The sequence below is a fragment of the Sparus aurata genome, chromosome 13 (assembly GCF_900880675.1).
Source record: "Sparus aurata chromosome 13, fSpaAur1.1, whole genome shotgun sequence".
Taxonomy (NCBI): Eukaryota; Metazoa; Chordata; class Actinopteri; order Spariformes; family Sparidae; genus Sparus; species Sparus aurata.
In genome coordinates, this window is record NC_044199.1 from 31,977,606 (window position 1) to 32,186,884 (window position 209,279).

At 42.5% G+C, this 209,279-nt stretch overlaps 3 protein-coding genes and 1 long non-coding RNA gene across 13 annotated transcripts in view; 2 read left to right on the top strand and 2 right to left on the bottom strand.

Annotated features, from left to right (window-relative positions):
- The window catches only part of LOC115594595 (uncharacterized), a 1,550-nt gene extending 1,258 nt beyond the window's left edge, over positions 1-292 (bottom strand). The window contains exon 1 of the long non-coding RNA XR_003986523.1: positions 165-292. This is a non-coding gene — a long non-coding RNA (uncharacterized LOC115594595). The remainder of the gene's footprint in view (positions 1-164) is intronic.
- The window catches only part of grk6 (G protein-coupled receptor kinase 6), a 45,863-nt gene extending 32,541 nt beyond the window's left edge, over positions 1-13,322 (top strand). Inside the window, exons 5-16 of one of the 2 annotated variants that reach the window (XM_030438759.1) lie at positions 195-295; positions 3,997-4,089; positions 6,833-6,896; positions 8,658-8,798; positions 8,895-9,085; positions 9,177-9,214; positions 10,388-10,477; positions 10,563-10,771; positions 10,909-11,046; positions 12,124-12,261; positions 12,359-12,493; positions 12,784-13,322. In XM_030438759.1, the coding sequence (XP_030294619.1) occupies positions 195-295; positions 3,997-4,089; positions 6,833-6,896; positions 8,658-8,798; positions 8,895-9,085; positions 9,177-9,214; positions 10,388-10,477; positions 10,563-10,771; positions 10,909-11,046; positions 12,124-12,261; positions 12,359-12,493; positions 12,784-12,834 (1,389 nt within the window). In that variant the 3' untranslated portion in view covers positions 12,835-13,322. Of the gene's footprint in view, positions 1-194; positions 296-3,996; positions 4,090-6,832; positions 6,897-8,377; positions 8,510-8,657; positions 8,799-8,894; positions 9,086-9,176; positions 9,215-10,387; positions 10,478-10,562; positions 10,772-10,908; positions 11,047-12,123; positions 12,262-12,358; positions 12,494-12,783 lie in introns of those variants that run through there. The other variant, XM_030438760.1, reaches the window with a different exon arrangement.
- A 27,108-nt stretch (positions 13,323-40,430) lies between these two features.
- prr7 (proline rich 7 (synaptic)) lies at positions 40,431-65,189 on the top strand. 3 transcript variants are annotated; one of them, XM_030439089.1, is made up of 4 exons: positions 40,431-40,879; positions 46,007-46,090; positions 50,276-52,023; positions 63,578-65,189. In XM_030439089.1, exons 3-4 carry the CDS (start codon positions 51,669-51,671, stop codon positions 64,198-64,200), a joined length of 978 nt encoding a protein of 325 aa, XP_030294949.1. In that variant the 5' UTR covers positions 40,431-40,879; positions 46,007-46,090; positions 50,276-51,668; the 3' UTR covers positions 64,201-65,189. The 3 variants fall into 3 exon arrangements, with proteins under 3 accessions (XP_030294949.1, XP_030294947.1, XP_030294950.1); XM_030439087.1 differs by lacking the exon at positions 46,007-46,090; XM_030439090.1 differs by lacking the exon at positions 46,007-46,090 and having other exon boundaries at positions 50,281-52,023.
- A 12,777-nt stretch (positions 65,190-77,966) lies between these two features.
- dbn1 (drebrin 1) lies at positions 77,967-201,625 on the bottom strand. 7 transcript variants are annotated; one of them, XM_030437457.1, is made up of 16 exons: positions 201,428-201,625; positions 100,977-101,032; positions 97,461-97,573; positions 95,402-95,491; positions 93,671-93,814; positions 93,462-93,539; positions 92,894-93,045; positions 91,950-92,007; positions 90,457-90,513; positions 90,259-90,373; positions 89,085-89,213; positions 82,801-82,926; positions 82,082-82,548; positions 81,895-81,994; positions 80,960-81,006; positions 77,967-80,432 (listed from the first exon to the last, which is right to left on the bottom strand). In XM_030437457.1, exons 1-15 carry the CDS (start codon positions 201,508-201,510, stop codon positions 81,002-81,004), a joined length of 1,773 nt encoding a protein of 590 aa, XP_030293317.1. In that variant the 5' UTR covers positions 201,511-201,625; the 3' UTR covers positions 77,967-80,432; positions 80,960-81,001. The 7 variants fall into 7 exon arrangements, with proteins under 7 accessions (XP_030293317.1, XP_030293316.1, XP_030293313.1 ...); XM_030437456.1 differs by lacking the exon at positions 80,960-81,006 and having other exon boundaries at positions 82,801-82,908; positions 201,428-201,624; XM_030437453.1 differs by lacking the exon at positions 80,960-81,006 and having other exon boundaries at positions 201,428-201,624.
- Positions 201,626-209,279: the final 7,654 nt, after the last annotated feature.

The window sequence follows — 209,279 nt, forward strand, 5'->3', positions numbered from 1 at the left end:
CTTCCTATGATACCTCTCGTCTCTCTCCGTGTGCTTCAGTCTGTCTGTATCTGTGAACATACAAGTCTGAACATGCAGAAGTCTGCAGAGCGTTCAGTCTTTTAACCCCGTTCATCCGGCTTTCATCTGTGAGTCGGCTGTCAGAGTTGAGTCACCGTGTTTACCTGGACTTCATCTGTTTCTTTGTGGCGCAGTCAGAGGACCACGTGCCTGAGGTGGAGGAGGCCATGATGGCTCAGTGTGCCGAGAGGCTGCAGCAGGAGGCCTGCAAAGAGCTCTTCAAGGACTGTACCAAGTAAGATCTCATGCAGGGGTCCCACCTGTGCTCCTTTGTTATGGTCCAAGATATATATTCAGATGCATCTCTCAGTGTTGGTCTACTGCTGGAAATAAGGAAGTTGCACATTGTTGTTTTTCAAATATTTATTTCTAATAATTGCTTCTGCTAAGTAAGCAAATAATAAATACTTTGTGTGTAGAGAAACAACACACCAGAGTGTAAATCCTGATTTATTTATGCGACAGAAATTAAAGAGCCGCGCATCATTTATGATTTATGCTTCGGGGGAAAGTTTCCGTCCTCTCCATTATAACATGACACGATCCTTCAGCTGCTAAAATGGCGACCAAATGATATTATGCATTAAAATATGACAGTGTCGGCAACATAACGACATTCTCCAGATGTGCAACATGAAAGGCATTTATCTAGGACACCTCTTCTGTCATAAATAGGTACGTCGGGTGTTTATTTACTAAAATATTGACCGCTGACTGAAGTAACGATGGACGACTGAGTGAAACGCACTGTTAGTTTGAGTAAAGTTGTGTTTTTTTCTGGTAGTCTCTCAGTGTAAGAGCACAACTCAACAAAATCTATTACTGAGGTTGCAGAATTCCTACATATTATATCTTTAAAGGCGTAAAATTGACAGAAAATGTAATTAAGCTGTTGAATTAATACATTTTGTCTTTCCTTCAAATATTCTGTTTATTTTTGATCAAAGATTCTGATGAGTCCATATGACATCATCAAAACTGTCCAGTGAAAGAGTTCCCACAGAAATTGGTCCATTTGTAATAAGTTGTTGTGAAGTTTCGGAGGTTTAGACCACATTAACTCACCTGCAGGAGTGAAAGTGGTAAAAGTGACCACTTAAACAACAGAATCATGTGTGAAAGAAAACCCTGACCCTGATAAATAACATGATGTGAGATTAGACCAGAGAAAAAATGCTACTCAAACAAAGAGCCTCAGTGATCAGCGTCTCCGTGAGGTTTCTGTTCCCAACACTCAAAGAAATCCTGTGGTGGAGCGACAACCATGAACGGAGATCAGAAGAAATGCCCTGCAGACGCTCGACGGACTGAACCTGAACCTGAACCTGAACCTGAACCTGAACCTGAACGTCGGCTCTGCGGGTTTTCCGGAAGAAACCTCAATTTCTTTGCAGTCACTGGGTTCAAAGTCTAAGTGAAGTCACGAGTCCTGAGCCTCCACTTGACGAGTTTGGAGCTAAAATCAAACACAGCTGAACTGTTTGTTCGCTGTTTGTTAATGAGCCTGAAGTCGTTACACAGCGATTAACCAATTTTTCTACTGACCGCCACTTAAACGCGTCACTGAGTGTCTCTGTTCTCTTTAATAAAAAGAGACATTATGATACAAACACCACTTTTACTCAGAAATGACCGTGTATTAGTGGGATTTATAAACGCGGTTAAAAAACAGGCGGTTAACTCTGATCACGTTGTTTCTGACTTCACATCATTCCTCGTTATGAATGTGTCGGATGTTAGAAAGCAGCGCAGCACCGACGTCATCGGGGCGATAAAGAAGACGTTAAACTAGTCGTAATCAATAAAATCATGACACGACAGTATTTGCTAGCTGGTTTATTTCAGTTTTGACGTTTTGGGGACACACACAGTTAAACCTTTAAATTAAAATGTTGTGTTGTGTCATAAATTCATCTGTTATAAATGATGAAACGGTGACTACAAAATCTATAATGGTTACTACGGCTGCACAATTAATCACAAAATAATCAAAATCAAAATATGACTGAGTTTAATGAAATGTTGTGTCGCTGCAGAGATGCAACATCATCATGATTTCACCAGTTGTTTAATGACAATGAAAACTGTGGTGTAATATTTAATCATCCGTAATCATCACGAATTATATCGCAATCACAATATCTGTCAGAACAATCACAGTATCAGTTGTTGACACCACATTGTTACGATCACTCGTCTGTGATGAACTTGTGACCCGAGTCTCTCGGTTCTGATCGGCCCAGAGGAGAACTGCATCAGCAACACCACTGATTGGTTCTTTCTGCCTGCAAAGAATAGATTATAATGAGGGAGAGTCACGTATCCCAGCATGCATCGTCCTTCTCACTTTTCACAACCTTATTTCTTTCGGTTATCATCTCAGATAGCGTGATGAAGATTAACGACGGGGCAGCTTCAGACCTGTAACATCAACTCGTCTGACTCAAAGAGAAGTTAAATTCATCGAGACGGTTTCTGATCATGTTTGTTGCTGCTGTGATGAAGCAGAATCACAGAAGAAGAGAGTAAAGAGACGAATACAAACCGGATTTAAAGAGAAATACTGCAGAATCAAATGTCTTGTTGCTTTGTGATGAGGCAGAGTTCATCGCTGGCTCCATAAACAACGCTCACATGTTGAGTAACATCCTCTGGCGGCTCTGTTCCTGCTTGTCGCGTGGGCGTCAGGCAGCGGAGGCCAGTTTGTGTTTCAAGACGCATCAAGCACAAGACAGCTCACTACAGCGAAGAACAGAAACCAGCTCGGTTTGTTCTCCTCCGCCTGGAAGAGATACGTCTGACGATTTCCTGCAGTATTTTCCAAATAAGTTAGATTTAATAAAACTGCAATTAAGGTTTAATGTGGAAATGTGACTCCTCATCTCAGGGTTGTTTGTTTTGTTCCTGACCAGCAACACATTTATTATAAAAGCAGCTATGTTAAAGTGCGTTTTCCTCCGTGAGTCTGACAGTGACCTTCATCAGGACTGTTTCATATGTCGGCGGACTCATATCAGGAGTAAATCCTTCCTGTTACTCGCTCGCTGCAGCAGAATATTACCTCAGTTAAGCTTCTTGTTTTCAGAGGATGATTAAATCCTGTACGTCTACCAACATTTGGATGAATTTCAGATTTAACGTCTGACAAAACAACTCCTGAATGAAGCAATTAAACATTTATCTTCTTACAAATTCATTCATCTTTTTGTTTGATCCAGGCCAACACAGGAGCTAATGATGCATTTAGTTAGCAAACTTCAAAAATCACTTTGCTGACTCACTCGTGTTTCATCAACAGTCTGTATTGAGGCTGCAGTCAGTCATTTCTGTATTATTGATCGAGTAATTTGGTTTATATGGTTTCATGGTGACGTCTTTACATTTCGTTCACCGTCACATGAGACGAACACCTGCAGAGAATCCTCAGAGAGAATCTGGTTTTTGGGGGGATTTTTGGAGAGGTTTCTGTTTGAAGCATAAATTGAATTATTAATCAATAATGGAAATAGCTGCTGATTGATTCTGTCGAGCAACTAAATGACTTATCGACTCGTTGTTTCAGCTCTACACCGTCATTCAGGGAGTTATCTGCACAGATTTGCTGTTAAACGAGCCTCCTGTTTAAACAAACAATTAATTGGATCATTGATTAAACTATTGTTTACTTTTACAGTGAATTCATTGTCTTGAGCTCAGGTTGATGTCTTCAATAACCCTTTAAACCCCCCAAAATATTCAGTTTATAATGACGTAAAACAGGAAAAGCAGCAAATCCTATGACTGGAGAAGCCGTTGAAATGTGTTCCTGATCTTCTTCGAGGCCACTAATCAGCTGATTGACTAACTCAAATGGATCTTGGGTTAATGATCAGCTGCTGCTCTGACACTGATTTGCTGCAGCGTGTTCAGACTTCCGTGTGTTGTGTTTTCCTCCAGATTGATCCACGACTACCTGAGCGTGGCGCCGTTCGCAGACTACCTCGACAGCATGTACTACAACCGGTTCCTCCAGTGGAAGTGGCTGGAGAGGTAAAGTTTAATACAACCTCCTCGTCTCCATCTTCCTTTCTTCTCTGCTCTCTTTTGATGTGCATCAGCATAATGTACTGTCTCTGCACACACGCACACACACATACACAAACACTCAGAGCACTTACAGCTCATTTAGCAGCTACATTAGCTCTAAACTCCGCCACAGTAACCAGTAACAACACGCTCGGAGAGTTGCCTCATTCCTTCCTCTCCTCGGTGTCCTCACCTCCTCGGGGGTTACTGGGGTGAGAACAACGCAATCGATGAGCGTCACGGTGATATCACCGTTACATGTTTCAGGAGGGGAGCCTGAAGTTGCTCAACGGCAAAGTTTCACAGTTAAAAAAAAACAGCAGAACTGAGAGCAGTGATCCTGCTGTGATTCAGATGATACAGGGAGAAGGTTCTTATCAGAGTATCAAAGTAAAAAGTCTCCCTCTGAAGGACATTTGTGGTCAAAGCTCACTGAAGCTCACTTCATATTAAGAGAATTCAAAGACTATTAAAGTTAAAGGGACAGTGTGTAACAATTTAAGTAATTTATTAACTCAAATCAACGTCTTCGTCTTCATTGGTGTACAGTTACCTCTGCCAACAATCTGACTTATCCTCCTGAGCGAAGAATTACCTATCTGAATATACATAGCAGGGGCAAGCTCTATGGAGGCCGCCATGTCTTTCCGGTTTTAAACAAACTACGGACTGCCGAGAGGGACACAAAGCACTACGTGGTACTACGTAGTAAGGCTAAACGTGTTGTCGCTCAGAGCTAGCTTGACTGTGGAACTGAGAGGGAGCTCAGTGAAAGCGCTCGTCACTAACAATAACAATAACTAACTACATCTTTACCTCATTACTTGAATCAGTAGAAACACTCGACGCTGTTGGGAAAGAGTCCATATTTTGAAAATGAGTTTCTTGTCCGTCAGGGCCACCGTAGCTTCCGGAACGTCTCCAACGTCTTCAGAACGGGAGGGGTGAGCAAAGGAGTGTTGCAGTGTAGAACCTCACAGCTAGATGGCGCTAAATACTTGATATATTACACACTGTCCCTTTAAAGGTGGAATCGGTAGGATTTGTCCCAGCTGTTCCTGAACGCACCACAAAGACAGCTGATTGTTGAGTCTCATTCCCAGGACGTCAAACAGACACATGTTGGGTTGGTAAAGCGTCCCGAGCAGCAACAAAGAGAGAAAATCAGAAACTCTCTGCAGATACGAGACACTAACACGCCTTTTCTCCACATTCCAGTCTCCCTCTCTGTCTGTTTACGGATTCTTACGGCTTTGTCTCGTCTCGCTGCGTCTGTCCGCTGGTTTAAATCAGTCTTATGATGTTGGGAAATAACGAGGCTGTTTTGAAAATGTGAGGAGGAGAAAGTTCAGATATTTGTGTCCAGATGTAGAGAGGAGAAGTCGCAGAGAGACTCAAGTAAAGTGCAGATACCTGAAACACCAACTGAAGTGCAGTGATGAAGTATTTCTACTTTCTGACCGAGAAAATAATTTTTGTTGCAGACAAACAACATATAACTGTACATAATAAGTATCTGTCCCATCATCTGAATTATTAATGCTTAAATCATTTCACTCCTCTCCGACAGTAAACTGAATATCTTTGACTTGTTATCTGACATTTTATGGACCAAACAACTCGTCAGTCCATGGAGAAAATAACAGATCAAATAGCAGCTTAACTGGATCAAAACCGCAGCAGCCAAAAAAGTTGATCCGCTCAACAGATTAGGTTCTGATGAGAACTCCCAGGATGAGCTGGGATCTCAGCTCTCGTCCCTCAGTTGTTGTCACGCTGTCGTCTCCCGTAGTTCAGCGCCGAAGCACATAATTGTTAATTTGCTGCGGTGGAAATAAGTCCGTCATGAGAGTAATTGTTGTTATGAGTTGGACGAGCTTTGTTTACAGACAGAGAGAGTTTTATCCGGGTCGGGTCCCTTCGGGGAGCGCCGCTGGTTCCCAGACTCACTGATGCTGTGAACACAGTCGGGCCTGCAGCGGGCCGGAGTGTTTGGGTTTGATGAACCCACATCACGAGCTCGTCCGTCCCACGGAGATCCCCGCGTAGTGACGTGGATACACAAGATCAGACCTGAATCCACATGGTGACGACAGACAGAACAAGAAACGGGCGAAACAAAGAGAAGTTGGAGACAGATGGAGCGTCTGCGTGTCCTCCTCCCCACCAGCTCAGAGTATGTGTGGCATGTCATCTTTCCAGGAACTTGGTGAGCTTGACGACCTTGAATTCTTCCGTTCATCCAGTGGGCTTTGGAGAAGTTTTCACAAACAACAGGGTCACTGAATTCCCAAATCTGTCGCAAGACCGACTCGATCAGCAGAACAAATGTTGGCAGAGAACGTGTCTTCAAAACGGAAGATGAATTAAAACGTTCTCCCTCGTCACCACGATGTGTTCACGCTCTGGTTCGGTTGAGGCACAAAACCACTTGGTTATCGTAATGAAACATCATGATTTGGCTAAAAATACTCGTTTTGGTTTTCCAAAAACTCGACTCGAGATGTCCCGAGGTCCTTTAAACTCCTTGTGGTTTCCTCTCAGTGGTCGCGTTTGACTGTTTTTATTTATGTGATTTTTTTTGTGATTTTTATCTGTGAACTCCATCAAAGTTGCCTCAAGTTGCCTTACAGTGTGTGTTACAGTGTGTGTTACAGTGTGTGTTACAGTGTGTGTTACAGTGTGTGTTTCTGTTTGTGTCCGACAGGCAGCCGGTGACGAAAAACACATTCCGACAGTACCGAGTTTTAGGAAAAGGAGGATTTGGAGAGGTGAGTAAAACTTTAACACAAAACAGAACAACTCATTAATATGTGGACATGATCCGTCTTATCTTAAACAAACTCTACTGATCATTGCAATTGAAAGAAAAACCTTTAATAGATAATTTATTTGGAGTAACGACGATGAACTGCTGGATTCTTTTTCTTCGTCTCTGAACATTTCCTTTAATATCCAAACTTTAGGTTGACTTCATGAATACATATTTGATTGATTGTTGCTGCTTCCAGTCTGTAAATGCTTTTTATTATTCAAGTTATGTATCTGTCTCATCAGTTTCTGCACTTTTTACATTGTTTTGTATCAACCAGGTGTTTTTCAGCCGTCTGTAAATCTCCATCTGAGTTCTGCCTCAGTGTTTTCTCCAGGAAACGGAGTAAATAAATCATAAACGATGTGAGCGGAGTCACAATAAATCCTTCTTTACCTCAGTTTACAGTTTCTCTTCCGTCAGCAAATCAAATTCTTCAGAGAGCTGCTCCACCTTCAGATCTTTGTTGTTTCACTTCAAGCACGTTAAAAGGATTTAAGTGTAAAACTGGAGCAAGTAACCGTTTCATTGTCGGTTGATGATGCAGGCTCCTCACAGCCCGCTCAGTCACCGACAGCTGCAGATTAGACTCATTATGACCCATTACAGCCACAAATCCTGAGATCTGAGACTGAAGACGGTCTGTGAGTTACAGCACCACCTGCTGGACAGAGAAGAGATCGATCAGGGCAGGTAGAGAAGGTTGTCTATCAGGTGAGAAGATAAACACATAGTTTGTTTCATCGTCCATTAACAGATTGAAGTCACTGAAGCTGCAACGATTAATCGATTAGAGATCAACTGTTCGGTCAGTCACCAGCTTTCTGATTCACTGGTGTAAGAAAACACCAAAAATTCTCTGATTCAAGTGTTTTAAATGCGCTGGATGACATTTTTTAACGATTTTCTGATAAGTTATAGACAAAAGACAACGACTGAGTGATCTCAGCCGTAGTTTTGTCACATCTTGAGTTCTGTCCAGTTGTTTTGGGTCTAAAAACTCCAACTGGTTCTGAATTAAAGCCTCCAGATTGGCTCTCCATTGTTCAATGTACACAAAAGCCTCTTCAGTGATAACAAAACCAGAATTCTTCTTCTTCCCTTTACCTCCCTCTGAAGTTCCCCCACGTGAAATTAAATATGTTTAAAAAGGTTTGAATATAAAAGAGGTTCAGTGAAGATGTACAGGAGTACAGAAATCTCAGTTTCCTCCGCGGACGATCAGAAACACCAGGTGTGTCGCTCCCCATCCCCTTTTAAGAAGGGCGTCGTCGCGCTCTGATTGGCTGCGAGGAGAACGCACGAGCCGCTCTGAATCATTAATTACTAGTCACGTCTCCACACTGTGCACACAACAGCTGATCTGAATCTACTGCAATCAGTCCAGAGGGCTTTTCTCATCGGAACGGCACCAAAACAGTCAAATCAAACATAATTAAAACAGCTGGATCAGGATCATAGATGACAACCACTTAAATACGCCTGATTAAGATCCATTACTCCCTCAGAAATAAATGAAAATGATTCAGACAGTGAGAAAACACGTCTGGTATCAGTGCTGCAGAAAACTGAGTATTGAAACTGTTTCAAATATTATATTTCTGACAACAGGAGATCATTTTCTTGTCCAGGTTCCTCCTGCTCTCACCGAGAAATCACAACATAAACTACAGATCTGAAATAGTACAAATGAAATGTCAACTCTTTCCTCCCCCTGCAGGTGTGTGCGTGTCAGGTACGGGCCACGGGGAAGATGTACGCCTGTAAGAAGCTGGAGAAGAAGAGGATAAAGAAGAGGAAAGGAGAGTCGATGGCGCTCAACGAGAAACAGATCCTGGAGAAAGTCAACAGCAGATTTGTGGTGAGAATCACGAACACGTCCTCGTCGCGTCTGCGGTTTCACATTCACGCGTTTTCCTCGTCACCTCTCTCAACGTGACGCCGCTTCTGTCTCCAGGTGAGTTTAGCGTACGCCTACGAGACGAAGGACGCTCTGTGCCTCGTGTTGACGCTGATGAACGGAGGAGACCTGAAGTTTCACATCTATCACATGGGCGACGCGGGCTTCGACGAGAGGAGAGCCGTCTTCTACTCCGCAGAGATCTGCTGCGGGCTGGAGGACCTGCACCGAGAACGCATCGTCTACAGGTGAGCTTCAACTCTCCCAGACGTTTTATCTCATCGTCTGACTGTTTCTTCCCGTCTCATCGGCTCTGCTCTTTATTCTCACATCTCACAGAGACCTCAAACCAGAGAACATCCTGCTGGACGACCACGGTGAGTCTCAGAAAAAGTCTCGACAGCTCTATGAATGACAGACGGAAGATATTATACATTTCATACAGCGTATTCTGTAATAGAAGACCCTGTTATTGATCATGTGAAGCTGTTTCTGTGTTAAATGCAGAACTGTTCTGGCTGTAAAGTCCATCAGTGTTTGTATTTCAGCTTCAGTTTGTGTAATTTCCTGCTGTGAGGCAGCAGAGGGCGCTGTGACTCCATCAGAACGGCCTCATATGAACCCAGAGAGTCTCTGCTGAAGAGTTTATTCACACAAGACAATTAGACTTGATTAAAAAATGATTGAAATCCCAGAGAGATGAAGGAGTGTCATGATTATTCAGAGCTGGATTTATCTCCCTTTGAAAACCCAGCGGACTGAAACACATACAGCCGACAGATCTCTGGTTGTTTAGTAAAGACGGAACCTGAGTTTGGTCCGTTTGGAAACAACAGAACAACACAATCAACAGTTTTTGTCAGTAAAAGTTTAAAAGTATATAAAGTAAAACAACAGCAGGCTGAGTTTTAAACATTCAGAAGAACAGACAGCTGATAATTTAACATCTTTGTACTTTAAAAAGAAGTTTATAACCTGCCTAAAGGAGAACTTCGGTCGATTTAAACATGCAGCTTCATTGCTCAAGCTACCCTTGACTTGCCAGCACCGAAGACGCGAACACATTTGGTCCAACCATTACAGAGCTCCGTGAACGGAGACTTAGCATTGAACGCTAACAGCATGGGGTCAGAACTTTACACTGTGTTTTAAGCGTCTTAACATGCTCCACATCTCACACCAAAAGTTATGCAACATCAGCAGACACCTTAGCACACAGCACTGTAGCGTGTATGACTCAAAATGAATAAAAAAGTAGTTAAAACAGTGTGTAAAGTTCTGACCCCATGCTGTTAGCTGTCAATGCTAAGTCTCCGTTCACGGAGCTCTGTAATGGTTGGACCAAATTTGTTCGCGTCTTCGGTACTGGCAAGTCAAGGGTAGCTTGAGCAATGAAGCTGCATGTTTAAATCGACCGAAGTTCTCCTTTAAGGCCGTAAAAGCTGATTAGTATCAGATTTTATTTTGAAATTGATGACATTAGTTAGATTGATACTCAGGAAAATCTGAGATACTCCTCGTCTTACGGTCCTGTGTGTGTGTGTTTTCAGGCCACATCCGGATATCCGACCTGGGTTTAGCGGTTCATGTTCCAGAGGGACAGAACATCAAGGGGCGAGTGGGAACAGTAGGCTACATGTGTAAGTAACCTCTGACGAGTAAAAACAAGAAGCAGATCGGTGGAACTGGATCTGTGTGTCTGAATCTCCTCCGTCTCTCCTGCAGCTCCGGAGGTGGTGAAAAACGAGCGCTACACCTTCAGCCCCGACTGGTGGGCGCTGGGCTGCCTGCTGTACGAGATGATCGAGGGCCAGTCGCCCTTCCAGCAGAGGAAGAAGAAGATCAAGAGGGAGGAGGTGGAGCGGCTGGTGAGGGAGGTGGAGGAGGAGTACTCCAGCAAGTTCTCCGAGGACGCCAAGTCCCTCTGTAAAATGGTGGGTGGATGCTGGAGCTGCCATCTGCTCCGTATCTGACCGTAATATAATAGTACACCTCAGTGTTTTAAAAACACTTCCTGACACACTTACTTCCTGTTTGTTATATACTCCTTCTCTTTTTTTTAACCCTCCAGCTTCTGGCCAAAGATCCCGCTGAGAGGCTGGGCTGTCTGGGAGGAGGAGCCTCTGAGGTCAAAGCCCATCCCATCTTCCGCTCCATCAACTTCAAACGCCTGGAGGCCGGCATGCTGCAGGCGCCTTTCATTCCTGATGTAAGTCCACAGTATACAGACACAGAGTAACAGGGAGGAAGCTTTCATATCCTGTAAGATTCACTTCTTACTCACGCTGTTACGGTTAAAGGGATATTCCGGTGTAAGTTTAATCCATGATCTAAATCACCGTGAAACTGTGTTAGACTCCCTCTCGAGAGATCAAGTTAGCAGACCGCTAATTTACGGAGTTTTATCAACCTCAGAAACGACCGCACGACAACAATACACTGCAGTAAATGGATCCAAATATAAACCGCCACCAAAAAGCCACAAATAATGCTCAGAACAGCACCAAACTTCAGCAACAGTACAAATAGGGTCTCAGCACATAGTCCAGGGCATCTAACCTCCGCTAGCTTAGCTGGATTTCTACTGAAAAGCTGACTAAATTTACCACTCTTCTGCAGCAGCTTCCTGTTGACGGGAAGTCCCGACGAGTCGATTACCGAGTGCAGTAGAGTTCCGCGGCTCATGGATGAAAATGTATGATTATGACTCCATGGAAAAGCAATCAAAGTTCATATGTGTCTTACCTGCCAGTTTATAACAGTTATTATCGAGAGCGGACAGGGAAAAGAACGGAATTGAGCATTTCTAACCGCACTCGGTAATCGTCGCGTCGGGACTTCCCCGACCCGGAAGCTGATGGAGGAGAGTTGAAATCTGTTTTTAGCTTCACAATAGAAATCCAGCTAAGCTAGCGGAGGTTAGATGCCCCGGACTATGTGCTGAGACCCTATTTGTACTGTTGCTGAAGTTTGGTGCTGTTCTGAGCATTATTTGTGGCTTTTTGGTGGCGGTTTATATTTGGATCCATTTACTGCAGTGTATTGTTGTCGTGCGGTCGTTTCTGAGGTTGATAAAACTCCGTAAATTAGCGGTCTGCTAACTTGATCTCTCGAGAGGGAGTCTAACACAGTTTCACGGTGTGTTAGACCATGGATTAAACTTACACTGGAATATCCCTTTAAACTTCAGCAAGAACTTCTGTAGTCTCTCCAGGCTCCTGACTGTTAGTCGTGCAGCTGAAATGTAAATAAATTAACGTAGAGGCTTCGTGTTTGTGTGTTGCAGCCGCAGGCCATCTACTGTAAAGACGTCCTGGACATCGAGCAGTTCTCCACGGTGAAGGGAGTGGAGCTGGAGCCCAAAGACGAGTCTTTCTACAGCAAAGTGTCCACAGGCAGCGTCTCCATCCCCTGGCAGGACGAGGTCAGAGACATGCCGTCGTTAGCGACACACACGTTCTGCAGAGTGTCTGTTTGTGCGTGTGATAGAAAGAAGACAATGTGGTGTGTTGTTCCTGCAGATGATCGAGACGGAGTGTTTCGACGAGCTGAATGTTTTCCACCAGGACGGGACGGTTCCTCCCGACCTGGACTGGAGAGGGCAGCCGTCTCCTCCACCCAAACAGGGACTCCTGCAGCGGCTGTTTGGCCGACAGGTCAGTGAACGCACCCTCGAAAACAAAACAAGGGGCAGAGCCAGAACTTTGCTTTCAACGGTCACCGGGCCATAAAATAAGTTCAGTGACTTTGTCCCAACATGTTAAAAAGAAATTCAATTCTTCATCGAGGTTTTGTGGATTGTGGTTTTGTGTAATCCTGCTGACAAACAAACAAACAAACAAACAAACAATCGAACGAGTCAAGTCATCACCTCTTTGGCACTTTGGAGGTAAATATGGCCGTTTGCGTCTCAAGTTGACTTTGTGCTCTCTGCCTCCCTCTGCAGGACTGCTGTGGTAACTGCAGCGACAGTGACGAGGAGCCCACCAGGCTGTGACACACACACACACACACACACACACACACACACACAGGATCTCATTTGTTTACAACTTTTGCACATTTGTATTTTTAAGATAGTCCTTCTCTAAATGTCAGAATGTATATTTTCAGCATAGCCATAAAGTTTAATGTTATTTAAAATATCGGCTGTCGTCCTGAACGAGATGAACAGATTATTATTTTTTTTTTCTCTCTTTTGTTTCGTCTGAGTTTGTTTGTTTTGTTGCTTTCACACTGATCCACTCACACGTGTCCATGTTACTGATGTGGGAGCTGCTGCAGCTCCACTGGAACAATCGCCTGCTGTAAAAGTGCCTTGCTGGAGGGCACTGTGACAGTGGTTACTAAGGGAGGACTGAGCGTTCCTCGATCTCTTTACTTTTGTCCAGGGAATCAAACCAGTGACTTTCAGCTCATCGACTGTGACCACTTTTCTTCTTCTGCTGTGACCAACTTCACATAAAAGCTCTATTTTTAATTTGATTCTTTACGTGTGATTTTTTGTTTTGTTTTCTCTTTGATGTTTGGTGATGATGTGAAGTTGTCGACATCTGCAGATATTTTTATATCAATAGTATTATTATTATTTAGTTTTTTCAGACTTGGATTCCTTTAGACAATCGACTCGTCGTGTCAGTGCGGCTCCAGTTACTCTTCTCGCCTCAGTGCCAGTTTTTTGGGGACGTGACTGATAAGATCGAGTTATTTTACATGAAACTGTCGTTCAGTCACATTCGACAGAAACTCTGAGAGTTAAATCACTTTTATGTTCTGATTACAAACCTGCTTATTCCTTTTCGTTGCCTTCGTCACACAGGACACAAATGATGCTTAAGAAGAAACAATGTGACGGCAGTAAAACTTCAGATTTGGTCGCTAATTTCCAAACAGTGTCTTAGTTCTCAAGAAAACAAACAACTAATGATAAAATATATGAAATCTGAGCCTGTTTCTTGAGTTTAGCTGTTTATTTAAAAACAGTGCATTTAAAAGGTGCAGCATGTAAAGAAATGAACAGTTTGGGTTTCATATAGCGTCGTAGAGGTAGCCACTGAAGCTACCACATTAGCAGTGTTGATGCTAACACTTCCCCTGTGCTCCAAGGTTCCCAGTCTGGACCGCTAGCTGCACAACTAACTGAGCTAACCAGCCAATGGTAGCTACAGTTAGCAGCAGTCAGCAGTTACGCCGGTTACATGTTGCATCCAATGTGTTTAAATATGAATTTGACAGGATGCCAGCTGCTACAGTCTCAGTATGAGTCAAATTATCCGAACTTGTCAAATACTGACGCTTTGGGATTGTAGGCCGGGTCGGCCGCCGTCCCAAAGCGTCAGAATTTAACGAGTTGGAAATGAGACTCATGATTAATCTTTTCTTACACCCGAGGAACTCGATGTGAAATTCAGCTCGAATGAAATCATGAAATCTGAACCTGAGTTTTGTACAAATGTCAATAAAGTTCGTAGTCTGCGACACGCACGAATGGATGTATCTGTGGTTTGCAGGAACATTAACCGTAACATCATTTTATTATAAACAAAAACAAAAACCCCTCCAGTTTCAGATGTGCAGTATGAATACATCAGTCTGGGTTGAAGCGACAAGAGTAACTGGAGCGTTTAGTTCAAACCGTCGGTCGGACAGAAGCTGATGCTGGTCTGTTCATCGCTGCAGTGAAATGCCTCAGCTGGTCCTGTCGCACTCGATGGCTTCCTCAAACAATATGGCCTCTGATTTAAGCTATTAAAGTGAAATACCTCTGAATGTACCACCGGCTGTCATCTTATGTCTGTAGACTCAAACCAGACACAGAGTTCTTGTCCCGCTGGTAAATATGATCCTGAAACACAGCTGATGTCGGACATAAAGGTTAATAAATATGTGAAATAACCCTTTAACTGTCCCTTTAGATATTTTCTTATTCTCCTCTCGTTGCATCGAGCCGTGCAGACTCTTATTTTATTTGCTCTGGTTTTTTAAAGTGTGACAATTCCTCTCACTCTGTCAGTTTACCCTGGAGGATTTTGGCGCTGACTATTGTGTGAAGTATCCCAGCATGCATTTCTTTCAACCAAAAGACTCAGAACTCGCCACAAACCAGATCTATCAACATGGTGAGACAAAGCAGGCTGCTGCCACGCCAGAAAATAACAGTAACGTGAAAATGTGAGAAGTTTCTGGAGTTATTTTCATGTTTTGACTTCATACAGACTTCTCACATAATAACGAGACACTATTCTTGTTATAACAGTAAATGTTTTAATGGTTATAACATGAAACGTTTCAACTTACTGCTGTAACAGAAAACATGTCGCCTGATGACGGCTGATACTCTTAAAACAAGGATGTTTTCTATTCATCTGGTTTTATTGTGAAATGTTACAACATCATTTATATTGTAATGAATTGAAATGTTTCATGATATACCATGATAATATAACAATAAAATGTAGTTTTAACAAGAAAATAACCTGTTTAATTCGAAAATATCTAGTTTTAATTTGAAAATATGTATTTTTAATTGGAAAATATCTAGTTTTAATTTGAAAATATCTATTTTTAATTTGAAAATATCTATTTTTAATATTAAAATATCTTGTCTTAAGTTGAAAATATTTAGTTTTAATTTCAAAATATCTAGTTTTAACTTGAAAATATCTCGTTTTAATTTGAAAATATCTTGTTTTAACTGGAAAATATCTAGTTTTACCTTGAAAATATCTAGTTTTAATTTGAAAATATCTAGTTTTAACTTGTAAATATCAACTGTTTTAACTTGTAAATATCAAGTTTTAATTTGAAAATAAGTAGTTTTAATTTGAAAATATCTAGTTTTAATTTGAAAATATCTTGTTTTATCTTGAAAATATCTAGTTTCAATTTGAAAATAACTAGTTGTAATTTAATTAAATATCTTTTAAAATAACGTTTTCAATGTTAAATCATCTTATTATTCATGTTAAGAAAAGATTTATCTTGTCATGATAAACATTTTATGGTGTAACGATAATTTATCACAATTTAATGTGAAATGATTCACATCATAACAAGGTTAATAGTTTACTGCCATACAAACAAACAAACAAACAAACAAACAGTTTATTGTTCTAACATGATATATTGTCATTTATAATAACTTGAAATCAGAGCAAACCTGATATTGATCCTTTTCTCTGTTTCTGGCGTGGCAGCGATCAGCTTCTGTATTAGAAACCTCGAGAAGCAGGTGAGAAAACTGTGTTTTGGTATATTTTAATTGAACTACAACTGGAACTATTAATTATTTTCATCATCTATTAATCTGCTGATCATTTCTAAATCAATCATTTAATAATTTTATCTTTAAAATGTCCTCGCGTGTCTTCATTTGCAGTCTAAACCCACAAAAAATCATCAGATTCAGATATTTAAGAGGATGGAAGTGGCATAATTTGCTGAAAGAAACACTGAAATGATTAATCAATAACAAAAATAGTTCGTGATTAGCTCTAAACCTCTCCCTGGTTTGTTTTTATAGATAATCAGCCGACTGTTCAGTTTGTGTGAGTTCTGGTGACATAACGGGTTTTCTGATGAGCGTGTGCACAGATTCATTATTTCAGCGTCTTGTTTCAGTTTCAAACCAAACCAGTTGTCAAGAGACGATCAAACATGACAAAGTCCATCCATCACGGTGCCTTCCGCTGTTGGAAGGTTCTCCTCCAGCCTGTAGACTCCGCCTCTTTTTATACTGTACATACTGTGTGCGTCTGTACAAAGCCTGCTGCTGCGTCACTTCCTGTCCGTGGACTCTCACATACGAGGACGATGAGACTGAAAGACTTGCTGCACTTAAAAGACTGCTGCCGACTCCGCCGCCCTCCCCGACCTCTGACCTCTGACCTCTGAACTCTGAACTCTGAACTCTGGAGTCTCTGCAGTGATTTAATAAAAGACTGAGCGGGTCGAGGGGGAATCTGGTGAGTCAGAAGAGCTCGCTGACATCCTACATGGACGTTAAAATCAGGACTGAACTGCTGTTTCTCCGCTCTGTTTGTGTCTGTCGTCAGCCTTTAAGGATTACTCTGATTTATGACAGCTTGGGTTTCATTTTTGTAGTTTTTGTAATCAGCATGTTAACGGCTTAAATCTGGGAACACAGAAACAACTAAAAGGAAGTCGGAAGATTAAATTATTGCTTCTGCTTCTTAAAGTCTGTAGTGAATTGGGCCCAGTTTGAAAAATCCGAAAAATCGCAAAATCAGAAGAAATTCGTGGTGTTGATTTGCATCATGTGACGTGACTTATGTCTCCTGCATCACTAATGTGAAGACAAGTCACGAGAGTGAATGTAGTTATTTTAACAAAAGTATGATCTTGTGCATGTGTCAGTCGAAAGTCATTATTACCCCGTTTCAACCAAAGTGTTTCTGGTGCTGGTTCGGTGCTGGTGCCTCCTCTGGAATTAAATTATGTCATTTAGAACCAGAGCTAGAGCAGCGTGCTGTGACTCTTCTACGGGAGAAATAAACAAAATATTTTCACGAACTGAAGCGACAATGTTTCAGTCGATGTCGTCAGCCATAGTTGTTCCTAGCGGTGCTGGGAAACTGGAGACGTATACAGCGACTGAACGGTCGACTCCATGATGTGAAATCAAGCCAGTTCAATAAAAAGGTTTGCATGCTGAACCAACTCTGATCCAGCACTAGCACCAGTCCAGAACCAGAACTTGGTTCACTTCGGTCAAAAATTGGTAAATTTGAACTGAGCGGTCAAATAGTGTCAGTGGTATTCACTGGATAAAGTCATTAAGATTGATCTCAATGAATTAATGATACTGCATAGCATTCACTCTTAGAATGAGGGTTAGCATCCTGTTAGCTACTTCTGGTTAAGTAATTACACCCATAATTCATCCGAGGTATCATGGCGGCTCGGAATCGTGGTGGATGTGTTGACTCAAAATTTAAGTTAACTGCTCCTAGTGACCGCTATGTTAGCGCAAAAATGCAGACGCGTCAACACCACAGTTCAGTCAGGTTATACTGAGAATGAGTAAGAACACAAAATAAAATACTAAATAAATAAACTTCATCCAGATTTTATGGCCTATTTTCCTCCGATTGATTCTTTATTAATGTGTTCTAATCATTCTTGCTTTTACTGAAGAACTGAGTTATTGTTGTTTACTTGTCTCTTAAAGTAAGAATCATGAGAAATATGATATGATATGATATGAAATACGTCACTAACGAGTGCTACCGTACATAACAGACAACAGACAACAGGTGGGACAGTAGAAAAAGGTGTACACATCTCGAGGCAGCAGAAAATAAGTCAATAATTAATAACAAATAAAAGGTGTTAACATCAACCATGGTCATGCCAAGCAAGGTAGTGTGATCTAAAATAACGAGTATATATTGGAGTGTATATATTTTATGATAAACATATGAAAATATATATTTATATAACATCTGTTACATAGTGATGCATGTAAGTTACAGAAGTAAAGGCTCGACTCCTCTTTTTGACTTTGCAGAAGTTTTACATGCGTACAAACGCTTCACAATAAACAATAAAGGAAAGCAAAAACAAAAAGCAGAATATGACTTCTTTAATACAAAAGTTCCCAAACTTTGTTCGATCGTCAGACTGTTCATGTCTTTGTGACATCGCCGTGTTTCCAGATCTAAGCTGTTAATTTGCTGAGTACGATGTTGTTACAGGACAGAATTTCCCTTTAAGGTTTATTTTGGAATAGAAACTTGATTTCAAGCTTTAACTTCTTGTGCTTTCTGAAACGATCTTGAATTTCTTCAACAGACTTTTTATTTCCAAGTTGTTTGTTTGTGAGAAACGATCGAAACTCGATCGTCCAGCTCTGCTTCTGTGTCTCCTGATAACTTGAATATCAGCGAAGCCAAGAGAAAAAGCTCGTGCTGGTGCAGCTTCAGTGGGTTATTTAAATGATTTTTTTTTCTTTGTTTAGCAATAATAAAATGTGTTTTATAGATTTTACAATTGATTTGAACTGCTGAGATGTTTGTGTCTGTGTGTGTCTTTACTTGTGCGTCTATCTTTGTGAGGACAGTTTGGTTATCTTGGAAGTTTTCTGGTTTCAGAGTTAACGAACTAAAGGGACATTTATTCACCTTTTGTTGTTGTTACTTCATCATATCAGCGACGGTCCTCATGAACATAGACGTACAAACATGCATGTATGTCACATAACCACTGCTTCTTCTCCTGAGTGATCCTGCAATATAAATCAAATAGTTCCAAATATTTATGATTTCAGTTTCCTGAGATGATGAATGAGAAAAAGACAGTCTGACAAAAGTCACTTTTTTCATTGTTTCTTTTGTTTAATGGCATTTTTTTTTTCCATAACTGAACTGTGATACTTTAAGAAACTTACAAGAATGAATCGATGGTGGAAGCTTTTTGTCTGCTGACTTTTACAAACGTTTGATACATTTCCCCCCTTGAAATGAGTTTTCTTCAAGATGTGTCTGTGTATGAAAACATTGAAAAAATAAATTATTGTCTGTGACTGATCAAACCAGAAGCAACAATCCCAGAACACGTGGAATATGTGTGGTGGGTCGTGTGTTACATCCGGTGCTGCTGAGCAGAATCACTACGAAACGATGCGTTTAAATCAGGTTTATTCAACGACCTTTTTAGGACGGCCAGATTTGAAAACAAGCAAATATTATTCAATTATTTTAATCTTAGCAGCTTTTCAGTTTGATTCTTGTACATCACCTCAGTTTGTACTGAAGATGCTTCTGTATTTTTGCGTGAACAAATTAAAAACGGACGAGAACTCGGTCGTTGAACGGCCACATTTAGCCCGCTGGCCGCACGTTGAATAGGTCTGGTTTAAATGATGCACATGAACAGATGAGAATACTGTAATATTATGTTTGAATTTGTGTCAGATGTTCTGTTTGGGCTCAAGGATTGGTTCTTTTGGTTCTTTGTTGGTTTGAAGGATTCAGGAAGTTCAGCTCTGAATGTGTTTTTACTCTCTTGTGTTAACAGACCGCTCATTGATCCTGAGAGCCTTACACTGAGGAAACAGCCTCGGTTAATAAAAACACTGCTTTCATTCATTTTCAGTTCTCTTCATTCAGTGTGTGATTTGCCTCGGACACTTTCAGAACATTCACAGAGTTTTATCATTTCTAAGATTGCTTATATAAGTTTTTTTCAAGGAGACATTCATCCCGGCACCAGGTGCTGTAGAGGAGGTAGAAACAGACTGAGAGACTCCACAGACATGCTAGCTGCTCTGTGACACTCTCCTTACAGCGCTGCTTCCAGCTAAATGCTAACAACAGCATGCTAACACGCTCAGGGTGACGGTGCTAACATGCTCATGTTTAGCAGGTGTAACCTTTCATTATATTCACCACCTTTGTGTGCTAACATAGTGCCCTTTAGCAGGTAGCCTTTATTGTTTACTGGGGCTATGTTCACTATCTTTATGTTGTGTGTTAGCAAGCTAACATGCTCACAGTAGAAAGGCTAAAACACTGATGTTTAGTGGGTTATTAACCATATATTCACCATCTTTCTTTGGCATGTTAGCGTGCTAAGATGCAAATGTTTAGCCGGTATAATATTTACTGTGTTTACTATCTTTTTTGTGTGTGCTAGCATGCTAACATGCAGATGATGACAAGAATAAAACACTGATGTTTAGCAGGTTATTTATCTTAATCACCATATTGATAGGTGTGTGAGCACGCTAGCAGGCTGATGTGTAGCAGGTATAATATTTCACAATCTTCGTGTGGTGTGTTAACATGCAAACATGCAGATCTTTAGCAAGTAGCCTATGATGTTTACCAGGCGATATTCACCATCTTTATTTTGTGTGTTAGCATGCTTCTGTGCTTATGATGGCGAGGCTAAAACACTGACATCTGGCAGGTTATTTACTGCATTCACCATCTTTGTTTGATGTGTTAGCAAGCTAACACTTCTGATTAGCTCAAACACAAACTACAGCTGAGGACAATGAGAATGACTAACATACGTTTTGACCTAATGATGGTCACCAAAGCTTTCCCAAGTTATCCAGAGTCATGTTTGCTGCCACTGGACAAAAGTAAGTTGGTTTATCAACTTACTTGTGGTCAGAAGAGAGATAAGATTGAACAGTTAGCAGTTCTAAAAACCAAAACAATCAGCTTAAAGATGCTAAAATGCTCCATAAAGCAGAGGGTGAACTCCACAGTTGGGTGATAATTCTCTTCATCTTGAGATCCGTTGTTTTGTTTTTAAGATACTTGAGCATTTATCCTCTTTTTCAGTCATGTAGCCACAGTCAAGCCTTAAAACTGTGCAGAGAAGGTTCACTGTGTGCTGATCGCTGTGCTGAGGAGCACGATTCAAAACAAATTGCCACTTTAAAGGTACTCGAACAGCAGCTGAGACACATCAGCCTGAAATCTAGTTTTGATTGGTGGTTATAGCAGATGTGATGTAATCTGTGTCTTCCACTGTTAGATATGTTTTTCCAGACAACCTCCGATTTCAGTAGTCAGTGTAAAAACACATGCACGCTGTGAAGGAGGGCATTTTATGTTTCAGTGACAAAATTACTGTAAGTATCCTGTTTTTAGCTTCTCAGGATGGTTGAGTGTTCTGTCGGTCGGTTCTGATTATTATTTCTCTTTAACAGTCATGACTTTATGTTACCTCCAGGGCATCTTTGCAAAATTAAATCCCTTATGCAACGCAAATTATTTTTTTATATATCCAGTGTTACGACAATATTTTCAGATGTATTAAAAGTTGACCCAGACTATTTTTCAGATTAGTGTTATCTTCACGTACAGATGTGGAGGCTCACTTCCTTTGCGCTGTTAGTCGACCTTCAGTTACGCATGAGGTTTATCGTGAGCTAATCAATACGCAGATGATGCATTTTCTTTTTTTGAAATCCGTGACACGGTGCAGTCGTAATTGGCATCATTGATTACATAAATAGGTTAATTTGCATAACTACCCAACACCATTGCCGAACGTGCATCTCCTGAAATGTAACTGCACTTTGCAGCTTCGCCTCAGTCTTAACAACGAGGATTGTGATCTGTAGTTTCCCCAGTAAACACACCACCCTCTTCAGCTGTTGTCGTCCCTCTGCTGGGTTAGAGGGAGTGGACGGGCTGAAACCCTGAAGGGCCGGCTGAACCTCCAAACATAAACTAAAACATGCCACAATGTCTTTTAAGTGTCTGTTTTTCAGAATGATAATCAGGACAATTTAAAGATGACACGTTAGATTAATTGGCAAATCGAAAAAAATACTAGTCCTAGTTTTAACTGAAGAATGATAAACCAAAGCAAGAGGTTGTTTATTGCCAGTAAATGAAATAGATTAAAATGTTTGTACCCCTCGACATAAAATCGGACCATGCACGCATCACTCGAGCTGATTTACTCGTCTGAGGTGTTTGATAAAACACAGATTGTAGGGAGGTGTCGGAAATCGACAAGGTAAGACAGCATCAATCTGCAGCCACCTGACCTCATGATTCACACGTGTGATGTGTCGGTCGCGAACGAATCAGTTCGAACAAACGACTCCTCCTCCTCTCTTGTTCGTTCTTTCGTTCTCACAGACGAGTCGCTGTGTTGTTCACAGTTTAGTTATCAGAGTGGTGAGGAGGACTGAGATCCAGCCAATCGTATGCTGAGTCTAGGAATTTTAGCCAATGAGAAACAGCAAAGTATAGCAACCGTTTCCATGAAAAGAAACATTTCATTTTGATCATAGCACATCGTTCTCGTTCAGTCAGTCACTCGTTCTTGGCTTACCAGCTTTAGCTGTTAACTGTTGTGTTGTCTAAAAGTACACATAATCATTAAGTTGCAGCTGTGTATTTGCCTTGAACTACAGTGTTATGTTGACCGTTAGCATGATCTTTTGAGAACAAGGAGCTGAGAACTGTGCATTACATGATTCACCGCTGAACAACGTTATACTGGAAGCACGACTGAACGACTGAACGAACGTCATGAACGATTCTTCCTGCAGAACTTACCGACGGGAACTGAATCTCGACACCGAACAATGAAATCCACCTCTAATTCACACATGTGACGTTCACACTGCTTTATAAAACACACCGATTCCTGCCAGACTGCACAACTAGTTCAAGTACGAACATCTTGTTCATGGAAATAATGGATATGGATCATTTTTCAGAGTTACAGTGAATTTCTCAGCACAAGGAGTTCTGAGTGACTGTAATTAGCTGATTAGAGAGAGAAGCGTTGATTGTAGATGTAGATAATGTGGATTAAGACTTAAAAATCTTTATCTAACAGACTGAAGTGAAAAGCTGATCAGTCCAATTGTTTCTGTGGACGTGTCTCTTCCTTGTTATACCTCCTCATCTGTAATCAGCCCTTGTGTTTTCTCTCTCTTCGTCCTACCCATCGAACAGTCTGTTGTTTTCTCTTTGAATTACTTCTTTCTTCTCCTTCACAACTCTATTTTCATTCTTTCCAAACCACAAAAATGTCACGGTGTTACTGAGACAGCCTGTGCCAACGCTGAAGTGCTGTGTAAAACCTCGGGCCAGATTTATGAAGGGCTTTTAACACGGAGGAAGTTCATGCATGAAAAACAACCTGAATGCTACTGTTACCTCACTGTGCATTTATTTTCTCTCACTTCGGTCCTTTCAGTTCATCACAGAACAAAAGTAAACAGGTCGACAGAGTCACATCAATTCTCTTACACGCTATTTAGAATTTTAACTAAATGAATCAGAAGGTAGTTTAAAAAAACAGCTTTTCATTATGTTTCCGAAACGTCAACTGTCACTGACACATTTTTACGGATTCCACCTTTACCTGTGATCGGTTGTGTTGTCTGCTTGACTCAAACTGTTTCGTCACACAGTAGCTCTGGTTATGTTTGTTTTTCTTGCGTTTCTGATACGGCCATTTATGAGCTCTAGTTTCCCCGGTAAACACACTGATCTCTTCAGGAGCTGCTCATCGCTGCATGGATCAAATCAAATCAAATCAATTTTATTTATATAGCCCAAAATCACAATCACATTGCCTCAGTGGGCTTTACAATCTGTACAGTGAACAACATCCTCTGTCCTTAGACCCTCGATTCGAGTGAGGAAAAACTTCACATGTTGATGGAAAAAAAAACCTTTTAACAGGGTAAAAAAAACAATGGAAGAAACCTCAGGAAGAGCCACAGAGGAGGGATCCCTCTTCCAGGACGGACAGACGTGCAATAGATGTTGTGTGTACAGAAAAGAGCAACAATTCACAGTTTACAGGTACATCGACAGAAGATCTGATACAAGTTATGCAATGTTAGTGGAACCAGGAGACGACCGAGCAGGACGAGGCATCACCAAGTGGAGCCTGAGCCAGACGACCTCCTGTCCACCATGTTGACCTGGAAGAGGGCAGGCCACACAACATAATTAGTAATAGACAGAGAGAGGGATCAAGATTTACAGAAATAAAGATATGAGGAGATAGTGAAGCAGAGGAGAGCAATGATCCAGGAGAGCCCGGGGTGTGACGATCCAGATCAGTCAGTATTTCAAGGCAGCAGGAGCCCGGAAATGGTGGATGGTCCCAGGGGGCCGTGGTCCATCAGAAGGGAGCCTGAAAGAAAGAGGGGAGGAGGAGGAAGAGAAGTAGGAGAGAGAAGAGGAGGGGAGGAGAAAGCTATAGAGAGTGACACAGCTTGCAGCTTGTGGGAACAGAAAACAAAAACAAAGGTTAGAGAAATGCAGTATTTATCAGAATAAACAGATTGTTTTCTCGTCGGCAGCACAGTGTAACTCTAGTAGTATCTGTCTCTGGGCTCGTTGGGTCGAGTCTACAGGCTGGCTGTCTGTCGGGCTGCCCTGTTCGCTGTGAGCCCAGAGACACTGCCACTGTGACAGCCAAAGTGGTCGATGTATTTACTAAAGATGGCTCGTTTGCGAACTAATCAGTTTGAAGGGACGACTCTTTAATGTGATCTAACTGACCTGATTCAACTTTCACTTCTCTCTCGTTCGTTCTTTCTTTCACACACACTTGTCTCTGTGTTGTTCACTGTTTAGTTATCAGAGTGGTGAAGAGGACTGAGATCCAGCCAATCATATGCTGAGTCTAGGACACTGTCGTCGAACTTTAGTAAATGAGAAACAGGAAAGCAAAGCAACTGTTTCCATGAAAAAAACCCATTTCATTTCATTCGCAGCTCATCGTACAGTCAGTCAGTCACCCTTGTCAATTTTCCACATAATCATGAAGTTGTCTATGTATTGGCCTTGAACTACAGTGTTGTGTTGACCGTTAGCACGATCGTTTGAGAACGAGAAGCTGAGAACTTGAAGCATTACATGATTCACCGCTGAACAACGTTGTACCAGAAGTGCGACTGAACGAACGAACAAACAAACAAACGTCATAAACGATTCTTCCTGCAGAACTGACCGACAGGAACTGAATCTCGACATAGAACGATGAACTCCACCTCTGTTATTTACTAGGGCAACTACGATTACTATCCGATGTATTAGCTTCCACGCTAGCTGTTGTATTGTAATTGTAAGAAAAACACAAGTACAGCCCATTAAAAGCAGAGAACCACTAAACATGAGTCGCACATCAGCAGCAGGTGGAATATTTTCAGATCTTTCTCTGTGAATTATGGAATCATTTCGACCAAACCAGAGGGGATTGTTGAAAGACAAACTACGACCAAGATGTCGAGTTTAAAGTGTTTTCTACAAGACAACTGAACTCGTCTTAGTTTGGTTAAATACAGAAAATTCAGACCGTGTATGGTTGTATTTTTCTGAGTACTTGTTTTCTTGGGAGTTTATTTTGTCACTGGTTATGCTAACAGCTAGCGAACATCTCCCAGCTGAATCAGACTAGCGCCTCTAGTCGGTAGAAAGTAGTAATACAAGACAGGATTGGCTGTGGCTAGCTGGTTAGCCTGCTAACTTCAGCAGACATCTCCACAACTCATAAACATCTATGACATCACGTATCTTCACTCTGTTGGGTTAATTTTTTTAAATCTTATAAACAAATAAAAATGCTGGCTGTATCTCACAAACTGACTCCTTCAGGAAACATTAAAGTCTGAAACAAACGAGTGCAGAAACAAGCTCGCGTCCGTGTGTCTGTAAACATCTCCCCGGCCAGCCATCTTCCATTTTCCACTGCGTTACCACGGCAACTCAAAGTCAGGGAGGATTTAAATGAAATGAATATAGCCGACTGTAAGTCGACAGACGCCCACACGTGTGCTCACACCCACGCCAAACGCACAAAAGTACATATTCACGGCTTGTGCTTGGCGCTGCTTATTGATTCTGAGACGCGGGCCGGCTGTGCGGTTGCGTTCCAGGATGAGGCGTCGGTGTAAACAGGTGAAGGTGCAGGTGATCGCTCGCTGATTACATCCACGTCTTCTCCCAGAAGCACAGATACAGATGGAGAGACGGAGGACGAGGCTGCAGTCGGGATGTGAGCAGAACAAAGTGTCCTGAGATGCATCGAAGATCATCATCCAACATTCAAACACACTGAGGCAGCTTTGGGAAGGTTTACAGTGATTAATTAATGACGGCGGGGGAAAGAACATACACACATGTAATGTCTTTAAATACAATTCTGAGACGTACATGTTGTTCTTTTTCATCCTCTACATCTATCTGACAGTTTTAGTTACGACTTTTTCAAATTAAGTCAAAGATCTGAATAATCAGACCAGCGCAGACAGTATAAGACGAGGTCGGTAACAATGATGAATATAACGAGGATGATGGTGATGATTTAATTAATACAGGATGCTCCGTCAACAGCACGCTGAGTAATGAAGGATGCAGCGCGGCTCTCCAGCAGCGGGAGACGAATGCACAACAACCGCCTCTGTTTCTTCTTCTCTTGTTTTCTGACTCGTTACATCATCACAGTTTCAAACTTGCGCAATCAGATATTTTTGCAATACTGCACTTTATTGTGTTAAATAAAGATAATTTGAATTGGAGAGAGAGGAAACCCAGAGGGTGGGTGTGTTTGAGCTGACGTCCCAACACAAAGACCGCCACTGTGTGTGTGTGTGTGTGTGTGTGTGTACAGTATGTACGTATGAGAGTGTGTGTGGTGCTGTGTCACTTCTGGATCACACGTCATGCAGTCACACTTTCTCTTGCCCACGCTCACACATTTGTCACTGCTGTGTCACTTATATCAAATAAAACACACACACACACACACACACTGACTTGGCGCTGTGACGACATCATGAACCGACCCAGTTCTTTGGAAGACACCAGCTCTTCCTCTGGTTCTGATCCCACGCTCGGCTCGGCTTGGCTCCTCTCTGGCTCCTTGTTGTTCTATTGTTCATTTATTGTCTTCATGATGTTCTGAGTCACTTACATCTGACTGTGTGACTCGTCCCTGCTCACAGCCTGATTAACCACCTCGGGGAGAAATTTAATCTTCGTATGATTTAAGAAGCAGCAGTTTTAATCTCTATAAATGCCTCCTGAAGCTTCACAGCAGCCACACATGGCTCGAGGTGTCTGCGTCAGTCGGTCCAGCACTCCGGTACACACTGAAATATCTATAAACAGCTGGTTGAAACATTCATGGTCCCAATTTAATATGTTCTGTTGACTTTGTTGTCCGCCTCAGGATGGATTGTGAGAACTTGTGATCCTCTAACACGGTGATTCTTTAACGTTTTACACCGTGTACCACCTCAGGAAATATCTGACATCTCAAAGTACCACCGTTATATGACCCAACAGTAACAGAACCGGCCCGCTCCACTCAGGTTAATGTTTGCTACGAATGACATCAACTCAAATCAAATATTCTCCTCCTGCTTCGTAGATCTCGCATGTAATTAATCATGGATGACGTACATGCATGCAACGTTATTACAGGAACAAAATAATACATTAAAAATAAGTTACATTTCAGCTTAAAGGTGGTCATAACATTTCATGTACATAAAAAAAATCTACAGATCCTGTAGAAAGGTGCAGAATGAAAGTGTCTCTTCTTCATAAAAACATTATTCTGATTGTGAATTAATCATTTAAAAAAATTCTGATCGTTCCAGCGTCTAACAAGGTTTGTGAGCCACCGTTAGTATCATGTGGTATCAGTGTTTAGTCAGCATATTGTCTAAGTAGATGCCAGTTTGCACGAAAAAACCCCCTAAAATGGGCGAGTTTGGATTTAGTAGTGTAAACAATGTTCACATTTAACAAACGTTACAACTAATGTTATCATTTGCCAGCTAATGTTAGCACCATCAATGTTTGCTAGCTTTGGTTAGCAACAATAACATTTGCCAGCTAGCATTAGCAAAGTTAACTAGCCAGCTAATGATAACAATGTAAATGTTTACCAGCGTTAGCAACATTAACATTTGCCAGCAAGCGTTAGCAGCATTAAACTGTGACAGCTTGTGTTAGCAACATTAATGTTTGCTAGCTAATGTTAGCAACATTAATATTTGCCAGCAAGCGTTAGCAGCTTTAAAATGTGACAGCTTGTGTTAGCAACATTAATGTTTGCTAGCTAATGTTAGCAACATTAATGTTTGCCAGCAAGCGTTAGCAGCTTTAAAATCTGACAGCTTGTGTTAGCAACATTAATGTTTGCTAGCAAGCGTTAGCAGCTTTAAAATGTGACAGCTTGTGTTAGCAACATTAATGTTTGCTAGCTAATGTTAGCAACATTAATATTTGCCAGCAAGCGTTAGCAGCTTTAAAATGTGACAGCTTGTGTTAGCAACATTAATGTTTGCTAGCTAATGTTAGCAACATTAATGTTTGCCAGCAAGCGTTAGCAGCTTTAAAATCTGACAGCTTGTGTTAGCAACATTAATGTTTGCTAGCAAGCGTTAGCAGCTTTAAAATGTGACAGCTTGTGTTAGCAACATTAATGTTTGCTAGCAAGGGTAAGCAATACAGTGGTGTTGTGAAATAAATGGAATAGAAGAGTGGAGATGGAACGACACATTTGGTGGCTGAATGTCAACAGCAACACATTAAAGTATTTTGAATATGCTTTTTAAAACATTTCTGGGATTCCTCCACATAGCACAAAGGGCAGTTAAAGAATAATGTCTCTAACATCATCACCAGGGCTGCAACTGATGATAATTTCCATTACTAATCAGTTAATCTGTCTATAAAATATCAAAAAAGTAAAATTGCTCATCACAATTTCCCGGAGTCAGTCCTGTGTGGACTCTGTAGATCCATGATTCATGGGATTTCTGTAATGGCTGAGTAAAGAAACAGGTTTGAAGCCAGATGCATGACTCAGAGACAGGCAGGAAGGCAAAACACGTGAGTCACGGTCAAAGATCAGGCCGGCAAATAAAACAGAAAAATGTGTCCAAAGGTGTGGCGGCGGTCCAGCGGGCAGCCCGGTGATCATGCTGGCAGAACAGAAGGCTGGAGAGCTCAGGCGTGAGCACAATAGACAATCTGGCAACCAGTAAATGGAGATGGGCTGGTACACACACACTGCAGGACTGATGAGGAAATCGGAAACACTCGGAAGTATGTAGGTAGGTGGGGGAGGTCAGGTGATGAGGATGGTGGGAAAAGGGTTGTTTCAGGGCAGGAGGGAGTGTCAGGATCACTGAGTCCACTAGTACACGGTATTTAAAAAACAGGGTTTAAAATTTGATCTCCTTTGTTTTCTTTTCTCATTTACAGCCCTGTTTCTTAATTAATCTCTGTCCATATACCACAACTATGATGCATATCACATGAGCATCCTGTACAGTGGCCATATGTTTCTTTCTTGATAATGTAGTTACGCTCTACTGTCACTTCCTGAAGCTCACTTCAGTACGAATAAGAGTGAATTTTCATTTCTAAAACCCAACCAAGTATTTTTTATGTGCCTAAACCCAACCAAGTATTTTTTATGTGCCTAAACCCAACCAAGCTTTTTGGTTCCTAAACCTAACCATGTATTTTTTTATCTGCCTAAATCTAACCAAGTATTTTAGAGCCTAAACCTATCCAGGTATTTTTTATGTGCCTAAACCCAAACAAGTATTTTGGTGCCTTAACCTATCCAGGTATTTTTTATGTACCTAAACCTAACCAAGTATTTTGGTGCCTTAACGTAACCAAGTCTCTTTTATGTGCCTAAACCTAACATATTATTTTGGTGCCTAAACCTATCCAGGTATTTTTTATGTGCCTTAAACTAACCCGTCTCTTTTATGTGCCTAAACCCAAACAAATATTGTGGTGCCTAAACCTAACCAGGTATTTTCATATGCCTAAACCTAATCAAATATTTGTTTTTTTCCTAAACTTAATAAAGTATTGTTTTGGTGCCTGACCACTGAGCCCTTTACATGTAAAACCTCAGAGGGGTAGGTAGAGGGTCATATTCTGAAGCTTAAGGCAAAGCTACCGTATTTGACGAGTTGGGAGTGAAAACATGCTGACATGTTCAGCTAAGATTTGGGCAGTATTGTGGTGGATTTCACTGAAGCTAATAGTGTCTGAAGCAATAGTGAGATTAAATGAAAAGTCAGGATTTCTACCAAAGTCAGTAAGATTAATCCTCAGCGCTGACCGACCGACAAAACAAACATAAAAACTATTTTCTCTTCGCTTCTCTTCAGGCGTGAACAACCCAGTACGTGATTAGAGTGAGTCGAACAGTTTGCAATTTGATTCCTGCAGTTTCCTCTCGTTACATCCAGCATTACACACTACTCACTCTCAGTGGGTGGACTCCAACAGTGGAGACCACGTCAGCTGTGCACCACTTCAGAGGAGTTTCCACTCACAGAGTTTCTCCACCTGCTGGGAGCCACAAACGACTCCAAGTTTAGATCCTCCATCAGCCTAAAAATAAACTGCTACTATCGTTTCTCATCTGCGTTGGAGCAGAAACAACCATCCCGTGTTTGTTCAAGGATCGAAATCGAGAGATTAAACACTCGTGTCGTTTGGATGCCAGAACTCTGACTCCGTGCTCCGAGCTTCTTGTGACGCTGGTGTCTTTACATTCACTACTGTAACGTATTGATCCTTTTTAATGCCAAGGTACAGCCTCAGAGTCTTAGTCATGGGGTGAGGCAGGTCTCGGGACAGATATATTAAAGGATACTGAACGTGGGAGATCTGTCTCCGGCATCATGAGTCTATTTTGAGCAGAAGCAGAACGGGAAATGGGAGGTGTGAGGATGGATGGGAAGAAGGTATCCATGATGGGAACCCGAGGTGTTATCTGTGTCATATATTAAATAAAATCCCCAGCAGACTCACATGTCCTCACGATTCTAAGATTTTATCCCAATTTAGCGTAACTTCTCACCTTCATGCCGTTAGTCTCATCCTGCTCGTACCCTCTCAATATGGATTATTTTTATTCACACTGTTTCCTCTCTTTTTATAGAGTAACACCTTAAGAACTATGACAAGACCGAATCAGTAGAATCAGTTGTGCTGATCACAGATTGATCATATTGGCGTAAATGTTGTCGGATACGTGCCGATCTGAAAACTTGCTTTTAGAGAGTATAATGCAGAAAAAGATGCTTGAGGTAATTTATAATTATTAGATTCTCAGTGACGTTTATTGTTTCAGGTCACTTAAAGGTTCAATATGAGATTTTAAACATTAATATAGCAGCACACAGATACTCGCTATATAAAGATATAGATAAAGACTCAAGTAAGTAAGACAAACAAGTAACAACAGCGCCGGCCATCGCAGATATTTCTGATGAGACGTCAGGACATTTTCCAGCCGTGTTAGTGGCCGAACAATCGGACACTCGAATAACAAAACCGGATATATTTCATGAAACATTTCAACGTTTTCCAACCACGTTAGCTGCGACAAGCTGGTATTTTTGACGAGACATCAGAACAGTTTTCTATCCATATTAAAGGCAACAGAGTTGATATTTGTAAAGATATATTGGGACATTTTACAGCTGCGTAAGAAGCAAAAAAAATTGTGTTTATGGATAAATTCTGTGTAAATAAACTTAATAATTTCCTAATATCTGTATGCTTATCAGCCCAGTGTCTTTATAATTCTTTCATGTAATTAAGTTTGAAAGATAATTAAGTGTAAAAAAAACACAAAGTTAATGCATAACAATGAGTTAATGCTGTGTTTACAGCTTGTTCTGTGGCCAAAAATAATCAATTAAGCTGCTTCAAGGATTCTAACTTTTGAAAACATTAATTTAAAGACTGTTAAAAGAGACAGAGGAAGGTTTTGATCCCAAACAAACTCTATTTCTCTCTTTTCATGTAACACGTCCTGCTTTACATAAACTTTGTATCAGACATTTTCTTAATGTTTGAAGCCAAAATGCAACAAATGAGCTGAGAAAGCTTCCAGTTGTTCAGTCTCGCATCATCCATTAGAACCAAAGTTCTGAATATTAAAGATGCTGTGTGAGTTTTAAAGACAGACATTTGTTTTATTATTAGATGTGCTCCCCTGGCACCAGCACTAATGACCCACCGCCCCCAGCAGTCGCAGCAAAGCCTCATGGGAACCGACGAGAGCCGGCTGGTCGTGATCAGTGACTCATTATTTTGACAGGCTGAATTAATGAAATTATCTCCAGCAGATTATTAAATTCACATTTCATTTTTTTCTTCAAACACACTGCGAGGAAACTGTTGCTAACGCACTTTCATCGTTAATATTTCACGAACATTTATCAGGAAATAAAAGGTTATTACGCCATGACTCAACTTTAATGAAATTAGATCTCTGATCTTCAATCATCTGAAATCACTGGATCAATGTGAGTTACTGTGTTAATCTGAAAAGAGCAGATCCTCCAGTAAATGCACCAACGCCGCCTAACAGCTCTTTATAAAGCTTTCATATTCCCACTTGTCCTTCGACCAAAGGCTGTGAAGACCAAGAAGAATCAAGTTTTTGTTTGAGGGGCTAAAAAACAACCTCAAGGAGACTCGTGACCCTGAAGTGCTTTTTTTTCCCCCCCAGACGTTCTTATGAGACACTTAATGCCTCGATTCCGAGAAGTCAGGTTTCCCTGCTGAGGCCAGGAAACAGGAAAGAGCCTGAAAAAACAAGCAATCAGCTGTTTGGCATCTCATCAGCATGCCAATGAGCCAGTCTGATCTCCACAAAGTCAACTTTCCAGAAACAGGAATAAAAAAGTGTGTTTATGGGCGATTTGAGCACTTTGAGGACAGATTTTTATTTCTGAAGCACAGAGGCCAAACACAGACGGCGCGAGAATAAAAGACCAAAAACATTTGTAGGTTTTCAGCTGTTAGTGGCAACAAAACTGGAGACTTTTGATGAGTCGCGAGGACGTTTTCCAACCATGTTAGCAGCAACAGAAGCTCACATTTTTAACAGGACGTCAGGGACACTTTCAAGCTGAATTAATGTCACCAGAAACTAATATTTTGAATAAGACATCGAAACATTTTCCAGCCGTATTGATGGCAACATAAAGGAATATTTGTAATGACACACAGGGACGTTCGACAGCCTTGTAATTGTCAACAAAATGGGACATTCTTGAAGAGACATCACAACAGATTCCAGCTTTATTAATAGCAATAGAAAAATATATTTAAATGAGACACTGACATTTTACAGCAGAGTTTGTGTCAACAAAATGGGACATTTTTTACGAGACACGAGGATGTTTTCCAGCTGTGTTTTTGGCAGCAAAACCAGATGTTTCTGATGAGGCTTCAGGACATTTTCCAGCCGTGTTTGTGGGAACAAAAGTTGATATTTTTAACGTTGCAACAATTTCATACCATGTTAGCAGGAACAAAAGTTGATACTGATACATCTGGAAAATGTCCAGATGTCCTGTTAAAAATGTCAACAGAAACTAATATTTTGAACGAGACATTGGGACATTTTCCAACTGTGTTTTTAGCAGAAAAACTAGATATTTCTGATGAGACGTCAGGACAATTTCATACCATGTAATACCATGCAACAAAAGTTGGTGTGTTTAACAGGACATCGGGACATTTTCCAGCTAAATTAATGTCAACAGAAAGGAATATTTTGAACGAGGCATCGGAACATTTCTAGTCATGTTTGTGGCAACAAAACCAGATATTTTTGACGAGACATTGCAACATTTTCCAACCATGTTAGCAGCAACAAAAGTTTAATTTAACACATCTTGAAAATGTCCCGACATCATGTTAAAAATGTCAACAGAAGATAATATTTTAAGCGAGACATCAGGACACCTTCCAGCTGAATTAATGTCAACAGAAACTGATATTTGTAATGAGACATCGGGACATTTTCAGCCGAGTCAGTGGCAGCAAAATAAGATTTTTCTAATGAGACATGAGGACGTTTTCCAACCGTGTTTGTGGCAACAAAAGTTGATATTGATACGTCTGGAAAATGTCCCGATGTCTCATATTTTTAATGGGACCTTGGGACATTTTCCAGCTGTATTAGCGACAACTAAATGGGATATTTCAAACGAGACGTGAGGATGATTTCCAACCGTGTTAACCTCAACAAAACTGGACATCTTTGATGAGAAGTCAGGGCATTTTCCAGTTGTTAGCAGCAAGAAAACCAGATATTTTTAACGATACTTTGACATTTCGCTGTCGTGTTTGAGGCAACACAACAGGACATTTTCATAACATGATATCAAAATGTGCTGAAACATCCAGTGACTTGTTTGGATGAACACGTTATAATATTTATAGGTGAGTGTCGACTCGTGCTTTCTCTGCTTCCACTACATTACTAATGTGGACAAAATGTTGTGTGTTGTTTAAAGACTCCTGAGGAGCTGCCCTCCTTCAGGTCGTTAGAGCTTAATCTCCAGTGAGAGTCCTTCATCATCATCATTACCACCATCAGCTGCTGCGGGTCCAGCCTTCGCAGCACCTTTGATTGCACTGCAGTCTCGTTATTTTTCAGGACTGAAGAAGCGGCTGAAGTGGAGTGTGTGGAATATAGATCGGGTGATAAATACTAATAGACTGATGGAGGTCGGTGTGTACGAGGCCTCAGTGTGCAGCTGCAGCTCTCGACACACATTCTCAGGGTATTGTAAGATAATAACTCTGCAGAAAGCCTTTTAATTTGCGGGTATTAAACTCTTCTCTGCCAAAAAACAGCAGAGTTCACGGCTCTCTTTATGTAATAGCTTTTGTTAGTCCCTCGCTCCCACAGAGAGCTGTTGTCATAGCGATGCCACCGTCTCCAGCTCATCGCTGTGTCTTTTTTTTTACTGCTGTCATGTTGCAGGAGGACGCCGGTTACAACTCATCAAACTTCTGATCTCCCACTGAGGAGAGCTGCAGACGAGAAACGAGACGAGACTAAACAAAACAAAAAATAAAAATCGCATCAACACATTCCAGCACAAACCTGTGAGGCGCTGCTGCAGACGAGTCCTGGGTGGGTCTCCAGCTAACAGCACTCGCAGGAAGTAGGTCGCATCATGACTCGAAATGCATCTTAGCATTTTTAAAACTAACACCTAAAACATGTCTGCCTTCTGACTGTACCCACGTCTGACAGAGGAGCAAACATTAAAATGTTTTACAGAGTGTTGCTGCTCCCTTCTTGACTCACTGTTATCATAATCAAAATGATTTGTTGGTCCAACGGGACACAGCGTCCTCAGACTATCGCTGCTCCAGTCTGTAACCATACTTGAAAACTCGTTGAAAAAAGACTTTAAAACACTTAAAGGGATATTCCGGTGTAAGTTTAATCCATGGTCTAACACACAGTGAAACTGTGTTAGACTCCTTCTCAAGAGATCAAGTTAGCAGACCGCTAATTTATGGAGTTTTATAAACCTCAGAAACGACCGCACGACAACAATACACTGCAGTAAATGGATCCAAATATAAACCGCCACCAAAAAGCCACAAATAATGCTCAGAACAGCACCAAACTTCAGCAACAGTACAAATAGGGTCTCAGCACATAGTCCGGGGCATCTAACCTCCGCTAGCTTAGCTGGATTTCTATTGTGAAGCTAAAAACAGAGTTCAACTCTCCTCCATCAGCTTCCGGGTCGGGGAAGTCCCGACGCGACGATTACCGAGTGCGGTTAGAAATGCTCAATTCCGTTCTTTTCCCTGTCCGCTCTCGATAATAACTGTTATAAACTGGCAGGTAAGACACATATGAAAGTTCATATGTGTCTTACCTGCCAGTTTATAACAGTTATTATCGAGAGCGGACAGGGAAAAGAACAGAATTGAGCATTTCTAACCGCACTCGGTAATCGTCGCGTCGGGACTTCCCCGACCCGGAAGCTGATGGAGGAGAGTTGAAATCTGTTTTTAGCTTCCCAATAGAAATCCAGCTAAGCTAGCGGAGGTTAGATGCCCCGGACTATGTGCTGAGACCCTATTTGTACTGTTGCTGAAGTTTGGTGCTGTTCTGAGCATTATTTGTGGCTTTTTGGTGGCGGTTTATATTTGGATCCATTTACTGCAGTGTATTGTTGTCGTGCGGTCGTTTCTGAGGTTGATAAAACTCGGTCTGCTAACTTGATCTCTCGAGAGGGAGTCTAACACAGTTTCACGGTGATTTAGACCATGGATTAAACTTACACCGGAATACAAACAAGAAGCAAGAGAGTTTACAACACGTGTGCCACTAACCCAGGATATGTGACCTGGTCGTAAGAGTGCGAGTCAACGGATAATTTGAAGCCCTCACGAACCAAATTGATGTCAAAAAGTTCATTCAGGATAGACTCATATTTTTGTGATGGAGGAAGAAGATCCTGGAGGACATGGAGACCTGGAGTAGGACGGGGTGGAGGAGGGTCGCACGAACACCTGAACTGACCGCTGACAGCAGAGAGGAGGGCGGTTTTAAGTTTGACAGCAGAGACGTGATTGGCTGATAGACAGATTGACGCCGGGAGAGAGGTGAATGAAAAGATAAGTCGACTGTTTCTTACCTCCTTGCGTCTCAGATGATAAGCTGCACGCGAGGCAGTGTCGTCAAACACACCGAAACATCAATACATCTCAGTTTTGAATATTTGAAACCGCTTCATCACTCGTTTCGTTTCGTTGCAGCGCCGGCTGGAGTTGTTTCTCCTCTCCGACACAAACACCGCTGCAGAGCCCACGCCACGTCGCCCCGACTCCACCAGAGGTAGATCAATATAAATATCTAAAAATGAATGCCGCCTTCCATGTTGTGTCAGTGTTTCCCCCGTGCCATTACACTGTATAGAAGTTGGAAATTCCTCTTTGTGGATAAACAAACAGCTGTTATTGAAAAGCAGAATGTTCTGATGCTGTTTTCACTAACAGAACTGCTTCTAATGGAGGATATGTTCGATAAAAACAAAACAATCTTTATTCATGACGCCCAAAATTCCCAATCACATCATGTCACCGTTGAGTCAATGATGGAAGAGCCACAGAGGAGGATCTCTCTCCCAGGACTATCTGGTGTTTATTGATTAATCTTTATTTTCACTACGACCTGGTCATAATTTTGAGGGAAGGTTCCGAGACAATGTTGTACTTCTACGGATTTTCTTCTGCACGAGGAGCAACTCTTTGTCCGAGGAGGCTTTATGAAGTCAGCGGTCCTCGAAGAGTCGGAGGATTTCTACTTCACTTAGAAGTACGATGAAAAGTCTGAAGTTCTTTCACAAAAAAGGCAATAATGGGACAAAAGGGCAAGATCTGCGTGTGTGAGACGAACAGACCGATCTTTATGACGAAGGATCTGATGAAGACAACGGACTCAGTGTTCGTCTCAACGCGCTGCGGACACGACCGGCTCATTGATCAAACTCTGTGTGTGTGTGTGTGTGTGTGTGTGTGACAGCAGTCTGTAAACCTACAGATGAACTTTCAGTCACATGATGCTTCATCACCACCATCAGCATCACCATCATCATCATCGCCACCGCAGCTTATTTCACAACTTCTCCTCTGATTACAGGAGGAATGACGTCAGCTCTGATTTCATACAAGTGCACTTTTCTTCATCCTCTGGAACAAAACGTGCGTCAGCGTCTCACATCCATCAATCAGCTTCTTTTACCTCCAGATGCAGAAGAAGAACTCGCTGAACGTGTCACCTGGTTCTGTGTACAAAACAAAGAAATCAGGAACTGAGCTTGAAAATGTATTGGACGCCGTGCAGAGCGCTGATGTCATTTCGCTTACGTACGTGTTCTCTACGCTTATCCTGTAATTTAGCGAAGCAACATTATGTAGAAATTTCCCTCCTGGTGTTTCTGAGTGCAACATCACTGTCATAAACACAAATCCCTCTAACAAATCTCTGTAACAGTCTTTCGTCATCTCGATGTTGACAGAAACTGAACTCTGGAGCTGTTATTTTAAAGCAAAAATGCTTTAATTTGTATTTTCTGTTGCAGACTTTAATGAGATGTAATTAAAGTTTGTGCAGCACTTGGAAGAAGCTCCGGTCGTCTCTGGAGTCAGAGTCCTGGACGCAGGCAGAATAATCTTCTCTGGCTGGGAGAACTGTTTGGACGCCTCGCCGTCACGCTCAGTGACAGTGAAAATGTCACGGCAGTTTAATGAACATGTGACAGGACGAGGCTCCGGCTGAATGTTAGATAAAATATGTTTAACTCTGATGCTTAATGAAACTATTCAACTGTAAATATTTATCGTATTCTGAATAAGAGATACCAACAACTAAAAACCTGCTGTACTTCAGATTCTGCCACATTTTATTTAGAACATGTATTTCAGTACGACCTCATGTCTCTTTATTATCAACAGCAAAGACAAACTTACAAGCCGAGTTTACGTTTTAAAGTTTATTATCATATTCTGTCTTTTTCTGGATTTTTGTGCATGTAAAAGATCTGAGAGGTGAAAGTTACTCTTTCTCTCTCTATCTATATATTTATTATAACATATAAACACTCCAGTAAGTCAGCAGACATGCAGCTGTACTGCTGTAGTGGCGTTATTTTAGATCACACTACCTTGTTTGGCATGAACTGCCTTATTCTGCCACTGATTGGCTTCACACTGATGTCAAATTAAAGATTAAACAGAGTAATATGTTTTTTTGTAAACCTATTCTACTTAGACCCCCAGATAAAGTATGATCCTGCACAGTAAAGTATAATAAGACCTCTTTAAGAAAAATGTATTAGAAGCATCAGGTAAAATTCAGGCTTCAGGTGAAAGTTACCTTCAACAGGACTGAGGCGGGAACAACACCAGCTGAGGTAGTTCAGAGACGCCGGCTGCTCACTGATTTGACTGCAGCCTGTTTTGAAAGTCAAATCAACTCTGACGGTTGTTACGGAAACCAGCGTAACAACCTCTCGTGTTTCATTTAATGACAGCCGGAGCATCAACACGTCTTCTTCACTCAACAAAGACATCAGATGTTTTATATAAAGCGACATGTTTAAAAGTTTAACATTTGAAGGTTTCAGCCTGTAAAGGGACAGTTCATCTCTTGAAAGGTGTGTGTGTGTGTGTGTGTGTGTGATGTTGTAACAAGGACATGAATGTTTAATATGCATGAGGTGCAGGTGTGGTAAACTGAAGGTTACCTAATGTCAACTCACCTGTTTGTAACTTGATCTCTGATTAAAAGACTGTTCCTCTGTTAAAGGTGCGGCTGAAGCTGAAACAAATGACTTCCTGAAACAAAGGACATAACATCATAAGTTAACGTCTCTGCTAATCAGTCAGTCGCCACCCCTTGTGGCCCAATTGTTGAAAAACGTGCGCTAAAGTGCCCTCTTGGGGGCAAAACATGTGCTAAAGTGCCCTTCTTTTCGCCCCTGCCCTTCAAAAAGTCTGTGCACGCCACTGCACCACAGGATGTTTTAAGGACACCTGGAGAGACAACCGCTTTACGGACACTATTCGGGCCGCAGTGCATCACGTGACGATGTAGTTTCACAGTTTGGCCACTACGAAAACTGTCTTCAAAGCCCGTATCACAAACTCTCTCCTTTTTTACGCCTCACCACCACGCGTCAGTGTGTTACGTTTAGATCGTGTCTACTTTAGAGCTTTAGAGACAATTGACCCGGGTGTAAATGCCGGGTGAACACATTCCTGCTGCACACAAAAAGTCCCATGTTAGCGGGTTTAAGACGTTTACTGCATCCTCGGTTTCCCAGAATGCAGCTCCGAGCCGCCATCGCAGGCTTCTGTCGGCTCCACACTCAAGTTTTGTCCTCTTGCCGCTGTTGTATTCGAATTTCCTCCTCTGGGGATCGATACGGGATTATCTTATCTTATCTCGACTGCTTCTGCACGGCTAGACTCTCGGCTCCTGATGGGTGACCTCGCTGATAACGCTGGCCGACCATCTCGACCGTTAAGATAAGACCATCTGCGGCCTTCAGATTGGTTTTCCCACCGTCCCCTCAGCTCTTTCCTCTGTGTAAGCAGAGATAACACAACAGCACAAACACAAACACAACCCTGAAGAGTGTTGTATAATTAGTTTGTGTGCACAGTGTGAATATCAGCCCTCATAGAAAGTCTCCTGCAGACTTCACAGCGGCTGGCTCCGTGCGCCAAGTCGTGCGTCCTTGGAAAACCTCCGCAAGATGATTTGTATTCAGACAGACAGACAGACAGACAGGCGGGCGGGCTGAGTGGCACGACACACTCCTTCTGCTCATCATGATGAGAGAGAGAGAGAGAGGGAGGGAGGGACTGAACGAAGGAGAGGAGAGAGAGAGCGAGAAGGAGGAGGAGCCAGCGCGTCAAGGTGAACTGATAAACCTATTTTTATTCCCTTGACGACCAAAACACGACGCGCAGCTCCTCAGACAGCAGGAGAGGAGAGAGGAGAGAGGAGAGAGAGGAGCTCACGTCTCTGCTGGAGGACGCTTCACACACACACACACACACACCGGCAGGATCAAGATTTTTACCTCCGTTTCTTTCTTTCTCTCTATTTTTTAACTGTTGGACATAAAACTTGACGCACGGAGCGCGCCGAGTGCGTCATCTGCTCGGAGACGGCCGGAGGATTAAAAGGTGAGTTTTATCTTCTGATCAGAGACCTGTGGTGCCAGCTGCTGCTGCTGGAGGTGTTTTATTACCTGCGCTGTTCACCTCCATGTAGACACGATGTCTGACAGTCAGTCACCGGCTGACTGAGAGTCACGTCTTCATTCTCAGCCTCAGGATGAAAAACCCTCCTGCTGTGTCTCTCACGGAGGAAACTGAAGAGGGGACATTCACAGAGCAGCGGCGCGTCTGAGCTGTTGCGTAATGAAGGAATCGATCAGGATGATTTGACACATTGATCAGTTTGATCCGGACACTCTGTTCTCGACTAGACTTCTGGTTCAGTTGACAGCTGTTGACAGGGTGATCCTCTGTAGACCTGCAGCTGATGTTGCTCCACTGGGGAAAGTAACTAAGTACTTTAAAGTACAAGTATGTCAGAACTGATCTTGATGATCACCAGGCGTCCGTCTTATCTCACACTTCAAGAGCAACACAATATGTTTCCTTGTTTCCATGAAAGCATTTTGAACAATGTCACATTTGAAATGACAAAAATCTTAAAGTTTGCACGCTCGCTTGAAGTTGTCAGTGGCAGATGCTAACTGATCTAAAGTAAATCCTGAAGACCTCTCTCCATTTAGTCTCCCGGGTTGTTTACCTCCAGCCTGTGTTGATGACGTAGCTGCGTAGCCTACATCGCTTCATCCGCTTGATAAAATTATGTCTTACGTAGCCGAGTTGATTCCCATCTCCAGCCTCCATGATCATGGCAGAACCTGCATGTTGCCGATGTGAAACATCAGATGTTTTCTGAGATTCGTTGTTTTGCCTTAACCTAACAGAGCACGAGCACAGCGCTGTGACGAGAGAAAAGAAGACAATTAAACCTCAACAAAAGTAAAGTTTAGAAGTATAGAAACGTTTTGGACTTTGTGATACGATATTATATTGATTCTTTGGACGATAGTTGCCGATATCACAGTCTGCCACGATACGATACGATACGATACGATACGATACGATACGTTATGATACAAATTCGATACGATTTCGACTCGATATGATACAGGGACCTGCAGTGAGATGTTTCTGAATGATGGTGGTGTTATGACTTGATGTTTTCACTTGTTGTTGGATCATTGAATCGACACATTGATCCTGGATCGATGTATCGTTGATTGAATCGCACAGAGCCTTGTACAGTATTTTGATTGTGAGTCTTTTGCCTCTTCTGAATAAATGTGACAGAATTTGGAAAAACAGAAAGTACCGACAGAGAGAACAGAAACAAAACATGGCTGGCATGATGGGATCAACGAGAAACAATACAGACTGAGAAACTTGGATCTAAAGATTCTGATGCCAAGTTTATTATCATGAAAAGGATTTTGTTCTCAGTCGGACCACGACCAACAACAACGCCACGTTTCTTTTACATTTGTCATTTTTCACCTGGGATCGTAACTTGATAAGGAAGATCTGAAGAAGGAGGAGAAGAAATGCTGCGATGGACCAGCAGGGGGAGCAAATTACAGCTTCACAGTTAAAAAGGAGCAAACTCAAACGTAAAAAACATGATTTTCTTATATTTTTTGTCAGTGTCGACCTCTCAGACCTCAGCAGGTGACTTTCTGTCAGACCTGAGCTGCAGACCGTCAGGACCTGATGAAACATGTTGGGAATAAAGCTGCTTGCTAGCATTTAATAAGGAGCCTTTAAGTTTTGAGACGAGATTCTGCAGCCTCGGATCTGCAGGCAGACGCTCAAATCAAATCTGTGCAAATGTTTAATCAGAGAAAGTGTAAAGCTTTAAAACTGGAGGATGAGGATGAATCTTATAACTGGTGCTGCAAAGTCTTTAAAACTTTAACTTCACAGTCTCAGTCGTTCTCCTGTGTCGGGTGGAAGCTCAGCGAACCAAAAACAAAAGAATTCAAGGACACATGTCGGACGAAAAGTCAAGATCAGAAACAGGAAACGAGCTCTTAACGTTTCCACGTGGGTCCAGTGATCATGTGAGCGTTCTGCTCTGAGTGAAATGTGATGACAGATGAAACCTCAGAGGACGAGAAGCGACCCGCTGAGGCCCGAAGCAAAACACTGAGCGCTCACATGATCAGCGGCTGGATCAGAGATCAGCCCGACGCCCGGAACTCACAGGTCTGATTTTCATGTCGAGGAGCAAACGTTCATTTTTACTCTTAGAGTTTAATGTTTTGTTTACAAATTAAACAAGACTTTATGTCACATTTACAAAAATGAGAGCGTAAGTTTTTGTTTTTAAGATCTGCAGCAGTTAGTCGATGAACTGATTAGCTGATCGTCAGAAAATGTGATTGTTTAATAGGAAACATTTGATGGCTCCATCTTCTAGTTTATCTCCACTACTACTATAAAAATGTCTTTAGGGTTTAAATTGTCGTTCAGAGGAAGTTTAAACATTCGGTGATGTCACTGTGGGCTCTTTTTGACAGCTATCAGATATTTTGTAGACCAAATGATTAATCCCAGATGGAAATACGAACACCAACCTGCAGAAACAAAAACTTCCTTACGATGCATTCAAGAACAATCAGACTTGCGAGAATTAAAAGTCTTAACGTCTCTGATTTGAATACAAGAAACCACCAGTGCCCTCTCTCAACATTTGTTTAGTTACCGTGTGATTTTAAAGCAAAACAATAGAGCTCGTGAACGCAACACTTATAAAAACCTTTCGGATGTTGGATCCAGGGACCTTGAACTCACCAACAGAGAAGTTTCAGAGCAGCTCCTGCTCATGACAACAGGAGGACACTGTGACAAAACCAAAACAGGCTATAATCACATATTGATCATGATAAAATGATCGGTTTGTTGTGCTTCAACACCAGTTTAAAGAAGTACCAGCAGAATCCACTTTCAGGGGGTGAAGATCTGATATTTACTCCACATCAGAGTTTAAAACACACAAACACGAGTTTATTTGATGTGTAATCAGCGTTTGTCGTTAGTCGCTTTCTTGTAAACGATTATACAAAGAAGCAGATTTCAGCTGGCTTTGCTGATGTTTTATGAAGAACTCAGAAAGTTCAGTGAAGTAGAAACAAATCTCTCGTTTGTTGACAAGAAAACCGAACTTTATCCACCGAGGCGGAAAAAACTCCCAATAGACCATTTTTATATAAAAACCCTCTGTGATGTTTTGGAAGACTGTAATTTGTTTTCTTCTTTGGTTATTTTCATTCTGTGAGCAGGAAAGTGGAAGTTTTAAGGAAGGTGGAAAAGTTACTGAATAAATTACGTCTATGAATTGTGATTTAAACGGCGCTCATCAAGTCCTGCTGAGTGTCAGCGCTGTTCCTTTGTCGCCATGGGGTTAATTTTTTAAACGATACAGCGATGATGGATTTTCGTCGGCTAACCTGGAAGTCAGCATCGCCCTGGTTCTATCGACAAAAAGCCAAGATGAGATTTTTTAAGCATAAATTAAATCTCTAGCAGTAGAAAGCTAATGTTAGGCCACAAACAGACGACATCATGGTCACATGACCTAAACGTCACCACCATTAAGCATCTTACTGCACAGTTACTACACAGGTTTTCTATAAACTGCTAAATGTACAAGTTGTAAAGTCAGAGTTAGAATAGTTTGTAAGTAAAGTCGGCCTGTAAAGACGGACGCACAAGTTAGATTGCGTGCGTTGCACAAATGTTGTCGCTCTTTATTCTACGTCACCAGATTTTCTCCTCTGGCTGCATTACTGCCACTGCCACTAGAGGTCGCTGCACAAATAAGCATTATAGTTTGCAGCACGGCGGCGCAGTGGTTAGCGCAGGCAGGAGGTTCTGGGTTTGAGACCTGATGGGGGCCGGGCCTTTCTGTGTGGAGTTTGCATGTTCTCCCCGTGTCTGCATGGGTTTTCTCGGGTTGCAAACTAATAGTTAGCTTACTCTAAATTGTCCGTCGTTGTAAATAGTTGTTTGTTCCTATATGTCAGCCCTGTGCTCGCCCAGTAGCCCCCATGACATTTAAAAGGATACATTTTCACAGCCAATGGATGTATAAGCTGCTTTTTTATTTCTAGTGAGGACTGACGAGCATTTATTCACATTTTCTTCTGCTGAAATACAGTTAAAATTCCCACTAAATATGAATTAACCACGGCCAGTAGCTCTCCTTTCCCCCTGTGCTGTATGTAACAAGGTAACACAGCAGTTGTCTCAGTGGATAAAAAGCACCAAGTGTCTGTATTATGCTCCAACAACCCACTTCACCATCCAACATCCTGCGTAATGTTTTGCCTATTCATGTTTCATTGTCGCCTTTCAGCTGTCAGAGTTCAAATTCAAACCGTTCATTCATCGCGGCCGTTTAAATCAGAGAGGGATCGGTGTTATCCCAGATTGTAGTCGCCGCGAGAGGAGATAAAAGAGAGCGTGGTGATATAAATAGTGTGAGTGTGTACTGTACTGTGTAGGAGGCCGCTGAGGTCCGAGTCCTGCTGAACGCTCCTCTGTGGTGACGGGTTCGGACGGGGAGGAAGCGTGGGGAGTAAACAAAGGCTCCGTTCAATAGCGGCGCTCGTAGAATGAAATATCAGCGGCCTCACGAAGGCTCTCCGCTGATGAATCACCTCTGCTGAACAGTTTTAAATTACAATAGACACAGGAGGGCCATTCCCAGAGGTGACGCGGAGGTGGAAGACGAAAGTACATGACACGAACGCCGAGGCTCCACTCAAGCTATAAATACAGCTGTGATACTGTTCGAGTGGCCAATCAGAAAGAAAAACATATACGTCATAACTCTTTCAATTCGGAGACGAAGTAGCTGCAACTTCCCTCAAATATCTTATTTCCAAACTGCTGTAAATGTTTATCAGTTCAGCTCGAGTGGAGACGGGAAAAGTCACGACTGTTCAGACTTTTTTAAAGTGATGCGACTCCCTCAGGAGACGTTCAGACAGCAGGCGAAAAATATTACATTCATAGTCTCAACAGTGTTTTCTAAAAACATCTTTCTGTCTTTGTCGTCATTTTGCCACCGCAGGAAAAAAAAAAGAAAGGGTGAAGCGTGACTAGCGGCTCCCGATACTGACGTAGAGATGAACAGATGATCTTTAAAATTGTGAAATAAACAAAAACAAAAGTCTTTTCTTCACATTTCAGCCTCGCAGGAGCGTCAGGAGGGTCGTTATCTCACAGCAGCTGATGACTCACCGCCCAAAATCACATCATGAATAATAACGAGAGGTAAAGTTTCCTTTTAGCCAGTGGAAAATCTCAATGTTTATCAGACGGAGTGCCACGAAATTCATGTCCTCCTCAGGATGAATCTTAAAGGGATATTCCGGTGTAAATTTAATCCATGGTCATCACGCTGTGAAACTGTGTTAGACTCCCTCTCGAGAGATCAAGTTAGCAGACCGCTAATTTACGGAGTTTTATCAACCTCAGAAACGACCGCACGACAACAATACACTGCAGTAAATGGATCCAAATATAAACCGCCACCAAAAAGCCACAAATAATGCTCAGAACAGCACCAAACTTCAGCAACAGTACAAATAGGGTCTCAGCACATAGTCCGGGGCATCTAACCTCCGCTAGCTTAGCTGGATTTCTACTGAAAAGCTGACTAAATTTACCACTCTTCTGCAGCAGCTTCCTGTTGACTGGAAGTCCCGACGAGTCGATTACCGAGTGCAGTAGAGTTCCGCGGCTCATGGATGAAAATGTATGATTATGACTCCATGGAAAAGCAATCAAAGTTCATATGTGTCTTACCTGCCAGTTTATAACAGTTATTATCGAGAGCGGACAGGGAAAAGAACGGAATTGAGCATTTCTAACCGCACTCGGTAATCGTCGCGTCGGGACTTCCCCGACCCGGAAGCTGATGGAGGAGAGTTGAAGTCTGTTTTTAGCTTCACAATAGAAATCCAGCTAAGCTAGCGGAGGTTAGATGCCCCGGACTATGTGCTGAGACCCTATTTTATTTATTTATGTTGTTTGTTTCGGACATGTCAATTCATAAGCATCACATTTCATCATTGTTCAAATAATACAACACACATGGCCGAAAGGGAAAAGCGGGAGAAGCCAAAGCTTATCAAGTCCCGCCCCCATTACCCACAGTATAAAATCTTCATTCTGATCTTTTCTTGTCTTTTGCAAATTACTTTTTTCTTTTCTTCTCTTTTTTTCTTTTGTTATGACCTTTGACAAAACATATTACAGCAGTAGCATATAGAGCTGAATTCAAGCTCTAGACAGTACATACAGATTACATGTGTGTCTGCACATGTGTCCATATTAGTCCATCATGAGTGAACAACAGTCTCATCTTATGGCCTCATCTTATAGCCAGGCTTGCCACAAAGTCAGAATATCCAATTGAGAGAGAGCAAAAGTCCAGTGTATTTATTATTTGTTGAGATGGTGTTGGGATGGTGTAAGAGCCCTTTAATGCATTTTCATGTTATTCGTCAGTCTCCTCTGCAGCTTTTATGGCTGCTAGCTTCGCCATGTCCTCCCGATTGGTGGCTACATCAACTCGCATCTGTATCACGAAGTCGCGGATTGTTGTACTGTTGCTGAAGTTTGGTGCTGTTCTGAGCATTATTTGTGGCTTTTTGGTGGCGGTTTATATTTGGATCCATTTACTGCAGTGTATTGTTGTCGTGCGGCCGTTTCTGAGGTTGATAAAACTCCGTAAATTAGTGGTCTGCTAACTTGATCTCTCGAGAGGGAGTCTAACACAGTTTCACGGTGATTTAGACCATGGATTAAATTTATACCAGAATATCCCTTTAAAGTCCTCATAAAGTCAGAACATCACTGTTGTTTGACACTTCTCGCTCCGTGTCTCATCTCTACACCAGTATCAGGCCTAACAGTGGCAAAAAAAGCCACTTTGAAAGTATTTAATGGTGATTTAGAGTTTTTAACTTCCTGCATGTTCATTTTATGATGCTACAAGAGGAGTGTGTTGCTTTATAAAAACCCTGGTGTGGACCAATACCAGACCCAGACCCCTAAAGTGGACTCTGATGCAACTTCTTTAAACCGATCACACCTGACGACAGACAGGAACCAAACAAATGTTGAGAAAGGGAACAACATGTCTGCCCTCGCCTGGCTCTGTCTGGAGCAGCTCTGGACAGTTAGCAGCTACTTTAGCAACAAGTAAAGCTAACAAACGTATTTAATGAACACGTTGGGACCGGGCCTGTGCGCCGCCAACCCTCCCCGAGAACAAGGAACGCCAGTTGGAGCACCGAGGTGATTTATACAGATTCCTGTTCGACAGATGTCGCTAGCTTTGTTACTGAAGTAAGCGCTAACTGCTGCTACGTGTGGTTAGCTGCCGTTAACCTCATGAGCGGTCAACACTGCGTTCCCTTCGTCAAACAAGCCTGGAGGTGCTGTTTCTCCATCCTCGTCTGAGTCGGTATCAACATACAGTCTGACTGTTGGCTGCTGCAGGAAATATGTAACTATGCTCAAGCAGGTAGTAATCTACGAGCCGTTTCATGGGGACTTAAATATCGTTGGTTTCTATTTTACACAAAATTGGACCATTATTTTCAGAATGAACATCATGCTGCGTTGAAGAACTCTTGAAACTACAGACTGAGACCATGAACTCATGAGGAATCTGTTTACTGAGGTAGTGAATCAAGAGAGAAGGAGGCTCATTTTCTCATAAGCTCAAATACAATCACGCTCCTTTGTGCAACCAGTGGAATCGCCCCCCTGGAAGCTCCTTTCATATTTCACAGAGGCAGAGCTGCTGCAACTAAAACTTCACTTCTTCATCATGAAGTTTGGTCCAGCGATGAAAACTTCTCTTGGAAAATGCAAACAATGCAACCAGACAGACGGCTGTACAGCTCAGCGGAACGTCCTCAGAGTATTTTGGTGTCGGATCACCAGATGGAGGTCTGCGGTCCAATTAATATCCGTCTGTTTGGGGTCGTCGACGTGAAGATCTGCAAGACCTTCTGTCCTCCACCGTCTGTGTTTCACTGAAACAGTAAAGGGAACAAAACATGTAAAGTTTCCAGAGGAGCTTCTGCGCCATCGTTGGGGGATTAATTGTCTTTCTGTCGCTGTAGTGAAGAATTAAAACGATCAGATGCAAATCAAGATGCAGAAATCCGGCACAGATCGAGCCAATTAAAACAGAAAAAAGGCTGTTTGTGTTTTCTAAATGGTGGAAAACAGAATACATGAATAATTCTGTTGAAACCAGCAGAAATCAAACACACACACACACACACACACACACACACACACACTGGCTGTTTCTAGCTGCAGAACATATTGATGAATATGTTTGTGGGCTTTGGAATCAGAACCAGCTGATCCAGCGGCGTGTTGCTGTTAAATGTGCAGAGAACCGCGTTTGAACTAGAAGAAAATATTATTTTGGACTTAAAGAGGATATATATATATATATATATTTGGCCCTTTGAGAGAAGAAGAAGAAGAAGAAAATGTTCCGTCTGCTTCTGAATCCAATATCCTCCCTTCAGATTTGGATATTACCTCGTATCAAACCTTCATCTGTTTCTCCTTCTTCTCTGTCCGTCCTCTTCAGGGAGCTCTTAAATTGCGGATTTGTTCAGCTCCTGAAACTCGTAGACTAAATTCACATGCTGGAAACGATGAATGCTGTCGATTAACTTGAGGAAAAAAGCCCAATAACGACTTCTGTTAACGTTCAGAATGAAAATAATGTGACTTTACTGAGCCGCAGTGGAACAACTTCACAAATCATTGGACTTTCCTGCATCCGACCATCTCCGGTCCGTTTCATAATGTCATGAGTCATTTCCTTTCCATTTCCGAAGACATTTCTCTTTGTGCTCACGCGTACAAACTGTAGGCTGGTTGGATGAAGGAATAATGACGTGCGATTGTAGTAGAAGAAATCTGGGACTTGTGCTTCAGTTATACGATGAATAAGAAGAAAATGTTTGAAGCTAGAAAGGTGGCAGGGTCCGCCACATGTTAACAAAACAGTGCAAGTTGTCCTTTAAGATCAGTTTGTTTATTCAGTCATGGAAACAAAGAGAGTTTCTTTATTTAGTTTGTTTGGACAGAAAAGGAAGCTTTTTCTTTTCTGAACTGCAGAATGCTTCGTTAAAAGTGACGCGTCGTCGTTTCTTCATCTTTAATAACTTTTATTACTAATTGTTACAGTGTTTGTTATGAGCTGTGCAGAAGCAGGAGGAGTAACTGAAGTCATGTATTAGCTGTAACATGAGGATATTTTCCCTGCGAGCTTCTTCTCTGAGTGTGAAAGTGTTCGTGGCCCCCTGAAGTCGACCTCTGCCCCGCTTCACCGCTCCGACTTCTCACTGTGTTGAATCTTCTCTGTCCTCTGATAATCGCTGATGGTTTTCGTCTCCTCCTCGTGTGTCTTTGTAGAGCAGCGTGAGGCCGAGGAGTCCCGTCGGGATCTGAGGGGGAAGAATTCGGCGTCACGGCCGGTGCTGGCGGACCCCCGACTCCGGGACCCCGCGGGCCTGAACGGACCAGGCTGAGTTTCACGTGGACGAACTCGTCTGACAGAGATTCTGATTGGACGCTGCCTCAGGTCGTCCGACCCCCCACCCCCTCCTGTTTTTGTTTCCTTCCTCTTCTCTCCGTTGGACGGCCTCAAACATCAGGCGACGATGCCGTCCAGACTTCATTTTCCACCAGAAGAGATGGAAACGTTTCCAGACACGACAGCCTCATAAAAACTGAGACGGTGGATTATTGAAAGCAGTCTGGTGGAGAATTAAATCAGTGTTGTTCACCTGTGACGGTGCAGTGTACCTCAGACTCAGACACATTCATGTGTAAATAAGCAGCTGATCTGTTAAACGTCTGTATGGATACAAACGATTCGAAAGAACTGAAAAATATTGATTTCCTGCATGTTTACTCGAGTTTTCTTTCCCTCTACAGAGACTTTTAGTAACACATATTTACCTTCATAATTTACAAAAAAAAGCACAAAGACTTCCTTTGATCTCATAGTGAATGTGGTGTTGCAGCGCTGTAATTTTCAACATTCACAATGTAACGTCCTGTGATTAAGATCCATTTGTTTCTAAACCGAGCGGACAGAACCGGCGCCGGCGTGACTAACGAGCTGCAGCCGCTGTTTCCAAGGCGATTAACTTCATTGTGAGGTGTTTTTGTGTATTCAGGTCCCTTCCTGCAGAAAAAAAAAGACAAAAAACATTTTAATGAGTTTTTTATTTAATAAGTATGATTGCACATTGTAATGAGGATGCTGCAGACGAAGCTCTGTGAACAACACCGGGACAGAACCTGCCACAGAACAGAACGTGTTCAGACGCTTGAACAGAGCGATGCAGATTCTTCTGACTGTTTTCTGGATTTATTTGGACGGTTTTTAACTTAGATTATCTTCATTTTTAAGGATCGTGGATACTCTTTTTTTCAGCAGACGCCATTTTATTGTCTGCTTGAATCTCGGGAGGCGTCGAGTGAAAGAGCCGCCATCTTGAAACAAACAATCAGATTATGAGAGTTTCTGATGTTTTGTGTCGATTCTGACGGATTTTTAGTGACTTAAACTCACCAGTATTCAAGTCACGCGGCTTTTTTTAGTTCCCATCTTGGATTACAGCCTTCAAACAGCCGCGTCAGCACTTTAATTATTCATATTTTATCACCGATTGTGATAAAACGTGCCAGATCTTCTCCCATCGATCCTGGAGAGACGAATCACGATCGCAGCAGGACCTCGTCTGAAACCACCCCTTCCTGCCTCGGGGGGGATCTCTCAGCCCGTCCCCTCACTGCCATGGTGATGTCACAGGGCACCTACACCTTCCTGGCCTGTTTCGCCGGCTTCTGGTTGGTCTGGGCCGTCGTCGTCATGCTCTGCTGCTTCTGCAGCTTCCTGCAGCGCCGGCTGAAGCGCCGCCACGAGGAGAGGCTGAGGGAGCAGTGTCTGCGGACCGTCGAGATGGAGCCGCTCAGCTGTCCCCCCTCAGGATACCCTCCTCTCCCTCCTCCTCCGCCGCCACCACCTCAAGCTCCACCCACACAGCTGCCCAGGGAGCCGCCGCAGTTCTGCCCTCCTCCGACGCTGGCGCCGCCGGTCCCTCTGCCGGTTCCTCATCCCATGCCAGAGGCGAACTGGGTCAGCATGCCAGGTAACGAGGAAGTTATTATACATTCTTCTGAGCTAAAAACAAAAGTTTGAAAATGTTTCATACTCATCAATGATTGTACCGCAGTTTTATTTGACTACCACCTCATTTTTAAACATCTTTAAAGGGATATTCCGGTGTAAGTTTAATCCATGGTCTAAATCACCGTGAAACTGTGTTAGACTCCCTCTCGAGAGATCAAGTTAGCAGACCGCTAATTTACGGAGTTTTATCAACCTCAGAAACGACCGCACGACAACAATACACTGCAGTAAATGGATCCAAATATAAACCGCCACCAAAAAGCCACAAATAATGCTCAGAACAGCACCAAACTTCAGCAACAGTACAAATAGGGTCTCAGCACATAGTCCGGGGCATCTAACCTCCGCTAGCTTAGCTGGATTTCTATTTGGAAGCTAAAAACAGAGTTCAACTCTCCTCCATCAGCTTCCAGGTCGGGGAAGTCCCGACGCGACGATTACCGAGTGCGGTTAGAAATGCTCAATTCCGTTCTTTTCCCTGTCCGCTCTCGATAATAACTGTTATAAACTGGCAGGTAAGACACATATGAACTTTGATTGCTTTTCCATGGAGTCATAATCAGACATTTTCATCCATGAGCCGCGGAACTCTACTGCACTCGGTAATCGACTCGTCGGGACTTCCCGTCAACAGGAAGCTGCTGCAGAAGAGTGGTAAATTTAGTCAGCTTTTCAATAGAAATCCAGCTAAGCTAGCGGAGGTTAGATGCCCCGGACTATGTGCTGAGACCCTATTTGTACTGTTGCTGAAGTTTGGTGCTGTTCTGAGCATTATTTGTGGCTTTTGGTGGCGGTTTATATTTGGATCCATTTACTGCAGTGTATTGTTGTCCTGCGGTCGTTTCTGAGGTTGATAAAACTCCGTAAATTAGCGGTCTGCTAACTTGATCTCTCGAGAGGGAGTCTAACACAGTTTCAAGGTGTGTTAGACCATGGATTAAACTTACACCGGAATATCCCTTTAATCAGACGTCACAACTGACGTGTTGCATATCAATCATATTCACCTGCTGTAGACTGAATTAGCCGACCGGTAGCAGTCTTACATGATCAGTCGGTATTGTGCCGTCGCCAGAATCTCCGCTGCTACAAGAAACAACCTCTGAGTCAATATCCCTTTAAATCTGCAAAGTAGCTTCAGACAAACGTGGGTTTTCAAAAGGTTTTTATGGATTTGGTGTTTTCAAGAATCCAGAATCGTTAATGTTGATCCAAATCCTGTAATCGGGTACGACGATGGTCTGAAGATCTGAGGTTGTGGGAGGAGTTTAACAGTTGGTACCGGTCCTGCTCGACCCGGGTGCTGTGGATGCAGCTCCGTGCGTGAAGCAGGTTGAGTCCAACACAGATTTCTGGTGCATCGTATCATTTCGTACAACTCACACGCTGCATGTTGCATTTGTGATGTTGAGCTTCTAACAGGATGTGTGGGTGTTTAATGGAATTCATTTATGCTGCGTTATCCTTCCAAAATAATACGCTGTAGCTAATTAAAGCTGATAATTCATGAAATAATTGAGTTTAACTTCACCCACCGTGATAATCATTTTTATTCTCTCCACATTGATGCACAAACATTTTAAAAGAAAACACTCACTGAAAACACACTGAGGTGCAGAGTGTCGATCTGAACGATGTTTCGTCGATTTTTATGTTTCTGTTGCACAAAAATCAAAAACGCAGATTTCAGGGTTTCATTACGGACCCGCTGCTGTTACAAGGTTGTTTGTATGAGTCAATGGTGGACGCCAAGACACAAGAGGTATTTATTATAAATGCTCTATTTTATCAGTTTTTTTCCATTTAAAAATCTGGAACTATCTGTTCTTTGTGATAAAAACAAAACACTGTTCAGAAAGGAGCTGCGCGTGGACGGACAGACGATGGCAGTGATATGAGTCGATGTTTTTCTCTTTGTATCAAACTGTTGATTATTTTAGTGCATTTTTCAGTGATTTAAAACAAAAATTTCCTTAAAGAATTAAAGTTTGTGTGACGGTGAAGCCGCCTGCAGCAGCGAGTGTCTCTGAGCTCTGCAGGATTATTCTCGAGCACAGACTGTACCGTCTGACTCTGGTACAGGAACAAATCTGGACTCCACAGTCCGTCTCTTCTGTGTCTCTTCTGCATTCTCTGGCAGATCAGCGGCAGGTTTGGCACGAGGAGCATCGAGGGCAGCCAGTCTGCATGGGAGCACGTCCATTTCCATTTTTTTTGGCAGTTTGGTAACATAATAATTGAGTAGGCGGGAGAAGGCGAGAAGCTTTGTTGCTGTCAGAGAGTCAGAGTGTGAGGTTGTGGCTATTTCCTGGAAGCAGTGGATACAAATGTAGAACCGGTTTATTAAAAACAGGACAAAAGGACGAACACCGTCACTGTGTTTCCATGTCTTCTCAAAAATGTTTAATTGTCCGGAACAGCACATGCAGCTGGCTCTGACTCCAAGATGTCGAGCTCCAATAATGGATGAAACAAAGTGTTTCCTCTTTATCTCTTTAAACTTCTGCAGTCAGAATTAAAAACGCAGCAGCGCCGCATCCGTTTGTCAGAACAGCAAACGTTTCTCCTCCAGCAGAACATTAATCACCGCGGAGCGTAAATGCCAAACCTGTCACGGCTCACTTGCTCTTTATTCACGAGCCAAATTCATATTTTATTCACAAGAGTCATAATAAGTCCGTTTGTTAAATCAGCAAAAAAACAGAGAATAATAAATGAATTCCGAAGCAGCAGACAGAGAAGCGGAGGACAGGAGGAGGATTACATTAAAGCACTCTGTCAGATTTTTTTTAGACTCTTCAGTTCCCAGCTACCACCTCCCTCCCCGCCGGGCAGCGTTCCCCCGCGGGGCGTCATGGTGACAGCTGCCGCTGAGGCGTGGGCGGTGACTGTGGAGGCCGAGCGGTGACGGAGCGAGCAACAACACGGCCGGGCTGAACAAAAAAGGAAACCGAGGCGAGAAGAAAGAGAGACGATGAGAGGAGAGGGTCGAGTCTGCAGGAGCACAGCTGGAGGGTTTTTATCTCAACACGACGTCACCAGAACTACTTGGTTAGGTTGAGGAACAGATTGTGTTGTGTGTTGATAGAATCACGCAAATTAAAGTAAAATCGTTAGGTCACGATTGAGCCCTTGCATTTGCTGTAATACCAACGACGTACACTGGGTGTCGGTGGCGACGTTGGTCCTGGTCTCTGCTAGCGGCGGGATAGCTGCATTACATCACGTGTACCATTCCTGTGACAAGCGCTGACACAAAGTCACGGTTTCAAGTTCATCACTACATCATAATGACCGAAACAAGATAGCCTAATGTTGTACAATGATTAAGTACATAAAGCACGTTACCGAGTGTTATTATTTCTCAGAAGACGTCTTTCCCTTTTCGCTTTCATGTGGCGCCGACTGACGACTGAGGTCCAAAAATAAACCTGGAAATCTTCGAGATCGACAAGGGATATTCTGGTGTAAATTTAATCCATGGTCTAAATCACCGTGAAATTGTGTTAGACTCCCTCTCGAGAGATCAAGTTAGCAGACCGCTAATTTACGGAGTTTTATCAACCTCAGAAACGACCGCACGACAACAATACACTGCAGTAAATGGATCCAAATATAAACCGCCACCAAAAAGCCACAAATAATGCTCAGAACAGCACCAAACTTCAGCAACAGTACAAATAGGGTCTCAGCACATAGTCCGGGGCATCTAACCTCCGCTAGCTTAGCTGGATTTCTACTGAAAAGCTGACTAAATTTACCACTCTTCTGCAGCAGCTTCCTGTTGACGGGAAGTCCCGACGAGTCGATTACCGAGTGCAGTAGAGTTCCGCGGCTCATGGATGAAAATGTATGATTATGACTCCATGGAAAAGCAATCAAAGTTCATATGTGTCTTACCTGCCAGTTTATAACAGTTATTATCGAGAGCGGACAGGGAAAAGAACGGAATTGAGCATTTCTAACCGCACTCGGTAATCGTCGCGTCGGGACTTCCCCGACCCGGAAGCTGATGGAGGAGAGTTGAACTCTGTTTTTAGCTTCACAATAGAAATCCAGCTAAGCTAGCGGAGGTTAGATGCCCCGGACTATGTGCTGAGACCCTATTTGTACTGTTGCTGAAGTTTGGTGCTGTTCTGAGCATTATTTGTGGCTTTTTGGTGGCGGTTTATATTTGGATCCATTTACTGCAGTGTATTGTTGTCGTGCGGTCGTTTCTGAGGTTGATAAAACTCTGTAAATTAGCGGTCTGCTAACTTGATCTCTCGAGAGGGAGTCTAACACAGTTTCACAGTGTGTTAGACCATGGATTAAACTTACACCGGAATATCCCTTTAATCAGACGTCACAACTGACGTGTTGCATATTAGTCACATTCACCTGCTGTAGACTGAAATAGCCGACCGGTAGCAGTCTTACATGATCAGTCGTTATTGTGCCGTCGCCAGAATCTCTGCTGCTACAAGAAAGAACCTCTGAGTCAACTGTCTTCACACTGAAAAGGCCGAGTTACTCAAACACTCACCTGGTCGCTCATCTAACAAACAAACAGCTTCTCTGGGAATTCAGCCATTTTAATGTGCCATCCAAGACGAATGTGTTCGGTTGCCAACGACAGACTGCAGATCATTTAGCTGCTGTGCTCGTCGATAGTCGAGTGCCTTGCTCAAGGGCACATCAACGCTCCACAAAAGAGAGCAGCTTCTCCTGTCCAGTCCTCGGCCTTCCTCTTTCCCATCATTCCTCAGCCCAAGGTCGCCCTGTACAGACATTTTTTATGGAAATTAATTCATGAGTTTTTGGCTCGTTCTGCTGGCAAGAAAAGTAAACTTTCCTTTTCAGGAAATTCAACCTAGAAAGCCAGAAAAGTGCTTTCGCAGCCACTTCAATTGTAAAGACGTCTGAAATGGGGAAAAAGCAAAAGTGCAGCTGCAGTGAAAATGACTGTCAGCTGTGAGCAGCATTAGCATTAAGTAGACGCACAGGCATCTCAAACACGGCGGTGAAGCAGCCGAATAAAACCCCACAAACTGAGCGACATCAGAGCTTTAACGTGTACAGCAGCTCAGCAGATGCTAATTTATACAGAGATTAAAAAGAGCCTCCAGTTTGTGTAGTCGCTGTAGTGGATTGCATGAGACTTTACTGGTGTTTATGCTGTCGTATCGAACGTAAAGTGCAGAGAAAGAATACGTTTGCAGAGGAAAAGAAACGGCAAAAAACCTCTGTAATCTGTCGAGTGTGAGAAAAGAGGGATTTCTGGAGAGCAAACGAAGAGAGCTGGAGCGAGCGAAAGAGCATCAGCTGCTGTCAGAGATGGTTAACGAGCAGAGACAGACAGCGGAGGATAAAACAAAAGGTTGCTGGAGTCTCGGTCACAAAGCAGACTGATGGAGAGGTTTAGTATCCAGGCAGCCGAGGAGCTAAAAGAGAAGCAGGTGCCGACCAGCTGAGCTCAGCAAGAGGACGGAGAGAGACGAGGAGACGCCGATTCAGCTCATAGCACATTCACACTTGTTGCATCTCGGATAAATACGCAGCATCAAAAAAGGACGAACCAAGTAGATGGATTGAAATCTGCCGTTTAACCCCGCATTATACTGACACATGAATACTGTTCATCAGATTTGAAAACTAGATCCTCCAAAATGACCACATGGTTCTCTGAAATCACATTCATTAGTTTAATTTATTAGTGTCCAATAAACTGAGTACATGTGACTCAGGTTGAGGGGAAAAAAGACAAAGACAGGACGTGCAAACCCTACAAAATAAAACAGGAAACAACAGGAAGAAAGCCAAAACAGTCAAATAACAAATTGAAATATCTGGAAAGTTGACCAGTTTTCAAGTCATGGAAAATGAGAGAAAAAGCAGAATGTCCTGGAAGATCTTGTGTTTTCCTGAAACATAATTTTTATCTCCCCAAATCTACACAACACAGGGTTTGGTATCTGATGTTCGTGCTACTCAGCTATTGATAATTCACGAGAGGAAAGGGCATTGGGGTTATAAATTGATTAATTAAGAAACATATTAGTGTATTAGCGCATTCCCTGCCTGACGTACCAGCTACATCGTCTCTCTGAAAAAGTCCTGGATAAAGATCTCTAGAAAAAGAGTGGGATCCCTTAAAAAGGACAAAGACAGGAAGTGTAAATGGGTAAGACATGAGAGGAGTAAACCTACAATATAAAACAGGAAACTGTGAAAAAGAAAACCAAAACAGTCAATTAAAAAAATGTCAATCATTGGCGGATGGCCGACTGCCTTCTGATATTTACTGGCCGGACAGAAAACAGGGATCCAGTGCATCCTGGAAAACCTGGAAAATCTAGTCTAAGCAAGTCCATCCTTCTTCTAATTCCATTTTGTCATGGAAAATCTGAAAAAGTAGTTAGTCCGTGAACATTAATCTCCACAAAACTCAACAATACAGTATGGTATTAGAATTTGAGGTTGAGATGAAAAAAGACAAAGACAGGAAGTGTACATCAGTAAGATACAAGAGGATAAAAGCTACAAAATAAAACAGGAAACAACAAAAAAGAAAACCAAAGCAAACAGAAAATCTACCTGCATTTCAGACAAACCTGCTTCAACCTAATTGTCACTGCATTTGTAGTTTTCATTCCCGGGTTGATAAATTACGATGCAGCTTCAGGGACGTGATTGAGTCCAGTTCTGCTCGGATGCTCACAGCAGAGAAAATATGCTTTCTAAAACATCTGAAACTGTAACAGGAGATGTTAGAGCCGCAGAACATTTCATGCATCAGTCAGCTGTCGTCCCACACAGCCGGCACGTCTCGCTCTGACAGGCTTTTGTACCCCGAGTCCTGACCCACACACACGGTGGGTGATGATTTCCTCCTCTCTGCAGCAGAAAATCAGGTTTGATTCTGCCTCTGACGACGTTAAGTCGTTATTGATGAGTCTCGTTAATAGAAAACGAGGTGATCGTGGTTGATCTGCTTAGGACTAGTTGAGAGAAGCTGTTAGTAGAAATGAGAGGCGACGCACAGAGGAGATGAGATGATGATGAAAAGATGTTTGAGATGATTCCTGATCAGCTTCGTTGTTTCTACGATGCTGACATACTGAAATCGTTCCCGTTTGACAGGTAAAATGAGTGAAATCGATCTGTTGCTCAGTCAGCCACCATGTTCCTGTACCTCCTGTACCTCAGCCTGACTAATGTGATCAGTGTATTTACACAGTAGCTGTCACAGATTACAGTTAGCATCACACGCGTCCTCCTCAGAGAGCTGGCTGCTGCTTCAAACGAAGCCCTCCTGATCCTCCCGCTGGAAACATCAGTCCTGCGTGTTTGCGCCCGACACGGTTTCTGATGCGTATTTAAAGCCGTCCTGGCAGCTGCTTCGATTGCTGACGACACGCAGATCGACAGGGGAGTTAACGCCGAGCGGAGGAACAATGAGAGTGTGATCCTGGAGGCATGTGTGAGGACCGATGGATTTTGGCCAGGTGTACACAAATACATCCAGCTCCATGGAGACGGCTCGACGAACAGCTGTTGAATTACACCTTCATGATGTTCGTTGTTAACAGGTCGAAGCTGAGGAATGACATGAGGGCTGCTACATCCAGCTGGTTTGTGCAAGAAAATTTGTCAAACAGCTTCTTAAATGTGACGATCTTTTGCTTTTCTTTATCGTTTATGACAGTAAATGAAGAGTCTTTGGGCTTTTGGCTGTTGGTCGGACAAAAGAAGCGATTTGAAGACGTCACTTTGGACTCTGGGGAATTGTGACGAGTGCCTCTCGACGCGGTTTTTCATGATGCTAGAATTTCAAAGTTCGATATGAGTCCAAGAAAAATATTCAGTACCACAGGGGGAAAGAATTACAACATATTAAAGAGACATAAACACTTTTTTTCAGGAACGTTAGAATAATGTTTACATTTGACAAGTTTGTGCAGAATAAACCCTCCTGGAAAAGACTGCTGACAGTATCGTATCCGTTTCAAACTTCAAGTATCAAATAAGTATTGAAGGTTCGATATTTTTGACAACCCTAACCACCAGATTCCACCAGATCCACGTTGGGCCCGTGTCCGATCCGTGTCCGATCCCCCACAGCAGCGTTACGTATATCTACCCCGCTGCAGCTCCGGCAGTTCGGACTCTTCCACAGCAGATACACCAGGCTTCTATTTTTGCACGGCACATCAAACCAAGCAAATTCAGCACCAAAACGTCAAAACATCCCGTTAATTTTCAGAATAAAACACTCAAAAAGAATCTAAAAAAAAGGGCCCACGCAAGTCCATCCCTCTTCTAATCCTTCGGTCGGGAACACTGACCTTTTGTCCGTTCGTGGTTCTGTTTACAACACTTACCTGTATAATGTGATTGTGCATGATTGTGTAATTACCGCGGGAACTCCTCGGTTTCGCCACTGCAGCATATTTCAAAACCAAGCCGGTGGGTGCTGACAGACGAGGGAGCGCGGAGCAAATTGCTGCGATCAGCTGGTGTTGGACCTCCTTCAGCAGAAGCTCCAGTCTGCAGAGACGTTCATACAGATTACTGCTAAACCTGAGAGGAGTTGCATCAGGCAGGCGCTGCAGAATCATTTCACAAGTAGCGATTAAAAAGTCATCATGTGCTCAACAATGTAATTACCTTTTTTGCCCCCTTAAAATTATACACTTTGCCGTGGCCACTCAGACCCAAAGTGAGCAGGCGAGTGACCGGCTGGTGCTGAACGTGGGCAGATGTGATGATACAGTAATGTCGTACTTTCTGTTTGCACAATCAAAAGGCAGCAAATGTATTTATGCAGCATTCATGTGCCCCGGAGAAGATCCTGTTTCCTGAGTTCAGAAGTGGTTCATGTGTTGCAACAACGCAGAGTGCACGAGTCCCTTTTCGTTGGATGTTTGCAGGATTTTTTTTTACCCTCGCAGCCAATCTACTGACTGTGTAAATTGATCTTTTCCGAAACAGCCTCTTAACAGTCGGTTCCAGGGTCGTTGGGGCATGTTGTAATAGAGTGTGTTGACTAAAAGCATGAAGATCTGATCCTTTCTCTGCTGAACTCTGGCCGTGGTAATGGAGAGCGTCTCTGCATCATCAGCAGGCCAAAGTGGAAGCTCCGGCTCTACATTGTGAGCATTTCACTCCATTAGTCCGCTCCATATCTGAGTGACATTACAGGTGATTGACTTTGACTCCCAGATTGGTTTAAATACAGATTCACTGGCTCATCTCTTCTCTCCTGAAAGCAAAGAGAGCAGAGTACAAGACATGCAGGTGGTCGCTAACAAAGACACGACACAGCTTCTCAATTTTTTAACACAATAACTTGATGATGATAATCAGATTTGACGCGTTTTGAAGCCAAAGATTGTTTGAGGTAAAAGAAGCATCGCTCTGTAAGAATAAGACGAGGATGGCATCATTCTCAGGAGTCAAATTCTCACGCTTAATATTTAATTCATTCAAAAACTGATATCACGGCGCTGAGAGATGAATTCTGATCAGATCCTCACATGGATAAAAAAGGTGCAAACTTGTTTCTTTTCTCCAGAGGATCCCGTGTGAGCAGGTGAGAAGACGAGTCGGTGGTAATATTTCAGGTCCAGTGAAGCCTTCCGAAGCAGCGGGAGAGTTTTGTGCAGCATTTCGACAGATATCGATCAGAATCATCAGCCTGGAAATAGAAACTGTCTTCAGTTGGTGCGGAAAGACGGATGTTTGTTGTGCTTCTCTATACTGACAGTACATGGAAACACAGACTTACATGGTGCCTGCAGGCGCTCTGTCAGGTCAGAGGTGTTTGAGAGCTGCTGCAGGAGAGAACTTGTGTTTTGTAAGGTAGAGGTTCTTTTTCTGTGCTTCTACAGTAAAAAACAAACAGGTTTTTACTTAAATGTCACCAAGAAGAAAATGTCAAAGTGATGTGTATCATGTAAGAGACGCAGCAGTGAAACACAACACCACAATCCTCAAACCAGAAATCACCTGAGGTTTAATATTCCAGCATTTTGATTTCCGAACATGATGACGGGGAATCCTGCCAGAATGAAAGATAATGTGTTTTCTGAGCTGCAGCAGCCTCAATGAAACACCAGCAGTGTGATTCACTTCCTGCTCTGTTCAGCTGTTTCTGCTGAATATGCAGAACTTTCAGCATCGGTCGGAAAACGTCCTCACTGCTGAGGTCTGGAACTAGTTGCAGAAATAAAACAGGATGTTCTTCTGCTGGTTTCCCTGGTGAAATTAGCATCAGGTGCTAACGGTCCAATTAGTGGAGAATCAGCTTGTGGACAAAATACAGCAGAAAATATCCCGTCGAGGCTTTTTATTAGACTGCTGCGCTCACAAAGTGCACAGAGACGACTTCAGCTGTGTGATTTTAGCGACCGGTTGAGTTTTTTGCAGCATTTCTTTGGGGCAACAAAGTCGAGATATTTTTAATGAGACGTCAGTCAACAATGAGGTGTTTTAGCTCATTTTGCACAAAGATATTGACTGAAAGGTGAAACATAGATGAGAAAAACCTCTAACATTAATTCTTAGCATGAACAATAAATCAAATGTCATTCGTTAAGATACATTTGAGTCCAGAGGGCGTATTTTAGGGAGGAAGTGGGTAAACAGAGGCTGGAGGTGAACAAACCAGGAGATAAAATGGAGAGAGGTCAAGAGGAACTACCGTCGATAAGTTGTAAATGTTCTTGCATCACCTGTGTTGCACGCTGTCCGGAGACGACGAAGAAACATAACGATTCAAAGCCGACGGCAGAAACAGCTGATCAGTCAGAATTTAAACATTTTGCATTTTAACTATGATTCACAAAAACACTTAAGTGAGCGTAATTAGAGAAAGTTTTTTTCAAAATGTTCTATTCTTCTAATGTCAGATTCTTCAAATTGCTTCATGAATGCACGGCGAGTGAAAGATTTTCCTCAACAAGCCACTTACACGTCTCTGAAATCACTCCATCACTCACTCCTCCCTTCATCCCAGACACTCAGTAGTTTAATCTACAGTGGAAAGTAAACACAATCATTCTGCGTCATCAGCAGCAGCACATGACTGTAATGTTCACATTTGATTGTTGGTCATTAACATGCAGTGGGCACCATTAACCCTGGTACAACATGAGAGCTGCACAGGAGCTTTAAAAGCTTCCATACTCGGTCTAAATGGTCTAAATGAGGCGTTTTACCTCCATTTCCTGATGAAAGTGTACTTTTATGATTTCACGCTTCTTGTTGCAAAACGTTCTGCAGCGCATTAAAGATGAGTCGTCAGAGCTGAGCAGATGGAAAACAAGCGAGAGAGAGAGGAAAATAAAATGTGTTTCTCTTCAGCTGAAACAAACTGAGTTCCAACAGTTCGACTTCTGACTCCTCAGACGTTCCAGTTATTCACATGTTTACGTGACGATATCAGATTTTCAGTGTGATCTGTGAATCTGTGTTTTGGGCTGCAGGATTCTTGACGCTGTGATTAATCCTGCTCTCCGTTGTCTCCACAGACACAGATATATTCGGAAAGCCGCCCTGCTACGAGGACGCCGTCATGATGGAGGACCCTCCTCCGCCCTACAGCGAGGTCCTGGCCGACCCTCGGGGGGGCACCTACCTGAAGCCCGCCCCGCTCCGAGCCGCACACCCACCGCCACTTCCTCCTCCGAGGGAATACCAGGATCCTGCTCCTGTCTTCAGATCTGAGACCAGCAAGCCTCCTGTGATGACTGTATTCCCGGAGCGAGGCTACTCCTCCCTCATACGGCTGCCTTCGTCCCAGCGCTGGGACTCTCTGGGCCATCTGCTGTCCAACATGGACCTGAACCACAACAACCTCACGCCGCCGGGGCCCCGCTCCGTCCAGGCCGCCGCCGCGATGGCGACCATGCCGCGCCGGGAGCCGAGGACTCATGGACTACAGGGAGGCATACAGGGACTCCGAGGAAGCATACAAGGATTTCATGGAGGGATTCAAGGACTCCAAGGGGGGATTCAAGGATTACAAGGGGGGATTCAAGGGTTTCAAGGAGGGTTACAGGGGCTTCAGGGGGTCCATGGACTGAGGGGACTTGAGCCCAGCTGTGGCCTCCCGACAGCCTTTCCCCTGCTGGGTCGGAGCACCGCCGTCTAGACCTGGACTCTCCCCGGAGGAGTCTAACCGTCTCTGAAGAGCCTTGAAGCAGGAGCTCTGCCAAAAGCAGACTTCCTGTCTATATGCTGCAGTGTTTACAGCACTAAACGCCGCTAGAAGTAGAGATTTAATTCCCTTAAAGAGCTCAACGAGGGTTAATAGTGCTGCAAAGGCGTCATGGGGTCAATTCCCCGGTGCGGGTCTGTGGGCGAAGGCTGCCACTTACTCTGCTGCCGGTGCTGCGTGAGGATACGGGGAGGAAATTACACACCGCTTCAAACCCGCGTTGTTGAGTCACAGAGGTATCGTGGTGTCGCATGGAGGCTAATTGAGTCAAGGCTCTTTTTGAGCCGCGGAGGAGGAGAGAAGAAGAAGCTGTAACGAGGTACAAGCACAGCTGTTTCTCCACCTTTCATCTCTACCTCCCCCTCCCCGCGTCGCCCTCTCGCTCTGCTCGTCCCTCCTCTCGTCTCTCCGCGACCGAGCAGCCTATTGTTCCAGTCTGCCGTTGCCATGGCGCCCGGGAACTGTCTGTTGCCCACGACGACCTCTCCTCTTTTATCTGCTCTGATTTTATTTATTATTTTTCTTCGATGTTCGCAGCTTGTCCCCTTCTCAAGGACCGGGAGTATTAACACTTAGCAAAAGAACACGTGGTGACCTTCAGTGTCGCTGTGACATTAGAGACGAAGCCACAACAAAAAAAAAAAGAGGAAGAGGAAGACGTGCAGGAGGAAGAAGAAGAGAGAGACTGCGTTTTGTTACATGCTGCTTTGTTGCCGTCGTTGTCGTCTTTACTACGAACTGTTGACCAAACTTTTTTCATGTACAGATTTATTATCCTTCTTTAAGCTTTGTGACAAACTGCCTTTTTTTCTTGTGGAATAAAAAAAAACATCTTCACCTGCTGGGCTTCTAATTTATGGAGGAGGTGGAGTGTTTTTACTGCAGTACACTGTTGAATATCAAAAATAAAGCCATCAACTTCACAAATATCTCTGCAGTATTCATTAACGTCTCCTCGACAGCTTTTACCTTTGTGTTTCTTCATCCTTTTATTCTTGGAGATTGACTTTTCTTTTACCCACATGTGTTTTTTTTTTTTATTCTTCTCTTCAACCTGACAGTTTCGATTTCACTTCGTACTGAAAAAAGTCTGATTTGTAAAATAGGAGTCAGTAACTAACAACAGCTGCTCTTTGCTGGCTCTCCTCGGCTGTTGCAAGCTACCTAATTAGCTGATGGCTCAGTTAGCGGTGGGTCCAGCGACCCACGAGTCTGCCCGGGGCTCGGTTCAACTGGACCTGGTAGCCTGACGAGAGAGTGAACACTGACTGCACACAGCCTCCAAAACTAGCCAAGCTAAACACTTCTCTTCCAGAATGCTGCGTAGAGGACGGACCGCAACCGTGACACAGCCGGTTCTGGTAGAATCGAGCTGTACAACTCAAAGCGTCCGTCCTCCACCGCACATGTTAGATACAACTATCGATCCCCAAGAAAATCTGGTGTTAGAGTTTGTTTTCACCGAGCTGCAACATCCAGAGGCGACAAGATGATTTAAAAACGAGTCACTTGTCTCTCTTCATCTCAGCCCGTCGCTCTGCCTCCAGAAGCCGTTTCTGATTCGTCATCAGGCACCAAAACAAAGAAAACAATCGCTCAGGTGTCCTTCGTTTCAAAAAGATTCAATTTGAAGAACAATATGTGAAACAAGTGATATTCTCTCTCTTCCAAACACATGTAACACCTGATTAAAAGTGATTCATCTCCATTTAAAGTGATCAAACTCCATCACAGTGATTAACGATGGGGGGAGTCTTGCAGCAGGGCTTTACATAAAGCTACCACGCTGTTAAAGTTCAGGGAAAATTTAAATGTTTGGTATAGAAGCTTGACGTGTTCCTGCTGTTTGCAGGCGTGCTGGTAATTTGTCTTTTCTATACGTCAGCTTGATGTAAAATGTAAAACGCTGCAGCTGATGCTCATGAATAATCAGCTCAGTTGATGTAATTTGGGTTTTAGGGATCATTTTAGGAGCAACTGGAAACCTTTGAGATCTGGAGGACGTTCCACAAACATCTGCTGGTCAGGAAGAAACAAAAGAAAAAGAAAAATCTAATATTTTTACTGGACTAACTAGTAAAAGTTTCTCCTCAATGAACAAAAACTTCAATAATCTGCCATTCTTGCCCAAGGACACGTTGCCATGCAGACCAGGGAAATCAAACCAGTGACTGAAATGTTTGTTTTGCTAAATGTTCACATTAGTGTGGAATGGCCTTTGGTTGAGAACAGCACACCTGTGCACTAATCCCGTTGTGTAATCAGCCTCGTGATGTGCCGCACCTGTCAGGTGGATGGACCTTGAAAACAGGAGACGCACTTATCAACATGGATTTAACAAATCTCTGCTCAGAATGTGAAAATAATGAGTCTCTCATGCGCGCAGAAAAGGTCTTACATCTTTTACTTCCACTTCAAATTGCAGCAAAACCACTCACCATCCCTGCTGAAAAAAACCAGCATAGACCAGCACCAAAACACCTGGTGTTTTGGTGCTGGTCTATGCTGGTTTTTTTCAGCAGGGATGACATCATATAAAGATTGAGCTGAAGTGATCACCTGCTCCACGTCATTCACGGCTTCCTGAAGTGAAACATGTTCTCTTCTACATAAAGACAAGAGAAGTTCAGCTGCAGTTTTTCTTCCTCGTTGCTCAGTTACAATCATCAGATTGTTTTTGACTCTGAGTGCAGACGCAGAGAGACAGCTGCAGTGTTTGAATGTCACATCCTCTCAGCCCAGCTCGTTCCCTGCTGCCATCCAACGACGGTAATAATGGTTTTAAAACGATTTTAATCGCTCGGGGTGGAGAGAGGGTGGATTATGTCGAAGGCAATTATTATGAAAACCAAAGGTGTTAGGGTGGAGACAAGCAGTACGGATGATTAATGTGACATTCTCTCAAGCTTTTGTCTTTTAATCACATGTATTAACTGTATTTAATCCTTTATCGTGTGTAGCGTTCTGTGGAGAAATTATTCCAGCTATTTTTAAGAAAAAACTTGCAGGTTTTGATCTCAGAATGTTTTATTAAAGGGACCGTTTACCCACACATGAAAAATCCAGTCATTATATCCACTAACCAGCGAAATCATTTAGCAAAACAGCACTGCAGAATTCTCCTATACAACTAAATACAAGCATAAAATGGCTCCATACAGCTCGTCAAGTGTAATCCAAGTCTCCTGAAACCATGAGATCTTAAAAAAGATTTTAAAATTTGCACTTCCAGAGTCTTGGATTATTCCAGACGAGCTGTTTGGAGACATTTTATGTTTATTTTCAGTTGTTTTTTTAAAAAAAATCTGATGGAAAATGGGCTGCAAAATTACCAACATGGCTTCTTTTAGAACAACAACAGACACAACGTCAGATAATTCTTGTATCGTGTTGAGTTTAAAGGTGCAAAATGTAAGAACTTTAGTTGAAAATAAAAAAATGAACTGAAAACTGAACGTAGAGTAAAAGTTAGTAAAAGGAGTAAAAGTTTTCTTGTTGTTTTCTTGTTAGAAAACTGCTCACTGCATCGCTAACTGAGCTAACTAGCTAAAAGCAGCTGCAGTTTCAAGAGTTAAAAATCTTACATATTGCATCTTTTAATGACACTTATTTGGGATAATAGAGGCTGGAGGCTGAGTTCAGACTGAGTTGTGTTCTCAGACTTCAGAGGAGGAAAAGATCTGCCCTCGCATTTATAAAGTACATCACAGACGCTGCAGGAAGATATCATCATGTCGTTCATTATGAAGATTACGGCAGTGGCATTGAGCTGATGATTCACTGATGATCAAACGTTACGTGTTCACACCTTCAGAGGAATATTTGTCAGCCCTCAGGAACCTGAGAGACGGGTTGCGCAACTGAAAATGAGCAGCTGAGCTTAAAGACGTGTGTTTCAGCACGGAGACAAACACCTTGATGATGATTCAGCCTCCGAGGTTACGTAAAGAGAGAGAGAAAGGCCACAACAGCACATGTGCTCTTGAGTAATAAAAGATCTGCGCAGGGATAAAGAGACGAGTTTCTCAATGCTTCTTACAATGAGACGTCTGCATTTGCTTGTTTTGTTTATTGAGTTATCTGTACTGTATTATGAAAAGAGCATCAGCAAATAGTTCAGATTTTCAAAAATGTCTATAAATCAGGCTTGTTTTTAACAAGATGCACATTTTATTCATCAATTTTAAATGAACTTGGATGTTTGTGAACTTTACAAGGCAAAATTAGTCCCGCAGACGATGGATTTGGAATAATTAGAAAAAGTAATTCCTACTGTGCCACACCTTTGAAGCCTCAACAAACTGGTGTCACATCAGTTTTAAAAAAAATATAAGAAAAAGAATCAAGTTGGCCTTGTTTTAGGGACTGACAAGTGGAGAAGTTGTTCTTGTTTTGGGGGTGAACAGTGGTGAAGTTGGCCTTACATTAGATATCCACTAGGGGAGAAGTTGGCCTTGTTGAAGGGAGTGACCAGGGGAGAAGTTGGCCTTGTTTAAGGGAGTGACCAGGGGAGAAGTTGGCCTTGTTGAAGGGGGGTGACCAGGGGAGATGTTGGCCTTGTTGAAGGGGGTGACCAGGGGAGAAGTTGGCCTTGTTTAAGGGGGTGACCAGGGGAGAAGTTGGCCTTGTTTAAGGGGGTGACCAGGGGAGATGTTGGCCTTGTTGAAGGGGGTGACCAGGGGAGAAGTTGGCCTTGTTGAAGGGGGTGACCAGGGGAGAAGTTGGCCTTGTTTAAGGGAGTGACCAGGGGAGATGTTGGCCTTGTTTAAGGGGGTGACCAGGGAGATGTTGGCCTTGTTGAAGGGGGTGACCAGGGGAGATGTTGGCCTTGTTTAAGGGGGTGACCAGGGGAGAAGTTGGCCTTGTTTAAGGGGGTGACCAGGGGAGATGTTGGCCTTGTTTAAGGGGGTGACCAGGGGAGATGTTGGCCTTTTTCATGGGAGTGACCAGGTTCAAAGTTGTGCTTGTTTAAGGGAGTGAACAGGGGAGATGTTGGCCTTTTTCATGGGAGTGACCAGGGGAGAAGTTGGCCTTGTTTAAGGGAGTGACCAGGGGAGATGTTGGCCTTGTTGAAGGGAGTGACCAGGGGAGAAGTTGGCCTTGTTTAAGGGAGTGAACAGGGGAGATGTTTGCCTTGTTGAAGGGAGTGACCAGGGGAGAAGTTGGCCTTGTTTAAGGGGGTGACCAGGGGAGAAGATGGCCTTGTTTAAGGGGGTGACCAGGGGAGAAGATGGCCTTGTTTAAGGGGGTGACCAGGGGAGAAGATGGCCTTGTTTAAGGGAGTGACCAGGGGAGAAGTTGGCCTTGTTTTAGGTAGTGATCAGGTTCAAAGTTGTGCTTGTTTAGGGGAGTGAACAGGGGAGAAGTTGGCCTTGTTTAAGGGGGTGACCAGATGAGAAGATTGCCCTGCATGAATTTTACGTTTTACACCTGAGAAAAGTTTGACTTGCTTGGCTTAATGCGACATTGAGGAGCTTTAAAGGAATGAACTGAGTCACCCATCCAACGCTTTATCCAGATCTCATTAAACATCCATGGCATTAACAGCTAGCTTAGTATAGGCAACCATTACAAAATTGCTGTAACATATTATTGTGACATGTCACCGCCCACCAGCTGAATATAAACTCCCTCACAGTCCTTTGATTTGCTGTATCTGTATTCTTCTGTAACACATTTTACTTGTTGATCAGAGTTTGTCCTGACAGCAGTAGGAGTGCTCTGAAACAAAAGGCTGACAGAATATTCACCTCCTCGGCTGAGCAGCAACCTAACAGCATGTGTGACATGAATAATAAATTCATGGAGTGTTAAATTGTTCTCTAAATGTTTCTATTCACGTCTCTGGATGTACAAGACGGAGGTTTGAAGTCTTGTTGCTGACATGTGGCTTTTATTTATTCATGAAAAGGTCACCACATTAATGCAAACATCATGAGTTTTTTTCCTTGGCAACAAGCTGACAGTTTTGACATGCAGCGTGACTCCCTCTGCTGCCACTGGATGACATTTTTCTGCCTAAACACCAAACAGAAAAGCAACAATAACAGCCGCACACCGCTGAGGTTTTCTCCTCCTCAAACCTGACTCAACCGTTCCACATGCCGTGTGTGTTGCCTGGCAACCAGCTCAACCTTGTTTACATGTAGTAAATCGAGAACATCAGCCCCCCCCACCTCCCACCGCCGCCGCCATGCCACAGCTGCTGTCCTCTGATTAGAGCGCAAGCTTATGACCATGACGTCCTGCTGACCCCGCCCACTCTTACATCACAGCTGGCGGTAGACTGCGTCATCACACCTCTTCCCACCGGCACGACTGTCGCCAAACATGCAGGTCCACTGAGAAGTTTCCTTTAACTTTAATTCTCCCACAAATTATTTCGTAAGAGTGAATACATGAACTGTTTCCCCATTAAATTAAACTGAAGATGATTTCATGCAAATATTAGTTGTAGGCTTCCAAAACCTGTTGAGATTTTTCTTCTCTACACTCTTAAAACCAAGGGCCTGTTGAACTGTCTCTGTTTTGTCTCTGAGAGTTTTAGTGTCTAAAATCTTCACATTCTTGATCCGACTGCAGTGAAGTCAGTGGAGCTGCTGCTCTTCACTCTGCAGGCTTCACATGAAACCTTGGAAACTAGATAAATTACAACTTCTGCTGTTTCTGTGTTCCTTCTCTCAGCTTTAATCGATGTGATATTCAACCTTTGTAAACGTTGTCTTGGCCTTTAATTTGAGACAACAACAAACTCTCACCCAGTGATTTCAATCCTTTAACTAATTATAATACGAACACCAAGAGACAAGATTAATACTGACCTGGGCCCGTATTCACAAAGAATCTTAAGGCTAAAAGTAGCTCCTAACAGGCAAATTAAGGAGCAACTCCGAAAAATAATGGGCGTGTCAGTCGTAACTTTAGGACTCCTAATTTTTGAAAATAAAAGTTATTCACAAAACATTTTAAGCCTCAAAGTAGCACCTAAGTCTGGGAGACCTTAGAAGTAGTCCAGAGGACTCCTAACTCACTAAGACCTCGTCACAGCCGAATGTTTTGGAGACGCTAAATGACAGGGAATTATTAAAACGATGTCGGATGGACCGCGAAGGGATTGAAGTTGTGGTTGCGTTGGTGGGGGACGCAATAACGTTCACAACCAACTGAAACAATCCAATAACGCCAGAGTTAAAATGTTTGGCTACGGGGAAAATGCAGCTCTTCGCTCGGGACTAGTATTACCTGGGGACCTCAAGTGATTTAGAAATTATCCCACCACGTCAGTGTTTCGTGCGGCGCATTCACACATGATAAGCAAAGTCTTTGTTTTAACTCGAATTTACTGACATTATCCCCCGGGTCGATCGCACCGGAGCCCTTACTGGAGCAGCACAACGGTTAGATATGGATATTTTTAATATAATAACTGGTGAGCCTGTTGAAAGATGGAACAATGTTCCTTACTGCATACTGCCATGCATGTAATACACCTAATCATCTTTCGAGATTTCGCTCTTCTGATGAGCCTCCTGAATTTGCACCCAAAATGCTGTCAAAACTTTCATTTATAATGCAGCCTCCATAATTCTCGACCGGGAAAAAGGCAGAAAAAGGTGGAAAACACAAAAAACCTTAAGAAAAACAAAAAACCACCCCAAATCACAGAGATGCCGATTCGCACGGGACTGATATTATCACATGACCTCTGTGTTTGGTGAAATATGGTAGGTAATTTGCGGTGGAATTTTTACATTACAAATTATGGACATGGCAGATTCGCACGGGATTAAGATCACAGACGACCTCCGCAATTATTACAAATTACTGGCGGTCCCCAGGTTATACTAGTCCTGTGCGAATAGGGCTTTTGTCAATCGGAAAAAGTTGCATTCCATCAATACACGAATTGTCTTTGACGCATGTTACAATATACTGGACATTGTTGTGTAATGGCCCGGATCAACACGCGATTCCCGAATTTTAATGGAGAGTGGTTTGACGCAGCTTTTCGAGCGAATGCCGCTTTTATTGACAATTCACGCTTTTCATCACAATCTTCTAATTTGTCATTTTTGTCCGAAGCGTTTTTGTTTGGGGGGGGGTGCACTTAATTCTCCTCTTAAATACATTTCTTTATCCAATATCTTTTCATAGGCTTTGTCATGGGCTTGTAGGCAACTTCCTTATTTTCACTTCATGCATTGCGTAGCCTAAATGACTTTTCAATGGGCTGCCCTGTCACTCAACAACCAATCACCGTTGTCACCACTTCTAAGTGCGTCCTTATAAAATGACGTCATCCATAGCAACAGAGAGTTACTTCTAGTTTAGGAGTTCACTGTTTTCATAACTAAAAGTAGGTCTCAGCGGCTTTGTGAATTACTTTCAAGAAACGACTCCTACATAAAAACTTTTAGTCCGATTTAGGAGTCCTCCTAACGTTAAGATAAAAGTCTTTGTGAATATGGGCCCAGGATCATAATGAACTTTCATATATTTCTTTATTTCTTTATAGGAATTGATAATTCAAGTTGTAAGGTTCTCAAATCCAACAAAAAAGGACTAAACACAGGTTTAGACGTTTTCCAAAGTCTTTTATTAACATACAGCAGCACTTCAACGTATCGCAAAAGACAGTACTGTTTATTTAAGTAAAGCATACGTAAGAGGCAGATTGAGAAAAAATATGAACATGTGAACATGTACCAACTGCAATCTAAAAGAGAAATGACTTTGAGGTGATGATAGCAGCTGTACTTGTCTCGGGGGAGTCACCAGGGTAGGCAGTTGGCCTTGTTTAAGAGGAGTGACAGGAGAGAAGTTTATTTTGTAGGGGGTGACCAGAGGAGGGAGTTGGCCTGAGGTCAGGGGGTGAAGGGAGGATGTTGGCTGGTTTTTAGGGGGTGACCAGGGAGGAAGTTGCTTTGCTGTAGAGGGTGACAGGAGAAAGTTGGCCTTCTTTAAGGGGGGTTATTAGGGGAGGGGTTGGCTTTGTTTTAGGGGTGATCAGGGGGGAAGTTGCTGGTGTTCTTGTTCTTGTTTTAGTGGGTGACCTGGGGAGGAAGTTGGCCTTGTTTTAGGGGGTGATCTGGGGAGGAAGTTGGCCTTGTTTTAGGGGGTGATCTGGGAGGAGTTTGTCTTGTTGTTGGGGGTGACCAGAGGAGGGAGTTGACCTGAGGTCAGAGGGTGAAGGAAGGATGTTGGCCTTTTTTAGGGGGTGACCAGGGGAGGAGGTTACTTTACTTTAAGGGGTGACAGGAGAAAGTTGGCCTTCTTTAAATGGGTTATGACGGGAGAAATTGGCTTTATTTTAGGGGGTGACCTGGGGAGGAAGTTGGCCTTGTTTTAGGGAGTGACAAGTGGATAAGTTGTTTTTGTTTTTGGGGTGAACAGTTTGGCCTTACTTTAGGGATTGACTAGGAAAAAAGTTGGATGATTTGGGAGAAGTTGCTCTTGCTTTTTGAGGTGACCGTTGGAAATGTTGCTGTTATTTTGAAGATGCGACCATCTCTTCTTGCTTTAAGACACTGACAGAAAAGAAGGAAGCACTCCCATCTTCTGTACAGTTTTCTTATCTTTTCTTATCTTTCTTATCTTTATTTATCTATATATTTTTTTTAAAGTTATATATTCTTGTGTGATTTTTGTGTGACTTGTATATTTTAAGCACCATTGCACCAAGACAAATTCCTTGTTTGTGTAAAAACCTACGTGGCAATAAATCTCATTCTGATTCTGAAGTTTTCTTTGTTTAAAGGAGATGACCAGGGGAGAAATTGGCTTTGTTTTAGGGGGTGACCAGGAGAGAAGTTGTTGTTCTTCTTGTCCTTCTTGTTTTAAGGGATGATTTTTGAGAAGTTGCTCTTGCTTTTTGAGGTGACCGTTGTAATTATTGCTGTTGTTTTGAAGGTGTGAGAATCACTTCTTGTTTAAGAAAGGAAGGCAGTTTGCTTTGTTTTAGGGAGTGACCAGGGGAGGAATTGTTCTTGCTTAAGGGCTGATGAGGGAGAAGCTGACCTTGTTTTAGGTGGGTATTGGAAAGTTTGCTCATGTTTTAAGGGGGACTATTCTGTCTTGTTTTTAGGGAGTGACAGGGAGATAAGTTGGACTTGTTAAAGCTGTAAGAGTAGAGTTGTTGTTTTCCTCCTTGTAGAGCAACAGATAGAAATGATTGGACGCTGTCAGATCAGTTTAAGGGACTATGGGGGTTTAAAGGCGCTCATTCACTGTTAAAGATGCAGAATTAGACGATTCTCAGGTGATCAGACACGTTAAAGCAGCAGTTTCTGGATGTTATCGTTCCCTGAATCGAACTTTAAGATTCGTTTCAGCAGCTTGTTTCTCTGAAGACGTACTGAATGAAATGAGATGGAAGAAAAAAACCCTGCAGCGTCGACTCAGAGTCGCTGTCACTGAGTCTAATCAGAGCTCATTTCCCCTGATTAATGAGTGATTACAGGAGGCTGCTCACCAAGTGGCCAAACCAATTGATTGGACAACCTCTGGAGCTTTCCCATCTGTCTGCCTAATTACAGTGATCCCACCCACCTTCGCTATCCACCTCCACATCCCTGCAAACGAGCAGCTTACAGGAAGTACTTTTCCCTCTCAAAAATCTGAAGAAACGCATAATAAGGTTGACTATCAGGTGTCGACATCCATCCTGCATTTACTTTGAAATCTGGCCAAAATCTGCTTCTTGTTCACTACATCTCCCTTTCTGGGTTTTACTGACAGTTGGGGAACCATCTTACAACCAACGACTGGGATGGAGAACTCCTCTGATTCTGACCTGGCTTTGTAAATGGTAAACATGTCCTCCTCTGACAGATATACTGTATATTATTTTTGACAAATACTTACCACAATTTCACCCAAAAATTCAATATCCTCTGGAAATAATCGAGCTCCTGATCTGGAAAACCTTCAATCAGCAGGTTCTCCAGTCCAATGACAGTATCTTAGGATTTTAGGGTTCAGGGTTCGTACGGGTGCTTGAAATCCTTGAAAGTGCTTGAATTTCAATGTTGTGTTTTCAAGGTCTGAAAAGTGCTTGGATTTTAGTTTAAGTGCTTGAAAGTGCTTGACATTATAACTCTGTGTCTTTTAAAAAATTGGGATCAGACTGGATAACTAATTTCTAAAGTTTTTGCTATTATAGAATATAATTTTAGATGTTTACAGCATAATGCAATGTACATAATTGTGATAAAAAGTGAAGAAAAAAATCACAAGTATATATATTCCTTTAGATACGTATTTTACCCCAGCAGTAAGGTGCTGGAAAATCTTAAAAATGACCCTTAAAAGTGCTTCAAAAGTGCTTGAATTTGACCTTGAAAAATGTGTACGAACCCTGAGGTTTGGATGTGTCACTTTCTCAGGACAGTTTAGCATGTAATCATGACAAAATGTGTCACGAAAACTTAAAATGTCTTGTGTTATTGTAAAAAAGGATGGATTTATTTTTGCGACAGGAAACACTCAAGGAACTCAGTCTGGGACTGGATCACAGAGGATTCAAACCACAAACTTCTGATAAAAGACTAACGTTTTGACACAGTGTGCGTCTTCGTCAGAGTCAAACAATGCAGAGACTCATCCTGTTAAATAACCTCCCCTCATTAGGACCTGATCCAGCACAGGCCGGAGAAAAGAGGGAGGTCGATCATTACAAGTGGAAGATTAGGCAGGTTCAGATAAAACACACGAATCACAGTGATAGAAAAGCTTAGCTGGAGAAAACCTCAAACAAACAGTAAAGTCAAGTACCACAACAAGACGGAGATAAAGTCTGTGAACTGCTTGACTCTGATGAAGACGCACATGGTGTCAAAATGTTAGTCTTTTAATAAAAGTGTGCGGTCTGAACCCGTGTGCTTCTTTGGAGAGTCCAAGGGAGCGTATGGATTCAGACCGCACACTTCCTCCCGTACGAAACCTTCCTTAACCAAAGTTTTATCTGGTCACAGTGGTCAGTAACGATCTGCTGTCAAGGAGCTCTGGATGTTGGTTATTGTCACTTCAGCATCTCAGCTGTCAGATGTTTGCAGACGTAACATCTGAAATCATCCAAGTGAACAAACCTTTAACCCCCCAAAAAACTGTTAAAAGAAGAATAATGTGATCTGAACTGTGGCAGGTATAAAAACACGCTTGTTAAACCTGAATAATAATATGCAACTTTAATTAAAGCTGAGCTGCGGCTCTGCATCAGACGGCCTCTGAACCTGTCAATCACGTCGTAATAATGAAACAAATTACAAAATAAAAATTAATTAAATCCATGACACCATCGTCATGACACCTCGGTGGGGAACACAGACGAGTAGCATCGTAGGGAGAGTTATAAACTCAGCGACTGTGACCCTCCTGACAGGTGAACAGTCTGAAGTCATGAGCAGAAGAGTGACATCATGAGAAGTCTTGTGTCACAGATGATCAATAATGACACAAACTGTCAGGTATTGATGAAGACAGAGAGAAACACCTGAGGATGCAGGACAGGAAACAAACATCCTCTGACTGGGTGATGCAGAGGTTCACCAGTGGAAGAGGAAGTACAGCGAGGACATCTAGTGGTGGAGCTGTGAACTACAAGATCAACTCAGAGTTTCATTTTTATTTTGCTGACATGAGCCTGAGAAGCTCTGCAGGTCAGAGAGGTTCGTTTTATAGCTCTGATCCAAACTGAATCATGTTGGCTGAGCAGTGAACATGTTGAAATGCTTTGTTTACCACTCAGATTTCTCCTGTTTATCATCATAACTTCACCAAGAATATGTGCAGCTTTTAATTTTCCCTTGAATATGAATTGCTCCTCATCGTCCTCCTCGTCCTGCCGACCTCTAGATGTCACTGAAAAGACGAGTTTAGACTGTACTGCAGTGAAAATGGAGGAAAAGGAAGTAAAAAAATACAAATTCCTTTTTCTTTTTAACCAAAATACTCATTAAACTCTAATAATGTCTTCTACTGTGTCTCGTGGTGACTTTGTGATGTTTGCACCACATGATTCACAGCATGTTTGCCTTTAATTATCTTTAGAAATTAATTTCAATGTAATTCTATTTTTATTTGTAATCCATCAATATTTGGCCCAAACTGCATCATTGCAAGACACAGACATGTTTCAGTGTTCACGTTCTGCAGCACAAACTCAACTCAGGAGCTCAAACTGTTCTCTACTTTCCCCTCAGCTACTTTTCCTTTTTCTTTTTTTATTCTCGCCTCATCTCTCCACATGTCTGCATTTCTTGCAGATTTAATTGGTGGAATCGTGCTGCCGGGAAGATTTTCTCTGCAGCAGCGCCGGAGGAAAACCTGATGAAGACTGCAGGGAAATAAGATGCAGTCTTCATCCATAAAACATGAGATGAATACTAATAGATACGTGGTGTTGGCACAGCAAATGTACTTATTTATATTCCACATTTAGTCCAGATTCACCTTTCACACCGACTGCTTCTTTTCAGATCAGCAGATCAGTTCTCACCGGGCGACGCGGCTCTGAGCGATGAGACGACAATGGCAGAAATAAAACCTAGAGTTGAGTTTTTATTCACTGATTGAGCCTCATCGTGCTCAGGATGCAGAAGGTACAAATCAAATAATCTGCAGACGCCTGTGAGAAGCTGACCTCTCGCTGTCAGGTGACACACACACACACACACACACACACACACACACACACACAGGTGTTTGTTATTGCCTAGGAGTTTTTTATTTTCTACAGGAATTTACAGCAAAAGAAAAAGAGACTAACAATGTTGTTGCTAATATTCAAAAAGGTCCTGAAAATCATTTCTAGCACACTTTTTGACAGGTATTAAAAACACACACGCTCGCACACACACACACACACACACACCTCCCGTCTCAGCCCGCCCCACCTCTCGCTCCAGTTTTCAAGGGCAACTAAACGTCACATCAATAAAAACTATAAAAACTAAATACATACGGTGCTTTTGTTTTGTTTTGTTTTGCATTGGCACAGAGCAGAAGCAGTCGGCAGCAGACGAGGGTCACACAGTCACCGGGTTTGTTTTGAGCTGCGTGGAGAACCAGGAAGGTTTCAAATGTTTGCAGATGTTTGTAATCCTTGAATCCTCAGACGGCTCTGACGGCTGATTTAGATGTGATATAAGTCTGGTTATCTTCGTAAACAATGAGTATCAGGAACCAATTTCCTTCAAACTATGACACAAAAATCAATAGTCGGGTTTGAGTCTAACACCTACATTTAATTTAAAGATTTAAAGGGTTACTACTATGTTTTCACCCGTGTCTGTCTGTCTGTTTGTATGTTTGTTGGTTTGTCTGCAGGATTACACAAAAACGGGTCAGATTTCCACTAAACTTGGACGGAGGATGAGTCTCGGCCCAGAACAGAACCGGTTCACTTTGGGTGCAGATCCGGTAAAGAAGCGACGGCTCTGGGAATGTTTTCTCACTTTCTTTAACTTCTCAGATCAATTTTGGGAATAATGCATCATTAAATGTAATAAAACAATGTCTCTTCTGTCAGTGTAACTTTTATTCATCTACACATTTAATGTAATATTGGATGATAATACTGTTACTACCTGACTCTGACCTCTGGACCTCATGCAAACAAAACCTTTGGTGAGCGTGAATGTTGGTTGTTTTCAGTCCTGTGTGAGTTAGTTATATATCTGTATTTCCTTCCTCACGAGTTTCTATAGTTTTCTGTCTGTGTGAATCTCAACATCTATAATTAAAACTGACACCGTTGCATCAGCAGCGATGTGATAGACCGTGAACATCTGGTTTCTCCACGCAGATTAAAACAAGGAGCAGAAAATAATGTTTCGGAGCATCGCGTGGCCCCCGTTTGCTTCCTCCTGTCATCCAGCGACTGACAGAAATAAACATTTAAATGATTATTCTTGAAAACCTCCCCGACTCTGAACGGGAAGTTTAAGCCTTTGGAGAAATTCAGAAGAATAAGAATCATACAAAGGATTCGTTGTTTTGTTTTTTTCTACTGTGCACAAGCTGAAGGAGGCAAACACTCCTAAAAAAAAACTGTAACACTTGGAAAAATATCTCCAGTATACTCATCTAGAATTTGTCTTTCTTTATTTGCTCGTGTAAATATATAATTGGGGTTTTTGAACGATGAGTTTCATGGAAGCAGAGGGGAGGGCTGATTGAGAAGCTGCAGCTCATCCACAACGAGGCAGAAGAAGAAGAACAAGAAGAAGAAGAAGAAGAAGAAATAAAAGTGCACTGAAAAAAAAGCAAAACAGATTTACTGTACAAGCCATTTAATCTTGAATTCAGTCTGAAAATCATACAAAAGGAGTGAAAAAGGGTCAAAAAGGGAACTGTTTGCAGTTTGACTCCATTCAGGAGAATTTCTTGTTGGTTTTCCATCAGTGAAAGAAGCTCAGATACACCAGAATAAATACAATAATCCACCTGTTTTTTTCTTTTTGTGTTGCAGTAACGTGAGGGCTAAATACAAGATTAACTGACTTGCAGAGAAGAATATTTTGGGGATATTTTGGGAGGAAGGCAGAAGGAAGGAGGGAGGTGAAAAAGAGGTAAGAAAAGAGTGAAGATATACATGGCAGCTGTATTAGTTTATAGGGTGTTATTAAAGCACTACAGACTAGGTGTGTCGGCTGCCGGACACACACGGGCTTCATCGTCTCTAATATGCAGCAGTGCGCTACGTTAATGTGTAATAAATCATTTACACAAACAAAGTGTCCCGCTCTCAGCTATTACATCTGCATAGCAAAAAAAAAAAAGAAAGAAAGAAAGAAGAAAAACAAATAAATAAAATAACAAACACACAGAAAAAAAAAACAACTGAGCCTTCAAACCGTCTTTAATGAAACTCAAACCTTTTTTAAATCGGTGGCTACTGTTTCGTTTCCTCTAAAAGATAATACAGAAGTAATTTGATGCAAGATTTGTTATTATTATTATTATTATTATTACTTTTTTTTTTTTGTTTGTTTGTGTTTTTGTTTTTTAGAAAAAAAAAAAAAAAAAAAAAAATCGGTTTTCTTCTCGAAGCGCACTTCCTGCTTCCTCTTGGTCCGGTTGGTGGTGGAGGAGTTTTCTGATTGGCCGGTTTTAGTCGTCGTCGTCGTCGACAACGGGGTCCGTGTCCCAGCACGTGATGTCAATCTCTGAACGCACAAACGCACAGAAGTTAACGTGTTTCATCGAAGAAATGATTGATTTCTGGTTTAATAACACATCAGACAGACGGATGTTTCTGGTATTGATATGTAAGGGGTGGACACAATAATAGAAACGTCTGTCAGTAAAACACAATATAACTCGACAGCACAACAAACTACAGCTGACAAATAATACTAATATGTCCCAGATATGTAGATCTAATGATTTGTGTTAATTAAATGGTGTTGTGAGAATTCTTTTCACCTTGTTATTACACTGATATGATGAGTTGATACAGGCTTTTATTTGAAATTAGTCATCTTAATATGTATTAAAATATATGAAATGCAGTGTTTTATTAAATATATCAAATTATATATTCCATCTACAATATACTGACAAATACGGCAATTATCTTACTGAATACAATTTATTATATAAACCAAAAATGTATTAACTCATCATATACGCAACATAAGAGACTTTTTATTTTGTTAGTTTATTAGTTTATTTTTAGTTTGCTCACTTTTACCTCGATAAACCCACCGAGAACGTTTCCTCATTTAAACTGATGTTAAGCTGCAGAACAAGAGAGTTCACGACAAACACAACAACGTTTTATAGCTAAAGGATTAAATACAAAGAAGGAAGTAAAACAATGAATTTTTTTAAATACAATACAAGAATAAACATAGTTAGAACGTTTATGATCAGCGATGACGATCAGAACCGGATGTTTGTCTGTTGTGAGAACTTTAAAGGTAGAAAGACTGAAAATATCCAAACAGAAAGAAGCTTTTCTCGACTTATTTATCAGAAAATATTGCAGCGACTGTCACGGTTGTGATCAGACTGATTATCAGTCCCCGTGTGTTTACTCGGTGTGTTTTCCTCTTTCAGTTGTTGGTTCGTGTCTGATCTGTTTACTTCCTGTGCTTCCTACATTTTACAAGTATTTTATTTTATTCTTTAGTTCTTGGATTTTGTTTGTGTCTGTTGTCGCCTGCCAGTTGTAGTTTTAGACTCAGCTTCACTTTATTAAAGCTCAATTTTTGTATCTTCTTCTTCTGCCCATCGTGAGTTCTGTATTTGGGTCTTTTCCTCCACAGGTTTATAGGAAACATTTATTTTATGGGACATTTCAAACCAAACTGAACCGAGGTAAAAGCAGGTATTCAGACAACGGCTAAGCTTTACTGAGGCGAGTCACAGATAGAGGCTGTAAACCACTGAGGGAAGATAAAGTAACTCTTCTTTAATGGCTCACGGTTTATTGCAGTTAAATTAGTTTCAGTAAAACGGGATACTTCTTGAATTTTCACAATAAAAAACTTTAAATTTGAAACATTTGAGCAGGAAGTGTTCTGTACGACTGAAGCCAACTTACAAATCTAAAAATAAAGCAAAATGAGACAGTGAGAGCAACAGGGTGATGAGTTAACAGTCGTGTTCAGACACGTTTCTCACCTGGTGGCTTGTTATAAAAGACCGGTGCAGGTTTAGCTGAGGACTCCTCTGATTGGCCAAATTCGTCCTCCTGTGATTGGCTGAAGTAGCCCTCGCTCGCCTGTAAGAGCCAACAGAGAAAACGTTTAACCCAATAGAACGACAGACGGCGTCTCTCTGAATGAGCGGCTGCATTAACCCGTCTGACCTGAGTCCCTTCTTTCAGCAGCGTCTCCCCGTTGGTCATCAGCAGCTGTCCGTCATCCAGCTCCGGCCCCTCCATGGACGCGTGCTGCAGTGCATGCTGGTAGCTGAGGGTCATCTGGTCGGAGGCCGTCACGTCCACCAGACTGGTGGGGTCGTCCTCGGCGGCCGAGCTGAAGGTCCCGTCCACCATGTCATCGAAGCTGACGAGGGGCTGAGGCTTAGCGCTGGCGGTGGCGGTGGCGGAGCTGGGCGGGACATTGTCACCCATCAGGTCCACCAGATTGGAGGTCTGGGAGGTGTTGGGTGGAGGCTCGGAGCTGCTGTCCCACAGGTTGACCAGGCTGTCCGTCCCGGCGTCCCACACGTTGAAGCCGGCGGAGTCGCGGGCCTGCGGGGCGACGCTCTGCACCGGCTTGGAAGGTGTGGACTCCTGGACGGGCGGCTTCTGCTCCGGCTTCGACATCGAATCTGATGAAGGAAACGAACATCACACCACTTTATTAATATTTCCAGTGTTCAGTGTTTGAGCGTTTTTATCACGTCTGTATCCAGCAAAAAATGGTGCTTTGCATATTTCTTTATGGTATTTTCGTTTGTATTTTCGTTTGTAACTAAGAACGCCACCAGGCCGGAGTGTTTCTGTGGACGGTGTTACGTCGCTCTCGGCTGTCACGGTTACAGGATGTATTCTTTTAATATGGACTTCACTTTCACTCTTACCCCACTCGTCTCTGCAGTCCTCGTCCTCCCTGCTGAAGTCCTCTTTGATGGGCGTGGTGACTATTTTAGGAATGGGTGACACGGCGGCCATGTTGCGCTCTATGCTCGCTTCGTCGTCATCGTCCCCTACAGGCACAGAACGGACACAACAACGTCGAAAAAGGTACAGAGCAAAAGTCCTCGCCCAAATCCTCCTGGAACAACTTCAATCGTACACCAGAAGTGTTGAGCTAACACGGAATACTGATGCTTCAAAGTATAATAATCTGTTTTTACAAAGTTTGAATCAAGTGATTTATAGGAAGCTTCAGGACTGTGGAGTCATATTTTTTGACCTTCACAGTCAAATCCTGTGTTACTTCAACACAACAACACATCCAGATGAAAGTGATCACATCATCAGCAAACAGAAGCAGTCACTGAGCCCGTTTCAGACCTCTGAACCTCCGCTGACATCCCAAATACTTGAGGTGCCAAAAGTTGACGATGTGACAAAGCATGTCAGACGTGCTCCTTAATCACCTTCAAACTTTTATTTTGAAAAGTAAAAGATGAGCTCTGTTACGTCTGCAGACCAATCGTGACTCTAAAATATGATCTGAGATGAGAGCTGAAGTTCAGACTGAGTCTATTTTAACTCTACAGATTAAATTTTAGCCATGCTAGCAGCTTCGCAAGGTGAACATGAAGTTTACATTCATAAGTAAAATGTCTTTACAGCTATTAGACTATTGGACAGATTGTCATTGACATTCATGGTCTCCAGAGGATGAATCATAATGACTGTGCTGATTCTCTGACAAGGTTCACATTTGGGGGATTGGAAGAAAATGTCTAGACTATTGGAGAGATTGTCATTAAATTTGGTTCAGACCTTCATGGTCCCCAGAGGATGAATTTTTAAACGTTTGGTTTATTTGTCCAATACTTTGATTTATGACCAAATACCTGCAGAACTGATGACATTCCCATCAGCCCTTAGCTGTACTGCAAGCACTGGAGAGATTCTCATGAAATTTGGTTCAGACCTTCACGGTCCCCAGAGGATGAATCGCGACAACTTCTGATTTGATGAGGGTCACGTGAGTAAGACAATGTCTTGACAACTATTGGACAGATTGTCATGACTTTTGGTTCAACTACCTGCAGCTGCTGAGGTGGTTTAGGTGTGACTACTAGTGGTTGAGGTGACAGTTTGAAAACAGCAATGGCGGCTCCTCGAGAGGTTAGCGTAGCTGCTGTAGCATAGTTACCGCAGAACTGGAGAGCTTATTCCAAGAACAGCAGTGAATTCTTGATGTTTTTGTTCTTTTGTTGTCACCTGTGTCACCTTTGTTTTTAGCACAAAGCTGCTAGCATGGCTCCAAACTCTTGGCTTTGTTGCTTTGTCTTATCAGGTTTGACTGACATGTGTTTGAATATCATGAGACAGAGCCTGGAAGTGAGCGACTCGTCAAACTTGTCTCTGAATCGGAGTGGAAGACATGTGACACTACAGACAAGAGGAAGTAGTAACGAGGAGAGCTGAAGTTAGTCAACACCGATAAAGTCGTCACCCAGAACAAGATGCTTACAGGTATAATCCAGTCATGAAACACTTGTCAGACATTCATTAATATGCCATCAATGTATGCGGACACATTGTGGGTGAGTCACAGTCACGATGCCGACAGCACATCCAGTAACACAGCTCGTTAGGACAAACATCAACACAGCGTCAGAGAAGCACTTCCACGCCACTTTTGTTCTCAGATGTTGGATGATTTCATGCTCGTTGAAGTCAGATGTCCTGCTCGGAGGCCAGAACAAGATTTCCCAGAGGACACGAACACAATGAGGCACAGATGAGGAACAACAGAGTCACTTTGACTGGAAATGACTTGAGAGGTGCGACCCTGTTAGAATGACAGATCACATCCAGCACAGCGGAGTCTTGCATGGGTGGGTTTTCTCCAGTTCACCTGGTGGTCAAAAAAACTCTAAAAATGGAAACCGCTGGAGTCAGAATTTGATTTATAGAGGTCTGTTCATTGTTGTCAGCTGTCACGAGGACAGAGATGAACTGGTCGTTTCTCCACCCATCATAATATCTGCCATTACTGCACCGACACACATGCAACAACACAGCCTGCAGATCATAAAGGTGATCTGCATGATTTTGCATAGTAACTGCATAATTGCTGACCATTTTCCAAAGCATTTTAATACGTCTTTAAAGTCACGAGTCACCCCATAACACACGTTTACTGGTGTCGAGGCATGCATGTACGTAGTTCTGTTCTTTTGTCTAGGTTTTGAGGTATTTAAGTTGACGATTTTCAGGAATAGGTGGCGAAATAGTGGCAGAAATTCCTGTCAAGCTAGCATTGTTGAAAATATTGGACTAATTTTTGCACGATGCTGTGTCGCGGAAGCCTCTCGGCGTTGACGTTCACGTTGCTGATGTCCGGACATTCTTTAACAACAATGGAAGAAAGGATGATAATCACTTATCCTGGACGTTTGTGGACACACAGATCTGTACGATAACACATCTACTTGTTCTGAGACGAGATAAATAAGGAGCTGCTGTGGAGGGAAGTTAGCAAGAAAGTCTGAAAACCTGGTAAGTTTTGGAAATACATCTCAGCACAGCATAGCTCTGATCAATCCGAACTCCATTCAGGAAACAGGCATTTTAAGAGTTGTTTGTCTGTCTGCTGGCTTACGAACCTGATGAAGCATGAAACCAGGTTTTTTACAAGGCGGCATTATGATGTTGTTGTTTCGGCTTCATTCTGATCCATTTATTGCAGTCAGATCACAGAGAAACCTCTTTGTTTTGGGTTCATACCGAAGTGGTTTGCCGTTATCGTGCGAGTAGTCATGATGCATCGCAATTTCTTCGAGTTTTGTCTGAGTGAGGCATTAGGTCCAATCCGGATGTCCACATTCACAGACTCACTGAGTTTGAGACGTGTTTCTGGTAAATATGCGAGGTTTTAGAATTATGCATGAGGGCTCTTTCACGGACATTTCAGCATCCTAACGTCTCACAATTTTCTCCTAGAACTGATTCTCGATGTGAATGGATCGATACAAGAGATCAGTGAGAATATAGTTTCTATTTTGTGAACCTGCTTGGTGTTTTGTTAAAGTTGGTATTTTGGTTTTGTTTTGTGCATTTTAGGAATCTAGAACATCAAATATTTATGTAAACAGAAATGCAAGAAAGAAAACTTCTTTGTTTTCTTGACTGTTTGTCAGCTGACTTTGATTTTTGGACAATAGGTTTGTGAGGAAGTCGTGGAAGTTTATTAAAGGAAGGTAATTCATCTAAAACACAACATTGAACGCTCTGGAAGTTGGTCTGCAGTGATGTCAGATGTGCTACAACAAACAAAATCACAGTTACGGTCTTTAAACAGACACTAAATCGACCCCACAGAGGTCAAAGGGCAAAGGTCCACATTCAGTCGACAGACATCGGTGGCGACTGACGGGCGGCTCGACGACGTCACACACACATCCGTACGCAAACACTCACAGGTTGTTCAGTCGGTCAGGATTAAAAGCAGCAGCAGGAGCAGTGTGTGTTTGAGTGTTTGCAAAGAGGTGATGCAGTCCAGGACCAGAGGAAGAGGAAGAGGAAGAGGAAGAAGAGGTGGAAGAAAAACCAGTGAGATTCTGCAGTTACAATAACAACCTCTTTATCCCTGAGAGGAAGCACAGTTAGCTCGTTGCTAATTCAAACCAGAAAACATCAGAAAAAAACAAAAACAATCAGGAAAATAATTCGACATCAGCAGCTGACTGGACGACATCTAAAGGATGAAGACTGAGGGGACGACAGACTCGACATCTATCACACAAACCCACAAACAGCTTTATGGTTCAACAGCCATAAAGGAGAAGTTTAGGAAATGCTTAGTGTTAGCCTGTTAGCTATTAGCTTGTTAGCGGGGAAGTGCGCAAGCTAAAAGGAAGGTGAGTTATGGAGAGGTTTGTAGAAACTACTCTAGCTAACAAAAGTTAAAAATGAGTTTGTTTTTAATGAGCAGACACAGCTAGCATGCTAAAAATACACGGAAGGTCAGATTTTGATGCCTTTTCTGACTCGATCTTTAAGGATTCTTCCTCTTTTTTAGTGAAGTGGATAAATGCTACATATTTTTAGTCATTTTATATTTTTCTTACTGTCAGCAAATCCCATGAAAAGACCAAACCGTCTGTAACAACGAACAAATGAAGTCTTGTTTGTAAAATAGGTCCAATTTCTTGAATCTTCTGGCCGTTGTCATTTTTAGTAATCACTACTCGACCAGAAGTAAACTGTGTTATTACAGTAGATTAATCCACATTTTGTGCTCTAGTGAGTATTTGTGGCAGCAGGACGATGTGTGTGTGTGTGTGTGTGTGTGTATGTGTGATGATGATGATTGACGTGTTGTTTCTAGTCTTTGACAACAGCGGAGCTCAACGGCACAAAGGAAGAAGATATATCAGGCTACGATACGCAAAACACTTGTTATTGGATTCACTCACATGTTGGTTTCGGTCTTTTTCAGGGACGTCGACAAGAAGAAAAACATAAAACATCAGCTTCTTTAAATTGTTCCGTAAAGAAGTCGTGTGGGGGAGATGAAGGTTGTCGGGAGCGGAGGGCGGGGCTGGGGGTGATTTTGTCAGGGGGGTTGTGAGGTGATTCTGAGGGTTTGGTGCGCAAATGTGTGTTTGTGCTGCTCAGTGGAGTGAGTGATGAAAATGATGAGCTAAAACTGAGAGGATGAAAATGCACGTGGGCTAAAAAAACCTGAGGCAGAATCTACCGACTGTCGTCCTGTCATCAGGTAACTTATCGATCAGCGGTTCTGCATATGAGTGTTTTTTAATTTATGTAAATTTCTGATGATGGACAAATAAATAAATTTATACTGGAAACAAAATACTTTTAAAGGGATATTCCGGTGTTAATTTAATCCATGGTCTAACACACCGTGAAACTGTGTTAGACTCCCTCTCGAGAGATCAAGTTAGCAGACCGCTAATTTACGGAGTTTTATCAACCTCAGAAACGACCGCACGACAACAATACACTGCAGTAAATGGATCCAAATATAAACCGCCACCAAAAAGCCACAAATAATGCTCAGAACAGCACCAAACTTCAGCAACAGTACAAATAGGGTCTCAGCACATAGTCCGGGGCATCTAACCTCCGCTAGCTTAGCTGGATTTCTATTGTGAAGCTTAAAACAGAGTTCAACTCTCCTCCATCAGCTTCCGGGTCGGGGAAGTCCCGACGCGACGATTACCGAGTGCGGTTAGAAATGCTCAATTCCGTTCTTTTCCCTGTCCGCTCTCGATAATAACTGTTATAAACTGGCAGGTAAGACACATATGAACTTTGATTGCTTTTCCATGGAGTCATAATCATACATTTTCATCCATGAGCCGCGGAACTCTACTGCACTCGGTAATCGACTCGTCGGGACTTCCCGTCAACAGGAAGCTGCTGCAGAAGAGTGGTAAATTTAGTCAGCTTTTCAGTAGAAATCCAGCTAAGCTAGCGGAGGTTAGATGCCCCGGACTATGTGCTGAGACCCTATTTGTACTGTTGCTGAAGTTTGGTGCTGTTCTGAGCATTATCTGTGGCTTTTTGGTGGCGGTTTATATTTGGATCCATTTACTGCAGTGTATTGTTGTCGTGCGGTCGTTTCTGAGGTTGATAAAACTCCGTAAATTAACGGTCTGCTAACTTGATCTCTCGAGAGGGAGTCTAACGGTGTGTTAGACCATGGATTAAACTTACACCGGAATATCCCTTTAATCAGTCTGAATAATAAAAGGTCTCATCTGAATCTAGTCTTTCTCTGTTTCTGTTTTCTGGTTGAAACCTTTTGAGAAACAGTGGACCTCACTCTCATCCTAAACGTCTCTTTACCTCTCAGAGGTTCATTTGTACAAATCACTTGATCGAACTCTATTTAACTGTGAGTCCTGATACGTGACGGATACTTCTTTTGTTTTGGAGTAAACTAAGATAATGTCAGAATCGCGTACACAAGAAGAAGAATAACATGATGACATATGTTTTCTGAGAATGACTCTTACTGTGAAGTTACTCGAGGACTATTTGACGCTTCACATTATTTTTAATCCACATGCAGTTTCATCCTCTGCTACTCTAATTTCTCCATGTTTGTGGAGGGCGTTGGTGTCTGGGGAGGGATGTTCGACCAAGCTGCTGCTGTCCATCGGTCTTCTTCTTCTGCTGTTGATCAGTTATGTGCTGCTGTACCTACCGGCTGCAGCGGCGGGCTGCCTCCGTGCGTGTGGCGGGGTGCGGAGGGGCGACTCACCCCGGAGCGGGGGAGTCGGACTGGGGCTGCTGGGACTGTGCTGCTGCCTCAAGAACGGGCTGTCCAAACGGCCTGGCGGTCGACGGCGGGGGAGGCGGGACGACACACAACCACACACGAAGATTCAAACACACAAACATGTAACAGAAGAAGACACGAGGCGACGCAGCAGGACAGAGAGGATGGACGAGAAGACAAAAAGACAGACAGCAGAGGGAGGAGGACAGACACGAGAGAGTTCAGCCCCAGAGGGAGAAAGTCAGAAGCAGAAAAGGATTGTGGGAAAGAGTCCCGTGGAAACCCAGTGAGGAAGAAAGAGAGTACATGGAAGAAGTGGAGGAACGGGTGAATAAATAAAGAAGAGTGGAATAAGAAGGAGTGAGGATGGTGAACACAAATGTGGAGTCGAATGAGTGAAAAATAAAGAGAGAGAAAGAAAGAAAAGAGGTTAGTGTTGCTGTAAACACACCGACTGACAGCATGCAGTTAGGCAGAAATGAAAAGCCGACAGAGTTTTTTATCCTCAGCTGCATATTTCTGTAACCTCACGAATCCCAGAGACAAAAAGAATATCTGAAAATTAAGTAAATGTAGAGTGAAGACGAGGTGCGTCCTGAAAAATAGTCTCTTATCTCACTCTAACGTAAACTTTCCGGGTGATTGGAATCATGAAACCCATCGACCTCTCCCGTCACTCGCACTATCTCTAACGCTGCAGACGAACAATGTGCAACAACAAAAATTAAAATCAAAGTGACAGAAAAAGCTGAGCAGCAGTAATCCAGCGGGGAGAGAGGAGACGGAGATTGTCTGGTGGCTTTACGCTGTTGTCATTCTCTCTCTCTCTCTCTCTCTGTGTTTTCCTCCTGTTTTTTTTTTTATTTCTACTCACGAAACAAAGCAAATCTGTGAAGATGAAACATGTGAGATCTGGATCTAAAGAAGCAGCAGCGGAGGAGATGTGGATTAATGTCATGTGGTCAGATGTGCGGGAGGCTTCTTCAACTTTCAAGCTTTTGTTACATATCACATATATAATTTTTTGGTATATTGGGAAAAAGCCTCGGACGTCAGAGCTTCTGATGAGAAGATGATTTTGGTTTTAAAAAGAGTTTACCGGTCCTGTGGACGGAGACGGGCGAGGTGTCGCAGCTGATGGTCATGGCTCTCTCCTTCTGCTTGAAGAACTCTCGCGGGTTTCCTGACCGCTGAGCGATGATGGCCTTCGCCTCCTGGAGACAAACACACACGATTATTTAATAGTTTCTGTATTTGAGTTTGTGGTTGTGTTCTTACTCTTGTCCATCGGACTGACCTCCACCTCAGTTTCCTTCTTGTCCAGGTTGAGGTCCTCGATGCTCGGCTCTGCTGCCTGCAGAGAAGAAGAAGAAGAAGAATTAAATGTAAAGCAGGTTAAAAAAATAATCTAGATGCACTGAAACAGATCACAACGAAGAAAACAATCACAGGATGCCACCAGCGAGGGGCGACAGAGACCGAGTTTGTGTCAGTTACAAACAAACAGGAGCAAAGATCAGCAACACAGACGCACTGCAGTGTTCGCAAGACTGCCATTTTGTGTCAAATAACCCCGCGGGGGAGCTTCAGGAGCAAAAACTCGTTATAATTGTTTCTTATTCACACTTTAATGTAAATAAAATAGTCAAAACCGAGAGCGCAGGGTGAAAAAGCGAAACAGCAAAATGCATCAAACTAAATAAACCTGATAATTTTCAAGTTTAGGGCTTTAAAAACTGTAATAAACTATATATTACTGGATTTGAAATCTCATTGGCTACGTGATGCATCAGTCATCCTGAGGCTGGCGTGTAAGTGGCTCAGGAGAGAAGAGGAAGAGGAGCGAGGCGGTCACATGTCTACACGATCACTCGTTGGCTGTTGCAGGCTGTAGGGAGGGCACAGCGGCTCGAATAAGCTGTCAATCAAACGGCTGCCATCTTTTTTTCTTCTTAAAGAAACTCGATTTAATGTAGACGCCCCGCTGAAAGAAGCATTTAGATGTACATCTCATTAAATCTCAAACAAATCATAAACTTCCTCTTTGTTTCCGTCGCAGTTTAGCATTTTATCATTCTCATCTTTATTGTGTTGCAGCTTTTCATCGCTTCTGTCGCACGTCCTCTGTGATATTCTGAATTGCGTTGCACACTTTCACAGCCTTCAACAGTCCCATTGTGTTTGCACTGTTTGTGTTTGTGTGGGGCAAAAAGATCTGGACTGAAATAACAGTTTTTGCGCTTCCCTTGGCTTCTTTCCTGTCAACAGAGCGGTGCTGAATGAGTCTTTTTATATCAGCGTGTTGTGCTGATAAAATGCCATCGCAGCGGCATGTTTCATCAAACAGACAAAGAGGTGTAACAGGTGTGTTGCTGTGTAGAATATCTCTGACACAATGATCTCCTCTTTTGTTTTTCCGTTAGTAACAAACGATCGAGTCATTAACTGATGTGTGTGAGCTCAGCAGCAGGACGGAGTTTAAGATGTTCGGGAGATTAACTGGAAATATCAAAAGTGTGCTACGACGCAGCAGGCAGCTGATTGCGGGACGCTCCAATAGTTTTTATGTCTGCTTGTGAAAATAAACCACAGCGTGTAATCGCTCTCCTCAGAAACAATCCTCCGCCGTCACACAAAGAGAGACGTGCAGGCGACGTCTTCATGTCGAAGTGACGGCGGAGTGAGTGTGTGTTTGTGCCGGTGTGGTCGGATCTCAGCCATCTCAGAATGTGTCATCTAATCTCTGATTTCACTGGAAACAAAACCAACAAACCAAAGAGAGAAACTTACGATGGTGCTCTGGTTCCGCAACCTCTCTCTGGCCTCTTCCTCCTCCAGCAGCTTCTTCCTGCTCGCACACACACAAACACACTATAAATTATACTTTACCAGGATGAGCGGGGCTAAAAACAGGTTTCACAACATCAGAAAAGGTCTGAACATTCTCGTCACAGTTCTTATTAAGAGCGAGTGCAGTCAGAGCTTCATTCTCCTGCAGGTTCTGGAGCAGATCACCCAAAAAATTTAAGAAATTCAGTCATTATCTCGTCAACCGCATGCTGGCGGAAAATCGGATTAAGTTTCTTCAACATTTCTGGAGCTTTGCAGCAAATTAGCGTTGCAGCATTCTCCGAAACGACTGAAGTATCTGCAGACTTGTGTTGAAACGTTCCATGCAGCTCGATCGCTGTAAAGTCTCCTGAATCCCTGAGATCCCAACATGATTTGACAAGGTCGAGCTCGTGCAACCTCTGCAGATGAGGTTTGCTCTTAGCTTAGCAGCTACAGTGAAAGTTTCACTTCTAAAAAGGACGAAAATAACTTGTTTTGAAATCAATTTGGGATCTCAGGGCTTCCAGAGACTGTACGGAGCCTTTTCAAGTCTCCAGCTACTTCCTCATGCCGACAGCAAATTGGACTGAAGTTGCTTAGTCTGCAGAACATTTCTGAAGCTTTGCAGCAAATCAGCATTCTCCTAAATGACTGAAGTAGCTGGAGACTTGATTTAAACTGTTTTATAAAAGGAAAAACATAATAATGGCTTCGTACAGTCAGTTTCTTTCCCCAGGTGAACGTCTCCGGCTACTTCAGTTGTTCAGGAGAAGCTGCAGAAATGTTTTGTGGACCACGAACCTTCACCTTCGAAGAGAGTCTGAACTTGTACTTCCTTGAACTGCAGGAACAGCTGTTTTTAATCCATCAGTGCGCTGACGGTCGTGCATCTCGCTCCTCACCTGTGCTCCTCGATCTGCTGCTCCCTCTCGCGGTACCTCTTCTCTCGGTTCTCCTGCTCTATCCTCTCCAGCTCCATTCGCTCCTCCTCGTAGCGCTGCCGCTCCTCCGCCGCCTTCTTCTTCTCCTCCTCCTTTCTCAGCTCCTCCTCAAGCTGGAGAGAAAAAAGAAAACATGACACACGATCAGCTCAAACGTCTGAGGCGATCGTCTTTGGATGTCTTGTTTTGTGAGGCTGGAAACAGAATAAGTGGCTCTTTTGGTTTATTAATTATCTTCCTGTCGATTGCTTGATTGATCTGGTTCTGATCCTGAACTCGATACCTCCAGTTTCAGCGTCTGAAGCTGTGAAGGGCAGATCCACGCTCACCCTGCAGCTGCATGACGCTCGCTGTCATTTCACATTTTGTTTTTATGTTCCTGAAGGCAACACAGCCGGAGGACGCAGACGTTCGACTTTGTTCTTCACTTCAACTCCGCTCCAAACACAGCAGGCGTCCACGTCGACTCTTATTCAACACCAACCAGGTTTTAACATTCTGAGGAAACACTTCTCTGCGCCACACTCACCTTGGCTTTCTCCCAGAACTCCTCTCTATTGATTTTCTTCATCTCCACCTCTGCGTTGGTCTTCTCGTACACCGTGCCCTGCATCAGGAGAGGAGAAAGGGACGGTCCTCTTGAACTATTGGGAGCACTGACTTGGTTTTTAAAAAGGAAACGCTGCAGTTTCTCCACTGTGAGTGCTGCCTACGTGTTGCTGCGTAAATAAACCGTACCACCTCTCCGTGTTCTTCCTCGCGGGTTCTCAGGCGGCTCAGAACCGGGCTCGCCAGCGCTGCCGTCCCGTTGGTCAGCCGCTGCCCGATGGCTGACGGGTCGATGTCCTCCACGCTGCTGGCGTTGACGGTGACCTCCACCCCCTGTAGAGAGAGAGAGAGAGAGAGAGGAGAATGGTGGTTAGTGTGAACCCCAGATCACCTCAGCACCAGCAGATGTTCAAATAACTTTATTAACTTCTTTCAACGACATCATCATCAACAGACACAAACTCCTGTCGTCACACGTCAGACTCAGAACGATGGAAACCTGTTTCATAATCCGCCGTTTGAACGTTTTTCTGCGGAACAAGAAGCTACAGCGAATTAAACCTGTGGGAGGATCAGAGAGTGTGTGTGTGTGTGTGTGTGTTACAGTGCATGACTAACACCACCTCTTTTTTAAAGTAATCTCTCTGAGCAGAATGAAAATCCTCTCACTCACCGAGTGTGTGTGTGTGTGTGTGTGTGTGTGTGTGTGTGTGTGTGTGTGTGTGTGTGTGTCGTACACAGCAGTGTATTCATACCTGTACACCTGAGTGTGTATTTTTGGATTGGCAGAGTAGATACAAAGATCAAGATTAAAGCCGAGGTGACGTTTTTATTTGTTCTGTGTGTGTGTGTGTGTGTGTGCGTGTGTGTGTGTGTTGAAGTGTCATTACACTAAGTGGCAGTGCTCTCTCCCACACAGCCATCACACCGACGGGGCTTTCAATTACCCTCTTTCTGATTGCACACACGTCCCACCTACGAAATACAGATCTGTTTAAGTGTTCGCTTTGTTTTCAACATTTTCGGTACGTTGTCATCAGACGGACAGTTACTTCCTGTCTAGGTTCCCTTAATCGCGTAACGTCCGTATTCCTACGCACAAGCGTCATGTAGTGACGGCGGTGCCTCGTTCAACCCCACATCAGAAGAAGAAGGGGAAGAAAGAGACTAAAATTAATAAGATGAAGAAGAAGAAGAAGAAGAAGAAGAAGAGGGAGGCAGTTTCTCAGTGTCTCATTCAACACCACATCAAAAGATCCAAACGTCAAAACATCAAGAAACATCAAAAAGGAGAAGAAGAAGAAGGTGGTGAAGAAGAAGGTGGTGAAGAAGGGGAAGAAAGAGCAGAAGAAGAACTAGAAGAATATGAAGAAAGAGAAGAAGAACAAGAAGAGGAAGAAGAAGGCGGAGAAGAAGGGGAAGAAAGAGCAGAAGAAGAAAGAGAAGATGAAGAAGACGAAGAAGAAGAAGGAGGAGGAGGCAGCTCCACATCCAAAGACTCAAACGATGTCTCTAAACAGCGGCTCTCGTCTGAGTGACAGGTGTGTGTGTGTGTGTGTGTGTGTGTGTGTGTGTGTGGTATGGTGTGTGTTTGTGTGTATGTGTGTGTCTGTGTGTGTCTTTACATTTAAAGAGCCAGTGTGCACATTATTTAAATGATGATCTCAAATCATTATTTAAATTATTTAGATCGATCAGGATCTTTTTTTTCTTGTTCTGTGTTCTTCAGCTGAACTGTGTCTAATTATTTATTCCAGAAGCTGAAAGTTTCCCTCCGTCTCTGTTCCCCTCACTTGTGTTTCACCCGTGTGGTGCTGGAACTTCTACACAGGTGAAGGATCTGAATGGACACATAAAGATGGTTTGACCTCCAGAACCAAAGACAGACACCAACGTGGAGTATCTATAAATAGGTAGTACTTTTGTGGTGCTGACCTGGAAGAAGTCAGCGATGGTGGCGACGTGGCTGGCACAGGCACACTTCCTGGCATCCGGCACGTCTTCCCCGACCTGAGAGAGGGAGATAAAAGGGGGAGGGGGAGATAATAAAAGTTAAAGACAGAGAACATCACAGCCGTCCACGTGTTTCTTTTCTGTTTTCTCTCCCGTGCTCAGATTCACGGGGACAGTCTCCTCCTGGTTCGGGTCTCATCAGGGCCTCTTTGTTCAGCGGCGGTCATGATCGGTTATTGAAACGGTCGCGTCATGTGATCCGGTAATCACGACTCATTCACAGCCACACAATGCAAACGCAGCACGCAGCAATTACACAGAGAAAGAGACGGGAACACGTCTGCAAGCTCATCTGCATTCATAGCAATTATCTGTCAATAAGAACAAGTGATCACTTCATCTATCAGACGGACTGAAGAGGAAGAGGAAGAGGAAGAAGACAGAGGAGGAGGAGAAGGAGAAGAGGAAGGAAACTAAGGCGAAGAAGAATAAGTAGGAAGAGAAGAAGAAGAAGAAGAATAAAGAGAAAGAAGAAGAGGAATAATATTAATGATAATGATAAAAAGGAGAAGAAAGAGAAGAAGAAGAATGATAATAATGATAAAAGAAGGAGAAGAAGAAGAAGAGAAAGAGAAGAAGAAGAGAGCTTTGATAAGAGCTTTGAAAGAGAAGAAGAAGAATGATAATAATGATAGAAAGAAGGAGAAGAAGAATAAAGAGAAAGAGAAGAAGAAGAATGATAATGATAAAAAGAAGGAGAAGAAGAATAAGGAGAAAGAGAAGAAGAAGAGAGCTTTGATATGTTGCCGTCCGTGCTACACTTGGGCACAGTAAAGTGTATTATTGGTGTAATTCTTTTCATCCGGAGCACATTTTTGCACACTTTGTCCATTCCTGGCCCGGTCCGGCCCGGTTTGTTCTGGTCTGGTGCTCGTCTGGCTGTTAGTGTTGCTGTGCTGCAGGATGACGGACTCCTCTGGCTCTGCTCCCGGTCTCTCTTTAAAAAACCCCAAATGTCTCGTTCTTTCTCTCTCTCAGCCTCCATTCACTGCAATTACCGGACCTTTCTATCGCTCGCTGTTCCCGTTTCACATCGTTCATCCTCTTACACATTCGGTTTAAACAGAACTAATTCTAACAGCCGACCCGACAGGCGACATAATGTTCTGCTGGACGGACCTGCAGGCTGTTCACTGTCTCATCTCATTAGTTTACAGAGTGTCAGAAGCCTGATGACATGATTTTTACGTTTATGTTCAGGGACATAATCTGATATAATACCTCCAGTGATGTCACACAGTGGGTGAGTTGCATCGTGGGTAACGTAGGCACCAGGTTTGGAAAAGGAAGGAGAATGTGTGGAGTAAAAATGGCGATATCTCTGGTGTGTTTGTTCATTTGTTTGTTTGTTCTTGTTTTATCCTCAGGTGTTCCTTGTGTGTTACTTTTCCACTTCCTGTCTTTGTCTTCTTTCCCTTTTTTTTCTAACATACCTTCACTCGTTCGTCCGTGTTTCTTGTTTTTTCCTCGTGTTTTATGTATTTGCTTCCTGTGTCCTCTTGTTTGTACTCATTAATTTTTTTCTGTTCCTGGATTATTCCTGTTTTGTTACCAGCCTTTTGATTTCTGCATCCAAGCGTTATTTAACAAAGCTCTCCTTTTGTTTTTCTACCTGCCGGCCGCAGTGTCCTGAGTCTGGGTCCTGTAACACCATCAGTATTATAGGAGTACAAAGCTGGACCGGCTTTTAAAAACCTGAAACCCCTCGATAAATCCAAATAAATCAACTCTTTAATAACACAGCAGGCACAATAAAAGAAGACTTAATAGCAGAACTGCTGTTCTGGACTGCTCTGTGATTGGACGGTGAAGAGCATCACAACCGCGGTTCTTCCTGGTTAAACAAACGGCTCAATTAAAAATGTGCTGTGACCCTTAATGACTCTGGTGTTCCCCTGTAATACCTTCCAGGACGTTTCAGCGAGTGTGTGTGTGTTGTGTGTTGCGTCATGCTCCCTCGACTCACCCAGTTGATGAGGATGTATCGTGGCAGAGCGGAGTTGGGCTCCTTCAGGCTGCAGAAGCCGTACATCACCCTGCCGTTGTCAAAGGTCAGTGTGATCTCTGCCAGACCGCCTCCTGCCACACACAGCCACAGATGTGAGCATTATTAAAACACAACGACTGTCATGTTAATGTTTCCGTCCTCCTCTGTTGACCTCCAAACACACAGACTGGAAACAAATCAATCAACTCATGAAAGAAACTAGAAAAGATACTTAAAGGGACAGTGTGTAACGATTTAAGTAATTTATTAACTCAAATCAACGTCTTCGTTCATAAGTAAGTCCTCATTGGTGTACAATTACCTCCGCCAACAATCTGACTTATCCTCCTGAGCGAAGAATTACCTATCTGAATATACATAGCAGGGGCAAGCTCTATGGAGGCCGCCATGTCTTTCTGGTTTTAAAAAAACTATGGACTGCCGAGAGGGACACAAAGCACCACGTGGTACTACGTAGTAAGGCTAAGCGCGTTTTCACTCAGAGCTAGCTTGACTGCGGAGCTGAGAGGGAACCTCTAGTTTTATAGCCTTAATAACTAACTACATCTTTACCTCATTACTTGAATCAGTAGAAATACTCGACGCTGTTGGGAAAGAGTCCATATTTTGAAAATGAGTTTCTTGTCCGTCAGGGCCACCGTAGCTTCCGGAACGTCTCCAACGTCTTCAGAACGGGAGGGGTGAGCAAAGGAGTGTTGCAGTGTAGAACCTCACAGCTAGATGGCGCTAAATACTTGATATATTACACACTGTCCCTTTAAATCTGCCCCTGATATAGTGATAAACATAAAAAATAAACCTTTAAACTACCTTAATCCAGTCGCCAGCGTACAATGTTGGCGGAATATGCCTCAAACCACGGATACGTTCACATTTATACGTGAAATATCTCCTCTGACGTTCATGTCGGGACGTGGAGTGGATGGTCTCGGCGAGACGGCATTTCAACATTTTGTAAGGAGACATCACAACGTCTTCCAGTTGTGTTTGTGGCGACCAAAACATGATCTTTTCCGAACCATAACCAAGAGTTTTTTGTGCCTAAACCAAACCAGACCATCGGCACCGAGTTGTGCAAGAATGGAGCGTAGAGCAACATAAAGAATGTAAAGTAACACATCAGTGATTTGCAGAAACGTACGTCAACAACATCTATTCTGGTGACTGACTCAGAGTCATCATCATCTAAATTACATACATTTCCATTTTTCAGGATTTCTTTGAGTTTGTGAACAAAACATGACATTTGAGGACGTCATCATGATTTGAGAAACATTTTAATAACAAACAACGAATCAACTGATCAAGAAAATGAGAATAATTGTTGGCAGCAGCCTTAATTTATATATTAAAGACTAGTTTGTAAAACATAATCCACTGTGACAGATTAAGATGGCTACAAGCTGTTTGAATGAACACAACCAGATGTAACATTATACATTTTACATATTCATCCTGTATATCATAGATAATAAACTCCGTCAGGGTCCATACGTTACTATATTTTGAATGTACAGTATGTTTTCACATCGCTGTGCTGCTACTATTCTTCAGTAGACGACCTGAATACTTGAAGTCATCCAGTCTGACAGTTTTATGCCTCAGTTTATCATCTGGTTCTTCATATCTCAGTGTGGAGACTCAAACATGACTGTGTTCTGCTGGTCCCTGATCTGAAGAGGCACGTCGGTTCCTCGGAGGTTTACAGTTCAGTCCGTCGCTGCTGAAATATTCACACTGATGACACGAAGGGAAAAGGCTGCTGGCAGACGCGGCTCTTCATCACGCATGTCTGCAGCATTAGTGATGCAGCGACTTCTCTGTAGTCGCTCCAGTTTTATTCCCCTCATGTGACGTGCGATCCCATATTCAGGATTTCTACATCGATGATCGCATTAGACTCGCAGTATGAGCCGTGGTTCCCATCACAAACCAATCAGACGTCCTGTTCCTTCACTAAATCTGGTGTGTTTATGAGCACACGAGGCTGGTGTCACTCTGGATTTTAATATCGTCAGAAATGTGTTAGTCGGCCTCTCGTTTGTCTGTCTGCAGCTCTCAAACCAAAGCTCATTTGTTCCTACTGCAGACTTAAAAACACATCTCAAATATGTAGTTTCACTTTCATCTAATAAGGTTCAGTTATTTCCATAAATATGGAGAAATAATGTTGGGAATAAGTAAGGGATAATGCCCGACGAGGTGTCCATAATCAGGAATTAATGGACGACGCGGAGGCCTTTAATTCCTGATTATGGACACCTCGAAGGGCATTATCCCGCTTATACCATGGTCACTGCCAAAGAAAAGAAATTAAGACCATTAATTTATATTTTCATGCATTTTACAATCAAAATATTACGTTTTTCACAAGCCATAACTAAGTTTTCCTGGTAACGCCTGAGGGTTTGACTAATACCTGGAACAATCATTACTCTCCCGTAAGATTCTTGTGCAGCGGAGACGTTGTTCACTCCTCCAGTAAATAGGACGGGCCATAGATACGACTTGGCAACGGGAGATATTCTAGTCCGCTCAGCCATGAGCCAGCAAGCTAACGCTATGCTAGCAAGATTCAAAGTCAATAACATTGCATACGGTTGACAAACAATAAATATAATTTGACAGTATGCTAGCTAACACGATTAGCTAGCTAACCAGTCATGTCATTGTCCCCAAATCAATATCAAGATTTTCATGAACAAATGACCGGCCGTGTGTAACGTTACTGTGGCCGCAGCCTGAAGCAGAGAGCTGAACAGCGAACGGGATGAGAGATTATTCGCGTATCAGTAAGTTTAGAAGGGAAGTGAACTTTCTGCAGCTTGTGTGTTACAGTCGCCACCCTGTGGTGTTCAGAGGATACTGAAGGACTGACGGACTGAACTCAGTGCTGGAAATAAAATATTTAGATTTGATACAGCGATGAACAGACAATTTGTATATCAGGGATTAATGGACACCCTGCAGCCAATCAGAATTGAGTATTCCCCCAGACCATGGTATAATGTGCGATAAACATGATAATTCTGGTTCAAATCGGTGAAAACATCATTCCTGTGAACTTACTCACAACACAAACCATGATGCGATGGTATCATCAGCCGATATTGGACGGGTTAGATGTGTGTGCGTGTGTTTGTGTGTGAAATGGAGGCATCTCATTAAACTGTAATGATCATGCAGCGCGTCATTAACTGCAGTAATAATGAATCCAGCTCTCTGACAATCAGCAGACAAAAGAAGACAATCATTTTTGCCCCAAAGCGGCAGCAGAACCTGCAGAGCTCATCAGAGTTACAGCCGCCGGCCTGCAGCGGCAAATTACAACCCGTCCTCCCTCTCCAAACACACGACATGCTAACATGTTAACAGGCAGCCATGTTCATTAACACATGAGAGAATAACAGCGAGGTGTCACCGCTGGGGGAGATTAGATTCTTAAAACTGGAATGAAGAAGAGCTGTAACGTACCTCCGGATGAGGCGAGTGTCAAATCATTGCTGTCGTCCTCATATGTGTACAAGGCCCTGCAAGACAGAGAGAAACAAGTTTAACCTCCACGAACGTTACAGCATCATGTGATTATAAAGGCAGAGAAACAATTTATTCCAGATAAACATTCAGAACAATTCGTCAACAATTCATCTACAGCCATTTTAATAATCAGCCGATCATCTGAGCGAGACAGTCACACGAGCGCCTCGAGCTAAGTGCTGAACATCAGCGTGCTCATAAAATATATAATATTTACCATGTGTACGATCTTAGCATGTTAGCATCAGGAGATTGTGCTGACACAAACAATTCAGATAATGTACTTTTCACCAGTGAAGGTAATCTGAGTTTCCAAGTAAAATGTGTCAATATGATGAAGGAAACTCGTCTGTGATTAATTATCTTCCTCTTGTGATAGAAAACAGATCTGGACCTCAACAACAACTTCCACTCACGGATATAAATACAGGTGATGCTGTATTCGCTCATCCCTTGTTAGCACTCTAACATTTGCTAATCACGATAAGCACAAAAAAGACTTTGTAAGTATTGATCGGCTGAAAGGTCTGCTGTTAGATGTGCTTCTCTCAGCAGCCGACAAAACAAACAATGGTGATCTAAAAATATATGCATCAATACATCAGCCTGATATTAGGTATATTATATATATCTATCTGTATCATTGAGGTGAAACCTTTACAAATTCTGAAACAGTAAGTGGCTGTTTGCACCTTTCTCAATCCCTCAATAAATACAAAGAAGAAGAATCTTTACACACTCACTACATTATAGACTTTCTAAGCATCAACTGCAGCTTATAAACATAATTTAAAAAACCGGAAATATAAAATAATCAGTTATCTATCGGTTATCAGTCTCGGCTGAGGAGTATCCACATCGTGCAACCCTTCATTTACCAGCTACATGGACAAACCTGCTGCTTAACTGATATGATGAACACGGTAAACATCAGCATGTTAGCACTGTCATTGTGAGCATATTAGCACGCTGGTACGACTATTAGCTTAAAGCGTAAAGCACCATTGTTACTAATACAGCCTTGAAGAGATGCTAGCATGACTACAGGCTCATTACGCTGAACCTGAACCGGGCGGCAGGTATATAATCTTTATCCTACTGTGACTTTTTCTTGTACACCAACACTTCTAAAGTCATATCGGCCCAAAATAAACTGCATTACCCAGGGGGCACTTTGTTTTGCTCCCCTGTTCCTGGTCTCACCTGCCTGTCGCCATTAACATTATATAAACCTCACAGTAACACTGGCCCGGCTCCAAAACAACATGAACCGAGTCAGGCGACAACACAACCGAGCTATCAAACGCTTTTTGTGCATCCAAGGACTTAAAAGTTCTGGTTCGACATTGTCGGGTTGATGAATAACATTGATTACACAGTGAAGGTTGCTGATCTGGATAACCAGCGATAAGACAATGAGACTGAGGCTGTGTCATAGTTTGGGGAAGAGCCGTCTTATCCAACAAACTCCTTAAATACCTTCAACAATAACAGACGGAATTTGGCAGCAGCATCAGGACCTGCTGCCTTTCAGACTCCAGGTTTTTAATTCCACCATCAATCTCTGTTAAAGTTTTACTTCTGTCCAGTCTACATTTATCTGATTGATCCAAGGAGGGCTTTTCCAATTTCCTAAAGAAGTCCTCGACTGATTCTGTCTTGCTCGCTTCTGACGTATACAAGTTTTATTTCCCTTTGGCTTCCATCGAGCGCGTGTCTGTAACGTTACGTATGAAGTAGACCGCCTGAGATTTTGCTTATTTTGTACATCCTCCTTGATTTTCGTGCTTCTACCACGAGTGAGTAGGCTACACAAATAAATCCCTCTATGACTTAATGTCGATATCGTGAAGTGAAACATTCAGGACGCAGGTAGAAACACGAGCATTGACTAGAACGGCCGTGAGCAGCTCTGATGAACATATCGCGACCGTGACGGTTTTGGTGGAATCGAGTGGCTGGTTTAGAAAGTGAATTGTTTTGTACTCGTATTAATTGAGATGGTTGTCCCTTTGTTTGCATAAATTTACGTTGGAAACATCAGTAATTACTCTTCAATAATCGTTAGCTGAATGGTTTGCTGATACAAACGCCGACATGTTAATAAGAGGAACACTTGCATTTATTATTTTCCACTTCCTCCTCTGATTTTACATATATTTAGCAGCCACTTGACCACATTGACTCACTACAAGTGCATCCGTCCACTACTATGTGCATACAGTAGTGGTGCTACACGAACAAGAGGTAGATGTTATCAGAAATTGTGAGTGGATCCCTCTCGAACAAACCGAGTGTGTTCAGCGCTGCAGAACAAAAGCTTACAAGTGTTTTTTCCCCATTTTAAACTCCATCTCTTCCGTATCAACACCTTGAATGTTAGCAGGATTTTAAGACTGCAAAGCTGCAACAAAACACAACCGTGCCGCTTCAGACCATCACGTACAGACCGACTTGACCTCAGCTGCTTCCTGAAGACGACGGATGAGAACAAAAACCAGAGGTCGATTTCATTTCAGTGTTACGGAGCTCTGTAGGATGACTGATGGAGCTGCTGTATCTGCTTGTGTGTGTGTAAAACAGATTACTTGGCTTGATTAACGACTGTGGGAAGCCTTTGACTAATTGCAACCCAATAACTAAGTCAGAACCCTCAGAACAGAAGTGAGAACCGGACCGAATGTTTTCACTTTCACAGCCGCTCTCTCTCTCAGTTTGACCTCCGTCGACCTCGCCATCATTGTCATTGTGCAGCGCTCACATTCACGGTACATTCAGGCACGTAAACACTCACTGCATTATGTAAAATCTATTATATCCACACAAACACCTCACACACACACACACACACCTCTGACCTCTTCCTCTGAGGTCACGACGAGGTGACAGAGATTACAGTTTAGCCGACATCTCCAGATTAAAACTGTTTGACCTTCTGCTTTGTGACCTTTGCTGTCAAATCCATTAACCTGCAGGTCAGAATGAATTTACTGCAACAACAAAAGCCACATATTTCTCTTTTGAGGCTTTTCTGTGGGTTCTCGATTGTTAAACCTCGAGTGGGGAACAAATGGACAGTTTGTCCTGAGGGTCGTTAGTGAAATCCTCAGTATGGTGGCATTTTTAGGACATCTCAGACTCAGCGGACTGGACATTTTCATGCAGGAATGTTACATATTATATATAATTTCAACTGTACTTTCTCAACTATACTTGATAGATTTCATTTATTTGATCATAACAGCTTTTTACACACATAGCCACAGGCAGTATCTGAGAACAATCATACTATTTAATCACTATTTAAGTCAAAGTAGCACCATTAAACATTGCAACAAACAAAGATATTATGAGCTGCAACACACGGCACATTTTGTGAACCCAATGAAAAACAGGCTCAATAGGTATCATACAGCAGAGTGCAAAAAAATCTAGAAAGATTAGCGATTTGTTTGGATCAGAATACACAAAGGAATGCAACAATTATTAAATGTAGCTCCTACTTTAAAGACTAATAACTAACAAAGAGACGTTTACGATACGATCCCCCGATAATGATAATATCACGATACAGCGATTCTGCGATAATCGATATATTGCAAGACAATATAACTGTCTAACTGAAGAACACAAAATACCTCTAAAAAGGCAAAGTGCGCGAATTCTGTATTGTTCATGTGTGACATCATTACAATGAGCTGCATGTTTTAATTCAAATATCGATATTTGGCGCCACCGTATCGATAATCGTATCTCAGGTGGAAGTATCACGATGTATCGCCGTATCGATATTTTGTCCCAACCCTAAATTTTTACGTTTGGCATTTGAATGACCCACAAATTATACACTGGAGTAAAAAAGTACAACATTTCCCTCTGAAATGTAGTGAAGTAGAAGTGTAATAAATGGAAACAGAAGCCGAGTAAATGTATTTAGTTACTCTCATCACAGGTAGCAACGCTCAGTGGGTTTGATTTAATCACCGGCCATCTGCAGGGTCGTGTGGAGTTAAAGAGGATTTCAACATGTGCTTCCAGTTATTAAATATTATTTCTGTGCTTCAAAGTCGACATGATGTCTGAACACGAGCCCACATGGACGAGAATCAGGGAACTGAAACTCTTCCTGAATGAATAAAAGGTATTTTTTACGACCGACTCTCCATCAAATCACTGTGGAAACTGAGAACCAACAGGAGGAGACGGCGAGCAAAATGGATTTTTCTCCATATTAAATTCATGCTGCGATTGAGGCTAGAGAAATTACCCTTTAATCTATCAGGATTTAAAAAGGAGATTATCAACCGGAGCAGTGCACACTGTAGATTATTGAAGAATATTATTACAATAAAACTCTTCACCAAACTCTCAATCAGCATGAAAGCTTCGAGCTGCTGCCAACGACTGGATTGATTTAGTTTCTGTAGTGTGAGTGACTTCATCATGTAATGTAAGTAAATATCATAACTTATGTGAGTTAAGTTACACGACTGAATGTAGATATTTAACCTAAAGTTTGATCTTTTCCTAAACTTAACTGAGTTGTTTTTGTGACTTTGTGTGTTTGACAACGTTTATAACAATCCAGAAGTCATAATGTCACAATATGTTTGTCAGCAAGCTTTATTTTGAAAGTCAAACCTCACGTTGTGTATTATTGTTAACCAGTAGAGATGGTAGAGGGTTCAGAGCACTGACTAATATTTGGGTTGTGAGTTGCACCTTCAGTTTAACAGCTAGGCGTGAAAGCAGCCAAGCCAGAGACCACTGTTCAAGATGGTGTGTTAACATTTCCAAGCGTGAAACCACTGGATATTTTCAACAAGGCATGGAGACGTTTCCCAGCCTGTAAGCAGGTATATTAAGCCAAAAAATGTGACGACCACACGCAAAAGTCATCGTCAAACTGCGATACTTAAATGTTCTAAACTAACATCATTATGAGTCTTTGTGCTTTTTTAATAAATGCGTACTTTGTAAATGCGTATGTAAACTGTGATGTAATCCTGGAGAACAGGATGTTTCTGTCGCAGCTGCCTGTGTGTGTGTGTGTGTGTGTGTGTGTGCGTGTGCATGTGCGTGTGCTTGTGTGTGTGTGTGTGGCGGGTATTACCAGCCGGACTCAGTCCCGATGACCTCACACTGTTTCAGCCTGAAGCTTTATAGTCTGGCCTCCTGACTTTCTGCCGACCGCGCCTCCTCTCCCTCCCTCCCTCCCTCCCTCCATCCCGTCGGTTTCTGCAGAGTCACCCTCTGCTTCCAAAACATGTATTCCTCTCTCTCTCCTTCTCTTTGTCTTTTTCGATATCAGACGTCTGGTTTCTCTGCTCTTAACATCAGTAAAACAATCTCTTCACCTGCAATCAGCTCTGTTTATCCATCCTCGTGTTTAGCAAACTTCTTTCCACATCATTTAAAGTTTAACGATCGTTTGAACACGTTGGCTGATGTCACAACACATGACAACCAAAAGTAACGTTCATGAGAGTTTGAACTTCTTACAGCTTGAACTCACACTGTACAGCTAAACTCCACTGATCAGCATCTTACACAGTATTAAAGAGTCTTAAATGTCATTTTCCGAGGTATTAAAGTCTTCAGCCTGTTTTCAATATGTATATGTATCCAAATAGCAGGACATCTCCACTCTTAACTCCTCATACAGTTTGACTTAAAATAGATATTTGATATTTGAGTAATTGTTCTTTTTGTTTACAGACTCTTTCTCCACCTCCTACACTCAGATTTTGAGGGTAATGTATTTGCCAAAAGAGAGACAAACAAAGAAAACACAGAAAACAAAGTTAAAGATAGATACAAAGCAATCAGAAACACTATCTTTTCATTCACTTCTCTCCCAACGTTTCATATTCACTCTCTCCATTTAATCAATCAGATTTTGGCTATCAGCCAATCAGGTCTCTGCTGTCAGCTGTCATTTCAGGCTTTCGTGCGACCCTCCTCCAGCTCTTTATCCAGTCACACCTCCCTAAATACGACGTGTTAAGACTTTCTCATTCTTTCTTGTACACATGGCAATAAATCTTGACATGTGATATTATGACAGCCCTGGTTTTGTCAGCTCATCCTTGAGTCCAAGTGGACATTTGCTCCAGATCTGAAGAACATCCTTTAAGATGTTCTTAAGAAATCGCCTTCATAATAATGAAACACACAGAGGGATGGATGATCCAAAAACAGAACGCCTCCAGCCACAGCTGTCGATGACACGGAGGCGTAGAAGTATCTGTGTACGCTGATGACAGCGTGTAGTAAAACTGTAACGGAGACAAGCGAAATCCTCAATGAAAGGTTGAGGGGGGGGATTATGGAGTAAAAAATAAAGAGAGCAAAAGTCAGGGATTACAAAGACGACAGATAATAAAGACAGCAGGGGATAAGAAGGATGGAGGAAAAGGGGATGAGGAGGAAGAAGAAGAGGAAGTGTTTAAGATCGAGAGAGAGATACTGAGAAACAGAGAGAGAGGCCCTATAAATAATTCTCTTTAAAGCAGACAGCTGTTTATTATTCATATAAAGCCCTCATGACCCAGAAACAGCTCAGTGTGTGTGTGTGTGTGTGTGTGTGTGTGTGTGTGTGTGTGTGTGTGTGTGAGCACAGCTGGGCACGTAAGAGAAGGAAGGAAAAAGAACAAGTGAAAAAAATACAAGAAAATAGAATCGGAATGGAGAGAAGAGTCGAAACAAAAATGATGGTGATGATTTGTTGGATAAAAGGATTTCTGTGGTGGATATTATAAGTATATTTACTCAAGTACTGAACTTTAGGGTCATTTATGAGGCGCTTTACTTGAATATTTCAATTTACTGCTACTTTACTTCTTTAATTCGGAAGGAAATATAGTACATTTGTCACTTTGTCACATTTATTTGATCTCTTAGCACATTCAGATTAATAATACAAAGGATAATTAATAAAATAAATACTGTATTATTACAGCGCAATGTAAAATGTTAATGAAAATTTTTTTTACAACATTAAAATGATGAAGACATCAAATATTACAACACAACATCATAATAAACATTAATCTGAAATGGGCTGTTCTTTAAAATTAAGTTTATTTTGATGTTAACACGAAGAACTTTTAGTTTTTGATGATTCTGGAGATAGAGAGAGGATGGATGACGATGATGTAATGTATTGATATGTGATTTTATATGTGATATATTTGATCGGACCTGAGCAACAGGTGTTAATAACAACTATATATAAACATCAGTCTTTTCTCTGATGGTCTTGTTCACTGTTGCAGGTCATTTATAACCATCAGAGGAATCAGAGTCTGTTTCATAAACACTTAAAAGTTCCTCGTTGTCACTTTAAGCAGAATTTTAAATGCAGGACTTTAACATATTATTCATAAATTGTTGTATTGCTGGTTTTACTTCAGTAAAAGATCTGAGTGCATGAATAACTGAATAGAAAAGACAGAAAAGGAAGAGGAGGAGGTGGAAGAGGTGGAGAACAAACATCCAGCAGGAGGATAAAAGATCAGAGTGATGAAGGATTGCGGACGACCCGTTTAATTAAAGTTGGAGGTCGAGTCGGGTCTCATTCACACAAGTTTGGTTCATCTTTTCATCCATACAGCGGTGAGAGAACAAGCTGTTCTTTCACATTTCAAACCGTTTTCTGGACGACAATGCATTTTTATGTCACATCTGAATTAACCGGTGATTTAAACACGACCCAAGTCGTCATTAACTGCCTGCCTCACCTGAATAACGAGCTGATGATACCGCGAGGAGGTCGTTTTAATCAGCTGTTTCAACAAGTGCACGGAAATTATATTGTGTTCACTGTGAAGTGATAAAACCCTCATGTGGCTGTAGGAATAATGACTCTCAATTTCACTAGTAAAGAGCAACAAATCCAGAGAAAGTAGAAGTGGAGGAAGAACTCAGATACAAGTTACCATTTACCGCTTTTCCATCAACATTAGTGGGTCGACACCGGTTTCTTTACGTAGGTCGTGTATTGACTCCATTCCCACTTCCCGCAGGCAAGGTCTGTGATTTAAAGACCCGTTGTGGAAGAAGCATCTATAAAACGGTGGATACATTCTTTTAAGCGCCACAACCTCCTCGAAATGACTCGTTTCACTGTCAGAATTTGGTCCAGTAACATTTGGAAAGTCTAGAAGAGCTGCACAATTATATTATTCAAGATTCAAGTTAGCTGGACGCTAAACCGGAAGTTAGCCAACTCGGTTGGGCGATCCGGGTATTTTCACAGCCGGGAAGTTGAGCTTTTATGGCTCCGCTCCACCTCCACCTCCAACACTGTGTCTAGTAAGGGAATGTCCTGAAGAGACCGAATCCCAAAGTCCTTCCATGTTTACGCGGCACCACCGGATGTTGATAGCACATCATCACTTCTGGGACAGAATTTAGCGTCAACTGACCCGGGTTTAAATGCAGAGGGTACACACAAAAGCCTGATCTTAGCGGGTTTAAGTGGGATTTTTGACCAGTGTTAAAGAGGTATTATTTGTTGTTCCAGAGACGGACCACAACGCAAGAGATGGCGGTTGTATGACACAGATCCCGCCCCTTCAAAGCCAGTCATCCAAACTGGGAAAGAAATAAGTCGATCTCATTGTTGCTTTGACAGGAGCGCACAGTTGAGATTCACGATGGACTTCTTAACCGCATCAAAGAAAGTCAAACTCTTTTCATCACAGTATTTGTTCAGGTGCTCTGGGAGGATGAGCGTGTGTCAAAAGAAGAATAACCTGCAGGGAAAAAGGTATTTTAAACCTTAATTTGAGGCAATGAACTATTTAAGCTTTTATTTTTAAAATCAGATTCTTCCTCTTTATGTCTCAGTTACCATTGACAGTGAAATTATATCTCTTCCTCTGCATTCATTTAGACAGAAGCCTGGACTTTTTAGTCTACACTAACCAAGATGGCTGTCGAGGGGCGAGACATGTGGACACTCTGATTTTAATGTTGATTTTATTAGCAAACAGGCAGTTTTTTAACATCCGTGGCATCAAATCGAACTTCGTCCTCACACGACTTTTCAGATCTGTCATGATTATTTCTGTTCTGCACTCGTGAAGGGCAACAGTTCTATTATTACATTTTTTAAATGTTCAAACAGAAGAAAGCCACGTCCCTAAAACACACACACACACGCACACACACACACACACACACACACACACAGTCCACACATCTATAGAAACAGTTCAGTGAACGTTTCATTTAATATGGAAATTATTTGAATCACAGCACGACCTTCAGTCACCTCACCTCAAAACGACCACATATGGGGAATATACTATATATAGTCTATATGAACTCAGTATAGTGTGTGTGTGTGTGTGTGTGTGTGTGTGTGCGTGTGTGTGTGTGCCCACGCTACCTTTGATGTGCAGAAAGAAGAATCACTGTACAGCTTTTAACCGGAGGCGGCACAACAGTTTTATTCTTTAATCTGCTCCTTACTGTAGGAGGCTGTGAGTGTGTGTGTGATCTGTTTATTATCTTGTGGCGCCACCAAGATGTTAACGTTTATTTTCCGTGTTATACACTGTCACCTACATGGTGTCATGTTCAAGACGCAGAAGAACAAACTGAGGAAAAACTCCAAACAGTGAAGACGGAAATTAAACGATATCGCTCGTTAAACGTGTTTTCAACTCGCCTCAGCTAAAAAAGGCTCAATTAGACAAATAAACCTGGTTTTGTATCTTTGAACAGTTATTTTACACATTCATCTGATGTCTGCTCCACACACACACACACACACTCACTCACTCACACAATATAAATGATATCTGATACTGTTGATCATGAATCGGCTCTTTTCATCTCTCCCAGTCCATTAAAAATAACAGGAGTCTCAACAGGAAGACGCGACAGAGCCAGAGTTATTTTTAATCTGAAAGCTGAAAAGCTGATTCGTGCTGTGTCACACACTCAAAACTCACAAATTCTCAGGACCAAGAGGCAACTAACAGAGCGGATTTCAAAAAATAAAGATACTTATTTTTTGAAAGATTAATAAACAGAATCAGGAAGGAGGGAGGAGGGAGGAGGGAGGAGGAGGGGCAGTGAGCACATTTAAATCTCAGTTGCAGGAACAGGATGAACCAGGACTGAATAAACACCTCTGAGCGGCAGTCTCAACAAACACAGGACAGCGTAAACTAAATCTTCCCCTTCAGAAAACGTCGTGTTCAAGAGGTGAAACGACGCCGAAGAGTCAGGAGTGGAAACGTTTCACCCCGACAGCTGCTTCACATTCGCCTCCCTTCAAGCTGTTCCTGTTATTTTGTCCACCTCCTGCATGCAGGAAACTGACTTTGGAGCTGTACAAAAAGAAAAAACAACACACACACACACACACAAGGTTGCCAAGATAAACCACCTCATCCCCCCTGCGGGGAGTGTCACCATGGCAACCGGGCAGCATCCCCCACCATTATCTCGGCAACAGCAGTTTGTGACCCGAGGGGAGCGACGAGGACACACACACACACACACGCACACACAATGCATGCATTGTGTGTGCGTGTGTGTGACTTCACAACTTAAAAGGATGTGTAGACTTGATGCACTGACCTCTGTCAGCGGACTCTCCTTCACATGAGTGAGCAGCAGGAGGGTACAGAAACACGGTGGTGTCACATTTCACAAGACAAACACCCGACAACACGCCGACAGCATCCACTGAATCTTATCACGCACAGTATGTCCTGCAACCTGCAGTAACTTGCAGCTGATAAACCTCCACACTTGAGTGCGGTTGAGCCCGACCTGCAGATGGTGCTGCTGGGTGTTGCCCCTCTGCAGGGCTTCAGCTGCTCTCAGGTGGGTCATAGAGCTCGGCGCTCTCCGTTTGGGACAAAATCTCCTTTAAACTATTTCTGTTTCAATGCCTTAATGATACTGAGGTTCAACATGGGAGCAATTCTTTATTTTGGTGCTTCAATTCAAAACAGAGAGACATGCAGTTTGCTAAAATACAGTGTTTGGACACCTGGTAGTTATTCTGGTAGGCGGCAGTGGCTATTTCCTGGAATCAACCGAGGACACACATCAAGGAATCCTGCGTTGGGGCCAGACTGTGGTGCCGGCGGTATTGAAGTCTATGGGAGATGATGGAGAAACACACTAAAACCCAACATATCTACGTTGTACGACTTCTGATGAAGACGTCTGTCCCTCAAAGTCTCCTGTTCGTCTGTCTCATCAGCGATATCGGGTCTAACCTGCCACGTTTGATCACGATACTATCAATAAAAACATTGATATTCTTAAATGTTTTGCAATTATCCCTGAAATGTTGTTATCAAGCACTTGTATTTTTATAAAAGCAGGATGTTTACAATCCAGCAATAAACTATGTAGTCCAAACATGACATCAGTGCAATGAAACTACCACAAGCATCTTTTTCTGGATGGTGTTACACATCAGATGACATATACGACGAAATATCTGCGACTGGGAAATATCGACCAACTGGGATATCGGTCAGAATCCAGCATGGAGTAAAATGAGTTATTTAGTTATTTAGTTAGTTATGAGCCTTCAACTCAATCCAAAGTCCAGCTGCTTGTGGCCTGTAAGTGCACAAGGCTGATACTCAAAGTAATGATGTGGTGACATCCAGCCGTGACGTTGCCAGAGGTTACAAGGTCTTGAGCGCTACAGTCCAACTTCAGTAAAGAGATAGTAAAGTTTGGAGCACAAGCTAACACAGCTTACACAGCTATTTTCTAGGGACCGGGTTATTATTTTGTGTATCTCAGAGATCTGTACACCCACAACCGACCGTGTCAGAGTGACATTTCATGGCGCTGCTTTATCAACACCAGGGAAAGACGACCTGTCCACATGCTTGCAGATACAATCGATGAAAGTAATGAAACAAGATAAGACAAATCACTTCAGGAACTCTTCAACTTTGAACATTACGTCTCGCTCTCGAAGGATCATTGAAGCGAGCGCTTGAGAACAGCACGGACTCATTAATGTGGATTTAACCATTTTAAAAGACTCAGTAATTTGTGGGTTTATTAAATCAGTTTTACATTCTAAACCGTCGAGCGTGGAGGAAATGCACCAGTTGCCATGACAGCCCGTTGAAAATTGGCCTAATTTGTCAATTTGTAGAGGTTAGAGGAGTCTTGAGAGGAACCACAGTCTGAGTACAGAACAAGGCAATAAAGCTGCCAGAGTTTAAGGTCTTGACCCCCTCAAGGCTCCGGCGGGTGGTGGAAAATGAAATACGTCTTCACTCGTTCTTCTTTCAGGCCTGCTGGACGCACGTCACCAAACGGCTGATATCAAGAATAGTGCCAGAAAGTTTTCTGCTGCTGTGAGCTGCTTTCAGCCTCTCTCCTGAGTCGGTGAAGACAAAACTCGTGAGAAACAGCAGATTAAAGTTTACTGAGAAATGAAAACAACTACTGTAAGATAAAACAACAGCCACGGATCACTTCGACGGTTCACTGACTTCCTCTTTTATTCTGACTTTGTGCACTAAACGCCTGGTTTGCACTGTGTAACTTGGATAAGTGTGAACGATCTTCTGTAGAAACTGCGGCGAAACTGGATCGCTTTTCATGGATGAAATGTTTCCTGGCTTTCCCTCGGATGTCCTCCGGCTGGTTTTCAGGCCCGCAGTGCGGCTGAAATGGACTCTAGAGCCAAACGAGTGCAATGAAACCGAAAATGAAGAGACAGAAGCTAAACAGAGAAAAAGAAAGAGAAAAGACAATCACTCTCGTCTGATTTTGCTTGATCTAGCTAGTTACTCCATCTTCTTCTTTTTTCCTTTTAATGGCGGGTTGCGACCAGCATTTGGGTGCATCACCCTCACCTACTATGACAAAGAAATGTAAATGATTTAGTCGTAGCTGGAATTATTAGACATGTGTGTTGTTGGCGTGCGAAACAGACGCCGAGTTGAACTTCTTGCCGTTGGACGAGTACGTGATATTAGCTGGTTGTTTAAGTCTCGTGTTGTTGGACTTGCTTGAAGTTTCCAAATATCAATTAACTATCAATTAATTAGTCCCAAACCGTACAGACATTAGGATGCGGTGTAGGCAGTCATAGTTAACTTTCAACTTCCTGTCTTTGTACCTTTTGCTGCGCTGTTTATGTGTATATCCGATTTCATTTGTTCATTAGCCTCTCTGTATTTAAGCCCCTGTCCACACGTATTTCTTAAAACATAGCATTTTCTATGGCAACACGCCTAAAAACAGGTGAAACCAGCTGGAGCAAACCTCAACTTGTACTATTATCTGCTTAAGATATATAAAAGAAACAGAGCGTTATGCATTCACCTAAGTCGCGGTTTTTTGCTTCTGTAGCTCTATGAAACATGAACAGAGGAGCGTGTGAGCACAAAAGACGTGAATTATATCAGATGCGGTAGAAAATGTGGCAATAATTTCCGTTAAAGTTCCCACAGACATTTGTTGAGACACTGAGCATGAAATGAATCTTGTGTAATAAAACCAAACACACCATGTTGAACTAGTAGCATGTAATTAGTCAGGACAAAAAGCAAAAACAGACTCGGATACGCTGCGCAGCGCGTTTCTCTCGGTTATTTACCCGAATTCTAAAGCGAGGCACGCTTTGTTCCCCAACACAAATCCAATATTTATCCTCGGGGTTTGAGGGTTGTGGAGGACTCCTGGGTTTTTTAACGGCCGGAGGGGAAAAAGAAATATGTGCGGTTAGAGACTCTACAGAGACCGAGGCTGCAGACAAAGAGCTGTGAAGACAGAAGCAGGCAGACAGAGAGCATTGTGGGACGGGACACAGAGAACTATGGGGGATGATTAAGCATGCTGGCAACGACTGTTATGCCTGTGGTCGGATAACGTTGCGTGATTTACAGAGGAAGAAACCTTCGTGGTGACTTAATGTGAAAGAAATGAGGCAGACAGACACGAGGACGGAGAGTTACGGGTAATGTTTCAGGGGGAACAGCCGTGACTCGTGTTCTGGGAATGTCCAAATCCGACTTAGACACGAGTGTGAGAGGTGTGATGGGAAAACAAGCAGAGGAATGTGGAGCCAGGACAGCGCCACCATGAGGCTGTAATGCTCAGTGCAGTCCAGAAGACGGTCTGATAGAGACTTGGGTATTAATCGTAAATATCAGGACTGAGATGTGAAGTTGTACATTTGTACATGTCATACCTGTAATGTCAACACCACTGCAAGAAATATCATTAAATTAATTAAAGGGATACTCCGGTGTAAGTTTAATCCATGGTCTAACACACCGTGAAACTGTGTTAGACTCCCTCTCGAGAGATCAAGTTAGGAGACCGCTAATTTACGGAGTTTTATCAACCTCAGAAACGACCTCACGACAACAATACACTGCAGTAAATGGATCCAAATATAAACCGCCACCAAAAAGCCACAAATAATGCTCGGAACAGCACCAAACTTCAGCAACAGTACAAATAGGGTCTCAGCACATAGTCTGGGGCATCTAACCTCCGCTAGCTTAGCTGGATTTCTATTGTGAAGCTAAAAACAGACTTCAACTCTCCTCCATCAGCTTCTGTGTCGGGGAAGTCCCGACGAGTCGATTACCGAGTGTGGTTAGAAATGCTCAATTCCGTTCTTTTCCCTGTCCGCTCTCGATAATAACTGTTATAAACTGGCAGGTAAGACACATATGAACTTTGATTGCTTTTCCATGGAGTCATAATCATACATTTTCATCCATGAGCCGCGGAACTCTACTGCACTCGGTAATCGACTCGTCGGGACTTCCCGTCAACAGGAAGCTGCTGCAGAAGAGTGGTAAATTTAGTCAGCTTTTCAGTAGAAATCCAGCTAAGCTAGCGGAGGTTAGATGCCCCGGACTATGTGCTGAGACCCTATTTGTACTGTTGCTGAAGTTTGGTGCTGTTCTGAGCATTATTTGTGGCTTTTTGGTGGCGGTTTATATTTGGATCCATTGTCGTGCGGTCGTTTCTGACGTTGATAAAACTCCGTAAATTAGCGGTCTGCTAACTTGATCTCTCGAGAGGGAGTCTAACACAGTTTCATGGTGATTTAGACCATGGATTAAACTTACACCGGAATATCCCTTTAATTAGCTGTGTATGAGCTGGAGGTGGTGGCCGAGCAAGTTGCCACTGTTAGAGAGTATCTGTAATCTGTCATTTTAAGATACTCTTTAAAGACATCTCTAATCAGTTAAATTCTTAATTGATCGATTAATAATTAACATCCCAAATGGCGATAATGACAACATTCCCCCTCTGAATTAGCTCATGGGTACAGGAGTTCAAACGGGAACTCGCTAGCTGGAATTTTAACGATTCATCCTGAGTGACGCATGAATTATTTATAACGCCTCCTTAGAAATAACCCTTAGTAGTCAGAATCACAGATACATTATCTCACAAACAGTGGGAGGTCAAAGGGCAGACAGCAAAGAAAATTAACAATATAGAAGTATTTTTCTGGAGCGAGTCAAGAGGAGAAGAAAGGATTAGAAAAAGGACAAAAGGATGGTCTGAACGTGAGTCTGCAGGAGTCTGAGCTGCATTAAATTATAATGAGGGGAGGAAGAAGTCTCTGGTAATGGCTTCCCCTGAGTATATCATCTCACTGGTGTGTGGAGCAGAGAGAGGTGGAAATTAACCTGGTATTCAGTTATTTACAGCCTGCGTAAATGAAAAAAATTAAAAAATCCAAACCACTTCCAGCTGAAATAACATCAAATACAGCCGTAAACGGAGCAGCCATTTTTATTAATTTCTCGGCTTAAAAAACATATTTTAGTCACGTTCTTGGTCGGAGCTCATATTCTGCTTTCTGTGGTTGATCTCAAATGTGTTTAATACTAAAGTCTGATACATAACAACATAACATGGCAACAAAAAGTGTTATATAGAGTGTTTATTATTTGAAATGTGTGACAGGGATGTAACACGTCATCATACGAAAGATATCAGCCAATCTCTTTGAGACAGTTTTGAAGAGGAGGATGTAACGCGAATGCACGAGATGACCGAGCAAGCTGGGACTATATAAGTGCTCTGGTTTGATGAGATGACGACGTTACTTCGCATTATGACTCTCTCCACAAAGAGGCCTCGTCATGTTAGCCCCAAATAACTGCCTGGGGGTGATGCCAAGATGGCCGCCGATGGGCAAGACATGCCAAAAAGGACTTATTCAGTGGGAACTATACGATCATTATCCAAAGACAAGTGGTGGTTTTCAAGACAAAAGCATACAGTCGCATGAACAAACTTTTGTAATTTAATGAACATTGCAATGTATGATGTTCAAAACGTAGGTTATTTCATGTTCGTGACGTTAGTTATCTACGTCACGTAGTTAAAATACTAAATATCGGACTCTCCTGGGTCAAAGTCCTGTTTGTTTGACCCAACCAGCCACGCTGTGCGGCCTTTGTCAACTCTCTATGCCACCGTATCTCACCTGAACTCCTCCTTTGCTGTTGTTATCATTACTATGGCCACTAGAGGTCGCCACATAACAATAAACTTAAAAACAGCCAAAACAAACAGTGTGTAAAAGAGTGTAAAAGGTTTTGGAGTTGTTTCAAGTTTTCGATGATTAAATGATGTGATGTACTTTGATCGTTTGTGAGATTTATTGTTCATCATTTAAGAAAACTGGCTGTACGAGAGCTTTACCCAAATAAAATGTAGTCTAAAACTGAAACGATCCGATCAAACAACACGTAATATTTAAGAGTGCGACCAGATCTGCTGACAGCTTACGACACTTGACTGATACTCAGCACAACAGACACATTTCTGCCAGAACCATTAAAGGATTCATGTTTTACACCCACTCCTGCTTCCAGGCTGCCTTTTTTTTTTTTTTGGAATATATTTCAAGCAGAAATACTGTCTCCTTTCAATACCGGCGCACACACAGACAGACAGCTCTGTAGAAGGGTTACCCAGCGGTCACATCTCAAACTGAATCAACGTTTGCGGCTTGACACACAAGCTTTTACCCGGCAACAGAGACACAGACCGAGGGTGGTGTTTTTAAAGAGCGCTTTACAAAGATCTACATCCCACTTCTGAAAACAGATGTGGCCCAAATGTTGAACCACGCTTCCAAAAACACCGTCTATTATCCACGAGCAGTATATTATCTGCAGAAGTAGCTATTGTACTGCTATATTCATACTCTGAGCTTCAAACTCTACTTGTGTGAGGGCGAGAGAGGCTTTTTCCAAACAAGATCTTTTGGTACAAACATGAATTACAGTATGAATATATTCTTTATATCTGACAGACATTTCTGCACATCCCTGCCACCGTCCTACATGGCTAATAACAGATTCACCAGACGGAGAAGTGGAATTATCTCGCCAAACCAGTCGCTGCTGAGGCAGCAGAATCACTGAGGGGAACATTTTCCATCAATACTCAAGAATTTGGTGAGCAGACCAGCAGGCTTACCGCTCGTCTCGCTGTCTGTCTCCATGTTTGGCAGCGGCTCCTTTGTAGTGTTGAGATTTGGGGAAAAAAGGGCTGACTCTCAACTGATTTATAAAAAAAAGGAGCTCTGCCTGGATCAGCAGTTGTTTTGTTATGTTTGAACGAGCGGCGAGAACTCAAACAATAGCAGAGACGGCGCGTCATTTTGTCAATTGTCGAAATAATTATGATTTCTGCAAATAACCAGTTAATTTGGCAAAAGTGGATGAAAACGCAAAGAATAGAGACATAGCAGAAGGTCACCTTGTTATGAACGAACAAGAGATGTGAATAAATCAAACAAAGAGTTTAATAGAAAAGAAGCTGCTTCACACGACGAAACCTTAAGTGAAAATATTTACAGCCTGAAGTGAAACCAGCACAATGAAACAGAGAAGTGACGGCAACACTGAGAAGAAGGACATTTGGAAGCTTTGGTCCCAAAACAAGAGGTTTCATTTCTCTTTCGGGGTCCCAGGCAGAAAACATTTCCATGATATGAAACTAAAAGTAGAGAAACAAGTTAACTAAAGAGATATAGATATATAGATATAAACAAAAGACTCGCAGTATAAGACTGTAAATCTACCAACGAAATAGCAGAAGACTGTTGTCTAAAGTTTCAAGGATCGTTGGAGATTTATAGTGTAATATTTCATGATATAACAGCACATTTCTGTAGAAGAGCTATAAAAACCATCCAGGCGTTCACTCCTGGAAGATAACCAAACACAATATATAGTGTTTTTGTTTCAGGGTTCAGGAAGGGTTCACACTGCCAGCCAAATCATTTTTGGCATGTCCAAATTTGAGACAGTCAGATCCAAGACACATTTAGGTGGTTTGAAATGTGATTGGATTTCTACAGAAGCATCTCAGTCCAGACGGGCCGACCGCTCAATACGGATCTCAAAATGTCTTTTATATCATCAGCGCGACTGAGCTGAATCGGAAAATGTTATATTGGACTCATATTGGACCTGTTTGTCCGGTCCAACGGAGGAGCTCTGCACCGTGACTTCTTAGCTTGATTGTTTGGGAGGTGAGATGATGGATGATGTCACACAGAGAGGTCAGTTTGGACAAGGCCAGATTCTTTCAAAAGATACCCAGCAGGTGATTCAAAGAACCGTCTCTTCATCACAAACCTTTGCTGAGGGCGGTCGAGAGCAGAGCGGAGAAAATCTTTTCCATCGAGAAGGAAAAACAAACTCTCCAGCTTTGATAAAACTGATGCTACAGCAGCGTCGTCACCAGCCATCGATGTTTCCAATCATCACACCTAAACATCGCCTGTAGTTCCTCAACGGTCGCTGATTTGTTCAGCTGTGGTTCAGCCACGAGCACAAAGCTTGAATCCGATACGCCTGCAGGCTGAACAAAGCCTGGATGTTCGCTGGCCACAACAGTCTGTGTTTGTTTGAGCGATGGCGAGAATATTTATCTCCCAACGAGGTTCGGACTGTTCCTAGACGTCTCTCACAACATAAGAAGATCAAATCACAGAGACGTTGTGTAGTCTGGGTGGACAGCTGGCTTTTACTTTGGATTCCTGAGATGTGTGAAATTTGAAATCTGTTGTCATCCTAATCCTTAACTGTAACATTTAAAGATATATAGTAAAAACAACATTCCTGCTGTTCTTATTAAATGTACTTATGTGGCTTTGATCTCTGCCCGACAGCAACATCTCATTAACTTCTGTTCTTGATCTGACTGGATGAAGTTAGCTCGTGATAGGCAGTGAAAGATAAACGGTTCGTCCAATCACCTGCCTCCTGTTTTTTTGCAAGTGCCTGCTCCTTTCCAAACAGTTTCCAGATGTTTCTGTGCACAAACCATCAGTTTGGAGGATAAACATCGTAGATAACGGCTGTAGAAATTCCTGTCTGACATATAGGAGTCCAGAATATTTATGCGCCAAAGACGTCGACGATGTCCGTTTACCGGTGAGGTCACCTTTGTTTATCTGGAAGTCTGGAATTCAAACGTCCAGATTTGACTGGAACGTCTCTCCTCAGCCCCAGACAGAAGTGCGTCTTGTTTGTCCTAGAAGTCATTAAACGCCTCCTTTGTGGGGGATAGGACAGTCACAACAGCCTCAGCTGTGGCCCAAAGTCTGTCACAGCGACTTAGTCAGCAGAATGGGATTTCAGGACACACAAACACACACAAACACACACATATCACCAGCGCTCTCTGGGTCCTTGCTCGCTCGCCCTAATCAGCTCACTGGGGACGAGAATGTGTGAGTCCCGGGACGCTGAGGTCTGCTCGAACACTGACTCAGCAAGAGACACAGCAGTGACAGACTCATACAAGTACACAAAACACACACACACATCTCACTGTGTGTCAGAGGCATTGCATTGTTTCCAGGGTTTCATTGAGTATTCAGTATTCATCCCTCCTCGGTCCACTCAGTCGCTCCTCAACGCTGAAAAATGTAAAAGTGCCTCAGGGAGAAGTCAGGACATCGGTCCATTATTCCACAAATAGTCAAACTATCCTGACAGATGAGCTCAAACTCTCGGCGTAGGTTTTTCTATCCAAGGTGCAGCAGAACCAGTCTGTCTGTTTAAATACTGTATAGAAGCTAATTCAATGTGTGGATACAGAACGGGAGGCTGAGAAGGCGCCCGAGGCAAAATGTGGACGCTGCCGCCACCGCCGCCGCTGCTGCTGCACAGAAAATAATGAGAAGTCATGGGAACATAACACCGGACACAGTCTCAAACTAAAGTTAAACATTTCTTGCATCAGCCGTGTATTGTTAAACACAGAATGAAAATCAACGTGACGTCTTTGTCCAGAAGCTTGTTTAGCGCAGACCGACACCTGTTCTTCTAGCAGACTGCTGATTGGCTGATTGGCTGCAGGTGTGGAGAGCCACTTCTTCACACAAAGAAAGCGACTTCACTCTCATCAGCGCATTTCATTGCACACAATAACACAGATTATTAAAGAAAACCTTAAACCCCTTCAAAACATTAGATATCCCACTATGTGATAATTGCAGCCAGTCCTTCGAAAATTACCGGAAATGTATAAAAAATCAAGCAGAATGTTACGACTCATATTTACGTTTGTTGTTAGGCGGCGACCTCTAGTGGCTGTAGTAATTATTACAGCAGTACAGGAGGATGTAGGATAGAGGATGATCACTCAGGATGGTAGATCTTTTAAAGGGACAGTGTGTAACGATTTAAGTAATTTATTAACTCAAATCAGCGTCTTCGTTCATAAGTAAGTCCTCATTGGTGTACAATTACCTCTGCCAACAATCTGACTTATCCTCCTGAGCGAAGAATTACCTATCTGAATATACATAGCACGGGCAAGCTCTATGGAGGCCGCCATGTCTATCCAGTTTTAAAAAACTATGGACTGCTGAGAGGGACACAAAGCTCTACGTGGTACTACGTAGTGAGGCTAAATGTGTTTTCGCTCAGAGCTAGCTTGACCGCGCAACTGAGAGGGAGCTCAGCGAAAGCGCTCGTCACTAACAATAACAATAACTAACTACATCTTTACCTCATTACTTGAATCAATAGAAATACTCGACGCTGTTGGGAATGAGTCCATATTTTGAAAATGAGTTTCTTGTCCGTCAGGGCCACCGTAGCTTCCGGAACGTCTCCAACGTCTTCAGAACGGGAGGGGTGAGCAAAGGAGTGTTGCAATGTAGAACCTCACAGCTAGATGGCGCTAAATACTTGATATATTATGCACTGTCCCTTTAAACAAGGGCGGGATTTTAATTCACGTAACATCTGCTTGAGTCCAGTGTTAGACAAGACGTCAACAGATAATTATTCTAACTTAGTATGTAAAGTGTAGTAAAGTAACATCATCACGTAAGTAACTGGGGTAACGTAGGTGCATGTAAAGAAGAGGTAGTTGGAAAAGTAACATACAGTTTGAGACTTAAAGCAAAATGTTCTTCCTAAACCTAACTCAGTAGTTTTCTTGCCTGAACCGAACCAAACTGCGAGTGTCCGCGGAAAAAAGTCCAGAATGTGTGTTGGTGCTGCACTTAAATGGTCGTGTTGTTTTGCCAATGAGGATGTGTTGGATAACTTTCTTTTCAGGAAGAAAGCCTGACAAAGTGTTTGCATCGAAGTTGTTTCTTTTCTTTGTCTTTCTATCGGACGGTCAGTCCATCTGCTTTGGTCCAGAATTAAATATTTCAACAACTAAACGATGGATTGCCAATTAAGTTTTGTACAAATAGTCTTGGAGCCCTCTGACTTTGATAATCCTCTAACTTGCCATCAGAGGCCTGTGTACTACGAAAGCACATCAACATATCCAGAATATGCTTCCGTGATCTGGCTTCATTAAGCACAACAGTCACGGTCAAGCTAAGCGGTCACACAAAGGTCGTTATCGACTCAATAAGTCAACCCAGGTTTACCACATCGAGCCACGAGCGTGTAAGAGGGGAGGAGTTCATCATCAGTATTTAGACAAATGTAAGAAGGCTAACAGCAACACAGTTCCAGCTGCCAGATGCAGGATGGCAGGTCCAGATGTTCATGTGTGGTTTTGTATTGTGCCGGTACATCATTAGAGGACAACCTTTAAAAGCCACCCAAATAAAACCCTTTTATGGCAGAAATAACATTTTGTTTCTCGCTGTAATGAGTTCATTCCCTTGTTTTCTGTCAGTGACAAAATAATAAACTTGTGATCTGAAGATAAACAGTTTCAAGTTTGTCCTTTCTCAGCTTCCGTACAAAACACTTTACAGTCGAGTGTTTTTAAAGGACTGAAGTATGTTTGGAATCAGATTTTCACACTTTGTTCTTTTTTATCTTGTTGTTGTTGTAACGTGCCGCTGGCAGGTCATTTCTCTCCGGACGCCACAGCAGCTTTCACAGCGCTGCTTTGTGCGCTGGACGGGGTCACAATGGACTTCCTGTGGCTGTGGAGCCGCCGTCTCCTCTGCACCAATCAGAGCTCAGCACTGACCAACACAGCGTCCAGCACAATGTTGGGCCGTTGCCATGTGAGCAGCGGACGAGTGTAAACAGGAGGGGAAACAGAGAGTGTTTGGACTGGTTAAACTGGGAGCTGATGGTCTGCAGAGATAGAAAACAAACAGACATTTTCTCTGTCCGGACTCACCAGCGAGTCGTCTGTTTGTGGTAAACACGACAAACATTTACTTTACCTCTCACACGCTGATGCTGTATATTTTCTCTGTTGAATTATGGAGGAACAGATGACAACACCTCGTCTTTCATTTAGCCGTCACTCCCTCAACAGCGGACCTCCAGACACTTTCCTGTTAGCTTCCTTCACTTCTCATATAGAAAGTAAAACAGCAGTGACTCAGGCGTCCTCCCGTGTTGATGCAGGAGGAGGACTGACCACTTGTGACGCACGCTGCAGAAACCAAATGTCAAAAATCATTCCTGACATTCCTGCTGAGTTTTCCTGGTCAGTAAATGTCTGTCACACCTCCTCCCTCTGTGTCAGTGACGTCACACATCAGCATCACAAAACTCTCCCGTTATTATAAACCAGATGAAGGCTCGGACTGCAGAATCAGAGGATCCCAAATATATTTTTTCGAATATGTAGATCTGATATAATTCTTCTTATTTCTGTTATTTTAACAGTGTTATGATGATATTTTCACCTTGTCATTACACATTTAACTGATATGAGAGTTGACACATTCTTATGTATTAAATTAGCGTCATCGTCATACGTATTGATCTCTTCAGTAATGTACTTCAAATAAATGGAACATCTCAAAATGATATGTTCTCTCTTTCCTGACAAATATACAGTACCAATATATATATATAGATATGAAAACCCTACATGTTTATGTGTGTGTGTTTGTGTATATATATATTATACTGATGTATAAGTACATATAAATGTATATTTATACATACCAACAGTATGTATACACACATATATAAACAGTACACATACAAACACATACGCAATTTCTATATATATATATAAATACACATTATATATACAGATATATACAGTATATCTAGAGTATAAATATAAATCTATTGCATATATATAGTTTATATACACACATACATTTATATAATAAATATATAAAATGTAGTCTTTATTTATAGGTGCAAAACATATTTTATGTAATATATATTTAAAGACATCAGGATGTGTTCCAGTATATTATTAGAGAGTATATTCATTATATTTTGAAATATATTCTTGAAGCAAATGACAATATATTTGCATGTATTGCAGAAAGAATTGATAGAGACGCTGTGTCATCACAGCGATCTGAAAGCTGTTAACTTAAGGTAAAGAAATCACACAGTGTTGCTTTTATATAATTATTTTTTATAACTTCATGTAAACTGTCAATGTAATAGCTTTTGAATAATATTCTTACTTTGTGTTGAACCTCAGTGCTGCTGGGTGTCTCTGTCCTGTTATGATTGAACTGTATATTTAGTTTTCACTCCTAACAATGGAACAATGGCTCTGAGTCAATACATCTCAATTGGAGCGTGTTTATTATGATTTATCGGCAATGAACGCGACACGATTCGTCTTCGTGTCTTCATATGTTTTCTCTGCCGAGCTGCTTCTGGTGACATAAAGCTAACCTGCAGGCCACGTCGCGGGGGGGGGCGAGATGATTGAGGCTCCCTGCTGGACTAATTAAGAAACATATTATTATTATCATCACTGTAATTAATTGTGCTGTTGTTGCTTCTATTGTAACCATAATTATTATTGTCAGAAAAACCCCAGCTAATTTCCCCTCCAATGAGTCATCGCCTCAGTAGTCGACGACAACATTTATTCAGTGTCGAATTTGGACTTCTTGACTTCGACGACTCTTAAACGTCTTTAAGAACCGTGTCGCTGCTCATTGAGATGCTGCGGGCTCATCTGGTGGTGTGTAGTAGCCTCAAAGACAAAGATGTGTGTGTGTGTAAGAGGCTGGTCTACACACACACACACACACACACACACACACACACACACACACACACACACACACAGACCCCTTGTGAGTTGTGATCGAACAATCTCTGGTGGTTGGTCGTTGTGGGCAGCGAGCCAGCGAAGCCTTTCATCCTGCCTCCCTCCCTCCCTCTCTCTCTCTCTCTCTCTCTCTCTCCAATACAAACCTTATGTCTCTCTGCCTCCTTTTCATTTTCTCTCTCTCTCTATTTAAAACACACACTCCATTTTCCTGTCGCTCTAAATCTCCACCTCTCTCTCTCTCTCTCTCTTTCTCTCTTTCTCCCTTCATCTAATTTCCGGTGAGAACGAGAGGACGGACGTGCCAAAGTGACCCACACATCACCACATCACACGCACAAACACATAAATAACCACACACACACACACACACACACACACTAACACTACGCTGATGCTGAGTGTGAAGTAGGTCAGATGACATGTGGCCGGTCGCATTCACACACGCCGCAGCAGGAAAGAGGCGAATTAAAAATCCATTTGAATAAACATATTTAACATGCATGTCGATGTTGCGCCGCTTTAACTGGAGCGAGAGGCTGCAAGACATGTAGGACATCTGATCCCCCAGAGTTCCTCCGCGGAAATGGATTTTCTTGGTCAAATGGATAAAACTGCTGAAAAAACATGATCGTGTTACGTGACGCAAAAACGCTCCACTGAGGACGGAATTATTTATAGAGCGGCAGAACCGGAGCAGATCTGCATTTGAAAGGTTGGACCACGATAGGAGCGTGTCAGTCTGTCGGTCCATCCACCATTTTGCTTCACAACAGTGCTGAACGCGGGATGTTTTATCTACCATAGGGACGTTGTTCTAGTCTCAAAGTCCGAGTCCGTGTCCACCACCGGTCCGCAGTGAAATATCTCAATAAATACCTGGTTCTGTCATCACAAAAAGGGCTGGAAAATGTCCAACGTCCAGTCAAAAATATCCAGAATAGTAGTGTGACGCTTACAAATGCTAAAACCCAGCTGTGCCACAACGAGGGCTGGGTATCACCAGGTACCTCGCGATACGATACTATCACGATATTTTGCCCACGATAACGATAATATCATGATGCAGCGATAATCGATATATTGCAAGAAATTTCATCCACGATACATCACAATATCTGTGTCACTGAAGACTGCAATTTAAATAGTATTAAATATCGATATTTGGCTCCAGTGTGTTAATAACGTACCTCAAGACGAAATATCGCGATATATCGTAGTATCGATATTTTGGTACACCCCTTACCACAACCACCACCCCCTCATACTGACACTATGACAGTACGTATCTCTGGTTTTATGAAACATACCAACATTTAATTCTGCTGACTGGGCTGGATTCTTCATCTACCTCCATCACCAGGTCTGAATCTATACATTCCCATCAACCTCAGCTGTAATAAGTGTATGAAAACACTAAGTTGTGAAGCACTTTGTCCATTAAGGCAGAGAAGTGCTGTCTAAATGCCGTCTGCAGCCCCACAGAGCTGCTAACCTGACTATAAACCTCTCCGTCTTGTTTACAAGGGCCAATTTTTACTCAACACAGAAACACCGGCGTCTCCTGGATAATTTATTATGTTAAAGTAATTGGTTATAAATTTTTCAACTCCTGTTCCTGACAAATTACATTTCCGTTCAGAGTTTGTTGTGCTTAAAAGCCAATAAATACTACAGTACCCACGAGCCCGTGTGGCCTCTAAACCCACAAAACAGCCCAAAATGTAGATGTGAAGTGATTCAAGAGGCTAAATTCACACACCGATAATGTCTTGTTGCTCCGTAAAAGAAGAATAACTCACAAACAAATACAACAGCTGTTATCTCAGGAAATGTTGCTAATGCTAGTGAGAAATAATGAGATAGAAACAAAACCAGCAAATCAGTCAGATTATTATTTCAGCCGCGGTATTAGAGCTGTCGAAGCTTCATGGGAGCTGTAGCTTCGGATGTAAACGTTATCTGTAATTACCTAATCATTAGTTACTCATTCACTAATGGTTAACTAGCAGTTAGTTCCTCATTAATTCCTCATTCGTCTGAGACCAAAGTGAGAATATCTATTCAGAAAGAGTCAGAAATTAAATTGTTATTCTCAGCTCGACTCGAGCTTTGACGCAAAAAAAATGCTTTACAGAAAACTGGATCAGTTGAATCCAAAGCACGAGTTCCCTGAGAGGTCGAACAGCAACTTCTTCACAGATACAAACTTTTCTTAACCATTACTAATTCATTGTCAACAAACACACACACACAGGAAATAAAACTCTAGCTGATGTGACAAGCTGAAGCATTAACGTCTGTGCTTATTTAGGCTAACGGCTAATAAGCTAGCTAATGGCCTGTCCTGAATAAGTGAGTTGATTAGAAGTAGAGACAAGTCGGACCACTTTATCAAACTGTTAATGCACTTCACTGTCTTTTCCTTCTATCTTCCAGATGTTTTGACTTCATAAACACAAAGATATCTCTGCTTTGGTCCGTCATGACGGATCCAGCTGTGGCTGAAATGATCTTTCTACATTAATGAGCGTCCGATGTGTTCGTCGTCCTTCTGTTAAACCACCGAGTGACATGATGTCATCCACCAGGGAGCAATTCAAACCTCCACCCACACATCATCGCCACCATCTAATGTAGGCACGACCTCATCCGTAAACACAAAAGACTGACATCTGATTTCTAAAGATGACTTCTGTGGCAGAGAAGGGAGACTTTCTTTTCTTCCAAGTTGAACATTTTGGCTGCTCCACAATTTCTGAAATACTGTTATAAAAGATCTGTGATCAAAATGTGTCCGTCAAATAAAAAGCTGGCTTCCACTTCTCACACTTTGATTTTTAGTCTTTGTCACTTTTTGTTTGATGAGACAGTTTTTGATGCAAATAAAAACTTTGCCAATTTTTCCGGACTGTTTTTTAATTATGTAACATCCTCCTGATTAGTTACTACAGTTATACTTTGAGAACGTCTTGTGTTGTCAATTAATCCTTAAGTTCACGTAATTTATCGTCTTCTAGTGCTGACCTATTTGAATGATACCAAGCTGGACATACAAGCTCTTTTAACCCTTAGAGACTGAGAATATCTGTTGATATCTGGCTCATTCTAAGTTAAAATTGCGTTTGTTTAGTCGTGGAGAGTCTCAGAGAATGGATGGATTTACCACAACATTTTTAAAAAGCCAGTCACAACTTGGTGTATTTGGATCTTTTAAACCTCCATATAAATTTGTGCCTACATCTAAACCTTCCTTGGAAATAAAATCTACTTATTTTTTGATTATCATTCTCGTTTTTTCAGTGTATATTTCATTTTCTTACCGTGTAGATGTGTCCACACAAGAGAGAATAGAAAGGTTATTGTATCATAACAGACAATAGAAGCAAAAGTAAAAGACAATAAATCAACAGAACATGCAGAACGTGATGGCGAAACCACTAAAAAGCGGAGAAACTCTTTTTTAAATGAGTTGTTAAAGCAAATGGATTGAATAAGCAGTTCAAATTAATTAATAAAATGTAATCAGTAAACAGCTGGTGGCTGTCTGGGTCCTTGAAGGTTAAATGTAGTCGCCACAGAAGAATCTCTTCAGATTTTTTACTAAAGATGGTAAAAATACAGTCGTGATGTGTCAGATGTTAGCATCCTTCTCCAGCAACGACTCATAGCTTTATTTCCCAGAAGTTTGAAAAGACCAGTCGACAAACTGAGTGAGTCGGTGGTCCGACATGTCGCTGATACGATCTTACATGAAAGTGCTGCGGATGAATCAGTGTTCCTCTAAATATAAACCACAGGCAGCTGGACGATAATACAGCGAGTGGCTCAGAGCTGAGTGGCGTCATCTGTCCAGAGTGTCTGCAGGATGAATACAGCTGCTCTGCATGAGTGCATGGTGATGAGAGTGTGTGTGTGTGTGTGTGTGTGTGTGTGTGTGTGTGTGTGTGTGTGTGTGTGTGTGTGTGTGTGGGAGGTAGCTACATATGGAAAAAGAAGAGGTGGAATGAATAAAGAGGTTTGTTCTCTCGTGTTCGAACACCTTTCTCTTTCATTCTTGATGCTCTCGTTCTCTCTTTGTGGAGACGGATGTCAGCGTCTCATTGTAATCACGGTTATCAACACATGTGTATCTGAACACAGCTGACATGTGGTCAGTGTGGGGATTTAATAGTCAGGTGGTTTTAACATAAAGAGACTCTGTTTGAGGGTCTAAAAGTTCCTCTTAATCCCTAAATTTCCGCACAGTTCATTGTTTTGAAACTCGACACAGTTCCCCCGTTGAGTGAAACCAAAAACTCCTGGAGGAAACTTCAGGACTTGAGGCACTTCTTGTGCAAGTTAAAACAAACGAGGGGAAATTCTCAGGAATCCCTCAAACAGATGGGCATTTATTCAACAGGAGGGAAAAGAGCATCTGTTGGCCAATTAATGTGGTGGAGACGCACATTAATTCACGTTTCTTTTGCCCGTCTTCTTCATATTCTGCTCAAATTTGTCTCAAATATTATAGAGAGACAGACCACTTTGCATATCCGTCCCCTTCCTCTTAAATGCAAATCGTTTGCTTTATTGCAGCCGAGCCGGGAAAGATATCAGCCGATAGATTTGTTGCAGCTCCAGACTGACTTCTTCTGCATGTAACAAGATATCAGGTCAACACACATGATTATTAAGAAAGTTGAGCTTATTAAAACATTAGACACTAATCTTCTTGTCCAATTACGTAAAATAAGTTGGTGTCGTGCACAGTAGAAGTACAACCTGTAGAAAAAAGGCATTTCAAACCTTATTTCCAGCCCTTTGACTGGTGATTCTGCTTCTACATGAAGTTTGTATGTCCTGGTGACCATTTAAAGAGGTCATATTCTGCTTTTTGGGGTTATTTTTCGTCTTGTTTATTATGTTATGAAGCATTTTTGTGCATGTAAAAGCTCAAAGTCAACGCCAAAGGGAGTTAAACACTGCACCTGCACGCGAGCCTTTACTGCAGTGAATACGTATATATATATATATATATTATTAAATATAAACGCTCCAGTCAGTCAGCAGAAATACAGTTGCTATTCTGCTGTAGCTGCGTTATTTTAGATCACACTACCTTGCTTGGCTGCTGTGCCTCTGATTGGCTACATCCCGTCTGTAAAGTAAGACGCATGTTCACCAAGATAAGTCAACATTTACGTTCCATGATCTGGTTGGTTTAGTCACAAACACATCTTAGTTAAGGTGATGAAAACATCATGGTTTGGCTTTAAATACTTTAAATCTTTGGTGTCCACGATCAGATTTAGATTGTTCAGCCTCTCATGAAAAACAGCATTTTCTGGTGAAATGACTAGACGCCATCTTTGTGTCTGATATCTAGTTCTATCATAAACCTGTGAATTCGTCTTTGAATGCTTCTTCCTTCCTCTCAGCATCTAGTTTTACTTCCTGACGCTTCTGAAGTTATTAAGCTGTTTTTTTTTTTGGATCCAGACAAGACGTGTGAAGCCAAATTCTGGTTTCACAACATTTGATTTTTTTCAGAAAGCCTGCTGAACCATGTAAGATTACAAGATGACAGTGATGGATATCAAAAAAAGAAAATTCTAATCTTGTCTCCTCCGCCTCAGACAGGAAGAGACGGAGCGGAGCAGCGGCGGCGGCGGCGGCGGCTTCCCGTCATCTCGCCGGGTTCTTTCTCCTGAAGTGACGCAGACGGTGAAGAGCTGTAATTAACGGCCGGAGAACGAAGGCACCCTGACATTCTGCCCACCGGAGAGGCTGTCTCACACACACACACACACACACACACACACACACACACACACACACACACACACACACACACACACACACACACACACACGGCGCCACCTGCTTCACCCACTAACCAATTACTGGACTCAGCTGGTGTTCAGCCGCCTTCAGGTGTGAGTCTGTGTGTTGGTCTTATTAATATTTTACATAAAGAACATTTGGTATTGAAGGTCGCTGACATGTTGACGTTTGTGTCGGACAGATTATTATATTTTCACACGGCTCAGGAGAAGATGTTTCTCATTAACGAGGAGAGACAAATGCCTTCAGTCAGTCAGTCAGTCAGACCTGCTGGATCACTCTCTCCCAGTGGAAAGATCTGTGGGTCACTGGTTTTTAACTGGTTTCCTGGAAGTTCTGAATCATGCCCGGTGCTGCGAACGAGCCACCCTCGACTGTTAAATAACTGCAGGAGGATTACTCATGTGATCATCAAACTGTGGCTTCAGCAGTGAGCCATAAATGGTGCTGGATCTGGTTTTCTGTGGAAGAGTCGATGGAAAACAGCAACAGATTGAAATTCTGGGGACTGGAGCCGATCTGTGGGATCAGAATCAGCCGATCGAGACACATTCTGATGAATCGTGTGGGTTTTATGAAGACAAGTACACCTCAGTCTATGACTTATATATTTCCTGCCTCCTTGTGTGGCTTCAGATGTTGTGAGGCAGTTTGTGGGACTGGGTTCAGGGTCTTTGTTCGGTTATTCACAGGAACCAGAAGGTCCAAATACAGCCAGATAGATGCTGAACGTTTGAGGCCAGCAGGCTACAGTTATCTACCTGTGCAGTCCGGTCACGCTGTCCATCGGTTGCCTCAATAAAAGCAACAAACCATCAGAAGATCCCAATTTCTTTGTTTTCACTGCTCTAAGCCTTCCTGAGCTGTTAGCAGACTCGTTAAAGAGCCTTTATGTGACAATTTCTAGTCATTTACATGGATTAATACGTAGTTATTAAAGATTGATGACCAACATATCCACTGAACAGGATCGTAAAGTGAAGTTAAATACATTTCAAGATCTTATCGACACTTTGAGTTCTATTATTGGAAAGAAACATATCAAAGTTTGGTGATCGTCAGGAGAGTCACGCCATGTAAGAACTCCCTCAGGAATACTGAGTGATGGAAGAAGGATTAAAATGATTTACTCAAGTCAAAGTAGCAACACAACAATGTAAAAGTACTCCACAACAGGTAAAAGTACTGCATTCAAAGTCCTGCTTCAATAAAAGCAGAGTGTCATCAGCAAACAGTATGAAAAGTAAAACTCGCTCTGTAGAAAACTGGCCCTGTGACTGATATATTATTAGATAATTACTGTTAGATCATTAATGTTGTATCAATTACTTTATATACTATTAGGTAGTTTCATCCAGTGGTTAAATCTGAGGGTGCTGAGATTATTAACGGGGTAGAAAAAAGGGAAAAACTGCTCAGATTTGTGTTATTTTTCCGGAACTTTTATCTTATCTCTCTGAGTTTTACCTCTAAGAGCCTCAAACATCTATTTAAATTAAACCATCTGAGGAGTTAAGAGTGAAAATCTCAGGTAACAACTGAAATCAGGCAAACTTGACATATTTGGATAAATAACATTGAAAACAGGCTGTAAAATGTAATGACCTTGGAAACTGCCATTTTCAATACTTTTTAAGAGCCTTTCCATCTCGTCTCTTTGCTACAAACTTTATCTTCAGTACTATAACTTAAGAAAACATGTTTTTATGTCAGTATTTGTTCCTTCTAAGAGGCCCAAACCTCGTCCTAACATGAAGAGTGATCGTTGAACTGCAAAGCTACAGAATATTAAAGAACCAAGATCTCTTTTTGGGGGTGGCTGCCTCGCCGGTGCAGCCCGATACAAAAAACTGAATCCGCTCACAAAACCGACCAGTTGGAGCAGGATCGTCCCGTTGTTCAGGACCATCCGAGCCTTAAATAGATAAAACGCTCTGCTGCTGGTGATGGCGGAGGATGGAGCTTCAATATTTAGCCTGACATGAAAGTCATCGCTCACGAGAGAGGAAGAAGAAACAGAGCTAAAAAAAGAGTCTCTCAAAAGGACACGTAACTGTTCTGTAATCATCAGAATAATTCACTGAAGGTTTCCTGCAGCGTCATGTTTCCCTCACAGATGCAGAGAAAGAAAACGACAGTTATTAAAATCACGGCTGATAGTAAACGTCCACGTGAGCAGCGAGCAGCGAGGACAGCAGCCAGCGATGGAAGTGAAAACCCCTTCAGGAGGTTCACAGAAAGATACGAGACCACCTGCTGTTTTACTAAAACATGGCAGCGTCTCGTTCTGCGAGAGAATATTTAGTGGAGCAACATTTGCTTCATTTATTTCCCCTCTCGGAGTGAATGTGTCGCCCGGTTCAAAGTCTTTTGATGTATATTGTCATTCAAATGTATTTAAAAAGGCTTTTAAACACCAATTATTCTAATTTAGGGATTTAACATTTAACTAGCAGGTTTGGTAGCTATTGTTCACTCACTCTTCCTCCACCTACACATCTCCCAGTGTGCTCACTTATTATTAAAATATCTTTTGCAGAGCAGAAAACGGAGGACAGAGGGACGCAGTTATAAAATAATGAACATATCTTTATCAGATATTGTTTGAGAGCCACGTGCAGATCTGTGATCTCCAGACGACTCATTGTTTTCACCCAGCAGGTCCGACACTTCACGACCAACGCTGACTCTTTAACACATCTGAACAGCGACTGAGTGACGATAAACCTGCAGCTGACACCTCAACAGTCGTGTTGTTTTCGACCTATTCAGTAATTACTTCATTTAGGATCAGTGGGCCGTCATGAGCCGTACACAGTACCGGCGCTTTTACAGTTTACTCTCGGTGTACAGCGACTTATTCTTGCGTACCAGCACTTCTCACAATCTGCAGGGACCAGATTCTGCTCTCTTCGTACCGGGGCGCATGCCACGAGTCAATCAAGCCAGAAAACACACAGATGATCTGTCAGAACTGGTGTCATATCATCATCATATATCGTATATGTGACGTAACTTTGCTGTGTTAGAACTTAAAGGGATATTCCGGTGTAAATTTAATCCATGGTCTAAATCACCATGAAACTGTGTTAGACTCCCTCTCGAGAGATCAAGTTAGCAGACCGCTAATTTACGGAGTTTTATCAACCTCAGAAACGACCGCACAACAACAATACACTGCAGTAAATGGATCCAAATATAAACCGCCACCAAAAAGCCACAAATAATGCTCAGAACAGCACCAAACTTCAGCAACAGTACAAATAGGGTCTCAGCACATAGTCCGGGGCATCTTACCTCCGCTAGCTTAGCTGGATTTCTATTGTGAAGCTAAAAACCATCAGCTTCCGGGTCGGGGAAGTCCCGACGCGACGATTACCGAGTGCGGTTAGAAATGCTCAATTCCGTTCTTTTCCCTGTCCGCTCTCGATAATAACTGTTATAAACTGGCAGGTAAGACACATATGAACTTTGATTGCTTTTCCATGGAGTCATAATCAGACATTTTCATCCATGAGCCGCGGAACTCTACTGCACTCGGTAATCGACTCGTCGGGACTTCCCGTCAACAGGAAGCTGCTGCAGAAGAGAGGTAAATTTAGTCAGCTTTTCAGTAGAAATCCAGCTAAGCTAGCGGAGGTTAGATGCCCCGGACTATGTGCTGAGACCCTATTTGTACTGTTGCTGAAGTTTGGTGCTGTTCTGAGCATTATTTGTGGCTTTTTGGTGGCGGTTTATATTTGGATCCATTTACTGCAGTGTATTGTTGTCGTGCGGTCGTTTCTGAGGTTGATAAAACTCCGTAAATTAGCGGTCTGCTAACTTGATCTCTCGAGAGGGAGTCTAACACAGTTTCACGGTGATTTAGACCATGGATTAAATTTACACCGGAATATCCCTTTAAGAGAACTCATGGTCGAAGTCACACCTTTGTCAGGTTAGAGAGACATAAAGTATTGATCCGGTCTGAACTGTGTCATGAATCACACGTGAGATGTCTGTCAGTCTGTCATCAAACTAATTAAAGATCAGACTGTGAAAATACGTCATTATAAAGACGACACAGCCGATAGTGTCGTTAGTGACGTCGTCTCCTAACTCAGCTGCTCCTGTATATCAGCAGAACAGAACCAGAACAGTTGGTGCTATTGACCCGTGTTGAGCGATACGAAGGTCGTTTTTTATACTTTAATTATGACAAACTGAGACTTTATTGCCCTCTAAGCTGACAAACACTTAAGTGCAATAATTTAATTTAATTTAACTGCTAATTTCTTGCTAATGTCATTTATCCACTGTATAAAAACACAATGCCATATAGTCCATATTTTATCCTATTTATCTATATTTATCCTCTATACAGTTCTCTACAGTCACATTTATCTTATTTTTTTATTTTGTTTTCCGTGAATTCTATTTTTTTTCACTTTTATTCTTATCTCTACTTTATATATTATATATATGTATATATAGCTAAGAGTTTATTGTTTACTGTTTATTCTAAGAGTTTATTGTCTATTTATACTGTATTTTTATACCTCTCTTTTTTCTACTTGTAAGCTGCTGGAAATTCAATTTCCTTGCGGGAGTCATCCCAAAAGGATCAGTAAAGAGAAGTCTAAGTCTGACATCATGTGTGTGATTCATGACACAATTCAAACAGGATCAATACATTATTTGCATCTGTGAGCTTTACTACAGCTGATAGAGGTCGCTGCTTTCGTTTTAAACCTATATGGTGTTTTTTTCTGGCGATGCTTCAGTCGAGTCTCGTTACAGCTGAGGTGGACGTGGTCTCCTCTTTCCTCTGGTGTTGTTTTTAAGGTCAGATTCATATTTATGTGCCCCGCTAGACGTACAGAAGAATAGCAAAGGTTGTCTTCGTCCAGTAGTTTTGTTGTTTTCCAGCCGAGGAGTAGAAACCTGAACTTTGCGGCTCCGTGTGAACCCTTTCTTTCTCTCGGCCGGACTCCGCCGCAGTCCAGTTTTCTGTGACGCAGGCGGAGGGATGAATGAAACGAGGCTGACGGTGTTTTTGTGCAGTGATGTTGGCTGAGACCTGCCGCTGGTGCTGGGAGTCCATTTCCTCTGTTCAGCAGCTCAGAGGACCGGACCAGACTCAGAGACAGACGAGACCCCCGGCTGGACTTAAAAGCTTTTTGTTTAGTTGGAGAGCTTTCATGCTGTTTCCTCCTCCATCACTCCTCTTCTCCTTACTTTCATAATACCCGTCTCCATCCTTCCTTACTTCCTTTATGCTGCTTCCTTACTCTTTATTTCCTTTCTTCCTTTCTTCTTCTTCCTTCACACATCAACACGTCTTCCTCTCTAACCTCAACCGCTAATCTCACATCATGTCAGCCGCAACACAAGAAGGAAAATAAAATCTGTTTCCTCCTTTGAGCCGCTGAAATCCGCCCATATTAAAACACGACACGTAAACATTATCTCCATCTCTCTCTCTCTCTCTCTCTGGGCGGCTGAGTGCAGGTTATTGATCGGTTCTGTCGATGCGGGCCGGCCTTTTAACTCAGTTAACTTTGTTTATGGCTCGACTTAAACGCCCGGTACTGGAGGAGACGAACAGCACCGGACATCTGCGCCTCCTCCGTCATCGGATTAAAGAAACCTGGCTGAGCTGTAAAATACAATTAAAGTCCATCATGAGACGCTGACGGATGAAACATATCAAGAATACTGATAAGAAGACATAAATCATTTTATATGTCATAGTTTTCTTCTTTTGCCTCCTTCTGGTCAATTTTCACTTGTGTTTCTTTACTATCTTCTCTTTTTATGTCTGATACCTTTAAATTTTACTTTTAGTTTACAGATTCTAAACATATTAATCTTAATAAAGCTACAAAAACAGCTTTGTAAAGGTTTCACAAGGGTTCAGCTTAATGAAAGTGTTGGTGATGCTGTTATAAATAATCATAAGAAAGTCTTACGGCTTTAATTAACATCAATAAACTCCTGAACTGTTAAGTTTATTATAAATGTCTTAAAATCGAACAATAACTTGTTTATGATGCTTTTATTAATGTTTAACATTGAAGCACAACCTGATTTTGTTTCAATCGATACCAATGACAGATAATTACTTGTTTCTCTCAGCGGACACCGATAAGATAATCAATAATATCACAGTTTTTGTATTTTTCTGGAGGGGGATGATTTAATATTCCACAGTTTTAATAATATCTGTTCATACTGTTTAAACTTGTAGACGTTTTCCTCGTCTCAGAGCCGTCGTTGGACGTGTGTAGCAAACTGTAATCATGTTTTCTTCCTTGAAACTGTAAAAAGGAAACAGGAACATATAATCTGAATTCATACATCAGATCTGGCATCAGCAGTTTACGTCAGCGTAAAGTCCTCCGCTGGTAAAACCAACGAAGAAGAGGAGGAGGAGTATTTAACACGACTGGCTTGACTGAAAAGCAAACGACCGGCCTCATCGTCAAGATGTGACAGAAGCGTCAGTAAAACGGAGGATAATCTTTTTTGTTTTTCAGCCTCACGACCTCGAGAAATGAGTCGTTTCACTGTCAGAATTTGAGCCATTCAGTCCGATAACATTTGGAAAATTTAGAAGAGACGCAAGATTCAATAACTCTATCCCTATTTAAGATAAATAAGTCATTTAGGAAGTAAAAACAACAAACATTTAGATCAGATACTGTACACTGTATTTTGGGCTAAACATGATATTTAAATGATCTTAAAATGGTGATTGACATTACATAAACTCACATTAAATAAAATAAATAATAACCAGATGAATTGATGATGAGTTAAGATGTTTGAAATGTGTTTGCTTTGACTCTGTGTGTCTGTTTTGTTCCTGCAGCTGTACTTTAGCCGCTCCTTGATCCGATTATAAATGCGTCTCCTGGTGCCTCCAGCAGGGCCGCGGACTGGACCTTTAAAGGAGAACTTCGGTCGATTTAAACATGCAGCTTCATTGCTCAAGCTACCCTTGACTTGCGAGTACCAAAGACGCGAACACATTTGGTCCAGCCATTACAGAGCTCCGTGAACGGAGATGTAGCATTGAACGCTAACAGCATGGGGTCAGAACTTCACGCTGTGTTTTAAGCGTCTTAACATGCTCCACATCTCGCACCAAAAGTTATGCAACATCAGCAGACACCTTAGCACACAGCACTGTAGCGTGTATGACTCACAATGAATAAAAAAGTAGTTAAAACAGTGTGTTTGTGCAAGCAGCTACTTACCTGTTTGTTGACATCCGTGTGTTCCGGTAGCTAGACCAAACTAGCATATCCATCGAGTGTGCACTTAACAGGCTTAACAGGCTATTGTAAGGCTCATGGCTCATGACAGGTTGTAACATGGACATGTACATTATGAACATAAACACGAAAATGCTGGAATACGTTTCCGTCTCCGCCAGTGAGGGAGTAAGCGCACGCTCGACGGATTGACTAGTTTGGTCTAGCTACCGGAAGACACGGATGTCAACAAACAGGTAAGTAGCTGCTTGCACAAACACACTGTTTTAACTACTTTTTTATTCAGTTTGAGTCATACACGCTACAGTGCTGTGTGCTAAGGTGTCTGCTGATGTTGCATAACTTCTGGTGTGAGATGTGGAGCATGTTAAGATGCTTAAAACACAGCGTGAAGTTCTGACCCCATGCTGTTAGCGTTCAATGCTAAGTCTCCGTTCACGGAGCTCTGTAATGGCTGGACCAAATTTGTTCGCGTCTTCGGTACTGGCAAGTCAAGGGTAGCTTGAGCAATGAAGCTGCATGTTTAAATCGACCGAAGTTCTCCTTTAAGTACCAGCTCCTCACAGAGATAATAGACACTCCTGCTGCTTCTAAAGCCACAGAACCGGCTGGACGTTCGTCTTCTGGTCGATACCGGTGAACAGTTTAATAACCAGCGCTGCAGGATGGACACAAAGAGGAAAAACCAGAGAGCTGAGAGCTGCAGGACTCGTGGAGAGGTAAAGTTCAGGTGTGCAAGAGAAAAAGGTCTGACACTGAACATTAAAAGGTCAAAGTCTCGACCATCGCTCGCGTCGAGGAAAACATCCCAGCATGCATCTGCTGTTTTGAAAGACCAGACAAACATTGAGCTTCATGCAGAAAGAAGCTGACCAATCACAGCTCTCTGCAGCCTGCCACCACGTCGAGCTTCAACATTACAACACAAGTTATAAATAACTTGAGATCTGAACTCGGCATCTGTTTGCAGACGAAGCAGAAACACAACAAGTTTAACTGACAGATAATTAACGTCCGCAGCCTGAACATGAGAGCTGAAGCTTCAGTCTTATTAGCTTCAATTAGCTTCTTCTTCTTCTTCTCATCTATTCATATATTATTTCATTCGTCAGCTCAGAGTGAAATCTTCTATATTTGCTTCAGAATAATTCAGCTCTGTAACATTTCTCGTCGTACAGCAGGAGCACGAGCGAAGTCTTATCCGTCCAAACGTTTCCAAACAGCTCCACACCCTCAGCTTTCACTGGAATTCAGAGAACTTCAAACACCCTCAGATTTAATCTGCAGCTGCGATAAGGTTCGGCTCGGCTCCGCCCGAACACACACAGGACGTCTCCGAGTGTTTTTGTGGAAAATTAAAAACAGTTTCTTACCTGATAGGATCAGACAGCGTTACAGGAAGAGATCCAAACATGGAAGAGAGGAGAGAAGGAAGAGTTAATAACAAAAACATAGACTCGTGTTTAACTTATCAATTCATTAATTTCACTTTCACGCTTTTCTTGAGCAACTTGAGGAACAAGACAGTGAACATGAAACTTCCACAATATTCTTAAATCTCCTGAATTTATAATGAAGTCTGGTCAGAAAACAGTCGGATCTTTGCTTTAATTCTGACTCAATTATTATCATTATTGGTCTCACCATCATCAGATTTCTATCTGAAGTGCTGTACGAGGAACTCACGTGAGTAAAAGTATGTTTTTGTAGGTGGTTGTGGTCGTTGTGACGGTTGAGAAGAAGCACACAGAGTTTTAACAAAGTCATACTGCATTAAAAGTAAAGATATCGTGTTGAGATATTACTTTGTTAAAGGTGAAAGTCACTCATATGAAGAGTACTCGAGTTAAAGTCAGATATGAAATTGATAAATGTACTTAATTGTCAAAAATAAATGTAAATTATAGATATATTGACGCGTGTATATATTATTCTTGCTGTGGATCGACTGTTGGATCCAATATTCTGCATTTTTCTGATCATCAGTTGGTTTGTTGTTGTTCTTTTTACCCAACAGCCGATAAAAACACATTTATATTTTTAAAAAATGTGCTTCTGTAGCTCTGACGCAGCCTGTAATCTGCAGAGTAAGTAGTAACTAATGAATGTAGTGGAGTAAAAAGTAAAATATCTGCCTGGAAAATGTATGGAAACAATTTTAAGGCACTTATTTACATTCCATCGCTGGTTTAAGCTAAATGCTAAATGCTAAAGTACAGTATGATGTGCTGAAGCCGTGTCAGCTACTGCTAATTAAAAGGAAACAGTAATCAGCTCACAGCAAATTCAAGCAAAAATATAAAACAAATGAATGAATTACAAATTGGACAGAAAGAAATCCAACATCCAAACCAGCAGATTAATTAAAAAGCTGTGACAGATGATTAGTTACAAGATGAATAAATGATACGAGGTTTGAAGAAGCAGCGCTGGTCGGTTCTGTTCTCTCATCGACCGCTAACGATTGTTCTGGAGAACAAACAGAGACTCGTTAAGTCCAGTTGGCGTCTTTTACAGAGAACCAGCAGGTTTTTATTAATTCAGCGAGAGCCTGAAGGATGCTGCAGTACAGGAGGCTGAGCGGGGAGAAGCAGCGAGCAGCCGGTCCAAAGAAAACGAGCTGCAGACAGATTTTAATCAGTATCAGCAGAAACATCGAACATTTGTTGGTTTCAGCTTCTTCAGCGTGAAGATTTGCTGCTTTTCTTTGTCACGTCTGACAGTAAATTCTTTGGGTTTCCGTCTGTTGGTCGGACAAAAGAAGCATCGTCACTTTGGCAGCGAGCTAAATCTCGACTTTAATTAAAAATCAACTCTTCAGGATGAATTCTGATCATCTAATAACACATTTCACAAATCTAATTAAATGTTTGGGTTGCAGAGACGTAAAGAGTAATTTCAGCGCAATTAATGAATAACTTGACACCAGAACCAGCCGGCAGGTAACTGAACCGTGAACAGCTCCGTTAATACACAGCGACACCAGAGAGAAATGATGATGTGGAGAGAAACGAAGTCGTCCTGAACAAACTTCACAGGAGAGACGAGATGATTCTGCTCTTCTGAGAAGAACGCAGTCATCACAGCGACTCTGATTTAATTCTGACTTTCCTTTGACGAGCAGCCAAAGAGGCATTATTGTGCACTTCAATAATAAAGCAGCGGCGCTGGCACGGTCCTAAAGGAGACGTGGAAATAAGCTGCACTGACTCCCAGAGTAAATGTGGGTGGATCATTTAGCGAGAGAGAGCGGCGTGCTGAGTGGGAGGAACCGCTCAACGATTACAATATCTGTCTTAAATCAGCCTTCGTTCTGCTTATTCATCCACAGTGAGAGACTCGCTGGAAGCCTAAACGAACTTATTACTCTGTTGAGAAATAAAACATTCGAAACCGCATCACAGCGTCACAGTTTTACTAAAGTTACACTGCAGTCATGTGTTTCATATCTTCATCCTGTAGAGTTCATCGTGTGTCTGTTTATCCTCATGTGACCAACATGGACGTCTGTGCGTCCTGCAGCAGCACCTAGATTTCCTCAGACATACTGAATGCTAACAATGCTAATTAGCATTTAACACAGTGCAGCTGAGGGGCATGTGAATATCCCCTTTTAGATAGAAAAGGTGGCACATTTGCAGCCTTTAAATGGCTGCAAATGTGCCACCTTGTCTATCTAAAATGGAGGTGTAATATTCCTTCTTTTCCAAGAAGCCGCCACTTGGCCGCCACTGTGGGAGGCGTAAACATGTGACCTGATGTGAAGCAGGAAGTTGGGCGTGAACTGTGAAGCAGGTCGAATTTGTCTTCAAAATAAGATCTTTACATTGCACCCCATTGGAGTTTAGAACTGGGTTCTTAGCGGGGGGCTTTTAATTTGAAAGTAGCGACTGTTAGTAGCTTGCTGCTACAACAACAAGCTAACAGCGAAGACAGCTACAGAAACCAAGGAGACGCTAGCATCTCCTGGATCTCAGCAGCTGTCCAGCTGCTCATCTTGACGTCTGCGGATGAAGTGATGGACTGACTGCTGTGATCAGCTGTTTCCTGGTTTTAAAACTCCCCGGCTGTGGGTCGCACAACAGTGCAGGTCATCGACACCTCCACCCACCTCACGCAGAGGCCGGCACATTGACGGCTCGGATTTACAGCAATGGAGGCAGAAATAAGTGTACCCTCCGAGGAGGCAAACTGGCGGACCAAAACAGACCCCCCAATTCTGCTAAATCCGCGGACCCAGCTGCAAAAAGGACGGCCAAATTGGCGGCTTGCTGCCCACTATAAAAACGGCTAATGTCATCAGAGTAGCAGATATCTGTTCATAAAGCTGAAGTGAAAAAAAGTAATCAAGTTATCAATTTGTAAAATGGAGTTTGAAAAAATACAAATATTCTTGTCTTAACATCTTTTTGTTCGCTGTTATTTAAGGATATTTAAGGAGAACTTCTCCTGCAGTTCTGTGAGGTTTGTCCAAGTCGTGTTGCTGTATAAAGATTTGCAAGATGGCGGACGTACTTGCGCCACTCTCATTGGGTAACCACTGATTGCTGCTAACTGTCGCTGCTGTTAGCTTGTTAGCTCAGGTAGCGGTGCGCATTCCTAAACACTAATCAAAATCCTTGACCATTTGACGATGCATTGATTATTTCTACATTGATTTTAAATATGTCCTCCACTCCTGCATGTATGAACACACCTGAAGCCTCCAGCTAACCTGTTGCTGCGAGTCCCTCCACCAGACTGTGTTTGTCTCGGTGTATTTTCAACCTCATCCAGGAGCATCAACATGCTCCATTTCATCGACATGCTGTTCAGCATTCACAGCCACATCCATTCACACGTCTGAGCCGCCATATGTGGACCCAATGTGCCAGTATGGACAGACTCAGGGCCAGCTGCCTTCTGACAGCCCGTCTGATCATTGTCAGAGGTGTTTCACCGCGTCGCCTCAGTCGCACGAGGACGGAAAGCCGAGCTACGCCCACGGATCAAATCAGAACATTAGCATCTCTGATAGGGAGGCATTAGCTTCGGCTGCTAGCAGAGAGCTGAAGGAGTAATTCATCTGTGCTGAAGGGAGGGAAAACCCTGGTTATTCCCCCGGCAGGGCAGAGTACAGTAGATTAGAGCAGGGAGAGGCGGGGACCAGAAAACGGAGAATGTGTGTCGAGATGTTTTTAGCTGGAGCACAAAGACTGAGTCAGAAATACCGCGGCCTGCTGGGATATCACGTCTGCAGACACAGATACGAGGAGAGAGGTGATGGAGGGAGGGGCTGCAGGAGGCAGAGCGGGATGCAGGGCTTCTATCTGTTCCTGGATTTAAAGGGAGACGCTGCAGGTGAAGAGGGTGGACTTGTTAACGTACAGACATCACCATGACACCCAGCTGATTCCTTACATTAACACAAATATTAAAATCACCCTGAGACGTCGACCTCCATCCAGCCAACAGCAAATTCAAAGCTGTTGTTGAACCATTTGGATTTTTCCCTGCAAGCAGTCAGAAGCTCTGTAAGTGCTTCTGTCATTGATCTATAAAAAGCTGGACACACTGAATTATTTATCTTTTTAATTTATAAGCTGCAGACGACCTGTGACTGCCCGCATCAGCTGGAAAAACACATCAAATCGTCTTACGCGGTCCAAGTGCAAACTGAATATTAATATCAGTGAAAATGGAAATTTAACACGTTTTATCTGGAAATATCAGGCACCTGGTCATAAAAATACATTTTAATGACCTCAAAGTACCCCTACCTGAGAGCAACAGGAGCATTTAACTCATTATTACTCGTTATCACTTATTTGAGGACATAAAATAGCCAAAAACAAGTGCTCAGGTGGTAAAACAGCCGAGAGAAAATTGTATAAAACTTTCATAATCTACATAAAACGCATGTCAATCACATATTCACCGATTTTATATCTCATTGGCTACATGATGCATCAGTCACTCAGTATCTGGTGTGTTACTGGCTCAGGTGAGATGAGAAAGAATCACTGATTGGCTGTTGCAGGACACAGGGCGGGCATATACGCTCCGAACTGGACAAACGGCGTGTCAATCAAGAGGTCAGAGGTCAGCAGCCATTATAGGGAACTTGTTGTGGCCGTTTAATTGTGTTTACTTTGAAAGAGACGAGTTTTGGGAGATGAAAACTATTTTGCCACCATTTATATCTGACATATTTCAGTGAAATGGAAATAAAGACTAGATAAAGCAAAACTTTTGGGGGGAATAAAATGTTATATGAACAAACCCTCCTGTAATATATATAGAATATTTATAAAACTGGATTTTTTGGTGAATTTAAGAGGAGATTTCTGGCTGAGAAACAACCAATTTTGAGAAAAACTGCCTTTAAAGATATTAATTGTAAGAATCCAAACATTTTTATGTGAAAAGTACAATAAGGTTAAAGAGATTTTAACCAATAAAAACCTTGATGAAGACCATTTTTTTTGTTTTCGTGTATTTAATGTTTAATTATTCAAATGGTGATATCTTATTAAATATGCACTAAGTCACAGACACGTAACGAACAGAACTGTGAACTTTAATAAAGACCTTTATGTGTATTTTGGATGATTTGTTTCCACTAGTCTGAAAGAAGACTCAGATCTCAGAACTTCACCTGTCATGTCGTCAATAAGACCGATGGATCTCTCAGATCGCGGCTCACAACGTCACCACATCATGGAAAAATAAGTATTTAAGTCCTATTGTAGATTGGAGGCTGTCATCCGACAGTGTGGCGGTGCTCCGTGCCAGGACGCCACATGGGGTCCCAACATGCTGTTTTCCCTGCAGACAGATGGCGGCTCTCTGTTCTTACAGTGGACAGAGGGTCGGATCCTGTTTGTTTTCTTTCTTTACGTCTGTGACTGCTGACAGCGAGGAAGAGGAACGGGCGGCTGCTGGCCAGAGTCCAACCTGACGGAGATCCTGCATCATCTGCTTCAACGCCCGAACACGAAGTCAAAACGTCGACTGTTGGTTTTGCTTTTCCGTTCTGAGACCGTTCCCTGTCATTTGCAGAGTCATAATAATTAAATATTCAAGCTGAGTGGCTCTCTCTGTCGCTGTCTTATCAATTTTTTATCGCAGCGGGTCAATGCTGCGGCGTTTCTGCCGTCAGAGAGCGAGTTCACCCTCTGACTCTGCTCCTCGCTGCCTGCATGGTTTATAAATGCAACAAAAGAGTGGATGTGTGGCGACGCACAGACGTGTGTGACCACCGCATAGTGTCGAAGATGTCAGAAGAGGCACGGAGGCTAATGTGGCTGTATGCTACGGCCACGCTAACATCATATGTGCTGTGACATAATCGTCAACGCGCTGTTTAAAGTGTTTAAATGATTGTTTCTGTTCTTCAGCACTCAATCTCCAGAGCAGTTCAGTTAGCGGCGTGTCGCTGCCACAGAGGTCGTCTCTTCATCTGCGTCTCTGAAGCTCGTTATCGTTGAAACATTACGAGTATGAACGAATCTAAATGAGCTCAGAACCAGAAGTGTCGGTCCACAGGTCAGAGAAACGGAAGACAACAGGACGAACAATCATTTATGAAGTTGTCGGCTTTAACTCACCGACCGACCAACAAGCTATTGAACCGTGATGTAAATTATAACAGACCATGACTCATCACCAAGTGACTTCTACCCTATTTTGCTAAACCTACTTTAATCAGGTCTCCAGACTGACGTTGCCACAGAACATAATTTAGGTGCAAAGTGAATTTCTTATCACACTGTGTGCAGTAAACAGGAAACAAGGTGCAGATAAATGTTTTCTTTCAATCTAAATCACTGCACACTGAGAAATAATGTTAAGCTAGCAAAGTGCTGATGTTTAAAAGGCTTGACAAACAAAAATAAATACATGTAAATACTATCTGAATATTCTAAGAGACATTCATTTATGTCTATTAATTTCTATCAATGACAAATTTTAGTCATACATGAGAGACTTTTGGGTGCATAGCCTCGTTTATACCTGATATTCAACTATTTTCTTTCTCTGAAGTTTCTAATTACTCTTCATAAAGGCCACACACACACACACACACACACTCCAGAACTCCAGTGTTTGGCGTCGAACAAGCCGTCAAATGTCCAATTCAGGTCTCACTTCTTTATTTGTGTAACTTTAGACAGACATGACTGCAGGTCTCAGCTCTGGTTTTGGTGATGAGTCGTCACAGTAACTAGTACTGCAGCGTCAGCAGCAGTGACAGCAACAGTGGTGATGGTAGAAGTCATAGCAGTATAATAAGCAGCTGCTGTACAAGTAGAGTGCAATTAGTTGTACTGCAGCACAAGAAGCACAAGAAGAAGCAGGAGTTGTACTGTGGAGGTAAAAGTAGTGGCACCAGTGATATCAGTGTTTGTGTTGAAGGAGAATAAAACCCTTAAAATCTGTAACACTCGTCCTCGTGTGTGTGAAACAGTTTACCAAGACATCGTATACCTGATGAGAAACTTTCCGTGAACTCTAACGTCACTTAAGGTGAGACAATTTATCTTAAACCACGAGAAAAAACTAATGGAAAACCACTCTGACTGTAATCATGGAGTCACATTTACGTCAGATAAAAGCATCGCTTAAGAAGATAAAGTGCATCCAGAGCTGCGGTGTTTAAAAGTATTACGGCGAGGTCACGCAGTGTGAGGGACATTTAAAATAATGTCTGGCTTAAATGAACACGTAATAACATCAGGTCTGCAGGCCTGCTTCCTGTCTATAAAAAACAAGCTCCCAAAGCTTCGGTAACAAAAGTAAAGTTGTCTAAAAGATCTTGTTTCCTCCAGAGGGGATTATCCGACCACTGCAGCTGTTTTCTGTTAGTTTACACGCTGATGCAACTCCGCTGAAATGAGGAGATGAGGTGGATGCAGCGAAGGTTATCGGGGAGAAACTGCACGTCACAGTTTACAGAACAGTTGTTTTTAAGGTCACGGACACTGATGGCTTTGGATGAAAACCAGTCACTTTGTTATGACTCGTCAGGAAAAGACTGGAATCACAAGCAGAGACCAACTGTTCGACAGAGTGTTTCAGCATTTGTAAGCCAAGGAGACGAGAGAGAGATCATCGTTCAATACGACATCTCAACACTCGAAAGATGAAAACCGCTGAGTATTTTTAATGAAAGACCAATTCTAAGTACTCACCAACTTTATTTCTAACTGCGAAAAGTGTCCGTTTATAAACCGACAAGAGAGTGAATCAATTCTTCTTTTCACCAGTTTTGAATGTTGCACATTCTCAACTGTTTGTCAGCCAAAAGCTCTTCAACTGTGAAATTCTTGTTGTAAAATGACGACATGTTGGTGTGAAGTGGTTGTTGTGGTTTTGAAAACAAAAACCTGTTCAAGTTGTTCTACAGCCAACATTTCCATCCCTCTCTTCCAGCTGTTGACTGGAAAAAACATTTTACACCAACAAACTAATAAAACATCACGGAAATCAATGCACATTTCTACATGGTGGTTTTAAGATAGCTTTCTCCTTCAAGACATACTTCCACTGCCTTCTCCTGGTGCTATTATTAGCTGCCTGTGAACATAGCTTGGATTTTAGCTCAATAATAGCCTGAGTGATTTGTAAGGGTAATATTAAAAACTGCATATTTCTTGTGTTTGTAGGTCCGTCTGGAGGCTGAAAATAGATCCTCTCTTCCTCTCTCTCACACACTCTTTTCTCTTTTGCTTCTCTTGTGCAGTTTTAAGGATATCTTGAATTTCCCAGATGTGTTTCCAGCTGTACAGATGTGATTTCACGGGCCTGGTATGTTACTGTAAGGGTGATAAAGATAATGTTTTCCAACAGTGCGAATCAGTTCGTTTGATGAGCACTGACAGATTTAATGCACAGTGTGCTGTCATGTATTATTATCTGATGTTTAAAATGGCCACTTTGTGATTTTATCTGCTTTATGTTTTGATGATTATTATTATGGTGTTCACCTGCAACATTATATAAAGAACAACATACTGCGTTTGTTCCAATTTATGTGGACCACCTCCAAACATGAGGTAAAGAGTTTAAAACAGGTCTCAGCTGTAGAAACAGCAGTAGAGACAGCAGTAGAGACAGCATGAGAGACAGCAGGATGGACAGCAGTAGAGACAGCAGGAAGGACAGCAGTAGAGACAGCAGGATGGACAGCAGTAGAGACAGCAGGAAGGACAGCAGCAGAGACAGCAGTAGAGACAGCAGTAGAGACAGCAGTAGAGACAGCAGTAGAGACAGCAGTAGAGAAAGCATGAGAGACAGCAAGATGGACAGCAGAAGGGACAGCGGTAGAGACAGCTGGATGAACAGCAGGAAGGACAGCAGGAAGGACAGCAGTAGAGACATCAGGATGGACAGCAGGAAGGACAGCAGTAGAGACAGCAGTAGAGACAGCAGGATGGACAGCAGGAAGGACAGCAGTAGAGACAGCAGGATGGACAGCAGTAGAGACAGCAGGATGGACAGCAGTAGAGACAGCAGTAGAGACAGCAGGAAGGACAGCAGTAGAGACAGCAGGATGGACAGCAGTAGAGACAGCAGGATGGACAGCAGGATGGACAGCAGTAGAGACAGCAGGATGAACAGCAGGAAGGACAGCAGGAAGGACAGCAGTAGAGACAGCAGTAGAGACAGCAGGATGGACAGCAGTAGAGACATCAGGAAGGACAGCAGTAGAGACAGCAGGATGGACAGCAGTAGAGACAGCAGGATGGACAGCAGGATGGACAGCAGTAGAGACAGCAGGATGGACAGCAGCAGAGACAGCAGGATGGACAGCAGTAGAGACAGCAGGAAGGACAGCAGCAGAGACATCAGGAAGGACAGCAGTAGAGACAGCAGGAAGGACAGCAGTAGAGACATCAGGAAGGACAGCAGTAGAGACAGCAGGAAGGACAGCAGTAGAGACAGCAGTAGAGACAGCAGGAAGGACAGCAGTAGAGACAGCAGGAAGGACAGCAGTAGAGACAGCAGGAAGGACAGCAGTAGAGACATCAGGAAGGACAGCAGTAGAGACAGCAGGATGGACAGCAGTAGAGACAGCAGGATGGACAGCAGTAGAGACATCAGGAAGGACAGCAGTAGAGACATCAGGAAGGACAGCAGTAGAGACAGCAGGATGGACAGCAGTAGAGACAGCAGGAAGGACAGCAGTAGAGACATCAGGAAGGACAGCAGTAGAGACAGCAGGATGGACAGCAGTAGCAGCAGAGATGCGACGCAAGAATAGAGACAGTTAGTGATGGACAGCAGTAGAGACAGTAGGATGGACAGCAGCAGAGACAGCAGGATGGACAGCAGTAGAGACAGCAGGAAGGACAGCAGCAGAGACATCAGGATGGACAGCAGTAGAGACAGCAGGAAGGACAGCAGCAGAGACATCAGGATGGACAGCAGTAGAGACATCAGGAAGGACAGCAGTAGAGACATCAGGAAGGACAGCAGTAGAGACAGCAGGATGGACAGCAGTAGAGACAGTAGGATGGACAGCAGTAGAGACAGTAGGATGGACAGCAGCAGAGACAGCAGGATGGACAGCAGTAGAGACAGCAGGAAGGACAGCAGTAGAGACATCAGGAAGGACAGCAGTAGAGACAGCAGGATGGACAGCAGTAGAGACAGTAGGATGGACAGCAGTAGAGACAGCAGGAAGGACAGCAGCAGAGACATCAGGAAGGACAGCAGTAGAGACAGCAGGAAGGACAGCAGTAGAGACAGCAGGATGGACAGCAGTAGAGACAGCAGGATGGACAGCAGTAGAGACAGCAGGATGGACAGCAGGAAGGACAGCAGTAGAGTGAGCAGTAGAGACAGCAGTAGAGACAGCAGTAGAGACAGCAGGATGGACAGCAGCAGAGACAGCAGGAAGGACAGCAGTAGAGACAGCAGTAGAGACAGCAGTAGAGACAGCAGGATGGACAGCAGTAGAGACAGCAGGATGGACAGCAGTAGAGACAGCAATAGAGACAGAAGCAGAGACAGCAGTAGAGACAGCAGTAGAGACAGAAGCAGAGACATGAGTGTGAACATCAGTGTGAACATCAGTGTGAGCGGCAGTAGAAAGCATCAGGCTGCAGGGTTTCTCCTGGCCTACTTCTCTGAGCTCTGACCCTGCTGACAGTGGAGAGCACATGTTGGTGTTTCTGCAGCAGCGAGCATCAAAGACTCTCCGATCGGGCAGATCTCGGAGGTCTGGAGCAGAGCGATAAGGCGGTCGGAGAGCTCGGTGTCGTCACGCTGAGCTGCTGCCGGCCAGAGAGTTTGATTTGGACTGTTTCTGATTTGTTTTGTTGGTTTCCTGTTGTCTTTTCCTCTCCTTTGTCTGTTTGTTGAAGCCAAACAGTCGGTGCTGCTCGGCTCCGTGAAATATACAACGTGTTGTTTTTATTTCATATAAAGCATCACAGCAGCCTGAATTAGAGCTGACGGGTTAATAGGTTTGTCTCCTGGCAGAGCGGGGAGGAGATGGATGGATAGATTTGGCCCTCTCCTGTTCTACTCAGTCACTCCGATTCCCAGCCTTTTATTCATAAATGTGTCATGCTGACTCAATCGAAAAGCTCCTCAAGCGTGACATACAACACACACACACACACATACATTACACACGAAAACACAAATCACACCCTTCCCCCATAAACACACAGCACATGCTGCTCTGTATGTTGAAGTGATCTCACACAGAGCTGACTGCTGCTGACCAACACTTAATACAAACACTATTTTACATTATTACGTCAGTAAATTAATGATAACTTGGCCTCAATCCCTCAGAAATTGGGGTCATTCTTTTTATCTAAACGTGACCTTTGTCAGCTAAGTACTGAGACTATTTCAGCTATTTTTTAATCATTTGTGAGAAATCGAATCATTTCTGTGGCTCCATATCATCGTCTTGATTATCGTCTCTATATTCAGCATTAAATCGACTTTAGTTGGTCCAAAATGTAGCTGCAAGGCTTTTAAAAGTAAGAGAACACATTACCCCAATTTTACTTCTCCTTTATTGGCTTCTCATTGCTTCAGAATATAGTTCAGAATTCCATTAATCTCTTATAAGGCATTAAATGGATTCTGGCTCTGAGGTGTGTTTCTGACCTATTAAAGACTTTCCACCTTTCAGATCCCGTATAAGAAGGTTCACACAGCAGACTGTGTTAATCTGGTTCATAGAGGATGAGTCTTTAGATTTTCTCTATCAAACTAATCAGCAGAATTAATATTGGCAGTTTCTTTGGGTTCAGTTTCATGTTGTGAAGACGCTGTGCTATTTGTCTGGTTAGGTTTAGGACCAGAAACCACATCACATTTATGCTTCAAATGCCGAGTTTTGTCGGCACAAACACGGCTAGAAAAATGTCCCGGTGTTGCGTTAAAAATATCCACTGGTGTCACTCTTACAATTGTTGGAACACCATCTGAACACCACCATCCCCTCCACCTCCTGACTGATAGCCTATTGTAGAAATGTACAGATTTGAACTTATCCATGATCTCCAGAAACATGAAATGCTAATTTTATTCTGGTGACTTGTCCGTCTGTATCATATTGTGTTTATTTTGACTCAGTCTCACATATACTGTCCTGCTGACCTATATAAGGATTACTGTTTTGAAAAGTGCTTTATTAATAAAGTTTATTATTATAATTATTATTACTTCACAGCAGGAAATAATCCATTTGTAGGGGACTATTTCCCACTGTGGAGTAATTAAAATAATTACGAAACCCCATGTTATCACACAAAACAGCCGAAGTTTCCAATTTAAAAATGTTACCTAGTGAAAAGTTTGGGTCATCTTCATCTTCGTCAGTATTTTTAAAAGTATCAGTAGTGAAACAGTTCAATCAGTTGGTGTGTATGTTCACTGCTCCTCAGAGATTGTTTGACATTAAAAAATCTTCATGTTTTTGGACACAACTGTGTGTTCAGTCATTTTAAAGTAAACATTATGATTTTACTGGTTCCAGCTTCTCAAATGTGAAGATTTGCTGCTTTTCTCTGTCAGTTATGAGGGTTGATGAAGAGTCTTTGTGTTTTGGATTGTTGGTTGCACAAAAAGAAGCTGACTAACTGATCAATCATGAAGACAATCGTTAGTTGCATCCCTAAATACAAACAGATTTAATTGACAAAACCTTGATATGCACCAGGAAAAATGAGATGAAAGAAAAAGTAAATAGACTAAACATGTTTGTCAGTATCAGAGCTGTGAGTCCACTGCTGCTGTAGGACGATAACGTGCGATACATCCACAGAAAAGCTTTCATTAACTGCAACTCTGCAGTCTGCAGCTCGCTCTCTCTTCCTGTTCTTCTCCACCTCTCTCTACCTCCACCCTCTCAGATCCAATCGATAACTTTCACTGACTCGTTTGAGCGTTATTTATCCCTGAGGGCAAAATTGAGCCATTACAGAATCAAATGAAAGGATGAAGATAAAATGACATTACGTGGCAGCTGTGTCCCCAACAAAGCTTTTGTCCTTCAGCTGAAGTGCCCCTGAGCAAGGCGACGGTTCACCGCTGCCTTCGCCCTGCCGTGTCAGAGCGTTTCAACACTGCCGACGTTATCTCACGCATAAAAACACGGGGATTACTTTTGCTGACTGGAAGCGAAACGTCAACTTATAAAAGTAATGAGCCGCCAGACGAGCGAGATTAACAGACATCTTCAAATCAGCTGCTTTAGCAGAGAGCTGCTGTCTGCTAATCCCTCCAATCTGTGATTCCACTCCGATAATTAGATTAATGCTCTGCGCCTTCAGGCTGCTCGCAACAAAACCACTGACAACCGCAGCCCCGATTCCAGGACAAGTACTGCTGATTTCCATTTCATGCTACTTTCACCTCATCTTCTTATCAACACAGTGTTGTAGGAACGAAATGGAAACTGTAGTCCTTTTTTATGCTCAACAAGAAAACCCATTCTTTATGGGTGATTGTGGAAGCTGCTCCATAGTCTGATGGTACAGCAGCGGATACTGCTGTATCTTTCTGCAGACAGCAGCAAAAAAACATGAAAATAAATACTATAGAGCTCAACCAATGTAGCTTATGGCCGCTATTATCAGCCGATATTGGCTTATGACAGATATATGGTGTCAGTGTATATGCTGACAATTTCGCCTGATATGTAAATGTTTTGGTTTTAAATAATACAATACAGAGAAAGATGCTAAACTACTAAATGTATTGAAATTAGATATTTTTATGTATCAGCCCCCAAAAAAATTTTTCGGTTGTGTTTCTCATACTTATATTCTGTTCATACTCTGAAATTCTCATTTACATTTTCTTCTTTTAATACTATTTCATCATATGTTTGCATTTGTGTTTTGTATGTGTCGTATAAGATGCTGGATTTCTAAATTTCCCTCGAGATCAGTAAAGTATCTCCCTACCGACCTACGTACTCTGTGCAATTGTTTACAAATGCTGCCAACATGTTCATGCATCATTACAACAATCTAATGATTTATCTGACAAATATTACACATTGCATGATGTTATTTTGGAGCACATTCTCTGCTAACACTTGCAGTATAACGTTAAACTGGTTTTACACAGTTGTAATGTTACTTTTACTTAAAGTGTTTGTCTCCACACAAAGGAACGTGGAACTTTTCCTGCCTTGAACTTGTTTTCAAAGAACGAAAAGGTTCTTTGAGCCCGTTGCTGTCGGCGAATCTACCGCAGTCTGGAGAGCCGTAAAAAACGAGGTGAATTAGTCCGCTGACAGTCGTTACTGCAGGCCCGGACTTTGTCCATGACCCGTCTGTTTTGAATGCTGTCTGCTGCAGCTCCATGCTAATGTGACGAAGCACAAAACAAGCTGCAGGGTTTGTTTTTTTAAATCAGAAATGTTCAAAACCCCAGAACACAATTGAGACCAAAGAAACAAGTTTCTCCAAAGGTTCCTAGTCCTTAATGTGACTTATGTAAAATATCTAAATATTAGTTTCTACCACGTCCTCCATCTAAACATTAGATTGCTCAGGGAAGTTCACATGTAAACACTCACTCTAGTGTCCTGAAAGTAAAATCTAAAAAATGCAGTTTTTAAATGTATAATTTCTCTCAGGTTCATCTTCAGCTGGTTCTTGAAACTTAAAGGTATTTTAACATATTTTAACTTGTGTGATGAGTGTGACATATTTCTGGACAGCGAATATAAAATAAAGTTCCACTTCTCACACAATATATTTCCGTCCTCTCTCGGTGTCACAGACTCACAGCAGACTGTTATAACTTTGCACCTTTGGCTCTCAGTGGGAGTCTGACAGAAATAGAGTGAAGTGTGGCAGCCTGACGCTCTGTTTACCTGCCCGTCACCCTGGACCTGTTGGAGGGGATTTATCTGAGCTCTGCACTGTCTTTTTTTTTCTCCTTCAGGTGGCTTCATACGTCCCGGTGAGAACGACATCGATTCCAACTCCTGTGGCAGCGAATAGAGACGCTGAGCTTCAGGTTCAGTAGGAGGGAGAACATAAAGTGGACTAACTCATGAGAGGAACTCATGTTGACATGTGATAAGCAGCAGCTCTTCATGCTTGAACAGAGAAGTGAAAACAAATAAAGACCGAGCTGATGTCTTATTGAGCGACTTCTTGATGCATAAAACATGGACGCAGCTGTCGTCTTCTGCACGGACGACTCATCAATCTATTGAACGTGACTCCCAAAAACAGCCTCCTTACATTTTCTAATGAATCTGAGACTGACAGACTTCCATATCTCAAACTACATCTGCAGCAAGTTCATCTGGAAACCTTTTGCCCTTTTGCCATTGATCCGATCAGCACCACGGGCAGAACCAAAGAGGACGACAACGGCGGATAGACGCAGCTTTTACAGAGACTCTCCTCAGTATCTCCTGACATCATTGCTTTTTAAACCAGTGTGTTGACACGACGGATACGAAGCGATCCAGAGCAGCGTTTGTGTCCTGCTGGGAACATTTTGTGACACTGATTATTTTCTGTCATGTTTTCGTGATTCATCAGGTGCAATGACGGTCCTGCGGCAACGTTAATAACGATGTTCCAGGAACTACACCAACACACCGACACTGATCAGAACCAATTCATGATTCAGACCAAAGGAAATGAACGATACGTATGATCACATAATCTGTGAGTCCAACCACTTCTCCTCCTTTATCTATAACCTTCTCCTTCTCCGTCTTTGTCCCTCTGGACCTCTTTAGAAACAGACACACAAAAGGACTCCGTTCTGTTCTGTTCTGTTCTGTTCTGCTCCACCACATCCATTTTCAATTACAGGTACCGTCCTGCTGCAGGGTTATTTTTAGCCTGCGCTGGATATCTATAGCTTCTATTCTGAGGCATCTGTCACAGATGCTGCTGCTGCTGCTGCTCCGTCACCTTCTCTATTATTTACGTCTACATTTAAATGTGAGCCATTTCACTGATGCTCTAATCATCCAGCGGAATAAGATTGAAGTTTTTTCACTGCAGATGGAAAGAAACCATTCAGATGGTTTGAACAGAAGCAGGGCTGCTGAAAAACGCCTCTGTTCTCGTGATATCTGAGTGGTTATGTGGGAGTGAAGAGGTGTCGGTGCAGAAATAAGAGAAATTAGAGCTCAGGCAGATGGTTTTCACTTCAACATAGGGAGAAAGATGTAGCAGGAGGGAATCAGTGGGGGAAAAGGTGAGGTGATGTTTGAAAAGACGAGACACAGGTGAGAAAACGACGACGCTATTTATGAAAAATACTCGTTAGGATGTTTTTCCTCCTCAGAAAACACCTGAAACAGCCAGTGATGCACGTGTGTCCCCATGTTAGAGGACAGTTGTCTTTCTTCTACGTTACATGGCTGAAAGTATCATCAGTGTTCGGCGTGTTTCAAGGACCAAATCCTTTCAGCCAGGATCCAAAACACTGGTGGAAAGAAGGACGAATATAGAGACAGACGCCGCAGAAACATTTCAGCCAAGTAAATCAGAAATGTCAGCTGTTGTTTTTCACCAGAATTCACCATAAATTTAAGAAACACAGTGAGTGTCTAAAGAATACACAAACCTCGATACCTCACCTACCGATCACTACTGTGCAGACTCGGGTTGGGGTTTTTATGCATGCAGGCTTTGAAACAAACACAAAAAGACGAAAGACAAAACTACACTTCCCATGAGCGTTAGCAGCCAGAAGACAATCCGAGTGTCTAAAACATGGACCAAGCTTCCTAAAACCTGCACTACTTCTAATGAGCATTTTACAGTATATATTAGGGCTGGGTATCACCAGGTACCCCGCGATACGATACTATCACGATATTTTGCCCACGATAACGATAATATCATGATACAGCGATTCTGCGATAATCGATATATTGCGAAAAATTTCATCCACGATACATCACGATATCTGTGTCACTGAAGAAATTCAGACTTTATTGACTGCACTGAATCCATTTCACAGGAATTACAAAACACTGTCAATCAATTTCATATGAATGACAGCCAAGTAAACAAAGAGTATATTGCACAGTGTCTCTTCTTAACACACATACTGACTACTATCATTAACTTTCATTAAATATATATATGTGTGGGTTTCAGAGCTACTTAAACCATTTTTTAAATTTTATTTGGTTGTATACCTATGTTTGAATAAAGATAAAGCTGTCCTCCGAAGAGGGGTGGTGGTGGGCCGAAAAAAAAAAAAAGAAAAAGAAATGCAAAAAAATAAATAAATAAAGAATTATTATAATTTTTTTTTTTTTTTTACATTTTAAATATCGATATTTGGCACCAGTGTATCGATAACGTACCTCAAGACGAAATATCGCGATATATCGTAGAATCGATATTTTGGCACACCCCTAGTATATATTAGCTCAAGAAAAAAATATATTGATATATTCCCTCAATAAACTGTTTCCCAATGAGTTTATGAGTTAGGCAGTAGGATATCCACCTGAGCTAACCCTCCAAAGAAACCCAAAACAAGATGGCGACGGCTGTAACGCCTTCCCCGAGCTTTCACAATGCTTCCACTACCAATGGGTGACGCTGCGGAAGCTTAGCAAGAAAAAGCGCCACACCACAGCGACTGAACTCATCCAGTAATGATCCAAAAACAACTCGATATAAATATCTGAATTTATCCAACACAGCTCCACCTCTGTCGTCCCTCCTCTCATCTTCTCCCATGAAGTTACGGATACGATCTTGTACTTGTTTCTACAGGAACTGACAGGAATATTACTTTAACTGACCAAAAGAAACGTAAAGTGATCTGTTATCCTTCTGTGTTTGATTAAGCCTGAAATAAGTGACTTTCACTGTGCTCAGCAGGCCTTGGTGTCAGATTTTCGAGTCAATACTTGCAGACTATTTTCGTCTCCTCTCCGTCTGATATCCAACACCTGAATCTGAAGCCGGCCCATTCTGAAAACCATCAAGGATGTCCTTGTTTTGCAATGATTTCACAGCTTACAGACTAAAAGTTTAAATCTTTGAGATGTTAAACTTGATAATGAAGTTAAACTTTTGTGTCTGAAAGCTTGTTGTTTCAAAATATCGGCATCGTGAAGGTCGTAATGAGGTTGCGGGTCGATCGGATAACAGTTTCACTCCAGCAGAGACGAACAAAATGTTTCTGTGAGTTTTAAAACCCTGCAGATATCAGTTCATGCAGTGTGTGTGTGTGTGTGTGTGTGTGTGTGTGTGTGTGTGTGTGTGTGTGGATGCTGAGAGTCAGGCACAAACTGTACCAGAGTGCAGAGTAAGCTTCACATTTTACATAATAGCATTTTCCTGCATGATGCTCCCGCGCCGCGCTTTGCCAAAAAAAACATAATCCCTCAGTGTGGAGTGGGAGTTCGTGTGCCAACAAACTGAGGAGATGAAAACCACCTTAAACGACAGAGAGGGAGCGGCGAAGAGACTCTGTTTGAAGTTTTGAACAGGTTTCATTACAGGATTTAAAAACTATTAGAAGCGAGGAGGGAGGAGTCGGCTGGTGGCTCTGAGACTGAAACAGCTCTTTAATTTATGGCCTCGCTTCTCATTTTCTCTGCTTTCATTCTTGTCTCAGCAGTTCTGAAGCTTCAGGATGAGATTCAGATCTGCGAGTCGCTCATTTCTAATGCAAGATCAATTATTAAAGGAGTGTTTCGCTCTGCTGCATGTTAAGTATTGACTGTAAATGATGCAGCAGGTGAAGAAACACGTGAGAACAGCCCGGTGAAAATATTCAATCTGATTACAGTTTTTCTGGTTTCATAATTTGATTTTAAAGTTAAGGTAAGATACAATTCTGACAATCATCAATCGATCAGTCAAGCTCTCCAAATTGAGCAGGTCTGAACCACATTCATTGATTAATGTATTAACAGAGACCCAACATTTCCCCCATGAGCGAGCACGAGAAGAAAAAACTGCCTTTTAACAGAAGAAACCTTCAACAGAACCATCAACTGTTTGTAATTAAAACCAATTTCACCTTTGTTTGTTTCTGACATCGCAAATAAACACTTGTTCTGTAAATTCCAGGCTAGCTAACTAGCTTAGCCAACACAAGCTAATAAGATAGCATTCTGTAAACATTGCTAGCTCTCTGGCTAATATCCAGCTGAGTCTGATCTGTTGTCCCGTTGCTGAGTCGTGTTTCCTGGAGTAGTCAACGATTGAAATGATGATGCTCTTAAAAACGTTTGTTCTTTGGCGTAAGTGTAATGATGCTCCTTGAGGTGTCCACAGTCAGAAATTAATGCACTCTGTGTCGTCCATTAATTCCTGATTATGGGATAATGGCACCTTGCTGGACACTATTCCAGCTACAGCTTAGCTTAGCTTAGCTTAGCATGCAGACTGGTTATAGGGGAAAACAGCTAGCTTGGCTCGGTCCAAAGAAAACCAAATCTGCCAGTCACTAATAGAAACGTGATTTTCTTTTTTTATCTGTAAAAAGACGTATAAAAATGACTCTTTACTGTTTCACAGGGGTTACTGGATCAAGAATAGTTGATATTCTCTTCTAAATGTCGAATCATTTCGTGAAGTGAGGGCAGTGAAGGGGGAAAACACGCAGGACTGATTGATATTTGTGAGGTTTTAAACTGTCACTACAGCAGTCCTCTCTCCGTCTGCCAACACTGACGTTATCCCTCCCCGGTCTGTCCTTGTTTAGCTCTTGTTGGCTCAATCCGGTCCAGTTCGGTCCAGAGAAACACTCAGTAAAGTGAAAAACGCTGTCTGATAATGCGTATAAAGGCCCATCGCTGTAATTTTTTTGAACCAGAATGAGAGGACAGCATCGAGTCACTGAAGGTCACTGGTTCCACTAAAAAGGCGACTTGGTGGACGAACAGAGCGCCGAACAGGATGAAAGACGGATCGAGGAGCTCCTGACTCAGAGCCCTCGCAGTCACACATCCGTCTGTTTCAAGTCCGAGCCCGGCTGGACAGTTGGTGCCGCCGACACTCGTCATCGCCGATGCAGCGGAGGAAGTGACACGCTGACAGCTGAGGGACCCGCTGACCGGAGACAGATTCTGAGCAGTGACTTTGACTTCGCTCTGAATACAAGAAGAAGACGCCGAGTGAGATCTTCACAACTGTGGTGTGAAACTATGAGCTCATATTCTGTCACTGAACTTTCACAATTACGCCAAAAAGACTTGATTCATAAATTTATTGTGTTTTTATTGTTATTCCACCAAGCACAGATATCAGGATTTACTCATTTACACACTTATTCTACACGTTTATTACCCTGTTGTGTTTTTGTTAGTTTTATTCTGATGTGACTGTGAAAAACAACTTGATTAAGACACTAGATATGAAGATATATGAGACAACAACATGATTCACATCATCTTTTGTGCCCACGCTCGCTTATTTTTTCATTTTGGGTGGTTTGATTTCTGCACGACGCAGTTCAAGAATCAACCCTGTCTTAAAAATATGTTATTAATTATGAGTCTCTTCCTGATCTGCAAAAGAAAACACTGCTGCTGCCTGAATATGTTGTTGCAAACTGTTTGTAGAAACTAAGGCAGACATTTTGGTCCAAAGTCCTAAGTCATATTTTCTTGAGGAAGTCGGGTCATCCACCTCCAACATCCAAACATTCGATCCTACACTTTCTACAACAACCACATCGCGTCTTTTTCGTCAGACTGCAGGACTCAGTGTGTATTTCCTGCACAGATCTGAGCTCCTGTAAATCTCTAAAGCTTCATGGTGGTTTTGTAACAGTTAGCTTGAATCCCTTCAGCCTCCATGTAGTATTTGTCTCTGACTTCAGCGCACAGCAGAGTGTTGTGTAGCCGTGTAAAGTTGTCAGCCATAAGGAGAGAGAGGCAGCAGGGTTAGCTGTACCCTGCCTGCACCCAGATGGTCTGAGAAGGATGTGTGAAGCGTGAAAGGACGATGAAAGAAACAGAGGGAATAATTATATGTCTCTCTCTCTCTCTCTCTCTGGTTTCCTGGAAAGTGCTGGTTCTGAATGCACCAGAGAGCCCAAAAATAATACAAACTGCCTGACAAAAGGCAACTCAATTAACCATACTGCAAATCAAAGATTAAAATATTACAAACAAGTGGACAGAAGAGAAGGGGGTGTGCACAGAGCTGTGGATTACTCTCCTCCGGCTTGGACAGGACTTGTGTACCGAAGCTATGTACATTGGGTCGCCATTATGCTCAAATAGCTGCGAGGCATCGAGCGTCAGGGGCTGATTTATTGGAAGCAAACAGCCGGAGAAAGCAGACCGCCGACTGGAAGGAGCTGCAGGCAGAAGATAACTTCCTCCGCACAGTGTGCAGGAAGAAGGAACATGAGCCGGGTTTCCACCCAGCTGTTTCTGGTTCTTGTTGTTGAATTGTGTAATGAACATCGACTGAGCTGCTGCAGCAGAAACACTGAATGCTAACAAATCTGTGGGTCCTGACATGATCCCGGCCAGTCACCAGGACAGAAGGTGAGCAGCTAACAGCCCCGCAGACACATTAAAGGTCGACACGTACACCGAACGCAGCATATCACACACACATTATATGCTTGTTAGTGGACTTTCACATCAGGAGGTGGAGGAGAAGGTGGTGGCGTTATTACGAGCCTGCAAGGCTGCAAAACGGGCGACCGCAGTTCAGAATCTGTGGGGATAATTCAAGCCGTATTAGTGGCTAACAAAAGCTGCGGGGAGTCACGTTGTTGTGGAGACGAATACCAGCTTTGTTTTCGTGGGAAGTCAGAATATCTCCAGGTGTTTTCTGTGGTGACCAAACGTGGTATTCTCAGCTGAACTATGATGTTTTCCAAACCATGACTAAGTAACGGATAACTGAACCTAAACAAAGGTCAGAGTGCATCATAAAGAAACATTAATTGTGCAGAAATGTACTTAGCTAACATTTATTCTTGTGACTGGGTTGCAGGATCGCAGTTGCAGCTTCGTTTGGGTGCAGAAACATCTTCCGACTGTTTTGTTTTAAATGAAAACTGACGCGTGGTCTCACGGCCTTCAGGCTGGAGGTCATCACATTATCAGAGTCCTCACTGCGATCCTGTCAGCCATCATTAGAAGAGCAGCTACACACATAATGCAACGTCAACATGGATGTAAATATAAAACAGGAGAGGAAAATGTGGCGTAAAGAAATAAGAGAATAAGGTGAGCTACAGCGAGAGAGACTGAAGGAAGCGCTGCACTGCTTGTATCCAGGCAGAGGGAGAAAACCTGTGACGGAACTACCCACAATGCCCCTGTGGGCTCAGCTGCCACCCTCCCTCCTCTGAAACACTCACACACACTCACACACACACTCCAATAAGGCAGAGTGCTTAACTCAGCAAACTGCAGGCCAAGCTGCGATCGCTCATGTTTGTCTCTTGGCTCACCATCTTGTTTTTCAGTATTTTCTGTCTCTGTTATGAGCTGTTTTCTCTTTGTTTGGGGGAAACTTGGTCACAGTGTTAAGATCATAAACACAGTGAGCATTGAGTATTATCATATCAAACACATTACCATGTCGAAGGTCGGCAGTCAGGTGATGGAGCGAACCCGAATTCAATCATGTTTGTCAGCCATGAACAGAGATCTTTACAATTAACCCCAATGTAGCCGAAAATAAAAATTTGTCGGATCATATGATTGGATTAAAAACACTATACTGTACGTCGAGATAATCAAAAACTAATTAAATAACTTACATCAGTCGTGGTTCTACTTTTTTATTTGTAAGGCTTGGATTGGCTGAAACTCGAACAATGCTGCTGATTAGAACATGATTTTAGTTACCTGAGCGTTAGATCGACGTCTTCAACGTGACTTTGGAAACTCGGGAATGTCTTCGGTGACTTGCTTAGGAATCTGATCACCAAAATCTTAGATAAGGGACTTCAACATGACTCGGCACAACACTTAAGATTATATGTAAGATTATATACACAGACCCTCACCAGTACGCTTTCAGAATCAGCAGATCCACAGCGGATGCCATATCCACTGTCCTCCACTCAGTCTACACACACCTTAAAAATATACCTTTGGTGACTCTGACATGACTTTGATAACCTAAAAGTTGGATCAATATCTTGAACATGACTTTGCAAACTTGGACTATGGTGACTCTGACATGATGTTGATGCATGAGAATGATGTCTGAAACTCAGAAATGGCTTTCTTGATTTGGGTTTTGGTCGCTTGCCTCGGAATCTGGACATCAAAATGTAAGATAAGGGACTTGAACATGATTTTGGCAACCAACACTTGATTTTGGTGACTTTTGAGAACACTTTAACAACCAGAAAAAAGGAGCATGTAAATACGGACCCTCATCAGTATGCTTTCAGAACCAACGGATCAACAGAGGACACCATATCCACTGCCCAACACTCAGTCTTCACACATAATGAAGTAAAAACAACAGCCAATCAGAATTTTAAACAATTTCATTCCGTTCAACACTCTGGGACTGAGTGACACACTCTGCCATTGGATATTGATTAATGTAGATGAAATTAGCAACCCAACAATTGGACTTTGGTGATCCAAACTTTTTTCTTCACACACCAATGTCCTGAACATGACTTTGGAAACTCAAAAATGGACTTGAAACTTGGTGACACTAACATGAGGTTGATGTCTTGATCATGATTTTCTTAACTCAAAAATGAATTTCTTGACTTGGGTTTTGGTCGCTCGCCTCGGAATCTGGACATCAAAATGTAAGCTAAGGAAATTAAACATGATTTTGTCAATCCAGACTTGGATTTTGGTGCCTAAAACAACACTTTAATCATCCACAGAGGACGTCATATCCACTGCCTTCCACTCAGTCTTCACACATCGTGAGAACAACATTCAACTCAGCATTTCAAACAATCTTTACCATGAAGCTAATCAAAAAACCTGAACACTCTGGGACTGACTGACACACTCTGCCACTGGATACTGATTAGTGTAGATGTCTTTGGCAACCCAACAGTTGGACTTTGGTGATCCAAACTTCAGATTAGCGGCTCGTTTAATTGTTAACTATGACAGTTGACTTCATTAAGAACTTGAGCCTTGACTCAGACTCAACATTTTGCATCTCAACCACAAAACTGTCACACTATTTATCTAAAAGTCAACACATGTGACCAGCACATTGCATCAAACCCTCAAAGTGGCAGCTAATGCCTAACACCTGTTGTGGTTTTTTTCTTGCTTTCCTGGCAGGACTTTCTGTTTCTTCCAGAACCATTTGTTGGTTGGATCCTTGTGGTATCATGTCGGCTGGTATTGGCTCTGAAATCAAAGTTTTGGTTTGGCAGAAGCGTTACAACTCGGAGCAGCAGAGGAAAGTGGTTAGTTGCTATCAGATAGACAAACTGCTCTGCGCTTCGCTTCACTTAAAACCACATGGAAACAAAACTGGGCCACTGGGAGCAAACGAGCTCACAGAGGAAGGAACAGTATGGACGGAGGAAAATGAAGGGTTTCACTGTAAACAGTTCAAACTGTGAAGTGATGTCTCAATGTTCTGCTCAATAAAACGGACATGTACTGCAGGACTGCAGGTCATATTTTATTAAAGACATATCCAGAGATATTATACCAGTGCTGAAGGACCAAAAACACACAACTGCAGTGTTTTTCTGTTTCTCATTTGAACTCAAGGCACCGAGTGAGTGTCAGGATCCTCAGGCTTGTAATAAAACAGAAAAACAACCCAGGCAGGTGTAAGGTCCAGTTCTGACTGCAGGCAAACATCATGTTTTGTTGTAATGCCAATTCCTGAGTTGTATAAGCACTGCCAACAATGTTGTCCATCTTTATTCAGTTCATTTTGTTCTCCTACAGTTTCACTCAAAAACAATGTTCAGCCTTTTTTATAACGTCTTTTTATACGTCCATAATGTGGTTTTCTGTACTTTATGTCTCAAAGTGGAAGGAGTTGCTCTATGAGGTGTTTTATCCTCTCTCAGCTCTTTGTTTCGGTGTCCTACTTTCCTGTTTTGATTCAGTCTCACAGCTCACATCAAGTTCAACATGAAAGCAGCTGTTTATTTTGTGCAAAAAAGGTCCGATAGCAACTAGCTGCTGGTAACAGTGGACCTAAATTCTTTGTCAGGAGTTGGTGGAGACCAAACTCGAGCTTAAAAAGAAGTGAACATGTGACTTACATTTATCAGGTGGATACTAACACGACACAAATCGTCTAATTAATCAGAGTCGCATCAATCAGAGCATCTTATTGATGCCAAGGCCTAAAGTTGTGGCGGTGAGGAAGAAATACTTTGCTTAAGCTTTTTGTAAATGCAAACAGTTCTCATTTCCCATAACCTAATCTACAAGAGAAGTCTGATATTACATTGTTTTGTCAGATTTAAGGGTTCTTGGATGACTTGGTGAAATTCAGCCTCTGCGTGCACAGTAAACCACAATCATTCTTGCGGGTCCTGGTTTGGTTGTTTGATAAAAGAACTTCCCTACAAAATCAGCCCGATCATTCTTCAGTGGTTGATTCTGTCCAAATAGAGTTATTCAAGTCGTCTGGAGCAAATTCCCGCTTTTCTCTTTTTTTCTTATCGCAATAACTACAGCAGAAATCCAAAACAGAGCAATATCTTGTAGCCCTTGCCCAAAGCGAGGCTTCATTTCCCGAAGAAAGATGCCAGTAATGTCTGTAAAATGATAATCTGATCACATGCATGCCTTTTTCTGCTCTATTTCTACACTGAATTCAGAATCTAATAAAAAACTGTTTAGGCCTGTGTTTTTTCATCAACAAAAATAACAAGATTTATACGGAAATGCAGAATCGATAATGGCCGATCCAAATTAAAGCAAACGTTCTCTGCTGAAGGCGTAAATAAGCAACTTTTTTCTAACTCTATATGATAAACATGTCACTGTTGTGTTGCTCATCTATTGATAATGTTACAATAAACATACATATTCTCTGAGATCCACTAAATTATAGACTGAACGCCAGGTTCAAACGTGTAGTCAAGAGAAGATTACCACCTGAAGGATATGATTGATTGATTGATACCTCTGCCAATCAATCCAAGATAACTGCCACTTTTCTGTCCTACCTCTGCTCCACCTACATGCCCAGAATTGGACTTTGTGGCTTTAGTAAATGACAGTGATGAAGTTCTGAGTCCAAACATCATCTCAGAAAATACCTCCAAGTGTTGTTATTGTACTGATTATATTCTGAATCCAGCGTTTAGTTCTCTGTTCCCTCCCCGACAATAACAAAACCAGACTAAATGTCTTCATGTTTTCCTTTTTAAATAGTTTTTTTTTGCTGTCTTGTCAGCTGTGAGGAGTGACAAGAAATGGTAGTCTGTTAAATAAAGCTCCTCTCCGTCTCCTCCTGTCCTCTGGGGCTCAGAGCTGAAGCCTTCACCCCTGCTGGGACCGGGCATGTACAGCCAAATCTTACTCTGCAGACACGCTCCTGCCATCCAAATCCCTGTTTAATACCAGGACATAACAGACTAATGGAGAGGGGGTGAGGAGGGAGAGGAGGAGGAGGGAGAAAGAGACCGACTCCCCTCAACACACACAAAGCCAGTGAGCAGTGAAGCTTTTGGCAGGACACCTGAAAAATCCCCCTCACATCAAACAGTCCTGCAGACAAAGAAGCACAACTGCACCACAAAATCTCTCCGAGGAGGCCGAGTGAGGAAACGCCTTATTAGTCTACTGATATCACAGTATCGCAGACATTTTACATTTTATTAGACTGTTAGTAGGTTGTGAGCATTGGTGGGCTCGTCTTAAAGGGATATTCCGGTGTAAATTTAATCCATGGTCTAAATCACCGTGAAACTGTGTTAGACTCCCTCTCGAGAGATCAAGTTAGCAGACTGCTAATTTACGGAGTTTTATCAACCTCAGAAACGACCGCACGACAACAATACACTGCAGTAAATGGATCCAAATATAAACCGCCACCAAAAAGCCACAAATAATGCTCAGAACAGCACCAAACTTCAGCAACAGTACAAATAGGGTCTCAGCACATAGTCCGGGGCATCTAACCTCCGCTAGCTTAGCTGGATTCCTACTGAAAAGCTGACTAAATTTACCACTCTTCTGCAGCAGCTTCCTGTTGACGGGAAGTCCCGACGAGTCGATTACCGAGTGCAGTAGAGTTCCGCGGCTCATGGATGAAAATGTGTGATTATGACTCCATGGAAAAGCAATCAAAGTTCATATGTGTCTTACCTGCCAGTTTATAACAGTTATTATCGAGAGCGGACAGGGAAAAGAACGGAATTGAGCATTTCTAACCGCACTCGGTAATCGTCGCGTCGGGACTTCCCCGACCCGGAAGCTGATGGAGGAGAGTTGAAATCTGTTTTTAGCTTTTCTGCTAACTTGATCTCGCGAGAGGGAGTCTAACACAGTTTCACGGTGTGTTAGACCATGGATTAAACACCGGAATATCCCTTTAAGCTCTCCCAAAACCCTCCAAAGGACGAGCTAGTACAGCTAACGGATGTGTGGAGGCTCACCTTCTTTTTATTTTAAGTTACACATTTGTATTTCTGTCTATAAAAGCACAATGCATCCGTACAAATGGATGACCTCAGACGCGAGACAAGTATGAAGAGGTGTGGGAGGAAGCAGCCATTGCTCTTGTTTACTACCTGCTTAAATGTTCTGTTTCCTCGCCAAGAAATCAGCAGCCCGGGTCATTAAAATCACCAGAGTTTAGGTTACAGTAGCAAAGTGGCAGGTTGTGTTAATGTTCTTAAACTTTCGCCAACATGGGAGGAAATCATGTCTGCTTGTTGCTTACTAGTCAACACTGGGTAATCTTCAACGCTGCAAGGTTGATTTAAGTTTCAAATTTATCTTCTGATTTTCTCTCAATAATCATTTGGTCTGTGAAATGTTAAAAAATCGTGAATAATTTGGCATTCACAATCTAATACCACACGAATGTCACATCTAAAACATTGAGATTTAATCTTTTGTCATATACAACAAAGAAAAACAGTAAACTTGAGATGCTGGAACAAGAAAATGTTTGGTAGTTTTGCTTTAAAAGAATGACTTAAACAATTAACTGATTATCTAAGAAGCTGCCAATTAATTTTCATAGGATAAACTAATAAAACTCACTGCTGGTGTGTCATTATACAACTGCAGAATATGTGAAACTATACAAACAAATGTCGTCTAAAACTCGTACATGTTAGACAGATAAAGTTTGACTCTTTGCAGATGATACTCTTCTTTCTCTTAGAGACATGTTAGCTGTTGTTGATCACTGTTGTTCAGTTTTCCTTTCACATTTAACCATATGAAAATAATGCATCACTACCCCTCCATGTGGTTGCACACTAATTGATATAAAATACATAAATAAAGCTCCATATGGTTTATTTCTGAATTAACATAAGAAAAAGTTTGAAAGGCAGCGTACAGTTTGTTTTCCAACCACCGACGTGTTGATCTGAGATGAGTTGCCTGCAGCTGAATTCACCAAGAGGGAACCGGGGAGCCTTCAAAGGCTCAAAACAATAGAATCGACCATCAAACACCATCGCAGTGCAAAAACACACTGCTGCACATGCATGCACACACCAGGTGCTTTTGAACTTGTGTACTGTGTGTACGTGTACTCGAGCACACAGCGGCATCATTTCATCCATCCCCTCCTCCGGTGTGTGTTTTGCTCGTCCACCTGAGGCATCAGGAAAACACTGAACAGTGATTCCCAGTTTCTCTGCACTCTTCAGTCTACAGGGAGGGAAAATTATCACCCTGCAGGCACAAAATAACAGCCGTGGAAACGAGATTATTCTGTTTTATGCAGGCTTTGTTTCATCCTCTGTAAAATATGTTCAGTATGAAATCGCACATCATCATCTGAGGATTCATTTCAATAACTAAATGTTGCATTTGAGTTTTCATCTTGTCAATCACAATGAAACGGCAAAATCTCTCCTTCACTGATCTCCTGCAGCTCATCTTTAATTTACAGCAGAGACAGACAGACACGAGGACCGGCAGACGTTCAGGGGATCAGCTGTCTGGATGCACAAAGAGGCAAAAAACAAATCAGGGCCATGTTTCCTCTCCAAGAGACAGAATGAGCTAAATCATGCAGATTCGGTCTCGTCAACAAACCGGAGGGCAAACTGGCGCTTGTGTGCCCCACATAACAAACTGAATAACCTCCTGTCTCCTGGAAATTACATGTGGATACTTCTAATTTGTTTTACCATGTATTTTTTGGGAAAAGATAATTACTGCCTGTGTTGGCAGCTCTTTATTTAATTGGGTGAAGAAGGTTTTTTGTTTATGTGCTGCATGTAAACAGCACAGAGGAGGTTGTGGTCGATGGTGGGCAACCAAAGTGAAGGACATCAGAGACCGTGGGTTCACATCCTGTCCAGGTGTTACAGTTTGCAAAATGGTGAGGACACAAAACACCACGACAGGTTAGGTTATTGCAAAAAGTGAGATTTAGTGATGAGCTGATAGTCTTAAGTCTGAAATCCAAAATGCAAGCAAGAAATCTGATTTAAAAAAACAGAGAACTAAATGAAGGAGAAGGAAGGATGAGCTGGAGGAATAATTGCGAAAACAAGATGGCAGAAAAAGCATGAAGCACAGACCGGGAACCAAACAGACTTAAATTAACACAAATCAAACCAGGTGTGCACAGAAAAAAAGGGAAAGCAACAACAAGACACATGAGAACAAATTCTACAAAATAAAAGAGAAAACATCTAAACTGAAAACTGCCACGTCACGTCATGTGCTGCTGGGTCACTGTTGACTTTAGACTCAAGATAAACCTGAACTTAATCTTTCTCAAACCTCAGCTTAGTGCTTGTGTGCCTGAAGGTAACCCTAAAGAAAAGCTTTGTCATGATTTAGTTGCTTTGAACAGACTTGAACAAATTACTGCATCACAGATATTGTAGGAAAACAAAATATGTTGTCAGTGAACATTTTGCCAACCCGAGTCCCCATGAACGACCAGAACCACAGACAGAACCACAGACATTTAAACTTAACAATAATTCATGTTGCTGTTATGTTAGGTAGATTTTTCCACGTCTCTCATGTCGCAACGCTGTGTTTATACTCTGGTTAAGTTTAGGCGCTTGGTTATTGTCAGGAAAACATCATGGTTGGCTTAAAATACCTGTTTTGGTCGCCACAAACAATGGTCCCACTTCCTGTTACCCAGATTAAGTCGCAACAAAAACGTCTGGAAATGTTCCCACGGACTCGAACTGCAGTTGCCTGTTTTGCGGCCTCGTCGCTCAAAATATCAGGCGACTACCTCGACTACTGTGCAAACATTTTGCTGGTTTTCTGACTTAAAATTAGAGTTTAAAATGTGAAAAAGTATTTGTGCACGCTGGTGCGACTGACGCTGAGTTTTGACATGTGAATTCAACCAGATGGTTTGTCACACAGAACCATCTGGACAGGCGCCACCACGACCCGTTTGGAAAAGGGCAAAAAATATTTGGCAAGTGATTGGACGAACCATCTGTCTATCAACGTCTATCCCGGGCTAACCTCAACCAATCAGATCGAGAGAAGGAGAGCGATGGCACCAGCGGATCCAGTTGGCAAATCAAAACTACCAAAGCCGGTTCAGAGAAGAACTATGACGTCTTTTCAATCGAGAAAATCCAGTTCCAATGAAATAAACTCTCCAGTTCCGATATTTAAGTTCACCTCTTGAGGAGCCGCCATTGTTGTTTTCAAAATGGACAATCACCAAACATGATTGTGCAAATCCAGCTGCGTTAAAAGGTAAAAACTTATTGTACATTTTGTTTCTCCTTCCCTTTTCTACAGGAGTGACGTAAAAAACAATCAGGGAGAAGAGTTTAAAATACAGACAGTATTAAACATTTTACTTGTAAGCAACTTCATCTTGATTCTACCGGAGAGAAAATCAGATCATCTCAACAAACTGGTCGTATTTACACATTATTTCTCAGAGACGGGGTTGAAATAAGATATTCATTGACTTTGGAAAACTGGGAAACAAGTCAGAACTCTGCATGATATTTTCAGCTGGAGATGGAGGCCCGTTTGTCGAGGAACATCTGAGATTTATTCGACCTGTTTTAAAGCCAACGGCACGGCGATTATCTGGGGATGCGGTCGAGCCTCTGCAGGGTGAAAATGAGGCAGATTGTCTTCTCAGAAACCACATCGTGTATCGATTCAGCGGAGTCAGACAGAACATCAGTGCACCCGCTGGACTGCGGCTGCTGCACAGAGGACTGCTGACTCTTTATGGACAGCACTCCAAGTTTGATAAGTCAAGCTGTGCTCAGCTGCATGTGTGCCAGCACGCCTGCCGGGGCTTATGGGATTGAATGTAGAGAGACAGACAGATACAGAGCGAGAGAGTTTATGACACTGACATTTACATCGACGGGGAAACGCGCCTGAGCAGCAGCTCTGACTGAGAGAAACATCTTCCGGTTGTAAAATGATCTTCACCGAAAGTTAATCGAGTCATTTGTGTGTATACGCAACTCAGTGTATCTCTCTGGAGGAACATTTTACACGGTTTGTTGTTAGAGATTTTTGAACCGTCACCCTCTTTGTAGACGAACCAAACGTCTCCTAAAGACTCAATTTGATCTGTTGTTTCTGAGAGACAGCAGTTATTATTCATGTTAAGTACAGGATGCTTTAGAGGCTTTTATCTGTCTGGTGAGTGAGAATATCCTCTAAAATCTGAACGCCTTATATTTAATAATAACAGAGGTAGAGCCAGCGTTCGATTCCCCTCGTCTGCATGTCAAAGATACTGAACCCCAAACAGCCGTCGCCATCAGTGGATGAACGTATGAATTACCATAAGTCGCGTCTGATAAATGTAAAATGTAAATGACTCGTGGAAGTGGAACATATGTGGCTTTCCTGCTAACAGAGTACAGTACAGAATGATTCAGAGATCTCATGTCCTATTTCAAGCGTCAGTTATGAAACGATGAGCACAGAACGTGAGGACAGGAATGACAGAAATTACAGAAATATAAATCGTGTTTCTGCGGCACTAAAAATAAACAGGATGTTCTGTCGCCTCTCCCAAACATGGAGGGGGGAGGGGGTTGAATTATTATTTAATTCTCCTGTGACAGAAGCTGCCAGTTCTCTCATCACACGCCGGTTGCGTGGTTGCCGGGTGTTTGCGGGGGACGAGGCCCAGCGGTTGGCTCGGTTATGTGGGTTACAGCGAGAATACGGAGGCAGTGATTTGAGAGCGGAGTGAGCGGTCGTTTTGTTCCAGCGTGCTTCTATCTGCCCTCCTTTTTCTCTGAACCTCAAACGTCTCTCTTACTCGTTTGACTCATACATATTCATCTCTCTCTCTCCCTCCTCCATCCCCCTCTTTCTCTCTCTCTCTCTCCACATGTGGTAATACTATTAAAATGTCTGTCAGTGATTAATTCCTCCAGCCTGGATCAGGAGAGAGAGACGGAGCAGAGCTGCACTCGTAACTCAATATCTGTAACGGCTCCGTGTTGCTTTAGCGCATAAAAACACGAGAATGTTTCGAGGAGATTTACTCGTTTATGAATGCAGCCGTTTAACAACGATTAATACAACATTCCGTGCTACGACTGTACAGTGTTCGCCAGTAGTCGTCTGTGTTTTTTGGCTTTGTGGCTGCTGGTGAACCTGCCTGCTCACAACATGAGCTGTCAGCGACCGCAGAGTGATTATTGTTCTCAGTCTGAACCTGAAGAGGTGAAACTATCCAGTGATTCAGAAAGAAAACTACGTAAAATGTTCTTTTCTTTTTCATCCTGTTAATCATCGTATGACCTCATGCCACGGAGTAGAAGTAAGAGATAATGCCCGACGAGGTGTCCATAAACAGGAATTAATGGACGACGCGGAGGCCTAAGAACCGCAGCGGAGGACGCTTGCCTCCGCAAAGTCCATTAATTCCTGTTTATGGACACCTCAAAGGGCATTATCCCGCTTATACCACGGCCTCCTGCCAAAGAAAATAAATTAAGACCATTTATTTATATTTTCATGCGTTTTACAATCAAAATATAAAGTTTTTCACAAGCCATAACTAAGTTTCCCTGGTAACGCCTGAGAGTTTGACTAATACCTGGAACAGTCATTACTGTCCTGTAAGATTCTTATGCAACGGAGACTTTGTTCACTCCTCCAGTAAATAGGACGGATCATAGATACGACTTGGCAATGGGAGATATTCTAGTCCGCTCAGCCATGAGCCAGCAAGCTAACGCTATGCTAGCAAGATTCAAAGTCAATAACACTGCGTACGGTTGACAAACAGTAAATATAATCTGACAGTATGCTAGCTAACACGATTAGCTAGCTAACCAGTCATGTCATTGTCCCCAAATCAATAGCAAGATTTTCACGAACAAATGACCGGCCGTGTGTAACGTTACTGTGGCCGCAGCCTGAAGCAGAGAGCTGAACAGCGAATCAGTAAATTTAGAAGGGAAGTGAACTTTCTGCAGCTTGTGTGTTACAGTCGCCACCCTGTGGACTGACGGACTGAACTCAGTGCTGGAAATAACATATTCAGATTTGATACGCCAGCTAGCTCATTTATTTACAGGTGTGAACAGTCAATTTGACTGGAACTACTTAGTAGGTGTCCATATATCAGGGGTTAATTGACACCCTGCAGCCAATCAGAATCGAGTATTCCCCCAGACCATGGTATAACAAGAGGTATTTGTAGTTCACCTGAGTATTTTTATACTTTACAAAGCAGCTTATTCATCATATATTTAATTTCCTTGTTAGGCGGCGACCCCTAGTGGGCTGTAGTTATTATTACAGCCACAAAGGAGGAAGTCAGGGACAGACAGTCACGTACATAACCTGATTTATTTATGTAACACAGGTACGTTCGCAGAGTTATTTTAACTATAAATAAGATCTTTTCCAAAACACAACAAGTAGTTTTAGTGCCTGAACCAATAATGAAGCTCCAGTCCACCTGCAGCGGCTATGTTGTTGAGGAAACGGTGATATATGGATAGTATAGTATGTCTGGCTCCTCGTCTGTCTTTAGTCTGACGGCTCATTTAGCTGTAAACCTTGAGAGTAATTCTCCTGGAAGCTTCAAAGCCCCCTAAAAATGGCATCCTTTGTTCCCGAATTTGTCATTTGTACCAATTTCTAAAAAGCCTCTGACAAAAATGACGACGACCAGAAAAACACTCAGATCTGAATTTCATCCCACGAGGGAAAGAGGGGCTTTTGTGTTGCGTATGAATAGGTTTTATAAAACGCAGAGAGGATGAACTCATAGATGATTACAGCAAAATATATCTGTTTCCCTTCGGGGCTCCCACTCAGCAGGATCATACCCTGGACGCTGTGTGTGTGTGTGTGTGTCAGACGGTACATTAGACTGAATCATGCTTTGGCAGAACAACCTCCTGCTCCATTGTCCTTTCCCACGAAACCCAGAATCAGAGCTGCTCTGCTGCCTCTCCACCAGAACCGACCCACAAAAAGAAAATATACTCTGAAACGAACTCAAAATTCAGTTCAACACAGTGTCACGCAAACTGCCTTCGTTTCAATTCCTCACAATAATCGCCTGTTAAAGTCGTTAAATAGGAAGTAAGAGGAGACTAAATATCAAACATCCTGCACCTCTGCAGAACCTCTGTTCCATAAATCACTTTCATAGATCCCTGAGCCTTCGCCGTCATCCAGCCAACAAACGATACGAGGAGACAGAGAGAGGCCTGAGCAGGATCGGATGCTCAGGTGGGGGGATGGAGGCATGAACGCTGCGTTTATTTCACCGGATTATAGCACAATTTTCCACCTGGAGTTCATTTATAGACACGTCAAGCTGAGGGAGGCTTCCTCTGCTCGAACGTGATATTCTGGGAGAGAGAGAGGGAGCGACGGAAATGGAGCAAACTGAATTTAATTACGGTGGAAATTAAGCCGGGCGAGAGGAAGATGACGAGGAAGAAAAAACAGATGGATGCTGATAAGAGATGAAGGGAGAGGAAAATAAAAACATGGAGGCTGTCGGAGCAGAGAGGAGGAGGCTGTGTGGAAACACTTCATCCATCACAGTTTGGTTTTCAAATAAAACCCCCGACACCTGTAACCCGCTCCAGGCTTTTGTTTTTCATTATCACCTTTATTGCTGGAGGTGATCGCAGCGACGGAGACCCAATGAAGCCAGAGTTAATGTAAAGGTGGATGTCTGAGTCACGGGCTGCGGTTCAGTCATCATCGGGCCGCGACCTCCTTCACTTCCACATTACGTGACTCCAGATGAGTGGCCACTTCACCGGTGAGGGGGCTGAAGCTAAAACATGCCATGCACTCATCTGCAGTCTCCACAGATACTATCACATACTGCTCATCTGCACGACTCTCTGTTTCCTTTAGTAATACGACAAATTAATCTCAGCAAAGAAATGGTGCAAACATTTAGAGTTGCAACCTAGTAACAAGCTAACCAATCCTGGACTGGCTGCAAAACACTTCAGATGAGGTCACTTCCACTTCCTCTTCCTCTTCCTCTTCCTCAGATAATGTACTGAAGTATGCTTATATTGATCATGTGGTGGTATTAAATTGCTACAGCTAGCATAGCATTGTACTGGTGCTGCTCCTGCTAGCTACATTCTGGCTGCAATACAAAACTCCCATTGGAAAACTGCTAATTTAACGTAAATTAGCATTGAGGGTTAAACTGCGTGATGGATTTATTTATCATGGTGTAGATGTACGGTAGTTTTTCTCTCAGTTTGGCAAGTTAATGGAGGGAAATGTACTTTATGTTGTGGACGTACAGAGAGGAGATGGGAAAGGAAGAAGACACGGCGGGATAACAGACAGAAACGATTATCTGGTGAGTGCTGACTGTGGTCAGAAGCTAACACAAACAGACACACACCCTCATTTGCTAGCTAAATTGCCCTGAACCTACGTGAATAACATGACAACAAAATGTGCTAGTCTTCATGTGTGAACACAGATGACGTGTTAGCCCTAGCTAGTTCTAGCTTGGCTCGTTTGAGATGGAGCGTAGCCGAGCTCAAACGAGCCAAGCTAGAACTAGCTACATGGCTGTTTGTGGCAATTAAACTCACGGTAAAGCTCACACGAATAACTCACACAAACACAGAAGATCGATTAATCATGAATATCGTGAGGTGACAGTTGCCTCTCTGTCTCTGTGAACACAACAAGCTTGTTAGCCTTAGCTAGCTTGCTAAGGCTAGGTGGGAGTGTTCAGTAACCAGGCTTCTTTCAAAATGTTGAAAATGTTTGTCAGATTTGATATTTCTTCTGTACGAGTGTGAGGTTTGTCCCGACGGTTGTGCTCGACGAAAAGTCAGCCAGTCTCCAAATCCATCAGGATTTATCCTCGTTTGACTTTATCTGCTCAACATCTGCTGTTGATACTCATCGTCATGTTTCTGGATCAGCTCACAGCCGCCCACTCAGATATCAACGCGGTGTGAAACAGCACAGTCACATTACACAGACGGGAGGCAGCGCGAGTGATAAAGATATAAACTTTAACAATAAAGAATCTCAGCGACACGAGAGGAATATTTTTGGACCGGCTGAGATCAGTGTGGTGTCAAAAACGTCAACTTTTCTAAAATAAAACAACATCCTGCCTTCTTCCTCTGCTGTTGAGTCAGACGGCGTTCACACCCACAGCGCCGCTGTTTCACTTGTTTCAGTCGACCTGGAGGCTCAGCAACACATCAGCAGGAGTGTTGACACTCCACGCAACAACATATCTCAAATTTAAAATAGGTTTGTGAATTCACAGCAGAGCCAGCAGTTTAGATTCCCTCTTATTTCCTCGTGGAGCTGATTAACATCTCACAGGCTGAATGTGTCTGTTTTTGGGAGTTTCACAGCCGCCATCATGCGCCACGTATCAGAAACAGAATGAACAGAAGTTTAGACGTCCAGGTGGGGACACGTCTCCACCTGGACGTCTAAACTACTGTTCATTTCCCAGGTAGCAGCAGCCATTTCAACACCTGCACCGTGAGCTGACCCTCAGCGCACTTTACAGGCGATCTCGGCCCGGTTGTTCAGTCCGAACCAGAGATTGATCGACAGCTTTCACACCGGCACAAACAAACAGGTGAGGTGTAAAAGCAGCCGCGGTGACTCACTGGACAGACTAACTACAGTCTGTGAGGACAGAGAAGATCTGTCAGCAGTCTGAGATGTAAATGCAGAGCGGCAGCCGTCGTCGTCCTCCCGCTGAAGACCGCCACGCTGGATTATCTCCACTGGTCTCAGCTATGGCAGTATGATGGGGGCGGATTATCTCCAATTTTATCGTATTTGACACACACCTGCACACAGGTGAGCCTAAATACACAGAAACACTGATTCACAGGTCAAACAAAAAGACACTCCTGCTAGCTTAGCGCTGGCCGCAATACAGAACTCCCAAAGGAAAACTGCTAATTTAATGTAAATTAGCGTTGAGGGTTAAACTGAGTGTTGGATGTATTTATTGGATGTAGTTGTCGATCTAGAGGTCAGACTTGAGTTAAAATAAAGATACTGTGTTAAAATATTACTTTAGTAAAAGATAAACTCATGTTCATGAATAGTAACTGAGTAAAAGTTTTAACGTATTTGGTTTTAGACATAAGTAGTAAGAAATTAATGAGGATCAGTGATTATCAGATCAGATATTCAGCATTTTTCTGATTTGCCAATAAAGTAAATTAATTCTAAATTGTGCTACTCTGGCTCTGATGCAGCATGTAATCTGCAAAGTAACTAGTAACTAAAGATATCAAATAAGTAGTGGAGTAAAAAAAACACAATATTTTCCTCCAAAACGTGGCAGAGAGGAAGTTTAAAGTATCCGAAGATGGAAATACACAAGTAAAGTATAAGTACATCATATTGTACTCAAGTACATTACTCGAGTAAATGTACTTAGTTACATTTCATCACTAGTAACTTCTAACCTATCAAATAGTTAGTCAGGACTTTTTCCAGTATTTTTAACTACTTTTACTGATGGAATGTAACTAAGTATATTTGACTAAAATACTGTACTTCAGTGCATTTTTGAAGTTTTTATACTTTACTTGAGTATTTCTTCTTTTTTTTTTACTCCGCTACATTTATTTGGTAACTTTAGTTACTAGTTACTTTGCAGGTTGCATTTTTTAAAATTAATTGCATTTTATCAGCAATTCTATAATCAGAAAAATAATCAGATATGAAAATCAGTATTTGAAAACTATAATTTTCTTTGTCTTGTACTTTACACTTTCAAGTACTTTTAATATCTATTTAAGTACTTTTTACATGAGTCACCTTCACTTTACTGCAGTAATATTTCATCACAATATCTTTACTTTCACCGGAGTTTGACTTTTGGGTATTTTTATAAAAAACTGTTTTTATTTTGGTAAAACATCTCAGCAGCAGATTTTCAGCCATCTTGTTCTGTTACACTTATTTTTCTTTGCTCTCAGTTCAGCCTGATGGAGCAGACATGAAGATAATGTGAGTGCGAGGGGGAGAAGAAAGAAAGGATGTAACGACGACAACGAGTGATGAAAATAAACGTTATCTCTGCAGCTGAGGAGGAGTCGGACGGAGAGAGTAAACAGCTCGGTGCTAATTGTTAACGGTTCAGTCAAAGTGAAACCACTCTGCTCTTCCAGGAAGGAGTCGATCAGACTGCGATACAGGAGGTGGACAGAGAGTGTGTGTGTGTGTGTGTGCGTGTGTGTGTGTGTGTGTGTGTGTGTGTGTGTGTGTGTGTGTGCGTGTGTGTGTTGTAAACAAGTCGTTTCTCTTCTTTTCTTTTTTTTTTCTGCAGCAATTTCTGGGTCAAAGCCTCAAAACAAGAGCTGAGATAGAGAGACATGATCATAACTCAGAGAGAGAGAGTCCCAGTCTCACCCTTAAAGCTTTAACCCTCGTGGATTTGAGTGCGTGACATCATCAAAACATGTTACGTACCATTGTTGTGTTCGGGGTTTTAAGTTTTGACTCCTCTGACTCTTATTTTTTCACTTTCCTCCTGACAGAGTGGACGAGAGATCGTTGTCGAATGATTAACTCATTTAACGTCTAAGTCTTTGAGTCTCAGAGTGTGGATGTTGGGATTAGAGCAGATTAGGTCCTGGATTATATGTCTTTAAAACACTAATGTGACGTATATCACAGTGTCTTAAAATCAGATCAAACGCACTTCAAAACGACAAAACTGATTATTCATGTATTTTAATGTTTTAATCCGTTGTAGGGAAGCTTTGTGGTGCCTTTACAAAATATTAATAAATACTTTAAATCTGTGAATGTCTAATTTCACTGTAAAGAAACATCCCAGGTTGATAAAAAGAGTTATTTTCTCAGCAAAAAGGGTCAAATTCTCTGATTTGTGCTTCTTAAATGTGAATATTTCCTCATCTGTGCCAGTAAACTGAATATATTTGGGTTGTGGATGAAATCAAGACATTTTGAGGACGTTGTTTCGGGCTTTGAGCAACACTGACTGACAGTTTTCACCATTTTCTGACATTTTATCGACCAAAACGAATCCGTAACAACTCACAAATGGATCGACAGTGAGAGTCATCGTTAGCTGCAGGAGAAATATTTATGAAGGAGAGACGGATGTTTACTATAAATCCTCCTCTATCACCAAACTCTCCAACATATGTCGGACATTTTTCTCCCACTGAACGTCACACGGACAAACAGCTGGACCGTCGCTGTTATAAACTGATGCGCTGACACATGCTGGATTTGGACGAGCGCCATCGTCTCCACCTTCACTCCGACCCAAACAGTAATGTAAACACACGAGAGGCTGATTTCAGCTGCTGAGCGTCTCCCTGCTGCACCGCCGTCGCTGGATGTGATTTTTTTCATTCGGAGACAAAAAGCAAAAACACATGTGGAGGGAATAACGTGTGCAGGCTGGAGGGGCGAGGCTGCACAGCTGCCACCGCTCCTCCACTTCCACGCACTGATTTACAAGTTTCAACAATTCACTGGGAACGTTTAGCAGCCAGCAGCTGGGACGAGGCCACGCTGGAGGTCAGGGCAGGTCACACACACACACACACAGTTTCCACAGCTGTACAACCTGATGTCTGAAACACTGAAATACCTGCTGAAGGAAATATACAAGGATATCGAACATCTGTTAGAAATGAACAGATAAGAAAATATTTCATCGTCTTCCTTCATTGCGCTCGAAAGGCAGAAATGTGTCTGTTCCTGTGTGAGAGCGAAATACATGAAACATGTCACAGACACAAACAGGAAGCGTTAAAACACATTAACATATAAACTTAACAGGAGGAAGATTAAAGGAGCACCTGGTCCTCTGTGTTCAAGAGTGAGTCACGAGTGAGTCGCTTCAGAAAGTAGCTGTCGTTAATGATTTTCATGTTTATGCCAACAGGGACAAAAGATTTTCTCTAGATGTTCTTCATGTTTGCACGATGAAAGAGGCGATTCAAACGCATCATCATGAGCAATCAGACGCACAAATTCAGGTCGATTTTCACATTTCCAGACTCGTCCAACGACGAACGGACGTGTGGAGTAACATAACTGAAGGACGACGCCCCGACAAAAAGTCGAGCATGCCAGAAGTTTTTGTATCTTCCTGCCTAGTTTGATATTTCCTACGACGTGTTCCTTGACCAATTGGATGACGCGTGAATGTAAACATGGCGAAGAGGACGAGGGACGCTGCTGTCAGGCTCGTTGAGCTGTGCCGACAGTTTTCCCTCGACAGACGACCATGACAAAAAATGGAGGCAACCTGGTGAGTAACTTGCTTGTTAGCTATGCTAGTTTCGGTAGCCATGATTGACAATTACCTGTCCCGCCTCCCCGATGACCTATGATCTCACAGAGGGTCGTGAACTGTGATTGGTCGGGATCATACTCGTAGTGTTGCTAGTCTCCCGACCAAGACGGGGCAAGAATAAATATCATGAGATCTGATCCAGATCCAGCCCACCAGAACAGAATTGGAGTCAGTTCTGGCTTTTCTGAGGCGCTCTTGGTTGACATCTGACCCTGCTGTGTCTTAGGTTCTAGGTCGGGTTTGTTTGCAGCCTGTAATTGTACGTCCCAGCTGTCTGATGCCATCATCGTCGACCGTCCTGATATCTGACTCATCAGTCACCTCGACACGTCATGCAGATGCTGAGAGACAGAAAAGCTCTGGACCTGGTTCTGTTCAGGAAGCACGATCTCCTTCTCTGACATGTTGATCAATGTGAACTAAACGGGCACGACTGCAACCGTCAGCCGACTGATTCTGGTGTGAAACAGAAGAGATCTGTCGACTCTCGTTGGCTTTGAGTCGACTGTATGCAGCAGAAGAAGCTTCAGGCTGAATAAAGTCTTCCTCCGCTCTGCAGACAGTTAATATCACAGCTTTACTTTAAACCCTCAGACTTCACTGTGAACCCCCAGCCGAGTTCAGATTACGCTAAACTGGTCCAGATCCGTGTGGTTGGACTGGGAGACGGAGACACGCAGATAATATGTCTCATAAACACACAATGAATTCCTCACGACTGTTCTTCTGTTTCAGAGCCGCCGAGCGATTTTCTTTGTCTTCCAGTCAGAAGAAATCTCACAGGACAGTAAACTGAACATCACCGAGACGAGGTCCCTGAGCCAGACCAGAAAATCCCGGTCTAATCTTCACAGCCAGGGGTGAAAGGTTTTAGAAGATTTTCAGTATGAGCCTGTCAGAGACATTTGGCTGTTAAACCCCTCCATACCAAATCCACCGGTCCCTGAACGCCTCACCAAACACTGCTGGGTCGAGAGACTTCCAATTTATATTCAGTGAACATTGTGAAAATCACAACAATAAAGATATTAAGTATTGTGTACGAAGAATAGTGAAGGAGCTGATTGATCTGCGTTCATGTTAAACTGGTCTGTTTGTCAGCTGGACTCTTAAAAGCTTCGTCCTGCAGCACAAAACTAACGCAGAAGTATAATAATTCCAATATTCAGGTTGTGTTGAAGCTGGTTTTTCTCTCACAGGTTGATGGTGAAGATTAATCACTGTATCTACATCAGGAGTTTTTAAAGTCCAACACACAAATGTGCCTCTGAATTAGAGGGACGTAAACAGGAAGTATAATACGGTCATGGATTCATTGATGTCCTACAACTCCACACCTGTACGTTCTCACAATCTTATGATTATTCACCTTTTGGAAAAGTGACAACATTGAAGGGAAGCTGAACGGGTCATTCACAGGACGAATGCTGTGTTCAGACCCAACGCAAAGAGAATATTTCGTGCAAGTTTGATCGCGAGTAAAGTCAATAAAAGTAACCGCAAACCAGATCAGTATGAACCCAAACAAAGAGATTTCTCTGTGATCTGACTGTGATAATCAGATCAGAAGGAAGCCGAAGTAACAACATCATGATGCTGAGTTGTAAAAAAACATGAAGTCATCCTTTCGCAGGTCTGTCGGCCAAACGACAAGCTAACAACTTTAAAACGCTTATTTCCTGAATGGAGTTTGGTTTGATGAGAGCTGCGGAGCCCTTCGACAAGATGCTACAAGGAAAGGCGTCATAGTTTGAAGCTTGAGGCCTCTTGAAGTAAAACCTTTCAGCCGTGACAACTTAAAATACAACGTTACACAAACTTCAACAGTGAAATTCAAACGTGTTTAACATTTAAAGGATTAAACCGTTAAACTGCTGTAATTAAAGACCCACGTCGTCTCAAACTAACGAGTCCCGGTGTGTTTGTTTTTTAAGACAATTGGAACTAAAAATTAGAAACTTTGTAGCTCAGCTGATCCTAATTGGATCTAACACACACACACACACACACACACACTAAGTCCTATTTGGCCTGTTGTCAACAGTACTTCAGTATTTACACCCCCCTCCATTGACCTCTTTAGACACTAGTTTCAGTTTCTATCCCTTCACAAATCCTCATCAGCTCCCTCTAAATCTGCCCTCCCCTTCCCCCACCAGCGCTCACCGCCTCCGTCTGCAGCTCTGCTTTTTATTTCCAGTTTAACACAATAAATACCAACATTTTTTAACACAATGGAGAACGGATCTCAAATGAGACGTTTAGTTTTGGATGTTTTCTCTCAACAAACTCTGAATCTTAATTAAAAAGACGACAGCCGATCACTCAGAACTTGTTTTCACGACCAAAAAATTCTGTGTAAACACGAAAATTTGGTCACCAGAGGTTTTTATGTTTACAGTGAATAAGACGAATTAGGCTGCTGGAGTAAAACGTCCGCCGAGGGAGTTGAAACCAAACGGAACATAAATATTTACTCAGATATCTCAGAAGCATCTCGTGTTTCATTTTTCAAGAAGTGAAATCAAAAATTGATGGATTTCTTGTAAGGAAACCAGAAACGAGCCCTGTCGGAGGGAAGATGGCTGCCAGCGTCGAGACGTTGATGCGTTTCCTCTTGATGAACTGTCTGCTCCTCGCTGTGTGACGCCGCTCAACCATAAAAAAGTGGGTTTTTACTTTCCTCGAGAAATTTTCCAGGCCTGGGAATAAAAATTACCAAAATAATCTGGAGTAATCATGCAGTTTATTCATGATGTACGAACCCTGCATGATAGAAAAAGTAGGAAAAATCAGTTTATGTCCAAAAGTTGCAGACAAACATTTAGATAATTCTGAACTTGTTGACCTCTTTACAAAAGGCTGAAGTTGAAATAACGAGTTTGAGAAACAAAGACTTTATCTGCTTTGAATCACTCTAAGTTGAGCGAATTAGATTTAAATGTCATTTTTTAGACACAAATATATCTTAAAATGTTCAAAAACAAGTCAGAAAGTCTTGTTGCACATCTGGTTGAAAAGCTCTTTTCTTAAGTACAATTTTCATGTACTATTTTCCATTTTCTGCTACTTTATACTATTAGCCTAAATTAGTATTAGTAACTAGTTTGATTATTTTATTGTTTATATGCTATTGTGACGTGTTACCAATCAGATTAGTGGCACAAAGTGAGAGTAGCACATTTTTAAATTAGTTTGCCAGCAATTTTCGCTGAGTTCTGATTTCAGTTGTCGGGTCGAAGTTTGTTTGTCCTGGAGGTGAAGGTCCAGAGAACACACACACACACACACACACACACAGACACACACACACACACTCACACACTCACACACACACACACACACACACACAGACACACACACACACACAGTGACAGTGCTGTCCTCAGAGCCTCTCATAGGCTCTCACACATAAAACAAAACAATCAAACACAGACAGATACGAGTGATGTTGTTCCTCTCTCTCTCTCTGTCTGTCTGTCTGTCTGTGTTTATGTCTCTTGCCCTCGCTCAGTCCCAGGCAGTGTCGCGGTGACTCAGAGGTTCGACAGAGGACAAACGCCGACCTCTGTCCCTCCATCTTTTTGTTTACACACAGAGCGTTGAACTGTGTGTTGTTGAGTGTCTGTAGGTTGCGTTTGAAGCGAACAGCGACGCGGTGTGTTGCTGCTGTGGACAGAGATACAGACAGAGACACGGAGGGACGACGTGTTTCCAAAAATACAGATTAATCTTTTAGTCGGGCATCTGAAAAAAGACGGGAATAAAAGGGGGACAAATGTAGGCTACGATCTGAAGAAGAAACTGAGAGGAGAGCGGAGGAAGATGGAGGACGGGGAAACATCAAAGAAGCTGCTCTTTAGAGAAACAATCAATTAAATCCTTGTCGAACTCATCAAACAGCTAAAATCCATACATACAGCGACAGTGCAAAGATCAACTGGTTTAGAAATACATCAAGTTCAGTCCAGAGGTCGAGGGAGAGGCCCGGTCACACTCAGCTGCATCGACTTCCAATGTGGATCCAGTCAGAAGTCCGACGGGCTGCAGCAGCGTTTTCAGTTCTGACGGAGTCCACAGAGTCCAAACAGCACCAGGGTTTAAAAACAGCACCAGGGTTTAAAAACAGCACCAGGGTTTTATGTACAGAGAAACATCCAAACATCTGCTTCATGTTATCACGACCCGTCTGTGCTGAAAGGCCTGTCTGACTGAATCAATATGAAGATTAAAGGGAGAGTTCACCTAAAAAATCAAACACTGCTTTCACACCCAAACTAGTCTGTATATGTAGATTCTTTAAACATGGTTTTAAAACACGTTAAATAAACAGTTGATGTCGAGTTTTCATTTCCTTTTCATCTTTGTATCTGTGCTTGTGAAAGCAGTAGATCATAAACCTCGTCTGAGCACAACAAGAAGACGTTAAGCTTGTTTTATAAAGTCTTAATCAATAATATTCTGAATTAGACACATTGTTCTTGTGTCACTTCTTTCTCATTTCTTGTCACGGTTTGTTTTTTTGGTTTGGTAATGTTTTGTTTTATTTTGTAGGTGTTCTCCTCATGGCTTACACTTCCTGTCTTTGTCTTTATCTCGCCCTCGTTTCACCTGTGTTTCATTAGTTAACTCGGTCTTAAGTCTGTGTTTTCTTTGACTCTTTCTCCTTGTTTCCTGCTTTTGTTCCCCGTTGCTTTCTGGTTTATTCTTCAACTGTGTATTGCTCTTTTCATGGATTCTCATCAGCTTAGTCACATGAGCAATGTGGTTATTTTCAGCCAAACTGCGATGATTTCTTTTACCTAACCAAGTAGTTGTGTTGCATAAACCAACCAAACTGTGGGTGTATGACAAAATAATGTCATGATGTTTTAAGAACACTGATATACGTCATTATAAGTGTCGAAGAGAAATATTTGTGTTTTTGATTTTGAGGTGAACTTCAAGACTAAAATGTAAGAGCTCCTCGTATCTCACTGATGATGTTGCTCAATGACCAGATCATCTCCGGTCGGACACACAACACTTCAGTCTGCTTTCGCCCGAACTGAACTGAAAAAGATCAGCAGCCGCTCGTTCAAACACTCACACACACAAAAAGCTTCAGTCTTTTCCTGCTCGTTTCAGTCTATTCAGCGACGGCCTTGTATCGCCGTGACTCTTACACACACATTCAAGCGTCACGCACTTCATTAAAAACACTTGAAATCACAGTTTTCCTTCACCTCGCAGTCATCCCTTCATCTTCTCCTCTCTCACTGCGGACCGTCTGATGAATCAGAGACAAGACGGATCTACGACACATGATTGACAGGAAGTCTCTGCTTCTGATGGAGATGGAGAATCACACCTGAAATCATTATCTGCAACACGTCTTCTTAACGAGCGCAGACGAGGGAGTTAAATAAATCTTTACTGTAGCTGTAAAAGTCTCGTTGTTTCCGTCCAACTGGCAGAATGTTTGACTGCAGTCTGTAAGTGTGTACCTCCACACTTTGGCAGATTTTAGGAGTAACTTGAACAGCCTGTTCATCTAAATCTGACTTGTGCTGAGATTTGTTTCTTTCATCAAAACGCTCCAAAGCAAAGACAAGTGACATTTACAGCTCAGATCTGACTGCAGGAGCCAGAATCAGAACAACCAGAACAACCAGAACACATGTTCACACAGAGCGGAGGGAAGCACCGACTACTTCAGGATCACTTTAATACTTGTACTTGTTTTCATTGTTGGGCTGTTTGAATCAGCCGCCATCACGTCTTTACACAGACCTGTCTCCATCACACCTTTACACAGACCTGTCTCCATCACGTCTTTACACAGACCTGTCTCCATCACGTCTTTACACAGACCCGTCTCCATCACACCTTTACACAGACCCGTCTCCATCACGCCTTTACACAGACCCGTCTCCATCACGCCTTTACACAGACCTGTCTCCATCACGCCTTTACACAGACCCGTCTCCATCACACCTTTACACAGACCTGTCTCCATCACACCTTTACACAGACCCGTCTCCATCACGCCTTTACACAGACCCGTCTCCATCACACCTTTACACAGACCCGTCTCCATCACGTCTTTACACAGACCCGTCTCCATCACACCTTTACACAGACCCGTCTCCATCACACCTTTACACAGACCCGTCTTCATCACACCTTTACACAGACCTGTCTCCATCACACCTTTAGCCAGACCTGTCTCCATCACACCTTTACACAGACCTGTCTCCATCACACCTTTACACAGACCCGTCTCCATCACACCTTTACACAGACCTGTCTCCATCACACCTTTACACAGACCCGTCTCCATCACACCTTTACACAGACCCGTCTCCATCACACCTTTACACAGACCCGTCTCCATCACGCCTTTACACAGACCCGTCTCCATCACGTCTTTACACAGACCTGTCTCCATCACGTCTTTACACAGACCCGTCTCCATCACACCTTTACACAGACCCGTCTCCATCACACCTTTACACAGACCTGTCTCCATCACACCTTTACACAGACCTGTCTCCATCACGTCTTTACACAGACCCGTCTCCATCACGTCTTTACACAGACCTGTCTCCATCACGCCTTTACACAGACCTGTCTCCATCACGTCTTTACACAGACCTGTCTCCATCACACCTTTACACAGACCCGTCTTCATCACACCTTTACACAGACCTGTCTCCATCACCTTACCAGACCGTCTCCACACCCTTACAGACCCTGTCTCCATCACACCTTTACACAGACCCTGTCTCCATCACACCTTTACACAGACCGTCTCCATCACATTCCTTTACACAGACCTGTCTCCATCACACCTTTACACAGACCCGTCTCCATCACGTCTTACACAGACCCGTCTCCATCACACCTTTACACAGACCCGTCTCCATCACACCTTTACACAGACCCGTCTCCATCACAACCTTTACACAGACCCGTCTCATACACTTTACACAGACCTGTCTCCATCACACCTTTACACAGACCCGTTTCATCACACCTTTACACAGACCTGTCTCCCATCACACCTTTAGCCAGACCCGTCTCCATCACACCTTTACACAGACCTGTCTTCATCACACCTTTACACAGACCTGTCTCCATCACGTCTTTACACAGACCCGTCTCCATCACATCTTTACACAGACCCGTCTCCATCACGTCTTTACACAGACCCGTCTCCATCACGTCTTTACACAGACCCGTCTCCATCACACCTTTACACAGACCCGTCTCCATCACACCTTTACACAGACCCGTCTCCATCACACCTTTACACAGACCTGTCTCCATCACACCTTTACACAGACCTGTCTCCATCACACCTTTACACAGACCCGTCTCCATCACGTCTTTACACAGACCCGTCTCCATCACGTCTTTACACAGACCCGTCTCCATCACACCTTTACACAGACCTGTCTCCATCACGTCTTTACACAGACCCGTCTCCATCACGTCTTTACACAGACCCGTCTCCATCACGTCTTTACACAGACCCGTCTCCATCACGTCTTTACACAGACCCGTCTCCATCACGTCTTTACACAGACCTGTCTCCATCACACCTTTACACAGACCTGTCTCCATCACACCTTTACAGGAACCGTCTCCATCACATCTTTACACAGACCCGTCTCCATCACGTCTTTACACAGACCCGTCTCCATCACGTCTTTACACAGACCTGTCTCCATCACGTCTTTACACAGACCTGTCTCTTGTTCTTGAAACTTTCATTTCGTTATGCAACCATGTCTTGAATAATGACGAATAAATGCGATGTACCTCATTTGATAAACTTAATTGTGTCCCTTTTACAGTGCAGCATATCTCATTACTTTAATTTTGTATATACGTAACATGTTCCTTGAGCACATACTGTTTTCGAGGATGGTATCACATCAATTCCAGTGAAATTTGCTCATTAGACAATGAAAAGCTTCCTCAGCCCAACATGAATTTGGTCCCACAGCGCTCATTAGACTCCTCTGACTGACTTCCTGCACACAAGAATTACATGAAAACTTTCCACATTTAATTGGGTCTACTTTAACTGGATTTAAAATTAAGATACAAAGATAAAGATCAGAGCTCTGAACAGGGAGAGGTTCATAATGTTGGAAGTCCTTCTGTGGACATTCACACAGTAGATGCCATGTGATCAGAACACTGATTGATTGGTGATTGGATCGTGTGTTGCACTGAAGTTGGAGGTCTTTTTGTGGCCAGTGAACTTCCAGCAGCCAACTGATCTTATCAAACGGATGGTGCTCATTGAAGTAGTTAAAACACAAGAACATCCTCCCCAAAAACATGGCTGTATAGGCCATCTGTGCAAGCAGCTTATTTCAATCCACCTTTTTGTTTTTTGTTAGTCTGTGACCTCTAGTGACCGTAGTTATTATGACAGGAGCAAAGGAGGAAGTCAGGTTACATCGGGTAATAAGCGACACAGTCTGTGTAGGGAGGAGGTCAGCGTGGATGGACGGGAAGGTCAATATTAGTCAACATGAAATTAATTTACACATCTTAATTAATTTACATAACTAACGTATCTATTTTCACCCAAACCAGGATCTTTCCCCAAACCCAACCAAGTAGTTTTGCTGCCTAAACCAAACTGCAACCATTTCACCATGTAGTAACGACGGTCTGGTCCACCTGTTGCTTGCACTCTCCAGCGGTTATATAAGTCATTTGGGGAGTTATTGACTAACGACCTATTCTGTCGTTTAGGTATGATGACGTGTTGTCAAACACAGTCAGGATTCATTGGAAGTTAAAGCACACATTAGGCCAACTGGAGGTTTCATTTAAGGCTTCATGTCATCCTGGACTCTAATCTTACTTTAGGACTTAGGACGCCTTGAATAAGTAACATTCACATTATCGTGGTAAATGTTTACAAAGACATCCTCCTTCACTGCATATAATGAGGTCGAGATAAGAACTGGGCTGATGGTGGTTTAAAAACAGCATTTCCCCGACTGTATTCCAACAGACAGAAATGTAGTCATTCGAAGGAGTCCTGGCAGCTATAATCTGAATGGCAAGACATAAACGGTTTGGCTGACTCACTCAGAATCAGACTGTATAAGACACCTGCTGTCTGTCCAAAGCTTTAAGTAGATAAACAAATCTCTGCAGGATGAAATACAGAATCACTTCGACATGATTTCTGACTGCAAAAAGGACTGAATTCTGTAACTCCGGTTGTAATTTCAATGTGTTCGATGTGTGAAAGCGAAGCTAAAAATAAGAGCGGGCCGACTTGTTTTTTCTGGCCAATTTAATTTCCCTCTTCTTCTTCTTCTCCTTCTTCTTCTTCTCTCCCTCCTGCTATGAAACTGCGAGGGCAGAGTGCAAATGATTCACGGAGGAGGAAAAAATATCCAGAAAAGCTCTGAGGTTACAAACTGCAGGCTCCCTCTCGTATCACCACTGAACTCAAAACCTTCGACAGCTGCAGCAAAATGACGGCCCGACACTTTCACTCCACTGACTCAACCGTTTCATAAAGTGGACTGTTCACTTAACAAAATGGTGGCTCGTGGATCAAGGAGCGATTATAGATTTTTCTGCTCAAGTGACACAACTTGACTCAAGTACTGTGTTCAAATATTAGATAACTGTTTCTGCCATAGAATGTGTGATGTCTTCCTCTGTTTCCCAACAAAAGAAAAACCCGACGGATCAACGTGAATCTGTGAGTTACCACTGAAACATGCACATCTCCCACAGAGGGCTGAAACTACGGACTACTTTCATTGTCGACTAATCTATCAGTTGGTTGTTTAGTCTGTGAAATGTCAGAAAATGGTCCAAATGTCAATCAGCGTTTCCCAAAGCTCAAGAAGTTGTGCTCAAATGTCTTGTTTTGTCCACAACCCAAAGATATTCAGTTTACTAGGAAAGAAACCAGAATATATTCACATTTAAGAAGCTAGAATCAGATAATTTACTCTTTGAAACATGAGAACAAATACAGCAAACAAAAGGAAAAATAAGCTTTCTAGTCAGGAAACATGGACGTCGAACAATTCAGTAAAGTCCCCTTGTTCCTAACACGTGTTCATGTCCTGAAAGCTGCTGTTAATAATGAACAAACCAAATCTTACATCAGTATTCATGGTTGGTTCTGGTCCACAAACTTCCTGTTGTTCAGTGGATAAACAAGGCCTTCCTGTCTCCTACAAAATAAAAGTATTTTCTGTATGATGGGTAGCGATCGTGCTCGAGCGTCATCAATACGCTAATGTTTAGCAGGTATAATGTTTACTAAGGTCACTGTCTGTACTTAGCATGTTAGCATGCTAACATCTACCAATTACAGGGGTTTCCACCATTTTGAGAGCATAAAACTGAAAATGTGATCGTTGTTGTTGGTTCCTCCTGGACTTCTTCAAGCAAGTTTTGTCTTTAGGGGTTTTGTGTGTTGCTGATTTACTATCTGCTCTAGCTTTGCCAACTTTTTGTACACAAACATAGTAATAACATTGGTTCAACTTATGTTAAATAACATAATTTTTAACATTTTCTTGGGGGAGGACAATCAAACCCCTCACCAAATATATCTGAGTAACTCAGTCTTTCAAAAACCTACAAACAAACTTAGCACTTAGCACAAAATACATGTAAGACTTTTTGTTTTGCAGCTATTGGTTGGTGCTGTAGATGAAAACTTGTTAAAAGTTTGAAAGGTTCAAGAGGTTGAAAGCAAGACAGGAGTTTGTAAAGCATACTGTAGCTCTCTGAGGGTAAAGAGAAAAGCTAAATGTCAGTAATCCGATACGAAAGGAGACAGATTCACTAATCTCAACAGAGAGTTTGGAGTTCGGTGAACAGAGCAGATCAGCAGGGAGAAGAAAAACACTGATACTGACCTTCAGCTCCACCAGCACAGAGCACAATACAATTCAATAACTCTTATCTTTATCTCAGAGGAGGAAAACATCCAAATACTTTCCCCGCTGACATCAGACCGGGTTTAATCGGAGTGAAGATCCTCCCTGAAGTCAGTCTGATATGTGAAACTCAAAACTGAACTGAGGCTCTGAAGTCATTTTCCATCCAGTCCAATAAAACAACAGAAAAACCTCCTTTATTTGTTACCAACAGGTCCAAACTGACCCGGGTCAGCACCTCAGTCAGCATGTGTCTGCAGCATGAGCCCGGCTGCCCCAAAGGATGGCATCGGATGGCATGGACCCAAAAAAATAAATAATCAGAATTTCCCTTAATCTTACAATTAAAGAGTTAGTTCACCCAAATTACAAACAAACATTCCCCCTCCTCCTCCCTCTGGGATCCGGCCCTGCAGATTCTTCTGATCTTACCCGTCCTGGTTCTGAGTGATCCAACTCAGTGGTTTCTACCAGCCCACTGCAACCGAGGGGGAAAGAATTTCTTCTGTGATCATCTGAGCTTTGTGAACACAGACATGTTTTCTTCCCTCTGAATGTAAAAACATCAGCATTGATCCTGATTTACAGCTCGATGTTGTAACAAAACCAATAAATCAAACATGTTTCAGTGTCCGCTGTGGAAAACATCAGAAGAAGAGTGTTTCTGTGAGGCCTGAGGCGAGTCTGGTTCTGATTTGCTGGCTTCATCGTGTGGACTCGCAGCATAGCGTCACTCTCTTAACTTCTCATCACGGCGTTGACCTCCGCCTGACACGCCGCCGCCGCCGCCACCGTCCGACCTGCAATCTCACGTTTCTCTGAGACATTTACTGAAGGTTACAACCCCATTATGGAGCTGCAGCCGGTCGGAGGAGGAGGTGAAATGTTTCAAGAGGTTTCAAAGACATGCAGGGTAAAACACAAACAAACAGAACTGACCCTGGACCAGCAGACTCCTCATTTAATATATTTAAGCCTCATGTGAGTGAAGAAGCTATAAATGGAGGGAGATTAATCGTCCAGGGAGATGAAGTCCGACTGAGTTTTAACAAAGCAGACGTGATGAAAGTTAAAGACCGTTTCCCACGTTGTACCACTGACCCTGTTCTATATTCATCTGAGAGAGAAGACACTATACACTTCCTGTATATTTAAAAACCTGCGGTGGAAACACAAGAAAAATTAGGTGAAGAATGAATGTGTCGTCAACCGGGACGTGAGGTCAGAGGTCGGCCCTGGACAGACTTCCTGTTTGCTTCCTGTAGCGACACGCTGATGGAGAATCTGTCGTTAGGAACCGCGAGGCTGATTGGAAAACGTCTCCGTCTTTGTGTTTCCAGTCAGAGGATCCATTAATAATTTGGTTTGTCTCTCGCCGCGGCCCCGACGAGTCTACGACGGAAAATAATCAATGATCAGTCGGGTGTGACTCTGAATCCATCTGGAGAAGATTTCAGTGCATTTACATAAAGACGGAGCCATTGTTTCTAATTTAGTTTTGATTTATGAGAGTTTAGCTCAGCAACTAACAAAGTCCTGCGAGTGGTTTTGGGTCGAGTCTGAAAGGAGGAAACGTATCCGTCTCTTTAATGACGCGGAGGCTGAAACATGTTCCGTTTTGTTTGAGTTAATCTGTCTCGAGCTGTGAAAACACTGATTCCTATAAATGATTAATCTCGTAGCTCGACCTGAGATAACCCTGATGACATCACTATGATATCATCAAACTTCACAAGTGCAACTGCGTGAAGAAAGAAAATAAAAAGAATATAAAGTCTCCAGAACTGCTCTGATTATTGATTATCCCTTCAGTCGAGCTCTGACTGCGGCGGCTGTACTTTCTCTCTGCATTCACCACATTTCTCCTCTCGTTGATTCAGGTTTGTCCTTTTATTTATTACCTGTCTCAATGCGGCACTGAGCAAAAAAATAATTCACCATGAGTCCAGAACGCCAGAGAACACGACCGGCAGCTGTTTTCTTCTGCGCTGTTGTTTCTCCTTTGACCTCCAGCTGTTCCTCCACTGACCGACCTTGGATCCAGACCTCGGTGTGAACACAAAGCTCTCCCGGAGGTAAATAAAGAGGAAAAAAAAGACCAGCGAGGTAGAAAAACGAACAGAGAGCGTCTGCAAATGCATCAGACCTGCAGCTTCTTTGTCTGAAAGCTTCAATTAATGAAACATGACTCAGAGCCGGTCGACCCTCCTGCTCGGCTCCTCTTACCCGCCGTTTCTTCTCTTGTCAGCCGAGAAACGGTGACTCGCCAGGTAATGGCTTCCTCGAACAGCTGGAGGGGGTCAAAGGGTCATGTGACAGCAGCCTCAGGGCCAATCAGCATTCCTGAACGTCTGCGGGTGGTTTGATATTGGATAACCCTGATTCGCCCGCTGCCCTTTTCACAACGCCACCTTCACTGCAATCTGACATTTGTGGTTCGAGAGCCGGCGTTCTTTTTCTTCCTCCTCCAGGCGCCGCGTGAAGCAACGATTACAGGCGGTGAAGTCAACCCCCTCTGATTACATCTCCTGTATCTGAAGCAGACATGGCGACACTGAATGTAGCAGCACTGATGTCGACATACTAGATCCACATCGTACACGAGCAGCAGATTAAATGTTTAGACCATAAAGAGCCCAAAGACTCTTCATTTACTGTCAGAAATGACACAGAGAAACTGCAAATCATCACATTTAAAGAAGCTGAAACCAACAACACACTGAATGAAATGATCAAAATAGATTTTTGTTCTTGTTCAAACCTGTTAAAACTCAGCGGCTACTTCACCAAACTTTATAAACACGACAAGATACATCCACAAACAAACATGCTAACAAACTAGCATGTATGAAGTTTTGCTAGCCGACAGATAAAGTGTCTGTTATTATCTTACTAACTCAATTCAGTGACGTAGTTTTTTCAATGACTCCTCATTTCGTAGCAGACGCCATAGAGCTCAACAGTGACCGCCCACTCTTTTAACGGCTCCGGTTCCGGAAGTGAATTTGCCATTAATTTACTCCATTGACGTATCATAAAATCCTTATATAAAGAGTTTTAGGCCAATCAGCTAGGAGATGAATCGTGACCATAAAACATTTAATTCGGCGCAAAAAAAAAATGTTGGAAAACGGAGAAAAAAGCAAAGGTACAAGACTGTGTACATAATTATCTTAAGAGTAAAGGAACTACTCATCCCATAAACCATTGCGAATGTAACAGCGACGTCTCTGATTGGTGGAGCTCGCTGTTACCACGGAAATGTTTACCGAACCCGCAAATTTCATGTTCGGCTGAACCCTTAATAAACTCTTCTCCTCATCACTAAATGAACACAGCAGGTCAGAAAGTGAAATCATGGTCGCTCTGTGGTAAACGATCGTAGAGTTCAGTGTTAGCAGTAACTAGCTAACATGAAATTTGCGGGTTTGGTAAACATTTCCATGGTAACGGCGAGCTCCACCAATCAGAGACGTCACTGTTACACTATAGGATTGTGGGTAGTGTAGTACTTCTCCATGACATCGCGAATAAAACATGTTTTTCTCAAAACAAGATTGATTTCATACAGACTTGTGGCTTCTACAGGATCATATATCATCGTTTGACAATCTGATAGCTCGTTGTGAGTCTACTTTAGATGGTTACGACATTATGGCCAATAATCAAAATCTATATGCAGAATATGGATGGCATTTTCACTTCCAGAACCTCACTGTTCAGCTCTATTACCCCTCCTCACCGAAGATCCCGAGATGGCAGCCGTTTGATTGACAGCTGAAGATAGATGATTCTATGCCCGCCCCTACGCCTACAACAGCCAATGATTGATTGATTATACACGTGACCCATTCTCCTCTGTCTCCTCCCTCCTGAGCCACTTACAGGACAGACTGATGCACCATGTAGCCAATGATATTTCAAGTCCAGTAATATATAGTTTATTATAGTTTTCAAAGCCCTAAACTTGGAAATTATGCAAGTTTATTATCATTATGCAGCTTCTGGAAGGTTGTTTTAATATAACTATTAGAAAGTGAACAAATAATGACAACAACTGCGGAGATATTTCTCTTAAAAGCTCAAAAATGAGCCTCACGCTGCTGCTGAAGGAAAAGTCAGAAGATCATTGGAGACATAATGGTTTATCCTCTGGGGACAATGAATGTTTGTACAGAGTTTAATGGGAATTCATTAGACAATAACTGAGATATTTTCAATCTGGACCAAAGTGCTGAACAAACAATCATTCCCATTCATAGAGCCATGACGCTAACACCAGCCACAACAACTATACCAGCTTTAACCGACCTTCCTCCGTCACTGATGCATAAAATCGAGCCTCATTTTCAGGCTCATTATGCAGATTTCTCCTCGTAGAGTCCTTGTCAGGACGATTCTCTGCGTTATCAGAGGAGACGGAGCTTCTCCGACTGAATACAAAAGGACACGGCCGACTCATCCGTCATCTGAGTCCCTCCTGCTTGTTATCACTTCAGGTTTCTCGAACACTCGCAGCTAACGGCGTAACGAGGGCTGAGAGTCTGAAGAGCCGGCTGAGCAGCGGCAGCAGGGTCGGCGCCGAGATAAGGCCCGTCCACAGGGGACGACATTATGTTAGCATGTCATCATGTAATTAATGAATAAACCTCTAAAGCTTTCATGATTGATTCCACTGCTGAAAAAAAGACACTGAGTCACCAGACTCCATTAAGAAATCGGCTGTTTTTAAGAGATGGGACGTGCAGATAAAACCAAAATAACTTTTTGAGAAACAGCGAGGCAAATTCTTAACCACTTAAGTCTTCTTGTAAATTCGGCATTAAATACAAAACATTAAGTTGTTTCCTTCCTTGTAAAAAAGTGCCAGTTTGTCGCTGCATCATTATACCTCTGATTCTGAGGTGTGTCTTACCTGCCAACATTTAACAGCTGTTTGAACGCACAACATTAAAGAAGAAAACTTTTTACTGACTGCAAACACGTGAAATTATACAAATACAGTAAACAGCAACTAATTAAGGCTACTTCTTTATCGTCTGTGGAGAAAGTCACCAGACTCCCTTCACAAAACGCTCAATTTTGAGACTTGTTGCGTTCAGAGAAGCCTCATAAACTGTAAAACACTGCCTGCAACACATTATTGATTACTTGGGCCTTCTTTGTGAATTCGGCTTATGTTACACATGAAGATATTTATTTTGTACATAAATACGATCCCTCATCTAGATGGATAAATAGCACAACAGGTACAAGGAAAAGTATGTATTTCTAAATTTGGGGGTAAACTGTTGCTTTAACCTGCCAATATTAATTTATCAGCTTCTTATAAAGTAAAGATAATTCTTAATACAGCCTGTTAATCTCTGATTGGTTTATTGTTCTCCCAGCAGAAGAGCAGATGTATGAATCTCTGATCATGACGCCTCACACGAGGAGACTGCTGTACGTATTTAGCTTAAAGAAATCTGGCACACGACCTCCTGACTGTCTGTCACTGATCTGAGACCTGACGCAGATTTAAAACTCTGAAACATTTCCTATTAAGACGGACAGATAGACAGACAGATAGGGGTGTCTTTAATAGGACACGGGGGGGTGTGTGGTGTTCAGGGGGTGTCCTGTGTTGTTTGGGGTCAGCGGTGTTTGGAGGTCTCTGCCTTTGTTCGAATCAGATCAAGTGTGAAAATCGGGGGCAGGCCTGAGGCCCTCTGCATCACCGTCACCATCATCATCACCATCTCTGCTCCACCGGATCATCCCAACAAGAATCAACACCGCGGAATGAATCGTTAACCTTCGGGGTTGATTGTCGGCAGCTCTCGCTCACACCAACGCGACGCGGCGACACTTTTACAGTTCGGGGAGGCCCGGAGAGGATTGTGGGTGAAAAAAACATAATTTCCTGCCGAGTTCAACAACTTTACAAGCTGTTAATAATGACGTTTTTATCCCCCGGAGAGCTCAGTGACAGACTGTTATGACGCAAACAAGCTCAGGGACTGTGACAGAAATGAGTCCAGGACTTTATCGAGGCTCCAACTAAAGGATTATCTCAAACCATCCATCAATCTGCTGATTATTCTCACTATTAATCGTTCAGTCAATAACTTCCTAGAGCCCAAAGACTTTTCATTTACTCTCATAAATGACGGATAAAAGCAGCAAATCCTCACATTTACGCAGGGATTTGGGCAAATAACCATCTTTCAGCCGACTGATCATTGAATCTGGACTTTATCCTCCTTCTGACAAACGTGTAATATGTGTGCGTGTGTTATAATATATTGGACTTGTAAATAAAGCGCAGGGCTTATAACACGTATTGAGTACAGACCGTAATGTGTCTGTTGCATCATGAATCAAAAACTTGAGCTTCTCCAACTTGTTAACTCTTTAAAGAGGATCAGAAATTAGAAATGTAGTAAACTGATGTGTCAATAACAGCACTCAAAATGTATTGTGTGTTGTTTTTCACCTCCAGTCCCACAGTTTGTAGTTTGAGCTCAGATTCGGGGGTTTTCTGTAGGTGCTTTTAGGCCAAAATCAACAAAATCCTGCAACAAACTGCTGATAGTATCGAGTATCTGAACAGGAACGTCCTCACATTCCCCCAAAAAAACAGAAACAAAATGTGGAACCAAAACTAAAATCTTCTCCGAAACCACGACAGCTTCAGACGGAAAGAAGAAGCAGCGAGTGAGTATTAAAGGCAATCTGACCCGGTTTAGACTAATGACCGGCAACAGATGGCTCAGGTTCACATTTCATAGTTAAGACTGCGACTAGAGAGCGTTTGGCCCCAAACGACCCAAAACAGGAACCGTAATCCGAGTTAAAACGCTGAAAACACTGAACACACGACCTGCCGTGATTTTAGAATCAGAGGTCAGGCATCAATCAGCCGCTGCTGTACAGACTGTTAATGCAACACCACTTAAAACAACAATCCATCTCTTTTTTAATTAAATGAGAGGGATGTTAATGAGGAAACAATGTGAGCCGTCCTTAAACTCACAATATCACTCTGTAATCATCAACATGTGCAAAAAATCTCTCTTAAAATGGCACCAAAACATCCTGGAATAACTGTTTTCTTTATTCCATCACATGAAGCACAAATAAGAAATCAATAACAGCTTCTTCAAGTCTCATCATGAGAAGAGAGTCACGTGATGGAACCTCCCACGATCAATTTATCCCGAGTTTACGATAAAATCTTATTATGTCTACAGATGTTCTACGCTCTTTTAGTGTCATTTCCAGAGAGACGGCTGCGTTACGGACACGTTACAGTCATACAGTATAAATAATAAAGTCCTGACTCTTGACTCCACACAGGAACGTGGGCCGGATCAGCGTTTCTGGTGCGGGACCAGAACAATTTCACTATCTAGAGTGTAAGAGTGACTTTGTCCCGACTTATCACCATCAAGGACGACAAGTTACAGTTTAACTTTAAACCTACAGTCTCAGCTCAAAGTCAAATATTACCTCATCTAATAACTTCAGCTGGTTCATTAACTCAGAGAAATGAAGCTGAGAGGGTGATTAAATCACCAGAACGATAGAAAGAGAAGGAACATGATAACAAGTCAGTGGCTGCATGAAATTATTTCATTTGGCTTCAGTTTGATTCACAGTTAATATTCATATTCTGGGTTAAAAAGCTGGTGGAAAAGTCCGACTTCAAGCACTTCCTGGTTCACTGCTACAGACAGACCCACTGAGCAGAACCACATCCAGTAAGATGTCCAGTGGAGACAGAAGAAGAACTAGAAGAAGAAGAAGAAGACAAACAAGGAGAGGAAATACAAGAAGAAGAAGGAGAAGAAGAAGAAAACAAAGATGAAGAAGGAGAGGAAGGAGAAGGAGGAGAAAATAAAAAAAAAGATGAAGAAGGAGATTAAGGAGGGGAAATAAAAGAAGGAGATGAAAATGAAGAAGAACTAGAAGAAGAAGGAGAAGATAAAGAAGAAGAAGGACAAGAACTAGAAAAAGAAGAACTACAAGAAGAAGAAGAAGAAGAAGAAGAACTTCTCGTGGTACCAGGTGAGCTACTCATCAATTTGGTCATCCAACTATGGCCTTAAAATAATATCACAATGTTGTGAACAGCATTTAACAATCAATCGTCACGGTATGTTGGACGACACCTCCATATTGATACTGCAACAATAATGTACTATCTGTACTTTCAGAAAGCATGAACAGGATGAGATTTATGATAAATAATCATCAGTAATGTGGATATAATGAGGTAAAGGTGAGTATTAGACATGAAGGAGAGTCTGGTCAGTCCAGAAAACTACATGTGTAGCCTTTAAAACCAGGAGAAGAAGACGACACCGATGCTACATCATGATGTAACGATATCCAAAATATCACGATAATGATTTATATCATATATATCGTCCAGCCTTCATCAAGTCGACGAACCAACACGTGGTGCTCATCAAACCTCACCTGGTGAAGTTCAGGCCTCATGGTTTGGATCCGGCCTGTAGCTTCAGAACAACCTGAAGATTCTTTAGACGTCTGCAGCTGCAGTTTAAAACTTAAAACGTCTCTAATCAGACACTGAAACTTTCATTATGAACGTTCACTCTCCACCAGACGTTGAATCGACATCTGGTGGGTGTTTTTTCACCTGACAGTCCAGATTTAATCTAAACTACCGCTGCTGCTTTAATACAGACACTAAACTAAAAGTGCTCGGTGTGTTTGCAGCAGTTAAATCCTCGGTGTGTCGTGGAGCGGCTGTCTCCTGCAGCCTCAGCTGTTATCACAGTAAAAACCCTCATGAGCAAACAGTGTTGATGACTGGAGACACTGGAGTCCTCTCGCTCTCAGCACTCCTGCACGATCTGTGTTTTATTGCCACCTCTTGCACAATTTCCGAGTGAGGAAAGGCCACAAAGGGTGATGATGATGGAAGCCTCCCCCCTCCTCCTCCTCTGCCTCCCCCTCGTTCCCCTCCCACCCCCCTCGGCCTCGCCCCTCTCCTCTCCGCCCTCGTTTGGGGATGCAGGGGGCTCATCAGTATCTCTGGACCAGGCCCGTCACACACACACACACGCACGCACGCACGCACACTCCTGCATCGCATTACATAAAAGCCTAAAATTGCTTCCAGCTGGCTGCGGACGGAACCCGGTCCAAACAAAGCGCTCCGTCCGGTGCGCACAGCGGCGCAGCGCACGTTGGCCTCAGCGTGCAGCTCCGCGAGGAGACCTGCTGCTCCACAGAGACTCAACTCTCACTTTCACCGGAGCTCCGCGGCTTCATCTGCTGCTCTAATGCGCTTTAATGAGGAGAAGCTGGAGGTGAACTCGTGTTTCGGCCTGTGAGAGGAGTTCACAGCACAGTCCCGGTGTGAGGAGGAGGAGGAGGAGGAGGAGGAGGAGGAGGATGCTGCACGGTGCGCTCCTGTCCTGCGCATCCTCCGCGTGCACCGAGCCGGACAACAGATCGAGACCCGGACAGAGAGCACAGAGAGGGGGACAGACAGCGGGACTCACCAGTCGGTGTCCGAGGTCTCGTCGATGACGTCCTGGTAGGCGGTCAGCAGGGCCAGTCTGTTCTTGCCGAGATTCACAGCCATGTTTCGTCCCTGCAAGCATCCAGACCGCTGCTGATGGAGAGAGACACGGAGTGAGAGCGGAGAGAGGACGGAGGAGAGGAGGAGGAGAGGAGGAGGAGGAGGAGAGGAAGAGGAGGCTCTGACTGGTGGAGACAAAGAGACGAGCGGCGTCCGGCGGGTCCTAGCGCCCGAGCTTTAAAGGTTCATAGGCTGATGGGTCCTAGCGCCGGAGAGTCACGGCAGCTGGCCTTTCACCCAAAATACATCAATTATATATTTAGTTTTTATCAAAGCTCTATAATATTTATAGTGCATTTAATATAGACTTCTATTTACATTGTAATGTTGTAATATTCTTATTATTACATCATATTCACTGTTTGATCACAGTCCACTCATTTTCCTTATATTAATTGGGTTTTTTTTAAATCTTTTATTATTTTAACTATTCATTTTATTTTGATTTGTTTGAAAGTTGCTGTATAAATAAAGTTTGATTGTACAAAGACATGAGCTGCTGTCAAGGAAAACAATCAGGGGCTGGAGAGTAACTAAATAAATTTACTCAAATACTTTACTGAGTTTTGAGGTACTTGTACTGCTGTGTAATACTGGGGGATTACTGTGTGATGGAGCAGGAACTCCAGGGGATTTTAGACAGCTATAACTTGGACTTTCCTTCTAGAGAAACTGAAACTATGACTATGAATTAATCGGAATTAAGTGTAACAACATGTACGTTTTAAGATTTTAAATGATGATGTTATGATATCAGTAAGACCAACAATATCAAATATATATATATAAATTAATATTAGCTCCTCATGCAGCAGCTGCAACACAAAGTGATGAAGATGTCACCAACAATCATGATCAAATATCATAATTTATATGATTCTGCTGCTCTGAAAACTGACTTTTGACCCTCAGTCAACAGTAAACATACTGTAAATATAAGTTTAATGTGTTTTTGTTGTAATTAGGCTCAGTTAACACCGTCAGATGGAGGTTTTCCAGCAGTGTCATCGATTTATTAAAGTAATTCTCTCTTTAAAAAGAAATTTGTAGTCTTTTTATGTCCAAATTTGTTATTTTGTTCATTTAATGCTGGTAATAAAAGTTATAAAAGTTAAAGGAGTACATGTGAAGTAGTATGATGATTTAACAAAATATAAATATTCAACATTTAGATGAGTATATGTGTATTTGTGGTTTTAGTTATAATAATTTACAAGATCTGAATCAATGAAAAACACAAAGTAATGACAGGATAATAGAAAAAAAGTGTATTTAATGAAGAAGGTATAAACTCAGGAGGTTGCACCAAAACATATGACTTCAGATTTCTATTTTCTTTTCAAAATCTAAAGCGGTTTAATCCGAAATTCTCAAGAATCAGTGAAATACTTTAAGACTTTGAGTTCTGCCAGAATAATATTTTAACGTCTTTACTTTCACCCACATGTGACTGACACAGTGTGAATGTGTCTTTATGTTTACAGAACAGCAACAAAGTGAAAACATCCAGTGTTTAACAGCTGAGGTGAAATCAGAAATGTTCCCGTCCCTCCTGCGTCACATCCAGATGTTTCGGTTCCAGTCGCACAAAACTTGTTGGCGCTCGCTCGTCGTCTTCGCTTTGCTAAAAACACTGAAATGGAAAATCAGCACAAAAATGGTGACAATCAATTAAAATACTTCACAGTGTTTATAATCTGTGTTTCTGTGCTACTGGGATCTTTTTTCTGTCAACAAAATTCTTCTTCTTCTTCTTCTTCTTCTTCTTCTTCTTCTTCTTCTTCTTGCAGGAGCTTGGGGGGCGGAGTCACAGGTGTTCAGGTGTGATTCAGCTCACCTGGTCTGATTACCTGTGAGGCTGTACGAGCTTGTGTCAGTCCGGTTTTCACTGCTGCATGTTCTCATTATCTCTCCTACAAACACAAGGAGAATTTAAGTTAAAGCCAATTAAAAATAAAATAAATGACCTGAAATGATCTTTGACCTTCGTTGAAACTCGCCTCAGGTGTTTCCTCGTGTCGTCACAGGAGTTAAAAGCATCTTTGGGCTTTTCAGGCTCATCTTAAAGCTGTCAGCACTTATTTTGGGGGATAAAAACACACGTAAACTCGCTTCTGCACACTGGGATTCACGCAGTAAATATTTTAATGTGCACGAACATTTCGACATCATTCTTGACGTCGAGAGTAAATCACACGCAGGTGACGCCGATACATGAGCTGCTGAATCGATGAGTGAACATTAGATGGATTAACAGCAACAATAAGATCTCAGCTCTCAGTTAAAGCTTCTGAATTTGTTCCCACTGAAGTAAAAACTCACTTAATAAACTTTCTGTGGCTACAAACATGACTCTTGTTTAAAACATGCAGAGGTTGACAGTCGTCTCGTCTACATGAAACCTGAACCTGATACGACACAACGAGACAATACGATGAAGTGAAATGATGATTTGGCACCTTCAAATTTAAGAAACCTACAACGTGCACATTTAATTTAGTTCTGGTGACCTGGTCGCTCATTTACAATCAATTTAACTCCCTCAACACATCAGATTTCACTGATTTTCACTTTTTCATATCGACTTCTAAATCTAACAAAGGTCATCACGTCTCTGAGTCTCGCTTCAGGACCAAGAGTACGTATAGAAACGTACTAAAACCCAAAATATCTACAACTTCTGATGGGGAAAGACCTCCAGTCTGCCTCCTTCTCCATGAATCTCCCGTAGGCTTCAATACAGCTGCCACCACATTCTGGCCCCAAAGTGAGATTCAGTTATGACCCTTGCTTCTTTTTCAGGATCCTTGTTTCACACAAGACAAAGGAAATCAAACGACTCCACTCTCAGAAGTGTTTCTGACCCGTCTGCAGAGAATCTAGTTCCTCTGACGTCCAGCTGTGACTGGACCCAGATTCTGATCATGTTGGACGTGAACGCGTCCCGGAGCCTGACTGAACCCTCCGGGCTGCTGCTGCTATATATATAGCCGATAAATCAGCCGATAAATCAATATTGGATTATTTCAACCTGCTAATCAGCTAGTCTAAGTTTAAATATAAGCTGTGGGGAACGTCCTGACACTGAACACATCGCTCTCTCTGCAGGCCGACTCTCTCCGGAGCAGAAATGTGTCAGTGTGTCTCCTGTAGCGGCGTCCTCCCTGCAGCCTCTGAGCCGGCGGGGGTTTGTTCTCAGAGGAGAAGGATGCCAAGGCTGTGTGGAGATTGAGGCGGCAGCTTGTTGCTCCTGCAGGACACACAGGCAGATAATTAGGAGGCTGTTTTCTGGAGCAGCTACAGGCTGCTGCCCTGAAATCAGAGCTTCACGGTGTCCGAGCGAGCGTCTCCCAGCCGGTGACTGTGCAGGAGGTTCAACATTTCAACAATTCTGACTGTGGAGGATGTAGTTTATCTGTGTCGTCACACAGCAGGAGAGTGCTGATGGACAGATCAAAAACGGAGAAAGACTTTTGTTGTTTTTACATTAATGAGGCCAAAAGTGTAAAAGTTTGTCCTGAGGGTGGAGTCAGAGCGCCCTGCAGTGGTGTTGGAGGTATCTGTTCTTTACTTGAGTCTCTTTTTGACTTCTGAACACAAACATCTCAACTTTCTCCTCCTCACATTTTCAAAACTGGCTCGTTATTCCAACATCACAAGACTGACTGATGTAAGAAGACGTAAACAGACAGAGAGGGAGACTGGAATGTGGAGAAAAGGCGTGTTAGTGTCAACATGTGTCTATTTGACGTCCTGGGAATGAGACTCAGCAATCAACTGTCTTTGTGGTGCGTTCAGGAACAGCTGGGACAAATCCTACTGACTCTACCTTTAACTTTAACAGTCAATTCTATTATTCAAATAAAATTCTGGATGTTGCCTCCATCACTAGTGGGAGCTGATACAAGCTCTATACAAATCTAACTAGCTCCAGCGCTAACTAAGCTAATTAGCTATTGAGAGCTAGCTACAGCCGAAGATAGCAGCAGTTAGCGGTTATGCCGCCTGTAGTTCAAATTCCGGCCACTTCCTACAAATTAACAACAAAACAAGACTTAACTTTCATTTTGTTTTACTTCATTCAGACTTCTGGCTGTTCTGACCATCACGACCCAGAATCCTCAGCGTACCACCTGTATGTACTCGAGTACTTTACTTGATTACTCTCCTGTATGTATCCCATTTTGTGCTACTTTACACTTCTTCTCTACGTTTTCAGTTTTTTTTTTTACTTCACACTGTTTGTTTGTCACGTTCCCTCCTTCCTGCATGCTTCAGATCTGTATAAAGACGAACTGTTTATGATTTGTTGAACATTTCTGGTATTTAAATCGAATGTTTCGGTGACCTGATGCTGAATTTGTTCCTCTCACAGCTCGTCCTCGTGAGCGATGGGGCTGAAAATGAGCTTCTTTTCTTCTTTGTTTCCAGGAAAAGTTGACATTTAAAGGAGTTTTTTTTTTCTCTCTTTCTTCCACCCTTAGTCTGGCCGCGGTGGTCGGTTGCCGTGGTAACCTCACACGGGCAGACCCGGCTGTTTTTCTCCCAGGCCCGGCTGGCACCGAGCCCACATACCTTCCCCCTCGGAGGGGACACTGGAGGAGGGGCGGCGGGCGCTTTAATTGGCACAAGCGGTGATGTCGTACAAGGTGAACCTGCTGAAGCTCGTTTCATCTGATGTGTGTTTGTGTTCGTCCTGCAGCACTCATCATTTATTGACGTCGTCCTTTAACCTGAGGCCCGTCTGATCGACCTGCTCACACATGTCCAGTCCAGATTTCTCCGTTAAAGACAAATAAAAAGCCTTCACATCATCATGAGCTTCATGTTTTCTGCTCTCACAGTTTAACTACGCTTATAAATAATAAATGAGAGGCAACATTTCACAAGACGACCGAAAAAAATGTGTGTAGGAATAAAGAAGTAATTGTTCCTTAGCAACAATATTGTTTTTATATTATATTATGTTCTTGTTTGCTTGAGTGAAAAACGAAGAAAAGCATCTAATTTCTTTGTCCTCATTAGCGTAAATAAAATATTAACACCCGAGTTCGTCCAGAATCGAGGGTCAGAATATATAAATAAAAATAAAAATGAGCTAACTGACTTCTGAATCTTTAAAATCTTCACTTTTGTTCTCCATATTGTTGAGTTGTGTTCTTACATTACCCCAAATGTTTCCAGTAATGTGTAATGTTGCTCAAGCTAACGGTGCTAACAGGAACATTTGTGTTCATTCGTGTGACTCATGCAGTTTATTTACTGCACTGAACAGCCAGAACACTTCACCCTGCATTAGCCGTTAGCTTACGTTAGCACTCAACAGGACACACTGAGCATGTGCGGTTAGAGACTCTGGTTCTCTGTCGTCGTGAAGTAAAGAACATTTCTCCTCCAGCTTCAGTTTGCTAACGGTCGACGCTGGAGGTTAGCTCAGCGCTGCAGTCAGGCTGCTAAACAGGAGCGAGGATGGATCTCTTCCCGTCGCATCAGAACAGATTCTGATGCGACGGGAGGAGAAATATCTTCAGTTTAGTTTCTGCAGACAGCAGAGGTGACATAGTTGAGCAGTTAGACTGAAGGTGACCAGATTTCACCTCTCCGTATTCAGTCTGAGTGCCGGAGTCTATTTTCTCCACCATCAGCTGTAACAAACCTTTTCCTCTGTGAAGGCTGAGACTGATGTGAGAGTGACGAGCAGCCAGCTCTATTATTTTCCTCCAGACTTTCTACTTTCCTGTCTCGTCTCTGCAGCTCAAAGAAAAACAGCCCGTCGAGACTGTCAGACACTTTTTAATTAACATTTCAGGATCCGTCTGATGGTGTCCTGTGTTTTTCTTATTGTCTGATGAGTAGATAATTAGGAGTTTAACGAGACTTTAATCCGGATCGGTTTAATGATCAACGATCGACGCCATCGTTAAGATACATCTACAGTTTGAAATTCCCATGGCATGTCTGTGTCGCCGTTTCGGTGCTTTGTTTTTATTACACATTTGTTTTCCATTTTAATCCCTACATTTATTGATAACTCAGGGTAAATCCATCTGCCTCAACGTCACGAGGGAGCTGTCGTCTGACGTCACAGCACGATGGCAGCAGCCACCAGGAGGAGGGAGGGTGTGTTTGTAGACCACAATATTTATTTTAGGCTAAAAAATAGAATACTTAGATACGTTTCTAAGCATTAAAGTGCCGTAAATGTCTCATATTGATCACAGGCCGCTGTATCAAATCAAAATCAAAATCGTATCGTGGCAGACTTTGTGATATCGACAAATATCGTATCATTGTCCAAAGAACTGATATTATATTGTACTGTGATGAAATTTGTGATTTACACCCGTAGTAACAACACAAACTCAGAAATATTTTATTATTCCATAACTGAATAAACAAAAGGTTAAAGCTAGGAAGGTGGCAGGGTCCGCCACATGTAAACAAAGAAAAACAGTATAAATTGTGTTTGTTGTTAGTTTGTTCAGTCATGAACACAAAGACAGTTTGCTCCTTTAAGAAAATGCAGAAAAACAATCAGAACAAATCAGCTGTTGCAGGTTTACGTTGCCGTGTGTTGAGCTCTCTGGGCCACCGTACCGATTCTTCTCTCTTTATCTGGATCACACGAGCTTCTACAAACTGGTCGCTGGTATTCATTAAATAAGAATGAGACGTTTAGTCGTATATTTGTCTTTACAGTTTGTCGCCAATCGTGTGATTTTCTTCCTTATTCAAAAAACACGTCAGCAGAAAAAGTTTCTGTCAGAATCCTTAAATTAAAGCGAATCTCTGCTCCTGTGTTGTCGACTGTGACCTCGTTCTGAGGGACTTACAGCTTCTCTTCGTGGCCGTTTGCTGGATTAAAACTCACTGATTTTTCTAAGTGTTATTTATTCCTTCCTGCAGCTGCAGCAGTGTCGCTGTAATCTCCAGCAGCTCAGCGCTGACAGGCCAATTTGCCCAGTCAGAGGTTCCATTAAGAGAAGGCAGTTTAGTGTCAGCTCGCTCTGCAGCGACGATCTCGTTTAGAGAGTCGAGCTCGACCACAACGACCATGACGAGTTATTTCATTCTGCACAGAAAAAGAGAAATAATCTGATGTACACCGTCAGGAGGCGTCTGCTGGGTCACAATAACCTCAGGGACATTGAGAAAAATCAGAATGAGGGGAAACATTTATGGTTACCGCAGGCCACCATACACACACACACACACACACACACACACACACACACACACTCAAACAAACAAAACAAACTCAGCGTCTGCAGGAAACAACGAGGACCTGCAGGGTGAAGAGAATGAGTTTATACTAACCCACTTACCAGGAGGGGGAGGGGCTGTGTGTGTGTGTGTGTGTGTGTGTGTGTGTGTGTGTGTGTGTGTGTGTGTGTGTGTGTGTGCATGTGTGTGTGTGTGTGTGCATGTGTGTGTGTGTGTGTGTGTGTGTGTGTGTGTGTGTGCATGTGTGTGTGTGTGTGTGTGTGTGTGTGTGTGTGTGCATGTGTGTGTGTGTGTGTGTGTGTGTGTGTGTGTGTGTGCATGTGTGTGTGTGTGTGTGTGTGTGTGTGTGTGTGTGCGTTGGGGGGTGTTGTTGGGTCAAAGCTGGAGAGTCATTGAACGAGACAGGAGGAGGGAGTGTTCGCCACGCCGGCAGGTTGTTCTACAGAGTTCCATGAAACGTTGCACAAACATTAACAGTTCTCCAGAGGATGAACCCTGCGGACCTCCAGCGCCACCATCAGGTCTCAACTCCACAACCTGTAGCAGAG

Coding starts and splice junctions, on each gene's coding strand:
- dbn1 (XM_030437453.1), bottom strand. CDS start 201,510: ATGGCTGTGAATCTCGGCAAGAACAGACTGGCCCTGCTGACCGCCTAC. Junction 82,927..89,084: donor GCAGCCCGCCGCTGCAGCCG/GTAGGTACAGCA, acceptor CTGTGCCTGTAG/GGGACGATGACGACGAAGCG. Junction 81,995..82,081: donor TGCTGAAAGAAGGGACTCAG/GTCAGACGGGTT, acceptor TGGCTCTTACAG/GCGAGCGAGGGCTACTTCAG.
- prr7 (XM_030439089.1), top strand. CDS start 51,669: ATGGTGATGTCACAGGGCACCTACACCTTCCTGGCCTGTTTCGCCGGC. Junction 52,024..63,577: donor GAACTGGGTCAGCATGCCAG/GTAACGAGGAAG, acceptor TTGTCTCCACAG/ACACAGATATATTCGGAAAG.